At 43.1% G+C, this 288,358-nt stretch overlaps 2 protein-coding genes across 2 annotated transcripts in view; one reads left to right on the top strand and one right to left on the bottom strand.

Moving 5' to 3' along the window:
- Positions 1-44,606, bottom strand: part of mgat5 (alpha-1,6-mannosylglycoprotein 6-beta-N-acetylglucosaminyltransferase) — a 179,464-nt gene extending 134,858 nt beyond the window's left edge. The window contains exon 1 of the mRNA XM_084315112.1: positions 44,471-44,606. The gene's annotated coding sequence lies outside the window, so the exon portion shown is untranslated. The remainder of the gene's footprint in view (positions 1-44,470) is intronic.
- Positions 44,607-142,796: 98,190 nt separating this feature from the next.
- On the top strand, positions 142,797-276,008 carry LOC311229008 (protein mono-ADP-ribosyltransferase PARP14-like; the record flags this gene model as incomplete). Its single annotated transcript, XM_084314999.1, has 18 exons — positions 142,797-142,911; positions 157,414-157,638; positions 157,734-159,997; positions 161,898-162,128; positions 176,896-177,117; positions 210,732-210,873; positions 221,642-221,788; positions 222,322-222,384; positions 235,594-235,770; positions 238,053-238,307; positions 242,830-242,976; positions 243,629-243,691; positions 253,149-253,325; positions 254,120-254,338; positions 261,179-261,784; positions 266,242-266,390; positions 269,263-269,437; positions 275,385-276,008. 18 exons carry the CDS (start codon positions 142,797-142,799, stop codon positions 275,681-275,683), a joined length of 5,676 nt encoding a protein of 1,891 aa, XP_084171125.1. The 3' UTR covers positions 275,684-276,008.
- Positions 276,009-288,358: the final 12,350 nt, after the last annotated feature.

Raw genomic sequence — 288,358 nt, 5'->3', positions numbered from 1 at the left:
TTTGCAAAAGAAAAAAAAAAAAAAATGTAATCTAATTTTATTAATCGAGATCTACTTGAAATCAGCCCGCGATCTACCTGTCGATCGCGATCGACTGGTTGGGCACCACTGCTGTACACGCTCACACACTAGCAGCCACTTTAACATGAGCACACACACACTCATGCTGCAGACGCTCACACGTATGGTCACTTTACAAAAGGAAAGGTCAGTTTAAGAATAGTATAGTATAACTTGAGATTGTATAATATAGCATTGTATAGCAGTGTACATAAAGACCCAGTGCCTCATCCGTAGCTAACAGTGTATTGCACTACCACAGGACCTAGCATGTCTTACCATGCTCTGTAAATAACTCATGTACATATACCGATATGCCCTACTTTGATGACTTGTATCATTGCACAATGTCGTTCTATTGGATTCTTATTATATTATTATATATTACTATTGTATTATGCACAATCGTTGCGGGCAAGACCCCCCGCATTTCATTGTATACTTGTATGCCGTGACAAATAAAACTCTTGACTTGACTCTGAGTTGTATGACCTACATGACCAATTTCAGCCTCCTGGGGCAAACCCTGTGGCCGCTAGAGGGTGGTGAAATCTTTGTGGACCGACCGACAGAGTGCCCTATAGAGCTGCTGGCGACAGCGCTGTGAATTCATGACACAGGCCCTTGGCAGTGGCCCTCCAGTCTGCACTGGGATGCACCGATCCAATATTGGTATTGTATCGGCCGCCGATATCAGTAAAATAGCTGGATCGGGTATCGGTAAAAAAAGAATCTATATATCGGATACTTTTTTTTTTATACTTTTTTTTTGTATTAAAATAAGAAATAACCATTCAGTCCATTTATATCTACGTGTTAATTTGTTACATTTAGTTTCACTAAGTTAGGAAAGTAATGTTTTAAGTCAAGCCTGATGTTGCCTTGCACAAAAGAATGATCCCAGTCGCTTCCACACAGTGACAGTGAGGCATACAGTTTATTAATTGAATGAATGAAGTTTATTTTCTGTCTTTGTTTACAACAAATCAAAAACACACTTTTATTTTTATTTTTTTTACTTTTTTGGAAAAATAATTTCGACAATGGGTATCGGATCGGTATTGGTATTGGCCGATACCCAAACCCAGGTATCAGTATCAGGACTGAAAAAGTCATATCGGTGCATCCCTGCTAATAACACGGCAACTGTCTCTCAGTGCACAGGACAAGGCAAAGACGGGCAGTCTGCAGTGCAGTGCTAATAACATCAACTGTCTCTCAGTGCACAGGACAAGGCAAAGACAGATGGCCTGCAGTGCTAGGGATGCACCGATCCAACCTTTTCAGTCCCGATACAGATACCTGGGCTTTGGGTATCGGCCGATACGGAGTACTGAACCGATACCCATTGTTCAAATAATAAACTGTATGCCTCACTGTGTGGAAGAGACTGGGATCATTCTTTTGTGCAAGGCAACATCAGGCTCGACTTTAAAACATTACTTTCCTAACTTAAGTGAAACCAAATGTAACAAATTAACACAGATATATAATAAAATGTACTGAATTGTTATTTATTATTCAAATTAAATAACTAAATCTAGCTATTTTATATCAATATCGGAGCATCCCTACTAATAACATAACAGGTAGATCGCGGGCTGATTTCAAGTAGATCTCGATTAATAAAATTCGATTATAATTTTTTTTTTCTTTGCAAAATCAACTCTGCCTCTCTTTGTTAACTACAACGAGCAATGCTGTTTGTTACCCTCGTCACTTCCTGGTACCGTTTTCTACTTTTTTGAATTTTTGTGTGTGTGTGAGCACAGCGGTGTCTGTGTTTATTATTATTTCATGAAATTGGGAAAATATCTTCATTTTACATATATTTTCATTGTGTCAAAAGCTTATGATTTGAAACGATCTAAAACAAAAGTTATTAGCATAGGGTACCCACGGTGTACCTGGCGGCCATTTTCATCAGCACCGCTCCCATGTTAAGGCATTTTTTAATCTGCTCTCATTCGTTCAATTCTAGATAGAATTACCAAATGCAATGTCTATACACACCGTCAATGGTAGGACTAATTTTAAAATGTGCTGTTCACGATGTAGGACACACGGTGGCGCAATTACTCTACGGCTCACTTTGCCGGCACCTAAGCAGGCAGGGGGCGGTGATCATGCCGGGGAATGTGGCTGCAACTTCACCATTCTGCTCCGGTGGGTGGGGGGGGGCAGCGCTCAACACAAAATAACCATAATATCCACCTCGCTCCACCTCCCTCTCTCATATCGCATGTCACAAGCTGAAAAAAGAGCCTTCCAGGCCCACGTCGCGAGGATGTGTCACTAGTGCTCCACTCGCGGAAGTACGCTGGTACTCGGCCGACAGCGACCTGTGTTCAGAATTACACCGGGAGAATGACTACTGCTCGCCTGCAGAATATAATAATAATAATCAGCGCTTACTAACGTTTAGCGTCTCCGCTATTTCTGACCGAATTAGTCAACCTTTCTTTTTTCTAATGGCAGATTCTTATTCAGAGGTATTTCGTCGCGTTTACATACGCTGTAATGTGGTATCACAAATGTATAAAAATATGATAAATATGACTATTTATCAGTTTTTTTTCAATAAAAACGGACGTGGTATCAAACGAACACGAATTTAAGTGGTTAAAATTCTGAAATATATGTAATTTGTTACAGATATCTTGAGATTAGGCTATTAATGTTAATCATGGGGGAATTTTTTTTTTAAATAGTAAACAGTTAAAATTATATGGCTTTGATCCAAGGCCCATTTTTGTCAAAATCCTTAGGAAGCCACAAGGGTTAAGATGAGGTCGGACTCGGCACTGACAGATTTGTGTTCATTATGCTGCTTTTATAAAGCCTCAAATGATGGCTTACAATATTTCATGAAAGCAAAGTGTTTTGTTTGTCTAAGATTTAAAAAGGTTTAAACACAAAGTTGAAAATATCATATTATATTATATACCCATTCAATATGCACATGACAGAACATATTATATGCTATATAATATGTTCTGTCATGTGCATATTGAATGGGTATTACTAATACTATTAATACTAATACTAGCCGAGAGTAGGTCACATTTTGGCTGGTAGCTCTTGGCTAGGTGGTAAATTAAAAAGTAGATCTTGGTTAAAAAAAGGTTGGGCACCCCTGATCTAGCCTATTCATTATTCTATTACATAATGCATCGGAGTCTTGCTTCACTGGTTTTCAGCTTTAAGAAGCACTTGTTCATTGCTCACAGATAGTGGTTTGAGTGCCATACGGTTATCTGGGCTCTGTTACCAATTAATCCCTGCCAATTAAGGATTCTGAGTAGTACACCATTCATCCAATACCAAGTACCAATCCGATTCATTGGTTTTACTTAAAGAACACGCCAACATTTTGGGAAATTAGCTTACAGTCTTCTCCAGAGAGAGAGACAAGAAGATAGATACAGTACCAGTTTCCTCTCCGTGCGTTCAGTAGAAAGCTATCTGGCTGCCCGTTAGCCTAGCTTAGCACAGTGAATGGAAGCGGACAGTGTTGGTTAGCCTTTGGGAGAGGTGTTAGTTGGACAATGCCTATAGGCTAACCAGCACTGTCAGCTTCCATTCATTGTGCTAAGCTAGGCTAACATGTAGCCAGATAGCTTTCTACTGAACGCACAGAGAGGAACCTGGTGTCTCTCTCTGGAGAAGACGGTAAGCTAATTTCCCAAAATGTTGGCGTGTTCCTTTATTATAACAGTATAGAGAAGCATTAGCTCGGGTCATTGAGACACCTACCACCTCCTGTGTGTCCTCTTGACCAGCTGACGGCTAAGCAAGGTAGGAATTCTGTCCGTTCCTGTTGAATCTGTGACTGGAGCTCAAAATAGCCTCAAACTGTATAGATGGGAGAATATTCCACGAGGGAGAGCAGATTAATTCCACTGCATTACTCTGGTCTGAAAGAGAGACCGTTCTACTGAACCGGAATAATGCGCACTAAGAGCCTGTTGCGTAACCAGAGAGAGGAAAGCACTGAAGATGTGCTGTGGATATGGCCTCTGCTATGAATTATGGATAAAGCCTTGAAAATATCTATCTATTTTTCACCTAAATGGTTTGGCTTTTCAAAAAAGGAAGGTGACTGTTAGGCTATATGTTTTAGGTCACTTCAGACGGGGCCGCTATAATGAGGAGACTGCGGACATTTGGAATATGGAGAAATCCGTAACACTAAAGGATGACAGTAACAACAAAACCACTTGCTACAAAACAAAACATATTCAGAGAAAATAATTCAAGGTGATGTGATTTTATGTTTTAAGTCAAATTATAATTTACTGCACCTCAAGGTGAAATGCGAGTTCTAAAGAAAATTAATCATGATCTCTGAAAGGCTGAGAATCGAGTCGGCGTGTTGCCATGGTAAGCTGATCTAAATGGAAATAAGGATAAAGGATGAAGATAAAAGGATAACTCCCCATTCAAAGAGATGGGGGTCAGGTCTCGTTAGTCCCCATTATCAAGACGGCGGCGGAGAGAACAGACTTCTCTTCAGACAGACTTGGGTTGTGTGTGGTGGTGGCTGGCTAGGGACAGAGCAGGGTTTCCGTCCACATGTCCTGGAAGATTTCAATGTACCGGACAAATGGGATAAATTCCGGTCAAATATTAGACTGTCTGTGTTTATTGAGCTTAAAAATAAGTGAGAGGCTATATAATGAATGACCTCATCAAGGCATGTAGATTAAAAAAAAAATTGTTGAAAAGTAGGCTACTTTTGCGTCTTTAATTAATTAATTTAAACTCTAACAGTGTAACAGAAAGCATTCACAAGTTTCCAGAATATCAAACGTGGGTCTAACAGATGCCACGTCGATACTAATTGAGTTATATGTCACATTGCATGCCCCATATCTAACAGATTAGTGTATGGGATTTAGGCAGAGCTAAATGTTAAGTTAAGTCCAAAGCACACGGCGGCCGACCGACGTCGCCTGGCGATGCGATCGTCTGTCGCTCAACGACAATCGCTTGGCCCCGTACACCAGATCTGACCGTTCAGGTATAATAAGCTATTATGTGTCGCTCTGTCTAGCTGGGGGTGTGGTTTCCCCGCGGGAGATATGAGAGGACGGACTGGTCGTTAGGTTGTCGTGAAGCGAGATTAATTAGCAGGTAGTAGGGCTGACCCCTATTAGTCGAATAGTCGACTAATCGATCGAAAGGAGCCGTAGTCGACTGCCAACCTCTTAGTCGAATGCAAAAAAATATATATTATTATTATAATAATTTTTTTTTATCATTCTTTCCAAAAGAAAAGAAGAAAACAGGCACAGAGGCACTGAAAGAGGATTTCACCCATCTAATGAACACACTAGACTAGACAAATATCAAGATGTATCCATCAGTGGACCAATTGCATGCTTTTGCAGAGGACAAGAAGCCTTCCGTCAACTCCTTCAGACATTAAGCACCCCCACAGCCCAAATGGAATGATAAAAAACAAATAAAAGAAAATTATACTTTTTTTTTCCTTCAATTTTTTTTTTCATAGTCGATATCGGCTAATTTCGGCCAATCAAAGTCGACTATCCAAATCCTTAGTCGGGGACAGCCCTAGCAGGTAGCTGTGTTGTGCATTACAAGGGAAGTATTAACCTGTAAAACCCATATTGAGCTGGAATTAAACCACCATATATGAATACAACCTCTCCTCATTACTGCATGACTGATCGCTACAATACGTTCATTACCACCGATTGGACAAGTATTATGCACCTGCTGAGAGAGAATGTTTTTTTTCACGGAAGACGCAAACTGTTTCGTTCTCAACCATCATTTCTTTGGACAATAAACCTTACAAAATCAGCTGCAGCCTGGACATTAAACTCAGTCAACATCCACAACTTATTTTGTTACCCGAGTATAAAAACATCTAGTAGGTGCATCGTGGCGCATTGTCAATTTATTAGTTAATGACAGAAGTTTGCCTTTGAGAACCAATGGTTCTCGAGCCGTAACGGCACATGGGGCAGGAGCCTATCTCCTGTTTCCGTAGCGTGAGGCAGCTTGATGTACAAGTACACCCCTTGGACATGACGCTAGTATGTCGCAAAGGACTTCCCCCCAAACCAACCCTTGATGCTGAGTGTCAAGCAGGGAGGCTTATAGGTACCATTTTTAAATAGTCTTTGGTATGACTCAGCCGGGGCTTGAACTGAATGACAAGCGGCCACTAAACCTTAAGTTCTCCAACTAACGGTATTTATTTTAATTGTTCCTGTTAATTAATAATTAACATAAGTAGCATGGTAATAATACGTAGGTTATTGATCAATTAATGTATTGATACATTTATTTATATTACAAATGGTAGAAGTAATGTTATTTCCTCATTGTCCTTGCTGTGTCGCCTGCCGTCGCCTAAAAAAATAGGATTGAGGCGATATTTAGCCAGGCGACAGAAGTTGCTCCGCGATCGTCGCTTGAAAATCTCCTGCCGTGTGGGTCGTCTCATTCATAACAATGGACGCGATACAATTCTGTCGGTCGCCTCGCAAAAAAAGTCGGTCGCCTGGCAAAAATGGCCCGCCGTGTGCATTGGACTTTAGAGTTAGCTACATTAGCATTTTAGCTCCACCTAAATCCCATACATTAATCTGTTAGATCTGGGGCATGAAATGAGACATAACTCAATTAGTATTGACGTGGCATCTATTAGACCCATGTTTGATATTCTGGAAACTTGTGAACGCTTTCTGTTAATCTGTTAAACTGTTGGTTGTATTGTATTGTATTAGGCGGAGCTAAATGCTAATGTGGCTAACTAACAGTAAAGTTTTGTACATGAAATCCAGCCCAAAAACATTAAAAGACCCCGCTGACAAACACACTTTACAAACGTTTGCTTGTTAAATAATTTTTTTAAGTAATTCAAAAAGAAAAAAGTGACGATAAAATTGTTTAATTGACGGGAGAAAAGTTGCTAAAGTCTTAGTATTGTGATGGGACCGGAAGAAGTCTAGTCTACACGTTGGAAGACGTAATCGGTTATGCCGCTTCCACATTGTGCAAGTGGAGAATAGGCTACCTTTTAAGGCCTTAAATTGAAAATTATGAATTTAATACTTCTTAAGCCTTTTTAATACCCCATAGGTACCCAGAAAAACCTGAGCCTGGTAAGAGAGCAGAATAAAAAGCCTGAGGCCTAAATTAATTCTTGTTCTATTCTAAAACATGAACACGGCTACAGAGTTAGCCTACCGTTTTCTTTTTTAAGCTGCCAGACAATGTAGGGGGAAACTCTATGATGAAAACAGTGTTTCCATACAGTACATTGTTAAATTACTATCTTCATTCAGGCATCTGTCCTCCTCCCCAGCCTGGCGCACTGTCTAGCCTGCCTGTAGTCTAGCTAACGGAGACGTGATACTGACGATATGGCCTTGCTGCCATGGAGACCGCTGTGACCCTGCATCTTAATGGCCATCTTCTCTCAAGCTCCGGCCCTTAATTATTCATTACCACCTCCAGACAAGCACTACAGCAGAGCTACCTTCCTGGTATGAACACAGGCTGAAAGAGAGAACAGCGAGGGGATTCCCCGCCATGCAGTTATTCCATTCCATTCATTGTCGTGGCTGTAGCATGGCTTTTAGGGTAATTTTCATGAGCAGAATTTCTCAACATCTTTGTTAAAATGTTAGGCCTCCGTTTGCTCTATCACTTGGAAAAAGGATTAGGCGTACAAATCTAAACAAATTTCCATTACATTTTCAAAACCTTTGAGACAGAGCTATATTTAGACAGCTAGGATTGCATTGCACCAATGCCACTTTTTCAGTGTGGACAGATTCGGAGTACTTAAACAATAAGCCATGCTAGGTGATTTTAGCAGCATGGTTAGACACGAGACCCCCTAAATTCCCTTATAAAACCTTTACTACATATACCTGCCATTTACTAATATTATCTACATTCAAATATAAAGAAATGTTATTTATGCTTGGCCGATGCCTGGAACCGTGTGGCTCCCGTGACTTTCGATTCCCTTATCGCTGCCAGGTTTTTCCTGCAGTTGCGCAATAACGTTAGCATTAGCATGTAGCCATGGCAGACTCTATTTGATTCCTTAAGGCATAGGTGTCAAACTTATGGCCCGCGGGCCAAATGTGGCCCGCCACGTCATTTGATGTGGCCCCCCAAGAGCTCTGGTAAAACTTTTTTTTTTTTTTTTTTTTAAACATTAATCTTGGGTTAAAAAATAGCGGCGTTAAAATAATTGTGGGTTAATGCGTTAATAAAGCTTTAACTTTGACAGCCTTAGTTATTACACACTTACATTACAACATGTATGTTGAACATCTGAGGTATTGATGAAGTAACAAAGGAAAAAAGCCAAAAGCACTTACTCCTCAGACATTCTTTGACAATTTTACAGCCCAAAATACAAAAAAGATCCAGGCGGAATAGGTAACAAAGGGTTGAAGAAATATTGTCTGAACTGTCAGATGCAAACTGGCTGTGTGACATAACCGAGCATCTCGCTCAATTGAATAAGAAGCTGTAGGGACACAAACAAGTCCCACCCAAAACTTGACCAATATACTGTAGTTGTGAACTGAGACAACCCTTATTTTGTTATTTTTGAGTACAGTTACAGTTGTGTGTTCATGCAGACACATAATAGCAATTTCATTACGAATTGAAAATGGTGGACCCTGATGTAAACAAGTCGAAAGTCTTTCTCTGGTCTGCATCCCCTTAACAATTGTGTGTATTGAGCTGTACTGTACCCATTCTGCAATCTGTTAAAGTTAATTAAACTATCTTCCATTAGTTGGATGTATGGCCTCTGCAAGGTTGTGTGCAGCCATTTGTTATTGTAACATCTGCTACATCTGTCCCACGTGTTCTTTGCAGCTCAGTTGTTAGTTCTGCCCCTCTTGACTTTGACAAAAAGGTTTTGAACAAACTTAATGTCATAGCTTGTATTTGATGATTTTCTTCTTTGTTATTTGCTTGAATGGTTTGATCATTGATTAATGGAGTAATATGGGGTTCTGATAAACTAAAATTATTTGTTAAAATAACATAAGCTAACATATATTTTTACATCTATGCAAATGCATATGCAATATGTATAACTTGAATAAGTAATAAATACAGAAACAACATGTTTAACAATATGTAAATGAGTAGCTACATTTATTTTACATTACATTAACATTTATACAGTCTTTGGCCCTTTGAGTGCAACCATAATGCTGATGTGGCTAGGGATGGGTACCGATTTCGGTACTTTTGAGGTACCGAACCGAAACACGTCGGTACTACCGAGTATCGAATCAAGTGAGAAACAGAAAAAAAATTTAAAAAAAATATTTTTTATTATTATTATTATTTTTTTTTTTTTTTTTTTTTTTTTTACTTTTTTCTTTTCATGTCAACGTTCACACGCACACTATATGCTTACCTAGGATTTGACTTGATTCAACAACAAAGCAGTCGGAGCAATGACAAGCCGAAAACTGTCGAAATTGTAGTTATTTGAAGTTTGGATTTTTTTTTTACGACCGAGGTAGGTAAATTAAATTTCTTGAGACTAAAGTACCGAAAAAAGGTACCGTTGGGTACCGGTATCGATTCACAGGTACCGGTACAAATGTGAAAGGTACCCATCCCTAGATGTGGCCCTCTGTGAAAATGAAAAAAAAACTCAGAGCGTGTTTTTATAGTCACATATTTGTCATGTGTAGGTGGGTTTTCCAGCAAACTCACCACTCTCGCTGCCGTTGAATTCGTAAGGGCTGCTACCACGTAGTAGTACTTGGTGGCATCCGCGGTAATATCCCTGAGAGCGAATTGGGCTTCGGCTTGCGCGAACCAAGCGTTGGCACTCTGCGCAGCTTGAGTGAAACTGCGTTCAAAGTTCTGCGATCTGCGTTCTGTTGTTCAGTTGACATGTTCGATATAATCTCCGAAATACGTCCAAGGGTCACAAATGTAGGAATGCAGTAATGATAGCGTAGACGGAGTCGTGTTGCGATGCAAAAACACTAGTTTATTACGCACAAACAACACTTCCATTCAACTTTCACTCGTCTGTCTCTCTTTAACTACGTCATCCCCCGCTAAGGGTCATGGGAGATGTAGTAAACACCACAAAAGGCTAGAATGCCGTGAATTATGTCCCAGTAAGTAGCCACTACACGCAAATCATTAATCATACATCCAAAATAGCATACGTTTATTATTATACACGATGATGATACAGAAAATTACAGAAAAATTTGAAATGCATGGCAAAAGTAGCATTTATTTTCAGTAATTTAGAGACCCCCCAAAGATTCACAAATCATGTATTCAGGTGAGCTGATGTCTGATCTAAGGGAGCCATGGCTCCCACAGCTCCCCCCGTGGATCGCACCCTGGTACAGCCCCCACCCACCAACCCCACCCCACCCACCCAACCTCCTCCAATGTACAGTTTCTACGTCAAATGTATACACTCTTTTTCTGGACACTTTTTGTATCACAAACAGTACTGTATTTGCAAATCTGATATGTCATAAATGTATAGATGTAGCAGTACTGTCTATCTGTATGTCGTGTATAATAATAATAATAATAATGGATTGGATTTATATAGCGCTCTTCTCTGACTGACTGTTGCTCTGACTCAGAGCGCTTCACAGAGTCCATTATTCGTTCATACACAGTCATACCGGTGGTGGTAAGCTACAATTGCAGCCAGAGCTGCCCTGAGGCAGACTCATGGAAGCGTGGCGAATAATCAACGCCTACGGCCCCTCCGACCACCACCAACATTCATTCACATGCATACACATTCATACGAGGCAAGTAGGTTAAGTGTTATGATGAATTGAAAATGGGGGACCCTGATGTAAACAAGACGAAAGTCTTTCTCTGGTCTGCATCCCCTTAACAATTGTATGTATTGAGCTGTACTGTACCCATTCTGCAATCTGTTAATAAACTTTTCAATCAATCAATCAATCAGCTAAAATTAGCCACGGAGCTAACGTGAGCTAACGCTAGTTAATCAAGCTCTCAGAGAGAGATAAACAACTGACAGCGGATAGTACAGGTACAAATACAATAAAACAGCGGGTGGGGGCTGTTGTGTAAACCTTGTACTCTTTAGTTCACATATAATAAGAGACGGAGTGTTTGTTTACTAGTCTGTACTCTGTAAGCCAGGAAGTACCGTGGTGAACACACAAATGTGTCCGTGTAGCAACACAAGCCAATACCTTACAGGGGCCCGGGGAGGGAGCTAGCTGTGTGTTGTGTGTTGTGTGTTGTGTGTTGTGTGTTGTGTGTGTGTGTGTGTGTGTGCGTGTGTGTGTGTGTGTGTGTGAGACAGAAGTCAGAGGAATAACGACCTGTTATTCAATAGATTAAATTAGTTTAAGAATAAAAAAATAAATACATTTTAAGAGAATCTCAAATACATTATTTTATTTAAGTGTAGGCTATAGTTAATGTTTTATTTTTTACAGTTTTTGTATTTTTCTGACATGGGGGCTCAACAATAAATGACAACCAGAAATGTCAAGTTGCATGTTGTTTTTCTAACCAGCTTAGTTCTGTTGCATTTCCAATTTATTTATTTAAATTGATCGGGTAGCGATAAGCAGAATCGATAATGGAATCGTATCGATAAAATACTATCAATTCCCATCCCTACACATGCAATGGGCGGCACACACACACAGGAACACACACGCATGCAATTTTAGTTTGGTCGCCGATGTGATTGAGTCTCTGCACTTGACCCATCCCATCATCATTCCGCCCCAAGGGCAGCCGGAAGCATAGGTTAACACTAGGGATGCTCGATATTGGCTTTTTTACCGATACAGATATACCGATATTGTCCAACTCTTAATTTCCGATACCGATATCAACCGATATCACATTTTAATGCCAATATCGGTAGGCCGATAATATCGGACATCATTTCTATAGAAATGTAAAAATAAGCGGTCAGGTGGCGTAACGGAGATTGCGTTCGTCACCAACCCCGGAGCGGCTGGATTCGCCTGTTCGAATCCAGCTCACAGCTCCGGGGTTGTCACCAGCTTGGCTGGCCGTTCACACTAATACAATTGGTAGTATTAGAGGGTGGGAGAAGCTGGCGGAGTGGGTCCGGGTCGTTGTAAACAGCGACTCCTACAGTTCGGTCGGGGCGCCTGCTAAGCGCGGATAGGACCTGAGTGGGATAGTGTGATCCTTCCACACGCTACGCCCTCTCAGTGAGAATCCGCGCTGCCAGGTGAAAAGAAGCGGTCGATTGGCTGGACGTGTGTCGGAGGAAGCACGTGGTAGCCTCCACTCTCCCAGACCGACTGTGTGCGCAGCGACCAGGAAGGGGATTGGGAATTGGCATAACGACTAACATTGGGATAAAAAAATAAAAATAAAATAAAAAATAAAAAGTAAAAATAAAAAAATACAAAAATTGAAAACAGATAGATATTTTCCGATATCACATTTTAATGCCGATATCGGCCGATAATATCGGTAGGCCGATAATATCGGACATCCCTAGTGAACACACAGTGAATCATCCAACAGAATGTTTGACATACTGGCTTGCGCGCCAGACTTCTCATTGGGCCTCATTCATGAAGCGATATAAGAACACATTTCGTTCTTAACTAGCATTTCCTCTTATTTTGTTCTTATCTGGGATTCAGCAATGTTTTCTTATAGTTGCTTTTCTCTCAGGCAAGACCAAATTCTTGAAGAGTGGTCGAGAGCACTCTTACTCAGATGAGAAACATTTTAAAAAGCCTACCATTCCTAATAATAATAATTAGTGCTGTCAAAATTAACTTGAGATTAATTTAAATTATGTAACGCGTTACAAAAACGTAACGCAGTTTTGTTTACCTCCGGTCGTGTGTGCAGCCAAACTAGATAGAGCGAGCCGCCTGGTTAGAGGACAGTCACTGGCGCAAAGATGGACAAAGGCGGACTTTTAGGTGGAAAGTTTCAGTTTAAAAAGTTGCCAGACGGCTCGTTGGATAAATCTAAAACAATTTGCGCAATTTGCAAAGCTGAATTTAACTACCATAGGAGTAGTACATCTTTGGCGTATCGTCTAAAAGCAAAACATGCTGAAGTTCCCTCCACGGGGCATCGCCAATCTACGCTGATGGATATGAGGCGCCATTAGGGACAATAGCCTGATGGAGTGTGGTGCTCGTGGGCTAACTAAACATGCCAGTGAGAAGGTAACCGATGTGGATAGCAAAAAACTGCCGGCCAATTGACGTAGTTGAAGACGACGGACTGAGAGAGGTTATTCGAGCGGCATCGGCAGATACTTCTTAATCCACCCTCGAGAGGAACCATAGTGTCAAGAATACACATAGTCCATCAAACGCCCAGGAATTAAAGGAGCAGCAGGTTGCACACGGACAGAAGCAAGAATCACTCGCCCAGGACGTTGCAACAAGATGGAATTCCACCCTGGAGATGGTCAAGCGGATCCGGAGAAACAAGTCTCCACTGACCGCTACACTGGCGCAGCAAAAGAGCAAGATTGCCATGGTGACTGAACAGGAGCTTGCCAAACTGCAAAAGCTGGAGGAACTACTTGAACCGTGCAGGTAAATTGTTTCTTTCTTGTTTCTCCCTCCTCTCTCGTGTGTGTGTTCTCTCTCTCCATGTTTGTGTCCACCTGTTTTCTGTGTGTGTATATACAGTATAGATCACACACACACACACACATACTGTATCATAGATACACACAGACACATACTGTATAGATACACACTGTATAGTAGGGGTGGGAATCGCCAGATACCTCACGATATGATACTATCGAGATACTTGCGTCACGATACGATAGTATCGCGATACTAAACACATCGCGATTTTTTTTTTAAATACAAATTTACATTTTTTTTGGATACAATTAAATTGATTACCTTTTTTCAACTGCAAAGTAAAACTTTGTCAACATGTTTTATCTTATAAAATAAAGTTCAGTCTGTTCATCTCACTTCAATCATTTTTATTGCAGTAATCTGTGTTGTTTTATTGCAGTAATCTGTGTTGCATGTACCTGACAAACTGAACTGTTTGTATTACAGTCATATACCAACTTAACTGAATGCACATGTGTGTGTATGGACTACTGTACTATTACAGGTATTGAAATGAACAATGCAACTTCCTTATACAAAAGAATATATACAAAAAATAAAAAATAAAAATTATGAATAATTAAATATCGATACTTGGCGTCCCTGTATCGATGATACAGTATCGCTACATCGTTCAAAAGAAGCGACTTATTTGTCCCCTGATAACGTAAACAGACCATACCTGTCAACCATCCCGTTTTTCCCGGGATTGTCCCGTATTTCAACCTTCCTTCCCGCCGTCATCCCGTTCCCGTATTTTTCCTGTTTAATTTTTTTTACAAAATGGCTGCAATTCCCCTCCGTGACGACAGGTGGCAGCAGTGTAGATTAGAACGTTAGCACAGGAAGTCAGACCGGAAGACTGTTGCGACCCGAAGAAGAAGAACAAGATCGCCCGGATAAAGGAGGGGTTTAGCGTGAAATGTATTACATTCTACAACTACCTACCTACAAAAGGCAGAGCTTCTTCTTCTTCTTTAGAATTTCCGGCAGTGTAGACGCATCGTGGCGTATTACTGCCCTCCGCAGTTCTTTTGATGAGCTCTTCTTCTTCTTCTTCTTCTTTCTTCTTTTGAATTTCCCACAGTGTAGATGCGATACCAGAAGTGATACCGGCAAAGTGGGGTTGTTCCCGGAGAGCTCACTCTCGGCCGTGGTTTCTCAGTGTATAATGTATGGTGCTCTCCCTCAACATGCGAGTAGGGTGAGACAACATTCTTTAGTCCAAATAATACCCTACTTTATATTAATGTAAAGTCAGTCTTACATTGGCACTGCTTTAACGTTGCATTTACCCATATAATCCATTGCTGTATTAGACATGCCAGTATAACTTTTGTAATATGAATGAAGAGCAAATGTAAAGTTAATCAATACACAATGAAACAATATCTTTATCTATATCACATGTCAAAACTACTTTAATAAAAGAAGATTTCCGTTTTTCATTTCTACTCATTCATCCAAAACAAGACAGCAATTCTACTTCTGCATGCACCGGGAGAATTGAGCTCATAGCACAGATTTGGAGTTGATAGAATGGACATTGCTGTTCTTAGGAAATGTTGCACATGGTGGAAATAATGGAAATGAACATTTCTAACATTAACATTTAGTGTATGTTTAAAGTTGATACATTGAGGCATGGTAGAATTTCACTTTATATTACAGCAGTATCCATAACATTACAATTAGTGTCTGACACTATAGACACATGTTAAAAGTCAGTCAACTTTGTCATTTTCCAATTTGTGCAAGACATACAGAAAAATTCAATTACGTGCCCCCCTTCCCACGGTGTATATAGAAAGAGACAATAAACACAAAAGTAACATAGGACACAATATACAACACACAGGACTATGTACAATATAAACAGTGCCTACAATTAAATTAATGAACGAATTAAATAAGAGGTAAAAGAGAACTTAGTGTAAATATTCTTTAATTTGTGTCAACGTTATAGAAATCCTATTGTATTCAACAAATTAATTATGATACACCACAATGTGCCCTTTCTATCTATTCTAAATCTATGGCCTTGCGATTCCACGGCTGCGCAGTGCAGACAATATATATACCGTAATTCCTCTAATAGTAACCCCGGCTTGTATTTGTTTCAACTGTAGCGGGTACCAGGCTTGTATTAGGAGGAGGCCTGTATAAGAGGGAGGCCTATATTTCAAAATTTCAAACGGATCATAATGAATAAATCAACATTTTGTGTCAGTTTGAACCCAGTAAAATGTACTGGGTTCATTTATTGAAACCAAGTACTGTATGAAATAGTAAACAGTGCAATTACAGGTGGTCACTGGTCATTTCAACGTTTTCAAAGTGAAATCAAGTAACTAGCTCAGTATGCAAGTTTCAAGTTTCAAGTTTCTTTAATAGTTGTCATACAGAAGTACAGAATACTTTCATACAAAATGCTTCTTACTGTTACGCTCCAGAGACTGTGCTAGACAAGATAGTATCAAATAACATAGTATAGCATGTAATTTAGAAGAAGAAAATGAGGTCACAGTGTTCGGTATAGACATATGTACAATGCATATGTACAATGACATATGCAGCTCAGTATATTAGTAACCCGGCTTGTATTAGGAGGCCGGCTTATAATTGCTTAGCTCAAGAGCGCACCCGGCCATTAATAGAGACCCGGCTTGTATTTGAGACCCAGTTACTATTAGAGGAATTACGGTATATTAGTGCTGTCAAGTCAATTGATTAAAATATTTAACTCGATTAATCGCTAATCGAGGAGACTACATTGGGAGGGGGCGGGGCCGGGGGAAGGGGGCGGGCGAAATATTCAGTTTTTTCAAATCCCAATGTTGACAGCTATGAAACAGACTGGTATGCCTCAGTAACTGGCTGAGTGTAAAGAAGGACTAAGCCAAATTGTCTCTATGGAGTGAAACATTTTCAACGTTCAGAACTCTCTTTGCAATATCTTTGCAAGTTCTTTTTTGCATTGACTCATGCACCTTTTTAAAAATCATCTAACACATTTTTGTTGGTATGATTTATATTACTTGTAGTTCATACAAGACATTATCGTCCTCTAAGCCAATCTGCACTTTAACATAGGCCTGGGTTGTTTTTATTTCAGTGATTCTTGAACATTTGTATTTCACAGGAGATAAACTGTATTCAAATATCAAAGAAAGCTATTAAAAAGTATTTTAATCTAAATAATACTTTCTTTGTGTTGATTCAACATTAATGCCATGATTTTACTCAAGTAAATATCTGTTACAAGCTTCGGTCTTAAGTAGAAAAATGCGATTTTTAATCTAGATTAACTACAGAAAATTGTGAGATTAACTAGTTAATATTTTTGTATCTATTGACAGCACTAATAATAATACATCAGATGGATATAGTGCTTTTCCTAATGCTCAAAGACACTTTACAAAACAAACAATACAATACAGTTTTAGTAGATACAATAAAAAAATATATATATAAAAAGGTGAGAGAGGAAGGAGTTCATGGGTTGAAAGTAGGGATGTTCGATATTGGCTTTTTTTTTTTACCGATATACAGATATTGTCCAACTCTTAATTTCCGATACCGATATCGATATATGCAGGCCCCCCCCCCAAGAACGGAATAATTTCAGGTAATTAACATTACATATCTCTTGTCGTGGAATTAACACAATATTATGCATACTTTTGACAATAAATAGAATCGGAATTTGTTCTTACTTGCTTGCCTGGGTAAATAAATGTTAAAAAAATAAATAAAAAAAAATTTGAAAACAGATACCGATCATTTCCAATATCACATTTTAATGCCAATATCGGCTGATAATATCGGTAGGGCGATAATATCGGACATCCCTAGTTGAAAGCAAACCATTGGTCAATTGCCCCCAAATACGACTTTATAAACCCAGAACTTTTCAAGAATTATTATTATTATAACTTATTGCGTGCGTTCTGCACAGAACAGTTAGATGCTGGCTGCCCAGGCGTATGCATAGAATGCATATTTACAACATCTCTCCTCTCTTCTCTGCTCCTACAAGTTCTGAGTGAATTCGGGGTTTTAGCCACAGGGACCTTTCAGAGAGAGATGACAGCTGACCGATCCAGTATTTCCCAACCTACTGCGCGATTGGTTCTTGACAAGATTCGTTGGTTCATTCGTATTGACAAAGCCTACTTTGCTGGAACGATTTATTTCGCACTATACAGTATGTGTATAAGTACTAGGGGTGGGACGATACATCGATCCAGATCGATACATCGATGTAATTATCAACAATCGAATCGGATCGATGCGATGTAATAAGATCGATTCATATCGATACTCTTATTTTGAAAATCCTGTGGCGAGTCTCATATCCGCCCAAGAACAACAGCAGTAGCTCCGTGTGTGTAGATGTTACAGCATAGCATTCTCCCTTTCTGTGTGTGTGTGTGTGCGCGCGTCTTTGGAAAGACCAGATGAGGTCAGAGGAGTTTGATGTTTAAATGTTATTTAAACATAAACAATATAAGGTAATACATAATAAATGTAGGCCTATACATGATCATGCAACATCAACAAATTGTTGTAGGAACGGTTTGGGAGAGGGAGGTTGTGAGTTTTGAGTTCCAAAAAATGTAGCTTAAAGTTTAAAGCTCAATATATAAAAACGTGGCACTTTACAGTGAACAGGAGGTCTATTTGTATTAAAAACAATAGATTGATTTTCCTTTAAATGTCTGGAAGAGCTCAAAAATACAAATGTCAAATGATATTTTCATTACCTTTTTTTTTGTTGATCTAAATGTTACTGATTGTGTTAAATGGGCATATGATATCATCTCATATCGATCGCAGGCACCGGAATCTAATCGTATCGTATTGTATCGTGAGAGACTTTGTGATATCGGCAAATATCGTATCGTTGTCCAAAGAATCGATATCGTATCGTATCATGATGAAACTGGTGATTCCCACCCCTAATAAGTACAAGTATTTATTTGTCATCAGATTAACACACACATGCGATGAGCGACCCACAGGAACACACACACACATGCACTGAGTCGTGAGTCGTGAGACGTGTGTGTCATTTTTCGATCAGTCCCAAATTGCTTCCTGTTGAATGGATCAGACAGCGATCAGATGCCGAAACTCTGCTGTTTTACACACGCCTCATTCGCCTTATAAGGAGATGGCGGGCGTGTCTGTATGCAAATGAATTTAGCGCAAATGCACATTTGAATTTAAGAATGAGTGGGATTCATCAACAGACCTGGGTAAGAACAGATTTGGACGTTAAGAACGGCTTGATGAATGTGGCGGTGGCTTTTCTTATTGTTCTCTTAACAGACAGGTAAGCAAGAATATAAGAAAAATAATAAGAGTATTGTTGAATGAGGCCCATTGTCCCCAAATCAATAATTTTTTTCACGTCAAGTACATTGTTGTGAGTTGATCTGTGAGGACAGGATGTGCCTGATAAATTAAGAGATTATGCAAATCAAAGAATAAATTACCTCCACATAACGTTACCAATCTGCTTTGCTAGCTCCATCTTGGAAAAAGAATAATCACCAAAAAGGTCCACATCAGTCACCTCATTGCCTGTCCCCTGAGGTCCACATCAGTCACCTCATTGCCTGTCCCCTGAGGTCCACATCAGTCACCTCATTGCCTGTCCCCTGAGGTCCACATCAGTCACCTCATTGCCTGTCCCCTGAGGTCCACATCAGTCACCTCATTGCCTGTCCCCTGAGGTCCACATCAGTCACCTCATTGCCTGTCCCCTGAGGTCCACATCAGTCACCTCATTGCCTGTCCCCTGAGGTCCACATCAGTCACCTCATTGCCTGTCCCCTGAGGTCCACATCAGTCACCTCATTGCCTGTCCCCTGAGGTCCACATCAGTCACCTCATTGCCTGTCCCCTGAGGTCCACATCAGTCACCTCATTGCCTGTCCCCTGAGGTCCACATCAGTCACCTCATTGCCTGTCCCCTGAGGTCCACATCAGTCACCTCATTGCCTGTCCCCTGAGGTCCACATCAGTCACCTCATTGCCTGTCCCCTGAGGTCCACATCAGTCACCTCATTGCCTGTCCCCTGAGGTCCACATCAGTCACCTCATTGCCTGTCCCCTGAGGTCCACATCAGTCACCTCATTGCCTGTCCCCTGAGGTCCACATCAGTCACCTCATTGTCTGTCCCCTGAGGTCTGGCTAGTCTCGCCATACAGATATATGTATATATATTAGACACCTTTACAAACACATTAGTGAAGACATGTCTTGGTGAGGAATTTATTCCAAGATTTCTTTATATTTCCCCGACTACTTCTATTCATTCCAAACTGCTGTTGCTGCTGGTGACGTAAAACACATCACTTCCTGTGTGTCTGATGATTTCCCTGGGAATGTCCTACCAGACACCAGTTGGTCAATTGGTGATAGAGAATAGACAGAATAAATATGTAAATATTAGAGATTATTACTTTAAATTAATACTATAAAAATATAATGTGTGTGTATACATTTTTACAATATACAAATAATAGACATTATTTTACAATATGTATACCGTGGAGGATGGTATAGTAAAAAATCCATACCTTTGCATGGATCTGTACCTCTAGCCCTACGGTGTGGGTGTCAAATGATTACATACTGTAGTGCAAAGATAAGCTTACTCCACCTTTAGTCTAGTTCCAGAGAGCTATGTCACATCACAAAGATAAATGAATCATGCCTGACCGTAACAATGATCTGACAGACACAAGTGAGGTGGAGCTGTAACCATGTCCCTGTTTAACCTCTACAACTGTAACCTGTGACTGTCCCTGTTTAACCTCTACAACTGTAACCTGGTAGTAGCCATGTCCCTGTTTAACCTCTACAACTGTAACCTGGTAGTACCCATGTCCCTGTTTAACCTCTACAACTGTAACCTGGTAGTAGCCATGTCCCTGTTTAACCTCTACAACTGTAACCTGGTAGTAGCCATGTCCCTGTTTAACCTCTACAACTGTAACCTGGTAGTAGCCATGTCCCTGTTTAACCTCTACAACTGTAACCTGGTAGTAGCCATGTCCCTGTTTAACCTCTACAACTGTAACTTGGTAGTAGCCATGTCCCTGTTTAACCTCTACAACTGTAACCTGGTAGTAGCCATGTCCCTGTTTAACCTCTACAACTGTAACCTGGTAGTAGCCATGTCCCTGTTTAACCTCTACAACTGTAACTTGGTAGTAGCCATGTCCCTGTTTAACCTCTACAACTGTAACCTGGTCGTAGCCATGTCCCTGTTTAACCTCTACAACTGTAACCTGGTAGTAGCCATGTCCCTGTTTAACCTCTACAACTGTAACTTGGTAGTAGCCATGTCCCTGTTTAACCTCTACAACTGTAACCTGGTAGTAGCCATGTCCCTGTGTTTAACCTCTACAACTGTAACCTGGTAGTAGCCATGTCCCTGTTTAACCTCTACAACTGTAACCTGGTACTAGTAGACACTAGTGCACACATTATGGACTTGCACAATACTGACCCGCACATACCATACACAGATATGTAGCAGAGTGAAGTGGTTATGCTAGTATCATGGACAGAAACTGGTATCTTTTATCTTAAATATGTGGGTCAAAACAGAAACACTCTTATTTTGAAGGAACAAAAGTGGATCAACGTGGACCAACGTGCACCGAGTCCATTCTAGGTTTTGGAGGGGTGTCTGGTTTACTACTATATATTAATTCCCTCACATGGAGTTACCAATTCCACAAACTAAATACCGTTTGGGTCCTTTATAATGGGTTTAGAGAAGATAAGATATCTCTCCATTGAACAATTGGTGTATTGTAAATACTTTCAACTAATGCACAAAATGGTTTAGTCGGCTTGAGAACGAGAGGCATGCTGGCGCCAGCTTCCGTTCTCTTTGTGTATGTGCAGCATGAGAGCCAGAGGTATGAGCGTTCGTTTACTTAATATGGGATTTAAATGCTTTGTATAACTTGTTTTGCTATTGAAATACCTTGCTGTGCAATGACATTAATTCGCCTGTGTAAAACAGCAACAGTACGTTCGTGTACTAAACTCGGCATTCTGTTTGGCAATATCAGGTGGAGTGCACGCTGATAATGGCCAATAACGCTGTCGTGTCTTGTGTGCATGCTGTTGTGATTAACAGGTATGAACCGCTGTTTTTGTATTTACTTTGGTTTAACTAACGTTTACACACTGTCTTTTATTTCATGTTGTTTCATATGTTGTTACTGAAGCTAGCTTGCACGGAGCAAATGTATATAATGGTTGTAACTGTAGCCGGCGCGCTGTTCTAAATGTGCGCGTGCGGCTCTCTTTGTGTATGTGCAGCATGATAGCCAGAGGTGGAGTGCACGCTGATAATGGCCAATAACGCCGTCGTGTCTTGTGTGCGTGCTGTTGTGATTAACAGGCAATAAACATCATCAACTGGGTACCATTGTCTGAGTGTCTACGTCCACCTCACACCAGACACAACGCAGAATTCATCACGCTACAACTGGTGCCGAGACAACCGGATCAACGGGTCAGCAGAGGCCGATCACCGGTGTAGCTGGGGAGACGTGGAGGCTTCAGGTGCGGCCTAGACGCGTGGTGCTGCTGGCGCGACCTAGCCACGGGGACGCTGCATTCGCCGCCGAGTCCTGAGGTCTGTTCCTGAGGGGGCTGGAGAGCACTGAATCCTTTAAAAAAAGTCTCTAATCAAGTTTATTTATTTCAAGTGTGTTACCCAGAACACACTGAAGAGTAAAAAGGTGAAAGCACCATTTGAAGATTGAAAATGACTTTGAATGCAGGAAACACTCCTACAAGGGACTTGACTGAGGGGAGAGGGATTACTGTGGGGAGAGGGGTTCTCGACTACACACCGGTTATGCAGTCTACCCCGGGGAGTCAAAATGGTTCAGGCTCCTCTAGCCCTGAAAGGAGGAGGGTAGAGGGTCACGTAGAGGGAACTGCCCAACAGTTACTTTTCACGCCGGTTGTTCCCTCAACTAGTGAAATCAACAACACTAGTGTTGAGACATCCCCCAGTCAAATGGCCAATTTGATAAGATCCATTGGGTCCGAAATAGGGGAAGCTATTAGAGTGACGTTAATGCAGAACACGATTACGGGGATTTCACCTGTTTTAGCTTCTCAAAATCCCCGACAGACGTTCCAACCTGACCAATGTGGGAATACTGTGATTGATGCATCCAAAATGAATCTCGTGTTACGTTCAGATGCAAATGCCCCACCCTATTTTAGAGGTGATAGCACAGATAAGTACTCTGTTTTTGAGTGGGAGGAACTCATGAGGACGTATCTCAGAAAGAAAAATAACTGTACTGGAGCTGAACAAGTTGAAGAGGTTATGAACAAGCTAATGGGGAGGGCCCGGGACGTTACCAAAGTATGGCTGCGTAGCAACTCAACTGACAGTGAAGTGGGTGTTATCTTTAGCATTTTGAGACAACATTTTGGTGATATTATTCATTCAGAACTTCCATTAGCTGACTTTTATGCAGTCAAACCATATGCAAGCGAGAATCCTCTTGACTATTGGATTAGGCTTAACAAAGCAGCAGAAGCCACAGAGCAGTGTCTTCTTAGCATGGGGGAATCCCAGACTAGCCTGAGCAAGCATCTAGTTCTCATGTTCATCCGTCACTGCCCCGATAAGGAGCTGTCCTTAGTGTTCAAAAGTAAGCCATCTCGTGAGTGGACAGCAGGTGAGGTGCAGGGACATTTGGATGAATACTTGAGAGAACATAGAGCGAGTCGAGGTCGGTTGACACAACAAGTGGTCGCCATTGAGTCATCACAGGAGAGGGTGGTTGTTAATCACGAACAAAGCGCGCCCCCAGTGGCTGTCAGTAGCCCAGAGCTAGAGCAGCTGACGCCTGTAGCTGAGAATAACACAATGGAGAGGGTGCTGAGAGTGTTAGAAATGGCGTTAGGCAACAACACTCAGTCGGTACAAAATGGTCCTTACGTACCAAATGGTCCTTATGTACAAAATGGCCCCCGGAGACAGTTCCCCAGACCTTCTCAACAATGTCAGGTTTGTGGCAGTTCGGAGCACGATACTAGGACGCATTGTAGGACGGACAGGCTGTGTTTCAAGTGTCTGAGTCCAGGGCATATTGGTATCTATTGTGGGCAGACCACTCCTAGACAGCCCCCTGGTCAGAGACAGGCTGGTCCTTCTCAGGAAAACTAGCCGGCCCTCGTTCAAAGGAGGACAATGTGGGCCCCTATGGTTTTTCCTCCAATTGCAATGATGATATCCAGTCTGTATATACGTCTGTTTGTGAAGCAGCACCCAAGGACAAGACAGTAATTATGCAGAATGTGACCAGAACATCCCAAAGTGACAGTTTATTTTTCACCACTGTATTGACGGGAGACAAGGTTGAGTTACAGGGGATGTTAGATAGTGGATCCATGGCTACGTCTCTGCGCGCTGATGTGGTTCCTCGGCTGAGGGAGGCAGGGGTAGTGACGGGTGATCTAATCTCGACTACCAATGTTGTTCTTGTAGGGTGTGGTGGGAAACAAACTAGCCCGGTGGGAACGTGTGAGCTGAAACTTAAGCTTTACGGGTTTGAATACATAGTACCAGTATTGATAGTGGAGGGTCAGGTAGATGAGCTCATTATAGGCACCAATGTAATGAAGCCCTTAATTAGACAATTCAAATCCACGGGGGCCTACTGGCGCATATTGGGAAAAGCTGAGTCACCATGTCCGGACGAAAACAGTCAGTTTATCAGGTTCATGGCCAATCTTGAGAGATGGAGGGGGGAGGAAATTCCTGACAAAGTGGGAACAGTCAAGTTGAAACAGGCCGTAACTCTTGAGCCGATGAGTGAGCATGTAGTGTGGGGTCGTCTCCCACCCAAGACAAAACTGTCTATGGGAAGTACTGTTATTGTTGAGCCCAGCGCCGCTCGTTGTGTACACCGTAACATACTAGTTGGCAGGGTAGTTACACCTCTCTGGGGGGATGGGTGGCTTCCTGTCAAGATTATAAACCCGACTAACAAGGCTATCACCTTGAGAAGAAATGCAAAAGTGGCTGACGTATATCCATGCATTGCATTAGAAGATTTTGACAATGATACGGACACGTCAGTACACCAGAATGCCGGTAGAGTGAGTAGTGACAGCTCTCTCGGCAGTCTGACAGCTAGGAGTTGTGATAGCAACAATGTAGCTAGGGGGAACGATAGACTGGCTAGTCTAGGGCTCCAGAACCTGTCAGTTGATGACTGTCAGGTTTCACCAGTCTGGAAAGATAGACTGACTGATCTGATTGAGAACTATGAAGATGTGTTTTCTAGACACCGGTTGGATTGTGGGGAGGCTGGTGGCTTCTGTCACCGTATCCGACTGACAGACGATCGGCCCTTTCGGTTACCCTACCGGAGGCTCTCCCCCGCCCATTACCAAAAGTTGAGAGAGACTCTGAACGAGATGGAGGACAGGGAGATAATTAGGAAGTCGAGTAGCGAGTATGCATCTCCCCTTGTTCTCTGTTGGAAAAAGAATGGGGAATTGAGACTGTGCACAGATTTCAGGTGGTTAAACGCTCGTACTGTGAAAGATGCACATCCATTACCCCATCAAGCAGATGTACTTGCAGCGCTAGGGATGGGAATCGAAAACCGGTTCCCGTTTTTCCCGATGCCTGGAACCGTGTGGCTCCTGTGACTTTCGATTCCCTTAACGCTGCCAGGTTTTTCCTACAGTTGCGCGCGTTAGCATGTAGCCATGGCAGACTCTATTTGATTCCTTAAGGGCTCGAAATTGCCTGGCTTTTGGTCATATGCTCCCGAAATGCTCCCGCTGTTTGGCTACTTCTATGTGCAGTGAAAACTACTTGAATGCTTTAGAACATAGTCATTGATTTAGTTTAGGGTGTGCTAAAATTAGCCGCGGAGCTATCGCTAGCTAACGTGAGCTAACGCTATTTAATCAAGCTCACAAAGAGAGATAAACAGCTGACAGCGGATAGTACAGGTACAAATACAATAAAACAGCGGGTGGGGACTGTTGTGTAAACATTGTACTCTTTAGTTCACATATAATAAGAGCCGGATTGTTTATTTACTAAGTCTCTACTCTGAGTCCGTCAGACAGGAAGTACCATGGTGCAACATACAAATGTGTCCGTGTAGCAACACAAGCCAATACCTACAGGACAGGGGCCCGGGGAGGGAGCTCTGTGTGTCTGTGTGTGTGTGTGTGTGTGTGTGTGAGACAGAAGTCAGAGGAATAACGACTGTTATTCAATAGATTAAATTAGTTTAAGAATAAAAAAATAAATACATTTTAAGAGAATCTCAAATACATTATTTTATTTAAGTGTAGGCTATAGTTAATATTTTATTTTTTACAGTTTTTGTATTTTTCTGACATGGTAAATGGCTGCTTTTTTATATAGCGCTTTTATCCAAAGCGCTTTACAATTTGTTCCTTACATTTTACCCAATCACTCACACATTCACACAACGACGGCGCAGGCAACCATGCAAGGTGCCAACCTGCTCATCCGGAGCAGTTAGGGGTTAAGTGTCTTGCTCAAGGACACATCGACACGCTGCCCGGGAGGAGCGGGAATCGAACCGGGAACCTCCGGATTGCCAGACGACTGCTCTACCTCCCGAGCCACTGTCGCCCCTGACATGGGGGCTCAACAATAAATGACAATCAGAAATGTCAAGTTGCATGTTGTTATTCTAACCAGCTTAGTTCTGTTGCATTTCCAATTTATTTATTTAAATTATAAATTGATCAGGTATCGATAAGAGAATCGAATCGATAAGCAGAATCGATAATGGAATCGTATCGATAAAATCCTATCAATTCCCATCCCTATGCAGCGCTGGGAGGTAATGCCTTTTTCAGTTCCATGGATTTGACATCCGGGTATTACAATGTCCCACTGCATGAGGATGATAAGAAATACACTGCGTTTTCCTCTCCTCTCGGTTTACATGAATATAACCGTATGCCCCAGGGGCTGTGTAACAGTCCAGCTACGTTCATGAGAATGATGCTCACAATCTTTGGTGATCAGAACTCGCTGAGTCTTCTTTGTTACTTAGATGACCTTCTGGTCTTTGGCAAGTCGGAGGAAGAGAGCTTGCAGAGGCTGGAGATGGTATTCCAGCGTTTACGAGAACACAACCTGAAGTTGTCTCCATCTAAGTGTCAGTTTCTGAGAAAGTCACTGAAGTTTTTGGGACACATTGTTTCTCGGGAGGGGATAGCCACAGACCCCGATAAGGTGCAGGCGATAGTGGGTGTGACGGAGAGCGATATTATGGAGTCGGATGGGGTCACCCCGTCTGCCAATAAGATCCGGTCATTTTTAGGAATGATGGTGTATTATCAGCATTACATTGAGAACTGCTCTGTAGTTGCAAGACCACTGTTTCAGTTGACCACGGGTGTGAAAAAGCCACGGAGAGGCAAAGTAAAAAGCCAGAGAGCTGCCCCCCTTCGTAGGCTTAGTGCAGCAGACTGGACTGAGGAGTGTAGGGAGGCCTTTGAGGCGTTAAAGGCCGCATTAGTGGGACAAACTCTGTTGGCTCACCCTGACTTTTCTCAGCCATTTTTATTGTCTGTAGATGCATCCACTAGCGGACTGGGAGCTGTGCTTTCACAGGTGCAGGAGGGGTGTAGCACAGCCAGGCCCATAGCTTTTGCTAGTAAATCTTTGAATCATGCTCAGTCTAAATATCCCGCTCATAGGCTTGAGTTTCTCGCCATGAAATGGGCTATACACGACAAGTTTAGCCATTGGCTGCGAGGACATAAATTTACAGTGTGGACAGACAATAATCCCCTTAAGTACATCCTCACAAAGCCAAAACTCGATGCATGCGAGCAGAGATGGGTGGCTAAGCTGGCACCTTTTGATTTTGACATTCAGTACATTCCTGGGCCTAAAAACACAGTAGCTGATGCACTGAGCAGGGAGCCGTTTGCTAAACCTAGGGTGATGCACAGGCTGACAAGGACCTCGTATGATGTCTTGTTGAGGGAGGCTAGAGGTTTAGAGGTGGATGACGTGCAGAACATGTTCCGTCTTACCTGTGAGGAACCAGAGGTGAGGAGGAAGGGCCTAGGATTGTCCATTCAGAGTTCCCTTAAGGCCAGTGGTGAGGTGGGTAGTGACAGTGGGAGCATATCTCGTGAAGAGGTATCTGCTGTACTCCACACACATCGCTGTTGGGAGGATGGCGCAGCTATGAGAGCAGTCTCTCACGTGCAGCAGCTAGAAAGGTTGGTGTCCATGGGACAGAGCCCATTGCCTGTCCTCACTCATGAGGAATTGTACGACAAACAGTGCCAGGACCCCGTCACTGGTAGAGTCAAATTCTTTGTAGATAGAGGCCGCCGCCCATCTCGAAGAGAGAGAGTTCATGAGTCGAAAGAGACAAACCGCACACTGAGACAGTGGGGAAAACTCACAACAAAATTGGGAGTGTTGTACCGTGTTTCAAAACACGTTGTGAGTGGGAAGAAGGTCTTTCAATATGTTGTACCGAGCGCTCTGAGAGGACAGGTGCTAAAAGGGGTACATGACGAGGCTGGGCACCAGGGCCAGCAGCGCACATTGTGGCTCACTAGACAACGTTTCTATTGGGACTCCATGGAAAAGGATGTCAAAGAATATGTGAGTCATTGTAAGAGGTGTGTACTGAGCAAAGCACCTGAGCCGGAGGCTCGGGCTCCGCTGGTATCTATAGTCACCACTGCACCACTGGAGTTGGTGTGTATTGACTTTTGGTCGGCTGAGGATGCCAATAATAAGTCCATTGATGTGCTTGTTATAACTGACCATTTTACCAAACTAGCGTGTGCTTATCCGTGTCCCAATCAAACTGCAAAGACGGTGGCCAGAGTGCTCTGGAATAACTTTTTCTGTTTATGGTTTTGCAGCCTGCATTCATAGCGACAGAGGAGCTGTGAAGCGCTCTGAGTCAGAGCAACAGTCAGTCAGAGAAGAGCGCTATATAAATCCAATCCATTATTATAATTTTGAGAGCGCACTCATAGCAGAAATGCTTCAGATGGCAGGGGTTGAAAAATCCCATACCACGCCATACCATCCTATGGGAAATGGACAAGTAGAACGTCTAAACCGCACTTTAGGTAGTATGATCCGTGCTTTGCCACCTCGTTCCAAGGTGAAATGGCCTCAGATGTTGAACACTTTGATGTTTGCTTATAATTGCACAGTGCATGAGACCACGGGGGTCCCACCCTTCTTTTTGATGTTTGGTCGCACTCCAAGATTACCTGTCGATGTCATGTTTCAGAGTGTCCTTTTGGATGGAGATACGGTGGATGTGGATAAGTATGTCCAATCACTGGGGAAGGATCTGAGGGAAGCAATGGCACTTGCTCAAAAGCATGCTGAGAAGCAACAGACCAGGCAAGCTGAGGTGTATAACAGACAGTTAAAGGGACATGCGGTAGAGAAGGGGGATCGGGTCTTACTGGCAAATAAGGGGGAGCGAGGCAAGAAAAAGCTAGCTGACCGCTGGGAGAGTGCCGTCTATACTGTAGTGTGTAAAAACAGTGGGCTGAATGTATACAGTATCCGTCATCCTGTCACAGGGAGGATTAAGACTGTTCATAGGAACTTGATTATGCCCGTCAATTTCCTGCCTCTGCCGTCATGGGACGAGCCAGAGATTGAGGTGTCTATTCCTGGCACTGGTCCGAGTGAGGAAATGACAGATGATTCTGATCAGGATGAGCTGAGAACTGCCCGGTGGGTTGCTCATAGGGCTGGGCGATATGACGATATTATATAAATATCGGGTACAGTTCATTAACGATACACTTTTTCAACGTATCGTGGATATCGTGATGTTTTGCCCAAGAGGATTGTGTCGCGTCAATCTGTCCACACGTTACTCGTTCATATCTCAGCCCGTGCTGAGATATGCCCATTCCGCGGTCTGTTAATAAAGTTTTCAATCAGACAGATGTATGGAAAGGCTTTTATTATAACATTCGTTGTAGTAAAATCATTATGCCTCATTTAGTCATCCTGTTTAGCACTGGTCTCCTACTCGACGGCCGCGGGGAGCTAACGTTAGTAGCCTTGTTGACGTTGTTCAGCCACAGGACATTCAGGAAGTAAAAAGCTAGGAGCTTGCCGATTGGTGCTAAGAACAGCAGGGCGGGTGCAAGCGCTGTGACGTAATTGGCAGACTCGACTGTCAATCAAAATTATATGTTTCCGTCAGAATGAATGAGTGAAGACTTTGTTAAAGGGTTGCAGAATGGGTACAATACAGTACAGGAGGATGAAGACCAGAAAAAGACTTTCGACTTTTTTACATAAGGGTCCTCCATTTTCAATTCATCAAAACATTTAGAGACATACATATATACAGTAGTTTCATTAAAATGCTATTGATTGATTGATTGATTGATTGATTTAAAACTTTATTAACATATTGCAGAATGGGTACAGTACAGCTCAATACATACAATTGTTAAGGGGATGCAGACCAGAGAAAGACTTTAGTCTTGTTTACATCAGGGTCCCCCATTTTCAATTCATCATATTTCATATCTAAATCATATAATATCTCATTGCTAAATATATGCAATATATAATCTAATAATCTAAATCTAATATATAATATAAAAATGCTAAATGCATGGGTATTTTATTTTGTCTTTAATGTTAGCTTGCAAAATCAAATACTGTCTTGGTAAGCCTCATAATGAATTGTTTGGGGTAAAAAAGAAAAACATCGTGATGTGTATCGTGTATCGCCGAAAGGTCAGAAAATATCGTGATATCATATTTAGGCCATATCGCCCAGCCCTAGTTGCTCATCTTCCTGAGTCCAGTGTGGAGAGGGTAGTAGATACCACGACAGGGATGGGTGTATCAGAGCCAGCAGAGGAGCAGGTGGGGAGCATGAGTAGTGATCAACATCATAATATTGCACTTGAGTCACATAGTGGTGAGGAGCAGGAGTGTAAACTGAAGAAACCACGCCACTTTTGGGAGGAGGGACCAGATGCAGATGTTGAATCAGAGGAGTCATACTCTGTAATTGTTTATCAGGATAGTGATCAGTCGTCAGACACGACAACTGTGGAATCATTTACTGGAGACATGATTGCTTCGGAGGAGGCCCCTTGTAATGCATCCTTATTGGTACCAGTGAGTGAACCTGAATCGGCCATTGTCGATGTCACACCAAGTGTAGTTGAGCCACCTCAAGGGGTTTACACTAGGCGGGGGAGACTAATCGGGCCAGTTAACAGGCTCATTCAGACGATGGCAGTACAAGTCAGGGCTCTGCTGTCATCCTAGAAGATGATACAATTATTTTTTTTTGTTTTCTTTTGAGTAATTATTTTTATTACTGGATTTTTTTTTTTTTTTTTTTTTTTTCATTGATTTTGCTGTTTGATTTTCTTTGAGTCATACTGGTAGTTACGGTTGTCTATTGCACTAGACATGATTTGGTAATTTTGGTGTATTCCGTGGTATAAATATGTACATGGCATGTTTTTTTGCCTGTGGTTGGATAAGGGATTAGCTACCCTTTATTTTTCCTGATCCTTTATCGGATAGCTTTTGAGCTGGTCGACCTATTTTCTAGGTCTGGAATGAAGGGAATACATTGAGTTACAGGTGACACGTTGACTTGTTGTAATTTTTTATTTTATTTTCTGTTTCTTTGGTTTATACTTACGCTGTTGAGCTGATTGAAGGGAACACTGTCCATGATCTGGCATAAGTCAGTGGGGGAGTATGTAGCAGAGTGAAGTGGTTATGCTAGTATCATGGACAGAAACTGGTATCTTTTATCTTAAATATGTGGGTCAAAACAGAAACACTCTTATTTTGAAGGAACAAAAGTGGATCAACGTGGACCAACGTGCACCGAGTCCATTCTAGGTTTTGGAGGGGTGTCTGGTTTACTACTATATATTAATTCCCTCACATGGAGTTACCAATTCCACAAACGAAATACCGTTTGGGTCCTTTATAATGGGTTTAGAGAAGATAAGATATCTCTCCATTGAACAATTGGTGTATTGTAAATACTTTCAACTAATGCACAAAATGGTTTAGTCGGCTTGAGAACGAGAGGCATGCTGGCGCCAGCTTCCGTTCTCTTTGTGTATGTGCAGCATGAGAGCCAGAGGTATGAGCGTTCGTTTACTTAATATGGGATTTAAATGCTTTGTATAACTTGTTTTGCTATTGAAATACCTTGCTGTGCAATGACATTAATTCGCCTGTGTAAAACAGCAACAGTACGTTCGTGTACTAAACTCGGCATTCTGTTTGGCAATATCAGGTGGAGTGCACGCTGATAATGGCCAATAACGCCGTCGTGTCTTGTGTGCGTGCTGTTGTGATTAACAGGTATGAACCGCTGTTTTTGTATTTACTTTGGTTTAACTAACGTTTACACACTGTCTTTTATTTCATGTTGTTTCATATGTTGTTACTGAAGCTAGCTTGCACGGAGCAAATGTATATAATGGTTGTAACTGTAGCCGGCGCGCTGTTCTAAATGTGCGCGTGCGGCTCTCTTTGTGTATGTGCAGCATGAGAGCCAGAGGTGGAGTGCACGCTGATAATGGCCAATAACGCCGTCGTGTCTTGTGTGCGTGCTGTTATAATTAACGGGCAATAAACATCATCAACTGGGTACCATTGTCTGAGTGTCTACGTCCACCTCACACCAGACACAACGCAGAATTCATCACGCTACATACACTACATGTATAATTGATACTCAATATCTGCTATTTTGTTTTTGCACATAGTACACAATTTATATTGAATAATATATATTTGCCATTTTATTTGTTATTGCTATAATGCTGCTATTTTAAATAGTTGTTATTGTTTACACTGTTCTTGTTGTCTGTACTACTACTGTGTGATGTTGGTGCTAGGAGGCCAAGGGGGCAAGACAAATATTTATTCTTCTCTACTGTAAAAAGATCCGGGATGGGAAACCTTGCCTTGAAAAAAAATAATCCTGTTTCAAAACATTCCTTTTTTTTTATTTTTATGTTTTTCTCCCATCCCAATGTTAGTCGTTATGCCAATTCCCAATCCCCTTCCTGGTCGCTGCGCACCTACCCCCTACAGTCGGTCTGGGAGAGTGGAGGCTATCACATGCTTCCTCCGACACATGTGCAGCCAATCAACCACTTCTTTTCACCTGGCAGCGCAGACTCTCACTGAGAGGGTGTAACGTGTGGAAAGGTCACACTACCCCCCTTAGATCCTTTCCTCGCTGAGCAGGCGCCCCGACCGAATTGTAGGAGTCGCTGTTTACAACGACCAGGACCCACCCACCAGCTTTCCCACCCCTAACACTGCCAATTGTGTTAGTATGAACGACCAGCCAAGCTGGTAGCAACGCCGAGCGCTGGGCTCGAACCCAGCGTCTCCTGCGTTGGTGGCGAGTGCCTTGCCCACTACACCACCTAGCCGCCCATTTCAAAACATTCTTGAACAAAAGCAAAACAAAACTATATTAATAATCATAAATTACAGGATAAAACAGAAGCACACATTCAATTGTCACAACTCTTGAAAAGTAAGTTTGAAGGATCCTTGCTAAAAATGTGTGCAAATATCGGGCATTATCGATATCGGAAAAATCTAGCATGGATATAGGTTGAAGATGAGAGATGTCTCCTTCTCACTTCATAAATAAATGGTAAATGGTGCATTTATATAGCTAATTTATCCAAAGCGCCTTACAATTTTTGTTCCTCACATTCACCCATTCGCTCACACACCGACGGCGTAGGTGACCATGCAAGGTGTCAAACCTGCTCAACAGGAACAATTAGGGGTTAAGTGTCTTGCTCAAGGACACTTCAACACACTGCCCGGGAGGAGTGGGAATTGAACCGGGAACCTTCCGATCACCAGGCGACCGCTCTACCTCCTGAGCTACTGTCTCTCTCTCCCTCCAATCTTATTTTATTCTATTCCCAGCCCTTTACCCTGTCCTGAGGACCGATGTCACACACATAGACCAATCCTCGGCTGGCTGGAGATCAGGGGGGCTCAGACCCCCCCCTCTCTCTCCCCAGGACAAGTGAGTCACTGTGGGCAGCGAGACCCTCTGAGGAGCAGCAGCAGTGCCCTGGGCCCAATAATGTGTGCGTTTCTAAGCTGGCCGCAATATTTCAGTCTTTTTTTAATTTCATTTAAAAATGTGGTGGTGGTGGTGGCGCTGGTGCGTTGTCATAGTGGTGCTGCACCCATATACCCTTATTTAGGGAAAGCCCTGGCATGTCTTCTGGAATGTGGTTTCCATTGGCAATGTTAACATAATGCTATTTAAACCAAAACACTGGTTCAAATGCTTTATGATGGACTGAAATGAGAAATAAATGGCTTGTAATTTACAGTCAACTTGACCGACTCACTAATCCTCCCCTTTACAATATGTTTCAGCTTGAAAGTAACAATAAGCCTACTTGATGGCACAATATCTGCCTTCCTCTCCAGTCTTTTCTCCCCCCTCTCTCTCCAGCCTCTTCTCTCGCCCTCTCTCTCTCTCCCGGCTTACTGTTATGCTTACACGTCCCTCAGGCGGGAAAAACACAAGTTAGTGGTGCAATGATGAGCACTAAGAACATCTGCTCAGAAACACCACAGGCAGCAAACATCAAGATGACCTACATCTCCCTTGTTTTATTGAGTCGCCCAAAGTAAAACTCCACTCTTCTGAAACATGCTACTATCAACACGACCACTGTTTATGCTCTTTCACTGGGACCATGTTGTGCTGAAAATATATCATGTTACAAAATCCTAATAACAAACATCAACTAAATTCTCTCACAAAATGAGGAAATATTTGAGTGAATAGAGGATATTCATATTATTTCAAAACAAACAGAGATTTGGTTTGATATCACACTTTATATTACCATGAGGTTCAATGCGATGAATATAATTGTGTGTGTTTGTGTTGTGTGCCCTCATCCAGCCAGGCAGCCACCAGGCATCCGTGGGGAGAATACTGTGCCATATGACCAGGTGCATAGTAGCACCGGGGCCACACACACACACACACACACCGTTGTGTCAAAACCTGACTGACATTTGAGCAGAGACTGTGCTGTTAAATAGGCTTTGTGTTGAATGTCATGTGATTGAATTAAAAATGTATATGAATTAATATTCAGGTACCTTGCTTCCGCTGTAGCCGACGTGTTTAATGCAGTGCAGCACAGAGAACTGCAGATGTACAGGTTCATCCAGACGGATCAGATCATATGACTAAACTCACTACAGGAGTTATATCCACCATCATGAATATAAGGACGTCCGTCATCTTATAAATAGTGATGTTCTTTCTCCAGAAAAGAGCGCAGACAACCTGGCATTGATATTTACAATAGGTTAACAATCTCAACATGAAATAACCTATTATGTTTCATAATTTTATAAAATATAAAAAGGATAAAACACTAGAGCATTTATAATGCCATAAAAGCATTTAGACCCAGTATGTTTTGATTAGGTTTGATAGTTTTGGACTTTAAACTTTGACTGCATCGAGTTTCATTTGACCGGTTGCTCTAACGTTGCTACAGTGAACGTCTTTTGACCACTCGACTCCTCCAGACCAAGCATCAAAGCCCAGTTGCAAAGTTTTCACAATCCAGTCAGACAACACAATCCACAGGAGAAATCCTGTTTTGTTTTCGCACGATTTGAACAGTAGGCTAGACTCCGTTAACCCAGCCCACATGAGAAAATGAGAGATGGAGAGATAGAGAGAGGAAGTGAGAGACAGGAGAAGAAATATGGGTGATAGCATCGGCTATTGGTAATCTCACAGGAAGACGTTAGGACGATTTGAATATGGAGCACACAACAACCTAACAGACACGCAACCCTGTATGTATATACTGTTAGGATCTGTTTAACAGTACTGTATATTTGCATATCTTGTATGTCACAAATGTAACAGTACTGTATATCTGTGTCATGCATGTCTTAAATGTCATGATTAGATTAGTTAGATTTTTATATCTGTATGTTGTGTATGTCATAAATGTCATTATAAATTGAAAATGGGGGACCCTGATGTAAACAAGACGAAAGTCTTTCTTTGGTCTGCATCCCCTTAACAATTGTGTGTATTGAGCTGTACGGTACCCAAACTACCCATTCTGCAATCTGTTAATAAAAAATTTCAATCAATTCAATCTGTTAATAAAAAATGTCAATCAATTCAATCAATCAATCAATCAGACACACACACACCTACAAACACACACTACTTGTTGTTTCCTCTGGTTAGCTCTCTGCAAGAAGTAATTGTAAAATGTTGGGAACAGTGAAAACATACAGTATCACAAGACAAGGTTAGCCACACTGGTTACTAGGCTCCATGCAGCACAATGGAGACGCTACATCCCACATTATATCAATTCATTCTGGTTCAGGACAACGCTGGTCAAATTCAACCTGGTAAACCTGGTTGGAAACTGAAGTGAAAGTGAATGCTGCAGTGCAGGAAGAGGAACACTTTCTAGGTGTAGTTTTCTTGTTGATAGACTAAAGATTAAGATTAACCTGCAATACATTAACTAGAGCCCAACAGATACGATACAGTACCACACTTTACTTATTCCACCCTCAGGTCAGCCATCTGTAAAATATATAAAAGAAAGTGTGAAACATTAACTGAATTAGCCTATATTTGAGCAGGAACCTTTAGTTTGCATGTTCTAATATTCTAAATAGCTTAATGTTCACTAGGGATGGGTACCGAATTCGGTACTTTTAAAAAGGTACTTACCGAAACACGTCGGTACTACCGAGTATCGATTCACATGATACAGAAAAAGAAAAAAAAAAAAATTACATTTTAATTTTATTTTTTTAACCTTTTTTCTTTTCATGTCAACGTTCACACGGCACAATATACGCTTACCTAGGATTTGACTTGATTCAACAACAAAGCAGTCGGGGCAATGGCAAGCCGAAAACGGTCGAAAGTGTAGTTATTTGAAGTTTTGATTTTTTTTTTTCACGACTGAGGTAGGTAAATAAATTTTTTAGAGAAAGTACAGAAAAAAGGTACCGTTGGGTACCGGTATCGATTCACAGGTACCGGTACCGTATCGGTTCAAATGTGAAAGGTACCCATCCCTAATGTTCACTAATGATGAATTTATATTTAGGTAAAAGGGTATATTAAAAAAGATGTGCCTAATGATTGAAGTCACTGGCAAAACATCTTGTTTGACCACGGTTGACCGCAGGCACTCGCCCACTATGGATCAGCCCGCGCAAAACTAGTGTGTGTGTGTGTGTGTGAGAGAGACAGAGTGAGGGGGAGAGAGAGGGAGGGAGAGAGAGATGGAGAGGGAGAGACACAGTGGGGGAGAGAGAGAGAATCTGACAGACAGAGAAAGAGACACTTATTTATTTGTTTGAACTGTATTATCCCTTGCCTGTTACACTTTGTGCATGTGTGAGAGAGGGAGAGAGTGTGTGTGAGAGAGAGGGAGAGTGTGTGAGAGAGACGGAGTGTGTGAGAGTTCAAGTTTCTTTATTAGTTGTCATACAGAAATACAGGATACTTTTGTATGAAATGCTTCTTTCTGTTTTGCTCCTGAGAGTGTGCTAGGTAAAAATAGATAATTATAATAAGTATAAAAAGAAAGTCAAGTACTTAAACAAGTGTAAACAAGACAAACATTTTCATGTACAATATACAATGTTGTATATATTGTAGTTACAATACAATATAAATGGGATGAGGTAAATGGGATAAGGTAGCTTGTGGTGCAATATACAATGCAGAGTGTTTACAATACAATATAAATGGGATGAGGTAAATGGGATGAGGTAGCTTGTGGTGCCACCTTGTGGTGGTAAGGTAAGGTGCAAGGCTTGGAGAGAGATGGAGTGTTCATTCAGAAAGTGTTTGAATGAAGTACATTTGCTGAAATACAGTTGTTCTTAATTCTCTCACTTGCTATGTGAGAATGTTAGTTATTATATTCTCAATGCCCCTTGCATTGTATGAGAATTGTGTGGAAGAGTTTGCTAGTTCTAGTACCCCTTTCGTACATTGTGGCTGTGTCTGACAAACAACAATAAATTATGTTATTAGGAATAACTTTGCCTCCTGCGTGAACTGTGCATAGCTGAATAGAGTTAGACTGTATTTTAACTTCGGTCATATGGTGGTACTTGGAGAGCCAGCTACGCTCTCAAGTGGTACTTGGTGTAAAAATGTTGAGAACCACTGATGTAGCCTATCTGCATAGACAATTTTTTTTAATTAAAAGCGAAGGTTCGAACGTCCGTTTGAAAAACCCTGACGAAGTTTGAAGCCCAAAAACAGGCTTCGGGGACAGCTCGTTGTAGCTAGTTGTGAGAGGATGTGTGGGGAGACAAGTTGTATGCAAGCTATGTAAACTACAGCTGGCCTGGCCTACCTTCTTTTTTATGCTAACGCTATTTTGAGAATTCTAGCGTCAAGAATGTAAGTAGCCAGAAGGAGACAGAAGCGCTATATAGGTCCCAAATGGTTTAATTACTATTTCCTGTTTCATGCCAAGGAAAATATATTGTTCCATGTTTATCACACCTTGCTCTGAGGCACGTTGCTGTGTATCAATGTCCATTCTATACCGTAAACTTTCATTAATTTGATCTCACTTCGAGAGACAGCCCGTTCTCAATCTAGCACCAATTTGTAGGGGTTATGTTTTTTGGTTAAATGTTCCAATTTATGTTGATCTTAAAAGGTAATTTATTTTGTATAGGCCAACATAATGCTCGATAATAGATTTGAATTGTTTGAACCTATGTGATTTATTTGTAATATTTACACTGAATAGATAGAAAGTAGATGAGAGACAGAGAAGACAAGATACAAGAAAAGAGGGAGAGAAGAGAGACGAGAGGAGATAAAGTAGATGAGATGAGAGGGAGGGAGAGAAATCATACAAGAGTAGAGAGAGAAAGTAGGAGATGAGAGTACAGTATGTGTGTGAGAGAGAGAGAGAGAGAGAGAGAGAGAGAGACCTCTGTACTCACAGAAGGACTGAGCAAACATCCATCTCCACAGCCCACTTCCTCATGACACCCCAGGCCACCCTCAATCCCTCCTTCCTCATCTCTCAATCACATCCGCTGGCTCTCAAACCCTGCCCAATGATGCGCTCCCCGCCTCAACGATTTCTTGCCAGCGGAGCAAAGCTCCTTTTCCCCCAGATTTATAATCCCCAGGGGTTTCAGCAAAAGGGCGGTGAAAGAGCTCTTTCTAAAAAGGCAGGGGCAGCAAGCAGCACACCTATGGACAGCCATTAGCTCACAACCTAGTGCCACTGGCAGAACCATACACACACAGGGCAGAGGCTGTTTAAGCTTGGTCAGACTGAAGGCATAAGCACATTAGTAGCCTACATAATCATCATGACACAAGAAGCATCTCAAATAATCTAATCAGTATGGATTTCATAACCCGATTACAAAAAACTACTGATTAGGGCTGCTCGATTATGGCAAAAATAATGATCACGATTATTGAACATGATTACTCTCATATGACGACGACTGGATTTGTTTTACCTTTCTCCTCGACCAAAAGGCTGCCTTTCTGTCCTCTTCTACAAAGTTACCGCAGACATTTCATAATAACTGGAGAAACGTGCCGTGGCTCCCTCCTCCCTCTCAACACGATGCTGAAACTACTGTTTGGGTTTGAGGGGGGAGGAGCGGAGTGCACAGCTGTGAAGGAAGGGTGCGCTGCGTTTACAACACAAGACTAAATGAGAGCAACGTGGCATGCGCCACAATAATCGCTTGATCTCGTTCTTGTTCTCGTGATCGTAGGAAGCCAAAATCATAAATGAAATTGAAAGTCGATTAATCGTCCGGCCCCAACTGGCAGCATCATAGACAGGGAGGAGGATCATCATTATGCTTGGTCAGACTGAATGCATAATCACATTAGTAGCCTACATAATCATCATGACACAAGACGCATCTCACATAAACGAATCAGTATGGATTCCATAACCCGATTACATAAAACTACTCAATACTGTGGATTGAAAATGACTAGGCTGCACAAGTGAGCCAAGTGATTTTCTAATGTGCGAGAGCCGAGACTATCGCTACCCTGAGTGGCAAAATTAAATGAATACCATGACCTTCACTCAAAAGCAAATCTTGCTCAAATTCCCCCGTCATTGTTTACCAAAATAGCCTCTTCAAAACTTTCAAAATAAAATTAAAACCACCCGTTTTCCAAATGGGAAAGTGTGGTTTTTTTATTTTGTAAACCATTGAAATAACGAGGCGGAAGTTGACTAATTTAACGTAGGTTGCTGTTCCGCATGTCACCACTAGGCACTCCCCTATAATAAAGGAATGGAAAGCCAGTACCTTGTGGTTTGAAGATTGCGCTGCATAATGAATATGGTATGCAACTAGGCTGCAAACTATTGATCCGTGAATGAACAGATATACATTTTACGGAAGGAATTTCTGTCCGTTGGTTTATTTTTAAATTAGAACCTAATGTAATCTGCATTTGCAGAAACAACTGTTTTTTTGCGGATGGTAAAGTTTATTTTCTGTCCATAAAAGCGGATACAAATCTGGCACAACACTAACGAGACACAATATTAACGCTGTCCAACAACCGGATATTCCTCATTGAAGGGTCAAAGTGGGTTGGTATCAAACAGGAGGGAAGACTGTCAGGTTTTAAACTGTGGATACCAAACAGAAGGTAAAGACGACTTTGAACTGTTAAACAGTAATCCAGAACTATTTTATTGCACTGTAAAAAAACAGATTTTACATGTCTGCACTTTATGTGCTCATTAACATTTCATGTCCATCTATTCTACTACTTATTGCACTGCACTATTGCACTATTTTACTCTGTCTGTATTGAACATAGATGTAGCGTCCCTGGGAGAGTTTAACTGGTGTTTCATGAAGTTTATTTTTCAATTCACAACGTAAGAGCTGAAGTGAAAAGACAAAGAAAGGATACTCAGAGATATCCCACACATTCACAATGTTCAATAAAGTTAACATGACACTTGACACAAATGGCTTCCAATAACAGTGACATAGCCAATAAAATGATTACAAAATAAACAGCCCATATTACTACATATAGGACAATTTGACATCCCATACCTTGTCCTCTCTATAGATGATTTAATAGATTATAATATAAATAGAAAACATAGACATAGATGTACATACTAACTGTCTAACATACACAAATCATAACACTACAACAGCACGTTACACCCAAGAAGTCTCAGTGGCATAGGCTACATTCTGCCTTAGAGCATTTCATTTTCCTGGGCTTTTGAAAGAAAAGCTCCAGGGCTCTTTGGTCGGGCAATTCACTGGTAGGGGGCCCATTGATGCTGAGACGCATACAAGCGGCCAGATGGTCTCCCTGCAATAAGGTTTATTCAGTACTCATATTGAGGATACTGTAAGGTGTATTTACTCAATTCACCTTACATTATCCTAAATATGAGTACTATACACCTAACAATATGTATCCTCAGGGTTTCCCATTAACACTTTAATCGCCGATGACGTGTTTAGACGTCATTCCTAGCCATGCTCATTCTGCCGAAGACGCCGTAACTCGTCTTTGATATCAATAATTCAAAAATCTGTGATCGAAATCATATTTCTCCTCCGGAGACATGAGATGTACTGGTAAGCTCCACTCAACTGTCTAACGGTTCAAGAGCGCCATCCGGTGGCCGATCGGCAGATCGGCCAAGAGGGAGGGGCGCGCCAAACAGGAAGTGCTCATCCATAATCCGTCCGGGCACTCGCGATCGGTAGCCGGACCCCATCTCAACACACTGGATAATCAATCGCTCGCCCTAACTCAATAAACAACGTTATTTGGACGTATAGTATTATACAACCTGGAAATGGTTCATCAGGATCAACATCCCATAATCGAAAACTGTCTACTCCACGCTCATCCCCCAACGGCGCGAGGAACATACGGTAAGATCCAGCGTTATTTTCTAACGTATTCCATATAAACTGCTCTGATGACCATATGACCCACACTAGACGAATGGTATAACGTTGCCCACGGAATTATAAACGCCCCCTCGCCCATCCGGTCAATATCAGATGATACGTAGTAACTTCTAGAACCACGTCCAGTTGAAATTTTTCATCTGGCAACGATCGCTACCAAACTGTATTTGATCATCAATATAATGCATTTGGAGCTATAAATCAAGTTCTGGAGAAAGCTGCAGAAAACGATAAAAACATACTTATACTTTAGACCATATTTTAGTATGAATATGTGAATGAAAAAGTATATCGTTGCTACACCCTGAACAATGGATATGGGACATTGAATGGGCCATAATAATGGCAATTTAGCAATAGAATTTAAAAAGTTATAGCCCTGCAAAGAAGGGGAACTTCTCCATAGACAAATAGAGCTGGCTAGGGATGGTAAATTATGAATTTGAACCATGGCGATCAAAGTGTTAATTACCTAGACTGTGGCGGCCGACCCAAAAAAAAAAGTAAAAAAAAAAAAAAAACTTTATTTATATAAAGTTTGTCAATAGGGATGTATCAGTAGTATTGGCATTGGTAGTAGTCGTAATAGTAATCCACTATATTTTTTTATTTTCTAAAAAATAAACCAGTTCAACACGCTTTTGCTTCATTTCTTTGATGCCTCAAATATGCTCTAGTCCAGTGGTTCCCAAACCTCTCCTCGAAGCACCCCAGCCGTTCCATGTATTTGTTAAATTCCACCACCAGCACACCTGATTCAACTAATAAAGGGCTAGTTAAGTTGAATCAGGTGTGCTGGTGGTGGAATTTAACAAATAATACATTGAATGGCTGGGGTGCTTCGAGGAGAGGATTGGGAAGCACTAGTCTAGTAGATTTAGTGTTTTGAGCACAAAGTTCATCATAGATCTAGCCTCTTTATTTTGCTCTCAAAGTGCACCAGATTGATGCATTTAACTTTAAAATGTACAACAACAAGAGAGTTCCGGGGGGCATGCCGCCGGACCCCCTAGACCTAGAAGGTCGGAGGTTCACCCCCCATAGTCTCTGAGAATCCTGTGGGAAACACTGATCCTCAATATGATACTAAACAATAAATGGTGCATTTATATAGCGCTTTTAACCAAAGTGCTTTACAATTTGTTCCTCACGTCTGACCCATTCACTCACACATTCACACACCGACGGCGGAGGCAACCATGCAAGATGCCAACCTGCTCATCGGGAGCAATTAGGGGGTTAAGTGTCTTGCTCAAGGACACTTCGACACGCTACCCGGGAGGAGTGGGAATCAAACCGGGAACCTCCAGATTACCAGACGACTGCACTACCTCCCGAGCCACTGTCACCCCTATACTAATTAGTATCATATTGAGGAAACATACTGGTGTATTTAGTATCATATTGAGGATACTGTAAGGTGCATTTAGTATCATATTGAGGAAACTGTAAGGTGAATTTAGTATCATAGTGATGATACAGTAAGGTGTATTTACTATTTAGTATCATATTGAGGATACAGTAAGGTGTAACTATCATATTGAGGATACAGTAAGGTGTATTTAGTATCATTGAGGATACAGTAAGGTGTAAGTTTAGTATCATTGAGGATACTGTAATGTGTATTTGGTATCATATTAAGGATACTGTAAGGTGTATTTAGTATCATTAAGATGACTGTGTAAGGTGTATTTAGTATCATATTGACGATACAGTAGTGTTTTAGTATCATATTGAGGATACTGTAAGGTGTATTTATTTAGTATCATATTGAGGAGGATACGGTAAGGTAAGTATAATACTGCTTTGCTCTAACCATGCTTCGCTCCAACGTTATTCACAGAATATATCAGAAAAGTGGGTCAGTTAACAACATGACAGTAGATGGCTAATCATTCAGCTTGATCTGAGTCAGTTAATATGACAGTAGATGGCTAATCATTCAGCTTGATCTGAGTCAGTTAATGACAGTAGATGGCTCATCATTCAGCTTGATCCGAGTCAGTAGTTAACATGACAGTAGGTGGCTCATCATTCAGCTTGATCTGAGTCAGTAGTTAACATGACAGTAGATGGCTCATCATTCAGCTTGATCTGAGAGTCAGTTAACATGACAGTAGATGGCTCATCATTCAGCTTGATCTGAGTCAGTAGTTAACATGACAGTAGATGGCTCATCATTCAGCTTGATCTGAGAGTCAGTTAACATGACAGTAGATGGCTCATCATTCAGCCTGGCCCTGCATCACTGGTAACGTTAGCTAACTGAGATGCTAGTAGTAGCTCCTCAACAACAACGAGACCCTCTTCTCGCTGCTGCGCGGTGTGTAAGGCTAGTCTGCACAACAAACCCCAGTCATCCGGGTTAGCTATTTAACTTCGCTGTTATTTAGCTCGCCAATTATCGGTATCGCTGGTGGCTACTCATGATCCTTCAGTATGAGGAGTCATAGCTACTACTGTCGAACATTCACAACACTAGTAACCAATAGGGTATATCTGCAGAGCCGCAGTGACAAGTCGCCCACTGCACTGACAACAACCGCGTCTGCTCTGCTTCTTTTAGCCATAGTGCGGTGGAGGAGATGAGAGGTTAACAAGCATTTGCGAACCATAACGCATATACATATATATATTACAGCTTACCTTTATATTGTATTCGATATCCCCAGAGCAGGGTGATGTGAAGTTATACGCAGCTAATCCAGGCGGAGATTGGAAAGGCAGACGAGACTGAACTGAAAGGTTTCTGTGGCTTCAACGCCAATAGAGCTGCCTGGGGACCGTCTCCAAAGTCAACACTTCACAAGAAAACGTAAAATGAGATAATTGTATTGGTTTCTCTGGTTCGCTCTGCCCGCCGCCTGGGGACCGTCTCTCAATGTCAACACTTCACATGGAGATAATGAGATAATGAATGAATGATGAATGAATGAAAACTTTATTTAACAGATTGCAGAATGGGTACAACACAGTACGGCTCAATACACACAATTGTTAAGGGGATGCAGACCAGAGAAAGACGTTTGTCTTGTTTACATCAGGGTCCCCCATTTTCAATTCATAGTGAGATAATTGAGATAATTTGAGATAATTGTATTTGTGGGTGCAGCCCGTCTAAAATTTATTATAGTCTTCCCTAGCAATACTATTGTATGTATCTATCATTTAATGTAATTATTCACATCGGTAAACTGCAATTTTCAATTTCACAAGATATACATTCAGACATTTAACTATACATTCAGAGGATACCTTGTAGGCAATTTTATGTTTGATTGATTGATTGAAATTTGTATTAACAGATTGCAGAATGGGTACAATACAGTACGGCTCAATACACACAATTGTTAAGGGGATGCAGACCAGAGAAAGACTTTTGTCTTGTTTACATCAGGGTCCCCCATTTTCAATTCATCATGGCATTTATGACATACAGGGCATACAAATATACAGTACTGTTACATCCAGACATTTATGACATACAAGATATACAAATATACAGTACTGTTAAGAGACAGAGATGATAAAAGAAAAGGTAAATATATACATTCGAGGGGTCAGGACATTTACTGGGGCCAGTTTCGAATTTGCAGCCTCCCGTAGGTGCTCTTTGAGAGTGGTTTTGAAGGAGGGTAGGGATTCACATAATTTTACAGCTGTGGGTAGGGCGTTCCACATTGTTGTGGTATAATTGCGAAACGTGTTTAGTCCCTTGTTTGAGCCGAATCTGGGTTGAACATGATTTGTGGAACTCCCTCTGGTGTTGTGGTCATGGAATTCACTGACCTTTGGGAAGTATTTCGACATGTACATGAGTATCTAAGTTAGTGGTGTAGTGTATCTTGTAGACCAGGCCCATTGCAAGTTGCTGTACTCTGTCGTCTACTTTAAGCCATCCTAGGTTGTCAAAATGGGCAGGGGTGAGGTGGGTTCTAGGAGTAGTCTGTAGTCTTGTTTTTAGGGCCTTTGAGGTGCTTTGGTACCATGAGGTGCAAGCATAGTCGTAGTACCTGTGAATGAGTGCTCCTGTAGAGTCTTCAAGGTATTCTTGTTTACCAGAGAGGAGATCCGGTACAAGAATCTTGTTTGTTGGTTGACCAGATTCGTTAAAACCAGATTCTCAAACATAAACATAAAGACGGACAACACGCTCATCACAGACAAGCTGGATGTAGCCAATTACTTAAACATCTTCTTCACAAACATAGCCACAACACTGGTAAACAAACTACCCTCCCACTCAGGGCATTATGGGGCAGAACACATAGTAGCATACTACAAAAACCTAGGGGTCTGCAAAGACGACTTCAAACTAGAAATGGTAACAACCGATGAGGTACTCAAAAAACTGAGCGCCCTCCAACCTAACAAGGCCACTGGCCATGACAACATCCCCTCCAAATTCCTCAGAGACTCAGCAGCCGCCATCACCCCAGTCATCACACACATAATAAACATCTCCATAAAACAGGGACACGTCCCCAAGGACTTCAAAATTGCGAGAGTGACCCCTCTGCACAAAAAGGGCAGCAAATTAGACCCAGGCAACTACTGCACTGATGGGTTGTGCCTCCGAGAAAGGGAGATGGAACAAAAGCTCAGAGGGGACTGGGAGGATGTGTACAGAACACCAGTGTGGAGGGTGGCTTGCTGATGGGACAGACTGAACCTGTGGACAGACTGAACCTGATTAGTGTACTTGCAGCCATAATTCTCCCTGAAGTCAACATGAAATAAGGCATTCGTTGTCCGCAAGTTTCTCCCTCAGCTCCCTGTATTGCCACCGGATGTTGAAGATATGATGCCGAAATCTTGCCATCCGATCTTGGAACTGGTCTACTGCTTTATCCTCAGCATCATCTCTTTTTTGACTGTCACAACAGACATTTTTTCATCTTTATTCTACATGCTTGAGGTTGTTCAGTCCAACAGAGAGCAGGTCCAGCTCTCTCAGGTGGGAGGGGTTGGAGCTGAGAGCTGAGGCCAGATACAGGATACAGCCTGCCCTGCAGAGTTCAACATTATTAATACAATACTACCACCTAGTGGTCAGAACAAACCTTGTCATTTTTATGAATCCCCCAGGATGATTTTACTTGGATGTGGGAACATTTGATTCAGAGATGTCCTATTTGTGAACGGGGCACGGGCTGACCAGTAAGCGACTCGTTTCGGCAAGTCAGATCGCGAGAACATTTATTAAATGTTTAAATGTTCTCGCGATCTGACTTGCCGACACGAGTCGCTTACTAACTGGTCAGTGGTCACTGGTCAGCCCGTTCACAAATAGGACATCTCTGAATGAATGAATGAATGAATGCATGAATGAAAAACTTTATTTAACAGATTGCAGAATGGGTACAAATTAGTACGGCTCAATACATACAATTGTTAAGGGGATGCAGACCAGAGAAAGACGTTTTGGATTGTCATAAATGTCACTATGAATTGAAAATGGGGGACCCTGATGTAAACGTTTACATCAGGGTCCCCCATTTTCAATTCATAGTGACATTTATGACATACACACAACATACATGATATCATGACATTTATGGCATAGGGACATACATGACATACAGGTATTATAGTACTGTTACGTTTGTGACATATATGATATGCAAATATACACTAGTCTGTAGGCCTGCCGCCTACGGTTAGTGTTACCAACATCGGAAACGGCAGAAAACTCGCTAGACTGGCTGCTACTAAAACCCTAGACATATCTGTGTGTGTGTGGGGTGGTTAGTAGGCATATTAACTCCGGGGAGACACAGATGGCTCAGGGATGTGTAATCCTCTTTATTATGAATCCCACCAAACAAACCACAGCTCCTCTCCCTCGGCGCGTAGCTGAGAACCAGAAGGAGCGCATAAACAGCCTCTATTTGCGTCTCTGTGCCGATTCTGTGATGGAAACATAACGGAAATACTAACGGAAGAAGCAGACCAGTAACGATGACTTGAGTCTACTCTACACCGATCGACCTCTACATTTAAAAACTAGACTGGTGTGAAGTGTGTCTGTTATATACCGTGTGCCATATAGACCTACCGCAGGGTTTGAATTTGACCAATTTCTCTGTCCTACCACGTCATATACTGTCCAGTCTATAGGATGAGAGTCTAGGTTGGCGTTGTGTCACTGTACTGCAGGACTTCGAAACGGGTTTCACCGGGAATGCGTCCATTTCGGTAAGCATGGCTTATTCTTAACACCATAGCCTAATAATAGCTTGTGTGTGTGTGTGTGTGTGTGTGTGTGTGTGTGCGCGTGTGCGTGTGTGTGCATAGTCCTACTACATGCTTTTATGTAGGCTTTTTTATGGATATGTGTGGGTTGTGGAGTAGGTGAGTCACTCACACACAGGGGAGTCAATTAGCTACGAAAAGGGCACACATTTATATATATATATATATATTTTTTTTTGGATGGGCACAGAAACAAGCATTTCATCATAAAGTATTCTGTATTTTGCTGTGACAAATAATAAACAAACTTGAACTTGGGGCACGCCACTGCTCACACCTGCTGACTGAGAGGGATATGAGTCAGAGAGAGAGAGAGAGAGAGAGAGAGAGAGAGAGAGAGAGAGAGAGAGAGATACCAACCAAAGGTGAATGAAGTAATTTAATGTGTTTGAACTTTGAAGCAGTGAGCGTGGGTTCAATGTGTTTCCAGTAGCCTGCCCCACCTGTTGCAGTTTACAGTTTACTGACTGGCCAGTTACTGACTGACTGGCTGGCTGCTGACTGACTGGCTGGTTGGTTGCTGGCTGACTGACTGACTCCCCCATCATGCATGCACAAGTCATAGCCTACTGAGCAGTTGGCATCAGAGCATGTGAGCAGAGCAGTGCCCCACAAACTTGTGAAAACAGCATGAACAATATGCCAACTTTACATGGTTGAGGCAAAATGAAGCAAGATGAATGTCACATTAACTGATCACAGTGAGGGTTGAGGATAAATGAAGCAAGATGCATGTCACATTAACTGATCACAGTGAGGGTTGAGGATAAATGAAGCAAGATGCATGTCACGTTAACTGATCACAGTGTAGGTTGAGGATAAATGAAGCAAGATGCATGTCACGTTAACTGATCACAGTGAGGGTTGAGGATAAATGAAGCAAGATGCATCATGCATGTCACATTAACGTAAGGTTATGTATATAACCAAGTTCTGTGAGTTATGGTGCGCTCAGCACCAGTTGCACTGTACTTCACTTCGTGTACATACACTGAATAAAAAAATTCCACCATGTACCTTTACATCCCAATATTCGTCTGACCACACCCCCATCCGCTTACCTTCATAAGCAGGTGTGTGGTCACCTACTCGCCTCCTTCCCAAACTTTCACCACAAGGCGAGATCAAGGGCAGCAGCGGCGTCCTGGTGCTGAGCGCACCATAACTCACAGAACTTGGTTATATACATAACCTTACGTTCTGTTTCGTTAAGGCTTCGCTCAGCACCAGTTGCACAACAGGGGCTGAGCGGGAGCCTTAACCCGACAAATACACCCCGCTGAGGCCCCCCACAACCATCAGATCGGGGAGGACCGAGCCCCCCCGACCCTCCCTAATGGAGGATACCCCCCCTATTGGAGGCTTACGGGAGGGAGACGGATCCGACCAGGCGAAGAGGAACTCAAGCAACTCAACGCACAGGGTGAGCAGACCGTGGCCTGACCCCACGACTACACATACGCACAACCCGCATGCCACCAGGGAACGAACGGAAGGAACAACTTCGTTACTGCCCCCAAAATCACGGGGTCAAGAGCAACCCCAACCCCGTGGCAAGGCCGTAGCAGCGGAGCGCGAAGGAAGACCCAGTCCCACTGAAGGGACTGGATCCCCTGGAAAAAGGGGGCCTGGAGAGGTCAATGACGCCAGGCATCAAGACCCCACCAGGTGGTCACTTAGTGACACCGCCCCCCACATCGCCAGCGTATTCGGATAGGGCCCCTCCAAGAGCGGGCCCTTTCCCACCAATAGCACACCGCCTGGCACACTGACTCTGAAACACAGGCAGTCAGCATGGCCGTAAGCACTCAAAAGGTTAACCAACGGAAGCAGGCAGCGCACCGGGGAAACCAGGCAGCAGGCTGTAACCTGAGCCTGGAGCACTGCGGACGAGACAGGCGCCAAATGAGTCAGCTGAAAACAGCCCCCTCGGCGGAAGGGGCGTATGCTGGCGTTGTTGATCACCATGACAAAGCCTCCATAAAAAAAAAACCACCCAGAGGGGTCGAGGCAGAGAAGGCTGACATGATTGGCAGACGTCATGAACGTGCAGGGGCACACTCAACCGGGTAACCCGGGAGTTGACTCTGCTCCAACACACCAGGGAATCAACCACCCCCTTGGTACCATATGCGGTGGTTGTTCCTATAACCCCTCAAGAAAAAGGGTTATCCCAGGTCTACGGTATCAACAAAACTTTACTTCGGACCGGGCCCGGCGGCTCTGGAAGCACACAGGGTTACCAGAGGAGGTCCAGAAGACCACCCCGACAGCCCTCTCTCCGCCATGCGTGAGAGAGGAGCGAAGAAAAAGAGAACCAGCCCCTTATGATAGTGCCAGGTACAAAAGAGTACCCAACAAGGGTCTCCATAACGCCTAACCCTGTGACACCCCGGGCCGACCCGGCATTTTTCCCCCGAAAAAAGCCCAAGTCCCTCAGGGTACCAGAACAGCAGATCTGCATCCCCGGCGGACAAACGGGTTAACTGACCTGGACCAGCGTGACCAGAACCAGTCCCGTGCCCTAACCACGCCGACCTGCCTACTCCGGGAGAAGGGGCAGATATGCGTGTCGATCAAAAAACATGAAAAGAGGGCGCCACCCAGACGGGCCGGTGTGAACCGTGCTCGGTGGCCCACCCCAAGGGCGTGAGACCCCTCTACCTATGTTCTGATCTTATTCCGTTAACATCCCCCAGACATGAATGAGAACCCGTCGAGAACCAGTAACAGGTTCTCGGAAGAGGACAAACCCTCCATACCAGTTGCTTTATAAAAACGCTGTTTTAACCACAAGCAACCAAGGCGTACTAGCATTAGCTACCCGCCTGATTCTTATCAGAAACACCCCGAGCTAGCACCATGCATGCGTCGGGACACAACCACATCAATGAACAGGCTAATTTAGACCCTTCATTGAATCCTCAAGGCGCCTGGGAGAACGACAAGAAGGGTGTGGTGCTTCCTATACTCCACACTCTTTTATTAAAAAGAAAAGAAGCACCGACTGACATGAATCCCATTTGACACAGCTGAGGATAAAAACTGTTCACATTTTTATATCCAGTCACCCCCACCACAGAGGATTAGACGGAACTCCCCAGAGAGACTTCCCAGAGTCATAGAGTGAAAAAGCCATGGCAATCTTGAGTCATGTGACCAACCGACTCAAGTTACACATATATCGAGCGTAGTGGAACCCACGCTCTATCCCGACACTTTGACAACAACAGACCGTACATACGGGTCTAACTCACGGAAGCCATCGTCAATAGCAACGTGCGTAGTGACGTGCGCTATGATGGGGGAAACCCAATACTCAATGCCTGTGTAATAGGAGCAGAGTTAGGGAACCCTTTCTCCCCCCTCCCTGCCAAGTCGCCTAACGGCTTGGCCCTGACTGGACTGACAAGAGATGAATAAAACCCCCTGACCAATCAGAAGAGGGAAGGAGGGGTTTATCCGTTACCCCCTCACAAGCCCTTTCCTTGCACACAACAACAACTTTAGCACACAATACCTTTAATAGCAATGCTAATGAATAGCGCAAGCTAATACAATGCATGCTAACCACAGACAACTGTGAACAGGGTTTACAACAAAACCAAGTCGCGTGTGTGTGTGAATCCTACACCCGCATCCATGTTGAACATAGTTTTTCACTGATAGAGAGAGCGAGAACGGCTGAGCCGTGGTACGTGTTCATACGAGCATTACTGCAACCAACACAACAGTGTTGTAGCTCAACATTACTTGTGTAAGCAACAGAACATACAACTAGCCTCTACCTTTATGTGGAGACTCAGGCCGAGGTAGAAAACCCTTTCTGTAACCGAGTGTAGGCTGCAGACCTTGCTTAAGCTCATAACACGAACGTAACCCTCCTATCAGCCCATACTAGTGAAGATTCACACTTTGCAACCCCATCATATGTTTGGTGAAGAAACACACAGTTTGTTAACAAAAAATACAGTCCCCCTTTAGAGGGGACTTTTTATTTCTGAACAAAATTATATGGGAGGGCCGGGAAGGGAACACAGACCGCAGGGGGAAAAAGTCACTGGATCTAGCGGCGCCTGCCGCCTCGAGCCGCTCGGGATTTGCCACCCCGGGGAGCACCGGAGGGACGGTAAACAATCGGCGGCTTGTCTCGACGATCCCTACCGTCACCTCCGGGCGTAGATGGGCCGGCTGTAGCAGAGGCGCCCTCTCTCCTCCTGGCCTTCTTCCTCGAAGGACCAGCAGTGGCGGTGGTAGTAGCAGCAGCCACGGCGGAAGACGCTCGATGACGTGGCAGCCGTCTGACTCCACCGGCGACGTCGGGGGGGGGGGAAATGAGGTTGGAGCACGGAGCGTTTCTCCTGCATTTCTCTGCATGTCGAGGTCATCAACTGCAGGGCCTTCCCGAACAGTCCAGCATCGGAGAGGGTTGCCGTCAGAAGAGGAAGCCTCTTCTTCTCCGGAACACGCGCCTGCTCCAGCCAAAGGTGGCGCTGGGTTAGAGTTGCCAGGGCGCGCACTTTCCCAGCGGCTATGGCCTGCGGCTGAGTCAGATGCAGGATAGCTCCTGCCGCCTGGGCGAGCTGGTCATGTTGTACATCACTCAGCTCCATGCCGCCCGTCAATATCCCAGACATGAATCTTGCCAGCTGCGCGATGTTAGACGCGGCAGCTAGAGATTGTGTTCCGGAGATAAATGACTGGTCGCTCCAGTAAGCCAACCGCCTCGCCGATTTCCCTTGAGGAACCGGCTTATGTAACGGCTCCCACACCACCTCCGGACAGAGGAGCGCGGCCATTGGCCTATCAAGCCGCGGCACGCCCTCCCTCATACCGTCGACCAAACCCGCCACCCGCGTAACTGGTACGTAGGCGGGGGTGAGGCCTATGATGTGGGACACCACCTGGCCCTGACGAACATAGGCCCCCATTGAGGGGAAAAATGGATAGACAACGTCCACCCCTCTCACCGGGCGACGCTGCCATAGATGACCTATGAGATCATCAGGGACAGGAACAGGCAGTGGCTGCGGCAGCGGCACGCCGTTTGCGACTGCCGCCACCGCCATGAGCTCGGGAAACAAAGCCTGCAGTTCCCCCTGCAGACTTTCCTCCACCGAGCCCGCATCCCTCACATACAGCAGGCTTCCACTGGTCAAGGAGCCACACTCCGATGTGGCTGATAGCAGGGCATCTTGCCGACGAGTCAGAGGTTCTTCTCCAACGTCTTCAAACAAGGCGCCCCAAGGAGACATTTCACCCCCCTCCAGTGTTACCTGGATGGGCGGGATACCTGTCTCCACCGGGCCTTCAAATAAGAACCCGTACGCCTCTACCATGTAATCCTCTGTTTCCATCGGGCATGTAGAGACCGACGCATCCTCACTGGGCTCCAGCAACTCACCAAACCCGGGCCGTTCGCATCTGCAAGCCTAGGGCTGGGCGATATGGCCAAAAACGTTATCGCGATAAAATTATAAAATTATTTTCATATAACTCGATATCGATAATTATCGTTGATATAATGTCTGTCAAGTTTAATTAACTTCTTATGCCCGGCGGCGATGGACGGGCTATTAATAGCATAGATATATATAATAGACTTGTTTTGCTGCTGCGAATGTCTCGAGTCGAGTTGATGTCGTCATCAGTCCGCGCATGTTAGCAGTTAGCCGACAAGCGGAGTATCTCATCACAATGTACTAAATTACCCTAAAATACTCTCTTCCGCCCCAATATATTGAAACGACGTCCACTGTATACCCCACACTACTATAAACGTGGCCTCAGAATTCACGCCACACACATACTCGGCACGTAAATATATAATATAGCGCCCTGCAAGCTAGTTATCCTAGCCAGCCTGTTGTTTCTAAGCGGTGTATTCCATGACAATGTACTAAAATATGACACTAAAATACTCTCTTCCGCCACAATACATTGCAACGACGTCCACTGTATACCCCACACTACTATAAACGTGGCCTCAGAATTCACACCACACACATACTCGGCACGTAAATATATAATATAGCGCCGTGCAAGCTAGTTATCCTAGCAAGCCTTGTTGTTGTCGAGTCCTACCTCTGGGTCTCCTTCCGGGTCTCCTTCGCTCTCAGCCATCTCCTTCACTGATTGGTTGTTAGTGCGTGTGCTGATATCCAAGCTTGGAAAATCGATATATCGAAACTTTGCAACCACGTTTCATGTTTATTTCGAGGAAATAATTTATCGCGATAGTTATCGTTATCGTTTTATCGCCCAGCCCTATGCAAGCCACCATCTTGCGACGGGAGCGAGCCGACGCAAAAAGTTTGCGTCTCAAATCCCCGGGAACCAAAGGAACCGGCCGCTCAACAGCGGACGATTCCCCGGAAACAGAGGAACCAGAGCCAGGACCAGGCCATCGCATAGGCGACGGCACCGGTGCACCAGCTCCTTGGAGAGGCAAACTACCCATCGGACGCCTACCGGGCGTGGCTGCTAACCACGAGAGAGGCAACAGCCCTGCTCCAGGACGCACGACGGAGGCGGAAATGGAGAACCGCTGGTGGAGAGTGGCGCTGCGAACACGACTCTCCGGAGTAGACATTATGACTTAGGTTTTTCTATCGAATATATGAGAGAAGAAAAAAATAAGCACAATGTAAACACGTCTCAACTTTCTTCAGCTAACAACCTCGTCAAGTGGGGATCTACCGAGGCACTTCCTTGTGGTGAAAGTGAAGAAGGAGGCGAGTAGGTGACCACACACCTGCTTATGAAGGTAAGCGGATGGGGGTGTGGTCAGACGAATATTGGGATGTAAAGGTACATGGTGGAACTTTTTTATTCAGTGTATGTACACGAAGTGAAGTACAGTGCAACTGGTGCTGAGCGAAGCCTTAATGAAACAGAACTGATCACAGTGTAGGTTGAGGATAAATGAAGCAAGATGCATGTCACATTAACTGATCACAGTGTAGGTTGAGGATAAATGAAGCAAGATGCATGACATGTTAACTGATCACAGTGTAGGTAGAGGCTAAATTAAGTGGGATGCATGTCACGTTAACTGATCACAGTGAGGGTTAAGGATAAATTAAGTGGGATGCATGTCACGTTAACTGATCACAGTTAACACTAACCAACAGGTTCAAGGTAAATTACGTGGTCCATGATCTACCATGTACCTGACACATATAGACCATAATTTCACTGATTGGTCCAGTATTGAGCTAGCTACAATGTCCTTGCAGTTTCTCATTGGGCTACAATAGCATTATATTTTTACTTCTATTTTTACTTCTATTACATGCTTGCTATACTATTTTATTTCATACTTATCTTGTCTAGCACAGTCTCTGGAGCGTAACAGTAAGAAGCATTTTGTATAAAAGTATTCTGTACTTCTGTATGACAACTATTAAAGAAACTTGAACTTGAACAATGGACAATCGTAAATCCAACGATAAATGTACTTTTCAGAGATGGGAAGCTCTGGGTGTATTCTTACTGGTCTCGGTATGCTCTGCTGTGAAATGTATCTCAATCTGTGTTTATGTCGATCTGTAGGACAACCAGCCAAAGAAGAACAGAAGCCTCTGAAATGTATTTTATTCCCACAACCATGGACTGCACATTCTCACCCATTGCTGTTATAAATGATTACAAATAGTTCTGCCGTAGGCTACTAGCTAGTAAACTCTTAAGTTAAGTTAAGTTCAACAACAGCTAAACTAAATCAAAACATCTGTTTACAAACTTGAAAACACATCTTCCAGTACAATCCAAGTCTCTTTCATCAAAGATAGAGTTCCACTTCCACCACCTGGCTACTGTGCGCATTAGCTTGCTGGCTGGCATGAGCCACTTGGCATCGTAGCACATTGTCGAAAGATTGATCGATATTGAAATATGATATCAATAAATTAGGTCTCTACTGGATTACTGTGTTGCAAAATGGCATGTAAACAAAAAACAATACTATGTGGAAGGAAGAAAATGCTGTTAGTGAGTATAATTATGTGCCATTATATGATTGACACCTAAACTAGGACATGTGTAACTATTTAGTTGTTACAGTACGTTGTAATTGATCTCTTTGCTTTTATTTTAGTAATGCGTAAAGTTTGAACTGACGGTGCAACAAGCTGCTCGGCTTTTATTTCCTTCAATCTTTGAACATAACCAGTTTATATTTGAGACAGGCTCTGCATGTCAGAAGAGGGCAGTAGAGGCAACAACATTTTCTATCGGTGCATTGCACATGGCATTTATTTAGGAAGCGAGAGTGACTGCATCATCATTTTCACAATCTCTGTCTCCGCCTGGAGTCTGTACTGTGGACACAACATGACAATGTTATACAAGTGTTGCTACTAATGATGAGTAAATTACAGTTTGCAGTAATTATTATGTATTTTTGTAGTTAGCTAACATTATGCATTAGCATTGTTGTGTGATGATGAGCAGCAGTAAAACTCATGTTGTGTGATGAGCAGCAGTGTTAACTCATGTTGTGTGATGATGAGCAGCAGTGTTAACTCATGTTGTGTGATGATGAGCAGCAGTGTTAACAATAGGTTATAACTATAACCATTTTCTGTTAATAGTGGTGACGCTCAGCGTCACTCATGCACTATCCTCGCATATGTGCACGCGCACTGAATAAAATTCCACAATGTACCTTTATCCCAGTATTCGTCTGACCACACCCCTCGTTAGCTTACCTTCATAAGCAGGTGTGTGGTCACCTGCTCTCCTCCTTCCCAAGCTTTCACCACAAGTGAGAACAAGGGCTGCAGCGGCGTCGGACGCCGAGCGTCACCACTATTAACAGAACATGGTTATAGTTATAACCTATTGTTCTGTGACATAGTGGATCCGCTCGGCGTCACTCATGCACAAGGGAGGCCGAGCGGAGCCACCGGCCGACAAATACACCCCGCTGAAGGCCCCCCACAACCATCAGAACAGGGAGGGCCGAGCCCCCCCGACCCCCCCTAATGGAGGGCACCCCCCCTATTGGAGGTTTCCCGGGAGGGCGACGGACCCGACCGTGCGAAGAGGCACTCAAGCAACTCAACGCACAGGGTGAGCAGACCGTGGCCTGACCCCACGACTACACACACGCACAACCCGCATGCCACCCGGGAACGAACGGAGGGAACAACCTCATTACTGCCCCCAGAATCACGGGGTCAAGGGCAAACCCAACCCTGTGGCAAGGCCGTAGCAGCGGAGCGCGAAGGAAGGCCCAGACCCACCAAAGGGACTGGACCCCCTGGAATGGGGGCCCGGAGAAGTCCATGATGCCAGTATCAAGACCCCACCAGGTGGGCACTTAGTGACCCCGCCCCCCACATCGCCAGCGTATTCGGACAAAGGCCCCTCAGCCGAGCGGGCCCTGTCCCCCCAATAGTCCACCGCCTGGCACACTGACCCTGCAGAACAGGCAGTCAGCATGGCCGTAAGCACACAAAAAAGGTTAACCAACGGAAGCAGGCAGCGCACCGGGGAAAACCAGGCAACAGGCTGTTAACCCGAGCCTGGAGACTGCGGACGAGACAGGCGCCAAAGGAGTCAGCTGAAAACAGCCGCCCCGGCGGAAGGGGCGTATGCTGGCGTTGTTGCATGACCAAGCCTCCATTTAAAAAAAAAACCCACCTAGAGGGGTTGAGGCAGAGAAGGCTGACACGATTGGCAGACGTCATGAACGTGCAGGGGCACCCTCAACCGGGTAACCCGGGAGTTGACACTGCTCCAACACACCAGGGAATCAACCACCTTGGTGTTACCCAATGCGGTGGTTGTTCCTATAACCCCTCAAGAAAAAACTCCAAAACACACCTGCGGGTATACACCGGCTATACCGCAGTACAAGTGTTTCAGTTTTCAAAAAAGGGTTAACCCAGGCCTACGGGTCGACGAAACATTACTTCGGACCGGGCCCGGCGATACGGGAAGCACAGGGTCACCAGAGGAGGTCAAAGATCACCCCAACAGGCCCCTCTTCGCCATGCGTGAGAGAGGAGTGAAAAGAATGGAGAACCAGCCCCAAGCACACCGTACTTGGTATTCCCAGGCGGTCTCCCAACCAAGTACTAACCAGGACCAACCTGTGTAGCGGCCGAGATCTGACGAGATCGAGCGTGTACAGGTTGGCATGGCCGTAAGCCATTACGACAGTGCAGAGTACAAAATGTACCCAACCAGGGTCTCCATAGCGCTTAACCCTGTGACACCCGGACCGACCTGGCATTTTTCCCCCTGAAAAAAGCCCAAGTCCCTCAGGGTACCAGAACAGCAGATCTGCATCGCCGGCGGACAACGGGTTTAACTGATCCGGACCAGCGTGACCAGAACCAGTCCCGTGCCCTAACCACGCCGACATGCCTACTCCAGGAGAAGGGGCAGATATGCGTGTTGATCTTAAACATGAAAAGAAGGCGCCACCCAGACGTTCGGGGCGAACCGCGCCCGGTGGCCCACCCCCAGGGCGTGAGACCCCTCTACATATGTTCAGATCCATTCCGTCATCATCCCCCAGATATGAACGAGAATCCGTCGACAACCAAAACAGGTCGTCGGAAGAGGAAAAAACCTCCATCCCAGTTGCTTTATAAAAACGCCGTTTTAACCTCAAGCAACCAAGGCGTGCCAGTCATTCGCCTGATTACAGAACACCCCGAGCTAGCACTATGCGTGCGTCGGGACACAACCACATCAATGAACAGGCTATTTAGACCTGTCATTGAATCCCCAAGGCGCCCAGGGGAACGACAAGAGGGGTGTGATACTTCCTAACTCCAACTCTTTTTAATAGAAAAGAAGGAAGCACCAACAGTATGTATCCCAGTCTACACAGCCGGGGGTAAAAATTGTCCACATTTTTACATCCCACCACCCTCCCATAGGAAGGAGACGGAAATCCCCAGAGAGACTTCCCATGCGAGCTGTACAGATTGAAAAGAATATATTGCACCTTGAGCCATGTAAAAGTTTGGTTTTAGGGCTCTCCGGGGAGGAGGCACTGAACCCATACACACTCAATAATCTAATTGAATCGAATACACACACAATAGAGTAGGACTCCTTCTTGAGGTTCCAATCACCTTGACAATCTGAGGAGGAGGCTCTGTACTCTGAGGAGGCTCCCTCACATGGAAGGAGAGTCCCAACTCACAGAAGGCCCGAATAGGAGCTTCGTGAGGAGGAGCCCTGACCACTCCCTGAAACAGATCCATCATATGGACCTGAACAGCACACGGAAGTCCTACCAACAGAGACGCGCACAGTGACGTACTCTATGGCGGGGGAATTTCTGCGGTGCACACGCCCAATATTCCAGGGCGTGGGACCAGGAAACTCCCCCCCCCCCCCCCCCCCCCTCACCCTGTAACGTGCCGAACAGCAACGTGACAGGAACCTTGAAGGACAGGAGGTTGGAACCCCTGCCCGTCAAAAGGGGAGGAAAGGATTACCAGTTCACCCCTTTACGACCCCACACCCATGATACGATGTAATATATAGTTTCTCAAGCGGTTTTAGCACAACCCCAGCAACCAAGCTAAGGGTTACATCGTATCCCACCACACAGTGACACAATATATTGTAACAACATGTCTGAGAGGAGGGTGGGGAAGTCCCCAGGGAACCGGGGGGATCACTCCTCCTACCTTACCCTTAATACGGCCAGTTGAACAGGTAAACCCGTTAATATGTGAACACACTGTTCATTGTCATTACAGGCTGAGAAAAGAATTCATTCTTCACTCATATGTCACTGAGCATAGCTTTATAGGTTAAATTAACCCCCTTAGTTGTGAGTACACGGTACATGAACACACATGATGTTTCTCAACACAACAAACCAGATAATTTTTACATCTGTAACAAACAACCCGATTTTCATGGAGAAGCTAATACCAGTGACAAAACAATTCACACACAACTCGCGTCGTATCCTAAATGTATTGCAGCAACACTCGTTTTGGAAAACATCGTTATTACAAAACATTAGAAGGGAAGGAAGAACTGCATATGTCTGGGGCGCTTTCTCTCACATGCAATATGGAGAAGGGTGGCATCCCGATAGAGGATGCAGCACATACCTGCTCGAAGGTAGTTCGGTCTACATGCAAGGTATATATATCAGGAATGTATACGCATAATGTATAGTATAGTATGTTTCTTTTTTCGTAAGTCTTTTTTTATTTTCCATGTCAGTTATTAATGTATTTGTATGAGTCCTTTACATGTTTTGTATGTTCTTACAAAAAAGAAAAAGGCAAATCCTGGAAATTGAATATGATGATGTGGAAAGAGATGTTTGGAATGTTGGAGAGATTTGTGCAAAAAATAAAAATATAAAAAAAAAAAAAAAAAGAAGGGAAGGAAGAAGACGCGTTTTAAGGTCTGGTCAGGACCTTCCTTACCGTGAGCGCAGACCACGCGAACTGCAGTCTCTAACAGGGCACCGATAGTAAAACACAGCATCCTGTGTTTGACGACACGGGCAGCGCTGCTCCACCCCGCCGCTACGGTTCTCCTTGTTGACGCAGTCCTCGCCGGCCGGGCTCCCGGTAGGTTCGACTAACATCCTCTGTCAAAGATGACGTCGTAGTCAGAGTGTTTAAAGCATGTTATAGTCTCAGAACGTTCAACAGTGTAGCATTAAGCTAACAGCCGATCGGCTGATAGCCACAAGCTAACGTATACCAGCCTGGTAAACACAGCGAGCTAACGCCGCAGCTAACAGCTGCGCGGCTAACAGGTAGGCCACAACTAGCACGCAAGCTAAGCAGCTATCACCTGAACTTGTACACAAACGATATAACAAGCCACACTTCAGACAGGCCGCCGTCTGAAACCCTCCTCACCTTTAAGAGAGAAGAGAAAAAGAGATATCAACACAGTTTACAACGGTGATTTTACCAGACATCCGGCGGAGCCAGCACCAGTCCCATCTGGGTTGCAGCCGACTTGAACATGGATCTTCCGATAACGAACATCCATGCCCACATTTCCTCGTTAGGGTATACTCTCAATTGTATATGAAAGATGGGGCCTACACGGTGACAGAGAAGCATCCACTCGTCCAGAGAATCCTGGGATCACCAGTTACTGGTCGTGGCCCACTAGTTGACTATAATGGGCTTCAAACCAAGATCCTCCGCCGTCGCCTAAGAGGCTGAACAGAGGACCCTAATCTGGGGCCGGTTTTCGTAAACATTGTCAGCTAGCCCCCATAGCACTAACAGACAAGTGGTGCTTGCAAGCAAACATTACTCACCCAACCTGGAACCCACCGCTTCTCACAACAGTCGGTGCGTCCTACAGTCCAGCTGTGTTGCTGGAGGGTCTTACCCCATCCAGCCGCAGCAAGGAGGATTGTAGTTGGGAAGCATGTCAGCGGCGTGAGCTCCTAATACGAAAAAACCCGGTGGAGGTGTAGAATGATCATCATCTTCCAGACACTCCAGTAACGAAGACAATATCGCCGTATTTTCTCAAATAGTGAGAGAGAAAATAAAGATATGATGTCAACGTATCTCTTGTTTTCCAACTTTCTTCTACTAACAACCTCGTCAAGTGCGGATCTACCGAAGGCACTTCCTTGTGGTGAAAGCGAAGAAGGAGGTGAGTAGGTGACCACACCCCTGCTTATGTAGGTAAGCGGATGGGGGTGTGGCCAGACGAATGTTGGGATGTAAAGGTACATTGTGGAATTTTTTATTCAGTGCGCGTGCACGAGTGAAGTATAGTGCAGTAGTGACGCCGAGCGAGATCCATTACGAAACAGAACTGGACCACATACCACTTTAACATAACCTTTAATCAGAGCAACATAACTGGACCACATACCACTTTAACACAACCTATAGAGGTCAATGGATTGATGATTGAATGCTCCCAAGCACTGGAATACACAAATGTCATGTGTACCTTTACTCAATATCAAATAATTCTCTACTTTTTTTTAAGTAACACATTTGAATGGAGGACTTTTACTTTTTTTACTTTTATTTTTTTACTGGGTATTTCTACTTTTACTTACTGTAAGTAAAGGAACTGAGTACTTATTACATCATGCTGCCTCCCCCTGCTTAGAGAGAGAGAGAGAGAGAGAGAGAGAGAGAGACTGACTAAGCTTTCGCATCCTAGTCAAAATAGAGGCTGCCACTGACTTGTGACCTTTCACCTTGACACACACACACAGTAAACAAAAAACCTACAATAATGGACCTATAGATGTTTCAACTTGACAACATAACATTCTGAATGGACCCACGTTTACTTCCTGTTGCAGTGTTTGCTGATATCAAAGCTAACAGGAAATAAACTGGGGTTCAAGCTGTTTACCCAGCAACACAATTCCACTGAAACCAGCCGTAGTCATTATGACATCAAGCCCTGGTGCATTTATTTCTCACCTATGGCAGAAATGAACAGTGTTTTCCTTTCCTGTTTACCAGTAATTGTGTCCTTGATGCTGCACAGTGGTGTGCACAGATAGGGCAGAATCAGGGGCTTGAGCCCCTGCCCTTTTGCCCCAATATATATATATATATTTTTTTTTGTCAAATATGAACACTGGGTTGAGCCCCTGCCCCCCAAATTGTCTGTGCACACCCCTGGTGCTGCATGTGGGGTTAATGGGCAAATTACTTTTCACTAAAAGATTTTATGTTTTGTTAAAAGCCAAATTGCTAACTAACCCTAAATGACCGGATGTTGCAGAGAATGCACTGATGCTGGTGACGTTGGGTGACCTGATCTGCGATGCTAAGCTAGTTTTGGCTGACAATTGTTCCCCTTTTTTTTTTTTTTTAACTTTGACCAGTCACCTGGTTCTTTTTAGCGTTTATCGCTTTTTCTTCTCATTCATACTTGGTCAAGTTCGACCGACAGAAGCAGGCTGAAAGGGTTTAGATGGGGGGGTAGACACTCTGGGAAAGGCACGGCTGCCGTCCGGGATTCGAACGCGCTCAGCCCCAGATCCGCGCGAGCGCGGTTGTCCACGGCGCTGAAATAGCACTTGCGGTACGTGGTGAGCTACTGGAGCTCCCCAATTGTTCCCCTTTTTAAACTGTTGTAAAGTCTGGTGACTCAGGATCAGCCAGAAAATAAGTTACCCATGAGAGGTCTGAATGAATGAATGAAAACTTTATTTAACAGATTGCAGAATGGGTACAATACAGTACGGCTCAATACACACAATTGTTAAGGGGATGCAGACCTGAGAAAGACGTTTGTCTTGTTTACATCAGGGTCCCCCATTTTCAATTCATATAGACATTTATGACATACACAACATACATGACATTTATGGCATAGGGACATATAGGTATTTAGTACGGATACATTTGTGACATAAACGGTATTCAAATATACAGTACTGTTACCCCTAGATCCTGACAGAGTATATACATATGATGGGGAGGGGACTGTACATTAGGAGGGGGTGGGTGGGTGGGTGGGAGAGAAATATACATACGGTGAGGTGGAGACTGTACATTTGGAGGGGGTGGGTGGGTGGGAGAGAAATATACATACGGCGGGGAGGGAATATATACATGCGGTGGGGAGGAGACTGTCACATTCCTTTACAGCTTTGGGTAGGGCGTTCCACATTGATGTGGCATAATTGCGAAACGTGTTTAGTCCCTTGTTTGAGCCGAATCTGGGTTTAAAATGATTTGTTGAGCTTCCTCTGGTGTAGTGGTTGTGGTATTCACTGACCTTTGGGAAGTATTTTGACATGTACATGGGTACCTTAGTCCTATAGTGTATCTTGTAGACCAGGCCCATTGCAAGTTGCTGTACTCTGTCGTCTACTCTAAGCCATCCTAGGTTGTCAAAGTGGGCAGGGGTGAGGTGGGTTCTGGGGGCAAGGTCAAGTAGTAGTCTGACCAGTTTGTTTTGTGATGTTTGTAATCTTGTTTTTAGCGCCTTTGAGGTGCTTTGGTACCATGAGGTGCACGCATAGTCGTTGTACCCTTGAATGAGTGCTCCTGCCAGAGTCTTCAGGGTATTCTTGTTTACCAGAGAGGAGATCCGGTACAAGAATCTAGTTCGTTGGTTGACTTTTTTTATTACATAGTGCAAGGTCTATAGTGCAAGGTCTACAGTCAGAGGTCTATAGTTAGTGAAAGGTTTATAGTGGATCACTGTAGCCTCTTGTTCTGCATTGTTTCATTCTGAAAGACAGTGATGTATTTGTTGCTGTTCAAATTCTTATCTCTCTGTCAAAAATCTCCAATGAAAGATCTTAACACTTTGTTTGTCCTCCAATACAGAATGAGTTCTCTAAACCTCTATTTAAGTCCCTACCCATATACTCTATGGTGACCATTTGCGGACCAAAATGTCATTTGAGCTGATGGTTGACTCTTCCCACCCGCAGAGTGTCTTAGGAATGTTACAACCTGACAGTAGAACAAGAGAGACAATTGCCTCTAGTTGTCTCTACAGGGAGGAAATTATCAGGCTACTGAAATATGGATAAAGATTGGATAATTCTATGGTGATTCCGGTTACGTTACATTACAAACATGTGAACGTTGGAGGGAAGGTAGCGTTGGGTGGAACGGGTGAACCTCACACAGACGTCTGTGTAAATACATACAGTCCTGTCCCGTGCTGTCCTGTACGTAACTATGTACTGCATGTGTCAGCAGTGCGTCCATGTGTTTCCCGGTGGCTTTTCCTTTTAGCTGAACCATGAAGTTGACCCGGCTTCCAGCCAGCCCCGCCCCTACCTGAGTGCCCAGCGCCCAGATCCCAGGCGATTAAGGAGGCTTTGTGTTTCTATCCTTAGCTCTCCTCCTCCCCTGTCTTCACCTCCTCTCTCCCTCCCCTCTCACCCGGTCCCTCCTCCTCTGCGGCCCGAATTACTTGTGGCCATTTTGTGCGCGGGCCTTGTGTGGCTATGCTAACCACTTCAGTGTGCGCGGCCTCTCAGTGTGCCTGAGCCGGTCAGACAGAGGAGCTGGTAGGAAGGAATTCCCTGCTGTCTCCTCACAGCTCATTGGATCATGGTGCCTGTCTATGTGAGTAGTGTTTAAAAGTGCTTCAATAGTCGTTAAGTAGTTATAAGCTATTTGTTTGAGTGGTTAAATAGTTGTTGAGTAGTTATATATGAGCTATTTGGTGGAGTGGTTCAATAGTCGTTAAGTAGTTATATATGAGCCATTTGGTGGAGTGGTTCAATAGTCGTTAAGTAGTTATATATGAGCCATTTGGTGGAGTGGTTCAATAGTCGTTTTAAAAGTAGTTATATGAGCCATTTGGTGGAGTGGTTCAATAGTTGTTGAGTAGTTGTATATGAGCCATTTGGTGGAGTGGTTCAATAGTCGTTAAGTAGTTAATTATATATGAGCCATTTGGTCGAGTGGTTCAATATTTGTTGAGTAGTTGTATATGAGCCATTTGGTGGATACTTGTATCAAATTGCCTTAAAGAGATAGTTGTGATTTTTGGAACCCTAGCCATATTTCTTACCATCAATGATGGTGTTGATCAGGTAGAATCCTTTCTCAGCACAATCAAGTTTCAAGTTTGTTTATTATTTGTCACAACAAAATACAGAATACTTTATGATTAAATGCTTGTTTCTGTATGAGCCCCTGAGAGTGTGCTACATACAGTAAAAAGAAAGTAAGTAAAGTCAATATACATACAATACAGAGTAAAATGAGTAACAGTGAGGTACAATGCAGAGGTATAAAACTTAGGGTAGGGTGCAAATGAGGTATAAATAGTGCAAATCTCTTTAATAATAGATAAATATAAAGTGTGTTAAAGTGTCTAAAGTGAGTGGTAAGGTGAGTGTTTGTTTAAAGTGAGTGTGTACATGTGGATGTGTGGGAATCGATACCGGTACCCAACGGTACCTTTTTCCCCTGTACTTTACTCTCCCTCTCTGAAGTCTAAACTTCACAACACACAATCTAAAACCCCTTACCTCCCTCTCCCAAGCCGATCTTGTATCTCAATGGGACTTCCTGGTTGAATAAAAAAAAATTAATAATAATAATTGCGATTTTTCTTTTTTTTTTGCGATTTGCTAATTGCATCATTCCAAATCGCAATTTCTATTTAAAATCGATTAATCGTTCAGCCCTAATCCTGATGGCCTGAGGATAGAAGCTCCTTCTGAGGGCGTCTTCTCATTAGGAACGGGTGCTCCGCTCCATCCTCGCTCCGTCCTCGAGTGCAAACCCCCCCCCCCCCTCCCTCTCCCCCCTCTGATCTGCGTACACACTATTATAATCTCGTGTTTCCTTCCAAAGCACAATTGAGAGCAACTCTCTATAGTCTATATTTCTGAATGAACCAAAACAGTTACACGGGACATTTTTGCTGTACCTCGGGAAGTAATGTAACAGCTAAACCTACATGATGGGTTAGATACAGGCGGGATTTTGGATACTTTTCCTACACTAACAACATTATAGCCATGCCGCGCACTAACCACATATATTACAGACAGATAGACAAAACATATAATGAACAACGTAAAAGATAATATGCATATATTAGGGTGACCATATTTTGATTTTCAAAAAAGAGCACATGCCCCCCCAGCCTCGAGATACTTAATGATACTCAGGCATGCGTTGCTCATGGGACGACTGGTTGCACTATGTTTTAATGACGCCGCGCGCGCGCTCCCGCGCATGCACATAGATGTTCCCTCGCATAGCACAGACTAAAGACAGTGCCTAATTGCCTCTACGAATGGAATGTAACACATTTCATTCACAAGTTTTGTGTGAATGTATCTGAGAACGTATTTGAACACACCTGACGACCGGCCATATTGTTATGCAAAGTAGTACTTAGCGAGTTGGCGCATCAGTCGGGTGCAGCGCATTCCTGTGTGCACGCGTGTGCACATCCGTGCATGTGCGTGCTTCTGCTCACAGACTGGTTGCACGGCGTGCAACCCCGTCCCATGAGCAACGCATGCCGATACTCAACGTTTACTCAAAGATGCATTATTGTTTTAATATATTTAAAGTATGCCTCCTCTCTATGGATATACAATTATTATTTATATTATTTTACTGTATATAACACAACACTATCTCTCTATAACCAAAGACACACCAAACCAAAGTTAACAATCAGCATGCTTGATGATTATGCCTAGAATTATCTGACAAATCTCAATGGCACAATAATTACTTAAAAATCAACCTGTAACAAAATAATAGCTCTCTTTTCAAGTCTTACTGGACAAAAATAAATAACAAAATATATGAAATAATAGAAAATATCTTTTTCAGACAAATCGTTTTTTTTGCCATGTTTCAATGAGATATTATGCAATGGTTTCTGCTGTCTCATTTGGTGTATTTAACCTCGATTCATTTTGTTTGCATGCCACCCATCTTCCAGTCAAAGTACTATTATGATTGGGAATATTGTCACTGCTCCGTGGTTACTCCTGTCTGTAGAAACACCACAGTACTGGATTTGATTTGAGTGCTTCATGTGCGACATCAATCGAGTCGAGTGGGGCGCTATAACACATTGGCTTCGGATTTAGTGCGCGCACTAGTGAACTTCGCCTCCCATTTGTTCCGACGGGTCGGTACATTTGGAATTTCTTCTGCAGTTCATCTGTAAAAGTACATTCTTTGGCATTGTGAATGTGAGCTGCGCTCCACTCTGTCCCCTCTTCCTCTGTTTGTGTGTGAGTGTAGTTGTAGAGCCGCCCACAAAGCTTCTCAGGGATTACGTCACACACGCAACAGATTACCGTAGTATTCTGTGCAATGTGCCAGTCAATTTAAGTATATGCAAACGGTCCGTGAAAGCCGGACATTTTCATGCATTTATAAACCCCCCCCGGACGGCCCGGACAGGGCGTGAAAAGAGGACATGTCCGGCCAAAAGAGGACGTTTGGTCACCCTAGCATATATATTGCTATAGTCCCGCTGAACACAACTAGTCACCTTGATAAGCCGCGCGCTAAAAACACAATGGGTCACAGATGGATCAGACACTGAAAAGTCATGAGAATATGGATGCTAAAACTTTACTTACCAATTGGCAGGCTAGTTGATGGACTAACGTCAGGCTGCGTTACTGGAGGTAGTAATAGTGCGATGGGTTGAACTTGTGATTGAACAACAACGTCGGGCTCCCTTTGTTTGGGTTATGGATGGGCTAATCGCGCCACGTTACTGTGGGTAGTGATTAAACAACGGAGGGATCACTGTTTGGTTTTTGGCCGATTATGCTGTCCACTGCATCAAACCACGGAAATGTGTCCTTGTCATCAGATGAGCTGCCTGATTTGCGCACTCATGCATCCCATACGTTAAGATATTGAAGCCTCATCTTCTTCACTTTTAGCTCGACATTGTTGACTGATCTGTTGTACCCATGCACACGCAAATACTCGCCAAATATCGTTGTTTTTGTGGGTATTGTCCAGTTGTTGCTGTATGTTTTTATCTGCCCAAATTTCAAGCAAGCATGAAAGCATTACAGGTTTGCTTGCACACCACGCTCTGTTCCAACGTCGGGGACGCTGGTTCCAGTGGTTCGCACCCGAAAGTGGTCCCGGCTTGGAGCGAATCAGCGTCCCCGGGGGGGAGCGTTCTCATCACACTTATTTTGGTGCGATCGTGCTCGGATTCGACCCGGGATGGCTAGTGGGAAAGCCCCCTGAGTCTCTCTGTACTGGCCATGAGACTCCGGTAGCACTTGCCTGACCGCAGCAGTTCAAAGAGGCAGTTGTTTGGGTGACTAGAGTCTTTGATTATTCTCTTAGCCTTGGCCCTGCAACGCTTGTTATAAACATCCTGGAGAGTGGGAAGCCCACCTCCAATTGTGCGCTCGGCTGAACGGGCCACTCTCTGTAGTCTGCTGTGGTCTTGTGCGGTGCTATTCCCAAACCAGGAGGTGATATTACCAGTCAGGATGCTTTCTATTGTGCACGAGTAGAAGTTCTTGAGGATCTTCTGACTCACTTTGAACTAGGGCTGGGCGATATGGCCTCTAAAGCAGGGGTTCTCAACCTTTCAGCTGCCAAGGCACCCCTGTGTTCAATAAAATATTCCAGGGCACCCCTACATACGATAAAGACTTTTCCGGTCCTGTCTTTTTTGCTACAATGATGACAAAAGTGCTTGCTTTCAAAATAATGTTTATTTAAGAAACCGGGAAACACATTTGTGTGTATGCAGGCTATATAATGCATTATTAACAGGTGTTTCAGGTCTAAATGGCTTAGTACTGTTGAGATTACACTGCTTGTAGTAGTAAATCAAATAGCATATTTCTTTAAATAAAATTACAGAAAATTATCACTAAAGTGCTATCTGTTGCAGCTGCACTCTTTTCCATAAAAATAGCATATTTGGATAAGTGTGACCATTTCTCAAAAACTGAAAATCATGTTTTTTTTTAATACAGAAAGGATCACTAAAGTGCTATCTGTTGCAGCTGCACTGTTCTCCATAGAAATGGCATATTTGGATAAGTGTGACCACTTATTTCTTTTTGTGAACAAATTTCTTTTTTTCAATTTTTTTTGACATGACATAAAACTAGACACACAAACATTAAAAGTAAAAATCCACAATAAATCATAGGACTATGATAGTCCAGTATTTAAATCAAAATAAATGTAGATTAAAGGATATATACATAATAATTACGATACATGACATAAAACTAGACACACAAACATTAAAAGTAAAAATCCACAATAAATCATAGGACTAAGATAGTCCAGTATTTAAATCAAAATAAATGTAGATTAAGGATATATACATAATAATTACGATACACTACAATACATACAAATGCTCTTGCTAGCTCTTCTGCACCCCTCCTTTCTCCTTCCCCCCCACCCCCCCCTCAGGACCCCCCTTGGACAATAACCACCATTTCGTTCAACACCAAGGATTACAAATTCAAATGCTGTGCTTTATCTTCTCCACCATATCTGACCAAATTGCTATGTTGGCTTCTTTGACACCTAGAATTTGTGCGGTAGATATCTCTAAATAAATCACATCTAGATAGGTAAGAATCCATACCTTCAGGCAATTTTTTTCCGGTTGAATCCAGCGTGATGCTATTAGCTTTTTGGCAGCCGTAAGACCAGACAAGATTAGCCTCTTAACATGTATTGAGTGTGATAACTGAGAGACATCATTCAGCAACAATACCGAAGGCAGTACAGGTATGGTCAGAAACAAAAGTTCTGATAATTGTGTGGTTACTTCTTCCCAGAATATCTTAACAGGGGGACATTCCCAGACATATGCATAAATGTACCGATCTCACCCTTTAAACACAATAAGCATCGAGAGTCCTGTTTAAGCCCCATAAGGTACAATCGTCTAGGAGTCAAGTAAGTCCTATGAATAAAATTAAGATTAATCTGTTGATGATCCGGGTTGCGTGACGACAGCCGAACGTTTGCCCAGACTTCATCCCAATCAAAATCCACTTCCAAGTCTGGTATATCCTTCTTCCAAACTGAGTCTAGGGGAAGGACTTCATACGAAGACGTAAGTAAGTGACGATAAAAGTCAGAGACAAAGCCTCTCGATGTCTCCTTTTCATAAAAGAATTTGTGTGACCACTTATTTTTAAGTGTGACAGCTTTTTTTCAAGGCACCCCTGACAGCTCTCTGAGGCACCCTAGGGTGCCGCGGCACCTATGTTGAGAACCGCTGCTCTAAAGGATATCGCGATATTCTTTGGCTATATCACGTTACACGATATATATCGCCAATATGATCATTATAATAGTCCCTGCAACATATGTTTGCATTAAACCATGAAAAAATTATTAAATGAAAAGTTTCTAATACTTAAAATATTTGTATAAAAAATTAAACAATCTACTGTAAGATCATTTATATAAAAACTAGGGCTGTCAAAATTAATGCTTTAACTTTGGAGATTAATTTAAATTATTTAAACAACAATAAACAATATTTGCTAGTCTAGCTGAGTCAATGTTGATGGTTTTGTTGAACATTTGTATTTCACAGGAGAGAAACTGTATTCAAAGAAAGCTATTAACACTTTGGTCGCCAGGCTTATATTCAGAATAAACCATCCCACGCCAGCTCTATTTGTCTATGGAGAAGTTCCCCTTCTTTGCAGGGCTATAACCTTTTAAATTGTATTGCTAAATTGACATTACTATGGCCCATTCAACATCAAGTATCTATTGTTCAGGGTCTAGCAATGTTATACATTTTCATTCACATATTCATACTAAAATACGGTCTAAAGTATAAGTATGTTTTTATCGTTTTCTGCAGCTTTCTCCAGAACGTGATTTATAGCCCTAAATGCATTATATTGATGATTGTATACAGTTTGATAGCAATCAGCGCGAGATAAAAAATTTCAAATGGACGTGCTTCTAGAAGTTACTACTTATCATCTGATGTTGACCGGATGGGGGGGGGGGGTCGTTTATAATTCCGTGGCCAACGTTAGATGATTCATCTAGTGTGGATGATTCATTAGAGCAGTTTGTATCGAACACGTTAAAAAATAACGCTGAAACTTACCGTAGCTTCTTCGTAGCGTTGGGCGATGAGCGTGGAGCAGAAATATTCCTATTATGGGATGTAGAAATATGCGATCCATCTCCAGGTTGTATAATAGTATATACGTCCAAATCATGTTGTTTATCGAGTTATTGGTAACGGATTGCTATCCATTGTGTCTAGCTCCAGTCCTGGGACTATTAGCGAGTGATCGGACCGAATTGGAATGAGCACCAGCTTCCGTTTCCTGTTTCCGGTTTGAGCGATCCGCCGATCGGCCACCAGATGGCGCTCTTGAACCGTTGGAGAGTTGAGAGGGGATCAACAGTAGATCTCAAGTCTCCGGGGGAGAAATATGATTGCGATCACAGATTCTTGAAATATTGATATCAAAGACGTGGTACGGCGTCTTTGGCAGAAGGAGCATGGCGGGGAATGACGTGGTAAGGCGTTTTTGGCGAACAAAGTGTTGTTAATAGTCTTTGAATCTAAATATACTTTCTTTGTGTTGATTTTACATTAATTCCATGATTTTACTCAAGTAAATATCTGTTACAAGCTTCGGTCTTAAGTAGAAAAATGCTATTTTTAATCTAGATTAATTACAGAAAATTGTGAGATTAATTAGTTAATTTTTTTTTAATCTATTGACAGCACTAATAAAAACTCTTGGGTGCCTAAGACTTTAGCACAGTACTGTGTTTTCTATCCACTTTAGCTAAAAACACACACACACACACACTTTATATACAGTATACACACTACTGTGAGACAATAATAATCACATACAAAGGGATAATGGCTTATAGCAGACTTAATGATTTTATAATATTTCAGATCATGAAATTAAATGTTTATCATCAACTATCCAGTTAGTTAGTATTTATATTGTAACGTTTGGCCACTTTAAATCATTGAACGTAGAGAGAGAGAGAGAGAGAGAGAGAGAGAGAGAGATGTATTAGGTTTGAGTTTGAGCGTCCTATGTTGCCGTAGTTGATCACACCAGGATGGCATTTTGTCAACACAGTTGGAACCTGGAGGAAGCTGCATAAACCGATATAAAGAAACTAATTGCCAATAAATGTGAAGTTATCTTTGAACCTCTGTTGTCAAGCCTCGTCAATATACCCCCCCCCCTTTCCTCACTAATGGAACTGGTGTCGCGGAGTCACGTTAGTTAGTTAGTTTAGCGTTAGCTAAATTCGATTCAATTGCTCGTCATTGAAGGTCTGCGCAGGTCTGTGTCTATAATGAAATGAGAGGAAAGCAATGCGCTAAAGCAAGTCGGTCCGTGTATGTTTTGATAGTTCTTTTAGCCGCGGCGGCTAACTGACGGTACAACATATACTCGATGTTCACGATATAGTAATTTACTACATCTCATGTAGAACAAGCCATGATACATCGAGTATACTCGATATATCGCCCAGCCATACTTTGAACTTCCCTAGGCGCCTAAGGAAGTAGAGGCGAGGGGAGCTCCAGTAGCTCACCGCATATCTCGGCGCTATTTCTGCGTCGGGGGAAAACCGTGCTGCGTCACGGATCTGGTGGACTACGAGTTCGATTCCCGGACCCGCCGTCATTTGCCAGAATGTCTTCCCCTGATCTATATCCCGTTTCACCCTGTATCTGTCGGTCATGCTTGACCAGAAAAGCGATAAACGCTAAAAAATAAAGTTAAAAAAAAAAAAAAAAAAAAAGGAAGTAGAGGCGTTTCCATGCCTTCTTCACTACACTGTCAATGTGTGTGGTCCATGTCAAGTCCTCGGATATGTGGACTCCGAGGTACTTAAAACTAGGGATGTCCCGATCAATTTTTTTTGCTCCCGATCCGATCCAGATCATGTGATTTTGAGTATCTACCGATACCGATCTTTCCCGATCCGATCAAAAAATTCAAAAAAAAAAAAAAAAAAATATATATATATATATATATTTTTTTTTCATCCCAATTTCTCACATTACATTCACACTGAATGTTGACGTTATCCAGGTGAAAAGTTAACTTCATTCAAGCGAGGCATTGCAATCCTTGACATAAATCATTTGATGTATAATTAAATCAAAGGAAATGCGTTTGTTTTGGCAAAATTCTTCTGCTCTGTGTGACAATAAAAAAATTAATGATGATATGCAATTTAAAACCAAAACTAAGGCCTCAGTATGAGTTTAAGACGTGAACATGGTCATGTTTGTTGAATAAAAAAAAAAAATCCATATTTATTATTATTTGTTTTTGCTGATCCCGATCTTCGGAAAATCACGTGATCGGCCCCGATCCCGATCACGTGATCGGATCGGGACATCCCTACTTAAAACTGCTCACTTTCTCGACCGGTGCCCCGTCAATGCTGAGGGGGCTGTAGTCCCTGGCCCCGACCTCCTAAAGTCCACAATCATCTCTTTCGTTTTGCTGACGTTCAGGGAGAGGCTGTTCTCCCGACACCATCGCGCCAGGTCATCTACCTCTTCCAGGTAGGCCCTCTCGTCGGTTGCAGAGATCAAGCCCAGCATGACTGTGTCGTCAGAAAACTTGATAATTGTGTTGTTGTTCCGCTGTGCCACACAGTCATGTGTGTACAGCGAGTAGAGGAGGGGGCATAGTTCAAGCCCAGGTCCCTGAGCTTGGCTACGAGTTTGGAGGGGACTATGGTATTGAAAGCTGTAGTCGATTTAAGAGCATTCTCACACAGTTCCCCTGCCTTTTGTCCAGGTGTGATGCTGCTATGTGCAGCACATGGGCTATGGTGTCCTCCGTTGACCTGTTGTGGCGATATGCAAATTGCAGGGGGTCCAAGATGTTGGGGAAGGAGGAACAGATGTAGCCCTTCACTAGCTTCTCAAAGCACTTCATGGCTATGGAGGTGAGAGAGCTACAGGGCGATAGTCGTTGAGGCAAGCGGGCGGGGATTTTTGGTGGGGATAATGGTGGACTTTTTCAGACAGGTGGGACTTTTTCAGATCCATGCTGTTCCTCATAGTAGCTCCGGATAGTTAGTCACAAACCAATGCAAAGTCAATGGGGTCGATCTCCTGTCTGTACATGCTGACTGAGGCTCACTGAAATGGACACTGTGAGTGCACTGTGGAGTATGTTTCAATGAGAACTGAACTTTTTGGTTAGAGGGACAAGCTTCTGCCTCAGATTAGTTAGGTTGAACTGAGCACACATTGGTTGAAGTGTTGAAATAGTTTCAACCAACTTCTGAGTATCCTGTGTTGACAGGAGGGTCACTGGAGAACTATACACTGTAGTGTTTTAATATCCTGTTAAAGGGGACCTATTGGCCTTTTACCGCGTTTTGCATTGTTTTTACACAATTATGGGTTGTCCCAACACTGAGATTTTTTTTTTTTATTATTATCTTTTCCCCCCCCCTTTTTTCCGATTTTTCTCCCATCCCACTGTTAGTCGTTATGCCAATTCGCAATCCACTTCCTGGTTGTTGCGCACCCCCCCCTACTGTTGGTCCGGGAGGCCGGAGACTGTAACATGTTTTCCTCCGACACATGTGCAGCCAGCCGGCAGCCAGCCGGCAGCCAGCCTGGCAGCGCAGATTCTCACCGGGAGAGTGTAACGTGTGGAAGGTCACACTACCTTTCTCCAGATCCTACCCTCGCTGTGCAGGCGCCCTGACAGAACTGTAGGGGTCGCTGTCCACAACGCCCAGGACCCACCCACGGCTTCCCTCCCCCTAACTCAGCCAAACGAGTTAGTATAGCGATCAGCCCAAGCCAAGGCAATGCTGACTCTCTGGGAGTCGAGACCGCAGCCTCTTGCATTGGCGACGAACACAATCTCCACTACGCCACCTGACCGCGAGAACATTTTAAACATGTGCATTGTGCCTTTTCTTTAGTTTTGCTGTGACAAGAACCCTCCCTCTTGAAACGAACCATTCAGAATTGCGGCCACAACCTCCGTAGTTAATAATGTGCTTGCTAATATATTTTGATCAAATGCGTGTGCACAAGATGGCAGCTCATGCGTAAATCTTCTCTTTTTTTACCTGAAGTTGAACCTAAAATATTTTTCTAACAACATTTTTAACAACACGATTGCTATGTTATTGCTGGATCTGGAGTCATATAACTTCTAGTCGGAAAGTTGGGTCTGAATTTTGTTACATTTTGTTCTACGAGATTTATCGATAATTATCGTATTTGTACGATAAAATCAGCTCGCTTGTTACAGACACAGAAACAGCCCATTGAGAACAGGACTGCAACAGAGAGGTATAGAGGCTGTTAGAATGCATAACCTGAGTGGGTTTTTCAGCATAAAACTGTGTGTTTAGGGGACATCAAACACCTATATTAAATAGTTGAAAAGCACTAAAATATGTCCCCTTTTACTTACTTGGAATCTACCCCAACACTATCATGTTAGATCAACGTGTGCAGCGCTTAAGTGTCAGATAGCATTTCATTTGCAATCTGCACCGGCTGTGACTACAGCAAAGAGGGGTCTCAGTGTTGGAAATTGATTTCTGGATATGAATGCACACAATCACTACTGGTTCCAATTTTATCTAGTAGTTTTATCACCGGTTTCAATCAAGGTGCTTGGCACAATAAATAAAGAACAACTTTGTTTAGTCCAAAATGATGTAGGCATATAACTATTTATTAATTGTGAATACATACTGTAATGTGTGGCCTTGCGCCATTTTGTGTGGCAAAAGAAATCGTCCCTTCCTCGTCATGAGAATAACGTTACTACAGGCTGGTACCGGACATCAGGGGTGAAAGAACAAAAGGATTGTAGCCTGTAGCATATGAAACAGCATCTTTCCTGGTCTGCAATTTAAATCAGTGGCCTTTCTCCCTCCCAAATATGATCATAAAGCCAATAAGGGTGGAACCTTTTCTGTCATGGCACTGTGTTTGTGAAGCACCAGCATCCAAAAACGAGTGCATGTTCGCCTCTTGGAGAAAAGAGACCCACAGCCTGGTGAACCCTAACCCTAACCCACAGCAGGGAAATGATTGACAAGATGCCAGAACGTCAGTTTTAGTCAGGAGGCTTCTTTTAACATATAGCTGCTGGTAGAGCAGCAGACACTACTCACGTGCCATGACTAAATAACTTCCACCCGTAATGGTTTCATGATCATATTTAGGAGGGAGAAAGGCCACTGATTTTTTTTTTATTTATCTTTTTCCCCCTCCTTTTTCCTCCGATTTTCTCCCATCCCAATGTTAGTCGTTATGCCAATTCCCAATCCCCTTCCTGGTCGCTGCGCACTTACCCCCCACAGTCGGTCTGGGAGAGTGGAGGCTATCACGTGCTTCCTCCGACACACGTCTAGCCAATCAACCGCTTCTTTTCACCTGGCAGCGCGACTCTCACTGAGAGGGCGTAACGTGTGGAAGGATCACACTATCCCACTTAGATCCTATCCGCGCTTAGCAGGCGGCCAGGCGCCCCGACCGAACTGTAGGAGTCGCTGTTTACAACGACCCGGACCCACCCCGCCAGCTTCTCCCACCCTCTAATACTGCCAATTGTATTAGTGTGAACGGCCAGCCAAGCTGGTGACAACCCCGGAGCTGTGAGCTGGATTCGAACAGGCGAATCCAGCGTCTCCGGGGGTTGGTGACGAACGTAATCTCCGCTACGCCACCTGACCGCCCAGAAAGGCCACTGATTACAAATTACAGGCAAGGAAAGAAAATGCTGTTTCATATCAACAGTAGGGCTGTCCCCAACTAAGGATTTGGATAGTCGAATTTGAATGGCCGAAATTTGCAGATAGTTGACTGGTAGTCGACTACCCCCCTGAATGCAATTTCTTTTTTATATATATATATATTCTTTTTTATATCATTCCATTTGGGCTGTGGTGGGTGCTTAATGTCTGAAGGAGTCGACTGAAGGCTCCTTGTCCTCTGCGAAAGCATGAAATTGATCCACTGATGGATACATCTTGATATTTGTCTAGTCTAGTGTTGGATTTCGACCATAATCAGCCAGTATCACCTCTTCATCTGTGTTCGTGTAGTTTCTGCGTTGTGTTTATCTCTCTCTCCGAAGCAGCGTTTCCGTTAGCCGGTAATTACCGGTATTTGACCGGCAAAATCTGTTGAAGTCCGACATATTTAATCTCTCCGGTCTTAATGTCCGGTGAAAATAATTCCCTCTAAGCACAATTTGATTATTTGAATTGTATTAAAATAGGCTAAAATTAAATAGCCTATGCGATGAACGTAACAATCATTACATTTGTTTCATCGTTGCTTCTAATAATGACAACGACATTGTCAGCGAGAGCTTAGTGCTGGGTTTGCGAATGCATGTGCAGCTGCAGAGCCGGAGCAGCAGCGGCACAGTGCAGTACTCCAATTCAGCCATTGGCAATTCAGCTGTTGGGTGGGGGGCGCTGCTGAGCGGTTTTCTGGCCAGAAAAGAGCCAGAAAACAGCTGAATCTGCTGCTCTGCATCGAGATACTCTCGCAAATAAGTCATTGGGAGGTGGAGAGAGAGAGAGTCGTCACGCAAACCCACGATAATGTTGCCGTCTCTCTCTGCCAAATTTCTCAGTTCTTCGCTTGATATAATTAATACAAATGTCCAATATAACGGAATTCGTTAGCTCATAAAAATGTGATTATAACAGACTGCTGTTTATTAATGTCGGGCGACTGCCCACAGACACCTATTTGATTTAAAGTCGGCAGCAGCACGGAGTCTCAGGACTTATTTTATTTGGAATATAATGACTATACGCAAAAGTAGCCTAGTTTTAAGTAAAAATATTATAAATCTACATGCCTTGATGATGTCATTCTTTTGTTTTGTTGTCATTCTTTTGCCTATCAATTGTTTTTAAGCTCAATAAACTCTGACCGGAATTTTCTCATTTGACCGGTAGATTGAAATCTACCGGACACTGAGGCCGGCAAAATTTTTTCTAACGGAAACCCTGCTCCGAAGTCGACCTTCTCATACTGGCTGTACATCGAATGTCATCCCCCTTATATGCAATCCGTAATCATAAGAATTCGACACAGGCAACGTGATACCTTTCTTGGAAAACGTTGTTTATTCCATAAACAAAGCCTCGTAATCAGATGGAAACCAGTTCTGTATTGTCCTTGAAAAGTCTTTGGAAGAAACTAAATTCATTATTCTAATGATCTCTCCTTTCACCCCACTCGGTGGTCATCGCGGCCTAGCTGTTATCCAAAAGCCTTCTTGGTTGTTGTGCCACGTCAGGCCTCCCCTCCACCCTTCCCCGCGAGGGAAGGGGGGGGGGGTGATTTCAAAGTCTCTGATCAAGCTTTTTCTCGTCTGTCCCTCGTATCTGAATCTAACCTACACTGCAAGAAACTCACAGCTATAAACTATAGTCCTTAGCAACGGCTAACCCGCCCCTTCGTCTTGTTACTATGTGACACGCTGTCTTCTTTGACCCAAATTACTATAGCAACGGCCTATAGCTCTCTCTCTGACCAAAACCCTGCCTGCTCAGTGCTTATCCAGTTGTTTATGGTACAAGCTGCCGAACGACCTCGGAGCACTGGGCTCTGCTTGCTACCGTGGAGACACAGAACTGACTGCCCTACTTTTAAGATCTATAGATCAGTCTGAGTAGATGCGGTCACCCACCGATATATATACATTATATACACATTGAAAAACATAGACATCCTTCACTAGTGTGTCCATTAGATGGGTGAAATCCTCTTTCAGTGCCTTCAGTGTTTTCTTAGGCAGTTAGCCTCGCTGGTATGCACGCCATTAGCGTTAGCCACGCTTGTAGGCCTCTTTGCTTTTGGAAAGAATGGTACATTTTTTTTATTAAAAAATATATATTATAATATGATTTCTTTTTGCATTCGACTAACAGGTTGGCAGTCGACTACGGCTCCTTTCGATCGATTAGTAGACTATTCTACTAATCAGGGTCAGCCCTAATCAACAGGCTACAATTATTTGGTTCTTTTCACCCCTGATGTCTTGTACCAGCCTGTAGTAATGTTATTCTCATGATGAGGAAGGGACGTTTTTTTTGCCACACATGGCGCAATGCCACACATTATATATTCACATTTCACAATGAATAAATAGTTACTGTATATACGCCTACATCAATTGGGACTAAACAAAGTTTATTTTATTTATTGTGCCAAGCATCCCTGTTGAAACCGGTGATAAAATTATTGGATAGAATAGGAACCAGCAGTTCTGCATTCATGTCCAGAAATCACAGTTTCCACTGGCAAACACACTGAGACTCACCTCGGCTGTAGTCACAGCAAGATAAACACTGAGACTCACCTCAGCTGTAGTCACAGCAAGATAAACACTGAGACTCACCTCGGCTGTAGTCACAGCAAGATAAACACTGAGACTCACCTCGGCTGTAGTCACAGCAAGATAAACACTGAGACTCACCTCGGCTGTAGTCACAGCAAGATAAACACTGAGACTCACCTCGGCTGTAGTCACAGCAAGATAAACACTGCTGCGACATAGCGTGTCATGCGCGTTTATCTGTCTCTATCAGTGTCGAAGTAGATCCCCAGTAAGACCTTTCTAGTAAACTAAATTCTTTTTATAAATAGTGTTAATGGATGGGGTCAGCGTGTGTGTGCGTGTGCGTGTATGTGCACGTGAACATGCACTTCCTTGGGTGGTGGATTAAGTTGCCTATTAACAAGACTGAGAGTGAAGGAGGTGGTTTCAGGTAGTCGTAAGGAACTCAAGGATGTTCCACAGGTTAGGGACGGAGTTAATCCCACAAGGTCAGAGGTCACGCTGGAAACAAGCTGTTGCTTGCATAAGCGTGACACATTTTCAGATTTCAGATAAATAAAGATAATGAGAGTGGAAAGGAAACCACTGTGACTGAATTTGACCATGTGACCAACATGAATAAAATACTAATCCTGTTTGGAGACATAGAGACCTGCAGTCTAGCAGCAGAGTATGTCTTTACCTGCCACACTTTGAGGAACAGTGAGTGACCCCCCCCCCCCCAGACAGACAGACAGACAGACAGACAGACAGACAGACAGACAGACAGACAGAAAGTTGGGTCGGAGGATTGTGACATGTGACATGTCTCTGACTCTAGAGCAAAGCTAATCATTGTGGCACTTGAATGGCCGACCAAGTGGTAAATACCAGTGGCAAACTCAGGCAGCTTCCATGTTTTAGTTTAAGTTTATTGATTTATTTTTCTGCCCAGGGGCAATGCACATGAATCCACATTTTCAGTTGGGAAAGGTTGAATAATCCGGCTGAATATGCTGTCTTGCATCTGATTGGTCCTGACTTTACGACCTAACTAGCACACCCTAACGATATCACCTCGTATTTACCATTTGGTCACATGGTACATTTCCAACTTGATGAGTTGACAAGGACCAACTGAACGCACGATAAGAACAAAGGCTCGGCCCTCTGGTGGAAATAGAGGCCTTGCATGGCAAGTTTAGAATGCCCATTCTTCCTCCATGTTGGAAGAAACAGTGGTTGCTATGTGCAGAACAACGGTTGCTATGTGTTGATATATGACAAATATATCAACAAAATTTAATAAATTGGTACTGGATCTTGTAAAAAGTCACAGTGGAACAGTATCTAATATCATCATTGGCGGCGGGTATATAAGGCCAGCCTAGGCTATGCCTACCCAAACCGGCAGCCCCAGTCTGCGCATTATTATAGGCAGCCTAGGCTACGATATTGTGTGTGTGTGGGCTGCTGCAGCCCGGTGGTGACAATACGCAAGGGTCGGCCAACCAAGGTGTCAATGGCAGTAGGTGTGGTGGCCGTTTAACATTCCAGACTGCAGGCAGTAACCAATCACGCCGCATCATCAAACTAACCGATGCCAGTCTGGTCTTCAAAATCCTCCATGGTCTAGCCCCACCCCCACTTTCCGATTTTTTCACCTCCAGATTCACCAGAACTGTTGTACCGGGTGACTTGGCTGTTCCATTAAGGACAAGTACATTTAGCAAATCAGCCCTCTCCGTGAGAGCTGCCAAGACCTGGAACTCCATTCCAAGTTACATGCTGCTGCGGCCTGGGCATAACACCGGATCACCTGAGGCCAAGGGCTTGCTCTACGAGGGCATGATGAGACTGAGTCAGAGTTAATCAAACCGTGGAAACTTTTTAGAGCTACTATGTACATTGTTTTCAAAGCATGATGAGATCCAAATTACGGAAAACATTTCCTTCATTGCCGTCGGCACCGCAACTTGTGAACGGTCTTTCCCAATGAGGCACATCTGAAACTGGCTAAGAAGAACAACAATATGCGCCAGGAGAAACAGTCAACCCTGAGTCCGCTTCACATTGAAAGTGATCTCACAGACAAACTTAAAGCAGAAAAGATCATTGATACGCGAAACGTCACATTTTTATTTTGTTGCATTAAGGTAAGACATATTGGATGCCTTCATTTGAACAATAAATTTGCACTATATGAAATGAGTGGGGCTCGCTGTAGTAGCCTAGTGGGTGTGTGTATTGTATGAAATCAGAACCTGGACAGCACCGTTTGCGTGCACCGTTTGCGTGCAAGCAAAAAAGAAAAAGGAAAAATTTCCTAAAAAGAGTCCTATCCCATCTATAGCCTACCCTAATGTCCAGCTCACCCGCCGCCTATGAATATCATGCTTTTCTAGTGTTTTACCTACTCTCTGAAAATAGTTACCAATGGTTATAGGCAGCCATGTTGGAAGAGGGAGAAGGTAAGGCTTCTATTAACTATTTGACTGCCACACTGTTTTTCCATTTGTACTCCCTGGCGCCAGCGTTTTTTGACAATTTTCACAATGTTTGCAGACCCATCGTATATATTCTATATTATAGCTATGGAGACAATAGTATGGCTCGTTTGAAAGGAAATATGTATACTCCAACAGGGAAAAAAACGTTTAGTTCTACATACCTTTGTTCCTGCGCTATCCCATGCTAAAAACCGTCCTGTTTCAAAATAATCCAGTTCCGTTTCCTGGAACGCGAGATATGATATGTTTTGTGTGCATATGCGCATTTCATGCGGGTTGCTCGCCTGCCACCTATATTATTTCCAGGTCAAAGGTAACATGACCATAGTAGAATGATTCTCAAACTATGGGAGGGGGGGGTCCCTTCGCGGAATCGTTTTCTGGGATCATTACAAAGGCATGTTTTATGATGGGGTTCGGTAAAATAGACGTTACCTTTGTCAGCAGGTCCACCAAAACCCTGTCCACTCTTGCTCCGAAGTGTCTTGGGTCAGAACAATAAATAACGTTAGTTGGCCCTGGCAGCGCCCAACAGATAACGTTATCGTTACATCCAAACAGCCTGTTTGAAAATACTAGAATCCAACATAGTCTGGTGAAAACGCACCTTATGCTATGGATGGATTGTCACCGTTTGTCCTCTTCATAATAATCTCCAATAGTTTGCTCGTCTAGGCGATCGCCATTGCCGAACGTTAGTTGGCCCTAGTCTGGAGTGCTCTCAACTCTAGTGTCGGCGACTACCGCGGAGCGGTGAACAGATGGTACATGGTCGGCCGGTTTGACTATAGTATTTTTATGATTTACCAGAAGTGCTGAGTCCAATGTAGTCTGGTGAAAAGCGCACGTTCGTTTTGTCGTTTTGTCCTCTTCATAATAATCTCCAATAGTTTGCTCGCCATTGCATAGACAGTCCGCAGGCTAGTGGCTACGACTCTGGCCAGCAGTGAGTGAGCAACCCCCTTCCCCACAGTAAACTAGCCCAGTTCAAAAGGTAGGCCAATAAGATAGATGCCAACTTCCTCTCTGTGCGTTCAGTAGAAAGCTATCCGGCAGCAAGCTAGCCTAGATTAGCACAAATGAACGGAAACAGATACGGACCACTAAGCCTAGCTTAATACTCCAGGAGAGTTTGGCCAACAGCTAGGCTATAGATTTCTACTGAACGCACAATGAGGAAGTTGGTATCTATCTTCTTGTCTGACTCTGTTTCTGTGTTCCTTTAACCCAATCATTAATCAGAGAATCTCAATGGGAATTTAGTTGGAATACACTTGACATTTAGTGGTTAGTATATGGTCCTAGAACTAGAAAAAAAACATCTTGACCTAATAAAAAACCCATTCTTACCTGTTCTGTTGGTCCTCATAACAAGAGCTCAGTCATATTCACCTGTTTTCTAGTGTTAGTCCTAGTATCAAAAGCTCAGTCATATACACCAGTTGTCTAGTGTTAGTCCTTGTTATCAAGAGCTCAGTCATATTCACCTGTTGTCTAGTGTTAGTCCTTGTTATCAAGAGTTCAGTCATATTCACCTGTTGTCTAGTGTTAGTCCTTGTTATCAAGAGCTGTCATATTCACCTGTTGTCTAGTGTTAGTCCTTGTATCAAGAGTTCAGTCATATTCACCTGTTGTCTAGTGTTAGTCCTTGTATCAAGAGTTCAGTCATATTCACCTGTTGTCTAGTGTTAGTCCTTGTATCAAGAGTTCAGTCATATTCACCTGTTGTCTAGTGTTAGTCCTTGTATCAAGAGTTCAGTCATATTCACCTGTTGTCTAGTGTTAGTCCTTGTATCAAGAGCTCAGTCATATTCACCTGTTGTCTAGTGTTAGTCCTTGTTATCAAGAGCTCAGTCATATTCACCTGTTGTCTAGTGTTAGTCCTTGTATCAAGAGCTCTGTCATATTCACCTGTCTTCTAGTGTCAGTCCTCATATCAAGAGTTCAGTCAATCAACTTATTTCTTATTTGTTGGTGGTGGGGCTACCCATCTGTTGACAGTTGGGATGATGTATTGGGCCTTTAATGGTGTTAGTAGATCTTTAATCTGTTTGCGTTAGTTGGAATGTCCCCCTGTTTTCCCATTCTCTCCTCAGTGTACATTTGAATGTGAGGTTATATGACCTGGATTATGCAACATGGTTTATGCAGGTCGTTCAAAGGCAGACCCAGTTCTATAGCGTTATGGCTTGCTCAGCACCTGTCTGCATATATCTCGCTTCAGCGTATATACACTGAATAAAAACTTCAACCATGTACCTTTACATGCCACCATTCGTCTGGCCACACCCCATCCGCTTACCTACATAAGCAGGGGTGGGGCCACACACTCATCTCCTTCTCAAATTTCAGCCACAAGCTAAGTGCTGCTCACATGCCCACTTGACGTGGAGGAAAAATATTTAGTCTGAGGAAAGGAAGAACAAGGACTCAAGGAGATACGTTGACATCATATCTTTATTTTCTCTCTCACTATTATTCGAGAAAATACGACGATATTGTCTTTGTTACTGGAGTGTCTGGAAGATGATGATCATTCTACACCGGTTTTTTCGTATTAGGAATTCACGCCGCTGACATGCCTCCCAACTACAATCCTCCTTGCTGCGGCTGGATGGGGTAAGACCCTCCAGCAACACAGCTGGACTGTAGGACGCACCGACTGTTGTGAGAAGCGGTGGGTTCCAGGTTTGGTGAGTAATGTTTGCTTGCGAGCACCACTTGTCTGTTAGTGCTATGGGGGCTAGCTGACAATGTTTACGAAAACCGGCCCCAGATTAGGGTCCTTCTGTTCAGCCTTTTAGGCGACGGCAGAGGATCTTGGTTTGAAGCCCATTATAGTCAACTAGTGGGCCACGACCAGTAACTGGTGATCCCAGGATTCTCTGGACGAGTGGATGCTTCTCTGTCACCGTGTAGGCCCCATCTTTCATATACAAATGAGAGTATACCCTCACGAGGAAATGTGGGCATGGATGTTCGTTATCGGGAGATCCATGTTCAAGTCGGCTACAGCCCAGATGGGACTTGTGCTGGCTCCGCCGGATGTCTGGTAAAATCACCGTTGTAAACTGTGTTGACATCTCTTTTTCTCTTCTCTCTTAAAAGGTGAGGAGGGTTTCAGAACGGCGGCCTGTCTGAAGTGTGGCTTGTTATATCGTTTGTGTACAAGTTCGGGTGGTAGCTGCTTAGCAGATAGCTGCTTAGCTTGCGTGCTAGTTGTGGCCTACTGTGTTAGCCAGTCAGCTGTTAGCTGCGCAGCTGTTAGCTGCGGTGTTAGCTCGCTGTGTTTACCAGGCTAGTACACGTTAGCTTGCTGCTATCATCCGAGCGGCTGTTAGCTTACTGCTACACTGTTGAACGTTTTCTGTGACTATAACATGCCTTAAACACTCTGACTACGACGTCATCTTTGACAGAGGATGTTAGTCGAACCTACCTGGAGCCGGCCGGCGAGGACTGCGTCAACAAGGAGAACCGTAGCGGCGGGGAGCAGCGACGCTGCCTGTGTCGTCAAACACAGGATGCTGTGTTTACTATCGGTGCCCTGTTAGAGACTGCAGTTCGCTTGGTCTGCGCTCTCGGTAGGAAGGTCCTGACCAGACCTTAAAACGCGTCTTCTTCCTTCCCTTCTAAATGTTTTGTAAATAACGATGTTTTCCAAAACGAGTGTTGCTGCACTACATTTAGGATACGACGCGAGTTGTGTGTGAATTGTCTTGTCACTGGTATTAGCTTCTCCATGCAAATCGGGTTGTTTGTTACAGATGTAAAAATGATCTGGTTTATTGTGTTGAGAAACTGCTTGAGGAACTGTATTTTCCTAAAAGAAAAGATTGTTTGGTCACTTTTCGTGTGTGCTTAGCAAGGCCTGTGGCCGATACTAATCGAGAATTGTGTATTCTCTCATTATGAAAAACGGCGTTCCTCTGTAGAGTGTATTGCCATTTTTTGTGGTGGTAAAGGGTTGTGTGTATCTTGTGATCTACAACTGGGTTGGGTTGGCCACAGAAGCACATGTGTAAGTCTGGTACCGGGGCTCTTGAGTGCCACGCCGGGTTTTCCTTTTTACCCCCTGAATGCCACCATCGGCGCCAATGTTAACGTTAATATCGCCTAATCTATGTTTTAAATTATGGCTATGTGTCTAATCTGCCCATCGCATTGTCAGACCATTTTCCAGTCAGTGCTGTCAAGGCAGATTGTTTTTTTATCGCGTCATTTCCGTTTCAGAGCATTTAGAAAAGCACCCGCTTTGAGATAAAAAAAACAGACCATTCTGGACCATTCTATGAAAATCGTCTTTTACTGGAATATTCCACAACGTTGATATTCGTCTGCCTTTTTATGAATCGTTTTCAAATAAACACTAGATGATCAATATTATACGTGCACGCAAGCACATTCGGGCCGCACACGGATAATCGATAATAATAATTGATTTCCTCTTGGAATTTTACAGTGAAACCGAAAGAGCCCATTTCACAAAACAGCTTATAACTTCATCAAAATTAGTCTGATTATCCTAACACTGATAACATAGAGTCCTTACCTGACATCAGATGGTATCCAACTGGTATATTCCAATTCCTGATCACCATTCGAAAAAAACGATAAGTGTATAGATCCAACGCGATACAGTAGAACTCCATGATCAGCGGGGCTCAGAGGCTCCAGAATGAACTGTGGTAACCCCGGCTGGATCAGTGGACTGGAAAATGTGGAGTACCGGATTTTTTTCCCCATCCATTTTCATTGAGTCCATTCCAAAATCCCTTATGTCATCTGAAAGACGATAGGGGGCGCTTTTTTCCACATATAATCTCCGGCGGTGCTCGTGTATACTCGGGTAGGCTCGCGTGATGCAATATGATTTCAGATCGCTAAAAAAATAATAATAATAATAATTCCGAGAAATCTCGTGAGTGGCTTTCAACCACATAAAAATAAACCTGAGATATCTCGTGTGTGGCAGTTAAAGTGTTAAGGGGGCCCTCTCTATTCTGTGTTTTTTCCTTAGTAAAAATCAGATAGCAGGTTAGCACATGAGCTGTGTGAAGCTGTTAGACGCTTCATGTAGCTGACTATGACTGTGTCATACTCTTTTTTGTCGTTACATCGTATCATGGGTGTGGGGTCGTAAAGGGGTGAACTGGTAATCCTTTCCTCCCCTTCTTTGATGGGCAGGGGTTAAGACCTCCTGTCCTTCAAGGTTCCTGTCACGTTGCTGTTCGGCACGTTACAGGGTAAGGGGGGGGGGGGGAGGGGAGGGAGTTTCCTGGTCCCACGCCCTGGAATATTGGGCGTGTGCACAGCAGAAATTCCCCCGCCACAGAGTACGTCACTGTGCGCGTCTCTGTTGGTAAGACTTCCGTGAGCTGTTCAGGTCCATATGATGGATCTGTTTCAGGGAGGGGTCAGGGCTCCTCCTCACGAAGCTCCTACTCGGGCCTTCTGTGAGTTAGGACTCTCCTTCCATGTGAGGGAGCCTCCTCAGAGTGCAGAGCCTCCTCCTCAGATTGTCAAGGTGAGTAGAACTCCAAAAAGGAGTCCTGCTCTATTGTGTGTGTATTCGATTCAATTCGATTATTGAGTGTGTATGGGTTCAGTGCCTCCTCTTCGGAGAGCCCTAAAACCAAAATTTTACATGGCTCAATGTTGCAATATATTCTTTTCAATCTATACAGCTTGTGTGGGAAGTCTCTCTGGGGATTTCCGCCTCCTCCCTATGGGAGGGTGGTGGGATGTAAAAATGTAAAAAAAAATTACCCTCAGCCTGCGTCACGAGGGATTCATGTCAGTCTGTGTTCTTTCTTTTTTGAATAAAAAGAGGAAGGTACATGAAGCACGACGGCTCCGTGTCGTTCTCCCAGGCGACTTGGAGGAACAATGTTTGGTGTCTTGCTAGACTATCCATTGATGTGTTTGGGTCTCGACGCATACATAGTGCTGGCTCGGTGTGTTTCTGTTACAGGATCACACAGGGGCTAAGTGCGCCTTGGTTGCTTGTTAAAACGGCGTTTTTATAGGGCAACTGGGATGGGGTTTTGTCTCTTCAGAGCGCCAGTTTACTAGGTTGTCTCGATGAATTCTCGTTCATATCTGGGGGATGTTAACGGAATAGATCTGAACATAGGTAGAGGGGTCTCACGCCCTTGGGGTGGGCCACTGAGCACGGTCTAAATGAGGACCGTCTGGGTGGCGCCCTCTTTTCATGTTTTAGATCGACACGCATACCTACCCCCTCTCCTGGAGTGGGCATGTCGGCGTGGTTAGGACACAGGACTGGTCTGGTCACGCTGGTCCAGGTCAGTTAACCCGTCGTCCGCTGGGGATGCAGATCTGCTGTTCTGGTACCCCAAGGGACTTGTGCTTTTTTCGGGGGGAAAAATGCCAGGTCGGTCCGGGTGTCACAGGGTTAGGCGCTATGGAGACCCTTGTTGGGTACATATTGTACTCTGCACTGTCGTAATGGCTTACGGCCATGCCAACCTGTACACGCCCGATCTCGTCCGATCTCGGCCGCTACGCAGGTTTGGTCCTGGTTAGTACTTGGTTGGAAGACCGCCTGGGAATATCAAGTGCGGTGTGCTTGGGGCTGGTTCTCCATTGTTTTCGCTCCTCTCTCATGCGTGGCGAAGAGGGGGCTGTTGGGGTGGTCTTGGACCTCCTCTGGCAACCCTGTGCTTCCCGTGCCGCCGGGCCCGGTCCGAAGTAATGTTTCGTCGACCCGTAGGCCTGGAATAACCCTTTTTTGAAAACTGAAACACTTGTACTGCGGTATAGCCAGTTATGCCCGCAGGTGTGTTTTGGAGTTTTTTCTTTTAGGGGTTATAGGAACAACCACCGCATAGGTTACACTAGACTTAGTTATAACAACAACTGGGCTAAGCATAACAAATATCTCAATAACTGAATTACCTCTCTCCGACCATCACTGTATATTTTTTGATACTCAAATAACCCTTACTAAAACAAAAAAAGAAATCATAGTTAAAAAGAGGCTCCTAAACGACAAAGCTGAATCAAAGTTCATTGATCTTATCAGACTACATGAACCTGCACACAATCATGACAGCTCTCTAAATGAAATGGTAGAAAATCTCAATGATGCAATGTCATCTATATTAAATTCTGTCGCCCCATTAAAAACGAAAAAGAAGAAAACTAGAGCCTCGCCCTGGTTAAACTATAATACGGTCAACGAAGAAAAAAGGAAATGTCGTGCAGCGGAGCGAAAATGGAGAAAAACAAAAACCACCATATGCTGTGATATATACAAAGATGCTTTAACTGCTTATAATAAAACCATCCGCTTAGCAAGGAAAGATTACTTCTCTAAAATCATTACAGAAAATGCTGGAAACTCCAGAATCCTCTTTTCCACTATTAATGTACTACTCAACACTGCCCCTACACCTCCTCAGTCATCAACGGTTAAGTGTGAAGAACTTGCACTATTCTTTAACAACAAAATAACCTTGATCAGGGCCAGCATTACTCATGATGGAAATAAAGTTGATTGCGGCAAACCGTGCAATGTAACCATGAGAAGTTTCACATGCATCACATTAGATGTACTCTGCAAAACTGTCTCAGAATGTAACTCCTCCACCTCAGACATTGACCCTATACCTACAGCTTTCTTCAAACGGGTATTTAATAGTGTTTCAAGCCCTGTGCTAGATATCATAAACACTTCCCTTAGGACTGGTATTTTCCCGGATGCCTTTAAAACAGCAGTTGTAAAGCCATTACTAAAAAAACCTAACTTAGATAGTAATGAAATGGCAAATTATCGTCCAATATCCAACCTACCATTCATTAGTAAAGTACTTGAAAAGATAGTTTCAGTTCAAATAAATTCCTTTCTTGAAGAAAACAACATCTTAGAAGAATTTCAGTCAGGATTCAGAAAATATCATAGCACTGAAACTGCCCTCACCAAAATAATCAGTAACCTCAGACTAAACTCTGACGAGAATAAGATCTCCATCCTTATCCTGTTAGATCTCAGTGCAGCATTTGATACAATCGATCACGATATTCTAATCGATCATCTTGAAAACCATGTCGGTTTCTCAGACCATGTGCTAGGCTGGTTTAAAACATACATCAGAGGGAGGAAATTCTATGTTAAACTAGGAGATCACATGTCTGATATATACGACAACAACTATGGAGTTGCACAAGGGAGTTGCTTAGGTCCTTTACTCTTCTCCCTTTACATGTTACCGCTGGGTGATATCATCAGAGAACATAATGTAGATTTCCATAGCTATGCGGATGATACACAACTGTACATATCTGCTGAACCAAATGATACAGCGATTAGCTCCATTACAGACTGCTTACTGGCAATAAATAAATGGATGAGTAAGAACTTCCTGAAACTAAACGAGAACAAAACTGAAATTCTAATTATCGGCTCCAAAACTAAAAAAGAAACATTAATAAAGAACCTGGGGGGACTAACCCCTTGGATCAAATCTGAGGTCACTAGTCTTGGGGTTGTCATAGATTCAGAACTGAACTTCAATTCTCATATTAGCAAAGTGACGAAAACATCGTTCTTCCATCTCAGAAATATAGCAAAAGTACGACCATTTATTAATCAGAACGATGCTGAGAAGCTAATTCATGCATTCATATCTAGCCGGCTAGACTACTGTAATGCACTTTTCACAGGTCTCCCTAAGAAAACCACAGAGAGGCTTCAGCTAATCCAAAACTCTGCAGCCCGACTGCTAACTAGAACCAAAAGGAGAGAGCAATTAGTCCAGTCTTAGCCGCTTTACACTGGCTTCCTGTAACATTTAGAATTGACTTTAAGGTCCTTCTCCTTACATACAAAGCTCTAAATGGACAGGGACCTAGCTACATCGCCAACACTCTAATAAATTACACACCAGCAAGAACACTGCGATCATCAGCTGCTGGACTACTAGAGGCTCCCAGAAGCAGTCAAAAGAGGATCGGTAATGCAGCCTTTATCAACTATGCCCCAAAACTATGGAACAAACTACCCCAAAACATCAGGGAAGCCAACTCGCTAGACATCTTTAAAAGACAGCTTAAAACCTATCTCTTTGCTCAGGCATTTCACTGATAGATATCTGCTACCACCTAGTGGCAAGAGGAAACATCAGGGATATCCTGACACAACTTGTATTTATTCTTACCCTGCCTACTCTTTTACACTGCCTATCAAATTCATGTGTCGGTTATTGCTTCTTACTGATGACTATTTTTAAACTGAATCATTTTAAACTATTCTTATTATTTGCTATGCTCGCTCATGCCTGTATTTTTTTTTATGTCCGTCGGTTAGTGCACTTTTTAATTACTGCTGTTAGTAGAACCAGGTTAACTGTGTCCTGGCTGTAGTAGTAGAACCAGGTTAACTGTGTCCTGGCTGTAGCATTGTAGAACCAGGTTAACTGTGTCCTGGCTGTAGTAGAACCAGGTTAACTGTGTCCTGGCTGTTGTAGAACCAGGTTAACTGTGTCCTGGCTGTAGTAGAACCAGGTTAACTGTGTCCTGGCTGTAGTAGAACCAGGTTAACTGTGTCCTGGCTGTTGTAGAACCAGGTTAACTGTGTCCTGGCTGTAGTAGAACCAGGTTAACTGTGTCCTGGCTGTTAGTAGAACCAGGTTAACTGTGTCCTGGCTGTAGCAGTTTGGTTTGTTAGAACAGACTGTAATCTTATGCTTATGGCAGATCAATCAGCATGGATTGTCTGTAAACTTTAATACATGGCAGTTTGGTTTGTTAGAACAGACTGTAATCTTCACTTGCTTATGGCAGATCAATCAGCATGGATTGTCTGTAAACTTTCACTTGCTTATGGCAGATCAATCAGCATGGATTGTCTGTAAACTTTATGCATTGTTGTCACTTGCCATATCTTGCTATGCTCGCTCATGCCTGTATTTTTTATGTCCGTTCTATTTTATAATTTTTATTTTATTTTATTTAATTTTTATTTTACTATTTTTAAACTGAATCATTTTAAACTATTTTTACTATTTGTGTTACTGAAAACTGTAAGCGGAGAGCCTATTGGGATGCTAGATCCTAATGTGAAACACTGTGATTCTACCTGTCTATCTTTTTATGCCTGTATTTTTTACTGTTGTGAAGCACTTTGAACTGCAACCTCTGTATGAAAAGTGCTATACAAATAAAGTTATTATTATAGGGTAACGACAAGGTGGTTGATTCCCTGGTGTGTTGGAGCAGTGTCGACTCCCGGGTTACCCGGTTGAGTGTGCCCCTGCACGTTCATGACGTCTGCCAATCATGTCGGCCTTCTCTGCCTCAACCCCTCTGGGTGTTTTTTTTTTAATGGAGGCTTGGTCATGCAACAACGCCAGCATACGCCCCTTCCGCCGGGGGGGGGCTGTTCTCAGCTAACTCCTTTGGCGCCTGTCTCGTCCGCAGTGCTCCAGGCTCAGGTTACAGCCTGTTCCCCGGTGCGCTGCCTGCTTCCGTTGGTTAACCTTTTTTGTGTGCTTACGGCCATGCTGACTGCCTGTTCTGCAGGGTCAGTGTACCAGGCGGTGTGCTATTGGGGGGAAAGGGCCCGCTCTTGGAGGGGCCTTATCCGAATACGCTGGCGATGTAGGGGGCGGTGTCACTAAGTGACCGCCTGGTGGGGTCTTGATGCCTGGCGTCATTGACCTCTCCGGGCCCCCGTTTTCCAGGGGATCCAGTCCCTTCAGTGGGTCTGGGTCTTCCTTCGCGCTCCGCTGCTACGGCCTTGCCACGGGGTTGGGTTTGTTCTTGACCCCGTGATTCTGGGGGCAGTAACGAGGTTGTTCCTTCCGTTTGTTCCCGGGTGGCATGCGGGTTGTGCGTGTCTGTAGTCGTGGGGTCAGGCCACGGTCTGCTCACCCTGTGCGTTGAGTTGCTTGAGTGCCTCTTCGCACGGTCGGATCCGTCGCCCTCCCGTGATCCTCCAATAGGGGGGGTGCCCTCCATTAGGGGGGGTCGGGGGGGCTCGGTCCTCCCTGTTCTGATGGTTGTGGGGGGCCTCAGCGGGGTACATTTGTCGGCCGATGGCTCCGCTCAGCCCCTGTTATGCAGACAGGTGCTGAGCAAGCCATAACGCTATAGAACGAAGGGTTATGTATATAACCCAGTTCTATGAGTTATGGTGCGCTCAGCACCTGGACGCCGCTGCGGCCCTTGATTTTTCATTGTGGTGAAATTTGTTGGGAAGGAGATGAGTGTGTGGCCCCACCCCTGCTTATGTAGGTAAGCGGATGGGGTGTGGCCAGACGAATGCTGGCATGTAAAGGTACATGGTTGAAGTTTTTATTCAGTGTATATACGCTGAAGCGAGATATATGCAGACAGGTGCTGAGCGCACCATAACTCATAGAACTGGGTTATATACATAACCCTTCGTTATGCAAATAGGATTTTCTAATCTAGACCCACAGTGACCAGTGACTCTAAACATAGAAGTAGGTCTTTAACCTCCTCTATGAGCATATATAATGGCAACACGGTCTCGTCAGAAAACTTTAAATAAAGTAGTTATCGACCACAGGAAAAAAGGTACATAATGAAATGCACGTTATGTTATAGCCATAAGCAATATATTTATGTACCGTATTATATTGGCAAAAGTCCAAAAGAAACACAGCAACCAGGAGTTGAACCAACAACCATTGCAGTTGCAGGCAAGTGCTCTCGCCACTATCTAACTATGATTAGAGTTGAGGTGAGTTTTAACATTCGCTTAACGGTTATGGTTAGGATGTAAAGTTACGGTTAAGGTTAGGGTTCTATCCCCAGCAGGGGAACAAAAACACAAATTTAGGTGGGTCCAGAATGAATGTTATTTACATGTTGTGTGAATGTATCCCCTCCTTACTTCCCATTTCCCCACGTGGAATGCACCTGATTGGATAACGTGCTGCTAGTTGAGACATGCTGACATGCTGGTGCTTTAGTGGGACATCTAGTGCACCTTTAACCCTTTGGGAGATACAAGGTTTTTGAGCCAACAGTTGATGCCAGAGGTAGTGGAGGATAGCATCGCTTGGAGTTGGGACACATCCATACAGATACTGGTGTTGGATATCAGGCCGATATCAGACAAAAATAAGGTATGGGTATCAGGAGGATTTTCCAAGTACAGAAATGTGATACCAGGAGATTATCTGCAACATGGCTAAACAAAGCCTCTTGATTTTTTTTCTTCCAGAGAAAATTGATTATCCAAGTAAAATATATATTTTTTAATATTTTTCCTATCACATGTCCCTAGTGGTCACCTGGTACTATCTGTGCATCCCTAGTGGTCACCTGGTATCTGTGCATCCCTAGTGGTCACCTGGTATTGGTGCGTCCCTAGTGGTCACCTAGTATTGGTGTATCCCTAGTGGTCACCTGGTATTGGTGCATCCCTAGTGGTCACCTAGTATTGGTGGTCCCTAGTGGTCACCTGGTATTTGTGCGTCCCTAGTGGTCACCTAGTATTGGTGCGTCCCTAGTGGTCACCTAGTATTGGTGCATCCCTAGTGGTCACCTAGTATTACATTTCCCAAGTGTCTATGGTTAGGGTTAGTCCAGGGGAGCTCTAGGGTTGGGCTTAGTCCAGGGTTAGGGTTAGTCCAGTGGAGTTTCAGGGTTAGGGTTAGTCCAGGTTTAGCTCCAGGGTTAGGGTTAGGCTCTTTGGTTAGTGAGGCTACCTAGCAGTGAGTGGCATCTCGTGCATCAAGTCCAATGGTTGAGGTTAGGGTTATGGTAGGGGTGGGATTATACATGAGATACCACGTTTTTAGTGAGTCCCTTACACACCTGATTGAGCACACCTGTGTTCACTTGACTGACCAGGGCTGGGTGCATCAAGGAAGAATGCAGACCGTGCCAGTGGGCCATTCCACAGAACTACACGTGTTCTGTTTGCGTGTGCGTAGCAAACGTGTGATATCCATAAGTATATGCTCGAGTGGTTTGTTTCCACGCAATTCCCGATTGTAGGGAGTGTGATTTCCAATGTTGTGTTCCGTTCATTTCAAGGGTAATTGACAGTCTGTTGGTATATTTGATTAGTCTGCTTTCATCTTTTTTGTTTTATGGTAATACATCATACTTGTTTATGCACATTCACCTTCTGTGTTCCTATTCTCTGTTACTGCCCTGGATTTATATCACATATTTGCACACATAGAAATATGTAATACAAATTCAATACAATGTTTATAAAGTGGATGTGCAGGTGAGGTGAAGAAACCTGTCAGGTGTAGGTTGAGCTGTCTACCAGGTGTAGGTTGATCTGTCTACCAGGTGTAGGTTGGCGTTCCACAGTTGTACACCTTTATATTGAATTGAATACTGCCCCTTGTTGGTATAACTTAACTTAACTTAAACCCTTTTGCTCTTTGGGGAGCATAGGTCATTCATGAACTCTCTCCAGCTGGTTCGGTGTTGGGCGATTTTCTCTGCTTCCTTCCATGATGTTCTTTCTTCCTTGAGATCCGCCTCGACAGACCTTCTCCAGCTGTTTCTGGGTCTTCCTGGCTTTCTCTTCCCCTGCGGGTTTCAGGTTAAGGTCTGCTTGGTTGTGTTGGAGGATGGTTTTCTCAGGGTGTATCCAATCCAGCCCCATTTCCTGCGTTTGATTAGGATTTCAAGTGGTTCTTGTTGAGTGGTTTGCCAGAGCTGTTCGTTTGTGATGGTATTTGGCCAGTAGATTCCCAGGATGTGTCGTAAGCATCTGTTTATGAAGGTTTGCAGTTTGTTTGAGGTTGCTTTTGTGGTTCTCCGTGTTTCTGCTCTGTATAATAGAACTGATTTGACCAAGATGCGGAGTTTGGTCTTTGTGGAGATGTGGTTTGACTTCCATATTTGCTTCAGTATTAGAAATGCTGTTCTTGCCTTCCCTATTCTTGCTTTGATGTCTTTGTCGCTGCCTCCGTCCTTCCCCACGATGCTTCCCTTCACATACCCTTGTTGGTATGGTAGAAATTAAGATGTCGATTGTTTGATTGTGTCTGTAAGAATGAATAGAGGAATTCATACAGAAATATTGTTGTAAACATTCTGGTAAATTGCTGTTCTGAAATGTTTTACGCCCAATCAAAGAGGAGGACTGGCTTGAAGACCGTTATAACATTTGCTTCTATCCTGTTACTTTTTAGCTGCTTTGCTACTCAGATGTTTCCGATTGTTTTGTGTGTTAAAGGCGCTATAAATAACATTCAGCCACTAGATGTCGCACTAGAGCACCAGCATGTCATTTATCCAATCAGGTGCATTCCATGTGGGGAAATGGGAAGTAGGGAGGGGATACATGCAACATTCATTTTGTACCTCCAAACATTTAAAATTCAATAATCAATGTTTTTTTTGAATGATTTCTCTACATACAAATTTTATCTGAGAGGGAGGTTTTCCCTGAGTGAGATTTTCAAAGGGTCAAAGTGGGTATCAAACAGGTTTTAAATTGTGGATACCAGTAAAGACGACTTTAAACAGAAATCCAGAACTATTATTGCACTGTAAAAAACTGTGATTTTATATATCTGCACTTTATGTGCACATATTATGCTTGTCTTCTTTCTGTTGTGAAGCAGTTGCAATTTCTGTATGAAAGGTGCTATACAAATAACGTTTATTATTATTATTATTATTATTATTATTATTATTATTATTATTATTATTATTATTATTATTATTATTATTATTATTATTATTATTATTATTATTATAGCACCTTTAACTGTCTGTCATCACTGACCTGCGATCTCTGTGTGTCACCCACCAGGTGTATGTGAGAGGGCAGCATGCATTCGGCCCCAGCGGGCCTGTGGGAGGCCTGCCCCCAATCTAGACATGCCTCCCCCCTGCCCCCGGCCCCCCTCTTCGCCTCCACCTTGCGCCCAGCCCACGTGACCTCGTCTCCGCCGGCCAAACGAATCACCTTCTACAAGAGTGGCGACAGCCAATTTGGGGGCGTCAGGATGACCATTCACAAGCGCAGCTTCAAATGCTTCGATGCCCTCCTGGATGACCTTTCCCAGAAGGTCAGTCTGCCAGCATTTACCACATCTCTGTTTTTGGACAGAATGGACAGATGCAGATCACATATACTATACTATACCTTCTATACAGTGTCATATATTGATTTTCTATCTAGAGTTACATGTAAAACACAGATCAGCAGTAACTAAACTGTTCCAGAGTAACATGTAAAACACAGCTCAGCAGTAACCTAAACTGTTCTAGAGGGACATGTAAAACACAGCTCAGCAGTAAAGTTCAACATCTCAAAGCGTACAGCGGTATAAAGAACCTTATCATTCTGAGCTGTTCTCATTGACTAGTAGACATTCTATTTGTAGACATGCTTGTGGAACATTTTAATTTTAAGCTCACCGCTGACTTATTTACATCTGTGTGTGTGTGCATGTGTGTGTGTGTGTGTGTGTGTGTGTGTGTGCAGGTGCCCCTGCCGTTCGGCGTCCGGACCGTCACCACCCCGCGCGGCGTCCACAGCATCAAACACCTGGAGCAGTTCCAGGACGGAGGGTGTTACCTGTGCTCTGACAGGCGGCAGGTCAAGCCAATCAACATGGAGCTGGCTGGGAAACGCCCGGCCATTTGGCACCACCACAATAGACGCGCCCTGCGGCCCGAGGCCCCGCTCATGGCTCCACCTCCCACCCATCCGCCTCACAGGCTGCGGCGAATCCTGCTGGTGAGGAACGGCGAGCCGGGAGTGAGGAGGAGCGTGGTGTTGAGCAGGAGGTCAGCCAGGAGCCTGCAGGTCTTCCTGGAGGAGATCTCAGAGCTCATGCAGTTCCATGTCCGCAAGCTCTACACTGTGGAGGGACGCAAGGTGAAGTTGTCTATGTAGGAAACGTATGCATTTGTGTGTGTATACAGTATGCGCCTGTGTCACCTGACATTTTTAGTGCAATGTCCCTTTAATTGGCTAGTTTAAAATGTGTGTGTGTGTGTGTGTGTGTGTGTGCATGTGTGTGTGTGTGTGTGTGTGTGTGTGTGTGTGTGTGTGTGTGTGTGTGTGTGTGTGTGTGTGTGTGGTATTTGCATCATATTTGGCAGCCTCTCCATAGACTTGCAATTAGTGGTTTGAACATTCAATCTTTATTTAAAATCGAAAATTAATTTAAATGTCATTGAACATTTATTGAAAATTCATTGAAATGTCATTGAAAATTCATTGAACCTACAAACATAACAATAAATACATGATAAATACAATGTATATACAATAAACAATGCAATATACAATAAGTGCAATCACAATAGAGTTTGTACAATCAATTAAACTAATTACAGATTATGGTGGAATGGTTGGTGATTAAGTATTTAATTAAACTGACCAAAGGAGACCAAAGTATTGAGTTTTAGAGTTTGTTGTATGATGCTCCACGTGTCGAACAGCTGCCAGGGTTGTGTTGAGTGTCTGCTCTAATGGAGGCCAGCCTGTGAAGAGAGATGATGCTCTTTCCAATTTATTTGTATTATTATTATTATAATTCTTTTTTATTATTACATTTTTATTTTAAAAAGCATACAAACACCATAAAAGGTCATTTGAATAAATGCTGCTTTTCAGAGGGTTCCTGTTAGGATTTTATTATTCATGATTTTATTAGGAACCCATTAGCTGATGCAGAACACCAGCTACTCTTCCTGCACCCAAACACATTTTTCAGACATTTACAGACAAACAGCCAAGTGGTATTACAATCAGAATGACAATATCCTTTCTCTAAAACATATTACTATACATACCATATTCTTAATCATATGGAATCATACATAGTGAGAGGAGAAAAGATGAGAGGAGAGGAGAGGAGAGGAGAATGAGGAGGAGAGTGGAGAGAGGAGAGGAGGGGGGAAGAGGAGGGAAGAGGAGGGAAGAGGAGGAGAGGAGATAAGATGAGAGGAGAAGAGAGGAGGGGGGAGAAGAGGAGAGGAGGGGAGAAGAGAGGAGAGGGGGGAGAGAAGAGAGGAGAGGAGAATGAAGAGGGGAGGGAAGAGAGGAGAGGAAAGGAGAGGGGAGGGGAGTGGAGAGGAGAATGGAGAGGAGGGGAGGGAAGAGGAGGGGAGAGGAGATGAGAGGAGAAGAGAGGAGGGGGAGGAGAGAAGATGATAGAGAGGAGAGGGGAGGAGGGGAGTGGAGAGGAGAGGGGAGAAGAGAGGAGAGGAAAGGAGAGGGGAATGGAGAGTGAAGAGGAAAGGAGAGGAGAGGAAAATATATCACGATGGATCCAAATATTTTTTATTTCACAGATATGCGTTTCCTTGCATATTCATATCAAATGATTGCATTTGCCAATTGCTGATTGGCATGAAAACACACACAAAAACACTTGATCTCCGTGCCAAGTGTCAGCCTGTGTAATCTGTAGGCCTGCTGTGTCAGAGGTCACCGCCTCCCCTCTCACTGCAATGCAAAGTCAATGGGAGAATGAGCTGCAGAAATCTGAAGTGTTGTCTGTTATGCAAAAGAAAATAGAGTCGTGTCTGACTAAGATCCACCTACAGTATACTGTCTGTCTTTGCAATTGTTTCACTGCTGCAAGAGGACTGGGGCTGACGTGTGGCCAGTTGTGAGCAGGAACCCTCATTCAATGCAACCGAAACCGATCGCCTTAGCTATATTCCTTTATCTGTCATTTCTCTCCAGTTGAGAACCAGATTACTGATCTTAGTGGAAGTAGGATCAATCAAATGATCTGGATAAGGAGCATTGCTTTCATCGTCTGATTCAAGTCACATGGTCAGTGATTCTGAGTCATTCTTGATCCATATCATGGCTTAACCATGAGTTGTGACACTGAGGTATCCCCCACTCTGCGCCAAGTTTGGCAACAAGAGGATTCCTTACAACTGGTCACGTGTCAGCCCTAGTCCTGTCACACTAGTGAAATAACTGCGAAGACAGACAATACACATAAGTGGCTCTTAGTCAGACACGACTCCATTCTCTTTTGCAAAACAGACAATACTTTGTGTACTTTCTGTGGCTCATTCAGTTGGTTATTCAAGAAGTTATTCAAATGTGTCGTGTGTCTTTCCAGATCGACAGTGTGCAGAGCCTGATGATGTGTCCAAGTGTGTTGGTGTGCGTGGGCAGAGAGCCGTTCAGTCTCTCGCTGGTGGACTTCCTGAGGAAGAGCTCGGAGGACAAGCTACCGGGCCTCGGGTGCAGAACCCCCGGTAACGGGGCCCGGTCCCCCGCCACTCAGGGAACCCGGTCACCCCCCCACGGAGCCCGGTCCCCCCCCCATGGAGCCCGTTCAAGAGCCAGCGAGTACAGCGAGGGTCAGGAGAGCAGGAAGAGCGGTGGGTCATCAGGACGAGTAAAGACATTAGATGTTAACAGTCCGTTCCTCAGTAGATGTTATGATAGTGATCCGTTCCTCAGTAGATGTTATGTTAGTGATCCGTTCCTCAGTAGATGTTATGTTAGTGATCCGTTCCTCAGTAGATGTTATGTTAGTGATCCGTTCCTCAGTAGATGTTATGATAGTGATCCGTTCCTCAGTAGATGTTATGTTAGTGATCCGTTCCTCAGTAGACGTTATTTTAGTGATCCGTTCCTCAGTAGATGTTATGTTAGTGATCCGTTCCTCAGTGGACATTATGTTAGTGATCCGTTCCTCAGTGGACATTTTTGACTAAGTGATCAAAAATATTTTTCTGAGTCAAAGATACTTTTTATATTTATTTTAGCTAATGTTGCCATTTTCAAATTATGAGTACGGGAACTATTTCTCACTTGAGGTATAGTTTGACCAACTGTCAAACTTCTGCAAGCTAGCCTAGGTTAGCGCAATGACAGATGGAAGCGGATACAGATCACTAGCCTAGCTTAAAACTCAGGGAGAGGTGTTTTTGGCCAACAGCTAGGCTAGCTGGTCTGCATCCGCTTCCATTAATTTGTGCTTGCAGCCGAATAACTCTCTACTGAACGCACAGAGAGGAAATTGGTATCTATCTTCTTGCATGAGCTCGACTCTGGAGAGTGTTGCTGTGTTCCTTTAACATTGTCTCAACATACCTCATGGTAACCATGGGACAGAGCTAGCTGCAATCCTGGAGCTAGTTTCAATGTGGAATGCCAACAATGGTAACATTACATTTTAAGTAACATTAAGTAAAATAACCAACTCAAATCATCAAAATCCCTTTAATTTACTTTTTGAATGTAACATTTGAATGGAGGACTTATTTGACCAGAGTAGCTTACTATCCTATCATGGGTAGGCTATTTGTCTTTTTACTTTACCTTTCAGGTATACTTTTATTTTACTTTTTTTTTTATTTTACTTTCTAAAACTCCATAGGTGACCAGTAGCCATTGTTACATCCTCACAAAAAATGCTAGATGTACTGTACTAATGTAAGATCATACACCAAAAAGTGTTAAGTAAAGAAATTGTGTACTATTATCACCATTGGTATAAAAGTGTGCATGCAAGTGTGTATGTATGTCACCAGCGTACTGTGTCTAAGGCTATGATTCATTTCCCCTCTGCTTTCTCTCTGCATTCTGTCTTTCCCATTCTTACCCGACAGTGAACTTTGGTCTGGAGACAAAGAAGAGCATCATCCACCCACGCTCCGATTCCTCGAACCGCTCCACCCGTTTCTCTCTGTCTTCCGAGAAGTCCTACCCCAACGGTTCTGGCGCCTGGTCCCATTCCCAGGCCCGGCCGGCCATCATGAACGACGACATTGAGAAGCGTGTCCTGATCAACAAAGATGGCAGCCTCTCGGTGGAGATGAAGGTGCGTTTCCGCCTCCGCCACGACGAGACCTTGCAGTGGTCCACAGAGATCAAAAAGTCTCCTCCAGGATCTCTGACCAATGACTGCTGCTCCCTGAGGGAAACCCTGCCCCGTTACCTGCAGCAGGGCCAATCAGAAACATGTTCTGACCCAGACTCCGCTGACCCAGAGGCCGCTCACTACATCGGACAGCGTCTTCAGCGCCCCGTAGATGTGAGCCAATGTTCCTGCTGCTACCAGCATTATGACCTATGGGAGAACCCTGCACATAGCCACAACCACCCAGCAGCCCCTTGTCCGCCCTCATCCAGACATACCCACACAAGGGTGAGACAGACCCACTCCTCCAGCTCCTCCTCTTCCTGCCACGCTCGGAGGGTGGTGCGCCGGCGAGTAGGCAGCAGAGGAGGCTCCGCTTCAGAACAGGGGCGAGTGGTACAGGAAGAGATGTGTGTGACTGAGCAGGTTCAGCGCAGGGTGGAGGTGGAGCAGGATGGAGACACCCGTGTAGAGGTATCCACCGTCAGCCGATGCTGCAGCTGCAGTGGAGTCACCGCCACCAACAGTAACCTGCGTCCCCAGAGCAGGAGGTCACCTGATGACAATGAGGGAGGGGCAAGCCAATGTAATGGTGAGCTGATGTCAGAGGGGGAGGAGCGTCCCCTGTCGGTAGTCAGTAACTCCTCCCATGTTCTTCAGACGTTGCAAGAAGACCATGATGATGAGGACGACCTGCCACCTAGCGCCTCACGCTGCTGTCATAGCAACGCTCCATCTCCATCCGAGGCTCCTCAGACTTGCCATACCCCCTGTCCACCGAGCCACACCAACTCTCGCAACTCTGCCAAACACAGAACACACAGTCAGCACAGCCCGGTGCCTATGCTCCAGGGTGAGGAGGGAGGAGCGAGGGCGAGCAGGGCAGTGTCAGTGGCCTCCTCCTGTCACTGTGGAGTAGCCACACCACATTCAACGGTTGGAGGGGAAGAGCACGATCGCGCAGCAAGCTCCAGGTCCAAAACAAGCCCTGCTTGCTCCCACAGGTCAGTTAAAACCAGAACCCCAAACCCAGAGGAAGACGAGGCAGCAGATGACGAGGATGAGGAATGGGAGGAAAGGGCATTGAGCGGTTTGTCCACTCACACAGGGCTGTCTGTGGGCTCTGAACAATCAGAAGGATCCACTTTGTGTCCTCACTGTGGGAGCTGCGAGCGTGGGTCCACCCCTGGTTCTGGCGCATCAGCCACACCCAACCACAGGGCAGAGGAGTCCATTAGCAGAGCTTCACAGAGGTCCCATCACTCTCATGACTCTCAATGTGAGGCCACGGCACAGACTGCCACTCCAAAACCTGCCACACCTCTTCCAAACACAAATGATGCCGAAGACGGCGTGGAAGAAGTTGAGCGGGCGGCCAGTGGCATGTCTAATGTCTCAGCTGGTTCAGTCAAATCAACGCAATCCAACAAGTCCAACTGCACCAACCGTGCGTGCTTCTCCGCAATGTCAAATACCCAGACAGGCCAAGCAGACAGAGCCATATCCAGAGCCTCAAATGGATCAAGGTGCTCTCGCTCTACCACGCCTCTTGAACAACCTGGGACCGAAGAGGAGGAAGAGAGGCCGCCAACAAGCGTAAGCCAAAAGTCCACTAGATCTCACAAGTCTGGCTGTAATGGCAGCGCCAGAGCTTCCTCTCCAAAGGAGAGAACGACCAGTGCCATGTCTGCTGAATCCAAGGTCTCTGCAAAGACCAGCGCTTCAGCTAAGTCTGACAATTCTCATAGGTCCAACTGTAATACAAAGGCTGAGGAAAGAGCAGGTAGCGTCCTGTCTACCAGATCAGCTAAATCGAACGTTTCAGCAAAGTCCAGCAAGTCTCACAACTCCAGTCAAAGTGCAAGAGTGGTGTCTCCGAGTTGCGATGCAGCTGATAAACCAGTCATAGACACAACGGGTGATGCTGAAGGGGAAATAGAACCAGCTGAGGAAGAGGAGACAGAGGAGAGAGCAGCCAGTGCCATGTCAGCTAAATCCAACTTGACGGCCAAGTCAGGTAAATCTCATAAGTCTGCCAAAGCTTCAGAGAGGACACTTTCTCCCGGCTCCGAAGCGGAAGAAAACACAGAGGATGTAGAGGTGGTGGGAGAGGAAGCAGAGATAGGTGGTGCTGATCATGAGGACAGAGAGGAAACAGAGGGCGGTGGTGATGATCATGAAGACGGAGAGGAAGCAGAGGGCGGTGGTGATGATCATGAAGACAGAGAGGAAACAGAGGGCGGTGGTGATGATCATGAAGACAGAGAGGAAACAGAGGGCGGTGGTGCTGATCATGAAGACAGAGCAGCCACTGCCATGTCCACTAAATCTAAGCAATCTGTAAGATCAAACAAGTCTCATACATCTGTCTTTAATGGCAGCACAAGAGCAGAGTCACCGATTTCTAAAACACAAGACAATGAAGAAGAGGAGGGGAAAAAAGAGGAGGAAGCAGATCAAAATGAGGGTAGGGCAGCCAGCGCTTTGTCAGCTGCTTCAGCGAGATCTAATCTCTCGACCGGGTCTTCGGCTAAATCTGGCAAGTCTCACCGGTCAAACTGTCCAAGAGCAGCTTCACCAAACAAGGATGCGTCTGAGATGAAAGATGATACTGCAGAAAGAGCCCCCAGCACCATGTCGGCCAAATCCAACGTATCTGCAAAGTTCATCAAGACCCATATGACAAACTCAGAAACTCCATGTCAAGGTCCCAATGCAGCGGTCATTCCTACTATAAAGACAGATGAAGGAGAGGAGGAGAACGAAGGCCAGTTCGTTGAGGGGGACCCATCAGAACAGAGAGCACCCAGTTGCCTGTCTGTCAGATCCACTAAATCCAACATTTCAGCAAAGTCAAGCAAGTCTCACCGGTCCACCTGCAAGCATGCTGATATTCTAACAACTGATGACAGACAAGAGGATGTAGTTGAGACCACAAAGGTTAGGACGGGTAGCGCCATGTCTGTAAAGTCCACATCCTCAATGAAGTCTGGTAGGTCTCGAAAATCTCATTATAATGAGTGTGTCAGAGCAGTGTCTCCAAATCCTAATATGGCACAAATTATTACCATTGAAATGCCAGAGGTGGTTGGCCAGGAAGGTGAAGATGGGGAGAAAACAGAGGAGAGGGCAGCAAGTGCAGCAAGATCCAATGTTTCAGTGAAGTCCACCAAGTCCCATAAACCTGGCTGCAGTGTAAAAGCGGCAATCCCTGCTATTGAAACGACAGGTGCAGATGAGGGAGATGTAGCAGAAGAGAATGAACACTCCATATCTTCAAAAACCAAACCCTCAAGTAACCCAGGAGCAGGGAGGCCGCAGAGCTCCAGATCTACCAGGTCGTACAAGTGTCGCTGTGGAACTCCTTCCTCACCTCAAAGAGTGAGGAAAGAAGAGGATAAAAGGGAGGAGGAGGAGTCTTCTGAGAGGGCTACCAGCGCTCTATCATCCATGTCCAAACAGTCCAGGAGAGCGTCTGTCTGTCTTGGCCGGCCTGAGGACCAGGAGGAGCAGGAGGAACAGGCTGACTCCCATGGATTAACTTGCACGTCCCCGGCCAAGATTGAGACTTCCAATGACCACTTTGATGCAGGGGAGGCTGATGCAGATGGCAGCGATGGCAGTGCTGCTAAACCAACTGATATCCCTGCTATGGGAGGACCAGCCGGGGGCGGAAGTGATGAGGAAGGGGAAGAGGAAAGAGAAAGAGCAGCCAGCATTTTTTCAGCCAAACGCAGCGTCTGTGTGAAATGCAGTAGGTCTCTTAAATCTCCCTGTAATGGTGTTGTAAAAGCAGCTTCTCCAAAGCCACCGAATGGACCTAAAGAGCACGAAGACAATGGAAGCAAAGAAGGAAATTACCTCAAAACAGCAAGTCACCTAGACACCCCTGGCAGCAGGGCCTCATCAGTGATGTCATCAAGTGATAAAAGGCGTAGCAAATCCCCTGTGAAATCCATTTCCAAACCCACCATTTCTGAGACCCCTCCGGATGCAGCTGCTGAGAGGCTTGAGACTCAGGCCACCAGCAGACCAGCCAGTCAAGCCAAAGATGACATTACACCTGAGAAGATGCTCAGTGTCTGCTGCAAGAGTCAGAACAGTCTCAGGCCTGAGTCAGCAGCCTCAGCCCACTCAAGGCCCAAACTGAAAGCCTCAAAGGAGGGCAAAGGCACCTCTCAACACCTGGACATCAAAGGTGACTATGTGAAATCTCGTGCCACTAGCGAAAACGGCAGTGTCCGTTCTGTCAGAACAGCCAAGTCTCCACTCAAACCTGCCATTGTGGTGGAGTCCACAAGTGGGAGCCCTCTATCCAAATCTCTGTCTGCTGCTGACCTGCTGAGGGAAACCATGGCTGCTGAGCGGCCACCCAGCTGCCAGTCAAAGGCCAGTTCCATCAATGACAAGACCAATAGTGAAAAGTCTGGGAGGAGCCATAGAAGCAGGGTATGGAATGAGGAAGAGGCGGAGCGGGCAATGACACCTGCCTGTCTACCCAATGCATCACCCAATGAGGTTGTCAGTGATTGGCTGAGAAACATCCCATCCAATGGTTGTATGTACACATCTGGAGACGGGTTGAACCAGGGAGCAGAGGAGACACAGGAGGGAGAAGAGGAACCGGGGGAGGAGGGGATGAAGGAGACGGCTGCAGAGAAAGCAGAGCCAGAGGAGGGAGAGGACAGAGAAGAGGAGGAAGAGGAGGCAGATGCAGCCCCACCCAGTGCTGAGGTCACTTCCTCACGCGCTGCTGCCCCTGTTTTGCCCACAAGCAATGATTTGCTACCCAGGAGCTGCCATTCTTCAGTAGCAGTGATGAAGGTCCTGCTGAGCCCCTGCCTGGAGAGATGTCACAGCTTGCCTGAGGTAAATCTCTCGTCTCATCGTAATCATTATATCATATGCAAGGATATACAGTGCCTTGCAAAAGCATTGGCCCCCTAGGTAAATATGAACCAACAAGGCTGTTTCATTGTTGTTCATCAGCTTCACTTTACACTCAAAACATTTGAGTTAAAATTGTTCAAACATTTATTTTTTATAAAATCAAATAATTGTTCAACATTTTTTCAAATCTTCTTTTATATAAAATCAAATAAGGTTCCAGAGGTCATTTGGAACTCTTAAGTGGTCATTTGTGATATTATTTAGTCTGTCCTGCTAACAAAGGAGAGACCAATGTCCCTCAATACATTTGAATGGGACTTAATGGGATTTTAGGTGTAGCCTACAGTGGACTCTCCATCAGTATACTCATTAGTAGGAGTAGTAGTAGTAGTAGTAGTAGTAGTAGTAGTAGTAGTAGTAGTAGTAGTAGTAGTAGTAGTAGTAGTAGTAGTAGTAGTAGTAGTAGTAGTTTATTCAGTCATCACACAATACAATATACACAATCATCTAACAATCGTTGATTCAGGCAGTGACTGAAAAGGTAGACTGAAGCATAATGCTTATATACTGTATGCCTGTCCTATATTCTTAACAGAATTAAGACTCAAACAGTATTCTAAAAGAAAATAACAAAAGAATTATTCACATTTGTAATCTTCAAAAATAGCAATACAAACCATTTTCTTAAAAACCAAAAGCAAATGACTCATTCTTAAATGTATATCAGCATTGTTCCACAAGTTAACCCCAACGATAGAAATACACCTAATTGTAATCCCTTTCTTAGCTTTTTGAACAATAAATTTACAAATGTCTCAAATCATATTTTCTTTCATGTATTGAAAAAAAAACTTTGCACACCGTCCGGGAGTAACTTTGCTTTAGCTCTGTACATAATTTTATAATAAACCAAATCATTAAATTTCATAACATGTGACTTTTATATACAGTGGATTTGTGTGGTCATAGTAACCAGCCTTATGAAGGCTCCGAATGGCCCACTAACATTACTCACACACATTATGGGATATTATGTAGTTGACTTACTCAAGACTTATTCATGTCCAGTCCCTGAGGGTTTGAGGAAAGTATAAATCATCACCATCCCACTACTGTATGCATGAAAGTACAGGTAGGTGCAATTTCAGCGGCTTTCTCTCCCATAGTTTCTCCATTGATTTCTACAGTAAGATTGGACATTGGACCAACATTTTACATATCCTCCGTACCATATATATTACATTCATATGACAGAATCAACTAATTGCAGATAAAGCAGAGCTCTCAGATCTATGTGGATATGCTGTAGAGTGGAATGGGAGATAATCAAACAAGTGAGCTGGTTGGCTGCTGTCATTGCTAACAGCTACTGTAGCGTTAGCTATTGGGAGTAGGAACAGGCTCAACGTCATTCCTGAAAGTCACATCACTGATGCTTGAAATGTGGGCAGAGCTTCTCTGTACTTCCCTGAAATCTGAGTTGCATGTGTGATGTTGCTAATTGGCGAAACCTATCATGGTCCAATCTGTGGTAACGTGACACCTTTAGGTTCAGCAGACCCAGAAAGCTGAGTGTGACATGTCTTGAAAGAATATTTTAAGCTACAGACTTGGAATTCCTGGTAAATAATCAATGGGTGCTTGTTGCCAAGTTGCATATTTAAATATTTGCATTCTCAATGAGGGTAAAGGTGTAGAGGTGCTGCTAAGCAACTTTCAGTAGTGTGTTTAACAGTTTAGTGAAAAAAACATTTATACAAATAGTTTTTCAATATAGAAAATGTTCAAGTAGATCTTAGCTCAAAGAACAATGCCACCCATTGAAAAAAAAATCATACCATGTACATACAGATAAACATTTGCTGTGTCCCAGTGTACTGTAGGTACCAGATATGTGGCTGATCAGTTCAGGGTCCATTCTTCAGTCGAGTTGCATAGCAAACGTCACACGTTCAAGCCCCTGAAATACAGAGAGAGATAGCTTCTCTGTCTACACATGTCCCTACGACCATGGAAAACCTCGAAGAGTTATGACATTTTAAAACCATGTTTTCTAGACCCCGGAAAAGTTATAAAAAAATTATACCCCAACAGCCAAGTGTTACATGACAAACTAGGCTGCTGTTAAATTGAATGATCTTTTTAGGGAAATATTAACCCAAAAAAAGAAAATAATTTTTCCTGATAACTCTCAAGTGATATAGCTCACCAAAACGCTGCCTGGTACATTCAAATGAAATTTCACGAAATTAAAAACGCCAAGATATTCCTTTAAGACATTTCCCTCCGTCCTCTTTTGTCTGTCCTCCAAAGCTGTCTCCAGTGTACGGCCGCAGACTGAGTACCTCGGCCAAGGGACTGCTGGACTGCCTGGCCCAGCTCCAGCTCATCGACCCCATGCCTAGCCCCGGCTGTAACAAACACAAGGACCGTGACAGGCGCTACAATGAGATCGTGGCCATCCTCCAGTCCCTCTGGCTCAGTGAGCCCAAGGACAAGGAGCAGGTCACCCCTCCAAGGTCCTCGTCTGGAGTGGACGTGCGTAGCGGCTCCGGGGGATCGGGGAAGGACAACGGGCACGGAGGGGACGAGACATCAGCAAAAGCAGGTGAAGAAGAAGTAGGATCCGTACATGAAGGCCAAGCGGCGGGTGGCGATGAAGAGCAGGGAGAAACTGGACAGGGAGAAGCAGGAGAGAAAGAGGCAGCAGGAGAGGTGGACGCGGGAGAGGAGGAAGCAGGAGAGCCAGAAGCAGGAGAGGAGGAAGCAGGAGAGGGGGACGTAGGACAAGAGGAAGAAGGAAAAGAAGAAGCAGACAAGGAGGCAGAAGCGTCTTCAGACCGGGCCGCGACAGACGCCGCCGATCGAGAGACAAGCGTCCCGGTAGAGGAGGACGAGGAACAACAAGTCGTTAGCCCTTCGCCTCCGGTGGACGGAGAGGACATTCTGGACGGCCCAAAAGCCACAGAGACCCCCTGCTCGTCCGACAAGAGCTCCGCCAACGACGCCTCCAAATCCCCCACCGATACCGAGCGAGAGACCACCGAGGACTCCAGCTCGGGGGGCACCGCCCCGCTGACCAAGCTCAAGTCCCAGGACCCAGATCCGGTCTGGGTCCTCAATCTCCTGAACAAACTGGAGAAGCAGTTCATGACCCACTATGTGGACGCCATGGTGGAGTTTAAAGTGCGCTGGGATCTGGACGACAGCGTCGTCCTGAACACCATGATCACAGAGTTGAGGGACGAAGTGAGCCGACGCATCCAGAGCAGCATCAAGAGCGAGCTGAGAAAGATCCAGGGCCGCGCGGGGAGGACGGGACACTCACCGAGGCCCCCCGCCAGGCAGACCCTGTCGCGGGAGTCCACCACGACAGAGAAGCGGCGGAAGATGTTACAAGTGAGAGAAAATACCAGTACACATACTATATATATATATATATATATCTACACGCACGCACACACACACAGGCCTATCCTACTGTCAAAAAGATTGCTCATAATTTGTATTGACACACACCCAGCTCCACCACCCCACCCATCTCGGTGCAAGTGGGTTCTCGATATATTGCTAAAGGGCTAATATAGGCCAATATTTATCTGTCTCACGTTAATCGAATCTAGTATTTAGGTTTATTGTTTATTGGATCCCCATTAGCTGCCACAATGGTGACAGCTAGAGCTCCTGGGGTCCACTCACAACATACATAAAACACTATCTAACATATAAACACAAAACTAACAATAGATCCCCACAAACATCCACCAACACTAGTACCCACCCATACAACCCCAGTCCCTCCCACTTAAAATAAAGGTAACTTTAAGGAAAGAACTGTTGTGGTTCTTGTATAGTTTAGAAATAGCATAAGAATATAGAGTAAAACTGTATATTGTATAATGGTGTGTACATAGGACCCAGTGCCATAATTCGTAGCTAACATTGCATTGCATTTATCTCAGGATTTTAACATGTCTATTTTATGTCTATTTTATCATCGTCTACTTATTTTATTTACTATTGTATTATTGCACAATCAAAGCGGGCATGGCCACCCGCATTTCACTGTATACCCTGGTATGTATGTGACGAATAAACCTCTTGAATCTTGAATCTTAACCCTTTGGTAGTGTGGTAGTGAAAGGGTTAAAGTGTAATTACACCAACTGTAAGGATTCATACATGTTGTGTAAAAAAGACAGAAGTGCCATCAGATATCACGACCCCTGTGAGTCTAAGGGTAAAGGGCTGTAACATAACAGTTGGTTGACAGAAAAGATGGACCACGTTTGTAAACAACAATGATATTTATTGAAAGATGCAAAGGAAGCACATGTAGCTCAGGGGTGAGCCCAGGCCAAAACAACAAACAAACACCACTATACTCCAAATAAACACAATCTAATCTATGGTCAAAGAGATTACATTACCTAAACTACTCTTACCTAACCAAAACAGGAGAAAACAATGTCCAAAGGAAATGGCAGCTCACCCCATCTGTGCTTCCTGAGAAAGAGAGAAAAACACATTAATTATACAGAAACAAAAGCAGAATATATACAAAAACAAACTATAACTTAACAATGCTCTCTCTGCGGCCATACACACACAAGGAAATTACTACTAAGCACCAAAGGCCAATAAACGAAATGCAATACTGTCAAAGTTACAGGTTTACCAAAAACACAACAAGCCTAGCCTCATGCCAGAGAGAGAGAAAGACTGAAGTGAGAAGCCATGTTTTAACAGGTGTGGGGTGATCCATGATTGGGTGGTGTGGATTGAGTGTTGGAGTCTGGAAAGCCATTCACCAATCGGTGCTGTGTTGCAATAATGGAAGAATTGACCAATGGTGAAGGGAACAATGGCTGGAGGGAGGAAACAAAATGGAGAACACACACACATGGAGACACACACTGGGGAATATATACATTGGGATGTAACACTGCTCCACAGACAGTTAACTGGGAAAGACAGTGATGGTGACACTGAGGGCAGCCAGGGGAATGTTCTCCTGGTATAAAAGGTACATGTTCTGTTTTGGAACCTGGAACACTGTGATAGAATAACACTGGATATAAGAACAAAAGGAAACAAACATTCTGTGGGTCCACAAAACCAGTGTCCCATTCATTGTCTTTTCTTTAGATTTTTATTTTATTTTATATATATATATATATATATTAGTGCTGTCAGGCGATTAAAAAAATTAATCTAATTAATTAATCGCATTTTAATCGCATAACCATTTTATGCCTGATATTCTATAATCATATTTCAAATTGCATGTGTCCGGATGGCAGAATTCAGTACTGTATCTACAAAACCTTCTGTTTAATCATCTTCCATCTATTAATTTGCTTAGATTTTTCAGGTCTGGTCAATTTGAGCATGGTGTTATTCACAGTCAAAGATTAAAAAAGATTTATTGATATTCTCATTTGGTTCATTACAATTTACTCAAAATAAAATTCTCATTCAATCAATCACCGCGCAGATTGATTGAATGAAAATGTTATCAACAGATTGCAGAATGGGTACAATACAGTACGGCTCAATACACACAATTGTTAAGGGGATGCAGACCAGAGAAAGACTTGGGGATCAGGGTCCCCCATTTTCAATTCATAATGAATTGTAAGTAAGGGTGCAACTTGCACCGTGCAATCCATTCTTTGTGGATCTAGCCCACAGTATTTCTGACACTGGGAATACATTCCCTGAGATTCATAGATGTCCCTAGAATCAGATACCAAGAACATGCAAATGGATCATATAAAAAAAAAGAAAAAAAGTGTATTCTACATTCTTATGGAATGAATGAGATAAAAAAAAATTATTATATATATATTTTTTTTTTATTAATAATTTTGAGTTAATTTTCATAACGCGATAATTTGCTGTGTAATTAATTAATCTAATTAACGCGATAAACTGACAGCCCTAATATATATATATATATTTGATAAATAAACCAAAAAAGAACAATCTAGATAAGACTATTGGACGCAGACGATACAGACATCACAGAGGTAAGGGAAATAATTTAAACACACACCAAACAAACATAAAATTACAAGGTATGTAAGACAGTACAATTTTGTAATTGATTATTGTTAGTTAAAAGGCTGGGTGACAGTTGCAGGTATGTGTAAACAACTCTGCGATAAAGTCCTTAAAAGTAGTGAGGGGGTTTCAGTTTAGCTGGCCGTCCATACTAATACACATTGGCCGTATTAGGGGGTGGGAAACTGATGGGTGGGGATCGGGCGTTGTGGACAGCGACTCCTACAGGTCGGTTGGTGCGCCTGCGCAGTAGAATCAGGAAGTGTCGGGGTCAGCGTGAGCCTCCCACGCGTTACTCCTCGCCACTGAGAGATCGAGCTGCGCAGGTGAAAAGATGCGACTGCTGTTACCTCAAGTACCGGAGGGGACTTGTGCTATGTATGACTTAGTCCACATTGCAGCCGGCTTGTGGGAGGCAAGAAACAGCGTTCGTGACAGGGGAGGGTTGAATTGGATGATACGAAATTGGGATGGGAGAAAATATAGAAAATGGGAGAAAAAGTGGATAAAAAAAAAAAAAAAAGTAGTGAGAGGGATCAATTAGTCCATTATGGTGATTTTCAAAGGCATTTGCGTCTCATTCCAACTGCTGGGAGCAGCAAATTGGAAGGAGGATTAGCCAAAGGAAGTGTTAACACGGAGAGCATCTAGCGAGATATGGTGAGCAGCTCTGGTGTTATAGGGAGTAGATGACAATTTTAAGGTGTATCAAATATGGAGAGGTCAGACTGATTGATTGATTTATTAACAGATTGCAGAATGGGTACAATACAGTACAGCTCAATACACACAATTGTTAAGGGGATGCAGACCAGAGAAAGACTTTCGTCTTGTTTACATCAGGGTCCCCCATTTTCAATTCATCAGGACATATATGACATACAGATAGTCAGTACTGCTACATCTATACATTTATGACATACCAGATTTGCAAATACAGTACTGTTTGTGATACAGAAGGAGTCAGGAAAAGGGAGTATATACATTTGACGTAGAAACTGTACATTGGAGGAGGTTGGGTGGGGGGGGGTTGGGTACACTGGGATATTGACAACCATACTGGGTAATCTACATTGGAGGTGGTTGGGGGGGGGGGGCACACTGTACATTGAGGGGGGGGGGGGAGACACTGTACAAACAAACAAAATTGTACATTGGACTATTGACAACCATACTAGGTAAATGACTGTACATTGGAGGGGGTTGGGTTAGGATATTTACAGGGGCCAGTGTTGAATTGCAGTCTCCCGTAGGTGTCCCTTGAGAGAGGTTTTGAAAGTGGGTAGTGATCCACATTCCTTTACAGCTTTGGGTAGGGCGTTCCACATTGATGTGGCATAATTGCGAAACGTGTTTAGTCCCTTATTTGAGCCGAATCTGGGTTTAACATGATTTGTGGAGCTCCCTCTGGTGTTGTGATCGTGGTATTCACTGACCTTTGGGAAGTATTTTGACATGTACATGGGTACCTTGGTCGTGTAGTGTATCTTGTAGACCAGGCCCATTGCAAGTTGCTGTACTCTGTCGTCTACTCTAAGCCATCCTAGGTTGTCAAAGTGGGCAGGGGTGAGGTGGGTTCTAGGAGTAAGGTCAAGCAGTAGTCTGACCAGTTTGTTTTGAGATGTTTGTAATTTTGTTTTTAGCGCCTTTGAGGTGCTTTGGTACCAAGGAGGGGTTTGTAAATGAGTGTAAGCCAATGAACTTATCTGGTGTCTGGCTTTGGGAGAGAGCTCGTGTCATGTAGAATTTGCTGGAGCTTTCCATTGCTATGGAAATAACATATTGGAATTCACAAGTTGGGTGTCATTCCCGTTTAAACAAAGCTCTGATTGGTTTGTTGCAGGTCTTGAAGACCCAAGCGCCAAAGACCGCTGACTCACTGAGTGACGGTGAGCTGACGCCCGAGTTCAGCGACCAGCGCAGTGACGACGAGTACTGCCCGTGCGACGCCTGTGTACGCAAGAAAATGTCCGCCCGGCCCGTCAAGATGCACGCGGCGCTCACGGCGGCACCCGTCATGATGGAGTTTGACCTCCGCAAGATCCTCAAGCTGAAGAAAGATCCGGAGCCTGCATCCGTGGAACCGCCACCCACCCCCACGGAGGACGACGCGGACGAGGACAGACGAAATTTAGAGATGGTGCAGGAGGAAGAGGAGGAGGAGGAAGAGGATGTCATACCCACTGTTGTTGTAGAGGAAACGACTGCTGCTGAGGAGGAGGAGGAAGAGGAGGGCAAGGCGGAAGAGGGGGAGGGGGAGGAGAACGCAGAGGACGAAGGGGAAAAGGCAGAGGAAGAGGAGCTGGCTGCAGAACAGGGGAGTGAAGGAAGGGAGGCTGAGAACGAGGAAGAGGAGGAGGGATCAGAGAGGAGTGGACAGGGAGAGGAGAGAGATGTTGATGGAGGAGGAGAGGGGCAGCAGGCACGATGCGAGTGTGGGGCTGTCGAAGAGAGCGAGGAAGAGGAGGGCGGCGAGGCGGGAGAGGATGGGGATGAGGAGCCTGAAGGAGGAGCGAGCGAGGGAGAGGCAGCAGAGGAGGAGGAGGAGGGCGGGGAGATAGGAGAAGATGGAGGGGAGGAGGGTGGAAAGGAGGAGGAGGAGCTGGAAGAGTGCATGGTATGCAAGTCCAAGGAGGAGGAGGGAGAATTGACAGAGAGAGAAAGCGGAGGAGAGGGGGAGGGAGGAGGAGGTGGTACAGAAGAAGACGATGCTGGTGGCGAGAGCGGGGAGAAGCAAGAGGCCGAAGATGAGGATGATAAGGTAAAGACCAGCCAGTTACTCACTCACTCAAATTAGTTTGGGATTCTTGGAACTTTGGTGCCGTCTAGCAAACCGGCCCACATTTCCACACCAGGAGTGATGTATTCCCGCTGCCGAACCATTGTGATCAACGATGCGTCATCAGTGTTTACCAATGATTTTAAGTGTTATTAGCTAAATATGAGCTTATAAAAATATATGCGCATTGCACCAGAAAATGGACAGTTTAGACACGAGGACAGGAAGCCGTTGTGAAATCTTTGTAGTCTTATTAACTTATTAACTAAAAGATCGGATGGATATTGGTATCGGCAGATACTCAAGGCTGTGATATCGGTATTGGACATGAAAAAGTGGTATCGTGCCATCCCTATTAATTACAGGTAGCAGTCCCTATAAAACAAGGTATTGGTATTGTTTCATCTACATAATTTCATGGAGCTGTAATTAACACAACACAACTATGTCAATCAATGTCCCTGATAACATCACTGGTGGCCATATTCAATTTAAATTCCATCCATAATTCACTCTTAATAACTATCTAAATGAATGTGTGCAAAACTGTTTAGAGTTTTTGGATGTGTGTGAGTTTGTGTGCAAAATAAATCAGCATTGTTTTTTGGTGAAGTGCCCCTTTAACTCATTGACCGCTGGGGATTAGCCTTATCCTGTGGTAGTATTGCCACGCTGTAAACGATGGGAGTTAGTCACCTTGTTTGTAGAGCTAAATCTATATTCTATATTATAGCCATGGATACAATACTAGTCATTTGACATTGAGTTTCTTCCGGTCAAGATGCAAAAAAGAGATAATTTTTCCATCCATACGTTCCTGTGTTATACCGTGGTGAATATAAGTGGTTTTAGAGTGGTCTAGGGTAATTCATGAAATGCGTAGTTATGGCAGTATACGTCGATTCCATTGTAGACGTTGCCGTTTATTGCCTGAACCCGCTATTGTTCCTGTTAGGGATTGTTAGCAGAGGGCCCAGGCGCAAACAGATACGAGGGAGAGGTAAAGGTAGATAGTCAAATATGAGCACTGCTCCTTTAATTCGAGTCACTTGGAGCCAGGGGTGAAGTGTAACAAAAACAGCTTTACTTCAAAAAGGAGCAAATAGCAACAAACAAGGATTCTCCAAAGGACAAAAACAAACTCAGCAAAGCTGGCAAGAAAATGATTGCAAAATCTAACTACAAAATAAACACTAACCAAAAACTCTAACTGTAAATGCAAAAAACAAGGAAAGTCACAAAACAAACACTAATACTTGGGAACACTTACTATGAGGCAAAAACAGGATCACGTGAGACAGAGAGCAGAGCAACAGCAAACAGGAATCTCAACATGGAACCGACAACAATAGTAGGGAACACACACCAGATATAGGGGAAACAATTAACACTAGAGACAGCAGGGCAATTAGCAAAATGAGACACACATGAGGGAAAGGCAGAACTAACAGGGCTACAGGAAAACACCAGACCAAACACAATGGGGAAAATAAACAGGGAAGCACACAGAACTAACTACACAAGAAGACTGAACACTAGACAGAGTAAACAAAACAACATACAAGGAACTAATAAATAACAATTAACAAGGGAACAAGAGACAATGTAGCAGGGGAAGGGCACAGAGAGAAATGTAGACATTGAATATAAACCAGTGCACCAGGAGGGGTAGTGACAACAAAGATCCAGGGGCTGGGAAAAGTATGTGCAAAGGTGGGGGCTGTTGAGGAGGATGGAAATGGGAGAAAGGTCCAGGGACAGGTGGACCCTTACAGTTCCGGCATTCGTATTCAACACTAAATACGCTTATCAGCCCGATCGGTACAAAAGCCTTGCAGGATCAAGCAAAAATGTACGTCAAATCATCCTTACCTGCGACCGGGAGTATTTCAAAAACAATATTCCAATTTCTTGATCACCATCTGGTACATCCAATGTCCATTTGCTCGACGGCATAATCCTCCATAACATATGGATCGGATCGGGCATATTTGACGGGCTTCAATGTAACCGGCAGAACCGTTCGTCTTGCCCGACAAGGAAAAATGTAACCCGAAACCTTTGGCCATCCCACAGCCCAGGATACAATGTTAGAAAGGGTGCTCGATACCGCCGTCTAGCGTGATGCGGCCGGTATTGCACCTAGGCATTCTCAATGTGATTCCCAATGTTAACCCTGAGTCAGTGGGCCTGTAATGAATAGAAATATCGAATAAAAGAAATAACGATCAAATAACGAGTATACTCGTTGTTGGCGCTCAATGATTGGAGGCCAATAACGAGTATAATAGCTGTTGGCAGTGAATGAGTTAAGAGATGAGATGACAACATCAACAACAACAAAAAGCCTATGAACTATTCCAGTGCATTGCTGGGGACTTGAACCTGACCATGGGGTCATGAGACCAGTGGATATGTGACATGCCAGTACAGTAGCTTTCCTCCCCCTCTCTAAGCCTGTCTGAAAATACTTATCTTGCTATCCTATTAGGCCAACTGATCTGAGGTCTGGCTACAATAATAACAACAATAACAACCTTCCACCAATGTTCATATGACTTATTATATTAATGATTATTTTGTAAAAAGAAAAGATGATAATAATAATAATAATAATAATAATAATAATAATAATAATAATAATAATAATAATAATAATAATAATAATAATAATAATACAAATAATAATATATATACTGTAGTGTATATACAGTGTATATATTTTGAGTTTTGGGTCTTGTTTTGTGTCTACGGGATAGTTGTCTACTACAACAACAGCTGGGAATGATAGGATAGGAGGTTCTATACACTGCTGTACGTTTTGAGATGTTGAACGTTTTCACATCCCACAGAGCAAAACTAATATAATATTGGACCAACTTGTTATGTCACTTTAGAACAATTGGTGTTAGCGTTCCATGGGTCTAACATGTCAGGCTAGCTGCTTAGGTTCCATGGGTCTAACATGTCAGGCTAGCTGCTTAGGTTCCATGGGTCTAACATGTCAGGCTAGCTGCTTAGGTTCCATGGGTCTAACATGTCAGGCTAGCTGCTTAGGTTCCATGGGTCTAACATGTCAGGCTTAGGTTCCATGGGTCTAACATGTCAGGCTAGCTGCTTAGGTTCCATGGGTCTAACATGTCAGGCTAGCTGCTTAGGTTCCATGGGTCTAACATGTCAGGCTTAGGTTCCATGGGTCTAACATGTCAGGCTAGCTGCTTAGGTTCCATGGGTCTGACGTGTCAGGCTTTCTCACTGAACAACCATGAAGGCTTTAGATGCCTGCAACGTTGACATACTAATGGTACAACATATTAATACCACATTGGATGAGGGTTCCTCCTTCCTCTATTCTACTGGTGGTTGAGATTGAAACTAGCCCAGAACCGGGTCCCCACTGTGGTTATTTCTGTCATATTTAGACAACTGACCACAACTCAGACTCATGTCTTGTTCCTCTCGCTCAATAAATCATATTTGGACATTTGATGTATAGCTGTCTTCCAGTTTGCTTCTAAATGCAACGTGAGTCCCAGTGTGCCTGTACTACACTGGGTAAACAATGTGCCAAGTTGCATGTAACCTGCCACCTGCCCCAATGTGAATGACCCTAACTCAGATCAGTGACATGTGGTGTTGTACCGTTTCCCCCCTCTATAGGTCCAGGAAGGGACTCCGGTTGTGTGTGTGACGGAGGGGGGGGAAGCAGACGCCGAAGACTCCGACACGGACGGCAAGCGGCCAGGCGACCCCACTGGCGCAGAGGACGGAGAAATTGCCGACGATATCGTGGAGGAGTTTAAGCCCGAGGGGAGGAGAAAAAGAGCAGAGGACAATGTTCTCCTCCATCAGCAAACCAAGACCTCCATGGAGTCGCAGCCGGGCTCCTTGGAGGCTGTAGAGTCAGAGGTTACAGCCTCAGCCCTGCACCCTGTGTCTCCCACACAGGGCAAAGGGGCTGCTGGGGGGGGCCAGAGGAGGAGCCGGTCGCCAGGCAGGACCAAACGCCGCAAACCCAAGGAGAGCGACGTCGAACAGGGCGATCTAGAGATCTGAGAAGTGCAGGCAGTGTTCAACATCACTGGAAAAAGAGGAGCTTTGTGCAAAATGCAATACTTTTTTCCTTCATGTACCACTTGAGTGTAAGAAAACAAGAGTGGAAATCTATCACCGCTTCTGTAGTGGTATGCAGTGACATCAAAACCAAAACACCTGGTATCTGACTACTGGGTGGTTTGTGCGTCTAGAGCAGTGGTTCTCAAACGACGGGTAGGTGACAGTGCATTGGCAAGTAAAAAAAATAATAATACTTTTTTTTATGTTCTGGCAACATATTCTGGCTAAATATGCCTTGTTTTATAAATGTGTATTGATAACATAGTGCTGTAATTCAATTTTCTAATAAATATGCATGATCATGTTCAACAACGTGTGCTTTTATTTTGATATTCCTTAATTCCACGTTGAAATTACGCGATACATTAAGTGTGGGGTCCCCAAAAGAAATCCTAAATAAAATGCGGTATACAAAAGTTTGAGAACCCCTGGTCTAGAGGACAGCATCTCTCCGCTGGTATCTGACTAATGGGTGGTGTGTGCGTCTAGAGGACAGCAGATCCCGACACATCCTTGCTCTCTTTCAACAGAGAAAATATAGATAGAAATACCCCCCCACTCCCTCTCAAAAAGAACACTTAAAGCACTTTATCATTCTAGATCTGGTTTAGGAGCTCATCTATTGAGAGAGAGAAGTGACAGTGTGATTTTCCAGATAATGTTGGAGAACGAGGAAACTTGAAACAACTATATTCATCTCACAAACGCATAATTATGTACTGTATATTTGTATAATCTTTTTTTTTTTAGAAAGAAATTTGTATTTATTTATATATATATCTATTTTCAATTAATATATTCATTTCTATAATGTGTATTATGTGCTTATGGATGAAGTGTGATAAAGTATATTTTTCGGTGTGTGTGTGGGGAGGGGGTAAACTCAGTTAAGTGTCCAGCAGACTTCAGGATTACAGTATAAAGTATTTGTATACTGTGGCCTTGTCCACAGGTACATGTGTATTTTTGAAACTGTCGTATTGCAACCAGAGCTGATGGAAAACGTTGACATCATGCCTAATGGCCCTGTCCAGAGTATTTTCTCTGCAGCCATCAGGACCACGGAGAGCTCCCTGCAGCCTCCTGTCCAGGTCATTTCATGTGAATGTTTTTGTGTTGTTTGGAGAGATTTTCTTAAACACTGTCTGTGTAGACGGGAAAAACCCTGGCTTCAAAAATATCTATGGATGAGGCCTGTATCATATAACCATAGAACATAGTCTACATACTGTACATACCCTAGCTATGATGAGCTGACTTCATGATTTAGTATTCTGTGTCACATAACCATAAACATACAGTCGACATACATGCTGGTGTTTAACATTTAATCATCTGTTGATACTTGACCAGCGTCTTTGTTGAGTCAATGGTAGTTTCTTTTTTTCTGTGGATAGTCTCTATATGTTGGATTCTCAGGGATTAAGACAGTGAGGAATGTGTGAAGACCTGAACCTTCAAGCACAAGGCCAGTATAATTCAAATGTTTTCTCATTGTCAACTTAGCGTATGAGAAGGCGCATGATTTCATCTACTTGTCATACTCTTCCTACTCTCTCTTACTCTAAGTTCATACCTTCCGTGTCTGCCTGTCCGTGATGGGCCCGCTTTGGTGAACCTCATATTGTAAATGATATACTTGATTTTAATTTGTTTTCTCTCTCTCTCTCTCTTAGTTACATCAGTAGTGTGCTGTGAGAACAGTCTTGTGTTTGCAGGTTAAGTATTTCATGTTCACTACTATTGCCCAGCTGGCCACACTGTCATCCAGGAAATGCACATGTGAAACTCGTACTATATGTTGATACGTCTAGTGATCTATGTGTGAAAATAGTCTGACAGTTATAACAAGGGAGAGGTTATAAAAAGAGAAGGTTTGCTGCTGTTGTGGTATTTTAAAATGGTGGTTGGGGAAGAGGACTATACATGTTAGTAGAAGAAATGCATCGTAGGTTTTGGTCTTTTCGTGGGCTATGTTGACGATGAGAAAAATAATTGAATTACACCGGCCTTATCCTTATGACACTGAATGAATAGCGGTAATTCCTACAACAGAGCACAGTGTAGATCTCTTGACGGCTTGACAGGGTGCAACCACAAATAGGAAATGTAATATTCCCTTTCGACCCAGATATACATAGAGTCTAGACACACCTGGGTGCTATAGTATATTATATTCTCAGACGTGTTTTTAAGTAAACCTTTCCCCCGTTTCCAATGATTCTGTGCTTTGTTTAGGTGTGCGTCACATGCTTTGGATTAGGGTGGTTGCATAAGTGTGTGTGTGTGCGCGCATGTGTGTATGTAAGTGAGAATGACGCAAGATGCCACCCTGATAAGCAACCCTTAGGGGGCAGCGATCAGAGATGTTACTAATGCCTTACTGTACCCATGGTTCCAGAGAAAGAGAGAGGGGAGGGGATAAGTTATGTAGGACCTCTAATCTGTTACCCTTTCATTTCTGATGATGACAATGGGCTCCTCACACAGACAGACTGTGACTCTTTAGTCTAATTTTCTGCCTGGAATGTGTGTCTGTTGGAAATGCTGGAATGTTCTACTCTTACATTAATTTGAAACCGGGGTAGATATTGCAATGGGTCGTCTTTGTGCTCCAAGAACCAAGCGGAGGTGAACTTGACAGATGATGCTAGCGCCTAGCCAAACAACTGTACTACTTTATAAGTAGGGATGTCCGGTACTGTGCTCATGTACTCATACACATAGAACTACTACTATTTATATAATTTACATTATTTTAACTTAAACTGTCAGCAACAGTTACACACATGTGCTCAGGACGGCACGTTATTGTGAAAGCGTAGAATTAGGGCAGAACTATTTCTCCCAGGCTGAGGTTTGAAGGTGAGGGTGGAAGGCAATGCTGCTATTGGTCCGTTAAGCTGTCTATCTTCTCACAATCAACCAGTGGACTCAATGTATCCCAGGGCACACACTGTACCATTTCAAATTAAGATTTGAATGTAAACATATTGATGAAATAAACTGTTTTATTGTAAAAATGCAATTTCAATGTGTTAACTCAGATTTTAATAGTGAGATTTATTTTTCTCACATTTCGCACTATGCATTTTTTTTACAATTTGCTGAGCCTGCGATTACGAAACACGTTTACTATATTATGTAATATTACATTTTTTGATTCACATCAAAAAGTATTTTCATCATACAGCACAAATACAGTGCAACCAAAATAAGTATAACCGAGTGGAAATGTAACAGTAAAGTGCATGAACAATCTACAATGTGATTAAACTGGAATATAGGGTATATAAATGAGTGTAATAATGCTAATCAGATGCATGTACAGTGTTACAGTATTATTATGTACAGTGATACAGGTATACATACACTATGGTAGTAGTCATACTGGCCAGTGGTATAACTAGTAAGAGTAGGTAAGATAGTTATACAGATATAAGTAATATTATAGTATATACAGGTATGTAAACAGGAATTATAATGCAAGTATAGTCATCAGTATTATTGTACATGCTATCATACAGAGTTATATAAAGCTTAAATATAAAGGTTAGAAAATGCTTATTTTAAAGGTAACTAAATGGTGGGACCTACCATATTCTAAACAACAGTGAAACAGTAACTTTTCAGGCCGTCCTCTAGTTTCAAACTGGGCACCATATAATTATTTAACTCCTTAGAGTTTAAAATGTACCTCCCAAAAAAACTGCTGATTTATTTTGCACATAATCTCACACGCAGCCAAAAACGGACATTTACACAAATTCATTTAGTTAGTAAATAAGTTTGATTATGAACACCGGTGATGTCATCGGGGATGTTGAATCCTTGTGTTGTGTTAATTACAGCTCAATGACATGATGTAGATAAAAAAAAATAGCAACACCTTGTTTTATAGGCACTGCTACATTATAATTTCATTGAGTTGTAATTAACACAACACAAGGATTCAATGTCCCCGATGACATCATTCCTACAACTTTATACCTTGTACTTTGTTTTTTGTATGTTTTTTATGCTTTGTCTCGTAGCATGATATGCTTCACTGCCTGCCTGTTTCGTTTATATTTTTGTGTGTGGACTGCGGATGAACACTAGCATCCTTGCTCTGTCGCATCTAAATAAACAAATAATCATATGATGGCCATATTCAAACTCATTTACTATCAATAACTGTCAAACTAAAAGAATGTGTGCAAAACTGTTTAGAGTTTTTGGATGTGTGTGAGCTTATGTGCAAAATAAATCAGCATTGTTTTTCTTTTTGGTGAAGTGGCCCTTTAACTCACAGAGGCCTATAGGGCTCCTGCATGGCCTTGGTAACTCTGTTGCGCTGCATGTACAGGACCGCTCTGTTCTGCTCTGTGTCGATACTAGGCCTGTCCCCGACTAAGGATTTGTATAGTCGAAATTTTCCCTCATCCTGGAGTGGCCTTAGTCTTTATGGGAGCGTATCTATGTCCCCCGGATCCTATGTTCCCCGCTCCCGATAAAAAGGGTCCTATGTTCCCTGGGTCCTATGTTCAGCCATTCTCAAACAGATTCAGAGAATCAATAGTTGCAGTACTAAAGGAACACTTACATTCAACATGGTTATTGGTCCTTTGCTACATGTTTCTTTCGAACACATTCCACATTGCTGTTGGGAAGGCCACTCCAGGATGAGATCAATTCCAGTTAAATATTAGGCTGTGTTTGATCTTAAAAATAAATGATAAGTTGGTGACGGACAGCAACTGCGCGGCGGCAGCAGTTTAACCATAGTAACATTGGACCCGGGGAACATAGGACCCGGGGAACATAGGGATGACCCCGTCTTTACTAGCATGAAACTGTATTTGGCTCAGCCCACAACATAGCCTCAAAGCTGCTCAGTCACTCTCAATTTAAGATACACTTGCACGTGACGTCACCCTAATCCATCACCTGTGTGTGCCTGTGCCGTGGGATTGAGGTTGACTTACATCACGCAGACCAATATGGTACAGCTTCAGAAAACAGAGAGCACAGAGAGATGGCGCCAATTCCCACACAACCCTGAAAAGCCCCGCCAGCAGGTATTGGTAGCTCTGATAAGGCTCTGAACTCACACATGTACAGTACGTATGTCCAGTTGGGTGTGCTGATCCAGAGTGTTCGCTTTTACTGCATACCGACACGTTAAAGGGGCACTTCACCCAAAAAAACTACGCTGATTTGAAGCACATAATCTCAAACACATCCCAAGGCTCTAAACAAGTCTTTCACACGTTCATTTAGTTTGACAGTTGTTGAGAGTTAAGGAGTTTGAATAATGACCACCAGGGACATCATCAGAGGACACTGAATCCTTGTGTTGTGTTAATCAACAACTGTCATACTAAATGAATGTGTGCTAAACAGTTTAGAGCCTTGGGATGTGTCTGAGATTATGTCTTTACGCCAACATTTTGGGAAATTAGCTTACCGTCTTCTCCAGAGAGAGACAATGAGATAGATACCAGTTTCCTCTCTGTGCATTCAGTAGAAAGCTATCTGGCTGCATGTTAGCCTAGCTTAGCACAATGAATGGAAGCAGACATGGCCGGTTAGCCTTCGGGAGAGGTGTTAGTTGGACAATGCCTAGACTAACCGGCCATGTCCGCTTCCATTCATTGTGCTAAGCTAGGCCAACGTGCAGCTAGATAGCTTTCTACTGAACGCACAGAGAGGAAACTGGTATCTATCTTCTTGTCTCTCTCTGGAGAAGATGATAAGCTAATTTCCCCAAATGTTGGAGTGTTCTTTTAACAAATCAGCATTGTTTTTTGATGAAGTGCACCTTTAATGTGTCGTATGCAGCAAACACAAACACTCTGGAGCACACCCAACTGGACGTAAAAGTTCAGAGCATTATCAGAGCTACCAGTAGTAGTGGTGTTGCTGGTCTGGCTCAGGGAACAGGCTAACGTCATGTAGCTACTGCCGAAGCAGGCAGACATTAAACAACAGGGAATATCTTCTCAGTTCAAGGTAGACTCTGTAATACTATTGAACAGATATATGTATATTCTATGACATTCTGCAGTACTACAGGCAAGAAATCACCTTCAGACAGTTGTGAAGTTGTAATTGCTAGTTCACTAGCGGTTCACCCCTGGCTAGAGTGCTCTCCACCAAACGTGATTGAAGCGACCGACCGACCAACCAACCAACATTACTGTGTTGTGGCACAGTGGTTAGCGCTGTTCTCGCACAGCAACAAGGTCCTGGGTTCAAACACCAGCAGGGGTGTGACCAGCAGAGGGCGTGTTGTGTGGAATCTGCATGGTCTCCCCTTGTTTACACAGGGTTCCTTCCACATCCACACCATTCTCGAAGTCTACTTCCTGTCTGTTATTGCTACGCAACTGCAGCGTGGGGGGAAACTGCCCCGCCTGGTACATTGTGTACACTATTTAGTGGAGAAATGGATAGTTAAAGCGGCAAATTAAAGACAATCAAGCAGAATTTTCTTCAGTCCTTCACAATGCCAAAGAGCTGCTGTGTTACGCGTTATACTAATGACAAAAACAGAAATCCAAATCGGAAGTTTTATACCATCACAGAGGAAAAAGTGGCTGGTGGCTAACGTTCGGCTAACTCGCTCTGATGTTGTGGTCGTGGTAATCGGGGAGTTTCTTTGACTCATATCTCGCCTTAGAATCACCAGAAAGTCTTTCGAAATAGTGAAATGCCATGTTGGCCTCAATATTTTCAAAACAAATCGTATGAAAATGTTATGAAATGAACAAGAATGTGATAAAACATGTAATAAAAACAGAGCTCAATGCATGGATTTGATGGTAGAAATCCGTATGGTCCCCCTATACCAAGATGGCGGCGGTCTCGTGACATCAGAGTGTCTTCGAGAATAAGGGACATGCATGTTGACCACGGTACTGGCATCAAATGCTAGATGGACTGCATTTATATAGAACTTTGTTTTATCCAAAGCGCTTTACAAATTGTGCTTCACATTCACTCACGTGTCGACGGCGGAGGCAACCAATGCAAGGTGCCAACCCTGCTCATCGGGAGCAGTTAGGGGTTACGTCAGTGGCCAATCAGATCGCGGAACCCGAACGCGGAACTGCAAGTGTGCTGGTAAAAGACTACGCGCGTCCCGTCCTCGTAAAGTCAGAAACTGAATTTCTGAATTACCAGTTGCACTCGACCAAAAAATGGTAAATACCAGTGGTAAACCCGGGCAGGTTCCGTGATACTCGAGTTTACAAGTCGTGACGTTTCACTGGTCCTTCACCTTTTGTGGCGCAACCCTACTTAATTATGAACAAGGGTATCGTTCAGAAATATGATCTTGACGGGATCATCCCTATGTTCCCCGGGTCCTATGTTCCCCGGGTTCTATGTTCCCCGCTTTGATTGTAATAGATTGAACATTTTATAAAAAAAAATTATTTTATTAATTATTAATGTCCGTCTTGTTTCGAACGGTTAAGCTTAGGCCCTCTTTCGAACTGGTTAAGGTTAGAGTTTGGAATCAGGGCTGGTCAATCAATCAATCAAAGCGGGGAACATAGAACCCGGGGAACATAGGACCCGGGGAACATAGATAGACATGCTCCCATGTTGACATGCTGGGATTTCTAATTCACTCAAAACCAAACCAGCTGCATCAAGAATAATGAATAATCTGACGGAATCTGCTAGCACACATGAACGCTATATTGTATTGAGCCATACAGTATTGTACACATTCTGCAATCTGTTAATAAAGTTTTCAATTCAATCAATATCACCTCGTATTTTCCATTTGGTCACGTGATACATTTCCGAATTGACGAGGACCGACCGAACGCGACAAAAGCACCGTCCCACGTCACACCCAGAAACAAAAGTGAAAGTAAACAATAACTATAAGTACTTTTGCAGCGTGTTAGAAGTCACCATTATTAAGCCTGGTTTACTTTCAGCGATGGCCCACGCGTATCCCTTTGGGTTGCTCGTTGAGTTACATGGGAGCGGACCCCCGAAACTAAAAATCAAGTTGGTGAAATATTTCCAGAGTAAGAAGAAGTCGAACGGTGGCGACTGTCTGGTCGAATATGATCCAAGCCGCGTCAAGACGGCGGTGCTGCGGTTCAGAACGGATGAGGGTAACAATAATACATGGCTCTTGTCTTGAGTAATCTTGGCTTTTTGATTAGATTAACCTTTTGTAATGTCTGTGGCAATTTCATTTGATTATTATTTTATATATAAACATAAAACCTAAAGTTTGGACATTTGTGTTTGGTAGATTATTTCTCTGTTGTAACAATGCTTGGCAATACATTTTATACCGTTGGAATTAAAGCCTGTTTATTTACCGTTTGAAATGGTTCCCCATTTCGTAAGGAACATGTATTTTGTGGGATGAGCAGCACAGCTGATTCATCCCACAATTCTATGATGAATTGAAAATGGGGGACCCTGATGTAAACAAGACTAACGTCTTTCTCTGGTCTGCATCCCCTTAACAATTGTGTATATTGAGCTGTACTGTGGGTACAATACATTCTGCAATCTGTTAATAAAATGTTCAATCAATCTGAGTATTTATGTGGGTTGCGCCCATGAAAAATGTGACATCTTATTCAAACAGCTTATTCTGCTGTTGCTATTGACTCGTGTTTGGTGTTGTTTGGTGGATTGGATGATTGAAGTCGATCAGTAACAAGGAAGAAACGAGACATATTGGCAATTTTACAATTTATTAATTTAATAAACAGTCAGAAGCCTCAGTAGCATGTGGTAGAACCATACACAGCTATACAACAGCCTGGCACCTCCTCAGATATGGACCTCGATCGGACCTTCCTACGCTGAGCTATGGTCACTTCTCCACACCTATCCTACCAGTGGCAATCCCATATACCAGTCTGGGACCGAACCCCATCCTCCAAGATGACCACGCTCGCCCCCACAGAGCCGGGTTTATCAGAGACTACCTCCAGAATTTGGGAGTAGAGAGAATGGCCTGCCAACAGTCCTCCTGACCTCAACCCAATTGAACACTTGTGGGATCAGCTTAGGCGTGCTAGGGTGACCAACACAACCACGTTGGCTGACTTGAGAGTTGCGACAAATCCTGGTTGAGGAGTGGAATGCCATCCCACAGCAGTGTGTGACCACGCTGGTGTCCAGCATGAGGAGGTCATGTTGCCAGGCTGTTGTGTCTGTGTCAGGTTCTTCCACACGCTACTGAGGCACCATTTAAAAAGGTAAATAAACAGGCTTTCCAATGGTATAAAATGTATTGCCAAGAAGCATTGTTACAACAGAGAAATAATCTACCAAACAAATTTCCAAACTTTGTTTATATATATTATTTATTTATTGTGATTGTTATTATTGCTGTTATTGCCCTGTAAATCTTGTCATTATTATTATTATTATTATTATTATTATTATTATTATTATTATTATTATTATTATTATTATTATTATTATTATTATTATTATTATTATTACTACTGTATTGTGTTTTGTCTTGTTTCATGTGGAAGAAGACATATTTTTATTTTTATTTTTTTATTAGATTAGATTGTATGAAAATTGAAAACATGTTGCCATCAATAGTCTAATAAACAGCTTCCTGCCTTACATTAGCGTGTAGCGTCAACCAGCAATCACAAATCTCAGTCAGGGCAGCAGCACAGTGCACAGCAGCACTTTCACTTTTGGTATAGCATTTTATTTGCCCGAATACCTACGTCATTTCGAAATTCGAATAGTAGAATATTGGAAGAACCGTGCCCATCTCTACTGAAAACGGATCAAACCTAACTCCACAGTCGTGTGAACCCTCAATGGTGGCCATTGTTGGAAAGTAACTGCTTAACATTAGCACTAACAAAACAAACAATGTACGCGCTCTGCCAACAGTTTTTATACATGCCAAATACAATGGCGGTCAATAGGAACTGTCTGTGTTTCCCCAAAAGGAATCCCAGCATGGCAATCATATTTCTGATGATGCCTCATGATGCATGATGTTCATAATAAATTATGTTTGCACCACAAAATGTGAAAGGTCACTCTTATAATGTCACAACTCGTAAACTCTATCATAGAACCTGCTCGAGTTTACCACTGGTATTCGGCTGTTCGAGTGCAACTTTCTGGTGGTAAACTCATAAATCTACAACTTTACGAGTTGGAAGGACCGACCAAATGCACAAAAATCTTGGTTGAGTCATGGCACACACTACTACTACTCCTTCTGTGTGGAGTTTGCATGTCCTCCCTGTGCTCGCAAGGGTCCCCCCCCCTGATAAGAGAAACCCAATGGAAAAACATGCACAACAACAGATCGCTAACGCTGTCGCGTCCGTGACGAAGACTGGCAGGAGCACTTGGCTGGTCCCTGGCCGTGGCTCATGCCACAGCCCTCGTCTGCTCCCGGCTGCCATTGGGGGGGACGGACGACGGGATGGGTTAAGCGCAGAGGAGTATCGCATCGGCGATCCTAAAAGAAATCCATGCGTGTGGTGTGTTCCGGTGTGTGTGTGTTAAAAACTAACCACTGTGTGCCGCTAAAACATTGAGTGTCGTTGCATGCCGAATAAAGACCTCTGCGACAGGTCCTTTATTATTATTATTATTATTATTATTATTATTATTACTAAGAGCTCTGTCTACACCTGCTAAACAGCCCCGCCCAAGAGAGCCAAAATCCCTAGCTGCATACCGTTCGAGGAAACAGTTTAGATACTCATTCGTTTTATGCAGCTGTGATCTTCAATGCACAAGATACAGGCTTTTCCATTCCTTATTATAGGGGTGCACCTAGTGGTGAAAGGCAGAACAGCAACCTCCATTATCTCTAACCTCCATGGTGCTGCATAAAATGTGTCTAAACTGCCGCCTATTTATTTCAGTGGTTTAGATTGAACAGTATCACGAGTCTCTACTTTATTTTGACTGTTATTATTAGGCTATTTTGGAAAACAGTAAAAAAAAATTAGAAGGTTTTTGAATAGGCCATTACTAAATACAAATAAATATTTTCAATTACTACCTTTACTGTTGACACGGAGAGCACGCAGATAGTTGGTCGTTTAGTCGAAACATTTTCACATCCCTAGTAGTTATCACAAAACAGACTGTTCTTTCTGCGTAAGGAAACCACACTTTTGTCACCTGTGTTCATCGTTGTTTCCATGGACACGGAGTGAATAAACAAGGCTGCACCAACGCTGTGAAATTTAATCGATTAACCTTTTTCCAACACATTGGTTCTTATTTATAGATCACAGGTCTTTTCACACCTGAGAGTTTTGGTCCGTTTGAACCGAACCATGGTTTGTTTTCCTCAGGTTTGGTTTGGGGTGCTGTGAAAGCTCATTCGAACTCCGGTGGGGACAAAACAACCACAGGTCTCACTTCTGAAATGCTTTGGAGCGATAAACCTCTTTCGCCTTAATTTGTCAGCTGAACGGAGTGTGAATTTGTTTTTCTTACAGCCAGGCAGAGGGTCCTGGAGAAAGAGTCACACGAGATCAGTTTGGGAGAAAGCACTCTGAAGATGACAGTTCGCCTACTGCGCGACGAGATCGCACCTGAGCAGGTTGAGTAACCAATCATTTATCTTTTTATTTTAACATTTAATTTTTTATTCTATTTTTGGGCTTTCTGTATTTTTCACCCTCCCAATTTAGTCGTTATGCCAATTCCCTTCCTAGTCGTGCATTGCCCCACGGCCTGGGGAGGGTGTAGAACTCTACATGTGGAGTCGCCAGCCGCTTCTTTTCACCTGACAGCGAGGAGTTTCACTGGGGGAACTCGAGGTTCACGCTATTTCCCACAGATCCACCTACCTGCTGAACAGGCGCCCCGACTGACCAGTAGGAGTCGCAGTTTACAACAACCAGGACACATACCCCACCGGCTTCCCACCCGCTAACTGCCAATTGTGTTAGTAGGGACGACTGACCAAGCCGGAGGTACCGCTGACAGCTGGATTCGATCCCAGATTCTCTGCGGTGGTAGGCGAGTGCTTCGTCCACTGCGCTACCCAGCCACACCTCCAATAATTTATCTTTATGTTAGTAAGGTAAAAGATAAAGTACAATATTATGATCATGACAGCAAATGGAAGAGCTGGTGGAGAGATCGCTTTAATCCATGAGGAACCATGAAGGCTTTAGCCTAAAGTTTACGTGTCTGAAAAGTTGACAAACTAATGAATACCACCTTAATGTAGTTTAGTTTACTTAATTGTTTAGTTGTTTATTTGACAGGGACAATGCACGTTAAAATAAATGTGCCAGATTTAGCCATGAAGGCTAGTTGTATTTTTCAAGTGTAAAAGAACAGGCGTTTGACATCAAGCATACATTAGTTCATATAATTAAAGGAAGCTATAGTAACAATGTCAATATGTCCATGCATTTTTATTATGTATAGGGACAAATACATATGAATGAAAATGTTCATATGCCAGCTTATAGCCAGAGGGTAATTTCCATCCATCTGTAGTCCGTTTGCAGGTTGATATGAACAGAGCAGACAATTACAAATGTACACAAACCTCAACAGGGCTCTACGCTAACCTTTTTCACTAGGGGCACAGGTGCTCCTAAATTAAAAAAGTTAGGAGCACACAAAGAAATTTAGGAGCACCCAAAAATATTTAGCACAGTGAAAATATTTCAAGTAAAAGATTTTTTTTCTTTTTTTCAAAAATAAATGTATATTTGTACTGTGCGTGCATGTGTGTAAATTAGCTCTTGCTACAACCCTGCATGTTTACATTTTGTATTTTGTACTTAATGTTCATTAACATGTGCTGTCCCTATCAAATAAACTATCAAATCAAACTACTGCTACAAAAGTAACAGTCACTTAACTTTAGCTTTTGCCCCTTTTATGCATACAATGCCTATGTTTTGGCTGTGTTGCTCTTCTAGAGAAATAATCCTTTCAGGGTTGCCTATTGAAATACTGTACACCTCCAGTACAGAAACATTGTTTATGAGTTTGCGTGTCAGGTAGACCATTGACAGTCGAGTCTGCCAATTACGTCACACCGCTTGCACTCCGGCCGTCCGGCGCTGCAGCTGGACCCTATTGCCCACCTCTGCTGTTCATAACGCTAGCCAAGTTAGCTGTACACACATACACAGTGGGCCGGCAGTTACTTTGGTGTAGGGGTGTAACAATGCATCGATCCTAAGGGGAAAATTCAACTGCATCGATTTGAAAATGTTAGAATCGATTATCGCAATTTGAATGTGTACACAGTGTTATGTTGTTATCATGTCCGTTACAGTCAACACAACGGCATACGCTATTGCATCAACGTTATGATTAACAAAGCAAGGCATTCGTTTTGTTGCATTAATGTTATATTACTATTGCTATCGCTAAATCTAGGTGTTCTAAAATATATTGCTATTGGTAAGACTAGAAGTTACATGTCTCGGGAAACTCTCGCATATCGCAATGGTGGCGTTTCAGGAAGTAAACAAGCCAAATGAGAGCTTCCGATTGGTCATTTGCTTTCTTTCTCATGAAACCAGTTGCGTCACTCTACTGTGATTGGACCGTTGGCTTGAGTGCAATGTGGGACTTGTAGTTTTTTAACGATTCTCGCGGCGGAGGAAAAAAAAGACGAGAGAGGCTGTAATCTGTACTCGCACAGCGTGCGCGTAATAGATTTTTATGGTTCGCATACACATATTTTTAGGGGCATATGCGAGCAATTTGGTCGCACTGTAGAGCCCTGCTCAACAAGAACAGACTTAAATTACATAAACTTCACAACCATAAAAAATGGACAATAGATGATAGACAATGACAACACAAGATGTGCGATGTGGCGAGACAAACTGGGAGACTAAGTCAGTTTAAGTCAAAGTGACTGGTGCTAATGAGTGTTAATGTGCAAATGTTTGCATTTTTTAAAAAAAAAATTTTTTGACTACAGATTGGACATTTGACACATATTACAAACATGCCCAATACAATACAAACACATATAAAAGACACAGAACAACACATGTGCACAAACGCAAACAGAGTAAAATGGGGAACGGGGGGAAGGGCATCAATAAATACTTAATCGTTGTTTTTGACAAGAGATCCAAAAAGAGCTTCTTTGTTAGTTCATCATATTATACACAAGCAGGGCACACAATTAACACCAGCCACCAGCTGAATGCTGGGAAAATATGGTGGCTAGTAGGTTTGATCCACTCACCAGCCAATGGCAATGTACTGAGTGACAAAATTAGAACATTCACCAGGCAGTCATTTGACCAGACAAGAGAAGATAACCCTGTACCCTGTACACAAGCATATTATACATTACACATAGTCCTGCACACAAGCATATTATACATTACACATAATCCTGTACACAAGCATATTATACATTCCACATAGTCCTGTACACAAGCATATTATACATTACACATAGTCCTGTACACAAGCATATTATACATTACACATAATCCTGTACACAAGCATATTATACATTACACATAATCCTGTACACAAGCATATTATACATTACACATAATCCTGTACACAAGCATATTATACATCCAGGTGCCTTAGTGTGGCAGCAGCTCTTTTCATTTCAGTGAGATGACTGTAGCCTTTTGGATGTGTAAGGGTCACATGTCACAATATTAGATTCGATTAGATTCAAATTAATTGTCATCGTACAGCACAACGGAAATAAATTGGCATCTAACCACAGTGCAAAGGTAAAAATAAAGTACAATGTACAAATGATTAAACTGGAATATATATATATATATATAAATGAGTACTACTGAGTTTGTACAGTACGGTTAACATAGCCTAGAGAATAGGCAATGGAATTCAGATTTGATGGGGAGTGTGTGTGTGAGGGAGAGGGTCTGTCATTGTGGTACATAGTTCAGAGAGATGACTGCTGAGGGGAATAAGCTGAGCCTGCTTGACTTGGAGTGGAGATTCCTATAGCGCCTCCCAGAGGGAAGGACGGCAAACAGACCATGATTGGCGTGAGAGGTGCACCCCACCTATACACACAGTAGCCACTTCATTAGCTATATTTGTACACCTGCACATTAACCCTTTGGGTGCCGTTCACGTAGATCTAAGTTTCTGTCGCCCGATGGTTGAGTGCCGGAAACGTAGACGAAAAAATATTCACTTAAAGGATAACTCCACTATTTTGGGAAATTAGCTTATTTAACATCTTCCCTGGAGTTAGACAAGAAGATGCATACCTTTTTTGTCTCTGTGCGTGCATTTTAGCTTTGGGAATAGATGCTCCGTTAGCATAGCTTAGCTTCATCACTGGAAGTGAGGCAGGACAGTAGCCTTACAGTGCCTTACAGTGTATTGCAAGGTCTGACATTGACCAAACTTGATATGCATGACCTTGGTGGGCTCTAGGTCAACTCCTGAAAAGGGGGTCAATGTCAGACCTTGCAATCAAAAGTTAGGGGCGCACTGAAATTATGGCAAGGGTTATTAGCCCCCTAACTTTTGATTGCAAAGTCTGACATTAACCCCCTTTTCAGGAGTTGACCTAGAGCCCACCAAGGTCATGCATATCAAGTTTGGTCAATGTCAGACCTTGCAATGCACTGTAAGGCTACTGTCCTGCCTCACTTCCAGTGATGAAGCTAAGCTATGCTAACGGAGCATCTATTCCCAAAGCTAAAATGCACGCACAGAGACAAAAAAGGTATGCATCTTCTTGTCTAACTCCAGGGAAGATGTTAAATAAGCTAATTTCCCAAAATAGTGGAGTTATCCTTTAATGGACGAGAATGAAATGGTCATTCAGTTGACATTAGGGCTGCAACTAACCATTATTTTGTTATCGATGATTACAACAACAATTGATTCTATTTGCAATTTAATATTTCAAAATGTTTTACTAGTATCCCCAGGTCACAGGTAGTTGCCTCTTTGACACCACCTACTGAATACCCAGAGTAGGAGATGAGCCATGAAGTTTATTTATGTCTATAAATGCTGTGTAGTGTGGATGCCTACTGTACAAGTACAGTAGGGTGAGTAACCTACATGCCATTACTGCTTTTTATCTATTGACTCATTATAGCCACTTTATTATCTTGAAATTATATAACACCCACCCATTACTATGACATTGTTTAGCATTACATACAATGTATCCATCCCTTTAGCGAAATGCTGAAAAACAGGGAACAAAATTAACTTTTTAGCTTTAGATTTTTTTAAACTACCAGCCAGAGATTTTTTACTTGCCAAAAATTCGAAATAGCTTTTTAGTATATCTCCATGAGTTATTATATGTATTGTGTGTTATCTCTCCACTCCACGCTATGGTAGTACTTGTGCCAGCACAGGAGATACGATTACAATAAATGTTTTATATATATAAAATATAAGAATATAAATATTTAAATACATATATACATATTTAAATCAATATCTTCCTTTTGAATAAAATAGGAATCCGGATTGTGAGAGAGAGGGAGAATAGCTTATAGCAGACTTAATGATTTTACAATATCTTTGCTAATCTTCTTTTTCTCTCGGCTTTTCCTGTCAGGGGTCGCCACAGCTTCTGACAGTTTCTGTCATCTGCGTCGTCCTCCGTCACTCCCGCTGCCCGCATGTCCTCCTTCACTGTGTCCATAAACCTCCTCTTGGGCCTTCCCCTCCTCTTTCCTGGCAACTCCATCTCCAGCATCCTCCTCCCTATGTACCCCACCTCCCTCCTCCGCACATGTCCAAACCATCTCAGTCTTGCTTCTCTCACTTTCTGCCCGAACTGCTCAACATGGGACGTTCCTCTGATGTAGACATTTGCGATTTTGTCCAACCTTGTTACTCCCAGAGAGAACCTTAACATCTTCATCTCTGCCACCTCCAGCTCCGCCAACCGCTTGTTGGTCAGTGCCACTGTTTCTAGACCATACAGCATAGCTGGTCTCACTACCGTGCTGTAGACCTTTCCCTTTCAGTGTTTCCCACAGGATTTTGTGAGACTGTGGTGGCTAGATCTATGATGAACTTTGTGCTCCAAACACAAAATCGACTAGAGAATACATTTGAGCCATCAAAGAAATGAAGCAAAAGTGGTTACCTGTGTTGAACTGGTTTATTTTTTAGAAAATAAAAAAATATACTGGATTACTATTACGACTTTTATTTTTTTAATTCATTTTTTTTTGGTTCATTATAAAACTGTGGCGGGACCAATTAGACTGTGGCGGCCCGCCACAGTCTAGGTAATTAATGGGAAACACTGCCTTTACTCTCGCTGGTACCCTTCTATCGTAGATCACCCCTGTCATCCTTCTCCACCCGCACCACCCGGCCTGCACTCTCTTCTTCACCTCCCTACCACAATCTCCATTACTTTGGACTGTTGACCCCAAGTACTTAAACTTGTCCACTTTTGGTACCTCTACTCCTTGCATCATCACCACCCCTCCGTCTTCCTTCCCATTCACACACATATACTCGGTCTTGCTTCTGCTCACCCTCATCCCCCTTCTCTCCAATGCATGCTTCCACTTCTCCAGGTTCTCTTCCACCTGCTCCCTGCTCTCACTACAGATCGCGATGTCATCTGCGAACATCATGGTCCACGGGGACTCCTGCCTGACCTCGTCTGTCAGCCTGTCCATCACTACTGCAAATAAGAAAGGACTGAGGGCCGACCCTTGGTGCAATCCTACCCCGACCTTGAACCCTTCAGTCACTCCCACTGCACACCTCACCACAGTCGCACTGCCCTCATACATGTCCTGTACTACCCTCACAAACTTTTCCCCTACTCCTGACTTTCTCATACAGTACCACACCTCCTCTCTTGGTACCCTGTCATATGCCTTCTCTAGGTCTACAAAGACGCAATGCAGCTCCTTCTGGCCTTCTCTCTCTATACTCTGGCCTTTTAACTCCATTAACATTAATATCTTTGCTAATGAAGTGAAATATTTATTATCAACTATCCAGTTTTTATAGTGTAACTTTTGGCTACTTCAAATCATTGAACTTATATAGAGAGAGAGAGACAGGCTCAGCCCCCCCCCCCCCCTTTCCTCACTATTGGAACGCCATGAAACGGAAACAGATTTATCCTGTGCCTGTGAGCTTTTCCAGGGTTATTTAGCTTAGCTTAACTTAGTTAGCGTTAGCAGCTAACGTTAGTTAAGGTTTTTTCCGCAATGTGGGCATACAGGAATGGCGAGGATGCAAAAGCATGTTAGACGCATTGAACCCGTTTTCACTGCACATAGAAACAGCGTGACTCGCAAGAGGAGTTGTCACAGGGCTGTCGAACGCAGGGCTGTCGAACGCAGGGCTGAAGAGCTAGATATCATAGCTTCTAAAATTGAAGGTAGAGGTATCAGGCTCAGCCCCTTGCAGCTGGAGTTGAGGTCAAACTCGGAAGTTATGTGATGTAAACCCAATTTCAGCTCCTTTGACAACACTAGCTCTTTTTACCCCATTCACACCAATTTGCATTGGATTCTCTGTTTAGCCTTGGCTAATCCAACATGGCTTGCCAAAAGAAAAATGCTAGTAATCAAAAGTGACTAACATCAAGTTTTCTCATATTTAGGAAACTCCAGCTGATGATTCCCAAAACGCATGTAAGTATTCATGTTGGCTCTCAATTAGAATGCTTGAGATGAGAAGAATTCGATTCTATTTGAACTTATCTCTAATGCTTGATTTGGGTGTATGGTTTCAGATTTTCTTGACTAGATTTCTCTAACATTGTATCTAATCATGGGGTAACTTACAAGGTTCCTTACCCTGTATGCAAGGATTTGTAGGGTGTTTACTCACATGTTTTACTAACATTATTTTACCCAATGTCAATAAGAATAGGTTTACAGGATAAAGAATAACTGTAGGAAAACGATAATACAAACTCTTCTGTAGACATTTTGTTTGTGTTAGTTCAGTAAGACATTTTGTTTGTGTTAGCTCAGTATATAAAGCCATTTTGTTTGTGTTAGCCAGTGTTAATTTTGGCAGCTATTTTCATTTTAGTTTTAGTCTTAGTCATGTGTCAAGTGCTCCTTTTTTCGTTTTCATCATATTTAGTCATCTCCATTTATTTTTCGTTTTGTCAGTTTTAGTCAACTAAATGTCTGAGAATTTTAGTCTTAGTCAGTTTTTGTCTCAATTTTGTCTTTTTTGTTTTAGTCTAGATTTAGTTGACGAAAACGGATGACATTTTTGTCTATTTTTAGTTAATGGAAAAAAACTTGTCAGAAATAGTCAACATGGAACATTTTCTTATTTAAATTGCGTATTTATTTTTTAACCTAGGGGAATCTGAGTCGGCCGCACAAGTGATACACAGGAAGTATATGTTGTTGTAGACATGGTCCAATGTATTGTTGCTCCTATAGTATATGTTGGTGTAGACATGGTCCAATGTATTGTTGCTCCTACAGTATATGTTGGTGTAGACATGGTCCAATGTATGCATCAAAGAGAGCATTACGGATGTGGTGACGTTGTTTCTGACCAGAGAGACGACGCTGAACTCTGTCTGTCTTCTGTTTGCTGTGTCTTTCCTTTCTCTCTGCCATGTCTGTCCTCTCTCTGCTGTGTCTGTCCTCTCTGTCATGTCTGTCCTCTCTCTCTCTGCTGTGTCTGGCAGCGGTTTATTCTATAACAGGATACTGTAAACTAAGTAAACAGTACACACTGATTGCAATCTGCTTGCATAAAAACATTATATAAAATCACATTCTGAGGTCAGTGTTAAAGTGCCACATGGAAGAGGTCTGGTTAGTGGTTAGAGTTAGAGGTGGTCTAGGTCTGGTTAGGGTACAGTAACTTAGGGGTAGTTAAGCATTCATTATAATTTATTATTATTATTTAGATAGATGGATGTAAAGGGCTAGACCAACTCTTAACCCCTATCCGGACCTAGACCACCTCTAAGTCACAACCCTAACTTAGGGGTTAAAGTTAGAGGTGGTCTAGGTCTGGTTAGGGGTTAGAGTTAGAGGTGGTCTAGGTCTGGTTATACTGATCCGATACCAGTGCATACATAAAAAAAAAAAAATTATATTATATAAATTATAAAACTTTTTCTCTTTTCTTTTTTTACAGCTACTGTTTTATATATACTGTTTTTTAGTAATAACTAGAAAGTAATGGTATTTATTCAACAACAGGTGATTGTATAGATTAGTATTAGTATCATTAAATGACAACTATGCTTAACTATGCTTCACCCACGGAAAGGTTGTTGGCACATTGGTTCCACACGGACGTTACACGTTGTTGCGCACTTCCTATCCAGTCGGCTCCGGTTCAGTTAGCTCCTAGCAGAGGCACTGTTGTGATTTTTAATGCAAAATAAATATTCAACATTCTCTTTTGAGACTCCGCCTCAGACTCTTATCATTTGGCACTAAAAGCTAAACATTGTCACCGGTATGGCTGTCTGCATTATGTCATTAATTGTGTGCGAGAGGTCGATCAGATCAGTTAGCCACATTAGCGTGAGCTAGCTTAGCCACTAGCTAACACAATCTAGATGGAAATACAAACAATGTAAAGTTACTGGTGAAAAAGTTATTTAGCTTGGAATACTCCTTTGCCAACTTGCTGTACTTTGCTTGCAGGTCTGCAGCTGGATTATGAATAGTCCCAATTTTAGCCAAGGTAACGTTAAGCTAAAACTAGCTTTTCAGATAGCTCTTCAGCTAATGCTAATAACACAGAGCTCCCGTCAGCCGTCACACTGTTCTGTCGGGACGATGGCATTAAGAAAAGTTATAATTCGTTTTTCTCGTCTTGTTTTAGTCAACAATATCAACATACATGAAGAGAAATTTCGTCCTGGTTTTTGTAAATTACATTTTTGTGTCGTCAGTTGTGGTCAACAATATTTAATAAACGATTTAGTCTCGTTAGCGTCACATGGTATTCAATAACGTGACATCACGTCTCGTTGTCGTCATGAAAAAAACCTTAGTTGACGAACATCTTTCGTCATCAATTTAGTCAACAAAATTAACACTGGTGTTAGCTCAGTATATGAAAACATTGTGTTTGTGTTAGCTTATTATAACAACATTTAGCTTGTGTTAGCTCAGTATATGAAGACATATTTTGTTTGTGTTAGCTCAGTAAGGCATTTTGTTTGTTAGTTCAGTATATGAAGACATTTTTGTTTGTGTTAGCTCAGTATATGAAGACATTTTGTTTGCGTTAGCTCAGTATATAGATATTTTGTTTGTGTTAGCTCAGTAAGAAATTTTTTTGTTTGTGTTAGCTCAGTAAGACATTTTGTTTGTGTTAGCTCAGTAAGACCTTTTATTTGTGTTAGCTCAGTAAGACCTTTTGTTTGTGTTGGCTCAGTAAGACCTTTTGTTTGTGTTAGCTCAGTAAGACGTTTTGTTTCTGTTCGCTCAGTAAGACCTTTTGTTTGTGTTTGCTCAGTAAGACCTTTTGTTTGTGTTTGCTCAGTAAGACCTTTTGTTTGCGTTAGCTCAGTAAGACCTTTTGTTTGTGTTAGCTCAGTAAGACATTTTGTTTGCGTTAGCTCAGTAAGACCTTTTGTTTGTGTTAGCTCGGTAAGACCTTTTGTTTGTGTTAGCTAATTATATGACCCCCCCTGGGGGGCGCAGAGGCATGACAGGAGGGGCACGAGCGACCAGGGGGAAATGTCTGTTTACAAGAAACCAACGCGTTGAACTATTGTTTTGACATCGTTGTGTTTCTCACGGTGCACAACAATAAACAAACCATGGCTTCACGTTCCCCCACTCTCAATGAATGGGTTCATTCAGCTCAGCCCATGGTGTGTCAGTAGCCCTTTTCACACAGACTTCACAGCATTATACCACAATATGGATTCTCTTTTTTTCCCCCCAATCTGCCGGCTTCAGGTTGTCCACACTGAACCTAACAAGATGGTATACATGTGTGCATTCCCGAGTCGGATAGATGGAGATGCAGCGTGGATAGAATAGACGCAGTGCGTTCTGTAATAGGTCCCCAAAGGTGCACATATTACGGAATGAAAAATACTATCAAGTTGACATGCATAACTCACGATGATTAGTTAAGACAAGCTTTCTCTAGGCTTTTGAAAATGTAAGGCAGACCTTGTTGGTAACGGGCAGCCGATAGGAGAGGATAAGTGTCAGTAGGTGAACAGAATGGAGGAATGTTTAACATATATGTTTAACGCCTTTGTTTAACATAACCTAAAAGGAAGACAAGCGATGCTTCGGAAACAAAACAAGTGTGACATAACGTCAATAAACCAAAAATAAAAGTCAAGAAAATACGACCTTGCTCTTGGCGAGATTTCTCTCTTTTTGAAAAAGCACACAGTCTTGCGTGTCTATTGAACTGTATGGTTATGTACGTTATTGTTCTAGCAAAAGGATTGCACATTTAATAATTTCTCAGTTTTTGGTTATTGTTACTGATGTAGAATGTCATTGTTAAGTGGTTGCATAATTTGAAAGTTCATGATATTGATGTTACTTCAATACATTTAAACATTTCATGGCTATTTTGTTGGGGGGGGGGGGTTGGTTGTTGGGGGGGGGGGTTGGTTTTTGGGGCCCGACAGAAATAGAAACACTGGTATATGAAGACATTTTGTTTGTTAGCTCAGTATATAAATACATTCGTTTGTCTGTCTGCTAATGCAGCATCCCATAAAACAACTCCTGGAGATGCATGTGCACCTGCGGCTGAACATCAGATGGCAGATGAAGAGGCTTGCTCCACCTCAGCTGTTTTGAGTAATATTACCCAGGACATGGATGAGGAGTTATTGAGACTGCTGGTGGAGAACATCTCAAAGAGCCAAGACTTCAGTGTGGAGATGCTGCCCGACGGCTGCTCTGCTGCGGTGACGTTCCACAGTGGAAAAGGTAGATATCTAAGCTGGAGAGACGCACAACCCCCGTCCCCTCATTTTCAAAAATAAGCAAAAAATATACCTCTTCACTGTAGCCTTTTAATAGATAGATGGATGGATATACTTTATTCATCCCCTAGGGGAAATTCAGGGTTTCTCACAGTCTCGCAACCAACTATGTCCGCATCGTGGATTAAAAGTAAGATAAGATATTCCTTTATTGATCCCCTTGGGGAAATTAGTAAGTACATCAGATCTACTAGTGGGGCAGATAAGCTCATATATGGAAGCTATTGTGCATTTTATGAAAGAAGCATGAAACTTTCTACAGTGTTTCTATATACCATGAAGTTTGTTTTCAGACGTGGAAACACTTCTGAATTGACCTCTGAAACTTGTCAGAGGCTGTACACATTTTGGGCTCTCAAAAACAATGTTATTTTTAACGTATTTCCAGGCACAAAGGTATTATATTTATATCAAAAAGAAGAGTTGTGGAACCCACTGGTCGTCATAAAAGTGCTTTAGTAGATTAAATCAGCTGTATAGGATATGGCAATTGGGTTTCATGTCATACAAACACACCTCACACAAACACAAAGACTCAAAAAAGGACTTTCAACAATATGCGCGTACAATTTTATTGAACAGTTGACATCTCTTAACCTATCCTAGCATGAGCAAAGGGCAGTACACTTGAGGGCAGCCTTTTTGCACTTTCAGCGTGTTGTACACCCTTTCTTGCAACCACAATGGATCCGTTCATAGCAGCTCTGTGATGCTTCTGGAAGGGTGGTCCACAGTGGCTGCCATCCCATTTCTTCTTTCACCCAGCCCCAATCAGCAGGCCTTGGCAGCTGAGGGTCAGGTTCGCCCAGGGGTGCAGTCGTAATAGCAGAAGTGCCTGTACTCTGTTTAAATGACGCCACGTGCACGTGCGCTCCCGCGCGCATGCGCATACATGTTCCCCCACGTGCGCACAGAACAGATGATTATTATGCATAAATAGTAGGAAACATGTTTGTATAGGAAATGACTCGTTTTAGTTTTTGTAAATATTGCCTTGAAATAGAGAAGCTGAAAAAGGTAGCAGGATGTAGCCTTCAATATATAAAGGAATTATATTGTCAACAGATATGGTTGAAAAACAAACAATGTTTAAAATGTAATTGTAGATACAATATTGTAGTTACAATTTCTTTAATTGAATTAACTTAAACTAGAAAAGTAAATACAAACTAAATGAGGACAGTTTCCTTCTGAAGCACAACTTATGTCTCATCCTTCCAGTCGGGACCATTTGTCACATAGTCAGAGCTCCACAGCTCAAGCAAACCCCCACAGGGCTTGTATTTTGGTTTTGCACTTCTCGTTCTTTGTTATGCTATTGCTATGCTATTGTTATGCAAAGACTCGGTGATAGATAAGTTGCCGGGAACTTGGCGCACGGATGACGAGTCGAGTGAAAGTTGTGAACGCATTTTTGTGTGCGCGTACTTCTGCTCAGAAAAGTGCTGGGACGGCGTGGTACCGCGTGGCACCACCACTGCACCACTGGGTTCGCCTAACATTGGCCTGATAGCTGGCACGCTTAATGTGTTGCTCTAGCGCAGCCTTCGTTGGGGGCATGTTCTCCAGAGCTCTGGATTTCTGAGTGAAGAGCTGTTTTCTAGCTTCACTTACCTCTGTGGTTTCACTTGTCCTGTCATACATCAGTACGACAAAGCGCTCCAACCGTGACTTGGACAGCTCACTCACATCACCCTGCATCTGCAGGAGCTCATTGAAAACCTCAGTTACTTCAGGGAAAGCCTTCCAAGTCTGCCATGCTGTTTTCTTTCCTCTTCTAGCAAATGCTGAGACTGTGTCACATCCTGTGAGTGCGTGGAACAATGGGAGAGCAGCACAGGTACTTGGACCCAGCTTCTTGGCTATTTCATGAACGCCAATATATCTGAGGTTGGTTCCACTACCAAGAGCAATCCACATTTCCTCTGGCTTGATCTTCCTAAACATGGCCACAGCCAGAACTATAACATCGGTGTCAACAGTACGAATAGTCACTTTTTTTTTATCCACTTTTTCTCCCCATTTTCTATTCTTTCTCCCATCCCAATTTCGTGTTTCCAATTCTTCCCTGTCTTGAACGTTGCTAGACTATGCTTCCCACTGGTCGGCTGTAGTGAGGATAGAAGCCTTGCATCACATGTCCCCTCCGCTTGAAGCCTTTTTACAACGCATCCGCGTTTCCGGGTTCCCGTTTTGCGCTCCGATTGGCTAGGTCATGTGACATGAGCGCCAATCGTGGGACGGCAAGTTTCTACACTGGTTAAGCTTAGGCACTCTTCGAAGTTGGTTAAGGTTAGAGTTTGTCTTGGAGCGTGACTATAGAACGGCAGGTAGTTTGCAGGCTGTTCGATGCGGAAATGGGCAAACACGCTATTGGGCGCACATGACCTGGCCAATCAGAGCGCCGGAAACGCGGATGCGTTGTAAAAAGGCTACACGCGTCCCCTCCGCGTCTATGCTTTACCCAAACGGTTCATGCGTTTTGCGAATCTGATTGGCCACTGACGTTTCTGGCCACTGACGTTTCTGGCCATGTGACATGTGCGCCCAATCGCGTGACGCGCCCATTTCCGCCTCGACCAGCAGCAAACCCTAACCCTAACTGTTCTATCGCCATGCTCTAAGAGTGCCTAAGCTTAACCGGGGAAAGAACTTGCCGTCACACGATTGGTGCGACCAGAAACATCAGTGGCCAATCAGAGCGCAAAACGGGAACGCGGAAGCATGCACCGTTTGGGTAAAGCAATGATGCGTCCCCTCCGGTACACAAGGAGGCAGCCTGTCGCATCTTTTCACCGCAACAGCTCGAACTCTCAGTGGCGAGGAGTAACACGTGGGAGGCTCACGCTGCCCCCGATACTTCCTGTTTCCGCCGTACTGGCGTCACACAACCGACCTGTAGGAGTCGCTGTCCACAACGTCCAATCCCCACCCACCGGCTTTCCCACCCTCTAACACTGCCAATTGTGTTTTGTTCTCGTCAACACGCAGGAAGTCTTTCCAGTGCTTTGGCAGTGCAGTGGTAGGCATCACCCGTCTCCTGATTGCCTTCCCTCTCTTCTGTCAGGTGGTTCCTTTCAGACTGTCTGGGATATAGATGTCCCAGATAACATCAAGACGCCTTGTTTTCTCAAGCTGGGATTTTGCATATGGCACAAAGACACTATCTGCACAGTCCTGGAAGGTCTTTGCTGGACCAGGATTCAGCATCTGGACCACAGCTGCACCATCAAGGAACACGGCATCAACCACAGGAGGAGGTTGTGAGTCAGTGTCATCAATCATTATGTAGTGCAAGAGGTCTGCTTTTGTACCAAGCCACATCTTCCCTCCTTGAGATAAAGATGGTGGTGCTTCCTCGTTTTCATGACTGAAGAACTGATCCAGATTGCCATCACGTGTTTGGCAAGCCACATACAGCCGCGAGAAGAGATTGCAATCACGCTTCAGTGCTTCAAGTTGTATCTTCTGCTTTGACTGTTTTCACTGGTGGGCAGCTGAACAGAGGCAATTTGTTCTTGAGCAGGGTATCTGTGACTGGCTTTGTTTGCTGCTCCAGGCGTTTTTCCACAAAGGTCTCCACTTTCCTTACTGTGTCTGCAACTGATGAACTCATGAACTCATGATGTCGAGCACCAGGAGATCCTGACTCTCTTCAAGAAATGGGTTCCCCATCTCTCTGATCACTGCTGTGAGGGACCTAACATGTTTTATGAAGGTTTCTTGCACTGCTGGCTGCTGCTTGTGGTGACGATTTTCACTTTCTGGGGTGCTTTCATTCTCAAAATCTGTAGTCATTCTGGCAATTTCTGGGCCTGCCACCATCCAGCGATGCAGTGCCCCAGGATTCTCTGTCAGGCCAACTGCTCCACCAGATCCTTTGATGAGTTTGTTCTGTTCGTGGCAGTGGTCAATTGCAATAGCAGTGAATTTGTGACTTGTTTTATGCACAACAAACTTTCCAACACGGAACTCCTCCAGGATGGATGGATGTTTATCAGAGAGGACCATCATGTCACGGACATGCACTGATAGCCACCTGGAGTAGTGAGTGTGGTCCAGAGCAAACATCCAGGGTAGTAGCTGTGTGAGGGTTTCCACATAGAGCTGAAAGTTGCCCTCCCGCAGTGATCTGACATATGAGCATGAGGACCTCAAGTGATAAGGTTTTCAACCAGTAGTCGAAAGGCACACTTTCCCTGACTCGCTGCAGGCACCATTCTTCAAATTGCTAGCAGCAGTAACTTGGTGGGCCTGTTTAGGTCCAGCTCAGCGGGTATCTGTCCAAATTCGTGAAATTCAAGAAGATGCCTGTCCAATGACACATAACCACTGCCTAGTGGTGGCTTGCTTGAGTGGGCAGGGCATTGCAAAGCTTCCCTTGTTTCCACTTGGCAGAGAGCACAGAGTTCCCAGTTAGTGGGGCAATGCAGCTTCTTAGACGTAGAAGGCTGGGCTGGATCAATCAGGATATGGCGTTTTGACATGATGCAGGCAAATTGTGCATCAAATTGCTGAATAGTGTCGTAGGCTGCCTTGCCAGTAGCTAGCTGACACATACAAAAATCCTGTAGTGAACATACCATATTGTATATATTGGTATTATTTTACGCATGTATTTATTTAAATTTCTTTGAACAAATGTTTTATATTTTCCCTTTTCTAACATAAAACTAGACAAACAATACAGTAACAGTAAAATTCTATGATAAGTCACAGGACAATGACAGAGATAGTAATAACAATAATGACAGTCCAGTAATTAAATCAAAATAAATGTAGATTAAAAGACATAAAAATCATAAATACAATACAATACAATACATGTGCTCTTGCTCGCTCTTCCTCACTCTTTCCTTCCCCTTCCCTCATACATAATACATCCACTATTCCATTTAACATCAGAAATTACAAGTTCATATGCTTCCCTTTATCTTCTCCACCACAGCTAACCAGATTGCTATGCTGGCTTCATTAACACCTAAAATTCGTGCAGTAGATATCTTTAGATAAATCACATCGAGATGGGTAAGAACCCATACCTTCCGGCACATTTTATCCGGTTGAATCCAGCGTGACCCTATCAACTTTTTGGCAGCCGTATGTACAGAGGTTGATAACTGAGAAACATCATTCAACAACAATACAGAAGGCAGTATAGGTATGGTCAGAGATAAAAATTCTGATAATTGAGTGGTTACTTTTTCCCAGAATATCTTAACAGGAGAGCATTCCCAATACATATGCATACATGTACCAAGAGCACCGTTTAAACACAAGGAGCATCGAGGGTCTTGTCTGAGCCCCATTAGTTGCAAACGTCTAGGAGTCAGGTAAATCCTATGAACAAAATTAAGATTAATCTGTTGATGATCCGGGTTGCGTGATGATAGCCGAACGTTTGCCCAGACTTCATCCCAATCAAAATTTACTTCCAAGTTTGGGATATCCTTCCTCCAAATCGAGTCTAGGGGAAGGACATCATACATGTATTTATTTTTGTACATATTTAGTGAGAAAAATGTCATTAACACCCTCTTTGGAGGAATTAATGGTGAAGAGGTTGGAGGTGGATTGGCTAACATTACACAATGGCTAGCTTGCTAGTTGCTAGCTAGATAGCTAACTGTATTTAATTTAATTTCATTCATCAACAGCTAGAAATAGTATTTGATCAATAAGAACATGATACAAATTCTCACCTGTCCATACATCAAAATCTCTTCTCTTCTCTCATGTGCACTCTTTTCAGGCTACTGCCCTCTGTTGGTCTACTGCAGTAAAATCATGCAACAAACTGACACATGGACACAAGGCCATGGCTGAGCAAGTGAATGTCTTTATTAGAACAAAACTGCCATTTTAACAAACATATATATTATTATAAAGGAGAATAATGGGACGAAAAGTAGAAAAATGCAATGCTGAGGTCAACGACCCCTCAAGGTCACCAGAGGTCATTCTGAAAGTGTTTCCACGTCTGAAATCACGATAGATATAGATGATATGCTGAAAGTTTCATGCTTCTTTCATAAAATGCACAATTAGTTTGCTTAACCGCCCCACTATACCTAACATCGTAATAATAATAATAAAAATGTGATAAATAAAACCGTGTATAGAAAACCGGTGTGGGGAGGTAAATGGGGTACGGGAAACAAACAACCGCCCCAGGTCAAGATCCCCCGCACTAGACTGAGTTGTTAAACAGTCTAATGGCTGTGGGGACAAAGGACCTCCTGTGCCGCTCAGTCCGCTCAGTCCGCAAGTGCAGGGAGATGAGCCATCCGCTGCGACTGCTGCTCTGCCCCACCAGGGTTTGGTGGAGAGGGTGGTTGGCATTGTCCATGATAGCCAGCAGCTACCTTCTCCAGTCTCCTGATCTAACAGAGGTTCCCAAACTTTTTTTTAACCAAGGTTCCCCTGAATATTTTCTTCTTCTCCAAGGCACCCCAACCCCCCCAATTTTTTTTTACATCTTATCAATTAACAGACCAAATCATGATTAATTATTGATGAATAATATTATGAATAAGTATCTTGTTTTGGCTGAAAATAATGCCTTTGTAATAATGTGTAATGACAATGTATTTCTCCAATGAGTTTTAACAGGATAATAAAAGTAATTAACATTCATGCATGGACAAGATAATGGCAAGAATGCATTAGCTCAGTCAAACCTTAATTTAATTAAAAACAAAAAATAGGCTTTGTTGTGCACATTTAGTGGGACACATGCGCCGGCTTTTGGGAGCAGAGTCTCTTTATGCAGGGAGAGATGGTGGACAGCGCAACACGCAGGTCCTCTTCCACTCCCAGCCGCGTGCATGTCTTGTTCTTGGCGTATGTGAGAGAATCACATTCATCATCCAGTTGTTCTTTTGTAAGGCATATCGTGCTCACTGGCAAAAGCCATCAGTTCAAATCGGAGCTCATAAACGCGGGATACAACCATACCCCGTGGCCACCAGCGGACCTCTGTGTGTAATAGGAGTGTAAGGCTGAGACAATATGCCATTTGGAAGAATCGATAAATCGGGACCAAATTATCGATAAATATAGAATCTTTTTTTATTTTATTATCTCTTAGATGCAACGGCCCACATGTTGGCGACCTCTAGTTGCTCGGGTGTGCATATTTCTTAATACAATATATATATCGAATTAAAGCCCTATTTGTTGCCTGTCGATAGCCCTTTCAGGTGACAAAGTCCATTCAGCGGTTCTCGAGTTACATGCCGATATGTGAGGCGTGCGCCGAAGTACACAGCACACTTTTTTTAATACCACTCCCGACTCTCGAGCCTCTACCTCCGTCAATCATTTGGCGATCTCGAAAGTCATTAGACAGGGTTGTAACCAATGAGTAGCGCTTTCCAATGGTACCCCAAGTGGGAATGAGCGAATCAGGGATCTAGGTGAAAACTCACGAGCCAAAACGGGAAGAGAATTCTCCGTCAAATGCATTGAAGTCTATGACAAAATCGTTTTCTGAGCTCTCACCTTTTACCAAAACCGCTTCTAATCACTAATTTCTGAACGGATATTTATGAAATTTGGACATGTACTACACAAGACTTCAGGCTATGGACTCAGCGTGTCTTCTCAGCCATACACATATTTGGGTAAATACTACTTCTGGACTACTAACTACTACAGAACAACATGAGTAACACGTTTTTCTACAACTCAAGTTCAGACCTATGTTACTCTATTTCATTAGCACTAAAAGTGAATTTTCTTTATTGTATCAGAAACCTAAGAATGTCATCTTTAAAAAAAGACCAGGCTCATACATGTGCTATAAGTATTAAAGGGGAACTATCTTATAAATGGCCTTTTTGAGTGTTTAGCATTGTTTCCTAGCTATGTGAACTTATATTAATATGATCTATGTCTCAAAATTCTCATATTGGCGCATTCTTCCAATTCTCCTCTCATAATATTCACCCTCACTGAACTGAGTCATTTGAAAATGTGCGCGATATGTGATGTCAGAAAGACACCGCTGCATGTTAATGTTCAGGCGACGACGCCGCTGCGCAGTGGTTTAGGAGCCCAGGCTCAAAACAGCTCGAGATCTTGAGGTAAAAAAAATGCTGTTTTTGAGGACTTGATTAGAAATACAAAACAATGAATAAAAAAATATATATATATTACAGAGGTGTTCCATAGACTCACAGGAATTGTGTAAAAGTGCCCAAATAGTGAAAGAAATAGTAAAATAGTTCCCCTTTAAGTATAGTATTTTGGTTTGCAAAAAAAGTATGCAGTCCTCAAAAACTAAAACTAAAATTACCATTAAAATACTGTTTTAAAAAATAAATAAAAATGTAACGTTAGTTTGTGTGTGTGTCACATGCACTCACTGTAATTTTTGCGATGCTGTAGTTGGCCCATGAGGCCACGACACGGACACACAAACTAAGGTTAAATAATATTTTTTTTTCTTAATCCTGGACTATTTTCAACGTTTTGGCTACTTTTGATTTCAATTGTATAATTCACATTTAAAAATGGTTTACCGTGGTATCTTTGGTAGCATTCTTTTCAGCACAGTCTCACATATATGACCTGACCGTTTGGTTTCATACTGTACATACTACTGTACATACTGTATAGACTGTATACTGCATAATGTGCAACCCAAAACAAAAAAACGATTTTAGAAGATGGGTTTTCCTACTCTGAGCGGATCTAAACATGCTGCATGAAGCCTTAGAAACAATGAAAATGCGCCCTCAGGTTGCCCATGTATAAACAATTATTTTCTTAATCCTCCAAAAACGGCACAAAAGAGCACGCCAAACAGCGAAGCTAGCATGATGTCCACCATGTTTTTTGGATCTTTACCGTCTCCAAAGCATTTCCTCTTGACTTGTAGTCAACTTGTAGTTCTGAGTCGGCAGTTTCCGGTATTTTTTACCGTTTACAGTTTCATTCTATGATCTAAAACGGCGAAGATATCCAAATAGATTACAATTTACGCATGCGTAAAAACGTATTAGCATCGAATTTAAATGATCCTCTTTCAGTTATTTATTGATCTATCGACACCAAATCAAAAGTAGCATGTACTTTCAGGTCTGCTCTTTTGATTCACGCTGAAAAAAATCCGGAAAATGTCAACAAATTCACTGGCAGACCTTATTTTATAATAATAAAAACATTTTTACATCGCCACTTATCGATTTCACGCAGTTATCGATAATGATCGATAAATCGATAAGTGGCCTCAGCCTTATAGGAGTGCCTCATGCTCGGACTTCATCTCATTGCAGAGTATGCTGAAAATCCGTGACTTCAGCGGGCGTGACTTGACGTAGTTGACCATTTTCACCACTTGGTCCAAGACTTCAGTGATGTCTTGATTGATTGATTGAAAAGTTTATTAACAGATTGCAGAATGGGTACAGTACAGTACAGCTCAATACATACAATTGTTAAGGGGATGCAGACCAGAGAAAGACTTTCGACTTGTTTACATCAGGGTCCCCCATTTTCAATTCATCATAACATATATGACATACAGATAGACAGTACTGCTACATCTATACATTTATGACATATCAGATTTGCAAATACAGTACTGTTTGTGATACAAAAGTGTCCAGAAAAGGAGTGTATATACATTTGGCATAGAAACTGTACATTGGAGGAGGTTGGTTGGGTGGGGTGGGGTTGGGTGGGTTGGGTGAGGGCTGTACATTGGAGGTGGGGGGGGGGGGGGGGGGTTGGGAAGGGGACACACACACATTTTACACTGTACATTGGAATATTGACAAAGCCTTACTTGGTCATTTACTGTACAACTAGGTTAGGACATTTGTAGGGGCCAGTTTTGAATTGCAGTCTCACGTAGGTGTTTTTTGAGAGTGTTTTTGAAGGTGGGTAGTGATTCACATTCCTTTACAGCTTTAGGCAGGGCGTTCCACATTGATGTGGCATAATTGCGAAACGTGTTTAGTCCCTTGTTTGATCCGAATCTGGGTTTTACATGATTTGTGGAGCTCCCTCTGGTGTTGTGATCGTGGTATTCACTGACCTTTGGGAAGTATTTTGACATGTACATGGGTACCTTGGTCGCGTAGTGTATCTTGTAGACCAGGCCCATTGCAAGTTGCTGTACTCTGTCGTCTACTCTAAGCCATCCTAGGTTGTCAAAGTGGGCAGGGGTGAGGTGGGTTCTAGGAGTCAGGTCAAGTAGTAGTCTGACTAGCTTGTTTTGAGATGTTTGTAATTTGTTTTTTAGTGCCTTTGAGGTGCTTTGGTACCATGAGGTGCAAGCATAGTCGTAGTACCCTTGAATGAGTGCTCCTGCTAGAGTCTTCAGGGTATTCTTGTTTACCAGAGAGGAGATCCGGTACAAGAATCGCGTTCGTTGGTTGACTTTTTTTATTACATTGGATGCCATTTTGTCACAGGAAAGATTAGCCTCTAGGATGGAACCCAGGTAGGTAATTTCATCTTTCCTTGTGATAATATTGTCACCCACTGTAACCGAGAAGCCGTCGGTCTTGCTGAGTTTGTTATTTGAACCGAAGAGAATGGACTCTGTTTTGCCCATGTGTAATGATAGTTTGTTGTCGGCGAGCCATATGCAGATTTTGCCTAGTTCCGAGCTGAGGGCTTTTTCAACCTGTAACTTGTTCTTGTCAGAGACCAGCAGGGCTGAGTCGTCCGCAAACAGGAACAAGTTGCAGTCACAAGCTGACGACATGTCATTTGCATAAATTAGGAATAGTAGCGGTCCTAGTATGCTTCCTTGTGGAACACCACAGCTCACTGTGAGGGGGGGGGATAGTGTACCGTTTACTTCCACCATCTGTTCCCTCCCCTCCAGGTAGGATTGTATCCAGCTCACTGATAAACTATCAAAACCAATTGCTTTTAGCTTGTCTGGGGGCATAGCCTTGGCGACGAGGGCTTCTCTGTAGCGTGCAGTGGGTTATCTGCATGTCTGGATTTTCCCTTCTCATGTTAGTTACAAAGCCCTTCACTCTCCCGTCATTGACGCAGCCCCGTCTGTGCAGATGCTGACACACATTCCACAGTTAACCCCTTATGCTGAGGGAACATTTAGCATAAAACTGGTCTGGTCTCTTTTGAAAGGAAACATTCTGAACATTCTTCCACAACAGGAGAAGAATCACTTCTAATGTAATAGAGTTAGTGGTTTGAACACACTGAAATTAAAGTTTTGCTTACTCATGTTTTGTTTACTTGTTGCCAGATGAATGTTTTTGAGTTCCAGCTGAGAGGTAGGAGCTGCAAAACAATAACTGTTCCATAGCCTGAAGTCTTATCTACAGTACAGGTCCAAGGTTTATAACAATCCCACGGAAAATGTGTGTTTTACAGATGTTTTTGTAAACCTTGTATCGGTAATAATTCGTCCAAAATGGCCGACCGCTCGTTCATTTCGACGGCGAGTGAGAAATTCTCCAAACAAACAAGTTATTAATCTTCTTCTCTCCCTTTACCGTAGGAATCAACCCTCATGTAAGATTAGCTCCAGAATTTCATTGGCTACAAAAACGGTCAATCATTTTCACCGTCTGGTGACTGGTCTGTTTAGAAAAAATTACTACCTCCAGTTTCGGCTCTCAATGACCGGACAAATCACCACTGACTCTGAAAATGATTGACCGTTTGTGTAGCCAATGAGATTCTGAAAAGAATGACATCTTACTTAAGTTGGTTTTCTGAGACAGAGAAGCGGTAAAAGCGTACCGTATGCAAGAGAATGAATGTGCGCCTGTCTCGGAGCATTGATCTGTTGTGTGAGAAGGGGGTGAGAAGGGGTGGGGGTGGTGTATGTGACAAGAGATTACTGGGGGAGGGCGAGAGGGGACTGGGCTAGTGTTGACTCATCTCCAAAAAAAATTTAACGCCTAAACATACCATTACATAAAGATGTGTAAAACACATTTTTGTGATATTGTTATCAACTTTGGACATGTTCTAGGTAAGACTTCAGGCTATTCCCCCAGCATTGCTTTCAGCTAATAACTATAGAGTAGATGGTTCTGCAAAATAATTCTGACAAATTAGAAATTATTTCAGTGTGTTCAAACCTCTGTAAATGATTCCTGTTGTGGAAGAAAAGAGGCCAGACTTATGCATCTGCTGCAAATGGTTCCTGAATAGTGCCCAATTTACTTTCAGTATGCAATCGACAAGCGTTTTAAAGGAAAACTCCAACATTTTGGGAAATTAGCTTATTTAACATCTTCCCTGGAGTTAGACAAGAAGATACATACCTTTTTTGTCTCTGTGCGTGCATTTAGCTCTGTTAGCGTAGCTTAGCTTCATCACTGGAAGTGGGGGGGTTTTGCCCTACAGTCACCAAATACACTCTAAATACAACTCCAAAACGTTCTTGTAAACATGTTGTGACCTGTGTATTTACCACGTGGAGAAATAAAAAATAATTGAATTCGACAATTACGTTTTCTAAGCAGATATACTCGGAACAATTTTTTGCCGAACGACTCCTCTCTGCGCGCAGTCAGTGATTTCTACGTGGAAGCCGTGTTTGTTTACATGACTTCCTTTCTGGGGGTTTTCAAAATAAAAGAGCGACGTCTATAGCAGCGGAATACGTTTATTTTGTACATTATCTAACGTTAACACGAACCTAAACTAACGTTACAACTAACCTAAAGTTAGTTTAGGTTTGTGTTAACGTTAGATAATGTACAAAATAAACGTATTCCGCTGCTATAGACGTCGCTCTGTTATTTTTAAAACCCCCAGAAAGGAAGTCATTATATTTGCTTTAGTGACCGTCCGGCTCTGTGTTAGCTCCGAGCGTGCAGTAGTTAGTATTATATTATCAATACCAGCCATTGGATTACTGTTTTCTAAATTGGGGAGGCTTTTAATCGTCAAGGTAAGAGGATTTTAAGTCATGGTATCCATAAACTTCAATCAGTTCGGATCCTTTGAATGAATGAGAATGTAAACAAACACGGCTTCCACATAGAAATCACTGACTGCACGCAGAGAGGAGTCGTTCGGCAAAAAAAATTCGGAGTATATCTGCTTAGAAAACGTAATTGTCGAATTCAATTATTTTTTATTTCTCCACGTGGTAAATACACAGGTCACAACATGTTTACAGGAACGTTTTGGAGTTGTATTTGGAGTGTATTTGGTCACTGTAGGGCACTAGGGAACGTCAGGCTGCAAAACCCCCCCACTTCCAGTGATGAAGCTAAGCTACGCTAACAGAGCGACTGTTCCCTAAGCTAAATGCACGCACAGAGACAAAAAAGGTATCTTCTTGTCTAACTCCAGGGAAGATGTTAGCTAATTTCCCAAAATGTTGGAGTTTTCCTTTAACAAATTCAAGCCGATATGTCGGCACCCCCGGACCCGTGCCGCGTACCCTCAGTTTGGGAACCCCTGCGTATAGTGCACTACCTTCTCCAGTCTCCTGATCTTACTCTCTATAATACACTACCTTCTCTAGTCTCCTGGCCTTACTCTCTATAATACACTACCTTCTCCAGTCTCCTGGTCTTACTCTCTATAATACACTACTAGGCCTGCCACGATAACACATTTTGCTGGGCGATTAATTGCCCCCGAAAATATCGCGATAAGCGATATTATTGCGACCGGTTAGAGAATTTTTTTGAGAAATTTATTTCCCAAAACTTTTATTTTGAAGCCCACCGCTCCGTCTTTTCCGGTGTTTAAGACTTTTATTTTGAAGCCCACCGACCGGACCGGAAGTATTGTTGTGATTATCCTAGCCGACAACTTGTCTCGTCCGGTTGTGTTTTTTAGCTTTAACGTTAGCTACTAACGTTAGATGCAGCTACTACAGGCAATCAACGATGAGGAGGAAGCGTCAAAGCAGTATATAATAGAATAGCTGTGGTGCGTAGGCACTGCAGCACGACTCGAAAACGACCCGTTATAATAAATTAATTCATGTTTAACTTGTCCCCGTCTCCAGTCCTTTGACTAGCCCCACCCGTTCATTGTAAACAATGATGCATGTAATTGTATTAACGTTATTCTGTGTTATTCTAACGTTACACTACAAATAACGCTACTTGGTTAAAAGGAGCAACACTATTGAGAAATGTAGTTATATGTGGCGTTGCTACTGCCCCACGGAGCTCCCGTGCTGTGCTCTGTAGTAACGCCAGCGGCCCCCCATACGGAGAGAGACTGACAAGGGGCACTGGTTCCGCCTCATTAAAACAAACGCGCAAATAGCAATTAATCGCGCCCGTCAAAATCATTGCATTCATTTTAATTATCGCGGCAATTAATCGATTTATTGCTTATCGCGGCAGGCCTATACACTACCTTCTCCAGTCTCCTGATCTTACTCTCTATAATACACTACCTTCTCCAGTCTCCTCTGATCCAACACACTCTATAGTGCACTGTATTGTATCTGACTTGTGTTTTTATTACTCAACAGAAAACATTGCTTTCATTACCGGCTGCCCCAGCAACAAGATTGTCAAGAATAGGGGAATATCTGTCCGAGCTCTAGACGTCACGACCAAAGTTATAATTGAAGACATACCAAATGTCAGCCAAGACTACCTTCACCTGTACTTTGACAAAGACGGCATGGATGTGGAACATGTCCTGTCCAATGACGAGGAACAATCTGCTATCATCACCTTTAAAAACCCCAAAGGTAGAGTGATTATGTTATTCTCTATCTGCATAATGATCTACGTGTGTTTGTAAGGGTCTGACGTAAAAAATGTCACGTTTTTTTCTTCTGACCAGCTGTTCAGAGAGTCGTCGAAAAGAAGCATGTCATCATGATGAAACCTATCAAGGTTTTTCCTTTCTATGAGTCCTTGGGAACAGCCCTCTATGGCAAAGACAAACCTATACCCAACCTCCCCGCTGCCTTCTCAGAGAGTGTCGATCCTGCTATTTGTGCTTACCTTCACAACAAGCATGAAGATGCCAAGAAGCTCTACAAAGAGATGGAGAGCCAATTCTGCAAACTCAGCTTCAAACAATCGACTGTGTGCTTAAGCCCTCTACCTTCTCTGCTCCAGCGAAAGGGATTCAAAGGCAAGGACGTCCATGAATGGGCAAGTGTGGTGAAGGTGGCCTTAGAGCGAGCCCTATCCACATTCAGTTCTCTTGAGCTGCAGGTTCAGTCGACTGTGTGGGAAGAGTCCGAAGCAGAGGTCAGACGAGCGGCGTTGAACAAGACTGTGATTGTAGTTGCTGATAAAGATAAGGGTCTCCTATCAGTGGCAGGCGTCAAGGACCATGTGGACCGACTGGAGAAGCCTCTCCGGGAGATTCTGCTTGGGATTTCCCAAAAAGTCCAGAGAGAGAAATCGAGCAAAACGGAGGAGATCCAGTTGTCGTCGTCTGTTTACCACCTCTTGTTTCAAGATGGCCTTCAGGACAAGATATTACGTGAATACCCTGAGCTTAAAATAGCATACAATAAGGAGAGCCAGATGTTTGTCACTTATGGCTTAATCGATGAGGTTGGAAGTGCAATCAAAAAGATAATGGAGGGAGTGCTGGCGCTAAAACGTCAAACATTGCATGTGGATGACTTTGTGCTTGATTTCTTGAAGGCTGACGATCAAGAAAAGCTCACAAGCTCTCTTCTCACGTCTAAGAACATAGACGCAGCTCTTGAGATAAGTGAAAAGACGGTGCAGCTCCTAGCTGTTTCTGACAGTGCTCTCAATAAAGCTGAGGAGGAATTAAAAAAACAGCTGATCTCTCGAAATACTGACATTGAAGACAGGGAGGTCCTGAAGATGCCAGAGTGGGATAATCTGGTCACTGATCTGGAGAAGACCACCAATTCGTCGTTCAGCAAAGTTTTGATTCAGACACTTGCTACTGCGCCAGGTCAGCAAGTAGTGGTGTCAGGCTTCAATGATGCTGTTGAACTAATTTGCAATAAACTTGATGATTTCTTGCACCAGAATGCTAGAGTTGAAGAAGTTGTCACAGTCAAGCCTGACACCATAGTCAGATATATTCAGGAACATAAGCGAAATACTTGGTCAAGCAAAGTGAAAGACGGAGTGGTTGTTACCTTCAATAAAGAAGCCATCTGCCTAAGTGGTTCCAGAGCCAATGTCAGAGACTGTAAGGACCTACTTGATGGTGTTGTCTCTTCAGTAGTCTCTGATACTCTGAAAGTCCCCAAGCCTGGAGCAAAGAAGTTCTTCAAGGATGCAGAAACTATGTACGTTTCATCAATCATGAACACCACAGGCTGCTTGGTCCAGTTGGTCGATGAGCTTGATGGCAGACAGGATTCCTCCCCTAGAAGACAACATAATCCCACATACCAGTTTCAGACACCCGACGGAGTAGAAATAGCTGTTTGCCAGGCTGACATGTGCAGTTACCCGGTGAATGCCATCGTAATTCCTTCTGATGAGAATTTGAATCATAGTGGAGGCCTGGCCTGGCCACTCCTGAATGCCGCTGGCCCTCAGCTGGGGGAAGAGTTGGACAGAATCATAAAGCAGAGAGGACCGCTCAAACCAGGAGACTGTGTTGTAACCGGGGCAGGGGGCCTGCTTAGCTGCAAACAAATCATCCACGCAGTGGGACCCCAATTTGTTTCACTTGATTCAAAGAGGTCCAAGGGGCAGTTGAGGAGAGCTGTTAGAAGAAGCCTAGAACTGGCAGGAGAGCACGGCAGCCTGTCAGTAGCTCTGCCAGCCATCGGCATAAACCGTGGATTTCCTCTCATCTTGTGTGCAGACACTATCGTCAAAGCGGTAAAGGACTATTGTGACAATATGTATGGTAACAACACCCTGAAGAGCATCCATTTTGTGGACCGAGACGACATAACCGTTCAGGCCATGGAGTCGGCTGTCCGGAAGGCATTTGGAGACGACGGCGTCAGTCCTTCTCATCAGGACAATGCTACTGGACCCGCCACGTCTCATCATGGTGGACTGGTTCAGAGTAAGACCAACTCTGATCAATGGCTGACCAAAGAGGGGTTGTGCATCACTCTGACAAAAGGGAACATCGAGGATGCTATGGTAATTGCGACTTTTTAATATCTTCAAGTAAAAACTGACCAAAAAAGAGGACCTCTGTTTTTGAAAGGGAACTCTTTTCTTTTTAGAGGATTATTTTCTGGTTTACTTCAGCTCTGATGCGATCCCAGTCTCAGTTTCTGTTCACACTAGGGGTGTAATGGTACACAGAAGCCACGGTTTGGTACGTACCTCCGTTTTGGCATCACGGTTTGGTATGAGTCTGGTACAACAGGAAAAAAGCAACAAAAATCCCCAATGTATAAGGCTAGGTTTCTTTTAATTTATTTTGAACAGACAGTAGTACAAGTTGTACTTTGTTCCACCTAGGCTTGCCGCGGTAGTCGGTGATACAGGTGTTATTTGGTATTCAGGCATGCATCAAGTAACGAGAATAGAGTAGATTTAACTTCACATGAAGCAGAGAAAAATACTCCAGAAACTAGACAACATGTTACACAACAATGGATTTATCAATATTTTGGATTTAAAGGGGAACTCCACTTTTTTGGAAATTAGCTTATTTAACATCTTCCCTGGAGTTAGACAAGAAGATGCATACCTTTTTTGTCTCTGTGCGTGCATTTTAGCTTTGGGAATAGACGCTCCGTTAGCATAGCTTAGCTTCATCACTGGAAGTGAGGCAGGACAGTAGCCTTACAGTGCCTTACAGTGTATTGCAAGGTCTGACATTGACCAAACTTGATATGCATGACCTTGGTGGGCTCTAGGTCAACTCCTGAAAAGGGGGTCAATGTCAGACCTTGCAATCAAAAGTTAGGGGGCGCACTGAAATTATGGCAAGGGTTATTAGCCCCCTAACTTTGATTGCAAAGTCTGACATTGACCCCCTTTTCAGGAGTTGACCTAGAGCCCACCAAGGTCATGCATATCAAGTTTGGTCAATGTCAGACCTTGCAATACACTGTAAGGCACTGTAAGGCTACTGTCCTGCCTCACTTCCAGTGATGAAGCTAAGCTATGCTAACGGAGCGTCTATTCCCAAAGCTAAAATGCACGCACAGAGACAAAAAAGGTATGCATCTTCTTGTCTAACTCCAGGGAAGATGTTAAATAAGCTAATTTCCAAAAAAAGTGGAGTTCCCCTTTAAACACAGCAGCAGCTTGTCTGGAGAGGAGCTCAGAGGACCAGTCCAGAACAGTAAAAGTATGTATGCGCATTCGTCTTTTTTTCTCTGCTCAGGTTCCACCTAGTGTCGTATAGTCCCCCCTGAGACGTATTCGTCATATGGCTCCCCGTACCGAACCGCGAAGTCAATACTGTGACATCAGTACCATGAAATCAGAACCATGACGTCAGTGCCATAAAATCTGAACCATGACGTCAGTACCGTGAAATCAGAACCGTGACATCAGTACCATGACGTACCATTACACCCCTAGTTCACACCTACATCCTTTCACAAATAACCCCTTTGTGGCTGTCATGGATAGCAGTTTGGGCTTTGTGATGTTAAAAGGACATAATATTAACATCATAAGGCTGAAAGATACATTTATTATTTAATTGATTCAGGCTTATTGTGGTTTAATATGATCATGGTCTGTTTTCAAACACTAGCCCTTAAATACTGAGTCTTATGCAAAATTGTCTTAGTCCTGAGCATGCGCATTGTGCATTACACTCGAGTCCAGGAAAAAGTACAATACCCAGGTTCATGACGATGATGAATTATGCTGACCAAAGCAACAGCACAGCCATTTACAACAATGGAGTTATGTGACTTCTGGATATGAGCTAGATGGACTATACATGTTAGTAGGAGAAATGCATTGTATGTTTTGGTCTTTTCATATGTTGACAATAAGAAAAATATGTATTTATACAAGCTTGATCTGACAAGCCACATGCAACTGAAAATATTTTGTTTCTGCATGTTAGACTGAGGTCGTTGTGAACACCGTGGGAGAGAACCTTGAGCTGAAAGGTGGAGCCGTTTCAAGGGCCATTCTTGGTAAAGCGGGACCTAAACTTCAGGACTTGATACATCAAAGCCAAACCAGAGGAAAAGTGGGTGATGTCATCATTACTGCAGGCTGTCAGTTGAAGAGTAAAAAGGTCTTTCACACCATCGCCCCCTACTGGGACAAGGGACAAGGCACAGCTGAGAAGGTAAAGTGTTTACATGTTGTTGTAAAGAAGTAAACTAGTTTTTCACAATAACTGTGGCGGCTGGGTGGCGCAGCGGATATTGCGCTCGTCACCAATGCAAGAGACTCCGGTCTCTAATCCGGGTGTCAGCATTGCCTCTGGCTTGGGCCGGCCGTCATACTAACTCATTGGCAGAGTTAGCAGGTGGAAGTCAATGGGTGGTAATCTGGACGTTGTGGACAGCGACTCCTACAGGTCGGTTGGGGGACGCCTGCACAGCACAGACAAGAAATGGTAAGGGTAGTGTGAGTGTCGAACTCTTTAGGAGAAAAGAGAGCCAAATGTATTTTATTGACTCAAAATTACATATATTATTTATCCAAAACAAATGGTACAATTTAAATGTCCCCTAAATGATCAAATGTACTCCTTGCAACTATTTTCAAAGTAAATTGAAATTAAATGAACTTTAGGGGTAAAAAGAGAATAATTTACATCAGGCATCTATGCGGGCAGCATGGGAGGGCTTGACTGGTTTACCATCTGGCATCTATGGGGGCAGCCCAGAGGACTTGCATTAAAACCCCAGCTCATTCAGTCAGTCATGGAGTGAGCTCATTGTGCTCAGTGAGTTAGCTGCAATCAGACCAGGAACGTGATGACCCAATGGTATGTTTACATTTACCTTCCCTGCTTGCTTAGGCCATGGTTAGACTAGTGTATTCCTGGCGTTTTTTTATACGTTTTTGACGACGTTTGATGTCCCTATTACACAGAAATGCGTTTTTTTGGCGTTTTTTTGTGGATACGGCTGAAACGCAAAATTGTGTTTGCGTTTGGAGATACGCAAAAAAAACGAATCGACAACAGCGTGTAGTCAGCACGCTAGCCGTTGTTGCGAAAACGCCCATGCGCAGTAGATACCATCGCGTGCCCTTCCGGTGACAACAGTGTGTGTGTTTGGGACATTATAGCTCCGTGTCCCAAATAGCTTCAGCTACCATGTGTTGTCAAGTTATTGTTATAAGGACCCCAGTCCAAGCTACAACAGTCTGCATTCCCTTAACAATTGTTTGTATTGAGCCGTATTGTATTGTACCCATATGCAATATGCTAAATAAAGTTTACATCCATTCATTCTGCTAGCATTACCGATTGCATGAGCAGCTGGCTCAGTTAGCTCAGAGCTCCTATTTCAACTTAACAAGCATTAAACAAAATGGCCCAGTCATCTATTCACCTTTGTTTAATACACACAGCGTTGTCTCTAATGTTATCTAACTACTGATAGCTCGCGATATCATCAGTTTTGGTGCTGGCTAAGTAGCGTGAGCTAACGTTAGCTTCTAGCCACAATGCTATATTGTTATAATGGCATACTCCATTGACGTTAGCATGCAGCTAACAATGCTACCGATCGTTTTTTAGACTAAACTATCCGCTCTTGGTGGTCACTTGTGTTGATGTTAGTTTTGTTTCATCAACAAATGACAGGCAGAACACACTGTGAATGTATCCGTTTTGTTTATTGCACTTTTATTAGGCTTTGCTGAAAAAGAATTGCTGCATTGAGTAAATAGGCAAGATGGTGGCGCGGCATAGGCGCCTGCCTTATTGACATTTTCTTTGCTGGAGCTTCCAGGAAGTGTATTGGCACATTCGTTCTGATTGGTTGAAATTGCCTTCATGTTTGCCACCTACTGCCACCTACTGCTTTGGCAGTGTACTACATCAGTGTGCTCGGGTGACAAAACGAAAAAAAAACGAAAGTGTGACTCGAGGCGCACGACGTCGCGGCGATACGCATATGAAAACAATACGAAGATGATACGAAAGGTGTAACCGCTGCCTTAATGTGCATGTGCTCTGCTTGCTTTATGATTATGTGCTCTGCTTGCTCTGTTCATGTGCTTTGCTTGTGTTAGCTGTTAGCTCCCTAGCATATTAACTAGCATGTTAGCTTTGCTCATCATGAAATGTTTGTAGCATGTTAGCTTTGCTCAACATGCTATGTTTGACATGCGGCCCCAGTGCACCCTGGGAAATGGTGTTTCTGTAGGCCTGTAATGTCTGGCATTACAACAGTTTGAATATATTGTTTGAACATTTTGATGCATGACATTCATGACATGGTTAAGTTTAAAGAACAATGTTGATTGGTGTAATAAATAAGTAAATACTATATAATATAGGTTATATATGGTATGTGGTATATATATATATATATATATATATATATATAAATAGATACATATAATATAGGTTATATGTGGTATATATATATAAATAAATAATAGATAAATATATATAAATAAATAGATAAATATATATATAATATAGGTTATATGGTATATATATATATATATATATATATATATATATATATATATAATAATAAATAAGAATAATACAAAATGTCAAATGTATTGGTAAATGCTGAATGAATGTTCTTAATGAAAATGCATTTGGTAATTGTTTATTTGAATGAACTGATAATATAGGCTAAATGTATTAATGTTAACTATAATTTATGGTATTATTATAGCCTATGTATTTATGTTGATGTTGAAACATTTTCTTTCATACCCTTTCAGGTTTATAACCTGCTATTGTGACTGCTATTGTGACAACCATTTGTCAACCAATTAAATGACAAACAAAGGTCAAAGAAGTCACATAGTTATATCCTTCCTTTATCACGTTGCCTGAGCCCTTCAAGTGGGGAAAATAAGAACAAACTTGACAGTGAGCCTCCCACACGTTACACCTCACCAATGAGAGTCCGCGCTGGCAGATGAAAAGATGTGACAGGCTGCCTCCTCGTGTACCAGAGGGGACACGTGATGCAAGGCTTCTATCCTCCCTACAGCCGACCAGTGGGAGGCATATGCGAGCAACGTTCAAGACAGGGGAGGGGAGAATTGGAAACACGAAATTGGGATGGGAGAAAAATAGAAAATAAGGAGAAAAGGTGGATAAAAAGAAAAAGTACAATAACTAAGTTCTAGGGCTCAATTTGCATGAATCTAGATGCAAGCATGAACACAGGTGTGAACTCATAGTGCTGGCGCACGTAAGTGTGTCCAACTTTTATTCGTTAATTTGGTGACCAGATATGCAAGCACATCCATGGCACAGCGCAGGGTTGGAGTAGATGAAGACATTATTAGCAGGTGAGGTTGGAGTAGAGGAAGACATTAGCAGGTGAGGTTGGAGTAGAGGAAGACATTATTAGCAGGTGAGGTTGGAGTAGAGTAAGACATTATTAACAGTCAGTTTGTAGTAGAGGAAGACATTATTAACAGTTCAGGTTGGAGAAGTTCAGCTTACCGTCCATCGATACCGAGCATTCTTCTTGCTAATATCCAGTCGCTGGAGAACAAGATGGATGACCTCAGGGTGAGGATCAGATTCCAACGGGACGTAAGAGACTAACATCCTATGTCTGATGGAAACATGGTTGACGCCATTAACACCAGATCAAGCCATCAGCCCATCTGATTCCTTCTCTGTTTTCCGTGCGGATAGAACTGAGGAGTCTGGAAAGTCCATAGGAGGTGGGTCTGCTTTCTCATTAACAACAAATGGTGCAGCCCCAAGGGGATAAAGATCCTCTCCCGCTCCCTCTCGCCGGACCTGGAACATCTGTCCATTCTATGTCCGTTTTATCTCCCCTGGGAATTCACAGCCATCATCACAGCAGTATACATTCCACCTCAAGCTGATACCGGCAAAGTACTAGCGGACCTCCAGGTCACGTTAAACCAATATCAAATCAAGTATCCAGACGTGGCCATGGTGTTGGCTGGCGACTTCAATAAGGCAAATCTAAAAAAGGTTATGCCAAACTTCTACCAACTAGGGATGCCCCGATCGATCGGCCAGCTGACGTTAGTTTACTGTTCAAAACGAAATGTCCCATTGAACTAAAGTTCTGTCTTAACGTCATCTAGCCGGCTAGCAGTAGCTACAGATAGCTCTTGATATCAATGTCTTATAACATTGATTTAATGCGTATTCGAGCTGAGGGCTTGCTGAATGTGAAATGACCAAAGCATAACGTTACCAATAGGGTCCCGCTGCAGCGCCGGAGAATCCTTTTTGGAGCTGGGCTACTAGAGTACACACAGACAGTGGAGCTGTTTGCAGATAGCGAGCATTTTGACTTGTTGCGTGGTGGCGATGTCTCGCAGATAATACAAGTACAAGTCTAATTATATAATATATATATTTTATAAAAAAAAAAAAAAAAAAACTTTTTATATAAAATAATTTTTAATTTCTTTTTAATCAAAAACGAGCGGTATCGGATCGGTATCGGCCGATATGGCTCACGACGATCGGTGATCGGTATCGGTGGCAAAAAACGTGATCGGGGCATCCCTACTACCAACACATACATACACCACCAGAGAAGGGAAAACGTTGGACCACTGCTATACTCCATTCAAGCAGGGTTACAAAGCGCTCCCGTTCCATCTGACCACAACGCCATTTTCCTGATGCCCGGAAATAAACACTGAGCACGAGAGGCTGTGGTGACTTGAGAAGTGACGCGGTGGTCCGAGCAATCGGGCCACATTACAGGACGCACTGGATGACGTCAACTGGGACATGTTCCAATCAAGTTCCAGTGACGTCAGTGGGTTTGCGGATGTTGTTGTTAGCTTCATAGCAACATTAGCTAACAGCATCGTCCCCACAAAAACAGTTTGGGTGTTTCCGAACCAGAAACCGTGGGTTGACAATTCCATCCGAGTCGCCCTGAATGCTTACAACTCTGACCGTGCATCCGGAAATATGGACAAGTACAAAGCAGCAGCTTACAGTTTGCGCAAGGCAGTGAAAGCAAAACGGATATGGGAACAAACACACTCTCGGTGACGTAGCACAGCGTGAGGAGAGCGTTTATGGCGGTGAACACTAGGAAATGTGCAGGCCCAGATCAGATAAAAGGACGGATACTTAAGTCGTGTGCTAACCAGCTAGCCCCAGTGTTCACCACTATATTCAACCTATCCCTGGCCGAGTCCGTGGTCCCTGCCTGCTTCAAGGTGTCCACTATAATCCCTGTACCAAAAAACTCCTCCCCAGCAGGCAGGGCTGTACAACTTTTCTTGCACATAGCACTGGTGCTACAGAGGTTGATCGTTTTTAGCACAGGCCAAAATCTTGTAGCACAAGTATAAAACGTGTTATATTTGTAACAGTCACAAATGTGCCTATTGTATTTGTGTTATTTAGTTGCAGTGCCATGTTTGGCTGTCATTTTCATGCTGACAAGTTGACGTCACACAGCCAGACACGTTACGTGTAAGGAATTATGGGATTTGGTGTTGGGTGTATGGACTCTACTAGGGGTGGGAATCACCAGTTTCATCACGATACAATATCGATTCTTTGGACAACGATGCGATATTTGCCGATATCTGCCACGATACGATACAATGCAGGTGCCTGCAATCGATATGAGATGATATCATAAGCCCATTTAACACAATCAGTAACATTTAGATAAACTCAAAGGTAACAAATATAATTTGAAAAAAATAAATTCTTCCAGACATTTAAATGAAAAACTATTTATTTTTAATACAAATAGACCTCCTGTTAACTATAAAGTGCCACGTTTTGATATATTGAGCTTTAAACTTTAAGTAAAAATGTTTTCGAACATGCAACCTAAAACCCCTTCCTCTCCCAAACCGTTCCTGCAATTGTTTTATGTTGCATGATGATCATGCATACATTTATTATGTATTGTATTTTTTATGTTTAAATATCAACATTATCTGTCCACCCTCAGTACATTTACTATCAATATAATATACTCGTCTGACATCATATCTTTTCAAACGCACACACACAGAAGGGAGAATGCCCCCCCCCCCCCCTCCTTCCCAGTCCCCACTCTGCTGTTCTCCATCGCTCTGAACAGGGCTTTAGCTTGTTGTAAGCTTATGCTAACGTAACGTTAATTCCGGTCTTAAACACGACGTGGTCATAAAGGAATGGCGAGGATTGCAAAGCATGTTATTGTTATATGCATTTGACCCGTTGAGGAATAAAACAGCAGGGATTTGTTTTGGGTCGCGAAATAGGCACACTAGCCTTGCTATGTTGCAATGTGTGTGTTCCAGACGCTACTGCTACTACTGAGACGAGTACTGCCGTGTGCTGTAGAGCGGATATGAGTCACGACACCACGGATTTTCAAAATAAGAGTATAGATATGAACTGAGCGTTGCTAGCTGCCGGAGCAATAGTTATTATAGCTGGAGCTGCGCTTAGGCGGAAATGAGACCCGCTACAGGATTTTCAAAATAAGAGTATCGACATGAACCGAATGCCTATCGCACCAGTGCTACTGAAGTAAATCCATTCATCACACAGACCGATGTTGCTGTAGCACGTGCAACATATATCTCGCACTGTACAGCCCTGCCCACCAGGGATGACTATGACTGTGTGGCCAGGTTCAGCTCCAACTCCATAGTGAAGTTTGTGGACGACACAGTGGTGGTGCGTCTGATCTCTAACAATGACAAGAAGGCTTACCGGGAGGAGGTTGATATCCAGGCACGCTGGTGCCGGGATAACAGCCTACTCCTGGACATTGGTAAGACCAAGGAGCCGATCGTGGATTTGAGGGGAATACACCTTGCAACCATCAACTCCTCCCTCAACTCGGGGGTGGTCCCCACCTCCCTAAAACAAGCCAGAGTCACACCGCTCATAAAAAAAACAACCATGAACCCCACCGTCATAGGCAACTATCGTCCTGTCTCTCTTCTCTCCTTTTCTAAAACACTTGAACGTGCTGTATCCAACCAACTTACTGCTTATCTCTTACAGAATTACCTCCTAGACCCTAATCAGTCAGGCTTCCGGACTGGCCACTCCACAGAAACGGCCCTCATTGCAGTCACAGAGGCACTTCAGTTAGCAAAAGCTAAAGGCCTCTCCTCTGTCCTGATTCTCCTAGATCTATCTGCAGATCTATCTGCATTTCCAGTCCTGAAGCCTGGTGAAGAGACAGCGAATAGGCCCTTTTCATACTCCTAGTTGAATTTGATTACTTGGAACAGTGTGAACTTGTGTAACATGACTCCAGTTTATAAAAGTCTACTTTTTCTTTAGCCAGTTGCTCAGTTGTCATTTTAAGATTACAGAGCTGACATTTTCTTCTGCACAATGTGGCCTGCCAAAGAAAACAGTCTCTCACATGGCACTGTAGACGTAGGTGTAGCCAAGTACTTCTGTACAACATGGGCCAGCTTAGCATGGGCACCTGTGTCTACCTCTCCCTGTGCATGTATGCGTGTTCCTTGTCTATGTTGCACTGTCTGTTTGCAAGTAAGTGTTCCCTATGTTTGATGTTCTTGTTAGAGTTAGTTATTTTGTTTTCCCCTTTTCCCCTCTTGCAGTTTTTACTGCGAGGTTTTGTTTTTGTTAGTTGTACCCTTGTTCTGTTGTTATCTTATGTTATTAAAAACCCGCCTTCGTCTTGTCTGCTCCTGGGTCCTGTTGCACCACCACACCATATTGTGACAATACCTAGAGTTTTGTCTGTGTACAGTGCCTCATCATCAGACTGAGTCTGACCCCATCAGTAGGAGGGCCATCTTTTTCTTGGGTGGTTCTGGTTCCATGTTGAAGGAAATCGATGATTTGCATTTGGTTTATAACTTATAGATATTAGTTTATACTTGTTAAACTATAAACGCTGAGGAGGACAGCTGCCATGTATGTGTGTGTCTTGAGTTAGACGGTGGACGGCCCAGACAGGGCCTTTATCAGCTGAGCTCCCAACCCTCAAAGATAACCAACGAGCCACGGTCATCATCCACAGCAGCGCAGTGGCAGTCTGGTCATCACTTAGAAGTGATGGGGGCAGGGTAGAGAGAGAGAGAGAGAGAGAGAGAGAGAGGCTAACAGCCGTTGCTAGGGAAATACACTTTTATAGCTGGGGGTTCTTCCGGGTTAAGTCAGACTAGGAGACGAGGCAGACGCGTTGACAGAGACTGCAGTAAGCTGGAGGGTGGGGGATGGGAGGCCCCTCCACTAGGACGGGCCATATATATATTTTTTTGGGAAATCAATCGAGTGGGGTGTCTAAAATATGTGTTGTTTTGTGGGGAATTCAAATATGGGATTATTTTTCAGATCGGATAACTCTAACCTACATCGTTTTGGATTTCAAAATGGCAGATTTTACAATTTTTCACCCCTTGGCCATACATGGATGCCAACATGAATCTGAAGGAAATCCTAACATGCAAGGTGTCTAAATGATGTGTTTCTTAATGGGGAATTCAAATATGAGTTCATTTTTCAGATCAGATAACTCTAACCTACATCATTTTGGATTTCAAAATGGCAGATTTGACCATTTTTCACCCCTTGGCCATACATGGATGCCAACATGAATCTGAAGGAAGTCCCATCATGCAAGGTGTCTAAATGATGTGTTTCTTAATGGGGAATTCAAATATGAGTTCATTTTTGGGATAGGATAACTCTAACCTGCATAATTTTGGATTTAAAAATGGCTGATTTTACCATTTGAACCCATTGGTATTGTATTACAAAATTGCCAAACTTACCCATGCCCTTTTCAAAGATAAAAAAATATATGGGAAATCATTTATAATGACAGCCATCAAATTTATTAACAAGTGAACTGTATATAACTGGATACAACTCCAAAGATCAATCATAATAATAATAATACTAACAATAATAAATCGTATTTGTAATGCACACAAACACCTAAGTGCTAAATCTCGATCTCCTGACTTCTTGAACTTTGCCAGGTTCCAATGTCTTGATTGGACTCATTCTTGGACAGCAAGGTCTCCTACTGTACTGCTTTAGCCACCAACCTACAAACACAAATTTAAAGTCAACGTCAGCCATAAATAGGTTAGCTCTTTCCAGAACTACTCAGAAGAAACCTCAGTAACCATTTTAACAAACGTCTCAATGTATTGAGAAAATCCATGGGGCTCCATCAATCCTCTTATCTTCTTGAATTTGATCAGGTTGCACAAGTCCTGCTTGGATTCATTCTTGGACATCAGCCTCCTGCTGGTCTCCTGAGCCCTGATCCCTCCATCCCTTTTTTCTTGTGAAAAGTACTTAGCAGAGGCCTCAGTCACCATTTTAACAACCCTCTCGATGCTTTGTGTGTGGCAAGGCCAGTCGAGAACCTCCATGGGGGTGTTGATGAAGTTCTTCACCTCGGAGGTGCTTAGGGAGTAGGTGAGAGGTGACTGACACATCTTCTGACCAGCTGATTAAGCCACCAATGCTGGAAGCATCACTATTGATGTGAGGTGTTCTTCTGATCCTGACAGAGGAGTCTCCCAGCTGAGTGTCTGGATCCCCCTCTCCCCTGATGGCCAGGATTCTCTCCACCCCCTCAATTCTCTCTTTTTGATCCTCAGAGCACAGCAGTGTTTGGAGGATGGCTTCACTGTGGGCATACCAAGCAGATCTTCTCACAGTTGGCATCACAACATCCAGCACCTCCTTCCTCTGAGACTTGAGGCAGTCCAGCTGAAACAGGATGTGCCTAGGCCCTTCAATCCAGGAGTGCTTGACCTTCATGTTGAACCAACATGGATAATACACTCCAATGATGAATTCCACAATGCATTGTAGATTATTCAGGTTATTTCTTTTAAATTGATGCTTTGACACCCAAATTGATGCTGAGGCGTCTGTTTGCTGTGGTTTACCGGTCCAGCAGAGTCAGCCTTGCAGAAAGCACTCTGTTGTGAAGGATCAGATTAAACCGAATATATATATTTATTTATGGATATATATTTAATAGTATTTGTATATCGTTTGATATCCCTTGTATATTCTTTGTACATATACACTGAATATCCCTTTAGTCTACTAACAGCCCATAATAGTTTCATTCTCTCATTGGACAAGAACTTGGCGTCAGCAGCCAAGCCCCTTGGTTCAAGTTCAATCGTGCCGACGAACATGTCGTTACTAGCCCGGTTCCGCGTAGGAATACGTCTGGCGAAATACGAATGGTACTATTTGTTCACAGCGCATATATATATGGCGCAAGTAAAGTAGAACTTTCTTTTAGTCCCTTAGCCCTTAGTTCTTTACCCTCCAACCTAGTGGCAAGACGTTAAGCCTCACCCACGATACACGTGTGGTGCAGTATGGTCAACTTGGCCTCAGAATGGCATTGAGACATCGTGTGGATTAATAGTTGAATTGTCATAGTTTGGCACTATACCGTCGAGTGGGACGTATTTCTATTAAGTTAATAATAGTCTATTATGTATGGTGCATCGTTCGGTTAGAGTTATACAGTGAGTAGTACCCCCATCGTTTCCTCGCGTTATCTAGAGTCTTAACCAGGCTGGGCAGACCACGTGTGGTGCTTTCATCCGAGGAGTTCTGGGCTAGGACGAGTGGACCTGCACATTGGATTACCTTACCCGGACGACGGCGAGCCCTACACGGCTTGGATTATCTACTTGCTTTGGGTGCTTTGATTTATGCCATGGATAACAGCCAACACTGGTGAGTGTTGGAACTACCCCCCGAGAGGAGTCCAGGTGAGACGGCGTTCTACCCCGAGTGAGGTCGCCTCACGTCTCTTCGTTGTGGACCGGCAGCTACCGTCTACAAGAGGGCCCAACTGTATTCATCTGTGGACCAAGGTTCTGTGGGCACCGTGTTCAGCACTCTGAATTCTCCCAAGAAATCGTTGGCCAGATGGGATATCGCCGGCGGCTCTCCTAACCCCCCCCCCCCCCCTACTGACTTACAACCAGCAGGACCCCCCTTTAGTATATCCAGCTATAATCATTAAGTACCATCGCTATAGTTCCCTAAAGAAACAGGTTGTATACTTGCTTCCTGCGTAACCAGAGATTGGACATTCAATGTTGATTTGCCTACGAATACTCATTTGCCTTACAAGTGCATTCAAATCATAAATGTCATTAAGTGAATGTTGTATATACCCTTTGCTATATATTAAATATTCGACTTATACATTTGTGTGGACTTGGTTTCATGGTGGGAAAGTGTTCATCATATCTATATCATGTACTGTGTGGCCAGTAGTTAAAGTACATAAAGCGGTAGTGGTTTAATGATACCATACTTATCAATACAGTCAGGGAATTGTACCCCTCAGTTACACACTCCATCCCTGATTGCACAGACCAGCTTATAGCCATAGTGTTGATCAGTTGAGAGATCTTTAATGATCTTCTCAGGCAGCTTGATCAGCGGAGGGCCAAGAAAGATCCTGGTGAAGTTAGGATTGATCTCCAAGTCTGTAACAGAATCAAGGAGCTGTCCTATTGGCCCAGATAATTTGTTGTCTGACAGAGTAGCCCCATCAACTTCAACAATGAGACGGCGCAGTGGAAGTTCACCAGTGTGCAGGTTGCATACCAACCAGACCAGCTTTCTCCCCAGGTGCAGCTCCAGCTTCTGCATTACACCTGCATTCACTCCAGTGTTGACATTGGTTGAGACATTGGTTGAGCCCGGAAAACAGGACCTTAGCAATCTACTCTGCATGGGACTCCTCTTTAGTTGCTTTCTCTGGTGTAACGTGAAACAGATAGTTGCTGCCAGGCTCACTAGCAACACTATAGTGTTCTTCCTTGATCTTTGCAGGAAAAGATTGGTCACTGCCCTCAGCTTCCATCATCACATTGGTCATGTCAATCCGCCCATCAAAGAGGATACAGGAGATCCCCCCCCTCCTCCCTGCACTTCTCCTCAAACTCTTCCCCCAGTTCTTGCATCAACTTTTCTTGTGCTCTCTTAACCTTGTTCTTATCAATCACTTTACTTGTGTCATCTACTCATCTTCTAAGATGAGTCCTGCATCATCAGAGCTGCAGTTGCTATAGCTGCAGTTGGCCTTAGCCCTATGCCATACCTTACACTAGCAAGGGCGATGTTTGGAATCTCATCATAATTTTTCCGTAGCTTTGCTGAAGTGTGGCACCTAGGGTAAAAGGGTATGGTAAAATCGGCCATTTTGAAATCCAAAATGATGTAGATTAGTTATTTTATCCTAAAAATTAACTTGCATTTTTATTCCACATTAAAAAACACATAATTTAGACACCTTGCTTGTTAGGATTTATTTCAGATAAATTCTGGCACCTGTGTATGACCAAGGGGTTCAAATGGTAAAATCTGCCATTTTGAAATCCAAAATGATGTAGGATAGATTTATCCTATCCCAAAAATGAACTCATATTTGAATTCCCCATTAAGAAACACATACTTTAGACACCTTGCATGTTAGGATTTCCTTCAGATTCATGTTGGCATCCATGTAGGGCCAAGCGGTGAAAAATGGTAAAATCGGCCATTTTGAAATCCAAAACTATGTAGGTTAGAGTTATCCGATCCAAAAAATAATCCCATATTTGAATTCCCCACAGAAAAACACATATTTTAGACACCCCACTTGATTGATTTTCCAAAAAAAAAAATATGGCCCGCCCTACCCCTCCACACTCCGGAGCCACGAGATAGCTAGCTTCGGCTAACAGGGAAGGCTTTTGGCTAACCACTGGGCCGCAACAACCATCGAGCTGATAACAGGAGAGATCGGTAGAATAATGAATTTAGTTTCTTCAAGGACTTTCCAAGACAATTCAAACTGTTTCCATCTTGTTGTACGAGTCTATGTTTATGGAGAATAAACATCACCATCGGAAAGAAACCAGTGTAGATTATTCTGATTACGGATGTACTAATGGGGTGAGCTAGCGTGTGACAGCCAGTATGATAAGTGGAGTATAAACAACACAACGCAGAGACTTCACGGAACCACAGTTCCCCAGGCCATCAGGCTGCTAAACGAACAATAATCACTATGCAACAACCATCAAATGCACACAGCACACACACCCACACGCACATACTCACTCAAACAAACAACACACTGCAGCACCCACTCTCCACACTTTAGATCACACAAACACACTTACACTTTATATTTATTGATAAAGGATTTGCACTACAACTCGTACACCTACTGTGAATTGTACCTAAATTGCACCTTGTCCCATTTCTCCATTTCTGCCTTGCACTATATAGTATTGTATATTAGTACACTGCACAGTATTGTATATTGTATGGTAACTACGTCTATTCTGCATCGAACATTGTACATATGTCTAAACTGAACACTGTGACCTCATTTTTTTACGTCTAATTTTACTATGTTATTTTATTTCATACTTATCTTGTCTTGCACAGTCTCTGGAGCGCAACAGTAAGAAGCATTTTGTATAAAAGTATTCTGTACTTCTGTATGACAACTATTAAAGAAACTTGAAACTTGAAACACAGGTGATGAGTTGATTAGAGGCTGATGACACCCAGAATCCAACAATGTCCTCTCTGGTGATGCAGCAGGCTCTCTGTCCTTCAGTAGCTCCCTCAGCTTTTGCCACACCTCTTCCCTCTCTGCTTTGGGCAGGCACCCAAGGTCCTTCAATCTGGGATCTAGAGCTGTTGCTGCCATGCCAGGTTTGTGTTCTCCTTTTGTCTGTTGAGGCCCTCTATGAATGCACCTTTAAAGCGCACTATATAGGTGGGATCAATATCGGAGACCTCCATCGTACGCAACAGGTTGCAAAGTGCAGGTAGCACCACAGAGCAGGACACATATTTGCCTTCAGTGGGTCTTTGTTGTGCTTAACCCGCTTTATCATTTCGATAGTTGAATCCCAGTGTGTGGGTACGTTCTGGATGAGTGACTCTTCTGCTTGCCCGTGAGAGACTTGCTGAACTTTCTGCTCCGCTGTGTTTGAAGGACTGTTTGAAATGTCAGAATACCTTACAGGACTTGACTAAAGTGCCGTCAAACCCGCTGTCACGGAGAGACACAGTGATTACCATCTGTATAATATGAGCTACATTCATCATGAATGAAAACATTTATTTAAAAGGGACACAACGGCTACATTGGACCGGTCACAGTGGACAGACCAGATGTGGTGTTTTGCCTGTTTATAGCACAAGTGCTAGTTTTCAACACTAGTCCATTGAGGCTTTTCTAAAATATCGAATAAAATGAACAGTATCATACAGAAGTCAGCGAATAAGGGATCTACAGTAGGCGAAAGTTGACGAGCAAAAACCAGAAGTGAATCACACTTGAGAATGAATGGCCATGGATGAGGAAATAGATTTTCATGAGCTTTTTATTTATTTACCTTTTTCTCTTTTTTGGATCTCTCTCAAAGACTCATTTCTGAATGGATTTTTATCAAATTTGGACCTGTACTACATAAGACTTCAGGCTATGGTGTTTTCCAGCTTTACCTATTTTTTTTTATATTGCAACCACTACAGAAAAATGTGAGCACATTAGTTCAAGTTCAACTCAAGTTCAGACCTCTGTTACTCTATTTCATTAGCACTAAAAGTGATTTTCCTTTTTTGCATTAGTAACTTCAGAATATTATCTTTCAAAAGAGACCAGGCTCATGCATGTGTATAGTATAAAGCTAAGCTTTGCAAAATAAATTGCCACAGTTCTGTTCGCCTGTCTTTTTTACAATAATTGTTATGGTTTTATTGTTTTAAAATCCCAATAATGTTGAGGGTTCACCGGGAACATTGGGTGAGTAACAGAAAGGCAAAACACCACAGTTAAACACAAGAGTTAAAGTGTGCTCGGTGTGCTCTCCGACCACTTCAAATAGGCTTGTCTCGCCTATTGAATTTAACTGATAAAGTGTCCTGTTTAATGACTGGTTTCCAGGTCTTGAGAGGAATGGTGGAAGATTGCTTGAGCCAGGCAGAGGGCAACGGTCTTGTCTCCATGACCTTCCCTGCCATTGGGACAGGAAGCCTGGGCTTCCCCAGAGACCTTGTAGCCTCTCTGATGCTGGACGAGGTCCTCCGGTTTAGCAGTAAGAAACTGCCCAAGACCCTGAAGATGGTGGTGTTCATCTTTCACCCGCATGACGCACAAACCATCCAGGTAACAGGACACCTCAAGTCATCTCCATAGTGATATGTAGGTAATGTATACACCAGGGTTTCCGCTAGGAAAAGATTTCACGTGTCCAGGAAGATTTCAATGTCCCGGACAAATGAGAGAAATTCCAGTAAAATATTAGCTGTTTTATTGAGCTTATTGCAACGTTATACCTGCTGCTTAACACAATGGACGCCACACCCAACATATATTTCGGGTTAACTCGCCATCGCTTGAGCGCCAAACCCGAGAAAAGTCGGGTTTTCATCGTTATTTATTTTATTCGCTATATTTCAACCTTTATTGAAAATCGTAAGCATCTGAGGTTTCCCTCATTTACAGAAACGATGATTGTACAGTACATAATAAAAACAATATTCAAAGAAATTTAAACACCAGAGTAAAGAATTAAAAACGTTTCAAAATTATTTAAAAAGATCAACTAAAACAGTTACAGGTAGTCACACAATGGTCTGAAATCATACGTTTAAACTAGAGGTGGGCATAGATTAATTTTTTTAATCTAGATTAATCTATCTGCAATCCTGGATTTAATCTAGATTAATCTAGATTAAAATGGCTAAAAAAAAAAAAAAACTGCCGAAGGCATTCAAAATATGTGTGTTCTACCCAAATAATGACCAGAAGTAAGTCCTTACTTTTTCTTTCCTCCTTATGTTGGTGGCCCATTACACCATGAGCCCATCTCCCGTTTCCAAAATGCATTACAGACTGTTTGAAAAAGCTGTTTTGCTATGATAATTGGTAATGAAATATCAAAATAATGTTCAATAAGATGTACTTGTGTTTAATAAGTTGTTTTATTCAGAAGTTAACACAAATAAATAATATTACCAGTACAGTACTGTAACTGAGGGGTACAATTCCCTGACTGTATTGATAAGTATGGTATTATTAAACCACTACCGCTTGTACTTTAACTTCTGGCCATCCAGTACATGATATAGATATGATGAACACTTTCCCACCTGATGAAACGAAGTCCACACAAATGTATAAATCGAATATTTTATATAGCAAAGGGTATATACAACGTTCACTTAATGACATTTATGATTTGAAATGCACTTGTAAGGCAAATGAGTATTCGTAGGTAAATCAACATTGAATGTCCAATCTCTGGTTACGCAGGGAGCAAGTATACAACCTGGTTCTTTAGGGAACTATAGCGATGGTACTTAAATGATTATAGCTGGATACACTAAAGGGGGGGGGGGGTCCCGCTGGTTGTAAGACAGTAGGGGGGGGGGTTAGAAGAGCCGCTGGCGGTATCCCATCTGGCCGACGATTTCTTGGGAGAATTCAGAGTGCTGAACACGGTGCCCACAGAACCTCGGTCCACAGATGAATACAGCTGGACCCTCTGGTGGACGGTAGCTGCCGGTCCACAACGAAGAGACGTGAGGCGACCTCACTCGGGGTAGAGCGCCGTCTCACCTGGACTCCTCTCCGGGGGGTAGTTCCAACACTCAGCAGTGTTGGCCGTCATCCATGGAATAATCAAAGCACCCAAAGCATGTAGATAATCCAAGCCGTGGAAGGCTCGCCGTCGTCCGGGTAAAGTAATCCAATGTACAGGTCCACTCGTCCTGGCCCGGAGCTCCTCGGATGCAAGCACCACACGTGGTCTGCCCTGCCTGGTTAAGACTCCAGATAACATCAGGAACGATGGGGGTACTGCTCACTTTATAACTCTAACCGAACGATGCACCATACATAATAGACTATTATTAACTTAATAGAAATACGTCCCACTCGACGGTATAGTGCCAAACTATGACAATTCAACTATTAATCCACACGATGTCTCAATGCCTATTCTGAGGCCAAGTAGGCCTTACTGCACCACACGTGCGTCGTGGGTGAGGCTTCACGTCTGTTACTAGGTTGGAGGGTAAAGGACTAATGGACTAAAAGAAAGTTCTACTTTACTTGCGCCATATATATATGCGCTGTGAACAAATAGTACCATTCGTATTTCGCCAGACGTATTCCTACGCGGAACCGGGCTTGCCACGACATGTTTGTCGGCACGATTGAACTTGAACCAAGGGGCATGGCTGCTGGCGCCAGGTTCTCGTCCAATGGTAGAATGAAACTATTATGGGCTGTTAGTAGACTAAAGGGATATTCGGTGCATATTGTACAAGGAATATACAGGGGATATCAAACGATATACAAATACTATTAAATATATATCCATAAATAAATATATATATTCGGTTTAATCTGATCCTTCACAACAGTACAGTATCTAGCACACTCTCAGGAGCAAAACAGAAAGAATCATTTCAAACTTGAACTATGTGACATGGCTTGAATCAACTGCTCCAGTGGAGTTGCTCAGTGGCCAATGGTGTCAACTGTGGTTGTACTGGGCAGCTCCCAGGTGTGAATGGAACTGTGTGAATGTGAAGCAGGGCGTTCCTGAAAAAGAGCATCTGTGCTCAGCGAACCTACCCTGGGTAAATAAAGGTAAAAAAAAAAAAAAAAATTAATTTTTTTTTTATAGATTAATGCGTTAATTATATTATCGTGCGATACTAGTATAGCGTTAACGCAGCACGTTAACGCCGTTAACGGCCCAGCTCTAGTTTAAACATTCCAATGGAAGGGAGAACCTCCAATTTCAGTGTGAGTTGAAGGACATTCCATGAGTTAGAGGCATCAAAGGAAAAGGCTGACTTCCCTAGCTCAGAACAAATTTGAGGAACCCTAAGAACCATCCAGTCATTCGATCGAGTTGAATAGGTTCCAATATATAATATATAAGGGCTTTAAAAATAAATAAATACCAGTGTTTGTTGCGCCTTTCTGCAAGAGAATGCCAACCCACCCTATCATACAGGACACAATGGTGAGTATCATATCTGTCACCAGTTATAAATCTGATAGCTGAGTGATATGCAGAATCCAGAGGTTTAAGAGTTGATGCCGCAGCATGCCTATAAATTACATCACCATAGTCCAAAACTGATAAGAAGACTGATTCAACTATTCTTTTTCTACTAAATAGAGGAAAATTGGATCGGTTTCTGTACAGGAAACCAATTTTCTGTTGCAGTTTAGAGGCAAGATTGTCCACATGGAACTTAAATGTTAATTTCTCATCAAGCCACAGGCCAAGATATTTATACTCAGTGACTCTCTCTATACAAGAGCCACTGACGGTAGATATCCTCACATCATCAAAGTTAATATTCCTTGCTCTTGAAAACAACATAAACTTTGTCTTACTAGCATTAAGAACCAATTTAAGACTAGTAAGGGCATCCTGTAGAGCATAAAAGGAAAGTTGCAATTTCTCAATGGCCAACTGTACAGAGTCTGCAATACAGTACACAATTGTGTCATCAGCATACAAATGGGCATGACATCCATACAAAGAAGAAACAATATCATTAATATAAATTGTAAAAAGGACAGGACCCAAAACTGAACCTTGTGGCACACCTTTAGTCATGGCCAAGAATTCAGATTGTGCTTGACCTAACTTCACACACTGCCGCCTAGAAGATAGATAATCCTGAAACCAGACACAGGCATTATCATCAATGTTATAGTTTCTTTAGAAGTAAGTAGTGATCAACTGTATCAAACTGTATCAAATGCTTTTGATAAATCAACAAAGAGGGCAGCACAATGTTTCTTCTTATCTAATGCTGAAATAATGTAATTTGTAACCAAAGTGATGGCTGATGTTGTACTATGTTTGGCTCTAAAAGCAGATTGTTGAGAACTAAGTATGGAGTTAATTGAAAGGTAAAATGTAAGTTGTTTGCTTACTAGTGTTTCCAAGACTTTAGCTAGGCAAGGTAGCCTGGAGATAGGACGATAATTATCTAAGTTATCCCTATCACCTCCCTTATGTAAAGGAATCACCCGTGCAGATTTCCAAACTAGAGGAAATCTACCTCATGAGATAGAGAGATACAAAATATAAGTAATCTGTTCAGCGATAACTGGTGCAGCCAACTTAATAAAAAAAGACACCTGTAGAACACTTCATTGCAAAGCATCAAATACAGCTGACTGTGTAAAAGGTTGAAAGGAGAAATGGGAAGTGACGCCCACAGGGTACAAACAATCAGAATCAATAGGACAAGGTGCGTGATTACCAAAGCAAGCCGCATTTCTCGGAGACGCTCTCTGATTGGCCGACGCCTGTTTCTACACTGGTTAAGCTTAGGCACTCTTCGAAGTTGGTTAAGGTTAGAGTTTGTCTTGGAGCGTGACGGCAAGTTCTTTCAACGGTTAAGCTTAGGCACTCTTTCGAAGTTGGTTAAAGGATAACTCCAACATTTTGGGAAATTAGCTTATTTAACATCTTCCCTGGAGTTAGACAAGAAGATACATACCTTTTTTGTCTCTGTGCATGCATTTAGCTTTGGGAACAGACGCTCCGTTAGCATAGCTTAGCTTCATCACTGGAAGTGAGGCAGGACAGTACCCTGACGTTCCCTACAGGTTTGTTGATATTCTCATTCCTTCAAAGGATCTGAACCGATTGAAGTTTATGGATACCATGACTTAAAATCCTCTTACCTTGACGATTAAAAGCCTCCCCAATTTAGAAAACAGTAATCCAATGGCTGGTATTGATAATATACTACCAACTACTGAACGCTCGGAGCTAACCGGAGCTAACGCAGAACAGGATGTGTAAAGCAAATATAATGACTTCCTTTCTGGGGTTTTCAAAATAAAAGTGCGACGTTTATAGCAGCGGAAAACGTTTATTTTGTACATTATCTAACGTTAACACGAACCTAAACTAACTTTAGGTTAGTTGTAACGTTAGTTTAGGTTCGTGTTAACGTTAGATAATGTACAAAATAAACGTTTTCCGCTGCTTTAGACGTCGCTCTTTTATTTTGAAACCCCCCAGAAAGGAAGTCATTGCTCTTGTTATCTGCTTGAGTGTCCGGTTGCTGGTTAGCTCCGTTAGCGTGCAGTATATCAATACCAGCCATTGGATTACTGTTTTCTAAATTGGGGAGGCTTTTAATCGTCAAGGTAAGAGGATTTTAAGTCATGGTATCCATAAACTTCAATCGGTTCAGATCCTTTGAAGGAATGAGAATATCAACAAACCCGTAGGGAACGTCAGGGTACTGTCCTGCCTCACTTCCAGTGATGAAGCTAAGCTATGCTAACGGAGCGTCTGTTCCCAAAGCTAAATGCACGCACAGAGACAAAAAAGGTATGTATCTTCTTGTCTAACTCCAGGGAAGATGTTAAATAAGCTAATTTCCCAAAATGTTGGAGTTATCCTTTAAGGTTAGAGTTTGTCTTGGAGCATGGCGATAGAACGCCAGGTAGTTTGCAGGCTGTTTGACGTGGAAATGGGCAAAGACACAGCTCGTCACGGATTGGGCAAACGCGTCAGTGGCCAATTGGAGAGCGTCAGTCAGTGCCAATCAGAGAGCGTCTTCGAGAAATGCGGCTTGCTTTGGTATACACGCGGACAAGGTCCATTATAGTTCCTATTAAATAAATTACCAGCCTCTGCAAAATGCCTATTAACACTTTCAGTACCGGCCATTAACATGGTGAAGCATGGTTAAATGCCACCACCCACTTCAATGATAGCGTTGTGAACGCATAATCTCTGTCTTAAATTATGGCTATGTGTCTAATCTGTCTGTCGCTTATCAATGACTTGTTTGCAGTCAACATTGTCGAAACGGATTGTTTTTTTAATCGGTTCATTTCCGTTTTATAGCATTTTGAAAAGCCCTCGTTTTCAAGGAAAATATATAGATTCCGTGATAAAAGGCATTTACTGGAATATTCTGGAATACACAAACACGTTGTCATTTTTCTGCCCATTTATGAATCGTTTTAAAATAAACGCTAGATTATCGATATGTGTACTTATGCACGCTATAGAGGTGGGCTGAAAAATCGATTCTCTCATTTCCTCATCAGCGATCACAGCCACACACACACACGCATAGGGCAAACGCTTATATATAGGTGCAAATAGCTCTGATTATCCTAAGACTGGTAAAATAAATTCCTTACCTGAGATCAGATGTTATCCAAAAAGATTATTCCAATTCCTGATCGCCATTCCAAATATCGATCACGCTTATTGATTACAGTGTTGGGTACTGTAAATACATAATCCACGTGTTTTCCGGGCCGGCGAGCACAATGGATTCTTCAGTTGGCTTGAGGGAAAAGTAAAATGAGGAAACTGGCCACCCCCCCTTCGTCAGTGTAAAGTAATGGGGTGCAGTTACACAGGGAGAGACGATAGGGGGCGGTATCTTCCCAATTGAGCTCAGAGAGACTCTGCAGCACTAACCCGAGGCTCGATTGATGAAATATGAATTCAAATCGCCAATAAATTTAAAAAAAATTACAAACAAACGCTATATAGCGTCGGGGGCACTCAAAGGTCGGCCTGAACTAACGACAAAACGCGTCCATGGCACTCAATGTGTTAAAGGCAACACAAATTGCACTCTGCTCAGAGATCACACAGTATTCAACTTTAATATGAGAGGGTAAAGAATTAGATGATTTTATTTTGTTCACATTCACCGCACTCCAAAATTTTGCCGGCTTAGAGTATGAGTTTGTAACCAACTCCAGATAGTATCAGTTTTAGATTTTCTTACTACTGCAGTACATTTGTTCCTAATTTGCCTAAAAGAAAGCCAATGTTGAGGGTCTCCAGAACGCCTAGCTCGAGACCATGCAGCATTTCTGTCTTTAATTAGGGTTGACAATTCATGAGAAGTCCTGGGCTAACTGAACATCAATTTCAGTGTTACAATAAGTATTAAAAAAAACAAGATTGTCTAAAAATGATTGGTGATTAAACGATTTAAAATTCCTACTTAAAACTGTGAGATCTTGTTTTTGGCAGTCTCGTGCTTCTTACACAGGCTGTGGGGCAATGGTCACTTATGCCTAAGTCAAAAACCCCACAAGCTGAGATCCTGTCATATTTATTCACAAAAATAAGATCAATAAGGGTAGACCTAAGAGTAATTTTTAAGGTTTGGCCTGGTGGGCTCAGTAACTAACTGGGAAAGACTGAGGTTACCACTGATTTCTTTAAGGTGCTTTGCAGCACCACTCAACCAGTCAATATTAAAATCACCCATGACGATCACCTCAGAGTCAATATATTGCGAAAGGAGCTCAGCTAATCTATCTAAAGAGCTAGCATCAGCAGAAGGGGGTCTGTAGACACCAATTACATATATAAAATAGTTGATCCCCAACTCGACCTTTTAAAACAAGTACTTCAAAACACATTGTGATAGTGACAGCATTAACAACAGAAGCCGAAAAACAAGATTTAACATAAATAACTACCCCACCACCCCTACCTACCCTATCAATTCTAAACACATTAAAATCATGTAGATCTATTGTGGAGTCGGAATCAGATTTCTTCAACCAGGACTCAGATATGACCAATATATCTGGATCAGCCTGTGCTACCAGTATTCTAAGATGGTCCAACTTCTGGTGCTGAAGGAGACTTCTAATGTTCAGCTGAATCAATCTCAAACCTTTCCTTTCTTTAAAGGTATGTGGATTATTTAAAGAAAGTGGTGTGGAATCTGACTCGCGTGACAAGGAAATAGAAGACTGTAAAGTGACTGATATTAAGTTGGAGTGATTTACAGTATGCCAATGTGTTGAGTAATGATCATGAACCCTATCAGAAATCACGACTTCTATATTAAAAGTAATAGGTGGTAGAGGGAGATCAGACAGAGTAAAAGCAGACAACATAATAAGTGTTGGAGGAGGAGTGTTTAGCAGGACCCATTATAGGATGCTCCTCATAATGACCAGGAGAAGATTCTAGTGCAGGGTCATGCTGAGGTAAATATCAATCTAAGTTAAATGTACTGGATATAATTACGTGTAAGCTGTTGAATGCCCCTTAGACTGGGATGCAGGCCATCCAGTTTATAGAGGTAATTTCTGGTCCAAAAGTAATCAAAGTTACTAATAAAACCATGTGCAATTGCAATACAAAATTATTTTAGCCATTCGTGGAGGCTAAAAAGACGGCTAAAATGTTCAGGACTTTTTGAGGGAGCTGGGATAGGACCAGAGAACACACAGGTTCTACCCAGGCTCTGTATTGGCATTGCCAGAGAATCCAGCTGGTCACGGAGATCAACAGATGACGTTGTTGGTACCCACGTGGATAATCAGATCAATGAGCACTGGGATCAGTTCTGAGATGTCTGAAACCTTACTGCCTGGGAGGCAGAAAGTGACAGCACCTGGGAGTTCAACATGTCTTACAATGGAGTCACCAATGATCAGCACTTCAGGTTGACCATTCCTGCAGCCCCCACCCGTAAACAGAAAGTTTGGGGTGAAGAAGAGTCCGACTGTTAGCCACATCAGCTGGAGCAGCAGTTGAATGCGATTTACCTGCGCAGGAAGACGGCCGCGAATCATCACAGGTGATGTAAGATAAGATATTCCTTTATTGATCCCCTTGGGGAAATTCAGGCATCATAGCAGCATGGGGGAGGGGGGGGGGGGTACAGGTAGTAAAACAACACAGTGTACAGGTAGTAAAAAAACAACACGGGCAGTGTAAACAATTTGATCAATATGGTCAATATAATTTACTATCTGACTAGCTGAAGAAATATTCACAGTGTCACATAAGGTGCAGTATGCATAAGGTAGTGTTATAATTTACTATCTACTGAGTAATGTCATCATCGCTGGCCACAGCAGTGCTGATGAGAGGAAAGCTGGAGGCCGGCAGGAGAGGTCCCGGAGTTGAAGACAGCAGTCAGAGAGCAGCGCCGACGGCGCTTCCCGCTGGACACAGGGGACATCGGGGAAAACCGTCTCTTTCTCACCGAGCTGGAGAAATTCACTCCAGAGCAACCGGCTACAGGCTGCTCCAAAAAAGCCAGACAGACAGTCGACGCGCGGAGCAAACTGGTTGTACAGCAGAAACGGGTCATCATCCACGACTGGGGAGAACAGGGGGAGCGATACCCTTCTTCCTTTACCCTGTTTTACTACACACGACCAAGGAAGAGGAAGCGCAGTAGAAGTGGGGTTTTACAGGAGATCCAACCGGGAGACGAGCAGAGCTTTTTGCTGGATGATGTCGTCCAGGAGGCACTCGATAGTACGAAGACCACACCTGAGACTGGATAACTCGGTTTCCACTGTGGTGAGTGTAGACATCTTGTAAGATAGCTTTTCATTCTCACCGTATAAAACGGTGTACACGACGGTCCAATAGCTATCCTAGCCACCAGGCTAAAGGCAAGCCTAGCTAGGTTAGCATTAGCCGGTAGCGTTTAGCTGTAGCTATGACAACAACAAGCCCTGCTAGTTTAGATCACGTCAAGTCAGAGTCGCATAAAACCAACAGCATAAACGATAAAAGCAATAAAGTCACAATGATCAGTTAAGATCAATGGCTAAAAATATTTTAAAAAAATAACGTAAAAGAAAACAGCCAAGAAAGTTTGGGAGACACCGGTCCTCAGAAAACACGTCCGTTCACGTCGAGCCAGCGTGATAATTCATCCATCCAGCCTGATGTTATCATTGGGAATGGGTCTGAGATCGCAAAAGTCCAATACCGCCGCCTAACGCCTTGTGGTCGCTATCCCGACCCCTGGATCATGTTCACGGCTGGATTACGTTGGAAACATGATCGCATGATCATGATAAATGATCAAGATAAAATATAACCCCCCCCCCCCCAAACAAACACACACAAGTAGGTCTACATAGACAGCACCCATGCCATACGATTTCTGGTATAGAGAAAACAACTAATGACAAGAAGAATATATAATAAAATGAAAATACAATAACAAAATACAACAAGCCATCAGACCTTCCTTGTAAAGGAAGCCCATATGGGAAATATTGGTGATCTAGGAGATGAGATTTCAGTGCTCTTTTGAACTTCAGAAAATAAAATTCCAAAATATGTGGAGGCAAAGAGTTCCACAACTTTGACCCTCTGTAGAGTAAACAAAACTGAGATTGGGAAGTGCGGGAAAGGGCTCTGTTTAAAGAACTATGCACAAATAAACCAGTCTGAAGATGATTCACTTGATAAACACTGAGTATACCTAATTTATGGAATAGAGGCTGAGAAGAATGACTTTGTTGAACACAGCTGATTATTTTTAGAGCTAGTTTCTGCAGACGGTATATGGGCTCAAGTTTGGTCTGATGAGTACTACCCCAAACTAAATGACAGTAATTGATATATGGGTAAACCATAGAGTAATATAACATTGTGGCAACCTCAGTGCTCAGCAAGTGACGTGTTTTTCCAAGAATACCAATACTCTTAGCCATTTTTGTAGTTATGGCTGTGATATGAGGTTTCCATGATAGGGATTCATCAAGCAGAACACCAAGGAATCGTGTAGAACACACCCTAGCTATGGGGATGTCATTGATCACTACTTTAGATTAGGGATGCACGATAATTATCGGGCCGATAATTATCGGGCCGATATCAGCAATTATGACGTCATCCCGATAAACCCGATAACGTTATTGATAGCTCCGATAATATATAATAAATTTTTTGGTTAAAAGAAATCCGGTGTGGGTGGATTTGGATGAAGGGCGCTTGTTTTTATTATAGCCTCCTCCCGTTTTGCCAGTACTGTGGTACGATTGATAGCGTGTGGTTTAGGAACAGGGAGTTTTTCACAAATCCAGCGCTCCCTTTCTTGGCTGTGACGTAGTCACGTTACATTCGGAGGCAGACAGTCGATCTGCCAATTACGTCCCACCGCTTGCACCCACCTCTTCTTCTTACCACCAATCAGAAGCTCTCGTTCGTTTATTTACCTCCGGATTGTCAGCCATTATTCTACTCTGAGCTCAGGCTAATAACGTTTGCTCCCCGCCAGCCACATTGACAAGTACCAGCGCTTATACATTACTGGCAAATGTCTTGTTGCACTTGTGGCAACGAGGGTTGTCAGCATCGACTTTAGTAAAATAGACCCAGACTTTTGAACGTTTCGTTCTGTCCGCCATGATGAGAGCAGAGCTGTCTGTACTCGGCAGCACCCGTGTGTGTGTGTGTGTGAGTGTGTGTGTGAGCACAGCCCGCTCCTCGCGCAGGCAAAGACACCGAGGCAGGAGAGATATAGAAAACGGCCAACAAGATTAGTTTGCGACGTTTAAATTCCTAAAAAAAAACTCCATAATTTCTCGAGTACCGATAGCAGTACCGATGACGTCGGAGCTTATAAATACTAAAAAAATAAATAAAAATTGATCAAAAAAATTATACATAAAAAAAAAAATTATAATACAATAAATATCGGTTATCGATATCGGTTATCGGCTTGTGGGATATTTGTGGATATCCTGAATAAGAATGTTCTCAGTCAACCGAGGTTTGGATAATAACAAAGGTTTATTAACCAAACAGATCTATTTCCACACGTAAGCACAGAATGTCGAATCAGTGTACGCACAGGAAAATCGGGATTCACCACACGTGCGTACGCAGGTTCTACGCACACCTGTCATGATGAATCCCACCTTGGCCCTGCGCCGAGGCTCGTGCACACTTTCACGTATTTGCATACCAAAACCGCCCCGATTAACCATATACGGTAATGGACACCCCCATGAAATGTGGAAGAATGGACTAAACGGAGGGTGTTGTACACTGTCGGATATTATACCTATTAACTTCCTAAAAGACCATTGCTGCCTGGACACCGCAAACACTAATAAAGACCATTAACCACTGTTTTGCCGTTGCCCGTTAGTGTCATTAATGCATGCTGGAATAAGAATGCCTTTCTTAATCTATTTTTAATATTAATAATTATTATAATACAATAAAAGACAGCTCCGTCTTTTAATACACATATATTGTACAGTAGCGTCAAATAAATACTACAGTCCCCGCTGAAATAAAGGTTCTGCAGCACATACCAGCAGTGATCTACAGCATAAAAGATAGCCACTTTATAATACTATTCTGAGTAGATAATTCATCTGTATCGCAACAGAGTCACGGATCTGGTCGGGGCAGGTATCATTATGTCGGGAAAATCCTTATGAAATAAACAAAAGTGAATTAAAGAATTTAAAAACAAAGTTTAGCATATTAAATTGTTTTATAAGCTTTCTGAGTAGATCATTCATCTGTATCGCAACAGAGTCACGGATCTGGTCGGGGCAGGTATCATTATGTCGGGAAAATCTTTATGAAATAAACAAAAGTGAATTAAAGAATTTAAAAACAAAGTTTAGCATATTAAATTGTTTTATAAGCTTTGAATGAATGAATGAATGAAAACTTTATTTAACAGATTGCAGAATGGGTACAATACAGTACGGCTCAATACATACAATTGTTAAGGGGATGCAGACCTGAGAAAGACGTTTGTCTTGTTTCCATCAGGGTCCCCCATTTTCAATTCATATAGACATATATGACATACATGACATACAGATAGTCAGTACTGCTACATCTATACATTTATGACATACCAGATTTGCAAATACAGTACTGTTTGTGATACAGAAGGAGTCAAGAAAAGGGAGTATATACATTTGACGTAGAAACTGTACATTGGAGGAGGTTGGGTGGGGGGGGTTGGGTACATTGGGATATTGACAACCATACTGGGTAATTTACATTGGAGGTGGTTGGGGGGGGGGGGGGGGGGGGGGCGGGGGGCACACTGTATAAACAAGTAACACTGTACATTGAGGGGGGGGGGGAGGAGACACTGTACAAACAAACACAATTGTACATTGAACTATTGACAAAACCATACTAGGTAAATGACTGTACATTGGAGGGGGTTGGGTTAGGATATTTACAGGGGCCAGTGTTGAATTGCAGTCTCCCGTAGGTGTCCCTTGAGAGAGGTTTTGAAAGTGGGTAGTGATCCACATTCCTTTACAGCTTTGGGTAGGGCGTTCCACATTGATGTGGCATAATTGCGAAACGTGTTTAGTCCCTTATTTGAGCCGAATCTGGGTTTAACATGATTTGTGGAGCTCCCTCTGGTGTTGTGATCGTGGTATTCACTGACCTTTGGGAAGTATTTTGACATGTACATGGGTACCTTGGTCGTGTAGTGTATCTTGTAGACCAGGCCCATTGCAAGTTGTTGTACTCTGTCGTCTACTCTAAGCCATCCTAGGTTGTCAAAGTGGGCAGGGGTGAGGTGGGTTCTAGGAGTAAGGTCAAGCAGTAGTCTGACCAGTTTGTTTTGAGATGTTTGTAATTTTGTTTTTAGCGCCTTTGAGGTGCTTTGGTACCATGAGGTGCAAGCATAGTCGTAGTACCCCTGAATGAGTGCTCCTGCCAGAGTCTTCAGGGTGTTCTTGTTTACCAGAGAGGAGATCCGGTACAAGAATCGAGTTCGTTGGTTGACTTTTTTTATTACATTGGATGCCATTTTGTCACAGGAGAGATCCTCTAGGATGGAACCCAGGTAGGTAATTTCATCTTTCCTTGTGACAATATTGTCACCCACTGTAACTGAGAAGCCGTCGGTCTTGCTGAGTTTGTTATTTGAACCGAAGAGAATGGACTCTGTTTTGCCCATGTGTAATGATAGTTTGTTATCAGCGAGCCATATGCAGATTCTGCCTAGTTCCGAGCTGAGGGTTTTTTCAACCTGTAACTTGTTCTTGTCAGAGACCAGCAGGGCTGAGTCGTCCGCAAACAGGAACAAGTTGCAGTCACAAGCTGACGACATGTCATTTGCATAAATTAGGAACAGTAGCGGTCCTAGTATGCTTCCTTGTGGAACACCACAGCTCACTGTGAGGGGGGGGGATAGGGTACCGTTTACCTCCACCATCTGTTCCCTCCCCTCAAGGTAGGATTGCATCCAGCTCACTGATAGACTATCAAAACCAATTGCTTTTAGCTTGTCAATCAGAATGGAGTGATTGACCGTGTCAAAGGCCTTTTGTAGGTCCAGCATGACCATGCCGCAGTATTATAATTCATCTGTATCGCAACAGAGTCACGGATCTGGTCGGGGCAGGTATCATTATGTCGGGAAAATCTTTATGAAATAAACAAAAGTGAATTAAGGAATTTAAAACGAAGTTTAGCATATTAAATCGTTTTATAAGCTTATAGCTTTTTTCGTGCTGATTTGAGAGGGTCCAGCTGCAGAGCCGGAGAGCAACTCTCAGGGCCAAGATAGCACTTACACTATTTTGAGAGAGACAGCAGAGAGACAGACAGCAGAGAGACAGACAGACAGACGGACACTGTTCCACTGTGTGTGTGTGTGTGTGTGTGTGTGTGACACTGACTACTAGTCTAATAGTAGAGACTCAGCCCCCCCCCCCCCCTCTGGACCACCTCCTAGTAGAGACTTCTCTAGGAAGAAGACGAAGATGAGGATTAAGGCGAGACACTGCAGGTGAATAGGCAAATATACCTTTTTTGTTGATTTTGAGATTCTGTTATTTTGCTTCCTAAACATGTCTTCTATGAAACTAGTGACAATAAAACGTCAATAACACACATTTAGTAGTTCATTTTGCCTTATTGCATCCATAAATGTCCACATATTTAATGGGGAAGTGCCTCATTTGCATATATAAATAGGGATGGGTATCGTTAGGATTTTATCGATACTACTACTCTTATCGATACTGCTTAACGGTTCGGTACTTTATCGATACTCTTATCGGTTCTTTTAGATTATTATTTAAATATATTTAAATTAAAAAAAAAATTATAAATTATTATTTGAACGGCTTAAGGCTATATCTGTACTTGATATTTGTTTGTTGTGTTGCATATTTGAAATAAACTTCAATCAAATCAAACCCCCGGCCCCCTCTTAAAAAACAAAAACCTGTGTTTAACCTGGCCATCTATAAAACATCATGCTAAAACTGTGAAACAAATGTCCTACTCCCCTAAAGAAAGAAATACATAGCAAACATGACTCAGTTATGCAATAGTGCTGCTGCTTTTTATTTTGTTAAAATCTTTTAGTTAATAAGACTACAAAATGACTACAACGATTTCACGACGTTTTCCTGTCCACGCCGGAAGTGCATCGGATACCTACCTTAACGTTACATTTTCAACAACGGAACAGATTGTTGCTAATTAAACACTTCATGGAAACGGAGTAACGTTAACGCTATGTCGAGTTCATACGTGTAGTGTAGTATGAACTCGGCGAGTCGGCATAACGTTAACGTTAGTCAGTTTCAGTGTTGCTGGATGGTATACTCTATTAGCTCCGTAGCTAACGTAGCTAGCCACGTTAACGTTAAATGTTCAACAACAGAACAGATTGCTGCTAATTAAACACTTCATGGAAACGGATTAACGTTATCGCTATGTCGAGTTCATAAGTGTAGTGTAGTATGAACTCGGCATAACGTTAACGTTAGAGTGTACCATCCAGCAACACTGAAACTGACTACTAGCTCCGTAGCTAACGTAGCTAGCCACGGACAGGCACCTCCAGTCCCTACCCGTGTATGTGTGAGTGGCTCGCGACAAGTGTGTGTAATGGCTTGCTGCGGCTCGCTTCTCGTGCAGAGAGGATCGTTCGCAACTTTTAAATAATAATAATAATAATAATAATTTCTCTAGAGTATCGATAGCAGTACCGAGGACGTCGGAGCTTATAAATACTCCGGTATTTTCTAATATAGTACCGGTTCCCGTTCAAAACCGGGGTCCGGGGGGCATCCCTATATATAAACATAAATTTCAGAAAACTTGTCTCTACTAGGAGGTGGTCCAGAGGGGGGGGGGGGTCTCTACTGGGAGGTGGTCCAGAGGGGGGGGGGGTCTCTACTAGGAGACTAGTGGTCACACACACACACACTGTGGAACAGTGTCTATCTGTCTGTCTGTCTGTCTCTCTGCTGTCTGTCTCTCCGGCTCTGCAGCTGGACCTTGATCAAATAAGCACGGAAAAGCTTTTAAGCTCGTAGCTCCAATTTGGGTCCCAAATTGCGGTACAAATGAGGAGGTGTCTCGGGTAGTGGACTCTAGTTAATATTATGTTCTCTCTGCAATTAGACTGCCCCTCATTCATCCCTATCTGATGCTATCTCTGAAAACAGTTCCTGCGAGCGCAGTCAGTGCACCCCATAACGCTATATATATAAACCTGCATTCATTCGGAGAGAAAGACCTATTCCACATGCTATTTAGGGTTTGACAATAATTACACTAATATCGCTATTTCACAATGAACTATAATGAATTACGGGGGTCATACAGAAGTTCTGTAACAGAACACGGCCAGTGTCTTTATTTCCGCGTTGGAACTAATGCATGTACTGAGGAGCGCTTGTGCGTAGTAACGATATTCTACCACTGGGCGTCAGCTAAGTGTGCTCTGACCTGTGCGTACACATAAGCACAAAGTCAAGTTCAAGTAGAAATTGATGAATCCCACTCTTTGCTTAGAAATGATCGTACGCACAGGGTAAGCACAAATCTGTGCGTAAGACACGTTGATGAATGAGGGCCCTGGTTGTTGGGAGGAGCCCTATATAGTTAAAAGGGGGGGGGAGGTGGTCCCATTTGATAGGTCAAATGGGGGGGGGGGGACACAACATTGGGGAGAAAGGGGAGGGGAATGTCTTTACATGAGAGAGTTGGGGAATCATTCTATTATTCCACAGGCTTGAGGAGCATAAAGTTATCGGTATCTGTGTCAAAAAATCAATATCGTGCATCCCTACTTTAGATGAGGAGTTAAACATCACAGATTTGAGACCCAAAAGAAATTAAATTCGTTTTTTTTTTTATGTTTAGTGATCATTTGTTGCATTTAAACCAAATTGATAGTTTGTTAAGTTCTTCATTTATGACCCTAATGATGGTATCAGGATCTTTGTGAATAGAATACACTTGTGTCATCTGCAAATACAATTTTCGACAGCCTGTCTGAGATGTTAGGGAGGTCATTGATATTGTAACTGAGGGGTACAATTCCCTGACTGTATTGTTAGATATGATATTTAATACCACTACCTCATGTACTTTAACTTCTGGCCACCCAGTACAAGATATAAGTATGATGAACACTTTCCCACCTGATGAAACGAATCCACACAAATGTACCAAATCGAAGGTTTAATACAGCAAAGGGTGTATACAACGATCACTTAATTACATTTATGATTTGAAATATGAAATATGCACTTTTATGGCAAATGAGTATTCGTAGGTAAATCAACATTGAATGTCCAATCTCTGGTTACGCAGGGAGTAAGTATACAACCTGGAATATTTAGGAAACGATAGCGATGGTACTTAGATGATTAGAGCTGGATACACTAAGGGGGGGGGGGGGTCCCGCTGGTTGTAAGACAGTAGGAGGGGGGGGTTAGAGAAGCCGCTGGCGGTATCCCATCTGGCCGACGGTGTCTTGGGAGAATCCAAAGTCTTGGACACGGTGCCCACAGGACCGCAGACGAATACAGCTGGACCCTCTGTGGACGGTAGCTGCCGGTCCACAACGGAGAGACGTGAGGCGACCTCACTGGTGTAGAGCGCCGTCTCACCTGGAGTCCTCTCCGGGGGGTAGTTCCAACACTCCGCAGTGTTGGCCTTTATCCATGGAATAATCAAAGCACACAAAGCATAATCCAAGCCGTGGAAGGCTCGCCGTCGTCCGGGTAGAGTAATCCAATATACAGGTCCAATCGCTCTTGGCCCGGAGCTCCTCGGATGCAAGCGCCACTAGGGGTCTGCCCAGCCTGGTTAAGCGTCCAGATAACGTCAGGAACGATGGGGGTACTGATAACTTTAGAACTCTAACTGAACGATGCACCATACATAAATAGACTATTATTAGCTTAATAGAATACGTCCAACTCGACGGTATAGTGCCAAACTATGACTATTCAACTATTAATCTACACGATATCTCAATGCCTATTCTGGGCCAAGTAGGCCTTACTACACCACACGTGCGTCGTGGGGAGGCTTTGCGTCTGTCACTCTGTTGGAGGGTAAAGAACTGGACTAAAAGAAAGTTCTACTTTACTTGCGCCATATATATATGCGCTATGAACAAATAGTACCATTCGTATTTCGCCCGACATTCCTGCGCGGAACCGGGGCTTGCCACGACATGTTAGGCGGCACGATTGAACTTGGACCTAGGGGTATGGCAACCTGGCGCCAGGTTCTTGTCCAATGGTAGAATGAAACTATTATGGGCTGTTTAGTAGACTAAAGGGATATTCAATGCATATTGTACAAGGAATATACAGGGGATATCAAACGATATACAAATACAATTAAATATATATATATAAATAAATATACATATTCGGTTTAATCTGATCCTTCACAACAGCCGCCCCCTAATTAGTCCCACCTAATTAGCTAAGCAGAGACAGATTAACCGCACTGTCTACCACTCAAGGTCCGCTGTAAGGGTCAGTCAACTCACAAAGTCATAGGGTCATGGTCATCATCGATAGTATCTGGGAGTCGGGGCAGTTCTATGAGCCTCGCCACGGGACGTGTGTAGGTGCGCCCTTGGACGAGTACTTCAGCTGCTCGGACCTTGCCATCGGCACCGGTGATCACTTTGCTTACGCGGCCAGCCGGCCACATAGCTCTGGGTAGTGACTGGTCAATAATCATGACGACTGTTCCTTCTGTCAAATTGTCTCTCTCTTTTACCCACTTCTGGCGGGTCTGTAGAGACGGTAGGTAGTGAAGTAGGAAGCTGCTCCAAAACTTGTCAGCTAGTACTTGGCTGTACCTCCACATTCTTCGGCCGTTCGCTTCTTCGGGCCTGTACATTGTCTGGGGTAGCGCGGGGTCCAGCCGCCCCATTAGGAGTGTGTTGGGGGTGACTGGGTCGACATCTGCTACATCACTGGAGACGTAACCGAGGGGCTTTGAGTTCAATACTCCCTCGATCTCCGTGAGGACTGTCATTAGGACTTCCTCCGCCACAGTCTGGGCTCCAAGTACGGCGTACAGGGCTGTCTTTATAGAACGTACTTCTCGTTCCCAGGTTCCACCGAAGTGGGGTGCGTTCGGGGGATTAAACTGGAAGTCAATCTGGGCTGGAGCGAGGTGGGTCTTAAGTTCTGGGCCCATAGCTTGGAAGCTCTCTCTCAGCTCTCTTTCTCCGCCTTTGAAGTTGGTCCCGTGATCAGACAACAATGTAGACGGTTTTCCTTTCCGTGATGTGAATCTCCGGAAGGCCATAAGGAATGAGTCTGTGCTCATGGTCGGAAGGAGCTCGATATGTATCGCTCTGGTGGTCATGCATTTGAATACAATACCCCACCGCTTCTCGGTGCCTCTTCCTCTCTTTATATACAACGGGCCAAAGCAGTCCATGCCTGTGGAGTGGAATGGCTTGTCGCCGATTCGGAGGCGACGGGGGTAAGTCAGCCATCCGTGGTATGCTGGGCTGCGCGCGCCACTTACGGCAGTCTAGACAGGTTCGCTGGAAGCGCCGTACTGCTTCTCTCCCTTGCAATATCCAATAACGACGTCTGATCTCCGCGAAGACTCTCTCTGCTCCTGCGTGGTGTACATCCGCGTCGTATTTCTTTATGATCAGCTCTGTGACCTTGTGTCGGCTGTTCAAGACGATCGGGTGCTTAATGTCATCTGGTAGATCGGGGGCTCTCCGCAGGCGACCACCCACTCTGATGAGATTATGGGCGTCACTCTCTGGTGCCAGGTGAATCAGTCTGCTGTCTGATGGGACGGGGTTTCCTCCCTGTAGACAGTCTAGCTCATCGGGGAACGAGTCTCTCTGGGCTCGTTGTAGTAGGAGAAGTTCTGCTTCTTCGTAGTCAGCTGCTGACATGTCAGTGGTGGACTGAATCTCTGGGTGGTGCCGCAGGAATGTTCTTTGCTGCGCACTCTCTAGGGTAATGCAGTCATCTATGTTGGGGTCTGTGGAGGCGACAGTGCTCAGTCCACAGAACATAGGTTTCTTGTTCTCAGCCTCCTCGTTACTTGCTTCCCTCGGGGTGGGCGTAGGCCAATCTCCTTCCGGGAGCTTGAGGAATGCTGGTCCGTCACTGTAGATGTTGCGACGGGTTAGGTCATCCAGAGACATTCCCCGGGTGATGACGTCAGCTGGGTTGTGTTTGGTGTCCACATACCGCCAGCTTGCTTCTTCTGTTAACTCTTGAATCTCGGTGACTCTGACTCCCACGAAGACTTTGTATCTGCATGAATCGGATTTGATCCATGTGAGTACTGTCGTGGAATCTGACCACAAGATTGTTCTATGCACCGGGATGGTGAGTTCACGTTGGATTAACGTGGCTAGATGCGCTCCTGCGAGGGCTGCGCAGAGCTCTAGACGTGGGATAGATTGTTGCTTACGTGGGGCTATTCTTGAGCGGGCCAGGATGAAAGCAGTGTGTATCTTTCCTCCCATCTCTTGGGCACGCAAGTAGGCCACCGATCCGTAGGCTACTTCGGAGGCGTCGCTGAAGACGTGTAGCTCAATCTCGCATGTCTCTGGCCTCACTGTGGATGGGAAGTAGCTGCGGCGTATATTGACACCTGGGAGTGAGCGGAGTTCCGTCTCCCACTCTCTCCATGTTGAGGCAAGGTGTGCGGGTATTGGGTCGTCCCAGCCCTGGTCCTTGTCCCATAGTGCTCGTACAATCATCTTTGCCCTGGTGGTGTAAGGTAGAATACATCCCAACGGGTCATATTGTCTGGCGAGTGTTCTGTACACACTCCGTCTGGTGGTCGGTATCGCCGCCGACCTTCCCTGCTCTGGAGCCAAGGGTTTGTGTCTATAGTGGAGCGAGTCTGTTTTGAAGCGCCAGACTAGTCCTAGTGTCATTTCTTGGGCTTCTCCTGGGATTGTCGCCATCCAGGTCTCGCTGCTGGCAGCCTTGTCCGCGGAGGAGAGGCTGCGCAATACGTGCGGGTCACTGCTGGCCCACTGCCTGAGATCAAAGCCGCCTTTGATCAGGGAGGCGCGTAACTTGATTAGGAGAGCCTCGGCTTCTTCTTGAGTCGAGACGCTTTGTAAACAGTTGTCCACGTAGAAACTGTTCTTCACACTGTGTTGGACCTCTTCATCTGCTGCTGGGTCCTCTGTGACGTGTTTCTGTAGTGCAAATGTAGCACAGCACGGGCTGCATGTGGTTCCGAAGGGGAGTACTTCCCACTGGTAGATGGATGGGTTCTCATCTCCGATCTTCTCTCTCCATAGGAACCGTAGCAGAGGCTTGTCCTCCTCTACTAGTCTCACCTGTAAGAACATCCCTTTGATATCCCCGCTTATAGCCACCTTGTCCTGGCGGAAGCGCAGTAGCACGCCTAGTAGGGAGGGGCCGAGTGTGGGGCCGGGCAAGAGCTCTTTATTCAGATTTTGGGATCCGATCTGGTAGCTGCAGTTAAACACAATGCGATCCTTGCCGTTGTGATGGACCTTGTGATGCGGCACGTACCATGATTCGGTCGTCTGATCGGCCTCTTTAATGTCAATCTTTGTTACGTGTCCCGCTGTGATTAGCTTCTCAATCTCAGCTCGGTACACACTCTCTTGAGCGGGGTCTTTGGCTAGGCGCCGCTCTGTGTTCAGTAGATAGCGCTCCGTGGCGTCTTTCTTTGCGTGAAAGGTGGGCATTCCCTCTCGCCTCAGGAGTGGAGTTGCGTATCTCATCACTCCGCCGACTGTGACTCTCTTTGTCCCCTGCTCGAGTAGGTTGATGGCGTAAATGTCTTCTTTAGAGCGAATATCTTTCTTTTCGTTCTTAAAGGGCATTGTCTCTAGGGTCCATAGCCTCTCGACATGCTGCAGGAGAGTGGTGTCTTCTTCTGTCGTTCTGGAGTGGAAGCAGCTAGTGGCTGCTGTTCGGTTGAGAGATTTAGCGAGGGGGCCTTGTAGGGTCCACCCTAGGCGGGTCTCGACTGCTGCAGGACAGCCTCGGGGGCCTGTATGGACCCGGTCAATCGGGACTATGAGTTCTGCATGGTCGGAGCCTATCAACAGGGTCGGGGTAGCGCCGTCTATGAGCGGGATAGGTAATTGGCGCAGGTGCACATATTTATCCATCAACTTGGTGACAGGGTAGGTGTACTGCGATAGTCCTATTTCTTGGCTGGTGAAAGCATTTGTGATCTTGTACCGTCGCTCTGGCTGCCCGTTGGCTGCGATGGTGAAGGAGACATTCTCGCCCTTTATCGTCTTTAAATCTCTTCTTATTGTCCGAATCGTCATTTCGTTCTTGCTCCCCCGCAGTCCCAACTGGGTCGCAGCGGAGGCGAGCAGAAGGGTCTTCTCTGACCCGTCATCAAGGACGGCGTAAGTGTCCATGACTTTATCTTGGTAGCTCAATGTCACACGGACTACCTTTAAGAGCACTTGGGCTCCGCTGCTGCTGGCGGGGTCAATGTACATGACACTTGCCTTGGTGCCGCTCCGTGGTGCAGGTATAGGCCGTCTTCCGTTATTTCGTGTAGTATATCTAGATGGGCTCCATCGCACCGGCTGCACCTTTTCTTTAGGCGGCATTCGGCTGCCATGTGGGGCCGCGCACATCGATAACAGCGCCGGTTGGACTTTATCCATTGACTCACTTCTTCTGCATTCATCTTTGTGAATAGGTCACATTGTGACAGCCAGTGTTCTTTCTCACAGTAGGGACACGCTATCTTCCACTTCTCTTTTCTCGAGGGGGTGCTGTGACTCTTACTGCTCGGTACTGACTCTGATTGGTGCATGACAGTCACCGATCTTCTTCCATCATTTATTCTCCTGGGTCCCTCTCTGGAGCTTGGCGTGCTCCGCCCGAAGGTGTCCAGTCGTAAGCTGCTGACTTCTCTCGCCAGGAAGTCGGCTAGATCAAGGAGGGATGGCTCGGGGCCGTTGGGATCCCGGTAATCCCTCTGCCGCCTAAAGCGCTCCTGTCTTGCGGGTGGCAGCTTCTCCAAAATCCTCTCGACGTTAGAGTTGGCGTATAGCTCATGCATGCCCTTCTCCCGTTGCGCTCCCAGCATCCCTACCAGGGACTGCACTTTGATTGACAGGTCGTCTAGTGAGCGATTGTCTGTGGCTGGGGGTAGGCGGTCAATATGCCTTATCTCCTGGATTACGTAATCCCATATACGTCCATATCTCTGATCCAGCGCTGCAAGGGCCGCTGTGTATGGGGTCGAAGAGGTAGCATAGGCTAGCGCTATATTGTGCGCTCGCGGTACTTTCAGGTGCTTCAGTAATATTGCATACTTGTGGCGTTCATCAGCGACATCCACCATCATTGTCTCTAAGCACATCCGGAGCTCCGTGTACTGTGCTCGACTCTCATAGGCGAAGTCTGGGAATGACGGTGTGGCATTGTATGACGCCGTGGATGGCTGATACATCGGCGAGCGTTGGGGGAGAGACCTCCTGGGCGAGTCCCCTCTTGCGCCTCGCTGTGGGCTGGTACTGGCAGGGTACCATGGCCCGCTGGTCCAGGTGCTGTTCCTCGGGGCTGGTCGTGCGTCGTGCTCACCCGTGAATAGAGTCGGGGTCTGTAGCGCAGCGCCGCGGGGGTATAGCCTGGACTGTATGGGACCTCCTGGTCCGGTGGAGTACTGTGCTGTCGTCGGGCTTGGTTCTCCTCCTCTCCCTCTTCTTCCTCTATCAGATCTTCCAGATCCTGTAATCGTTTATTTAGCTTCTCCGCAGTGTATGCCGCTCCTTCCTTGTAGCTGGGTCTCGCTTGGACCGGTCTGTGAAGGGGGTCTGCGGGGGGTATAGGCTCGGTCTGTTGGTCAAGTTCAGGGTCGCTTGCTCGTTGTGGTGACGCTGCCCTTGACTGTTGTCTCGACGAGTTCCTTGAACCCCTGGCGGAGGGAGAGGGTGTTGCCTTGCGGATCAGCTGCTCCATTAGCTGCGCTTGTAGCTTGTCGCGCTCGGCTTGTATTCTGTCGCGCTCGGCTTCGCGCTGGATGAGAGCGAGTTTGCGCTCTGCGTCTCTTTGGGCACCGGCAGCGGCACGCTGGGTGTCTGCTCGGTCTCTTGCCATATTCTCTTCCATCTGAAGGCGTCTCATCTCCAGGCGTATGCGCTCTTCTTCGCTCCGTTGTTGCGCTTGAAGTTGTTCGCGCTCGCTAAGTGTCTGTGCTTGGAGACGATCGCGTTCGGTAGAGGCTGTCAGGCTGACGAGGAACGCCTGTTGTAGTATCCTCTCCGCTTCGTTGGGGGAAGGCGGTAGTGGAGGTGAGCCGCTCCTGCGTGAGCCGCTCCTGGGGGTACTCGTTGGGGACTCCTGGAGCTCTAGTTCCTCGGCGCTCTCCTCTTCTTCCGTGCAGAGTTCTCTCTCTGTAGGGTTGTCTTCCTCCCGGGGCTGGTCGGGGACTACTTCTTGGGTAGTGGCGGGGGGTAAAGGCATGTCAATTCCCTCCTGGTCCCCACCGTGAGCTTGGTCAGTTACATTAGGACCTACTAGGGCCTCTGTGGTCGGGGAAACCTGGTCGTTAAGGTCAGACATAATTTTACTTTCTACTTCTACCGCGTTTACCGTTTGTCGAAGGCTAGGTAGTTGACTGACAGTGTAAGCCTCTAAGTACTGAGGTGTCTGTCGTCTGCGCCGCGAGCGTTCTAGGTTAGGAGGATCGTTTCGTGGAGTGTTCATCATAGGCCATTTCGATATTAATAACACTATATTAATATTACACTAGTTACCCTCCGGCTCGAAGGACCAATTGTAACTGAGGGGTACAATTCCCTGACTGTATTGTTAGATATGATATTTAATACCACTACCTCATGTACTTTAACTTCTGGCCACCCAGTACAAGATATAAGTATGATGAACACTTTCCCACCTGATGAAACGAATCCACACAAATGTACCAAATCGAAGGTTTAATACAGCAAAGGGTGTATACAACGATCACTTAATTACATTTATGATTTGAAATATGAAATATGCACTTTTATGGCAAATGAGTATTCGTAGGTAAATCAACATTGAATGTCCAATCTCTGGTTACGCAGGGAGTAAGTATACAACCTGGAATATTTAGGAAACTATAGCGATGGTACTTAGATGATTAGAGCTGGATACACTAAGGGGGGGGGGGGGTCCCGCTGGTTGTAAGACAGTAGGAGGGGGGGGGTTAGAGAAGCCGCTGGCGGTATCCCATCTGGCCGAGGGTGTCTTGGGAGAATCCAAAGTCTTGGACACGGTGCCCACAGAACCTCGGACCGCAGACGAATACAGCTGGACCCTCTGTGGACGGTAGCTGCCGGTCCACAACGGAGAGACGTGAGGCGACCTCACTGGTGTAGAGCGCCGTCTCACCTGGAGTCCTCTCCGGGGGGTAGTTCCAACACTCCGCAGTGTTGGCCTTTATCCATGGAATAATCAAAGCACACAAAGCATAATCCAAGCCGTGGAAGGCTCGCCGTCGTCCGGGTAGAGTAATCCAATATACAGGTCCAGTCGCTCTTGGCCCGGAGCTCCTCGGATGCAAGCGCCACTAGGGGTCTGCCCAGCCTGGTTAAGCGTCCAGATAACGTCAGGAACGATGGGGGTACTGATAACTTTAGAACTCTAACTGAACGATGCACCATACATAAATAGACTATTATTAGCTTAATAGAATACGTCCAACTCGACGGTATAGTGCCAAACTATGACTATTCAACTATTAATCTACACGATATCTCAATGCCTATTCTGGGCCAAGTAGTCCTTACTACACCACACGTGCGTCGTGGGGAGGCTTTGCGTCTGTCACTCTGTTGGAGGGTAAAGAACTGGACTAAAAGAAAGTTCTACTTTACTTGCGCCATATATATATGCGCTATGAACAAATAGTACCATTCGTATTTCGCCCGACATATTCCTGCGCGGAACCGGGGCTTGCCACGACATGTTAGGCGGCACGATTGAACTTGGACCTAGGGGTATGGCAACCTGGCGCCAGGTTCTCGTCCAATGGTAGAATGAAACTATTATGGGCTGTTTAGTAGACTAAAGGGATATTCAATGCATATTGTACAAGGAATATACAGGGGATATCAAACGATATACAAATACAATTAAATATATATATATAAATAAATATACATATTCGGTTTAATCTGATCCTTCACAACAGATATATAACAAAAATAACAAAGGCCCAATAATTGAACCTTGGGGCAGACCACAAAGTAAAGGAAGAAAATGAGAATTGATCCCATTATAGGATACAGACTGATGTCTATCTTTAAGGTAACTGGTGAACCATAGCAGTGCATTGTTTTTTATTCCAAGATGTGAGAGCTTCTTCAGGAGGATATGGTGATTGACTGTATCAAATGCCTTTGATAAGTCTCAAAAAATACCTATAGTGTTTTCCTTTCTGTCTTTAGCTTTGTATATTTCATTAATTAGATGAGAAAAAAGTGTTTAGGTAAAGTCAGATGTGTTTGGGTCCATGTTGCATAGGGTGACCATATTGTGATTTCCAAAAAAGAGGACACTGCCCCCAGCCTCAAGATACTTGAATGATACTTGAAGTTTACTCAAAGATGCCTTATAAGTTTAATATATTTAAAGTATGCCTCCTCTGTATGGCAATTATTATTTTATATAACAAAATAATATCTCTCTATAGCCAAAGTTACTCAACATGCTTTATTATGCCTAAAGTAATCTCCCTGACAAATCTCAAAAAAATAACTTAAAGGGGACATGCATTGCTATTCCTTTCACTATTTGGGCAATTTTACACAATTCCTGTGAGTCTATGGAACACATCTGTAAAGTTTTTTTTCAAAATAATTCATTGTTTTATATTTTTAATCAAGTACTCTAAAGCTAAATATTTCCACTTTTTAAGATTTCAAGCTGTTTTGTGCTGGGCTCCGCCCATAAGCGCTTTGAGTGACAGTCGCCCACAGTCTGCGACCGGCAGACAGAGAGAGCGATAGAAAGATTGAGAGGGATACTAATTAATTTCACCGGGGGGGGCCATAATCCCACGGGACAATGCATTGGTAACTTGTTTCAAATGACAATATATACCCGTGTGAATATTATTGCACGGATCGGAATATGGGCGTGGGAGCGTGCGCAACGATATTTTGACAGTGATATGAGAGTGCTCCCGACTGCGGGGGAGAAGCTCCATCCCCACCCACGCGCACACACATTTACACACACTCCCGCGCGGTCGGGAGGTTGTGTGTGTCCCTCTCTCTATCTCTCTCTCTCCCTATCTATCTCTCTCTCTCTCTCTCTCTCTCTCTCTCTCTCTCCCTCTCTCGCTCGCTCGTTCTCTGCTGTCTGTCGGCACCCGCGCACGTTTGACGAAGTAATTCCACTCGCTCTGTTGTTGAGCGAATTGTTGATCGTGGGCGGTGACTACAACCAGTGCCTTATTCACGTCATCAGAATGGCTTAGTTGAGTGAGGGAAGATCTCGTGAACTCGAGACTAGACTGATGAGTCCAAATGATAATTAGAGACACAGACCACATTGATATAATCCCCCATTGCTAGGAAACAATGCTAAACACTGGAAAAGGCCATTTATAAGACACAGGACCTTTAAATAACTACCTATAACAAAATAATAGCTCTTTTCAAGTCTTACTGGACAAAATAAATAACAAAAAGAATATTAATTAATGTTCTAAATAATACATCTTCTGTATTAGAAAATCCAGCTTTAAAAAAATATATCTTTATCTTTCCAATGTAATGTAAATGATAAAACGGTAACCTCACAAAGATACAAATTTAAAAGTGCACTATGCAGTTTCGGATTTTTGTTTACATTTGCATAACTTGCAATTAGAGTACAAAATGAATTTATTACACACGTAATCCTTAGAATGATTGTATCATAAGCATTTTATCTCATCATAAATCAAACCAAAACATAATTTTGAGGCATCAGAATAGTTTTAAATAATTTTCTTTCTCTGTATAGCTGCATACTTCAATCAATTTGGTCAACTTTGCCATCAAACTATTTATTTTTAATGTTTTTCTGTGTCCATGTGAGCTTTGAGATCTCCTTTATTAGACACAGAAACATATGGTCAAGCTTTGCACGCGTTGCACGCCTCCCATTTGTCTCGAATGGGACGGTACATTTTCATTGTGAGCAGAATCAACGCTGCTCCGTTTGTGAGTAGAATCAAATCTGTCCGCTTCCTCCTCTGTTTGCGTGTGATGTGTGGAGCCGGCCACAAAGCGGTCTTCTCAGGGATTACGTCACACACAACAGAGTACCATAGTATTCTGTGCAATGCGCCAGTCAATTTAAATACACGCATAATGTCCTGTGAAAAACAATTTCACAGACATTTTCATGAATTTAGAGAAAAAACCTTGATGCCCCGGACATAGCATGGAAAGAGGACGTTTGGTCACCCTAATGTTGCACAACTCAGTTAGCCACAACATCCGTATCAATAGCTTATGAGCGTTATGCAAAGTGGGCGAAATGTTGTTGGTACAATTTGTAAATAAACAAACGCAAAGCATTGTTTTTATCTTTTAGATAAGGCTAAGCTAGCTGTATTTTCCAACACAAACCATTGGGCCTCATTCAACAATACTCTCTTATTATTTTTCTTATATTCTTGCTTACAATAAGAAAAGCCATCGCCACATTCATCAAGCCGTTCTTAATGTCGAAATCTGTGCGTACCCAGGAGATTTGCATGATGAATCCCACTCATTCTTAAACTCAAGCGCGTTCGCGCGAAAATTAATTTGCATACAGACACGCCCACCATCTTCTTATAAGGCGAATGAGGCGTGTGTAAAACAACCGAGTTTCGCCATCTGATCCCTGTCTGATATACTCAACAGGAAGCGCTTTGCGATCTCAAAATGACACACACACACACACGTCTCACGACTTGCGACTCAGTGCATGTGTGTGTGTTCCTGTGGGTCGCTCATCGCATGTGTGTGTGTTAATCTGATGACAAATAAAGACTTATACTTGTACTTATACGTATATACGTACTGTATAGTGCGAAATAAATCGTTCCAGCAAAGTAGGCTTTGTCAATACTGAACGACTGGCTGCACGCTTGTCAAGAACCAATCGCGGCGCGCAGTATACTGATATATATATGCCGCTGATCCATATGCTCTCTGGCTCGCTGATAACAAACTATCATTACACCTGGGTAAAACAGAGTCCATTCTCTTCGGATCAAATAACAAACTCAGCAAGACGGACGGCTTCTCAGTTACAGTGGGTGACAATATTGTCACAAGGAAAGATGAAATTACATACCTAGGTTCCATCCTAGAGGCAAATCTTTCCTGTGACAAAATGGCATCCAAGGTAATAAAAAAAGTCAACCAACAAACTAGATTCTTGTACCGGATCGCCTCTCTGGTAAACAAGAATACCCTGAAGACTCTGGCAGGAGCACTCATTCAAGGGTACTACGACTATGCTTGCACCTCATGGTACCAAAGCACCTCAAAGGCGCTAAAAACAAGATTACAAACATCACAAAACAAACTGGTCAGACTACTACTTGACCTTACTCCTAGAACCCACCTCACCCCTGCCCACTTTGACTACCTAGGATGGCTTAGAGTAGACGACAGAGTACAGCAACTTGCAATGGGCCTGGTCTACAAGATACACTACACGACCAAGGTACCCATGTATATGTCAAAATACTTCCCAAAGGTCAGTGAATACCACGACCACAACACCAGAGGAAGCACAACAAATCATGTTAAACCCAGATTCGGCTCAAACAAGGGACTAAACACGTTTAGCAATTATGCCACAACAATGTGGAACGCCCTAGCCAAAGCTGTAAAGGAATGTGAATCCCTACCCACATTCAAAACCGCTCTTAACACTTTGAGCGACAGAGGTTAATTCCGTATTAGTCCCTTGAATGCCCAAATTCGCTCCAATGTTAACTTAATATCGCCTAATCTATGTTTTAAATTGTGGCTATGTGTCTAATCTGCCCATCGCTTATCAAAGACTCATTTTCCAGTCAACATTGTCAAGGCAGATTGTTTTTTTATCGCTTCATTTCCGTTTGATAGCATTTTGAAAATCACTCTGTTTCGCGGAAAAAGCAACCCATTCTATGATAATCGTCTTTTACTGGAATATTCCAGAACGTTGTCATTTGTCGGCCTATTTATGAATCGTTTTCAAATAAACGCTAGATGATCGATAGTATATGTGTGCGCATGCACTCTCGTGCCGCAAGCTGAAAATCGATTCTCCTAGTTACTGACCGCTCGCACAGCCAAACAGCCATATCACGTAATCACATAAAAGCTTATATCTCCATGAAAACGAGTCTGATTATCCTAAGACTGATGACATAGATTCCTTACCTGACATCAGATGGTATCCAAATGGTATATTCCCATTCCTGATCACCATTCGAAAAAATCGATAATTGTATTGATCAACCGTGTATACAGTAGAACACATAATCCCTGTGGCTCAGCGGCTCCAGAATGAACTCTGGTAGACCCCAGTTACATCAGTGAGAAGTAAAATGTGGAGTCAGAAATCTTTTCTCCCATTCACTTTCATTGAGTCCAATCCAAAAGGGTGATTTACCATCTGGGAGACGATAGGGGGCGCTTTTTTCACATCTGAGCGCCGGGGGTGCCTGGAACTCCAACGGTAGGCTCGCTTGATGCAATATGATTTCAGATCGCTAATAAAAAAAGAAAATACGAATAAAACGAATATTCTCGTGATGGGCATTCAACCCGCGGGGGGTAAACCCGAGAAATCTCGGGCGTGGCATCCAAAGTGTTAAAGAGCACCTATGGGAGGCTGCAATTCGAAACTGGCCACCGTAAATGTCCAAACCCCCCACCCCCACCTAATAGACAGTCCCCTCCCCACCGTATGTATATATTCTCTCCCCACCGTATGTATATTTCTCTCCCACCCATCCCCTCCTAATGTACAGTCTCCTCCCCACCGTATGTATATATTCTCTCCCCACCGTATTTCTCTACCACCCACCCACCCCCCCCTAATGTACAGTCTCATCCCCATCATATGTATATACTCTCTGTCAGGATCTATGGGTAACAGTACTGTATATTTGCATATCATATAGGTCACAAATGTAACAGTACTATATACAGTACCTGTATGTCATGTATGTCCCTATGCCATAAATGTCATATATGTTGTGTATGTCATAAATGTCACTATGAATTGAAAATGGGGGACCCTGATGTAAACAAGACAAACGTCTTTCTCTGGTCTGCATCCCCTTAACAATTGTGTGTATTGAGCCGTACTGTATTGTACCCATTCTGCAATCTGTTAAATAAAATGTCCATTCATTCATTCACTCTCCTTTCAGAGAGAGATGACAGGTGACAGATCTGTTATTTCCGAACCGGATCTGTCACCTGTCATCTCTCTCTGAAATGTCTGTGGCTAAAACTCAGAGTGCGCTCAGAACTTTAGGTGTGGAGCAGAGTTTTGATTGATTTAATTTTTTTTATCCACTTTTTCTCCCCATTTTTCTATTTTTCTCCTATCCCAATTTCGTATGTCCAATTCATCCCTCCCCTGTCTTGAACGTTGCTGGACTATGCCTCCCACTGGTCGGCTGTAGTGAGGATAGAAGCCTTGCATCACGTGTCCCCTCCGGTACACGAGGAGGCAGCCTGTCGCATCTTTTCACCGCAGCAGCTCGAACTCTCAGTGGCGAGGAGTAACGCGTGGGAGGCTCACGCTGCCCCCGATACTTCCTGTTTCCGCCGCACCGGCGTCACCCAACCGACCTGTAGGAGTCGCTGTCCACAACGTCCAATCCCCACCCACCGGCTTTCCCACCCAACACTGCCAATTGTGTTAGTATGACGGCCGGCCAAGCCGGTAGCAACGCCGAGAGCTGGGCTCGATACCAGCATCTCCTGCGTTAGTGGCGAGCGCCTTGCCCACTGCGCCACTCAGCCGCCTTGAGTTTTGATTGATTGATTGAAAATGTTATTAACAGATTGCAGAATTGGTACAATACAGTACAGCTCAATACACACAATTGTTAAGGGGATGCAGACCAGAGAAAGACTTTCATCTTGTTTACATCAGCGTCCCCCATTTTCAATTCATCGTAACATATATGACATACATGACATACAGGTAGACAGTACTGCAACATCTATACAGAGAAGAGAAGAGAGGAGAGGAGAGGTTGTAAATATGCGTTATATGCGTACGGCCTGGGCAGCCAGCATCTAACTGTTCTAACAGCAATATATAATCCATTTCAGAAGCAGAACACACGCAATAAGTTATAATAATAATAATAATAATTATTGAAAAGTTCTGCACAGGTTTATAAAGTCGTATTTGGGGGTACTGTATTTGGGGGCAATTTACCAATGGTTTGCTTTCAACCCATGAACTCCTTCCTCTCACCATTTATTATATATTTTTTAATTTTATCTACTAAAACTGTATTGTATTATATTGTTTGTTTTGTCTTTGAGAATTAGGAAAAGCGCTATATAAATATTATGTATTATTATTATTATTATGAATGGTAGGCTTTTTTTAAATGTTTCTCATCTGGGTAAGAGTTTCTTATCGGGGTAAGAGTGCTCTCGACCACTTAGAATTTGGTCTTGCCTGAGAGAAAAGCAACAATAAGAAAACATTGCTGAATCCCAGGTAAGAACAAAATAAGAGGAAATGCTAGTTAAGAACGAAATCTGTTCTTATATCGCTTCATGAATGAGGCCCATTGTTTTTATCTTTTAGATAAGGCTAAGCTAGCTGTATTCCAACACAAACCATTGGGCCTCATGCATGAAGCGATATAAGAACAGATTTCATTCTTAACTAGCATTTCCTCTTACTTTGTTCTTACCTGGGATTCAGCAAAGTTTTCTTATTGTTGCTTTTTTCTCAGGCAAGAACAAATTATAAGAGTGGTCGAGAGCACTCTTACCGAAATAAGAAATTCTTACCCAAAAAAATAAATAAAAAAAAAGCCTACCATTGGTTAATTGCTCCCAAATACGACTTAAAAAATACAGAACTTTTCAATAATAATAATAATAATAATAATTATTATAACTTATTACATGCCGTTTTCACATTCGCCGAAATGCTTGATTGTGATTGGTCAATAGCCCCTGACAGCGGTGAATTATTTTTCGATAACTAACCGCTGCCATGGGCAACGCGCAATAATAACCGGTGATTATTGGCAATAATGACCGCTGTTCGCAGCTGGAGCAATCAAGCCCACTGACACACTGCATCAGTGCAATCAGTCCACACACAATGTGGCGGTGGCTTTTCTTATTGTTCTCTTAACAGACAGGTAAGCAAGAATATAAGAAAAATAATAAGAGTATTGTTGAATGAGGCCCAAATTGTTTTTATCTTTTTAATAACGCTAAGCTAGCTGTATTCCAACGCAAAAAACCTTGGTAACATTAGTGTTCTATCCATAGAATCCTCTTACCCTCGCATGCTCCAGCTTCCACTGTACACATAGTGGTAGTAGTCATCACTACTACGAGTGGATGAACACGTATCAATGTTTAAACAGTAGCAGCAAAGTCGAGGCTCTGTGCTGTGTTGCCGTTACATATGTGAGTTGGTGATGGCAGACGTGTCTCTGCTTCTACCTCCAGGCTTTCACGGATGAATTCACAACATCAAGTGGTCCAAAACCAACTACATGTACCACACCACCAACTACCACACCACCAACTACCACACCACCAACTACCACACCACCAACTACCACACCACCAACTACCACACAGAGTAAAGGTGAGCTACTGTGAATTTGATCTTTCATCTACTCTTATGAAATTAAAATAAAACTTGCCATGGATTAAATATTGACGTTATTAAACTGTATTTTCTTTCATGTTGACCAACTGTAAGTAATAATCTTAACCACTACACTAAACCAATTGATATATGACACAATAGTGATTCTACCTATTAGTTCACGAATACCTTTACATTTGTTGTTGATGCTTTGTTTGTTTTGTTTGTTCATTATTGTAATTTTCTTTTAATTTAAAATAAAATAAAATACAACACAAACAACATTCATGAAGAATGAAACAAGAAAAAAAGGGGGGCGTTCATCATTCCTCTCTCTATATATACTGTATCACACAGTCGCACAAAGTCTGGCCTCATGGATCTCATCAACTCCCACCATCTCCTCGTCTCAATACATACATCTCCTCGTCTCAATACATACGTCAACCTTTCCATCACATCAGGGGCGTCGTTTTGGTATGGCAAGGTATGGCACTCGCCATACCTTGGCAAATTTTAATTTAATTTTTTTCTTTTTTTTTTTTTTATTACAATTTATGTTGATTTAGAATTCGAATGTCAACATTATGAACGAAGCTTCGAACTATTCGGTACAGCCCTAGCATGTTTTGATATGGTCAATTATCTCACTTTTACTAGGTGACTTTTACTGTGACTAACTGAAATATGCCACAAAAAAATGGACATACAGAAGTTTTTTTGTCAAAGGTCAGCAGAGACAAGTGATACAGGGACACAGGTAAGGTCTTACAATGGCTTAGTGATTACCGTAATTCCTCTAATAGTAACCGGTATTCAATTAAAAACCGGGTCTCTATTAATGACCGGGTGCGCTGTTGAGCTAAGCAATTATAAGCCGGCCTCCTAATACAAGCCGGGTGGTTTCATGTATATGCTGGCCTGGCTGTGCAGTAAATACCATATAATGGTATGATGTTAATGTTTACCAAGAGAGTAAGCCTACCTCAGAATTGTATAAAACGAAATTATTATTATTATTATTATTATTATTATTATTGTTCTGAAGGATCAGATTAAACCGAATATATATATTTATTTATATATATATATTTAATTGTATTTGTATATCCCCTGATATCCCCTGTATATTCCTTGTACAATATGCATTGAATATCCCTTCTAGTCTACTGAACATCCCATAATAGTCTCCATTCTACCATTGGACGAGACCTTGGTGCCAGGTCGCCATACCCCTCAGACCAGGTTCAATCGTACCGCTCAACATGTATGGACAAGTCCTAGTTCCGCGTAGGAATATGTCTACCGCACCACTAATGGTACTATTTGTTCATAGTGCGTATATATACTGCGCTATTAAAGTAGAGCTTTCTTTTAGTCCAGTTCCTTACCCTCCAACAGAGTGACAGACGCAAAAGCCTCCCCGCGAACCACGTGTGGGCAGTAAGGCCAATTCGGCCCAGTATCGGCATTGAGACATCGTGTATATTAATATTTGAATAGTCATATTTGGCACTATATCGTCGAGTTGGACGTATTCTATTAAGCTAATAATAGTCTATTCATATGTAGTGCCTCGTGCGGTAAGAGTTCTATAGTAATCAGCACCCCCATCGTTTCGGGCATCAGCTGGACGCTTATCCAGGGTGGTTGACCCCACGTGAAGCTGCACCCGAGGAGCTCCAGGCCAAAGAGCGAGTGGACCTGTATATTGGATTATTCTACCGACGACGGCTAGCCTTCCCCGGCTTGGATTATGCTTTGAGTACTTTGATTATTCTATGGATAAAGGCCAACACTGCGGTGTGTTGGAAATACCCCCCCCGGAGAGGACGACAGGTGAGAAGACGCTCTACACGACGAGGTCGCCTCACGTCTCTCCATCGTGGACCGGAGGACGCCGGCCACAGAGAGTCCAACTGCTTTCATCTGTGGATCGAGGATCGCTGGGCACCGGGTCGCACGACTGTGGGCTCTCCCAGGATACCCTCGGCCAGACGGGATACAGCCAGACTCTACCCCCCCCCCCCCCCCTCCAGCTGTCCTACAAGCAGTCGGAACCTTCCCCTAGTGTATCCAGCTATATAATCATTCAAGTATCATTGCTATTGTTCCCTAAATATTCCAGGTTGTATATTTGCTTCCTGCGCAATCAGAGATTGGACATTCGATATTGATCTACCTACGAATACTCATTTGCCATAAAAGTGCATACTATTTCAAATCATAAATGTAATTAAGTGATCGTTGTACATACCTTTTGCTATGTATTATTATTAAACGCAGACTTTCGACTTGGTACATTTGTGTTGGATCCGTTTCATCAGGTGGGAGTGTTTATCATAATTATTTATACCTAGTACTGGGTGGCCAGAGTCTAAAGTACAAGAGGTAGTGGTAGTAAGTATCATATCTAACAATACAGTCAGGGAATTGTACCCCTCAGTTACAATTATTATTATTATTATTATTATTATTATTATTATTATTATTATTATTATTATTATTATTATTATTATTATTATTATTATTATTATTATTATTATTATTATTATTATTATTATACCAGTATTGTGATTGCACTATTTCACTTTATTTTACCTTTTTTGACCACCTGTAATTGCACTGTTTACTACCGTATTTCATACAGTACTTGGTTTCAATAAATGAACCCAGTACATTTTACTGGGTTCAAACTGACACAAAATGTTGATTTATTCATTATGATCCGTTTGAAAATTAGAAATATAGGCCTCTCTCTTATACATGCCTCCTCCTAATACAAGCCTGGTATCAGCTACAGTTGAAACAAATACAAGCCGGGGTTACTATTAGAGGAATTACGGTATAACAGTGCAGTTCAGCATTCAGTAACCCATACTTTTTGTGAACGTGTTTTTGATACTACATTCTGTTGAACACACACCTCAAAACCGTACCTAAGGAAAATTGGCTCAATTGCAAGAAAAATAATAGACAGTTATGATATTACATTCTGCATAATTTGTATGCAAAATATTGTGGTTCCCTGCTTTAGTCTGTTGACACATTTCTATACTAAAATTGCTTGTGTAGTCCTGTGGCATACCTAAATGTCATATAAGTGAATTGTATAGAAACAACTCACCAAAACTGACTATTGCACAACTGATTTGACAACAAAAATCCACCAAGGAGGGGGGGAAACCCCCTTACCCCCACCCCCCCCCTCCTCGCCATACCTTGGCTTTTACTGAAACGACGCCACTGCATGCATCACATAGAGCTCATAGATCACCTCTCCTCATACCTCTCCCTCTCTAGTCTCTACATCAACCTCTCCATCATATATCTCATGGATCACCTCTCCTTTCCAAAGACCAGATATGGGACATGCATACACAGAAAGGGAGAATGGCTTATTGCAGAATTAATGTTTTTAGAATATTTCAGCTAATGAAGTTAAATGTTTATTATTATCAACTATCCAGTTCGTTTTTATAGTGTAACGTTTTGCTACTTAAATGTGCATTAAACGTACAATAGAGATAGGGAGAGAGCGAGACAGGCTCAGTCCCCCCCCCCTTTCCTCACTATTGGAACTCCGCTGTTTTCTATGTGTCTGTGAGCAGGGTTAGCTAGCATAGCTTAGCTTAGTTAGCGTTATCAGCTAACGTTAGTTTAGGTTTTTACCGCAACGTGGGCATACACTATCCCCCCCCCTCACAGTGAGCTGTGGTGTTCCACAAGGAAGCATACTAGGACCGCTACTATTCCTAATTTATGCAAATGACATGTCGTCAGCTTGTGACTGCAACTTGTTCCTGTTTGCGGACGACTCAGCCCTGCTGGTCTCTGACAAGAACAAGTTACAGGTTGAAAAAGCCCTCAGCTCGGAACTAGGCAAAATCTGCATATGGCTCGCCGACAACAAACTATCATTACACATGGGCAAAACAGAGTCCATTCTCTTCGGTTCAAATAACAAACTCAGCAAGACCGACGGCTTCTCGGTTACAGTGGGTGACAATATTATCACAAGGAAAGATGAAATTACCTACCTGGGTTCCATCCTAGAGGCTAATCTTTCCTGTGACAAAATGGCATCCAATGTAATAAAAAAAGTCAACCAACGAACGCGATTCTTGTACCGGATCTCCGCTCTGGTAAACAAGAATACCCTGAAGACTCTAGCAGGAGCACTCATTCAAGGGTACTACGACTATGCTTGCACCTCATGGTACCAAAGCACCTCAAAGGCACTAAAAAACAAATTACAAACATCTCAAAACAAGCTAGTCAGACTACTACTTGACCTGACTCCTAGAACCCACCTCACCCCTGCCCACTTTGACAACCTAGGATGGCTTAGAGTAGACGACAGAGTACAGCAACTTGCAATGGGCCTGGTCTACAAGATACACTACGCGACCAAGGTACCCATGTACATGTCAAAATACTTCCCAAAGGTCAGTGAATACCACGATCACAACACCAGAGGGAGCTCCACAAATCATGTAAAACCCAGATTCGGATCAAACAAGGGACTAAACACGTTTCGCAATTATGCCACATCAATGTGGAACGCCCTGCCTAAAGCTGTAAAGGAATGTGGATCACTACCCACCTTCAAAAACACTCTCAAAAAACACCTACGTGAGACTGCAATTCGAAACCGGCCCCTACAAATGTCCTAACCTAGTTGTACAGTAAATGACCAAGTAAGGCTTTGTAAATATTCTAATGTACAGTGTAAAATGTGTGTGTGTCCCCTTCCCAACCCCCCCCCCCCCACCTCCAATGTACAGCCCTCACCCAACCCACCCAACCCCACCCCACCCAACCAACCTCCTCCAATGTACAGTTTCTATGCCAAATGTATATACACTCCTTTTCTGGACACTTTTGTATCACAAACAGTACTGTATTTGCAAATCTGATATGTCATAAATGTATAGATGTAGCAGTACTGTCTATCTGTATGTCATGTATGTCATATATGTTATGATGAATTGCAAATTGGGGGACCCTGATGTAAACAAGTCGAAAGTCTTTCTCTGGTCTGCATCCCCTTAACAATTGTATGTATTGAGCTGTACTGTACTGTACCCATTCTGCAATCTGTTAATAAACTTTTCAATCAATCAATCAATCATACAGGAATGGTCAGGATGCAAAGCTTAACGCATTGGACTCGCGTAGTTTTCACTGCACACTGTGCACAGAGAAACAGCACAGAGAAAAGAAAGCAGATAATTATTTGGGCTCGCAAAATGCAACCGAATAGGCTAGGGCTGGGTGATGTGGCCAAAAATGTTATCACGATAACGATATGATAATGTTATCATATCACTCGATATCGATAATTATCGATATTGTTATCAGTATTAAAAAAATATAAAAAAAAATTTAAACAACAAATGTATGTTTATTTTGCAGCAATTCTTTGTCGTTGCCGCCATCTTTAGTGTTACAGCCCCTCACACTCCAGTTCTCAGGCTGCAGCTGGTTTGAAAGCGAAAGTAAACGATGGGTTATAACTATAACCAAGTTCTGTTAGTAATGGTGACGCTCGGCGTCACTTCCGCACTGTACCTCGCTTGTGCACGCGCACTGAATAAAATTCCACAATGTATATCCCAGTATTTGTCTGACCACACCCCCATCAGCTTACCTTCATAAGCAGGTGTGTGGCCACCTACTCGCCTCCTTCCCAAGCTTTCACCACAAGGTGAGATCAAGGGCTGCAGCGGCGTCGGACGCCGAGCGTCACCATTACTAACAGAACTTGGTTATAGTTATAACCTATCGTTCTGTATCGTAACGGCTCTTGCTCGGCGTCACTTCCGCACAAGGGAGGCCGAGCGAGAGCCATCGGCCGACAAATACACCCCGCTGAGGCCCCCCACAACCATCAGATCAGGGAGGACTGAGCCCCCCCGACCCCCCCTAATGGAGGGCACCCCCCCTATTGGAGGATCACGGGAGGGCGACGGACCCGACCGTGCGAAGAGGCACTCAAGCAACTCAACGCACAGGGTGAGCAGACCGTGGCCTGACCCCACGACTACACACACGCACAACCCGCATGCCACCCGGGAACGAACGGAAGGAACAACCTCGTTACTGCCCCCAGAATCACGGGGTCAAGAGCAAACCCAACCCCGTGGCAAGGCCGTAGCAGCGGAGCGCGAAGGAAGACCCAGACCCACTGAAGGGACTGGATCCCCTGGAAAACGGGGGCCCGGAGAGGTCAATGACGCCAGGCATCAAGACCCCACCAGGCGGTCACTTAGTGACACCGCCCCCCACATCGCCAGCGTATTCGGATAAGGCCCCTCCAAGAGCGGGCCCTTTCCCCCCAATAGCACACCGCCTGGCACACTGACCCTGCAGAACAGGCAGTCAGCATGGCCGTAAGCACACAAAAAAGGTTAACCAACGGAAGCAGGCAGCGCCCCGGGGAAAACCAGGCAACAGGCTGTAACCCGAGCCTGGAGCACTGCGGACGAGACAGGCGCCAAAGGAGTTAGCTGAGAACAGCCCCCCCGGCGGAAGGGCTGTATGCTGGCGTTGTTGCATGACCAAGCCTCCATTAAAAAAAAAAACACCCAGAGGGGTATGAGGCAGAGAAGGCTGACATGATTGGCAGACGTCATGAACGTGCAGGGGCACACTCCACCGGGTAACCCGGGAGTTGACTCTGCTCCAACACACCAGGGAACCAACCACCCTGTCGTTACCCAATGCGGTGGTTGTTCCTATAACCCCTCAAGAAAAACTCAAACACACCTGCGGGTACACACTGGCTATACCGCAGTACAAGTGTTTCAGTTTTCAAAAAGGGTTATTCCAGGCCTACGGGTCGACGAACATTACTTCGGACCGGGCCTGGCGGCACGGGAAGCACAGGGTTACCAGAGGAGGTCCAAGACCACCCCAACAGGCCCCTCTTCGCCACGCGTGAGAGAGGAGCGAAAAGAATGGAGAACCAGCCCTAAGCACACCGCACTTGGTATTCCCAGGCGGTCTCCCAACCAAGTACTAACCAGGACCGAACCTGCGTATCTGACGAGATCGGGCGTGTACAGATTGGCATGGCCGTAAGCCATTACGGTAGTGCAGAGTACAATATGTACCCAACAAGGGTCTCCATAGCGCCTAACCCTGTGACACCCGGACCGACCTGGCATTTTTCCCCCCGAAAAAAGCACAAGTCCCTCAGGGTACCAGAACAGCAGATCTGCATCCCTGGCGGACAACGGGTTAACTGACCTGGACCAGCGTGACCAGGCCAGTCCCGTGTCCTAACCACGCTGACCTGCCCACTCCAGGAGAGGGGGTAGGTATGCGTGTCGATCTAAAACATGAAAAGAGGGCGCCACCCAGACGGTCCCATTTGGACCGTACTCAGCGGCCCACCCCAAGGGCCTGAGACCCCTCTACCTATGTTCAGATCTATTCCGTTAACATCCCCCAGATATGAACGAGAATTCATCGAGACAACCTAGTAAACTGGCGCTCGGAAGAGACTGAACTCCATCCCAGTTGCCCTATAAAAACGCTGTTTTAACAAGCAACCAGGGCGCACTTAGCCCCTGTGTGATTCTGTAACAGAAAACACACCGAGCCAGCACTATGTATGCGTCGAGACCCAAACACATCAATGGATAGTCTAGCAAGACACCAAACATTGTTCCTCCAAGTCGCCTGGGAGAACGACACGGAGCCGTCGTGCTTCATGTACCTTCCTCTTTTTATTCAAAAAAGAAAGAACACAGACTGACATGAATCCCTCGTGACGCAGGCTGAGGGTAATATTTTTTTAGATTTTTACATCCCACCACCCTCCCATAGGGAGGAGACGGAAATCCCCAGAGAGACTTCCCACGCGAGCTGTATAGATTGAAAAGAATATATTGCAACATTGAGCTATGTAAAATTTGGATTAGGGCTCTCCGAGGAGGAGGCACTGAACCAATACACTCAATAATCGAATTGAATCGAATACACACACAATAGAGCAGAACTCTTTTTTGAAGTTCTACTCATCTTGACAATCTGAGGAGGAGGCTCTGAACTCTGAGGAGGCTCCCTCACAGGGAAGGAGAGTCCTAACTCACAGACGGCCCGAGTAGGAGCTTCGTGAGGAGGAGCCCTGACCACTCCCTGAAACAGATCCATCATATGGACCTGAACAGCACACGGAAGTCTTACCAACAGCACAGTGACATACTCTATGGCGGGGGAATTTCTGCGGTGCACATGCCCAATATTCCAGGGCGTGGGACCAGGAAACTCCCCCCCCCTCTTACCCTGTAACGTGCCGAACAGCAACGTGACAGGAACCTTGAAGGACAGGAGGTTTTAACCCCTGACCAATCAGAAAAGGGGAGGAAAGGATTACCAGTTCACCCCTTTACGACCCCACACCCATGATGCGATGTAATGACAAAAAAGAGTGACAGTCATAGTCAGCTACATGAAGTGTCTAACAGCTTCACACAGCTCATGTGCTAACCTGCTATCTGATTTTTACTAAGGAAAAAACACAGAATAGAGAGGGCCCCCTTAAGAGCCCCGGTACCAGACTTACACATGTGCTTCTGTGGCCAACCCAACCCAGTTGTAGATCACAAGATACACACAACCCTTTACCACCACAAAAATAGCAATACACTCTACAGAGGAACGCCGTTTTTTCATAATGAGAGAATACACAATTCTCGATTAGTATCGGCCACAGGCCTTGCTAAGCACACACGAAAAGTGACCAAACAATCTTTTCTTTTAGGAAAATACAGTTCCTCAAGCAGTTTTAGCACAACCCCAGCAATCAAGCTAAGGGTTACATCGTATCCCACCACACAGTGACACAATATATTGTAAACAACATGTCTGAGAGGAGGGTGAGGAAGTCCCCAGGGAACCTACCTTACCCTTAATACGGCCAGTTGAACAGGTAAACCTGTTAATATGTGAACACACTGTTCATTGTCATTACAGGCTGAGAAAATAATTCATTCTTCACTCGTATGTCACTAAGCATAGCTTTATAGGTTAGTTTAACCCCCTTAGTTGTGAGTACACGGTACATGAACACACATGATGTTTCTCAACACAACAAACCAGATCATTTTCACATCTGTAACAAACAACCCGATTTGCATGGAGAAGCTAATACCAGTGACCAGACAATTCACACACAACTCGCGTCGTATCCTAAATGTAGTGCAGCAACACTCGTTTTGGAAAACATCGTTATTTACAAAACATTTAGAAGGGAAAGAAAGAAGAAGTGTTCAAGGTCTGGTCAGGACCTTTCCTACCGTGAGCGCAGATCAAGCAAACTGCAGTCTCTAACAGGGCACCGATAGTAAACACAGCATCTGTGTTGACGACACGGGCAGCGTCGCTGCTCCATCCCGCCGCTACGGTTCTCCTTGTTGACGCAGTCCTCGCCGGCCGGCTCCGGGTAGGTTCGACTAACATCCTCTGTCAAAGATGACGTCGTAGTCGGGAGTGTTTCAAGGCATGTTATAGTCATAGCAATGTTCCACAGTGTAGCATCAAGCTAACAGCCGCTCTCGGCCGATAGCAGCAAGCTAACGTTTCCTAGCCTAGTGACACAACGGGCTAGCCCCGCAGCTAACAGCTGACTGGCTAACAGGTAGGCCACAACTAGCACGCAAACTAAGCAGCTATCACCTGAACTTGTACACACGATATAACAAGCCACACTCAGACAGGCCGCCGTTCTGAAACCCTCCTCACCTTTTAAGAGAGAAGAGAAACGAGATGTCAACACAGTTTACAACGGTGATTTTACCATACATCCGGCGGAGCCAGCACAAGTCCCATCTGGGCTGTAGCCGACTTGAACATGGATCTTCCAATAACGAACATCCATGCCCACATTTCCTCGTTTAGGGTATACTCTCATTTGCATATGAAAGATGGGGCCACACACGGTGACAGAGAAGCATCCACTCGTCCAGAGAATCCTGGGATCACCAGTTACTGGTCGTGGCCCACTAGTTGACTATAATGGGCTTCAAACCAAGATCCTCCGCCGTCGCCTAAAAAGGCTGAACAAAGGACCCTAATCTGGGGCCGGTTTTCGTAAAAAAATTGTCAGCTAGCCCCCATAGCACTAACAGACAAGTGGTGCTCGCAAGCAAACATTACTCACCAAACCTGGAACCCACCGCTTCTCACAACAGTCGGTGCGTCCTACAGTCCAGCTGTGTTGCTGGAGGGTCTTACCCCATCCAGCCGCAGCAAGGAGGATTGTAGTTGGGAGGCATGTCAGCGGCGTGAACTCCTAATACGAAAAAAACGGTGGAGGTGTAGAATGATCATCATCTTCCAGACACTCCAGTAACGAAGACAATATCGCCGTATTTTCTCAAATAGTGAGAGAGAAAATAAAGATATGATGTCAACGTATCTCTTGTTTTCCAACTTTCTTCTACTAACAACCTCGTCAAGTGGGGATCTACCGAAGGCACTTCCTTGTGGTGAAAGCGAAGAAGGAGGCGAGTATGTGGCCCCACCCCTGCTTATGTAGGTAAGCTGATAGGGGTGTGGCCAGACGAATGTTGGGATGTAAAGGTACATTGTGGAATTTTTTATTCAGTGCGCGTGCACGAGCGAGGTACAGTGCAGTAGTGACGCCGAGCGGAGCCATACGATACAGAACCTGACCATGTTTGTCTGGGAGTTAGAGAGAGTTGTTAGTTTTCCATGTTGTTGACATAGTTTCCCACCTTCTTCTATTGCTGAGGTCCCTTTTCTAAAGTCACGTCAAGCTCTGGAATGCATGAGACAACAATGAGAAGTGTGACTATACAGGTCGTCACGGGAGACATCACCAAGGAGACAAGCGATGTCATTGTCAACTCCTCCAATGATAGGTTCACTCTCAAGTCAGGTAAATCACTAACCCAACTTTTCTTTGGCTGAAGTTATTTCTAGTTCCACATTCATGTACAGTTGACTGTTTTCGACATAATCATACTTTGATTGTATTAAAATAATTAAAGGAACACACCAGCATTATGAGAAATGCGCTCACCAATGCGCTGAAGTCTTCTCCAGAGTCAGAGAGGATAGATACCAGTTTCCTCTCTGTGCGTTCAATAGAAAGTGATCCCGCTGCAAGCTAGCCTAGCTTAGCACAAACTAATGGAAGCAGATAAGGACCACTAGCCTAGCTGTTGGCCAAAAATACTTCTCCCAGAGTTTTATGCTAGGCTAATGGTCCATATCCGCTTCCATTCATTTATGCTAAGCTAAGCTAGCTTGCAGCCTGATAGCTTTTTACTGAACGCACAGAGAGGAAATTGGTACCTATCTTCTTGTCTGACTCTGGAGAAGACGATATAAGCACATTTCCCATAATGTTGTTGTGTTCCTTTAAGGTTGAAAAAAGAAGAAATGCAATCCTTTCTCCCCGTCCTCCAGGTGTGTCCAAGGCCATTCTGGACGCCGCTGGTCCCAGTGTAGAAGTGGAGTGCCACCAGCTCGGTAAAAACCTTCATCATTCCATAGCATTATTCAAACAATATTGTTAGGAAGTTACTTTCAAAATATGATGTGCTACATACCGGTTTTGCTCATTACTCTCAATTAAGTGTAGTGTGATTTAGGGATGGGCGTGAGTAATCCATTACTGAAGTACTCGCCGTTACAACTGAACTCAAGTGGTTTTTGAAAGAACTTGAGTACCAAGTACGTCAACCAAAAATGCTTGTTTTTGCCACTGAAATAGAAATCTCTGAAGTTGTTGCAGGAAGACAACACTGGAGGCTGTGGAGCATGAGAGCATGAGGAGGATTCTATGGATAGTACGCTAACGTTACCGCAAAACGACTACAGCTAGCTTAGTGTTATCTAAAAGATAAAAACAGCAGTTTATGTTTGCATTTCCAAATTGTGCTAACAACATGGCGCCCACTTTACGTAGCGTAAACTTACGTAGATTCTTGGATACAGATGCGTTTTTCTCAAGAAATATGTGACGTGGCACAGTCTAGGCCCCCATGTTAACTCATTCACGGCCAACCACGACTATAGATAGTCGGGTTATCTCGCCATCTGTTGAGCGCCAGAACCCGAGTATAGTCGGGTTTTCGATAGTTTTCATCGTTTTTTCTTTTATTCGATTTTTTTATTCTATACACGGACCTCGGTGTATCATTGGGACTCAGTCTGAGATGCAGAGATTGCAATGCCGGCCGAATCCTGCTAGGGGGCAGTATCGCCTACCCTTTGAAACCTTATTTCACACTGTTACATTATATATGGTCCGGGTGGAGAAATGGTACCCGGGCAAGTGAAAGGCTTCAGTCGAGCCCTTTGGAACACGTCCAGCACACTTCATGCATAGTTTGTCCCATTTCATGTCAGGGACCCGATGGACACCAGTACTGGAAATCACGATCAGACAATTGGAATATTCTTTTTGCAATACCTCCTAGCAAAGGTAAGAACTATATGACATCAATCCTACTTTTATCCTACAATGATTTCACATCAATCAACGTATGTAGTATTCAAAACGTATGCCGTTGCTGACGATCAGAGCATCACAAAACGACCCCCCCCCCCCCCCCCCCCCATTGATGCCTTCATGGTGAAACATAATACCTATTATATACCTTTTGATTTGGAAATAATATCGTGTCCAGACGAGCAATGCGAACGACTTTCGCAAAATGCACATAGCACTTCCTAACTCAGCTTCCAGGAATTAGCCAGGATCACTCTGAAACGATACAATATTCACACGCAAACGTATACATGAAAAAATGAACTATTTTTTACATGTTGGATGAGAGATAGTGACTGTCAAATGAGCCATAGTATTGTCTCCATAGCTATAATATAGATATAGCTCTGCAAACATCATGACTCACAGTGAAAATGCCTATATTTTAAAGCGTGGCCCATTGACTACAAGGATGGAGATAATGGCTGGCGCTGAATGAGTTAAATATGTGTCGTGGCACAGTCTAGGCCCCCTTGTTAAATATGTGACGTGGCACAGTCTAGGCCCCCTTGTTAAATATGTGACGTGGCACAGTCTAGGCCCCCTTGTTAAATGTGACGTGGCACAGTCTAGGCCCCCTTGTTAAATATGTGACGTGGCACAGTCTGTAAACTGCCTCTCACATCATCACATCATATTAACAAAGCCACGACTGCTCCCTGCAGCTCACATGGAGAAGGTGTTAGGTGGGGGACGGGTTATGTAGCAAAGGCCAGTGGGTAAAGTAGTTCTGCATGCATCGTTGAGAGAACAGCTTCAATCCTTTGAAGCTCTGTGGCTCAAAACGGGCTATTGTGTTATTATCTTGGTTAATAAGACATAGATTGAAAAGTATCTGCCCAATTTGTACAAGTGATGGCTTATTTTGAAAGTATGAACCTGTACTTTCTTATTGTGTAAAAGAAAATTGTAAGATTGCTCAACAAGACCCTAAACACTGTGCCTGGTCACATATGCCGTTCCCTGAGTGGAGAGACAGAGGGCGGGATCCACAAAGGGTTTGCACAGCTTTTTCCGACGCAAAGCCGGTGCATATAGATCTGAAACTCAGTTTTCTATCCACAGAGGATGTGCAAAGGGTGAAATGAGGTGGTAACGGTAGAGCTGCCGCGATTACCGCATTACCGCGGTATCGCTGTTACATCACGCCCACCGCAGAGTTAGGCTGAATACCGCATCACCGCTGTTTTTTATAATAATAATAAAGTACCCTGCTCTCGTTGGGCTTGCGGCTCTGTAGATATACCCTACTCCTCTGTCGAGGTTCCAAGCGACCCTATTGGGTACCAGAAAAGTCACGTGAAACACTGCAGACCACTGATTGGTCAGAAGAGAGACGCGTCACACGTTGGAGCGTCCTGCAGTGTGTTACCACCAATCGGCAAGCGCGTATTAGGTTTTTACTTCCTGAATGTCAGCCATTGATCAGAGCTCACAACACGGCTAATACGTTAGCTCCCGCCGGAGTGGATTACCGTCGCTCCTCAGGAGTACTAAACGAGGCATAATGATTTTACTGCAACGAATGTTATAATAAAAGCCCTTTGTTCTATACACTTGTCTGATTGAAAACTTTATTAACAGACCGCAGAATGGGCACAACTCGGCACGCTCTGAGCAAAGAAAGGAACTGAGATATGAATTGAGTAATGCTTGCCTTGCTATGGTCCGGTAAATACGCTGATGTTATTGAACGTGTAACTATATAACGTTAATGCCAGAAAATGAATGCCTTTGTAATCATAAGTAGTAACGTTATAATAATAATAATAAGAAGAAAGGGTCGGGGGGGTAACCGCCGGGCACGCCGCTACCACCCCTGCCCGCGACACAGAGTGAACGGCGCACGACCAGAGGGGAGACTTCGAATCCGTGTTTCACTTTCAATAACGAATGCGTGCTTGCCGAATCCCAAACAATATTCATGCTGCAAAGTCATCCTCTAAAGATAGACATTTAGACTAGAGTCAGGCTATATGCTATAAAGAGTAGACTACAAAAAAAAAAAATGCATTCAAACTTTTTTTTTTTTTTACCGCAGTGGTAGGAAATATTTCGCATATTTGTGCGGTAAGGAAAACATCAATACCGCGGCAGCTCTAGGTAACAGCGTTCCATCAGCATTGCGTTCGGTGCAATTGGCGCATATTTAAATGAGGTAATATGGGCGGAACATGTCCCCTTTCTATGCAAATGAGCCTCGTCCAAAAATGCTCCCTATCAACAAAGCCCGGCGCCAATTGCACCAAGCAGTTAAAGATCAAGAGTACATTTTATAAAAAAAATTATTCAACAAACATGACCATGTTCACATCTTAAACTCATACTGAGGCCTTAGTTTTGGTTTTAAATTACATATCATCATTCATTTATTTATTGTCGAACAGAGCAGAAGAATTTGCCAAAACAAACGCATTTCCTTTGATTTACACCGTCGCACGACAGTGACGTATGCCGAAAGCTTAGTACTGTACAAGCTCACAACGCGTCGCTCCCGCAACACCAGCAGGTCCACCTGATGACTCGGAGCAGCTAGACAAAATGTCAGAAGTTTGGAAGCATTTTAAAATTGAAACCGAAGCCAGTCCAATAGCCAGTTGCAATGTTTGCAAGGCGGACGTTCCGCGTGGAGGAAAGAACAGAGCTGCGTTCAACACGACCAATCTAATACGTCACGTTATGTGACTAGAGCGAGCAAAGGAATGGGGGAGGCGGCGGGAGCTTTGCCAAACAGCTGTATTGATTGCAATGCCTTGCTTGAATGAAGATAACGTTCACCTCAATAACGTCAACATTCGCTTTGAGGATTCTTGTCTGTGTTTCAGACCAAAATGGAGCAAATCATTATGTAAGTCGAACACTGTGAATGTATACTAATGTGCAAACAGATTGAAACTTTGAATATTTCTCGTATGAAGCACATTCTCAGGGGCTCAGGGTGAATGTAATGTGAGCCGCCGCGCTCGATGGGCTATTGAGGCAACAGAGGGGCTTGTCTCGCTTCGCCAGTTTCTGACAACAATGCGTCAAATTGGTTACTAATGTGAAAGATCGGATCGGGAAAGATCGGTATTGGCAGATACTCAAAATCACATGATCGGGGTCGGATCGGGAGCAAAAAAATACGATCGGGACATCCCTAAATACAATACTATACAATACAATACTATACAATATTTAAGCATTACATCACGCGCAGGAGTGGTTTGTGACCAATAAACCATGCCTAGGGGTGGTCGTTAGGCCCGAGGCGCAGCCGAGGGTCGTTAGACCCCCATAGGCATGGTTTATTGGTCACAAATCACGACTACAAGTGGTGTAAAGCTTTTATACAACTGCCAGATTCATCCAACCTTATTTCTATACAATAAACACACATTAATCGAAGATTTATTGAAAAAACCATCCGCCAGAAAAAGTAGTTCCCACAACTACAAAAAAGACAAGTTGCCTCCATGTGGAAGCAGCTTGAAGTGCATCCAACCAAACTAACACATCCAACTGTGTATTATTGGAATGATTGAGAGAAGTTGCCTCATGTGGAAGCAGCTTGAAGTGCATCCAACCAACTAACACATCCAACTGTGTATTATTGGAATGATTGATTGAAAATTTTATTACCAGATGCAGAATGGGTACAATACAGTACGGCTCAATACACACAATTGTTAAGGGAATGCAGACCTACTTTCCATAGAACTTCATTCTTAGATGCTTCTATATAAAGTAGGTAAAACAAATTAAAACGTTTTCTTTGCCCTATAGGAAAAAAACGTTTTCTTCACCCTATTTTTTTATTTATTTCTTTTAGCCTAAACTTAACCAGTTGGAAACCAGGGGTACAGTAATAAAATTAGCAATCAACCAATCAATCAATTCAATAGACCATGCTCACTTAAAACAGCGCTGCTTCTCTCTCAGTCTGACTCCCCCGCTGTTGCAGACAGGAGTGTGTGCGTGTGTGTGTATGTGTGTGTGTGTGTGTGTGTGTGTGTGTGTGTGTGTGTGTGTGTGTGTGGGTACGCCAGCGTCGGACAGTGTGAGAGTGAACGCTGCAGTCAGTGGGAAGGAAGTAGAAATTTAAATCAATCAATTAATCAATCAATCAATCCGCGATTTTTCTTTTGTTCTAGATTGACTCAAGACCCATCAATTACATCATCCAACATTGTTTAAAGGACTAACACATTCCCCTTGACAGAATCGCTTCATATTTAGTCGTTATGGTGCTATCAACATATCCATTTGTTGTCCGCGATCTTGTTTTCTCCCGGAGTGAGCCGGGGAGTGATATGTGATTCGGTTGTGGGCGGGTCCTGAGCCCAGGACCGTGGATTGTTGCCAATAAAGACGTGTAAATGGCCAATCAGAATCGAGAAATTTGCATGCCGTTGTATAATAGACAATACAATACGTGCAAACGACGAGAGGGCCTACCTGGAAGAGGTAAAGGTTCTAGTGGGATGGTGTCAAGAGAACAGCCTCTCCCTGAACGTCCGCAAAACAAAGGAGATGATTGTGGACTTTAGGAGGTCGGGGGTCAGGCACTACAGCCCCCCTCAGCATCGATGCCATCAGGCCATCAGGATGCTCAATGAACAATAACAGACCATCAAACACACCCACAACACACACATCCACACGCACATACTCACTTTAAATAAACACAGGCATTAAAGTGTTCCGTCTTGAGACGGATTTCCGTCAATTTGATTATATTTATATAATATCTTGATTTATATATATATTTTTTTTTAATATTTTTAATTTTTATTTATTTATTTCTTTTTTCTTTTTTCTTTTTAAATATAACGTTTGCCAATAGGGATGTATCAGTAGTATTGGCAGTCGTAATAGTAATCCAGTCACCCACCACCACAGTCTCACTAAATCCTGTGGGAAACACTGAGGATTCACATTTGTTTTACGGCTGTGGGTAGGGCGTTCCACATTGTTGTGGCATAATTGCAAAACGTGTTTAGTCCCTTGTTTGTATGATAACAAGCCTTTTAGTTCATGGTTAAAAGTAATGGGAAAAGGGTGCTAGCTCGCCATCAATCAGAAGCTAGCCACAACACTTGCGTTCACGCTCTCCAGAACACATCCTCCCTGCCCGGCACAACAACCACAACAGTAGAGTCTATAGTCACAGTCAGGACAGTAGGCTCTACAAGTAGGCTCCCTTAAAACGCTAACGCTATTAAAAAATATATATAATAATTAGAGCTGGGCCGTTAACGGCGTTAACATGCTGTGTTAACGCTATACTAGTATCGCGCGATAATATAATTAACGCATTAATCTAAAAAAAAATTTAAAAAAAAAAAAAAAATTTTACATATATATATTTTTTTTTACCTTTATTTACCCAGGGTAGGTTCGCTGAGCACAGATGCTCTTTTTCAGGAACGCCCTGCTTCACATTCACACAGTTCCATTCACACCTGGGAGCTGCCCAGTACAACCACAGTTGACACCATTGGCCACTGAGCAACTCCACTGGAGCAGTTGATTCAAGCCATGTCACATAGTTCAAGTTTGAAATTATTCTTTCTGTTTTGCTCCTGAGAGTGTGCTAGATACTGTACTGTATGGTAATATTATTTATTTGTGTCTGAATAAAACAACTTATTAAACACAAGTACATCTTATTGAACATTATTTTGATATTTCATTACCAATTATCATAGCAAAACAGCTTTTTCAAACGGTCTGTAATGCATTTTGGAAACGGGAGATGGGCTCATGGTGTAATGGGCCACCTGGCCTGAGAAACATAAGGAGGAAAGAAAAAGTAAGGACTTACTTCTGGTCATTATTTGGGTAGAACACACATATTTTGAATGCCTTCGGCAGTTTTTTTTTTTTTTTTTTTTTGAGCCATTTTAATCTAGATTAAATCCAGGATTGCAGATAGATTAATCTAGATTAAAAATCCCTGTAAACAACACACTGTAGCACCCACTTACCCACTTTAGACACTAACACACACTTTATATTTATTGGCATCAATCCCATGCACCTCATTGCACCTCACCACCACAAGGTGGCACCACAAGCTAAGCTATACTTCACCATTCTACACTGTACTGTATAGTAGCTGACTGTATAGACTGTACAGAAGTATAGACTGTACACATACTGTATATATGTATATTGAACATTTTTGTTTTGTTTACACTTGTTTACGTACTTGACTTTCTATTTTATACTTATATTATACTATTTTACACTATCTTGTTATTTTATCTAGAACACTTTTGCACACTTTTTCATGCAAAAGTATTCTGTATTTCTGTATGACAACTAATAAAGAAACTTGAAACTTGAACTTGAACTACAATGCAATTCAATACTATACAATACAGTACAATGCAATACTATACAATGCAATAGTATAAAATACTATGCAATACTATGTACAGTACTATACAATGCAATGCAATACTATACTATACTATACTATACTATACTATACTATATAGGGGTGGGACGATACATCGATCCAGATCGATATATCGATCTATTATCAATAATCAAATAGGATCGATGCAACGTAAAAAGATCGATTCATATTGCGATACTCTTATTTTGAAAATCCCCTCGTGAGCATACCCGCCCGGCTGGCTGCAACAGTAGCTTAGCGCAGCTCAGCGTGTGTAGACGTTAGAAAGCATTGCTTCAGAGTCCGCCTATTTTGCCCGAAATAAGTGCCTGTTGTTTTTTTCCCCACAAGGGGTCAAATGCATCTAACATGCTTTCCATCCTCGCCATTCCTTTATGCCAGGGGTGGCCAACCAGTCAGAGACTAAGAGCCACAAAAAATTACTGTGGTACCACAAAGAGCCACACCATATATATACCAGCGTTTCTCAACTTTTTTTTTGTCACGACACCCTTCATGCATTTATAGGCCCCACCCTCTGGCCTCTGAAGTTGCTAATGTATTTTTTATTTGGGCCTCACAGGGTTCAAAGTACCCTGAGACCCACGGTTGCAAAATTACAAAATCACTTTTAGCCATGTAAAAGAAAAATCTGTAAATGTGTATTTTAACATTTTAATTGTTTTTAACATTTGAACATAGAATAACAATAAAATAACATTTAAATTGTTTATCATTTGAACACAGGATAACAATAAATAACATTTAAATTGTTTTTAACATTTGAACACAGGATAACAATAAATAATATTTATTGACAACAAGTCAATGGGTCCTGTTGTTCAGCCTCATAACAAACGTGCAAACTTTACTTAAAAAAAATAAACACTGGGCTGGGCTGAACTGGGCTGGACTGGGCTGAGAGCAGATGGGAGACAGGGGCATTTTGTGTTATTTCTTGTCAAGGCTAGCACTCACTCATTTTCTCTCTCTACCCATGTCTGTCTCACACACACACTCTCTCTCTCTCTTTCCCTCCACACATGAAAATATAACAATTTACAATAGCCTACCACACAGTAACAGTATGTGTTTTTGTCTTACCTGTCACTGCTCAGTGGGACTTCTGGCACTCCTTGCTTGCCACAATCCTCTTCAGATTTGGCTTGTATTCCGTTGTTGCCACTCGAAGCAGTTCCTTCACATGCGCATCAGTTAAGAGAGATCGGTGCTTGGATTTAACCAGTTTCAAGGTAGAAAACACAGACTCACAAACATATGTGGACCCAAACATTGAGAGTAGCTTGAGCGCTGCCCGTTTGAGCTGGGGATATTTTTCCATTGGCACTGCTTTCCAAAACTCAATGGTTCCATCCTTCAGAACAGACTTCAGTCTGTCATCCTCTGACAGTTCGATCATCTCCATCTCCGACGCTGCTTCATCTGTGACAAGTGGGGCTTTTAAACAGTCCGTCTCCACATTGAAAGGATCGATGAGGAACGTAATCTGTCGTCTTTTCAACTGTAGGTCCTGGAATCTGGTCACAAAACTCTCCTGGAGTTTTTCTACCTGTGCTGCATATTGGGCTGTCTTCTTTTTCAGAGTGGCTGATGCAGCATGTGTACATGCTTTTTGCAGAGAGGGTAAGTGCATAAATACTCCCTTTTGAAGCTGCACTTTAAACAGCTTGAGTTTGCCAACAAATGCAAACACACTTTGCACCAGGTCAGGCAGCATCTTTAACTTCCCTTGCAGGCCCAGGTTGAGTCTGTCCAGATGACTCAGCATGTCGACTAAAAAAGACAAATCCATAATCCACTGGGGGTCTGACAACTGTGGATAGTCCTTGTTCTTCTCCTCCATGAACAGCTTCACAGGATCCAAGAGCTCAAGGAAGCGAGACAGCACTTTGCCTCTTGAAAGCCACCTCACAGTGCAGTGAAGCGGCAGGTCCCCGGGAAGGCCTTGGTCAAGTTCAGCAATCAGGTTTTTGAATTGCCTGTGGTTAAGAGCATGTGTCCGGATATAGTTGACAATTTCCATCACAGGCTTCATCACATGCTCTAAATTCAGCGTTTTAGACACAAGCTGCTCCCGATGAATAATGCAGTGGAAATTCCAAAAGTCCCACAAGCCCGTTCACAGCTCCGATCATAGAGGGAGCTCCATCGGTGGCTATTGCTGTCAGTCTCTGGATTGGCAAATTTGCTTTAGCAAACACATCAGTCATGGTTTGTTTCACATCAATGCCACGGGTCCTGTCCTTCAGTGGCTGAATATCCAGGAGTTCTTATTTGATCACACAATCTTCTGAAACCGACCGTGCAAATATGGCCAACTGTGGCTTGTCTTGTATGTCACAAGACTCATCCAATGCGACACTGAAATATTCACATTTCTGAAGATCAGAATGTAATTCTGTTACAATGGCATGGTTTATGTCTGATATCCTGTGTGGTGTGACAGTTGTACATCTGACACCATCTTTTTCAGTTTGACATTTTCTGGAGCCAAAATTTCCACAACCTCAGTGATGCATTTTTTCACAAACTCTCCTTCGCTGTATGGCTTTTTAGCACGAGCAATGTTCAATGCCACTTGATAAGAGGCAAGCGTCACCGTCTCCACCTGCTTGTTAAATGAACGGAACAGCTGGGTCTCTTTCTGTGTCTGACTTTTCAAGTTATGTAACTTGTGCTGGCGAAGTTCACTATCTTTTGGGTATTCCTTGTCAATGTTAGCATGTGTTGTGGTGAAGTGGCGCTGGAGATTTGATGCCTTGTAATGTCCCAATGTCATCTGGCATATCAGACAGAATGGCTTACCATTACGGTCGACAAAGAAATATTTACTCTCCCACGCCGGTAAAAATGTCCTGTTTTCGTCTCCATATTTTCTTTTCCCTGTGCATTTCTTCCCAGACATTCATTGGTTGTGCGATGTTCCTTTAAAGGAGAGATATGAAAGAATGAAGTGGACAAGGTGGGACAATGCTGAAAATATGTGCACTGCTCCTTTACTTATATATACTATAAGTCCAACACACTCGCCTGGCTAAATATCACCTCAATCCTATTTTGAGGCGATGGCAGACAGCAAGGACAATGAGGAAATAACTAATTCTACTTGTGTATCATTTGTAATATAAATTAATGTATCAATACATTCATTGATCAATAGCCTACGTATTATTACCATGCTACTTATGTTAATTATTCATTAACGGGAACAATTTAAGTAAATAACATTAGTTGGAGAAGGCATTGTGGCCGCTTGTCATTAACTAATAAATTGACAATGCGCCACAATGCACCTACTTAGATGTTTTTATACTAACAAAAGAACAACAAAACATGTTTTATACTTTTTATACTAACAAAAGAAGTTGTGGATGTTGACAGAGTTGAATGTCTGATGTAGGCTGATCTAAGGTGTATTGACTAATGAAAATTATGGTTGAGGACAGAATGATGAATTGAAAATGGGGGAATGAATAAATGAATGAAAACTTTATTTAACAGATTGCAGAATGGGTACAATACAGTACGGCTCAATACACACAATTGTTAAGGGGATGCAGACCAGAGAAAGACGTTTGTCTTGTTTACATCAGGGTCCCCCATCAGGGACCCTGATGTAAACAAGACAAGAACAAAACAAGAAAGTATTTCTCTGGTCTGCATCCCCTTAACAATTGTTTGTGTCGAGCCGTATTGTATTGTACCCATTCTGCAATCTGTTAATAAAGTTTTCAATCAATCAGAACAGTTTGCATCTTCCCTATATTGCTCCGCGAAAAAACGTTCGCTCTCAGCTGCATAACATTACTTGTCCAATCGGTGGTAGTGAACGTATTGTAGCGATCAGTCATGCAGTAATGTCAGGAAGAATGAAGAGAGGTTTAACGCTCATCCAGCTCAATATGGGGTTTACACAACACAGGCGCAAACCGAACGCGGAAGTGCAACTCCGTTGGGAAACTACTCTTCAGAGATATTTAACATTGGCATATTCATTTGAGCATAATCGCTGCTGTCGGGACAAAACCTCATAACTCCAAAAACCCAACTTTTCAGCAGATGAAAAAAACTAACACAGATTTGAGGGTGAATAGAGTTAGGAGGTTTAGACAGATGATCGGTTTAATGCTTTTCCATTGTTTAAACTTTGTAAAACCCACACACATATGGAGGATGATCTACGGAGTTGATTTATATAATAAAAAAAAATTCAAAAAATGGAGTTATGAGGTTTTGTCCCGACAGCAATATACATCAAATTATGTCCATAACCATATCAACCTCATTCTTACCTGTAAATGGGCGATATGAACTAATGAAGCTGTTGTTGGATGAAGGTGTCCAAGTTTGCAAATGAGCGAGGTGCAACGCGCTCCCCTACAGGTTGTATTATGGAAGTGACATCACCACATCATTCAAATAAAACAATTAACACATAACAAATGACAAATCTGCAATAAACTAAATATTGGCGGGAAGCAATACACAGCAAATAAATAGAGAGAGAGATAAACGAAAAAAAGTATTTTATAAAAAAAAAAAAAATTATGTATTTTTTTGTATTTTTATTTTTTTGCCAATTGTTTGAAGAGCCACACATTGACGGGCAAAGAGCCGCATGCGGCTCGCGAGCCGCGGGTTGGCCACCCCTGCTTTATGCCCACGTCGCGTTAAATACCGAAATTAACGTTGCGTGAGCTAACTAAGCTAAGCAGCCAACCGAGAGAGGAGAGGGGACTTGGGAAGGAGGAGGGGTGGGGGCCCTGACAGTCTACCTTTCTGTGGGGGACTGGGGGAGGGGCATTCTGTGTGTGTGTGTTACTGAGGATGGACAGATAATGTTGATATTTAAACTCATGATCATCATGCAACATAAAACAATTGTAGGAAGTTTGGGAGAGGAAGGGGTTTTAGCTTGCGTGTTGTGAGTTCCAAAACATTTTACTTAAAGTTTAAAGCTCAATATATAAAAAGTGAACAGGAGGTCTATTTGTATTAAAAACAATAGATTGTTTTTCATTTAAATGTCTGGAAGAGCTCAAAAATAAAAACATCAATTGATATTTCCGTAGCCTTTTTTTATTGATCTAAATGTGACTAGTGTGTTAAATGGGCACATAATATCGCCTCATATCGATCGCAGGCACCTGAATCGAATCGTATCGTATCGTGGCAGACTTTGTGATATCGGCAAATATCGTATCGTTGTCCAAAGAATCGATATCGTATCGTATCGTGATACACACTCATGCTGCACACGCCCACATTTATGGCCACGAAGGAAAGGTCACTTTAAAAATAGTATAGTATAACCGGAGATCGTATAAATTAGCATGTACAGAAAGACACTACCAAAGGACCTAGCATGTCCTCCATGCTCTGTAAATAACTTATGTACATATACCGATATGCCCTAATATGTTACTTGTTTATTGCACAATGTTGATTCTATTATATGTTATTTGCACATCGTTGCGGGCAAGACTACCCGCATTTCATTTTATACTTGTATGCCGTGACAAATAAAACTCTTGACTTGACTTGACTTGAAACTGGTGATTCCCACCCCTAATACTATACAATAATCACCAGTGCGTACACTGATGCTCAGCAAGTTATTCACTATAATGAAGACATCAACAGAGTGATCTCAGTGACACACAGGACACAGAAGCGCCATGAACCATCAGTTCTGGAGCAAGCAGGAGAAAGACCATTTCCCATAATGTTGGCATGTTCCTCTAAGTGCAGAAAGTATACTTTAATTTCCCTTTTAAAGGATCCAAGCCACACCAAGGCATGGTAATGACACAGCCTGGTAACCTGAAGTGTAAGAAGATCCTGCACCTGGTCGGCCAGACGGACCCCGGGAAGATCAGTATGACTGTGAAAGATGCTCTCCAGATGTGTGTGACGAACTCCTACACCTCTGTCTCCCTTCCTGCTATCGGCACAGGTGAATAAATGAATGAATGATCATTGCATTGATATAGCGCTTTTCTAGACACTCAAAGTGCTCCTTCACCACCACTGTGTAGCACCCAACCTTGGGCTACGCAGGCTCAGGGCTGCCATACACTGGCACCAGGCAGGGTTCGAAACCAAATGTCCTCGAAAATCAGTTAAGGGGGGCAAGAAAAGCCCCTGACAGTTTACTAATTATATATATAATTATATATATGCTCTACAGTGCGAGCATTTCACTCGTATTTGTCCCTAATAATATGTGTGTGTGCGAACCGGAAAAATAATTTACTCGCAGTGTGCGATTGAAGATTACAAGCTCCGCTGTAGTCCCACATTCCACAAGGCGCATAAACGTCCAATCACAGTAAAGTTTCCTGCGGTGACGCGGCTGGTTTCACGAGAGAAATTTGGTGGTGTGACGGGTGTGTGCTATTGCACAGATGTGTGTCCCGTTCCCGTTTGCACACGCATATTATACACACACACACACACACGCACATAGTAAGCCATCACTGGGAACGCTCAGAGGAAAGGGGGGGCTGAGAATATCTGTCTCTGTGTGTGTGTCTTGCTCTCTCTCCCTCTCTACATCTCTCTCTCCTGAACCTATTTCATTCAAAAGGAAGATATTGATGGACAGTAGCTATACGTATAAATTATAGCTCAGTTGTAGCTGTAACAGAATAATTGTATTAACTATTATTCAATAGCATTTCAATTATAATGAATTAAATAATTGTATAAAGAATTGTCCATGTTCTGTCATCTAATAATATATTCCATTGCCTTTCCTATCTGTATCAAAGTCTAAATGTTGTTATTGTGACAAGACTACAACATAAAAAAGCAGCTTGACAACCGATATTCTTTGCGTCCAGTGGTGCAGTCGTAATATGGGCCAAGGCCAAACGCCACGTGCACGCGCGCTCCCGCGCACGCACATACATGCATCTCTCTTTCATGAGTCGGAGCTGGGGACGAGACGGGCGGTCTTTTGTCACATAACACACGCCCAACACTCCATGCACACGCGCACACACACACACACACACAGTCTAGGTGATAAGTGCCGGCCGATACGGCGCGACGAGTCATTTTTGTGTCGTCGCGCCGTATATCCCGGCTGGCACTTATCACCTAGGCTTTGCATAATAATAGGATGCGCGTACTTCTGCCTCAGTGACGAAGCCCAAACGTCGTTTGACCACGTATGCCCAGCACTGCACCCCTGTTTGCGTCTAGTAGGCATGGGCCAATTTGTGATTTTGGTGGTATGTGCTATTTGCACAGATGTTTAGCTCTTAGTATGCACACGCACAGTATAATATGCATGTAATAAATAGTTTGTTAATAAACTGTTACTTGAACAATTTTCAATGTGCTCCTAAATTTCATTGTGTGCTCTTAAATTTTTATTTAGATTTTATTTATTAAAATGTTATTTAGGAGCACATGTGCTCCTTGGGAAAAAGGTTAGCGTAGATCCCTATACATTGGAGACATTAACATTACGTTATCAAACATAGGGACGAAGACTGTAAAAAAAAAAGTGTCAACAATGTTTTATAATCTTTATGTTAAATTTCATCATAAAGATTCTGTGCCCCCGAAGTACAAAAAAAAAGCCTGAAAATCAATTAAGGGGGGGCAAAAAAAGCCCTGGAAGAAAAAATTTCATTTCTAACCCTGGCACCAGGCACACATCACACTACACAATGGCTGAAAGGCTCAGGAGACTGGGATTGATATCAGATATTTGGCCAGGAACATTGGGGAACCTCCTGCTGTTTGCGATAGACGCTCTGGGTTCTTTAATGACTCCTGTTGCTCCCTGCTGGACAACAACACCACTCTCCGACAGAGCTCAGAATCCAGAGCTCTACCCATGTAGCCACGCTGCAGAGGTGAGGACTAACTTCAGAATGTGACTCACCAAAATTAACACTGGTGTGTTTCCAGTAACAGAGACTCATGTTTATGCACAGATTTGATCTTAAAGTGTGTTCGTTTTTTCTGGTTAACTCCTCTTGACTTTACAGGTTGTTATTTGTGACTTTGACTACAGATTGTTATTTGGGACTTTGACTATACAGATTGTTATTTGTGACTTTGACTATACAGATTGTTATTTGGGACTTTGCCTATACCTATACAGATTGTTATTTGGGACTTTGACTGTACAGATTGTTATTTGGGACTTTTACTATACAGATTGTTATAAGTAAATAACCTTTCAGCAAAAAAAACTGAATTCACATTTTGCCATTTTAGGCCAAGGCGGTGCACAGACAGGCCAGGTGGCGGATGCCATGTTGGACGCGGTGGTGGACATGGTGAGACAGAGCGCTCCGAGTCCCCTGAAGACCATCAGGATAATCATCTTTCAACCTGGCATGCTGAAGGACTTTCACAGCAGTATGCAAAAGAAAGCAAGCACTGATCATCAGGATAAAGTGGCTTCCAAGCCAAGCGTGGCTTCCAAGCCAAGCGTGGCTTCCAAGCCAAGCGTCGGCTCGCAGATAAAAGGTGTGTGCACGAGATGAGAGGCTAGTGTTTATAGATGAAAGGTGTGAACGAGATGAGAGGCTGGTGTTTATAGATGAAAGGTGTGAACGAGATGAGAGGCTGGTGTTTATAGATGAAAGGTGTGAGCGAGATGAGAGGCTGGTGTTTATAGATGAAAGGTGTGAACGAGATGAGAGGCTGGTGTTTATAGATGAAAGGTGTGAACGAGATGAGAGGCTGGTGTTTATAGATGAAAGGTGTGAGCGAGATGAGAGGCTGGTGTTTATAGATAAAAGGTGTGAACGAGATGAGAGGCTGGTGTTTATAGATAAAAGGTGTGAGCGAGATGAGAGGCTGGTGTTTATAGATAAAAGGTGTGAGCGAGATGAGAGGCTGGTGTTTATAGATAAAAGGTGTGAGCGAGATGAGAGGCTGGTGTTTATAGATAAAAGGTGTGTGCACGAGATGAGAGGCTAGTGTTTATAGTAGTGCTGGCATGATTGTCCATAGTTAACTCGCGATTAACAGCAAATTAATCGATTTTTTTTTCTACCTTAAACGGATATTTTTCAAGTTCCAAGTTTTAATACTCTTATCAACATGAGAGTCAACACATGCTTGCTTTATGCAGCCATTTAACACAAAAGGATGACCCTCATGCATTGCAAATATGCATCAAATTCAAAACAGAGTGATGCATGAAATAACTTAAAAGAAAATAATAATTTAAAACGATGAATAAAGTGTGCATGAAATAATAGGGGAAAGAAAACGTTAGGAACTTGTTACATTCACCCACACAAGGGCTGAGGATTCACACCCCTGCCCCCCCTCTCTCTCTCACACACACTCTCCCAGCTCTTTTTCTCTTGCCCCTTCCTCATCTCTCTCACCCCCTCTCTCTCGCTCTCGCTCTCTCTATCTCTCTCTCACACACACACACACACACACACACACACACACACACACACACACACACACACACACACACACACACACACACACACACTTTGAGTCAGAAACAAACATAGTATCAATGAGATGAAGATGGCGCCGCAACGACCGGCTGCCTGTCTGTGCGCTCCGTCGAGACTGTGCTTACTTTTGTTAATATTTTTTTTTGTATTTTATTTTTTTATAATTTTTTAAACAAACACATAAACAAACATGACAACACAAGATTAGATATACAAGCATTAACACTTTCTATGCCACGAGGTGGCGCCAGAGTTAGCGCTTCAATGCCACCATCCACTTTAATGTTAGCGTTAATATATCCCAATCTATGTTTTAAATTATGGCTATGTGTCTAATCTGCCCGTCGCTTATCAAAGAATCCTTTTCCAGTCAGTGCTGTCAAGGCAGATTGGTTTTTTATCGCTTCATTTCCGTTTGAGAGCATTTTGAAAAGCACCCGTTTGAGGTAAAAAAACTTCTATTCTGGGGCATTCTATGATAATCGTCTTTTACTGGAATATTCCAGAACGTTGATATTTGTCGGCATATTTATGAATAGTTTTCAAATAAACGCTAGATGATCAATATTATACGTACACACACGCCCATTCAAGCCGCGCACGGATAATCGCCGTGTTCATTTCCTCTTGGTTTTTTTCAGTAAAACCGATAGAGGACATTTCACAAAACAGCTTATATCTTCATCAAAATGAGTCTGATTATCCTAACACTGATAACATAGATTCCTTACCTGACATCAGATGGTATCCAACTGGTATATTCCAATTCCTGATCACCATTAGAAAAAAATCGATAAGTGTATGGATCCAACGTGTGTACAGTGCAGTACATGATTCCGCGGGGCTCAGAGCCCCCTGAATGAACCCTGGTACTCCGGCTGCATCAGTGGACTGGAAAATGTGGAGTACAGGATTTTTTCCCCCATCCATTTTCATTGAGTCCATTCCAAAATCCCTTATGTCATCTGGGAGACGATAGGGGGCGCTTTTTTCCACATCTGATCGCCGGCGGCTCTCGGGTATACTCGGGTAGGCTCGCGTGATGCAATATGATTTCAGATCGCTAAAAAAAATCCAAGAAATCTCGTGAGTGGCTTTCAACGAGATATTAATAATTCAGAGAAATCTCGTGAGTGGCAGTGAAAGTGTTAATTAACTTTTGTTAATATTTATAGTTTTAAGAGTTTTGTTTGTACCAACTGTTGGTGCATTTAATGTGTACATGCTATACTATTTTATTTCATACTTATCTTGTCTAGCACAGTCTCTGGAGCGTAACAGTAAGAAGCATTTTGTATAAAAGTATATTTCGTGGCGTAGTGGGCAAGGTGCTCGCCACGAAATGCTGGAAACGCTGGGCTCGTCAGTTCGAGCCCAGCGCTCCACATTTGCTTTCAGTTTAGCTGGTCGTCCGTACTAATACACATTGGCCGTATTAGGGGGTGGGAAACTGATGGGTGGGGATCGGGCGTTGTGGACAGCGACTCCTACAGGTCGGTTGGTGCGCCTGCGCAGTAGAATCAGGAAGTGTCGGGGGCAGCGTGAGCCTCCCACGCGTTACTCCTCGCCACTGAGAGATCGAGCTGCGCAGGTGAAAAGATGCGACTGCCGTTACCTCAGGTACCGGAGGGGACGTTGTGGACGGCGACTCCTACAGGTCGGTTGGTGCGCCTGTACAGCAGAATCAGGAAGTATCGGGGGCAGCGTGAGCCTCCCACGCGTTACTCCTCGCCACTGAGAGATTGCGCTGTACAGGTGAAAAGATGCTACGGCTGCCTCCACGTGTACCGGAGGGGTCTAGTTTTTTACCAACGGATTTCCAGTTCCGCGTTCGCGTTCTGCGATCTGATTGGCCACTGACGTTTCTGGTGCGATCTGATTGGCCACTGACGTTTCTGGTTATGTGACATGTGCGCCCAATCGCGTGACGCCTGTTTCTGCGCCCATTTCCGCCTCGAACAGCTTGCAAACTACCTAACGCCTAGTTTATCACTGGTTAAGCTTAGGCGACTCTTTCGAAGTTGGTTAAGGTTAGAGTTTGGAATCAGGGCTGGTGTTCTATCGCCCTGCTCTAAGACAAACTCTAACCTTAACCAACTTCGAAAGAGTGCCTAAGCTTAACCGGTGATAGAAACAGGCGTCACACGATTGGCGCAGATGTCACGCGACCAGAAACGTCAGTGGCCAATCAGATTTTTTTTTTTTTTTTTTTTGATCCACTTTTTCTCCCATTTTTCTATATTTTTCTCCCATCCCAATTTCGTATCATCCAATTCAACCCTCCCCTGTCACGAACGCTGTTTCTTGCCTCCCACAAGCCGGCTGCAATGTGGACTAAGTCATACATAGCACAAGTCCCCTCCGGTACTTGAGGTAACAGCAGTCGCATCTTTTCACCTGCGCAGCTCGACCTCTCAGTGTCGAGGAGTAACGCGTGGGAGGCTCACGCTGCCCCCGACACTTCCTGATTCTACTGCGCAGGCGCACCAACCGACTTGTAGGAGTCGCTTGTTCACAACGTTCGATCCCCACCCTTCAGTTTTCCCTCCCCGTAATACGGCCAATGTGTATTACTGCGGACGACCAGCCAAACTGAAAAACAATGTGGAGAGCTGGATTCGAACACGCGAATCCTAGCGTCTCCACACTGGTGGCGAGTGCCTTAGACCACTACACCACCTAGCCGCCCGCCAATCAGATTTTGTTATTGTTTGTTTGTATTCATTGCATGTTCGAAATAAAGATTTCAAATCAAATAAAAAAAGATCGCAGAGCGCGGAATTGGAAATCCGTTGGTAAAAGTAATCATGCGTACCGGAGGGGACACGTGATGCAAGGCTTCGTCCACATTGCAGCTGACCAGTGGGAGGCATAGTCTAGCAACGTTCGAGACAGGGGAGGGAAGAATTGGATAATACGAAAAAATTTGGATGTGAGAAAAATAGAAAAATGGGGAGAAAAAGTAGATAAAAAAAAAATTACAAAAAAATTATTGTTTAAAAAAATTGTGGCGTTAATAGAATTGTGCGTTAACGCGTTAATACCGCGTTAACTTTGACAGCCTTAGTTTATAGATGAAAGGTGTGAACGAGATGAGAGGCTGGTGTTTATAGATGAAAGGTGTGAACGAGATACATTAACTTTTCCATCACATAGATCTCATGGATCACATCCATCCGCCCTCCCTCCATCTGCACCAAGTGACTCATCCACTTCCTCGTGCAAGCCTTTTTGGTTGCCACCATTAATATGTACAAAATATACTTGTCATCATTATCCCTTATATCAAGATCTATTTTCCCGAAATAAATCACTTTGAATTGTAATGGTATTTCTACTTTCTATGTTTTCCATGTGCTTGTCCATAGAGGGAGAATGAATGAACAATCCCAGAAGATATTATAGTTGTTGGCGTCTTTATTCCCACATTCCCACCAGCAGTCTTCATCTATATTGTTCTTGTGAGGGTGTGATGAAGAACCTGACCATGTTTGTCTGGGAGTTAGAGAGAGTTGTTAGTTTTCCCATGTTGTTGACATCGTTTCCCACCTTCCTCTATTGCTGAGGTCCCTTTTCTAAAGTCACGTCAAGCTCTGGAATGCATGAGACAACAATGGGAAGTGTGACTATACAGGTCGTCACAGGAGACATCACCAAGGAGACGAGCGATGTCATTGTCAACTCCTCCAATGCTACGTTCACTCTCAAGTCAGGTAAATCACTAACCCAACTTTTCTTTGGCTGAAGTTATTTCTACATTTACATTTTACATTTACATTTAGTCATTTAGCTGATGCTTTTATCCAAAGCGACTTACAAGTTCTGTACGACAAGCCATCAGGAAGGGCACAACTCTATCAGCTGAGTATCAGCTGATTTCTAGTTCCACATTCATGTACAGTTCCTGTACAGTTGACTGTTTTCGACATAATCATACTTTGATTGTATAAAATATTTAAAGGAACACACCAGCATTATGAGAAATGCGCTCACCAATGCGCTGAAGTCTTCTCCAGAGTCAGAGAGGATAGATACCAGTTTCCTCTCAGTGCGTTCAATAGAAAGTGATCCTGCGGCAAGCTAGCCTAGCTTAGCACAAACTAATGGAAGCAGATAAGGACCACTAGCCTAGCTGTTGGCCAAAAATACCTCTCCCAGAGTTTATGCTAGGCTAATGGGCCATATCCGCTTCCGTTCATTTATTCTAAGCTAGCTTGCTTTTTACTGAACACACAGAGGAAATTGGTATCTATCTTCTTGTCTGACTCTGGAGAAGACGATAAGCACATTTCCCATAATGTTGTTGTGTTCCTTTAATTAAGGTTGAAAAAAGAAGAAATGCAATCCTTTCTCTCCGTCCTCCAGGTGTGTCCAAGGCCATTCTGGACGCCGCTGGTCCCAGTGTAGAAGTGGAGTGCCACCAGCTCGGTAAAAACCTTCATCATTCCATAGCATTATTCAGGGTTCGTACGGGTGCTGGAAATCCTTGAAAATGCTTGTATTTCAATGTGCTGTTTTCAAGGTTTTAAATGTGCTTGAATTGTGTATAAAGTGCTGGAAAGTTATTGAAATTGTAATTGCATTTTATACTTTAATAATAAATCGCTATCTGACTGAATAGTTTGGTTTTTAGACAAAGAAATAAAATAAGTCGGAGCGACTCGCGAGCCTATTTTGCGTTCGCCTTTCATGCTAAATGAAATGTGGCTCGGCCCCACCCCGTAGTGTTTTTACCTGTGCCATGAGAACAGCGCGCGTGTGTGTGTGGCCAAAATGCCGGGAGGCTGCCGTTTTAATGAGCTCTGGCTCGGAGATATCAAATATAATTCAGAGGAGAACATCCTCGAGTAGCCGTGTGCAAAATATGCAGAAAGGACTTGAAGATTTTTACCATGGGGATTGGGGGAGTCTGCACGTTCGAGCCACGTTGAAAGGTGAGCCACTGAGCCATGGGTGTTATTAACGTGTCTCGGCCTGGCTCGCCAGGTAACTAAGTTCGAGACTACAAGTGCTCCACAGTCCACACCTGTCTCCGTAAATGTTTGTTATAAAAATACCACTTCAATAATCGAAATAGTCAAGTAACAGGCAAAATACACTAATGGAATTACAAACTCGTGTTTACCGGACTCTGTTTTTCACCGCAGTGTTGTAGCATGTAACGTTAGGCAAATCAACGTTAGCTAATTTCCTTTCATGTATTTCAAAACACGAAAACTTGTTGTGTATTGAAATGGTATTTTATTTTTATAACGGAACATTTACGGAGACTGGTGTGGAACTGGTGTGGAGCAGTTGTAGTCTGGAACGCAGTAACGTACTGTCTACCTGTATGTCGTGTATGTCATAAATGTTATGATGAATTGAAAATGGCGGACCCTGATGTAAACAAGACGAAAGTATTTCTCTGGTCTGCATCCCCTTAACAATTGTGTGTATTGAGCCATAGTGTATTGTACCCATTCTGCAATCTGTTAATAACGTTTTCAATCAAACGTGACGAGCCAGGCCAATTTTAGCATGTTTATTTATGGAATATGCAATCTAACAGCTAACGTGACCTTTACAGTTAATTACATGGATAATAATGTTAAGGTAGTTGGTTCATTCCAGGCCATCATTAGGCTGTCTAAAATTCATAGGCAGTAGCCTATAAATGAAAATGAAATATACATTTATAATATCATAATGATCCATTTAGATTAGATGTCAACATTAAACAATAAATACTCTTAAAGTTAAGTGCAACCAGTGAGATTAAATTAATAAAACACTTTGTTTTATTTATAACATGCTGCTCCTTTTTATTTAGGGAAGAAGCATCAAATTCTGATGAAAGCACGTCTAAATCCAGGTCCTGCATTAGTGGATTATTTCCAGCAGACAAGCAATGCATCAAGCAGCACAGCTACATCCACATCAACAACCAGCAGTGTAGTGAGAGCCAGAGCAGCCAGTGGAGGAGCTTGCAGTGGAGTTGCCCCTCTACCATCCCCAGGCTCATCCAAGAACCAGTCAACCAGCAACACCACAGGCACCATTAAATCATTTGTTACCTCTAATCCAACACTTCAAGCTGAAATATGCTGGGCAACAAAAGCTGTAACCAGCCACTATTCCTACCATTCATGTAATGACATGGGGGCCATGTTTCAAACAATGTTTCCTGACAGTGAGATAGCAAAGCAATTTACTTGTGGGGAGAATAAAGTGGCATACCTCACCACATTTGGGATAGCTCCTCATTTCTCTTCCCTGAAAACTTTATTAACAGATTGCAGAATGGGTACAATACAGTACGGCTCAATACACACAATTATTAAGGGGATGCAGACCAGAGCAATACTTTCGTCTTGTTTACATCAGGGTCCCCCATGTTCAATTCATCATGACATTTATGACATACACGACATACTGCATAACACATCGGCTCAGCTATATATCAGTTATATATGATGCCAAGTCTACATAATTTTGGTTGTTTAGCACAATAACATCTGATTTAATGTGATGGAAGAAGTGAAATAATCATTTTGAGTAAATATTTAATTTACCACAGCCGCATAAGATGCTGGAAAATCTTGAAAATGCACCTTGAAAATGCTTGAAAAGTGCTTGCATTTTGCCTTGGAAAATGTGTACAAACCCAGATTATTCAAACAATATTGTTAGGAAGTTACTTTCAGAATATTATATGCTACATACCGGTATTGCTCATTACTCTCAATTAAGTGTAGTGTGATTTAGGGATGCGTGTGACTAATCCATTACTGAAGTACTCGCCGTTACAACTGAACTCAAGTGGTTTTTGAAAGAACTCGAGTACCAAGTATGTCCACCAAAAGTGCTTGTTTTTGCCACTGAAATAGAAATCTCTGAAGTTGTTGCAGGAAGACAACACTGGATAGTACGCTAACGTTACCACAAAACGTTTGTTAAGTTGGACTACAGCTAGCTTAGTGTTATAAAAACAGCAGTTTGTGTTTGTGCATTTTCAAAAACAACATGGCGCCCACTTTACGTAGCGTTCATAGACTCTTGGATACAGACGCATTTTTCTCAAGAAATATGTGACGTGGCACAGTCTAGGCCCCCTTGTTAACTCATTCACGGCCAACCACGACTATAGTCGGGTTATCTCGCCATGCGTTGAGCGCCAGAACCCGAGTATAGTCTGGTTTTCGATCGTTTTCATCGTTTTTTCTTTTATTTGATTTTTTTATTCTATACAGTCTCACGGACCTCTGTGTATCATTGGGACTCATTCTGAGGTCGCTTTCACACAGGGGCTGTTTGGTCCGGACTTTCGGACCAGAATTCGATAGTCCGGTTTTTCGGGTCTGTGTGAATGCGCGTCGAACTCGGTCCGCGGACCAAACAGGCGAACTCTAGTCCGCCTGAAAACGTAGGTCTCGGTTCGGCTTCAGCGGACCAAACGCGAACCAAATATAGGAAGTGATTATTATTACCACTGCTCGCAGCACTCACTGCAAAACAAGCACACTGCATCTAATCTCTCTATCTCTCTATCTATCTATCTATCTATCTATCTATCTATCTATCTATCTATCTATCTATCTATCTATCTATCTATCTATCTATCTATCTATCTATCTATCTATATATCTAACTGTGCATCTTGGGAAGAAGGAAGAAACACGCGGCTTATTATTATTACCGAGGCGCACAGCATTAATAATGGATCAATGCCACGTCAATACTATTATTATTATTATATTATTATTATTGGTCTACAAGTTGTTTAGCGAGAGGATGGTGGTAATGTGCTTCAATAGAACAATGGATCAATGCCATGTCAAAACTCGCTCCGCTTATCTGGAGGACTCGCAGACAGCACACACAGACACACACACGCGCGCGCGCACACACAGGCTTGCAGCCACACACACATTTCCACTGTCCAATAGACAAGCGCCCTTTTCGACCGCGTGACATTGTTCAGAAGGTCTCGGTCCGCTGACAGATTTCTCTATGTGAACGCAGACGAACCAAATGAAGAATGCAACAATGTTGCAACTTCACCCCCAGAACCGCACGAGTCCTCCAAAACTATATGTGAAAGCGACCTGAGACGCCGAGATTGCAATGCCTTCCGAATCCTGCTCGGGGGCAGTATCGCCTACCCTTTGAAACCTTATTTCACACTGTGTGTCACATCTAATTTCGTCCGGGCGGAGAATTTTTATCAAGCCAAGTAAATCGCTTCATCCGAGCACTTCGAAACGCGTTCAGCACACTTGAGGCATATCTTGTGCCACTTCATGTCAGGGACCCGATCGACATCAATACTGGAAATCGCGATCAGACAATTGGAATATTCTTTTTGGAATAACCCTGATCAAAGGTAAAGACTATCTGACGTCAATTCTACCTTGATCCTACAATGATTTCATATCGATCCATTCAATCAACATACCGGTATGTAGTATTCAAAATGAATGCCGTTGCTAGCGATCAAAGCATAAAAAAACAACCCTTTCATGCATTCATGATGAAACATAATACCTATTATATACCTTTGATTTGGAAATAGTAGCGTGTCTAGGCGAGCAACGCAAAATGTTTTTTGCTAAATTCACATATCGCTCCATACACACACAGTTACCAGGAATTAGCCGGGATCACAAAAATGTATTATTTTTCACATGTTGAACGAGGGATAGTTAATGTCAAATGAGCCATAGTATTGTCTCCATAGCTATAATATAGAATATAGATATAGCCCTGCAAACACTAAACACTGCGACGCACAGTGAAAATCCCTATCTATTACAGCGGTGGCCCATTGAGTACAAGGATAACTAAAACGGCTAGCGCTGAAAGTGTTAACCTCTTCCGCCCGGAGCCTATTTTCTGAAAATCCGCCTAAAATACATACCTAAGTAAATGGAATATTGCTCCACTTCTACAAGGACCATTTGCATATTCATTTGACATCTATGGACCTCATTGAATGTATTCCCAGTGTCAGAAATATTGTGTCTATTACTAGGCTTGCTTAAATTGTGATGAAACAAAGGAGAATATGAATTATGATTTTTCTTTGCATCTTTGACAGTGAATAACACCATGCTAATAATGACCAGACATGAAGAACTGCCACTGATCTCGTTCAGTACCTTCTTGAGATCATGTGTACAAAGAATCTAAGGAAATGAAAAAAGGGAAGATAATTAAACAGAAGGTTCTGTAGATACAGTACTGAATTCTCCCATCCGGACCAATGCAATTTGAAATATTATTATAGAATATAGAATAGCAGGCTTATAAATTACCTTATTATAGCCAATTCGCACATTTATATATATATACATATATTATCTTTCAAATGGCCGAGTTCAATTTGGATTTAGTAACACCAGTAGGGGTGGGAATCACCAGTTTCATCACGATACGATACGATATCGATTCTTTGGACAACGATACGATATTTGCCGATATCACAGTCTGCCACGATACGATTCGATTCAGGTGCCTGCGATCGATATGAGATGATATTATGTGCCCATTTAACACAATCAGTCACATTTAGATCAACTAAAAAAAGGCTACGGAAATATCAATTGACGTTTTTATTTTTTAGCTCTTCCAGACATTTAAATGAAAAACAATCTATTGTTTTTAATACAAATAGACCTCCTGTTTACTGTAAAGTGCCACGTTTTTATATATTGAGCTTTAAACTTTAAGTAAAATGTTTTGGAACTCACAACACGCAAGCTAAAACCCCTTCCTCTCCCAAACCGTTCCTACAATTGTTTTATGTTGCATGATGATCGTTTAAATATCAACATTATCTGTATATTATATCAATATAATAATACTCCTGACTTCATCTGGTATTTTCAAACACACATGCGCACACACACATACACACACACACACACACACACACACACACACAGAGACAGAATGCCCCCGCCCCTCCTCCTCCTCCTCTCCTCTCTCCGTTTCTCTCTCTTAGCTTAGTTAGCTTAAGCAGCTAATGTAACGTTAATTTAGGTCTGCCCACGCGACGTGGGCATAAAAGAATGGCGACGATGCAAAGCATGTTAGATGCATTTGACCCGGTGCGGGGAAAAAACTGCACAGACTTATATCGGGTCTCAAAATAGAAGCTCCCTAGCGCTGATCTGATACGAGCTACACGGAGTTTCACAACACTGGGCGCGGGGCGATGACGTCGCCGGATTTTCAAAATAAGAGTATCGCAATATGAATCGATCTTTTTACGTTGCATCGATCCTATTTGATTATTGATAATAGATCGATATATCGATCTGGATCGATGTATCGCCCCACCCCTAATCACCAGGCGTGCATAAGAAGAACAGATAATGAAATCTACTGTACTTTTTAATTTTGATCAGGGTGCAACCGTTTTTTTTTTAAAATCTTTTCCCCCCCTCCTTTTTCCGATTTTTCTCCCATCCCACTGTTAGTCGTTATGCCAATTCCCAACCCCCTTCCTGGTTGTTGCGCACTCCCCCTTACTGTTGGTCTGGGAGGCCGGAGACTGTCACAATACATGCTTTCCTCCGACGCATGTGCAGCCAGCCGGCAGCCCGTGAAACCGCTTTTTAACTAATTTCAAATCGAATTGTTGCTGCATGCTAAAAATAGGGAAGAGAAACTAACTGTGCTTCAAAATAATGCAATAACGTTAAGTGTTTATTATCCCGAATAATAAGAGATATTAAAAAAAATCCATACAGAGGTATGACGCTTGAAACCCCATAGAGGCTTTCAGGAAGTGTAGTTCTGAAAAATGCCAACGCAGATCGACATCTAGCGATGTCCTTCACAAAATGGCCACCAAAAAACTACAATTCCCATGGTTCAAGGTTTTCTAAAATAGTCTCCTCTCGCGAAATAACCCTGACCAAAACGAAATGAAAATCTATCTAATAACACTTTAACCTATTGCTAAACTGAATGAATGAATTAATTAATGAATGAATGAAAACTTTATTTAACAGATTGCTGAATGGGTACAATACAGTACGGCTCAATACACACAATTGTTAAGGGATGCAGACCAGAGAAAGACGTTTGTCTTGTTTACATCAGGGTCCCCCATTTTCAAATCATAGTGACATTTATGACATACACAACATACATGACATTTATGGCATAGGGACATACATGACATACAGGCAGGGGTGTAAAAAGTACCCAGAAATTATACTTAAGTGAAAGTATGGGTACTGTCTCAAAATCTGACTCAAGTAAAAGTCAAAGTATCTGGCTAAAAACACACTTGAGTAAAAGTAAAAAAAGTCCTACTTTTAAATGTACTTAAGTACTAAAAAGTAAAAGTACATTTTTTTTAAAGGGATAAACCAGGGGTCTCAAACTCATTCCATCGTGGGCCAAGTTTTCATTTCAACTATGTTTTAATTTGAACTATACATTGCACCAGGTGAGTTAGTTGAAGAGGTGAGCCAATTAGTGAAATCATCAGCTGGTGTTTAGGCAAGGCTGGAATGAAACCAAGCACACTCTGCCCACAATGGAATGTGTTCTGTGATAGACAATGCTGAAATGACACTTTTTTGCATTAAAATTATTTAATGCATTCACATCACAGCATGAATAATATCACAATATTAAAGACCGAATACTGTAGTATCCTGAATAATATGACAATATTAAAAACAGAATAATGGTGTATCCTGAATAATATCACAATATTAACCACAGCATACTGGAGTACCCTGAATAATATCATAATATTAACCACAGCATACTGGAGTACCCCGAATAATATAACCACAGCATACTGGAGTACCCTGAATAATATCACAATATTAAAGACAGAATACTGGAGTACCCTGACTAATATCACAATATTAACCACAGCATAATGCCGATCTGACTGTCTATTCTTCTGATAGCAGGTGTTTAATCAAAGATCCCCACTTTCTAGTGTTGCACAAGGACCAATCAGCATGGGTATGGGTGGGTTCATTTTCCATTGATGGGGATTTGATTGGCTGTTTACCTGCGGTCGCAGGATTAATAACGTTAACGTTAGTTCGACCAGATAAACAATTCAAATATTCTAATTAAAATAGTTGGACCTGTGAGATTTGTACTTTGTACTTTGTAGGTCTGCATTTTAAATGTAAGGAGTAAAAAGTATGTTTTTTTTCTCTGAAATGTAATGGAGTAAAAGTACAAAGTATACAAACCTAATAATACTTGAGTAAAGTACAAATCCCCCAAAACAGTACTTAAGTATTGTAACGAAGTACAATTACTCAAGTACTTTACACCCCTGGACAGGTATTTAGTACTGTTACATTTGTGACATATATGATATGCAAATATACAGTACTGTTACCCATATATCCTGACAGAGTATATACATATGATGGGGAGGGGACTGTACATTAGGAGGGGGTGGGTGGGTGGGTGGGAGAGAAATATACATACGGTGGGGAGAGAATATATACATACGGTGGGGAAGAGACTGTACATTAGGAGGAGGTGGGTGGGTGGGAGAGAAATATACATACGGTGGGGAGAGAATATATACATGCGGTGGGGAGGAGACTGTCTATTAGGAGTGGGTGGGGGTGGGGGGGTTTGGACATTTACGGTGGCCAGTTTCGAATTGCAGCCTCCCGTAGGTGCTCTTTAACACTAACAGTGCCGACCTTGTTTACCTTTTTACCCCGTTGAATGCCATCATCCACTTCAATGTTAGCGTTAAAAATGCCTAATCTATGTTTTAAATTATGGCTATGTGTCTAATCTGCCCGTCGCTTATCAATGACTTGTTTGCAGTCAACATTGTCGAAACGGATTGTTTTCTAATCGGTTCATATCCTTTTTATAGCATTTCGAAAAGCTATCGTTCTCGCGAAAATATTCGGAAAATGTTAAGATTCCCCCATAAACGGCATTTATTGGAATATTCTCGAATACACTAGACACGTTGTCATTTGTCGGCCTATTTATGAATCGTTTTCAAATAAATGCTAGATTATCGATAGTATATGTGTACTTATGCACGCTATAGAGGCGGGCTGAAAAATCTATTCTCTCGTTTCCTCAAGATCACACACACACACATACACACATAGGGACACGCTGTTATCTCAGTGAATACAGCTCTGATTACCCCAAGACTGGTAACATAGACTCCTTACCTTATATCAGATGTTCTCCAAAAAGATTATTCCAATTCCTGATCGCCATTCCAAATATCGATTGCGTTTATTGATTGATTATTGGCTGCTGTAAATATATATTCCAGGCTGCTTTCCGTCTCGCGATCAGATCCCTCATCATCAGATCCAACGCCAGCATAATGGAGCGAGTTGGCTCCACCTCTACGGATCCCACAGGGATCTCTCAGTCTAATCGACTGACCTGCAGTTACACAGGGATAGACGATAGGGGGTGCTTTTTTCCCATCTGAGCTCCTGGAGGGGCTGCTGTACCAACGGGAGACTCGGTTGATGAAATATGAATTCAGATCACTAATAAAAAAATCAAACGACATTTCTCGTCGTCGGCACTCAAAGTGTTAAGAACGGTTTTGAATGTGGGTAGGGATTCACATTCCTTTACAGCTTTGGATAGGGCGTTTCACATTGATGTGGCATAATTGCGAAACGTGTTTAGTCCCTTGTTTGAGCCGAATCTGGGTTTAACATGATTTGTTGAGCTTCCTCTGGTGTTGTGGTCGTGGTATTCACTGACCTTTGGGAAGTATTTTGACATGTACATGGGTACCTTAGTCGTACCTAACGTATTGATGATAATATACATTATAAATGCTGTTGTGACATGGTTATGATGTTTATACTTGAGAGTTAAGTGCAGATAGTATACTTTAATTTCCATTTTAAAGGATCCAAGCCACACCAAGGCATGGTAATGACGCCGCCTGGTAACCTGAAGTGTAAGAAGATCCTGCACCTGGTCGGCCAGACGGACCCCGGGAAGATCAGTATGACTGTGAAAGATGCTCTCCAGATGTGTGTGACGAACTCCTACACCTCTGTCTCCCTTCCTGCTATCGGCACAGGTGAATAAATTAATGAATGATCATTGCATTGATATAGTATATTGAAATTCTTTATTCGGAATAACCCCTTGAGATGTAGCATCTCGTTTTCGAGGGGATCCTAAAGTGCTTTTCTAGACACTCAAAGTGCTCCTTCACCACCACTGTGTAGCACCCAACCTTGGGCTATGCAGGCTCAGGGCTGTTATACACTGGCACCAGGCACACATCACACTACACAATGGCTGAAAGGCTCAGGAGACAGGGATTGATATCGGATATTTGGCCAGGAACGTTGGGGAACCCCCTACTGTTTGCAATAGACGCTCTGGGTTCTTTAATGACTCCTGTTGCTTCCTGCTGGACAACAACACCACTTTCCGACAGAGCTCAGAATCCAGAGCTCTACCCATCTAGCCACGCTGCAGAGGTGAGGCCTAACTTCAGAATGTGACTCACCAAAATTAACACTGGTGTGTTTCCAGTAACAAAGACTCATGTTTATGCACAGATTTGATCTTAAAGTGTGTTCGTTTTTTTCCGGTTAACTCCTCTTGGAGGCATGACTTTACAGGTTGTTATTTGTGACTTTGGCTATACAGATTGTTATTTGTGACTTTGACTCTACAGATTGTTATTTGGGACTTTGACTCTACAGATTGTTATTTGGGACTTTGACTGTACAGATTGTTATTTGGGACTTTGCCTATACAGATTATTTTGGGACTTTGCCTATACAGATTGTTATTTGGGACTTTTACTAAGTAAATAACCTTTCAGCAAAAAAAAACGTAATTCACATTTTGCCATTTTAGGCCAAGGCGGTGCACAGACAGGCCAGGTGGCGGATGCCATGTTTGACGCGGTGGTGGACATGGTGAGACAGAGCGCTCGGAGTCCCCTGAAGATCATCAGGATAATCATCTTTCAACCTGGCATGCTGAAGGACTTTCACAGCAGTATGCAAAAGAAAGCAAGCACTGATCATCAGGATAAAGTGGCTTCCAAGCCAAGCGTCGGCTCGCAGATAAAAGGTGTGTGCACGAGATGAGAGGCTGGTGTTTATAGATAAAAGGTGTGAACGACATGAGAGGCTGGTGTTTATACTTTATAGATGAAAGGTGTGAACGAGATGAGAGGCTGGTGTTTATAGATGAAAGGTGTGAATGAGATGAGAGGCTGGTGTTTACAGATGAAAGGTGTGAATGAGATGAGAGGCTGGTGTTTACAGATGAAAGGTGTGAACGAGATGAGAGGCTGGTGTTTACAGATGAAAGGTGTGAACGAGATGAGAGGCTGGTGTTTATAGATGAAAGGTGTGAACGAGATGAGAGGCTGGTGTTTACAGATGAAAGGTGTGAATGAGATGAGAGGCTGGTTTTTACAGATAAAAGGTGTGAACGAGATGAGAGGCTTGTGTTTACAGATGAAAGGTGTGTGCACGACAGTGATGCCACAGATTACTTGTAAAAGTAATCCCATTACTGATTACTCCTTTAAAAAGTAATCCAAGTTACTTTACTGATTACTTGATTATCAGAGTAACTTAGTTACTTTGAAAGTAACTAGGTTACGAAGTCGTCGTCGTTCCCCCAACAGTTTTTTTAAACGCTTTATTGAAAGTGCATAAATTGTTTTTAACACTTTGGTTGCCTTGGGTTAAATTAATGATATACCATAGGTTGCCGGCTCTATTTGTCTATGGAGAAGTACCCCTTCTTTGCATGGCTATAACTTTTTAAATTCTATTGCTACATTGCCATTATTAGGGCCCATTCAAAGTCCTATATGTATTGTTCATTGTGTAGCAACGTTAAACTTTTTCATTCACATATTCATAGTAAAGTATGGTCTAATGTATAAGTATGTTTTCATCTCTTTCTGCAGCTTTCTCCAGAACGTGATCTATAGCCCCAAATGCATTATATTGATGATGCAATACAGTTTTATGGCAATCAGCGCGATATAAAAAATTCCAACTAGACGTACTTCTAGAAGTTACTACACGTCATCTGATGTTGACCGGATGGGCTAGGGGGCGTTTATAATTCACGTGGGCAGCGTTATACCAATCATCTAATGTGGGTCAAATGTTGATAATAGCAGTTAGTATCGAAGAGGGTAACGTTACACGCTGAAACTCACCCCAGTCTCCGCGCGCCGTTGGGCGATCATCGTCGAGTTGAAATCTTATCATTATGGGATGTAAATTTACCCGGTCCATCTCCAGCTTGTATAATGGTATATACGTCCAAATCATGTTGTTTATCGAGTTATTGGCAATCGATCACTGTGTAGTGTGACGAGCCAGAATCGCGGGACCTATAGCGAGCGCCGGAAGTACTACGGTCGTCTAGGACAACCTCTATTCAACATCCTGTTTGGCGATTGCGCCGATCGGCCACCAGATGGCGCTCCTGAACCGCCAGAGAGCTCAGTGGGTCCTGCTGGTGGATCTCAGGCCAGCGGAGGGACATTATGAATCCGATCGCAGATTTTTGAAATATTGATATAAGGACGCTGTACAGCGTCCCCCGGCAACTTTAGCATGGCCAGCAAAGACGTGAAAAGACGTGTCCTGGCACTCAAAGTGTTAACTTGTTTCTCTGCACATAACGTAAATTGTTAAACTAGTGCTTCAGCTTCTGTACCATCAAGTATGGTAAAGCAACAGTCTATGATGCTCACAGCATTAGAGCAGCCAGCCAGTGGTTTTACAAAACCAGTGTATCCATTCACATCTAACAAATGCAGGCTGAACTATTCAATTATATCAACTGTAACTATTAAATTGTTTTTATAAATGTCTCTCTATAAACATAAAATCAGTCTCTCTTTAACATGTAAATTAACTGTAAATCTGGCAAATAAGAGCTTTTGCTCTGCCACCATCAAATATACATTAATCAAAAGGGAAAGAAACAATCTCTCTCTTTTGCTGTTTGGCTGGCCTCCGAGTCCTCCTGTACCTAGTCGAAGCGTCGGCTAGTGTTGTGATTCCAGATGCTTTCAATGCAATTGGATGTGCTGTTTTTAGCGGTAGACAGTATTTTGTTTCCTCCGCATATGCATAGACGCGCGTTTTGGGGTGGAAGTCTGAACAGAAACCGCAAAAGTCTTCTTGCGGTTTCACTTTTAATTTTGCGTTTAGACAAGCGTTTTGGGGTGGAATTCTCAGACGAATGCAGACGAGGCTGTAACAACGGAGCCCTACTGTCACACGATTGGCGCATATGTCACACGTGCTGTGAAGACCCGCCCTACTCTGCCTCTGATTCGCAGACTGGATGGGGAATGTGATTGTACCAAAGCAGAGTCACTCACAAACAGAGTGTCCAGTCACGCCGCGGGACACATTCTTGTGTAACCCTTTCACTGCCACACTACGTCACTCCCAAATAAGAAAAACAGCTCAAAATGTATTTTTGACTGTCGAAAACGAAATAAAATACTGCATTCCGCCTGCATTATGAATTTATGATGAGATAGTAACGAAATAGTAACGCACAGCCACTTGGACAAGTAACTGCAATCAGATTACTGGCTTTTAAAGATTAACGCGTTAGATTACTATTTTCGGGGGAAAGTAATCAGATTACAATAACGCGTTACTTAGTAACGCGTTACCGGCATCACTGGTGCACGAGATGAGAGGCTGGTGTTTATAGATGAAAGGTGTGCACGAGATGAGAGGCTGGTGTTTATAGATGAAAGGTGTGCACGAGATGAGAGGCTGGTGTTTATAGATGAAAGGTGTGAACGAGATGAGAGGCTGGTGTTTATTAGGGGTGGAACGGTTCACAAAATCAATGGTTCGGTTCGTATCACTGTTTTGTGGTCACGGTCTTCGGTTCGATATACGTTTTTTATTAAAAAAAAATGTAACACTCCAAAAATTTAAACATGCTTCTCATTTATTAAAAAAAAAAAAGATTTACAGCGGTTTGCCTTAAATAATGTTTGGCACACAAAGACCGAACTGACTGAAAAATATAGGCTACATTTGTCAAAGTATTAACTTAGTGCAAACAAACTAAACAATTAAACCTTTCTATTTTTGTGGCCACATTATAGACAAAGTATGCATATGCTCAACCAGCACTAGACTTTCTTATCAAAAAGGAAAAGTCACAGAAAAGATTATTAGGGTTTTAAATAAGGACGTTTATGGGGTTTCTTCTATTAATAATAATTTTCACTAAGGAATGTTGTAACTGTTGTTATCAACACAAAAAAGGAGATGTTACAAGGGAATGGGGACTGTTATATAAACCCCCCCACAGTGGTGTGTCGGGTTGGTACGACCCAGCAGGGACCAGGATGTAAACAGACGCAGTTGACACACAGCTCTAGTCTCCTGGCTCGTTATTTTACACAGACCGACACAACCTCTGTTGTCAAGCTTCGTCAATATACCCCCTTCCCCAAATGGAACTGGTGTCGTGGAGTCACTTCGCTGTGAGCGTTTGTTTCCACGGTTAGCTTGCGGCTAAAGTTACCGGTAGTTAACGTTAGCTTGTGGCTAACGTAACGTTAGCCTAGCTCGAGGCTAACCGTTATAATTGAACAATACATCCATGTCCGAACTGTGGAGGTTGTGCCGAACGGTGTACGGTTTAAATGTGTACCGTTCCACCCCTAGTGTTTATAGATGAAAGGTGTGAACGAGATGAGAGCCTGGTGTTTACTGATTAAAAGGTGTGTGAATGAGGTGCAGCTGGGTAGCGCAGTGGACGAAGCACTCACCTACCACCGCAGATATTCTGGGATCTAATCCAGCGGTCAGCGGTACCTCCGGCTTGGTCAGTCGTCCCTACTAACACAATTGGCAGTTAGTGGGTGGGAAGCCGGTGGGGTACATGTCCTGGTTGTTGTAAACTGCGACTCCTACTGGTCGGTCGGGGCGCCTGTTCAGCAGGGAGGTGGATCTGGGGGAAATAGCATGAACCTCTGCACGCGTTACGTTCTCCCAGTGAAACTCCTTGCTGTCAGGTGAAAAGAAGTGACTGGCGACTCCACATGTATCGGAGGAGGCATGTGGTAGTTATACACCCTCCCCAGGCCAACAGTGGGGCAATGCGTGCAACAACCAAGATAGGGAATTGGCATAAAGACTAAATTGGGATGGGTGAAAAATACAGAAAGCCCAAAAAAATATAAGGTGTGTGAACGAGATGAGAGGCTGGTTTTTACAGATAAAAGGTGTGAATGAGATGAGAGGCTGGTTTTTACAGATAAAAGGTAGGGATGCACGATATTGATTTTGACACCGATACCGATAACTTTATGCTCCTCAAGCCGATAACCGATACCGATAACCGATATTTATTGTATTAAAAAAATATTTAAATGTATAATATAATATAATAATATAAAAAAAAATTTGATCAAATTTTTTTTTTCAACATGAAACAAAACATATCACAATACAATAATAATCATACATATCAGCCAGGCAGCGCCGTTTGCTCCCGAGACGAGTAGCTACGTTAGTTAGCCAGCAACCAGCCAGACAGAGACGTTAGCTCCCGAGACGAGTAGCTACATTAGTTAGCCAGCAACCAGCCAGACAGAGGCGTTAGCTCCCGAGACGAGTAGCTACGTTAGTTAGCCAGCAACCAGCCAGACAGAGACGTTAGCTCCCGAGACGAGTAGCTACATTAGTTAGCCAGCAACCAGCCAGACAGAGGCGTTAGCTCCCGAGACGAGTAGCTACATTAGTTAGCCAGCAACCAGCCAGACAGAGACGTTAGCTCCCGAGACGAGTAGCTACGTTAGTTAGCCAGCAACCAGCCAGGCAGCGCCGTTAGCTCCCGGGATTGAGTAGCTACGTTAGTTAGCCAGCAACCAGCCAGGCAGCGCCGTTGGTTGTTGCCCTTTTCCCTCCTTGTGGAACTTCTGCATTGCATTTGTTACAAATAGCAAGCAAACTTTTTTCCTCCAACTATTCCGAGTACCGACGCCATCTTTGTTGTTTACATCCGCGCTGCTTCAGAAATTTACGTGGCTACGTCACAGCCAAGAAAGGGAGCGCTGGATTTGTGCAAAACGCCCGCTTCCTAAACCACACGCTATCAGTCGTACCACAGTACTGGCAAAACGGGAGGAGCCGATAGTAAAAACAAACGCCCTTCATCCCAATTCACCCAAACAGCATTTTTTTTTATTTACCAAAAAATATATTATATTATCGGAGCTATTAATAACGTTATCGGGTTTATCGGGATGACGTCATAATTGCTGATATCGGCCCGATACTTATCGTGCATCCCTAATAAAAGGTGTGTGCACGAGATGAGAGGCTGGTGTTTACAGATGAAAGGTGTGAATGAGATAAGAGGCTGGTTTTTACAGATAAAAGGTGTGTGCAGGAGATGAGAGGCTGGTGTTTACAGATGAAAGGTGTGAATGAGATGAGAGGCTGGTTTTTACAGATAAAAGGTGTGTGCACGAGATGAGAGGCTGGTGTTTACAGATGAAAGGTGTGAATGAGATGAGAGGCTGGTTTTTACAGATAAAAGGTGTGTGCACGAGATGAGAGGCTGGTGTTTACAGATGAAAGGTGTGAACGAGATGAGAGGCTGCTGTTTACAGATGAAAGGTGTGAATGAGATGAGAGGCTGCTGTTTACAGATGAAAGGTGTGAACGAGATGAGAGGCTGCTGTTTACAGATGAAAGGTGTGAACGAGATGAGAGGCTGCTGTTTACAGATGAAAGGTGTGAACAAGATGAGAGGCTGGTGTTTACAGGGTGGAACAATAGGAAGGTCTTTAACTCTTGTGTGATGAATCATGAATGTTCATCTCATTCTGCTGGACAGCCACAATAGATTACAGACACATACTATTGATATTTCTAGGAACTTGCTGCTATAGCGTCACCATTAGGACTATTGGCCCCATATTTGAGGGTGCCTAGTTTGACAGAAGTGTAGACCTGTGTGCACCGTTCTGTCCATTTTCATTTATTGGAATATGGCTGGAATAGATGAAAACAAGTAAACAGAAAGGCCATTTAATTTATGTTTTCAAGATGGACAGGATTTATTCCATTCCTGTCATGAATTGCTGTGGCTGTATTGTTTTAAAATCTTAAATAATGAATGTTGGATGAATAACAGAAACGCGAAACACCACACAAGGGTTAAAGACACAATGAGTAGTTTCAGCCTCTAAATGTCACTAGAGCACCTCCAAAACCTTCAAACTAGATATTGCAGATGGGATTGTGTTTGTATGAGTCTAATACATTGTTTTAAGTGATGATTGAGAGCGATTATGTTTCTCTCTTCACAATGCAATGCAATGTATCTTGTGACCTCTTTGTATTCTTATTGTATTCTTATACTGACAATATACTGTTAATGATTTGATTTGATTTTAAATCTTTATTTCGAACATGTAAATACAAACAATATAAAAACAAATCATTGATCTATAGCAATGAAATGGAAAAAAATACAAAAAATACAAAACATAACTCAATTTACATGTTCGAAAAGGAGTAGGAAGAAGTATACACTCATTTAATCCTACCCCTTTTCCACTACTCAAATGAATGTACAAATTTAAAACCTTACAAAACAAATATATATATATATGCAAAACAAAAATATGAAATAAATCAAATAAAAATGTAAACACCCGTGAATGTCAAATCCCTTCCTCATCCCTGTACCTCGTGAAAATTATTTCTTTATAATTCAGTTTGATGTTGGACATTGCTTTAGCACCATTCACACTGTTCCACAGTTTCACTCCACATATGGAAATGCAGTGTCTTCTCCTGGTAGTGCGTACACTAAGAACTTTTAAATTGAGTTCTCTGCCTATTTCTTCATTACCTTTGGTAATGAAAAACTACTTTTTTCCAGAATGTTTCACCATGAAATGTGCTAGCAAGCCACAGAAGGATCAAGACTTCATCATTCCGAGCCAGGAGGTTGATCCGGCTTGCTTTAACATCTGTGGCGACTCACAGGACAAAGTGGACTCTGCCAAGAAGACGATCGAGGACCTCATATCCAGGCACCAGGGCAGCAGGCAAATCAAAGACAGCGCCCTCCTCCGCCTCTCCGCGTCCGACTGCCAGCGCATCGTGGACATCCAGGCCACCACGGGCGTGCGGGTGGAATACGATAGATCTCTGGCCTCGCTCACCATCGAGGGACCCCCCGCCGACCTGCTCGTTGCCTCCGCCGAGATCGACGTGATGCTGAACAGGGCCAGGATCGAGGACGCGGTGGAGCGGGCGGTGGAGCTGGCGGGGGCCGCGGCCGACTGGCAATGTGAAGCTCCGGGGCTTCAGTTCCAGAGTGTGGACCCCACCTCCAACTTCCATCTTGAACAGGCCCTGGGGAACCTGCAGCATATTGTAACCATCACCATCCATGGTCTGTCGTATGATGTCAACCTGTCTGCGGGACTTGCCGTCGACCAGCAGGGCAACAGCTTCAAAGTCAGACGCGTTGATAAGTTAGGTAACCTAACTAATCAAAAAGATAACCTTTATTCTGCACCTTTCTAAAAGTTCTGTGGATGTGTTATTAAAAATATCTATATTATTTTTACATAGAAATGTAGGCGAGTCAATATATGGTTTAACCCCAAAAAAATTGATACAAAAGGTTTTTCAATGGATTCTGGTAGTATTGGGCATGCTAAATAACATACTAAAAGTCGACCAAAATCGACCCCTCCGAAAGCCGTCATTTCCAAGATGGCGTCCCATATGGCGCCGGGGCGATTAAAATGGCTATATCTCAAATTAAGAAAATGGTGCAAAGGATTTCTCAACTGATTCTGGTACCTCTGGGCATGCTCACTAACATACTAAAAATCTAGGAAAATACACCTCCCAGAAAGGCTTCATTTTCAAGATGGCGTCCAAAATTGCGGCTGGCCAAGCTTAAAATGGCTATATATATGTCGATATAAAAATTATATAAATTATTTTGTCATTTGATTCTGGTACCCCAAGTACCCCTAGACATACTTAGGAACATACTAAAGTTTTACGGAAATACACCTTCCGAAGAGGCTTAATTTTCAAAATGGTGTCCAAAATGACGACTGGGAGCTTAGAATGCCTGTATCTCAAATGGGAAAACATTTCTAAAGGATTTATAAACTGATTCTGGCACCTCTATACATTAATAACGAGCAAAATATCTAGCTAAATATATCTGCTAGGAATGCATCATTTGCATCATCAAAATGGCTGCCTGTAGCTTATTTTGGCCAAAATTAAAATTGGTTATTATATTCAACCTAGAAAGCTGGCTTTGGTGTTGAACACAAAATAAATGACCCACTTATTGTGGTCTTTAGGCCTACTCATCATCATCTTCAGGATCCTCTGGGAGAAACTTGTTATGTGGATTGTCACATTCATGAAGTTGACATGGTCCACAGACAGTAGTACAAGGTAGTCCATATTTTCTGCATGAGCAGCGAAGTGTCTTGCAGGCAGTGGTACAGTTACAATGAATGACCTTCAAGAGACTGTCTGGAGCAGCATTCATTGTTGACATGAGTGGGACAAATCTATTGTCCTGCAGGTTCCAGCCCCAGTCTAGAGCATCTATACCATCATCTGTTCCCATCCAGACCATGACCTGGTAGTATGCTCTACGACAGTGGAATTTGGTAGCAGATTCAGTTGGTGGTAGACGTTCAGGCGTTACCGTTGATGAAGCTGAGACAACCTTCTTGCTGAAAATGTTATATCTCATTTTTGCAAGCGAATCTGTGCACTTTCCACCAAAAAAGACAGCCATTGCTTGGCACCCAAGGTCATCGATCACATCTGTTGTCTGGTTTGGTACAGTGAATGCATTGGCACAAGCCTGAAGGACAGGATCCCCTTTTACAAGTTTTTGGAATGCTGTCTTTTTGCCAACTTCGTAGATCCGGGAAGTTGTGTCACAGCCAGTCACAGCATGGATGAACAGCAACTGAGAACACACATCCTGTCCGAGTACTTCTTTCAAATGGTTTATGGCGTACACTTTAAAACTGCCATCAGCTTTCGACTTGTCTGATCTGAAATAAAGGCCCTTGCTATCTCTCTGTGCATAGTAAAGAAGTAAGACGAGGAGATCAGTATCTTCTCCAATCAGCGTCGTGGTGTGAAGAAGAGATGATCCCACTGCGGCCCTTACTATGTCTACATCAGCATCTCCAAGTGAATTGACCACAGTGCAATCCCGTTCTTTCAGTTCATCACTTATCATGTGGATCAGTTTCTGTTTATTCAGATCTCTTGACAGGAACTCCTCCTTCTTACCTGAGAACTCTGTCTCAGCAGTGAAGTTGACAATGGGATGAATATTGTTTCCTCTTCTTTGATGTGTGTTGTCTTTAATGGATGGCCCATCCTCATAGCCATCAAACACAATGGTTGTAGCTGAGCCATAATGTTGGATGGTGAAGTCTGCATATGACTGTGCAATTTTACCATAGCTTTGTCCGTGCTTCCATTGTATTCGGTGAAGGAGTGAACCACCATCAAGAACATAATGCTCCGTTTCTGGTACAGAATCTAGGATTGCATCACTTGCATGATCACAGATCGCGTGCGCTAGTTGTGGTTTATCAACTTTGCGGAAGACGTTTCCGGCTTCAAAGAGGGCAGGAGGGAAAGGACTGAGTTCGTAACGCATAACCTCCTCCAATGACAGCTCTCCAGTTTGGGAGACAATAAGGAAACGTTGAAAAAGAAGTGCAGAATCAATGATTCGATCAGGAGCAACCTTGATAGACGATTTTTGTCCAAGGGTTATGGCTTTATCCTTTCTACTAAATGAAAATGTGAATGCCGGCTGTCCGATCATTTTGTGCATTATGTTGCGTCCAACAGTCATAATCATGCACGTTCACTCCATCCTCAGCGACAACACCTGTAACAACATTCCTTAAAGAAGAGTCTGGAGAGAAAGGTGAACATATAGCAAGTTTTGAAGTGATCTTCTCCAGGTCAGCAGCATCCCTTTTCATCCTTGCCTCTGTTGAATCCTTGTGCTGTTCTGATGTTGTGTATGTCTGGTTTGAGAACTCCTGCATTGCGGTGTTATACTCTGATGTTATGCCCTTTGACATTGTCCAAAGGGATCTCTGATTGTCGGTCATTCCACTTCCATGTGTCATCCCTCCTGTAGTCTTCAATGACCTCATCAATGTTGTTTCGATTACAAGATCTGAGCTGAGGCCTGCCCATGATTGGCTGCTGCGACGGATAACATGAAAACCCTTTTCAAATTGTCTGAAGACATCTGGGTGGTTGATGTGAAGCTGACTCATCTCTTGGACATAAAAGTGTGCCGATTTCAAGTAATTGTAATGCCCAGCCGCAGCGAATATCGGCATGCATTCAGAAACAGCGCGTAGGTGCAAAAGCCAGGAACCTGTGCGATCTGCTGTTATCAGTGACCTAGCAACTTCTAACATGTGTTGGTAATTTAGCCACAACTGACTAGTTTTGGATCTAGCACACAGTTCCATCTTCCTTTTTCCCAGCTCTTCATTTATTGTAATGAGGGTCTCTGATGTGAACACTGTTTCCAATGGCATTTCACCCTTAACTATTGAGGTATACATTGCTTCAGACTGTTCAACCATTGCTGCAAATTCATGACTATCATCTACCATTTCTGATATTATCATGCGGTTAAGACATTTGTCAACCAGAAGATGGCCACGGAATGCTCTCTGAACTGATTTGCCTGTCATCATATGGGCTACTGAGTTCTCCCCATAGACTACCCCTAGAATGTCCTTAAGTCCTGTACCGTCCACCAGTGTACCAATTGCTCCTAGCAAATTCATAAATGTGTGAAATCCTCCTAGGAGCAGGACAAAGGACTTGAGGTGACTGCACTGTGGTGAATCTAGGATTATCTCTGCTGCTTTCCAATATAGGGGTTGGTCAAATGTAACTACTGGGGCAAGGTGGTGTTTGGATGCCAGACCACAAATGAACTCCAGTGTTGACAGAATGCATGTTTTGTCTCCGGAGTACATGTCTATCATTGGTAAGTATCTCACTAACAACTATAATGGTCAAAAAGAAGGCTTCAACTATGCTAGCTTGAGAGCTGAGAGTGCAAACACCTCTGTCAAAGACTAGAATGAAACTGGGGCTTAAATAACACTGCCAGGTCAGACACGCCCAGGCATGCCCAAACACAGGACTAGGTCAGAAAAGAAAGAAGGAAACTGATTCAGAAAAAGAAGGCTTCAACGATGGTAGTTTGGGAGCTGGAGAGTGCAAACACCTCTAACTATAACAACTATAATGGTCAAAAAGAAGGCTTCAACTATGCTAGCTTGAGAGCTGGAGAGTGCAAACACCTTTTTTAGTAAGCTATTTGTATTTGTATAGTCATTTTAAGCTCCTGGGCGCCAGTTTGGACGCCATCTTGAAAATGATGCCTTTCCGGAAGGTGTATTTTCCTAGATTTTTAGTATGTTCACAAGCATGTCTAGAGGTACCAGAATCAAGTGAAAAATCAGTTATATATTTTTTTCTATTGAGATATATAGCCATTTTAAGCTTAGTCTGCCGCCATTTTGGACGCCATCTTGAAAATTAAGCCTTTCTGGAAGGTGTATTTTCCTAGATTTTTAGTATGTTAGTGAACATGCCCAGAGGTACCAGAATCAGTTGAGAAATCCTTTGCACCATATTCTCAATTTGAGATATAGCCATTTTAATATCTCCACCGCCATCTGGGACGCCATCTTGGAAATGGCGGCTTTCGGGGGGGGGGGGGGGATTTTGGTAGACTTTTAATATGTTATTTAGCACGCCCAATACTATCGGAATCCATCGAAAAACCTTTTGTATACATTTTATTTTGGGTTAAGTGCTTTTTTTTCATAGATTGACTCGCCTAAATGTTATCTATAGCAGCTAAACGTATTTTGTGCTTCCTAGTTCCAGATCCGTCTGCCGGTTTACCTCTTCACTGGCAACCTATGACCACAAACATGACCTTTGAGTCCTTCCCCCTCGCGCCCGGAAGTCCAGAGCACAACGACATCCTGCAGCTGTTCCAAGCCACGTGCACATGCACTGTTCATGAGGTAGGGCTGTCCCCACGTAACATGCACTGTTCTTTAGGTAGGGCTGTCCCCACGTAACATGCACTGTTCATGAGGTGTGGCTGTCCCCATGTAACATGCACTGTTCATGAGGTGTGGCTGTCCCCACGTAACATGCACTGTTCATGAGGTAGGGCTGTCCCCACGTAACATGCACTGTTCTTGAGGTATGCTTGTCCCCACGTAACATGCACTGTTCTTGAGGTATGGTTGTCCCCACGTAACATGCACTGTTCTTGAGGTATGGTTGTCCCCACGTAACATGCACTGTTCTTGAGGTATGCTTGTCCCCACGTAACATGCACTGTTCTTGAGGTATGGTTGTCCCTACATGCACTGTTCTTGAGGTATGCTTGTCCCCACGTAACATGCACTGTTCTTGAGGTATGCTTGTCCCCACGTAACATGCACTGTTCTTGAGGTATGGTTGTCCCTACATGCACTGTTCTTGAGGTATGGTTGTCCCCACGTAACATGCACTGTTCTTGAGGTATGGTTGTCCCTACATGCACTGTTCTTGAGGTATGGTTGTCTGCACGTAACATGCACTGTTCTTGAGGTATGGTTGTCCCTACATGCACTGTTCTTGAGGTATGGTTGTCCGCACGTAATATGTACTGTTCTTGAGGTCTGATTGTCCCCAGGGAACATGCATTTAACCTCTTAAGTCCAAGCCATATTTTCAGAAAATTCACAAAGTACGTACCCAAGTAAATGGAAGATTGCTCCACTTCTACAAGGCCCATTTGCATTATCTTGGTATCTAGGGACCTCAGGGAATGTATTCCCAGTGTCAGAAATATTGTGTCTGTTACTATGCTTGAGTAAATTGCAATGAACCAAAGGAGAATATAAATTATTATTATTCGTTTTTTGCCCCCATCTTTGACTGTGAATTTCCACCTTCTTCAGATCAAGTGTTCTAAAAGTTTAAGCAAATGGACAAAGGGCAGATGATTTACAGGGTTTTTTGTAGATACAGTACTGGATTTTGCCATCCGGACACATACAATATGAATAGGATATAGAATAGCAGGCCTATAAATGACCTTATTAAGTCATACATCTATGGATCAGCCCGAATCTCCTCTTTCCAATGGCAGAGTTAAATCTGGATTTACTACCACCAGGCGCCCGTTACAGGGCAGCAAAGGCTGTGAATGAAATCTACTGTAAGTACAGTTACTTTTGTATAATGTCTATAGTTCCACCATTTTTTACCGGATTGCGACACGTTTTTTTCTAGACGTTCACAGAAAGGTAAAGAAACAATATATGTTGTATTTTATGGCAATAACGCTGAGGTTTGTTCGACCCATGAGATATAAACACGATTTTCACGTCAAGTGGCTGCGGGTTTGTCTGCGGCTGGTGTAAGCTGGGTAGTGTACTTTGTTCCTATGTCCTGGAAAAGCTGGATGTTGTACTTTGCTCTGTCAGTGGGGCTGTTACAGCGCTTCAGCTTGAGTTGGAGTTTTGCAGCCAGTAGGTGATGATCTGACCCCGCATCTGCCCCCCTCTTCACTCGTACATCTAGGAGGGAACGTCTGAACTTCCTGTTTATACATATATGATCTATTTGGTTTTCTGTGGTGTGGTCAGGTGATATCCATGTGGCTTTGTGAACAGGTTTGTGGGGGTAAACTGTCCCTCCTATGACCAGGTTGTAGTCCGCACAGGCATTTGCTAATCTTTCACCATTTTCATTCATGCTGCCGATTCCATGCTTTCCCATAATCAGCTCGTATCCATTGTTGTTGTTCCCAACCTTTCCCAACCCTGTGCCCTGTCTAAATTATCCGGTTTCTGATGCAATGGGCGGAGATTTTTACAAGCTCATATTTCGCTAATAACACTTAAAATCATTGGTAAACAAACCTAGTGCTGAAAATATACACTTTGACTGCTGTTTTTATAGGGTTAGGGTCTTTACTCTTGGCTACCGGGCCGATCAGGCTTAAGAGGTTAAAGGGTCACTTCACCAAAAACAATGCAGATTTATTTTGCATATAATCTCACACGCATCCAAAAAGTGTTATGATACGACAGTTATCAAGAGTAAATTAGTTTGAATATGGCCGCCAGTGACGTCATAGGGGACAATCCTAGTGTTGTGTTCATTACAGCTCAATTAAATTATAAGGTAGCAGTCCCTATAAGACAAGGTATCGCTATTTTTTCATCTAGATAATTCCTTGAAGCTATAATTGACACAACACTCAATGTCCCCAATGATGTAATCTTTTTGGTGAAGTGCCCCTTTAAATGAAAGCACTATATTTTCTATATATGTGTTTTAGTTAATGAGGGAGATGTGATGGAAGAAATGCTTTTATAATATATTTTAAAATATATGAATACACTAAATTATATTAGAAAATGTTATCTGAATGCTTTCACAGTTAGTATGTCTAAAGTAAGTACAGAAAAGTACATTTAAATACAACTTAATGACGTACTAATTATAGCTTAAGTTGTACAAAGCATATATCGTAAAATAACACACTTTAAAGGAACACGCCAACATTTTGGGAAATGGCTTACCGTCTTCTCCAGAGAGAGAAAAGAAGATCTGTGCGTTCAGTAGAAAGCTATCTGGCTGCACGTTAGCCTAGCTTAGCACAATGGCCGGTTAGCTTTTGGGAGAGGTGTTAGTTGGACAATGCCTAGGCTAACGGGCCATGTCCGCTTCCATTAATTGTGCTAAGCTAGGCTAACGCACAGAGAGGAAACTGGTATGTATATCTAGCTAATTTCCCAAAATGTTGGCGTGTTCTTAGTTTTAAGTACATTGATTTAGTATACATTTTTCCAGCTTTCAGGTTTTGACTGGAATGAGTCTTTTTGCCCTCAGATTGCAAGGATCCAGAACCCTGGCATGTGGCGGAGCCTTCAGATCAAGAAGAATGACATGGACAACAGAAATGGCCACCAGAACAATGAGAAACGTCTGTTCCATGGCGCATGCTATACCACTATAGACTCCATCAACTACAATGGCTTCAATCGCAATTATGCTGGAAAAAATGGTGAGACTTATACCTATGTTTTTTGTTCGTTTTTTTGTCCTCTACTGCCGCTTGTACTGTTGCTGCTGAAATACTCCTAAGTCTCCTTTCAACTCCTCCAGTCAACGAATGCTCAGTGCTGCCACCACTGGTCGCCAATAAAATCAGCAGCTTGACCTGACTTAATCTCTTAACACTTTCTGCGCCAATAACATATATACTCGTTATTGCCCGACAACCGTTGAGTTAGGGGTGGACGGTATGGTCTAAAATTTATATCACGGTATAATTTGAAGCATAGACGGTAACGGTATATATCACGGTATCAGTGTTTCCGTTAGAATAATTGTTTTTGCCTGATAGGCAGGCTATATAAAGAATGACATCCTCAAGGCATGTAGATTTATAATATTTTAACTTAAAACTAGGCTACTTTTGCGTATAAAGTCATTATATTCCAAATAAAATAAGTCCCGAGTCCGTGCTGCTCCCATTGCAAACAGCCGGGCTGGATGCTGGATTTTGCTAGAAGCATATGTAGCTGCAGAGCCGCAGAGCCAGCGGCGCTTTCAGGTCTGGTCACAGCTTTCAGCCGTTGGGTGGGGGGGCGCTGTTGAGCGGACCTGACCTGAAAGCGCCGCTGGCTCTGCGGCTCTGCAGCTGCATGCTATTCGCAAATCCACTGCTGCCGCCATCCTCCCGGCTCCCGCTGCAGCCGTCGTTATCATAACACTACACGCATATCATAATGTTTACAGCAAACTGTAGTTGATCACCAGGTATGTTTTATTAACGTAGAATAATTCATATAAGAAAAACGATAGGGACATCTCTTACCTTTCTCCACTGGTTAAAAATGCCAGGAACTGAAATTGAAACTTGCTGTGCGCCGCGGTGATATGTGTTTATTATGAAATGACAATTGCGTGTTGACACGCCCACTGCGCGAAGCCTCCTAAATAACTTTTTCCAGTTTGCACATATCTATTATCTATGACTAATTCTATCTATTTTTAGGGGAAAATGCGATTGAAATAGTCGCGCTGTGGTTACATGACGTCATTGCTATTTTAGAGCTACTCTACCAGTTACACGGTATAGTCAAAATCCATACCGTAGAGCAAATTAATACCGTTTATACCGTATACCGTTTATACCGTCCACTCCTACGTTGAGTGCTAATAACGAGTATACTCTTTTCTTTTTTTCCGACTTTAATATTCTATACACTCTCGCGGACCTTTGTGTTATCATTGGAACTCATTCTGAGACCCCGAGAGTGCAATGCCGGCCGAATCCTGCTAGGTGGCAGTATCGCCTACCCTTTGAAACTGTATTTCACACTGTGTGTTACATTGGTCCAGGCGGAGAATTTGGACCCAGGCAAGTGAAACGCTTCATCCGAGCACCTTGGAACGCGTTCAGCACATATTTTATGCCATTTCATGTCAGGGACCCGATGGACATCAATACTGGAAATCGCGATCAGACAATTGGAATATTCTTTTTGGGATACCTCCTAGTAAAGGTAAGGACTATATGACATCAATCCTACTTTGATCCAACAATGATTTCACATCGATCGCAACGATCAACATATGTAGTATTCAAAACGTATGCCGTTGCTGACGATCAGACTATCAAAAAACGACCCCCCCCCCCCCCCCTTTGATGCATTCATGATGAAACATAATACCTATTATATACCTTTGATTTGGAAATAGTAACGTGTCCAGGCGAGCAACGCGAACGCCTTTAGCAAAATGCACATAGCGCTCCATAACACAGCTTCCAGGAATTAGCCTGGATCACTCTGAAACTATACAATATTCACCACGGGATAACACGCAAACGTATACATGAAAACATTTACTCTTTTTTACATGTTGGACGAGAGATAGTGACTGTCAAATGAGCCATAGTATTGTCTCCATAGCTATAATATAGAATATAGACATAGCTCTGCAAACATCGTGGCGCACAGTGAAAATGCCTATCTTTTAGCGTGGCCCATTGACTACAGGATGAGGATAATAGCTGGCGCTGAATGAGTTAACAGGCGCCCCAAAAAGTGGCCATTTTTGTTTTTGAGGACTGCATACTACTTTTGCAAACCAAAATACTATACTTTATACTTATAGCACATGCATAAGCCTGGTCTCTTTTGAAAGATAACATTCTGGAGTTTCTGATACAATAAAGAAACATCACTTTTAGTTCTAATGGAAGAGTAACATAGGTCTGAACTTGAGTTGTAGAAAAACGTGTTACTCACGTTTTTCTGTAGTTGCAATATCCAAATATAGTATTTCCAAATAAATTGGTATGAGCTGGAAGACACCCTGGGCCCATAGCCTTGAAGTCTTATGTAGTACATGTCCAAATCTCATAGAAATCCGTTCAGAAATGAGTGATTAACCCTTTTCTCGCCAAGAACGTGTTAGGCGTCTTTGAGATCAATATTTCAAAAATCTGTGATGGCAATCATATTTCACCCACGGAGACTTGAGACTTGCTGTTGATCTCCTCTCAACTCTCCAACGGTTCAAGACCGCCATCTGGTGGCCGATCGGCGAATCGCCAAAACCGGAAGTGATGCGCCGGAAGTGGTGCTCAACCATATTTCGTCCGGGCACTCACTATCGTTAGCGGGACTCCATCTTGATACACTGGACAGCGATCGGTTGCAAATAACTCGATAAACAACATGATTTGGACGCATATAGTATTATACAACCTGGAAATGGATCGCATATATCAACATCCCATAATAGAGATATTTCTGCTCCACGCTGATCACCCAACGGTCAGAGGAAGCCGCGGTGAGTTTCAGCGTGTTTGATTATTATTAAACGCATAATCTGCTCTGATATATATATCGCCCATACTACATGAATCATTTAACGTCGGCCACGGACTTATAACCCCCCCCCCCCCCCCCCCCCCCCCCCCCCCCCTCCGGTCACCAGCAGATGATGAGGCATGACGTGTAGGACCTTGTACAATTGAAATTCTTTATCTTACGTCAATCGGTATCAAACTACATTTGATGATCTAATATATGTATTTATGCCTATAACTCGCGTTCTGCATAATGCTGCAGAAAACGATAAAAACATATTTATACTTTAGACCGTATTTTAGTATGAATATGTGAATGAAAAAGTAGAACGTTGCTACATCCTAAACGATAGATACTTGACGTTGAATGGGCCATAGTAATGTCAATTTAGCAATACAATTTAAAAAGTTATAGCCCTGCAAAGAAGGGGAACATCTCCATAGACTTATAGTGGTGGCAGAGAGTGGATTAAGATCAGAATAATCTGTGGCAGATAAAGGGTTAAGAGTGATTTTGGTCAACTGGGAGAAAAAGAAAAGCTGCAGGTTTCAGTTTTCTCATTGACTCCAATGCATTCAGCGTTTTCTTTTCTCTTCCTGTCTTCGCTCGTGACTTCTCACCTAGATCCCTGATTTGCAGATCCACACGTGGGGTATCATTGGAAAGCGACTCTCATTGGTTACAACCCTGTCTAATCATTTTCGAGATTGCCAAATGATTGACAGAGCTAGAGCCCCGGGAGTCGTGGGTGGTACAAAAAGAAAAGAAAAAGAAAGTCTGCTGTGTACTTTGGCGCACACCTCACATATCGGCATGTAACTCGAGAACCGCTGAACGGATTTTGTCACCTGAAACGGCAATCGACAGGCAACAAATAGGGATTTAATTCTATATATACGGGTGTAATGAATGCGGCTTATATTTTTCTAATGACTTGTTTCATTAGGCGATCGCAGATATTGTATGCGCTGCGTACAGTACAGTATCTTAAGGCCGCCACAGAGTCAGGTGTACTGTGAGCAGACCGGACTCTGCGAAGCATGTCTGCAATCGTTTGAGGTTTCATAGTCAAGCATACCACCGCGTACCAATTTTCTACATTTCTCATGCCAGTTTACTATATTTAATGCAGGTCGATGTCAACCAACACGCCGAGCAGCCTTTTGTGTGACACCAATGCGCGGCGCAGAGTCCATGCGGACCTCTGCGGAGTCCGGTCCGCTCACAGTACGCCAGACTCTGGCGGCCTTTAAGATGTCACGCTAAGATGTGTACTGTGCATTATACAGTATGACTACTATAGGGCAGCGCATACAGTATCTGCGATCTCTTAATAAAACAAGTCATTAGAATAATAAAAGCCTACTGTTGGTGTTCATTCAGGGAATCGCAGATGCAATCATTTTGGCAACCTCTCCACGCGTTGATGAATCTGGGGGTAACTGTCGTAGGCTTTCTCTTACCAAGGAGGTTGAGAAACTTAAGACAATGTTGGTGAATGAGGTCCATTGTTAAGTGATGTCCCACTCCAAGGGGGACATCATGTCTTAGATGAAGGTGACACTGATGATTACATATGTAACCCTAGTTATATGAGTTGGTGCTTTGATTCAAAGCTAGCACTATGAGTAAATTGTGCAGCGAGGTGAAGCCAGAAGGAGTACCTCCCACAGAACCTACTCGGGTATCACACAAGCATAAGTTAAAGCAAGAGGAAAAGGCTGGCTGCTTAATCTGTTAAGTCCGGTACCTGAGATTTATTTAACGTTGCAATAAAGTCTGTATTAAGTGATGTTGTGTTTCTTTTTCAAGAGTAAAGACCCTAATCCTATCAAAACTATCCTATCAAAAACCGCAGTCAAAGTATATTTTCAGCACTACGTTTGTTTAGCAATGATTTTAAGTGTTATCTCTGCGCATTGCACCGGAAATGGATGATTTAGACGGTAGAACAGGAAAGCCGTCATGAAATCGTTGTAGTCCAGAGAAAGAGGAGACCCAGGGCTTTTTTAAATTTCATAAAACTACACTACCCAGCTTACACCAGCCGACGACAAATAATTTTTTCTTACAACCATTGACTGAAATATTGTGTTTATATCTCACGGGTCGAACAAACCTCAACGTTATTGCCATAAAATACAATTTATATTCTTTAGCTTTCTGTGAATGTCTAGGAGAAAAACGCGTCTCAATCCGGTGATTTTTGACACAGTTATCGCCATTATACAAAGGTAACAGTAAAATCGAGATTTACAGTAACAGTGCCATCCGACAGAGGATACGGAGGCCTTTCAAATGATGCCTCACTTGACCCTATAAAGCCGTTTATAGGCCTGGAATTTTATATTCTACATTCGTATTTCATGCACAGTACACTAAAGAGGGCCCTGTATACGGGCCGTTGCATGTTAACTGCTTTTAACAGTGAGGAGGTCTAACCCTATGAGCCTTTCACAGTGAGAAGGCCCTCTGTGCATCTTCACAAACTCCCAACGGGCCATATGTCCCTCACCATGTCCCTCACCATGTCTCTCACCATGTCCCTCACCATGTCTCTCACCATGTCTCTCACCATGTCCCTCACCATGTCTCTCACCATGTCCCTCACCATGTCCCTCACCATGTCTCTCACCATGTCCCTCACCATGTCTCTCACCATGTCTCTCACCATGTCCCTCACCATGTCCCTCACCATGTCTCTCACCATGTCTCTCACCATGTCCCTCACCATGTCTCTCACCATGTCCCTCACCATGTCACCATGTCCCTCACCATCTCTCACCATGTCCCTCACCATGTCTCACCATGTCTCTCACCATGTCCCTCTTCACGTCTCTCCTCCCAGCAGCATCATACTAGATACAGCTGTGTCTAGTTCGTAGGATTGTTTATGGTGAAGTAACAAATAATCTCAGGGACTATTTTATGTGTGTCAGGGATACACATTTGTATTATTTTTGCTTTAACTTATTATTCTCAGAATGTTTGTCACTATTGGTCAGTCTGAGACTTTAATATCTCATGTAATTTTCATGTGAGCAGGTGTTAAATTCTGATGCAAATAGTTCACACGTACATTATCTCAGTTCAGTGGATTAACGTTTGATATCCTCCTCTCCACAGCTACCATGTTTGGCAAAGGCACATACTTTGCTGTAGAGGCCAAGTACTCTGCCTGTCTGACATACTCCAAACCGGATCCCCAGACCAAGCTACAATACATGTACCTCTGCCGTGTCCTGACTGGAGATTACACTCAGGGAAAACCAGAATTGGAAACTACACCGGCCAAGAACTCTTCCTCCAGTCCCTTCTATGACAGTGTGGTGAACAACATGACAAAGCCAGCCATGTTCATCGTGTTCCACGACCAAATGGCCTATCCAGAGTATTTGATTACCTTCAACCAGAAGATGCCTTAAATGCTTCTGCCTTAACACTTTGACTGCCCAAGCTTAATTCCTTTTTACCCCCTTGAATGCCCAAGGCCACTTCAATGTTAACGATAATATCGCCTAATCTATGTTTTAAATTATGGCTGTGTCTAATCTGCCCGTCGCATTATCAATGACCTATTTCCAGTCAACATTGTCGAAGCAGATTGTTTTTTTATCGGTTCATTTCCGTTTCATAGCATTTAGAAAACCCCTCGTTTTCACGGAGAAAAAAGAGGTTTCCATGATAATCGCCTTTTACTGGAATATTCTTTGTCATTGTTCTGCCTATTTATGAATCGTTTTCAAATAAACACTAGATTATCGATAGTATATGTGTACGCATGCACGCTCGTGGCGCACGCTGAAAATCGCTTCTCCTATTTCCTGACTGCGCGCATAGTCAAACAGCCATATCACATAATCACATAAAAGCTTATATATCCGTGAAAACGGGTCCTATTATCCTTAGACTTGTAACATAGATTCCTTACCTGAGATCAGATGGTATCCAAATGGATTATTCCAATTCCTGATCGCCATTCGGAAAAAATCGTTATTTTTATTGATTCACCGTGTATACTGTAAAACACATATTCCCCGCTGCTCTGAGAGTCCAGTATGAAGCTGGTAGATGCCGGCTGCGTGAGTGAGAAGTAAAATGTGGAGTGCGGGTATTTTTTCTCTCTCATTCATTTTCATTGAGTTCAATCCAAAAGGGTGAATTACCACCTGGGAGACGATAGGGGGCGCTTTTTTCACATCTGAGCGCCTGATGTAGCTGAATTTCCAACGGTAGACTCGGTTGATGAAATATGAAAAAAATCTCGGGCGTGGCATGCAAAGAGTTAAAGGTGCTGTAGATAACATTCAGCCACTAGATGTCGAACTAGAGCACCAGCATGTCATTTATCCAATCGGGTGTGGGGAAATGGGAAGTAGGGAGGGGATACATGCATGCAACATGTATAATAGTTAGGGATGGGTACGTCGGTACTACCGAGTATCGATTCAAGTGAGATACTTTTTTTTTTTTTTTACCTTTTTTCTTTTCATCTCAACGTTCACACGCACAATATATGCTTACCTAGGATTTGACTTGATTCAACAACAAAGCAGTCGGAGCAATGGCAAGCCGAAAAACTGTCGAAATTGTAGTTATTTGAAGTTTGGATTTTTATTTTCACGACTGAGGTAGGTAAATAAATATTTTTTAGACTAAAGTACCGAAAAGATTTACCGTTGGGTACCGGTATCGGTACCGTATCGGTTCAAATGTGAAAGGTACCCATCCCTAATAATAGTATATGAAGTATGATACATTTATTAATCAAAATCATTTTCTGTGGATTTATTCTTTTTTTTAGACTACATACATTTTGTATCTATAGCATCTATATAATCACCCCTTATGCTGAGGGTACATTAGCATAAAACGCCTGATGATTGCATACCCAAAGTAATTTGAGATTTATTACTTGAAGCACTAGTGGAGATGAAGCATAGCGATAAATACATATTCATAGCATCACATTGGTATTTAGATAAGCCACAGAAAAAATCACGTTATAAAAATAAGCAGTTTCTAAGAAAAAACGATTTGTTATGTGCATTTTTGAAGCATTTATCATTATGGGCGCGGCCATTTTGTTGCTGACGTCATGGGGCTGGTTTGGTGTATACACTGCTGGTTAGCTGCCTATAGTGAATGGGTCAGTCAGTAAATAAAATGTTGCCTACAAAACAACGGGACCGCGGTGGTTCTGTTTGTATTGCTCCTGGCTGTTCAAACTAATTTTACCATGTGAAAGAGAGGAAAGTTGGTTAATTTCCACAAACTACCAGTGAAAAAAAGTGTTGTTGGCACGTTGGCTCAGGCTGGCTGCACTCAGGCAGCGCGACCAGCCTGTTGGACAGGGAAGGAGGATCTGCAGCGAACACTTCATTGCCTCGGATTATGTTGTTGGGGTGGGATGTTTGTCCAGAAGACCACTAATCAGCTGAAGCCGGACACGGTTCCCTCGGTCTTCGACAGACAGACCGGCCCAGGCAGTTCAGCGTTGCGGAGCATTCAGCCTGCTGGCTACCTAGATCCACTTCAACCAGCGTCGCGGAGCATTCAGCCTGCTGGCTACCTAGCTCCAGTTCAACCAGCGTCGCGGAGCATTCAGCCTGCTGGCTACACAGCTTGTCGGTGTGCTAATAGCCTCGGCAAGCTAACGGTAGCTGGCTACACAGCTTGTCGGTGTGCTAATAGCCTCGGCAAGCTAACGGTAGCTGGCTACACAGCTTGTCGGTGTGCTAATAGCCTCGGCAAGCTAACGGTAGCTGGCTACACAGCTTGTCGGTGTGCTAATAGCCTCGGCAAGCTAACGGTAGCTAGCTCCAGCAGCTTGTCGGTGTGCTAATAGCCTCGGCAAGCTAACGGTAGCTGGCTCCAGGCTATTAGCACATCGACAAGCTGCTGGAGCTCCCGACGCTCGGCTGGTTGAAGTGGAGCTAGGTAGCCAGCAGGCTGAATGCTCCGCGACGCTGGTTGAAGTGGATCTAGGTAGCCAGCAGGCTGAATGCTCCGCGATGCTGAACTGCCTGGGCCGGTCTGTCTGTCGAAGACCGAGGGAACCGCGTCCGGCTTCAGCTGATTAGTGGTCTTCTGGACAAACATCCCACCCCAACAACATAATCCGAGGCAATGAAGTGTTCGCTGCAGATCCTCCTTCCCTGTCCAACAGGCTGGTCGCGCCGCCTGAGTGCAGCCAGCCTGAGCCAACGTGCCAACAACACTGTTTTTTTCACTGGTAGTTTGTGGAAATTAACCAACTTTCCTCTCTTTCACATGGTAAAATTAGTTTGAACAGCCAGGAGCAATACAAACAGAACCACCGCGGTCCCGTTGTTTTGTAGGCAACATTTTATTTACTGACTGACCCATTCACTATAGGCAGCTAACCAGCAGTGTATACACCAAACCAGCCCCATGACGTCAGCCATGACGTCGGCAACAAAATGGCGGCGCCCATGTTGAAAACAGGGATATTATATTTGATTTTTCAGACAAATAAGATAGATTTCACATTTGATTATAGAACCCTGTCTTACACAAGGTACACAACAAACAAACTAGGATCACATTGTTCACTGCTTCATCTCCCATTTAAAGCACATGCATGAGCAGGGGCGGACCTAGCACATTTGGCGTAATTTTTTTTTTTGTAATTTTTTTTTTATGGCTTTTGCCTCTTCATAGTTCTCTAACGTTAGTCTTTCTTTCCTCAACGCCAGGCCACGTGAGCGGATCGGCGCGGCCGAGAAATCCGCTCTTCGCTCTTTAAAGCTTGGTCCGCTCCGCTAATCGCTCATGTTGACCCCGCCCCCAAGTCGCTCTCCGCTCGCTCCCCGCTCACCTTGAATCGAGCGCTCCCCACTCCCCGCGCCAGATCGCTCAGCAGTTTTTTGTTTTTTTTTGAGCATGGTGTAAATTAGCTCAAACTACAACAGTCTACACCCCCTGGGCCCCTTAACAATTGTTTGTATTGAGCCGCATTGTAATTGTAGCCATTCTGCAATGTTAAATAACGTTGTTTATCCATTCACTAGTTCTATTAAGCGATGATAGGCTAGCCGAGCCACAATGCTATGGTCGCTGCCATTAACGTTAGCATGTAAGCTAACGTCAACAACAATGGCGTCGATATACTTTTTCTAACTGGAGTGAGTGTGGGCGTCTCTACAGTGACAAAGCCTGAACAGGCTAGCCTATCACAGGTTCACCCTTCTCATTGGTTGAAAATGGCCTTCATGTTTGTACATCGCCATCTGTTGCTTTGGCATTGTACTGCATGTATATATTACATCAGTGTTAAACCACTGTGAGCGGCCTGGAGTGGATTGGAGCGGAGGAGAACTCTCGCTCCGGACGTCGCGCCGACTCATTTTAAAACCCACTCCTCGCTCACGTCAAAACCGGCCGCTCCGCGCCCCGCGCCGCTCACGCTCTGATCCGCTCACATGCACTGCTCAACGCTCAATTCTATAAACACTTGACCGATACCCATCAATGCACAGCGCTCTAGCATGTTCTGACTGTGAACACCTAAAGCTGAGGCTCAGACCGACCGACCGTTTTAGATTTTTGGCTCATTTTCCCTTATGTTAGAATTTTTTTATGTAAAAATAATGGTTGCAGATATAGAGGAGGGCGCCAAACCTGCACAGAGAATTTTTTTTTTTTTTTTTTTTTCGTGGTAGCGCTCTAGGCGACCGCCTATATCGCCTGTAGGAAGGTCCGCCCCTGTGCATGAGTCTGGTCTCCTTTGAAAGGAAACATTCTGAACGTTAACAGGTTAAGTGACCAATACATCATGTAGTTGTCTTTCAGAAATGAGTAAAAGTAAAAAAAAAAATATATATATATATATATATATATATATATACAGGTGCAGCTCGATAAATTAGAATATCGTGGAAAAGTTATTTTATTTCAGTAATTCAATTCAAAAAGCGAAACTCTTGTATGTTATAGATTCATTACACACAAAGTGAAATATTTCAAGCCTTTATTTGTTTTAATTTTGATGATTATGTCTATGTCTTACAGCTCATGAAATCCCAAACTTCTGTATCACCAATAAAAAATTAAAAATAGATGTATTTTTCTTTTGTATATAGAAATGTCGGCCTTCTGAAAAGTATGTTCATGTATGTTCACTCAGTACTTGGTTGGGGCTCCTTTTGCACAAATGACTGCATCAATACAGCTAAATATATAGACTTTTCCACGATATTCTAATTTATTGAGCTGCACCTGTATATATATATAATAATATAAAATAAAGAATTTAGGGCAATAAGGGCAGAAATGTCAGTCCCAGACAATTTTTTTAACTCTTCCTGGGGAAGCCTGCCCCCAGACCCCTCTAGTTATGCCCCATAACACTTTCTTGCCCCAGGGGCCCCAGAGTGGCATAATCCGGCCATGCTGCTGTTCAGCATTAACGGAAGACACCAAAACACCAATTCCCTCTGTGCGTCCAGTAGAAAGCTAACCTAGCTTAGCACAAATTAATGTAAGCGGATACAGACCGCTAGCGTTGTTTAAAACTCCGGGAGAGTTGTTTTTGGCCAACAGCTAGGCTAGCTTGCAGCCGGACAGCTTTCTACTGAACGCACAGAGAGGACATTGGTATCCATCTTCTCGTCTGACTCTGGAGAAGACGGTGAGCATAATACATAATGTCCATGCTGCCATCGGGCCGGTCTGACACAGAGACACAGGAAGACAGCGGAAAGTTGGAAGTGTTTAATTTTTTTCAGAAGAAAGGTTAATACAAACAATACAAAAACGTACTTCACAAAAAAATATGCTGATTTATTTTGCTCATAATTAATGAATGAATCACACACACATCCAAAAACTCAACAGTTTTGCACACATTCATTTAGTTATTGAGAGTAAATGAGTTTAAATATAGCCACAGGTGATGTCATGGGACATTGAACCTTGTGTTGTGTTAATTACAGCTCAATGAAATAAGGTAAGGTAGCTGTTATAAGGTGTTCCTATTCTTTCATCTACATAATTTCATTGAGCTGTAATTAACACAACACAAGGATTCAATGCCCCCTGATCACTGGTTACCATATTCCACCTAATTTACTCTGAATAACTGTCAAACTAAATGAATGTGTGCAAAACTGTTTAGAGATTTTGGACGTTTGTGAGATTATGTGGAAATTAAATCAGCATAATTATTTGGTGAAGTGCCCCTTTAATGCATTTTCCCGATTCCACCTCAACAACAAGTTAATTTCCCCAACAGCACACAGTGTCCCAGATAATGTATAGCCCTGTCTCAAGTATCGTATTACAGGTTTCTCATAACTGACATGAGGCTGTCCCAAACAGCTCTAAACACAACACCCAATTGTCTGGTGAAACAGGATATTGATATAGCCTCACCAGCCTGTACACAGGGACATTGGTTTGAGAACGCCACCTCCAGCCCCCAAAGTGTTATTAAAAAATAAAAGGCATATTCATTCAATGTTGGATTATGGACACAAACATCACATAATTTGAAATAATAGTTTCTCATTATTGAAACCAATTAATTTTTTAATCAGAATTAAAATGGAATACGTTTTGTGTTTAGCTTTGTATTCAAGGGATTTTGGAGGCCAAGCTATTTAATTCGTTTTTTAATTCGTTTTAGTATTTCTACTTCATTATCCAGATATATCTGTACACCATATCTCTAATTCCAGATATCTCTGTACATCATATCTATAATCCATATTACAGTATGTACATCATTGCTCCACTTAGTTTTGTCTACTCTCCTGTATAAATACTTTGTTAGCTCGTCATTCTAGATCTAGACTATAGGGCCATTGCTGTAACCTGGTTCTCTTCGTGTTGCAACATTGTCAGTAAACTATCCTTAATCAAAGACTCTGTTGTCTGCCTCCGTGAATAATATGGTCAAATGATTCCACATTATGATCTAAAAAATTTAGTTAAAGTCAGGGTTTATGTCATGGTGAGTTAAGGTAACATTGTGGTTAAGGTTATGGTTAGTTTAAGGTAACAGTGTGGTCAGGGTTAAGGTTATGGTTAGTTTAAGCTTTAAGGTAACTGTGGTTAAGGTTATGGTTAGTTTAAGGTAACTGGTTAAGGTTATGGTTAGTTTAAGGTTATGGTTAGTTTAAGGTAACAGTGTGGTTAAGGTTATGGTTAGTTTAAGGTAACAGTGTGGTTAAGGTTATGGTTAGTTTAAAGGAAAACTCCAACATTTTGGGAAATTAGCTTATTTGCCATCTACCCTGGAGTTAGACAAGAATATGCATATTGCATTCCTTTTTCTTCTCTGTGCATATAAGCCGCAGCAGCTAAATTGAATGATGTGTATACATATATAAGCCACACTGGACTATAAACCGCAGGTGTTTTAATGTTTAATTACCATATGTAAGGGTTCGTGCACAGAGGGGATTGTCGGGAAAGAGATGGCTGTTTGAGGAAGCTCCCATTTATTAACATTTCAACAAACAAGTTGCATATTTGCATAACGTGTTCAAGTGTTCCCATTTAGTGCAATAGTAGCTACAGAGCATGTACTGTGCTGTGTAGCTGTAAAAATCCATAGATTAGCCGCACCATTATATAAGCCGCAGGGTCGGCTTATAGTCCGAAAATTACGGTACCTTTTTTCCTGTGGTCGATTTATTTACGTACACATTTGAAGCGAGATGGGGCTGTCATTGGACAATATTTTGTTACTTTTGTCAAGTCAAGTCAGATTTATTTGTATAAACATCACATTACATGTATGATTCACATGCTTCACAAACCATCTGGCTTAACCCCCAGTGAAGATGAGGGAAAGAATAAACCTCAGGCCTAATAGGGGGGGGAAACTGGAGGAAGCCTCAGATGGACATTGCAAAGAGAGATCCCCCTAACTAGGCTGTCCAGGCGTAAAGTCAAGTGCTTCTTTATTAATCCCCTGGGGATTTCAGGTGTCATAGCAGCAGGGGGGAGGGGAGGTACAGGCAGGAAAAAAGATTATAATATAAATAGTAATAATAATAGAGTAGAACATATAAATATACTGCCATTCTACTAGTATTATTATTAACAGTATTAACAATAGTACTGTATACCTGGTATAATATAGTAGTAGCACACTGTGCCAGAGTCTGTGCACTGTTTAGTACTTAAAAGAACACGCCAACATTTTGGGGAATTAGCTTATCGTCTTCTCCAGAGAGAGACAAGAAGATCGATACCAGTCTCCTCTCTGTGCGTTCAGTAGAAAGCTATCTGGCTGCATGTTAGCCTAGCTTAGCACAATGAATGGAAATGGACATGTACGGGTAGCCTACGCATTGTCCAACTAACACCTCTCCCGAAGGCTAACCGGCCATGTCCGCTTCCATTCATTCGTCTTCTCTCTCTGGATAAGCTAATTTCCCAAAATGTTGGCGTGTTCTTTTAAACTGATGCTGATAAACTAAGTCACTTCAAGGATATGTACTTAAAGGCCTTGCTAAGGCTAGCAATGCTAAGATAAGAAGAATACAGTAGATGATGAGGGGAATGATACATGGAGAAACAAGGCAGGCAACAAGCAAGCAAACAAATCTGGCATCGACCGGGACCTCCATCCAAGAAATCCACGCAGGTCCACTTGATGGTGCAGGGCACAGGGTGGAGAGCACCACCTCAACCACCTGAAGACACCTGTCACCAAATATGTAACATAACCAGCCACCAGATACACCTACTCAGAGAGACACACCCACTGACAGGAGAGACAAGTTCAGACAATCAACCTAACCCTCTGTGACCCGGCCCGCGGGATTTATTTTCCTCTCGGAGGCTCAAATATAGGTGTCGTGTGAAACTCTATGGCCAGCTACGAGTCGCCCCTTTACATACATGCCCACGTTGTGTTAATCCCATGCAGTTTGGGGCAGGAACCATGCAGTTCTTTGCATACAGTAAAACAACAATACATTTTGTTATCGTTGCTTATTTGTATTTGCCTGTTTCTGCATACTGGGGTCTTGGAATTACATAAATAGCCAATTCTTTGAATTTAGAAAAAGATTTAGAATTTCTTTGTTGTTGTTTTCTGTATACAATCTGTAAAAAATGTCATAAACCTTTACACAATATCTGTGTAACAAATGGTATCTATCAACCCAGAAATTGTTGTGACAATTTATGAAACATAATTGAGCATAGGAATGGCCATCATACTATTCCATCATAATGTTCTGAGCCGTTATACACTCTAAACCTTCAAAATGACAATGGGAGCCTAACCTAAACACAATGTTTATTAAAGGTTGATTACTAGAAGAACTTGACACAGTGCTGAGCTGCATCTCACATTAATCTTCAGGTTCCCAGCTTTAAGATGATGTCACCACTTAACTTATGTGGCTTCTACTGTTGACCTGCTATCTCCCCTTAAAGATCCCCTGTCCGTCCAATAAAAAGGACAAACATGGATCTATGTTGGTCTGAGTGGGCTAACTGTGTTCCCATCAGCTCTCCCCTACACTAGTAATATATAAACTAAACTTATTCTAAGAGGCTGAGTTCATCCCAGACCAGGCATGGCTATAGGGTAGGGTAGACGGGTTTTAGATTAGATTACATTAGATTAAAATGGATTGTCATCATACAGCACAAGTACAGTACAATGAAAATAGGCATATAACGAGAGTGCAAATGTAACATGAACTGTAGGTGCATTCACAATATACAAGTGATTAAGTGTGATATGTATAACAAGCTACTGGTAATATATGCTAAACGGATCTATGTACAGTATAATTATGCTATACAGTGATATAAACAGGTATAAAAGGTAAAACGGGTATAAATATACTATCGTAGTAATATACAGTCGTAGATATATATATATATATATATATATATATATATATATATATATGGTATATACTACAGTATAATAGTATTATTGTACATGGCTATCATACAGGTATGTAAACAGTATTATATGGGTAGACTAGGTTCAGGTAGGTACTTATGATTGCAGTGTAAGGCAGTTGTAGACGGTAGATAGTAGGCAGTACTGTAGATAGTAGTATAAATTGAGTATAGGCAACAGAGGTCACAGTTCATACAGTATGGGCAACAGAGCCTAGAGTATAGGCAACAGAGGTCAGAGTTCATACAGTATGGGCAACAGAGGTCAGAGTTCATACAGTATGGGCAACAGAGCCTAGAGTATAGGGTTCAGAGTTTCAAGCTTGTATTTAAATAATCAACATTGTGAGTGTGGTGTTGTTTGTTTGTTGTTTGTCTTACACATATAAAGTAAATCTGAAATGATACATTTTATAATGCATAGGAATGTGAAGGAGAATTACCTGAAACCTCTCCAGCAGCTTCTCCAGTCAGTACAGTACAGGCCATTTTGTTTTTGTTGTTAAGTGACCCATTAAAGGCCATTTATCAACGTGGCGTACGCACAGATATGTGCGTAACCCGTGCGTACGATCATTTCTAAGCAAAGTGTGGGATTTATCAATTTGAACTTGTGCTTGACTTTGTGCGTATTTAAGCACAGGTCGGACCATGCGTAGCTGGCGCCCGTTGGTAGAATATATTATTACAACAAGGAAATAAGCTTCTGTGCATTATTTTCAACACTGGCATGTTCTGTATGAACCGTAATTCATTATAGTTCATTGTAAAATAGCAACAGTAGTGTAATTATGGTCAAAACCCTATAAATAGCATTTGGAATAATAGATCTTTCTCTCAGAATGAATGCAGCATGGTTTATATAGCGTTATCGGAATATACGGGGTGTACTGACTGACTGCGCTCTGCGTAGCTCAACTCGTTATTATTTTGCGCACAGACCGCAGAAACACGGGAACATTTTGATTATATTTAAAAGGCTTTACGTTAAACGAAACAAGTGGAATTTCGAAGCTGTAAACAGAATACAAGTCATATGAACACCCACGATATAGTGTTCTTCCCCCTTCCTACTGTATAAGAAAGAATAAAAAACGCATTGCAATGAGACCAGGGTGTATGTGTATTACAAAACCCTTGCAATAATGTGTCTTAAATGAATGAAAAGCATACATGCTCTGGACACAGAGCATATATCGTGTGGGTGATATGACTTGTATTATGCTTACAGAATTCCACGTATTTAGTTTTACAATGTCAAAGCCTTTTAATATAAATCAAAACGTTCCCGTATTTCTGCAATCTATGTGCAAAATAATAACGAGTTGAGTTCTAACAAAGAACGTATTACATGCTGGTATGCTGATAGAGTAAACTATTATATGAATATGATATGATATAAGGTATACACTGGTCCGTCGCATACACTGGTATGCGCAAGTTACTGTTGCATAATGTAGGCTATGGCTGCTATTATATGTAATTCATATAGGCTACCTAATAGTATATGATTTTTAGAGTCATCTATTTTGTTGTCGGTAATACCGACAACAAAATAGATGCCTCTAAAAATCATATTATAGCCAATCGAACACAACTAATAAAGGCATTCATATTACAGCACGGTTATAATGACACACAACCAACGCCAAACAGTGGTCAACGAACGGTCTTTATTAGTATTTTGAGCTGTCCAGGCAGAATTGCAGCAATGGTCTTAGGGAGCCACTTTTATTTATCCCATAACACGCGTTGTGTCTTCTTGGTTCGGCAGCGCCTCAGTGAACAATCTCCAGTGAAGTTTCTCAGAGTTCCGCTCGGGTCAGTCCATTATTTCACATCCCATGGGGGGTGTTTCATGACCATATATGGATAATCATGCATGAGCATTGACGGTAGAACAAAGAGGTATTTATCAACACGGAGGAGCGTAGGACCTGTGTACGCACGGTTGATAAATCCCAATATTTCTGTGCGTGCACACATTCTAAATTCTGTGCTTACGTATGAAAATAGAATACTTTCTAAGAAAATTTGATAAATGAGGGCCCAGGTGTTAGACAGAACTAATTAGTGAAGGAGGTTTAAAGGCTTGCTGGCTTAGCGTTAGCGAAGCGTCGAGATACGAAGAGGGACAAAGAGGAGTTTTCCTGGAGTTCTGCGCAGAGGGATCCACCGATCCACCCAGTGCTAAGTACACCATAATCCTATATTTCCCTCCCACTCTGCTATTTCCCTACTATCTCGCTTCCTCCCTACAACCTTCTCCCTGCCACTCTTGACACCACAATGTGCCTCATACCTATCCACAATCTGCTCCTCCAGAACAGATTCAACCCATCCACGCCAGTTTGCTAGCAACCCCGGCTAATCTCTCCTACCCTCCTACAGCCACTAATACACCTGTCACAGTACGGGGAGGCTTATGGAATTGTCAATCAGCAGTCAAGAAAGCTGACTTCATTACTGCCTACGCCCATAGTCAAAATCTGCAGCTCCTGGCTCTAACTGAGACCTGGATAACCCCCAATAACTCATCAACACCTGCAGCATTATCTACAAACTATAACTTCACTCACACACCTCGACCCTCCAGACGGGGTGGAGGCACTGACCTCATGACATCTCCTTCATGGGCTACAAACTTAACACCACTCCCAGAACTGTCACTCTCCTCCCTCGAATATCATGCAGTATCTGTCTCTAATCCTTTCAATCTCACCATTGTTACACTCTATCGCCCTCCAGGTCCTCTCGATCACAGATGAGCTGGACATGCTTCTAAGCTCCTTACCGGAAGATGGTACCCCTCTCCTTCTATTGGGCGACTTCAACCTGCCTGACTCATCTCAGTCGGTCCCAGTGGTCTCCCTCCTACAACAATTTGACCTGACTCCCACTGCCATGCCTCCCACACACAAAGCAGGCAACTCCTTGGATCTCATATTTTCCCGTAACTCCAGCATCATTAACACCACGGTAACTCCCCTACATGTATCTGACCATTCCTTCATATCCTTCTCACTAACTCTCATGCTTAACCGAAAGGTCTTCACCCCAACTCAAACCGTCTCACTCAGACGCAACCTGCCCTCCCTATCCCCCTCCACCCTCTTCTCTGACATAATATCCACTCTACCTTTGAGTGACACCTTCTCTGCTCTCCCCACAGAGATGGCAACCTCCACCCTCTCAGCCCT

Source organism: Notolepis coatsorum (assembly GCF_963971535.1).
Source record: "Notolepis coatsorum genome assembly, chromosome: 1".
Lineage (NCBI taxonomy): Eukaryota > Metazoa > Chordata > Actinopteri > Aulopiformes > Paralepididae > Notolepis > Notolepis coatsorum.
Note: the sequence above shows the minus strand (reverse complement) of the source record. Positions and strands in the feature narration are given on the sequence as shown.